This window comes from Aythya fuligula, chromosome 1 (assembly GCF_009819795.1).
Source record: "Aythya fuligula isolate bAytFul2 chromosome 1, bAytFul2.pri, whole genome shotgun sequence".
Lineage (NCBI taxonomy): Eukaryota > Metazoa > Chordata > Aves > Anseriformes > Anatidae > Aythya > Aythya fuligula.
Genome location: NC_045559.1, coordinates 49972045 through 50260402, shown reverse-complemented (window position 1 = coordinate 50260402; position 288358 = coordinate 49972045). Strand labels below are relative to the sequence as shown.

The window sequence follows — 288358 nt, the reverse complement described above, 5'->3', positions numbered from 1 at the left end:
TGTTAATGAGCAAGACAGATCTGGATGCTTTTAAAGCCTTCAGTAAAACAGAAAAACAGGAAAGAAGACCAGAGTTTCATTAAAAATAAGCCAGATATTTAGTTAAACAAGAGTTTTACTTTATCAGAATTCAGATAGGTGTAATACCTCAACCCTTTAATATTTCAATTCAGTTGTCAATAAAATGCTTTATAAAAAGATTAAATTTATTTTACTTGGACTGAAATTTATTATTGCCTGGAATGAAATAACAGCCATAGTTATTGGACCTTTGTATGTTTTACTGATACAGATAAGAGATAATAAGTGTCTGTTATTACTGCCTAGAAATGGCAATAACATTTATGGTGTGTTTTTTGGGACTATTTTGGATTTTAAAAGCTCAAATTGGTCACTATATAGGACCAAAAATGGTTATAACAATTCATTTAAGTAATATATTTAAAAGGACTAGTCAGTCTTAGTATATCTCCTTTAATGACTACTGAACTTTCTGCTTCATAATCAGCAATGTACATAGAAGGAAAGTTTTGGTGACGTTCTGTAGTAGACTAGAATAAATGTCATCACTTCTTATCAGATAAAATATTTAAAAATAATATCTGCATATCAGCACTGAATCATTACCTTTTGAAATGATTGCATTGGAGCATATGTTGCATCAAACTTACATTATTTGATTTGGTAGTTGGCAAAAATTAATTACTATAACCAGGAGGATAGGCTGGAAAATTAACTGCTCAGTAACTGCAAAGCATAACTAAAATACATCTAATTTCTAAGAGAGAGGTTGATGCTTACTGTAGGTTTTCAAAAGTTTAAGTTCATCAAGTATCAAAGGCTGATTTTTGGAAGAATATTGATTTAATTTTCACAATACTAATAATATTTTTAGCCACTTATTCAATATTGATATACTTATATATTAGCAGCTACATTATACTCAATGTTAATAGATTTCGGGAAAACATATTTTTTTATTAATTGATATATAACAGTGTTTTTCCACAGAGAGAAAAACTTGAAAAAAAAATGTTTTCTTTGCTGCTGGATATTTATAGTTATATTTTTGATTAATATGTGAGAGATTTTGCCTTCCTACTGAAATATTTAAATAATTTTAAAAAGCATGAGTCTCACAGAGATGTATAAAATTATGAATAATCACAGAGAGATGCTAAGGGTTAAGCCTAAATTAAATCAAAGAAGTGCATAAAGGGAAGAGCTTTTATAATACTGAATTTAAATGATACTAACGAACTCAAAGTGTTTGGTTTATTTCAGAGTTTATGATGCCAGTTTTCTGGTACAAGCTTTTTTGGTCTATGTATAAAATTAATTTTTAACTAGACTTTAGATAATTTTAAAAGGAAGGCAACAGAGGAAGTTAGTACTTGACATTTTTTTGTGTGTGGTTTTGGAAATCAGAAATACAGTATTTTTAAGTGTCATAGAAGTCATGTAGTCTCTAGCTTAACTCCTGTTCCAAAGAGTAGTCAAGGGTTAAGAAAATCTACCAGCAGACTGGAGCTAAGAATTACTTTAAGCTGTTTGAATGTCTTAACTTCAATTCTTAGCTTGTGCCCAAAAATGTGATTTTAAAGGCAAAGCTTTAAGCAAATGGTAAAACTCATTTACTATACAGATCTCTTAGGTGTAGCACATTTTATATTACTGAAACATATACTTTTCTCTCACATTTATTTTTATATTATTTTACATGTTTTATAAATAGGACATTGTGATTGTAACAGAGGGAAGTGATGAAATCTTCTGTTGTGATTAGATGTATTTTACATTATACTCATTAAATCCCTGAGCTTTTTCATATACAGTTCATGAACTGAAATTTAAAAACACAGATTACATAATAGGGTGGAAAGGTGTATAGGTGTTAATGGCTTATTTTATGTGTTACAGTTTGAAACATAGTGGAAACAGACTAGACTAGACTAGACTAGAATCCTTTCAGTTGGAAGGGACCGAGAAAAAATCACTGAGTTCAACTGTCAGTCAACTTTGGAGCTGACCCAAAGTTAAAACAAATCATTAAGAATGTTATCCAAATGCCCCTTAAACACAGGCAGGCACAGGGCATCAACTGCCTCTCTAGGAAATCTGTTACAGTGTCTCAGTAAATAATTTTTTCTAACATCTAATCAGAACCTCCCCTGATGCAGCTTTGAGCTACTGCCATGAGTTCTGTCACTAGATAAAAGGGAGAAAGAATGAGCACCTCTGTCTCCACTTCATCTTCCCTAGGAATCTGTAGAGACCAACAAGAATAACCCTAAACTTTTTCTCCATGCTATTACAGTTTAAATCCGATAGGTGCCTAAGCACCACAAAGTTAGTCTCTCACTCCCCTTGCTCAGAAAGAAAGCAGAAGACAATACAATGAAAAAGACTGAAGGCTGAGATAATGACAGGGAGCTCACTCATGAGAACATGAAGTCATCATGAAGTTCAACCAGGAGAAGTGCAGAGTCCTGAACCTGAGCAGGAAGATCTCCAGGCACCAGTATATGCTGGGGGCCACCTGGTTGATAAGCAATTCTGCAGAAAAAATTATCTAGGAGTCCTGGTAGACACCAAGTTGAACATGAGTCAGCAAAGTGCCCTTGCTGCTAAGAAGGCTAAGGCTAATGATAGCATTAGGCAAAGTATTGCCAGTAGGTCTATACTTCTCCTCTACTCAGCACTGGTGAAGCCACATCTACAATACTGTGTCCAGTTCTGGGCCCACTAGAAAAGGAAACACAGAGGAAACATAGTCATACTGGTAAGAGCCCAGAGGAGGGCTACCAGGATGATGAAGAGACGAACAACTCTCCTGTGAGGAGAGGCTGAGAGCACTGGGACTGTTCAGCCTGGAGAAGAAAGCTTGACGATCTTATCAATGTCTATAAACACCTGAAGTGAGGGAGAAAAGATAGTGGAAACAGGCTCTTTTCAGTGGTGACTAGTGCTGAGACAAGGGGCAATGGGCACAAGCTAGAACACAAAAGCACCTCCCAGTTTAGTATCATCTGCAAATTTACTAAGGGTGTCTTCAAATCCTTTATCTAGATCCTTAATAAAAATATGGAAAAGAATTGGCCTCAAGACAAAGAGAAATATGTGTATATTTCTTGGTCACACTTGGGCAGAGTGACCACGAAATGGTGGAGTTAACTATTCTTGGCGAGGCCAGAAAGGGGACCAGTAAAACCGCTGTATTGGACTTCCGGAGGGCTGACTTTGAGCTGCTCAGGACACTAGTTGATGGAGTCCCTTGGGAGGCGGTTCTGAAGGGCAGAGGGGTCCAGGAAGGCTGGGCGCTCTTCAAGAGGGAAATCTTAATGGTGCAGGAATGGTCTGTCCCCACGTGCCCAAAGACGAGCTGGCGGGGAAGAAGACCAGCCTGGCTCAACAGAGAATTGTGGCTTGATCTTAGGAGAAAAAAGAGGGTTTATAATCTTTGGAAAAGTGGGCAGGCCACTAGGGAGGACTATAAGGATGTTGCGAGGCTGTGCAGGGACAAAATTAGGAAGGCCAAAGCTCATCTGGAGCTCAATCTGGCTACTGCCGTTAAAGATAACAAAAAACGTTTCTATAAATACATCAACACAAAAAGGAGGACTAAGGAGAATCTCCATCCTTTACTGGATGCGGGGGGAAACTTAGTTACAAGAGATGAGGCAAAGGCGGAGGTGCTCAATGCCTTCTTTGCCTCAGTCTTTAGCAGCAATACCGGTTGGTCTCTGGATACTCAGTACCCTGAGCTGGTGGAAGGGGATGGGGAGCAGGATGTGGCCCTCACTATCCATGAAGAACTGGTTGGTGACCTGCTACGGCACTTGGATGTGCACAAGTCGATGGGGCCGGATGGGATCCACTCAAGGGTACTGAGAGAACTGGCAGAGGAGCTGGCCAAGCCACTGTCCATCATTTATCAGCAGTCCTGGCGATCGGGGGAGGTCCCAGTTGACTGGCGGCTAGCAAACGTGACGCCCATCTACAAGAAGGGCCGGAGGGCAGACCTGGGAAACTACAGGCCTGTCAGTTTGACCTCAGTGCCAGGGAAGCTCATGGAGCAGATCCTCCTGAGAGTCATCATGCAGCACTTGCAGGGCAAGCAGGCGATCAGGCCCAGTCAGCATGGGTTTATGAAAGGCAGGTCATGCCTGACGAACCTGATCTCCTTCTATGACAAAGTGACGCGCTGGGTGGATGAGGGAAAGGCTGTGGATGTGGTCTACCTTGACTTCAGCAAGGCTTTTGACACCATCTCCCACAGCATTCTCCTCAAGAAACTGGCTGCTCTTGGCTTGGACTGGCACACGCTTCGTTGGGTTAGAAACTGGCTGGATAGCCGGGCCCAAAGAGTCGTGGTGAATGGAGCCAAGTCCAGTTGGAGGCCAGTCACTAGTGGCATCCCCCAGGGCTCGGTGCTGGGGCCGGTCCTCTTTAATATCTTCACTGATGATCTGGACGAGGGCATTGAGTGCACCCTCAGTAAGTTTGCAGATGACACCAAGTTAGGTGCGTGTGTCGATCTGCTCGAGGGTAGGAAAGCTCTGCAGGAGGATCTGGATAGGCTGCACCGATGGGCTGAGGTCAACTGCATGAAGTGCAACAAGGCCAAGTGCCGGGTCCTGCACCTGGGGCGCAATAACCCCAAACAGAGCTACAGGCTGGGAGAGGAATGGTTGGAGAGCTGCCAGGCAGAGAAGGACCTGGGAGTGATGGTGGATAGTCAGCTGAATATGAGGCAGCAGTGTGCTCAGGTGGCCAAGAAGGCCAACGGCATCCTGGCTTGTATCAGAAACAGTGTGACCAGCAGGGCTAGGGAGGTGATCGTCCCCCTGTACTCAGCTCTGGTGAGGCCGCACCTTGAGTACTGTGTTCAGTTTTGGGCCCCTCACTACAAGAAGGACATGGAAGTGCTTGAGCGGGTGCAGAGAAGGGCGACAAAGCTGGTGAGGGGCCTGGAGAACAAGTCCTACGAGGAGCGGCTGAGGGAGCTGGGCTTGTTCAGCCTGGAGAAGAGGAGGCTCGGGGGCAACCTTATCGCTCTCTATAGGTACCTCAAGGGATGCTGTAGCGAGGTGGGGGTTGGTCTGTTCTCCCACGTGCCTGGTGACAGGACGAGGGGGAATGGGCTTAAGTTGAGCCAGGGGAGTTTTAGGTTAGATGTTAGGAAGAACTTCTTCACTGAAAGGGTTGTGAGGCATTGGAACAGGCTGCCCAGGGAAGTGGTGGAGTCACCATCCCTGGAAGTCTTCAAAAGACGTTTAGATGTAGAGCTTAGGGATATGGTTTAGTGGGGACTGCTAGCGTTAGGTCAGAGGTTGGACTCGATGATCTTGAGGTCTCTTCCAACCTAGAAATTCTGTGAAATTCTGTGATTCTATATTCAGTATAGGATTCAGTGAGGATGATCAAAAACAGGACATTATACAAGCAGGTACGTTACCGTGATGTTGACCAAGTTCGATAAATTTCACAAGAACTAGGCTGTTTTAAATGGTAAAAGATTAATGTCCTTTCTTATGTCCATGATTCCCCAAATGTTCTTCCTATTCTGAGCACTAAGTATTTTTAAGGTAAACTTCATTTTTTACCCCACTAACAGACTCTACACAGTCAGACAGTCTAAATTTTATTCCTTTTTGACTAGAACAGCCTTTACACTACAAGCCATTTACAGTGAAATGTAAGTTTCCTGGTGGCTCAACAAGAGGGAAAGTTGAAAAAAAAGTAAACAACTTCTTGTTCAGCATTTCAAACCTGCAGTCAGAGGCAGAACTTTTGAGAACATGCTATTGTAGAGAGACTCTTGTAGGAGTCAAGAAAACAGTTTTGTTACATATTTTCCTTTTCCTTTATTTGAGGCTTTTAGACTCAAATAAATAATGCAGATCACTGCTAACACCTTTGATATAGTTACAAACCCTCTACAAAGTAATTCTGGCCATCTAGTGGGATATCTCCTTTCAATTTTGCTTCTATTTCTTATTATGGAAAAAAAAAAAAAAAAAAAAAAAGGCATGGCCAGCAGTGCATATACTCAATCATTTCTAGCTGTGAAAACACAAGTTTCTGCTATTTACTACTGGTTCAGCATTTTTCAGTCTACATGACTCCCAACAATATCTTCCCATCAAACCATAAGTATAATTCAAAAGAATGCAGTTAGCAGAACAGTTGGTTTTTAGTCATCAACACTGATTTTTCACCAGTTGCCTTTGGATACACTAGCATAATACAGACAGGATGACAAAGCAATGTGGGAGCTGCTAGAGATAAACCAGTAATGTTTGGGATGCAAGCTATTCACTGGAAACTTCTGACTACAGAAAGAAGAACACGAATCAAAGGTTTCTTCATAACAAACTCTTCTTAATGCTTCCAAAATTAGCCACAGTCTAAACACATTTAATGACATTTTTATGCTGAAAGTAGAATTAGACAAAATCTTTTAACCCAATGAGGAAACTAAATTTGAAAAGGTTTAGTATTTAAAATGAATTGGCAATTTACATCTCAACACAATAATTCCCTCTATCTCCTGCTTTGACACATTGCTAAAATAAATTCTGCTATAAATAAAAGAGACAGCTAGGTTTTCAATGAAGATGCTTTTGTCTCTATATGTGTAAGATTTCTTACAAAAGCTTTGTATTCATATGTATTCATGACTTACATTTTCATTTATTTTCCCAGTGTGTATGCTGCCCATGAATTTTAACACATTAAATAATGTTTAAGTCATTGATTTCTCAGCCAGATGATATTATGCAACCTGTGGTGTTGGCAATCAAAATTACTAAGTGTGTTCAAATCTTCACTTTTGGCATATCACTTTCAAGAGGTGTCACCCAGACAAAAGAGCATGTGTACCATGCCTTACTAGTGGCACAAAGAAAAACATTATGAATGAAAAAAATATCACTTTAATTATTTCGTTCATTGCCCCATTACAGCAAACTAATTATTATTTAGCACCTGAGCATTTCAGAATAGGTCTGAACAACTTAATAGTAGGAAGAAAGCAATCATAACGGATGGCACCAATGTAGCTAGCCTATTGACAATTTATGTTTATTAGCATAGTTTCTCAAAGGCAAAAATCCTAGCTAAGAAGATCCAAGAAGCTTTATATTCAGCAGATACACAGCTGTAGTTAAAAGTAAAGTTCATGAGCTGGACTCATTTTTTAAAAAACATCTTTTGGAGGTATTTCTATGCAGAGGACTCTATGAAATGAAATACTAACAAAGAGGGGTTTTAGAATCATACAATCACAGAAACATTCAGGTGGGAAAAGACCTCCAAGCTCACGTACTCCAACCTTTAACCTAATACTAAAGCCCACCATTAAACCATGCTACTAAGTTCTACATCTGCACATTTCCTAAAGACCTCCAGGGGTGGTGACACTTCCCTGGGCAGCCTATTCCAACATCCCACAACCCTTCCAGTAAAGAAATTTCTCCTAATATCCAACCTAAACTTCCCCTGTCACAACTTGAGGCCATTTCCCCTTGTCTTATCTGTGCTTGGGTGCTTGGGAGAAGAGACCAATCAGCATTTTGCTATAGCTGCCTTTAAGGAAGTTGTAGAGAGCAATAAGGTCTCCCTGGCTAAATAACTAACAACAGCTAATGTCTAGGCTAAACAACCCCAGTTCCCTCAGCCACGCCTCGTAAGACTTGCTCTCTAGTCCCTTCGTCAGCTGTATTGCCTTTCTTTGGACATGCTCCAGCACATAGATGTCTATCTTGTACTAATGGGCCCAAAACCAAACACGGTATTTGAGGTGCAGCCTCACCAGAGATGAGTACAGACAAATGACCACCTCCCTGGTTCTGCTGGCCACACTGTGTTTGATACAAGCCAGGATGTTGTTGGCTTTCTTGTCCCTTTGAGCACACTGCTGGCTCATGTTCAGATGGCTATTGACAAATACCCACTAGGTCCTTTTCCCCCAGGCAGCTTTCCAGACACTCCTCCCCCAGCTTGTAACATTGCATGGGGTTGTTGTGCCCCAAGTGCAGCACCCAACACTTAGCCTTGTTGAAAGTCACGTGATTGGATTCAGGCCATCAATCCAGCCTATTCAGATCCCTCTACAGAGCCTTCCTACCCTTGAGCAGATCTATACTCCTGCTTAACTTGGTGTTGTCTGCAAATTTACTGAGGGTGCACTCGATCCCCTCATCCATATCACCAATAAAAATATTAAAGAGCACTGGCCTCAATACAGGTTTCACCTGCTTTTGACAAGACCTGGATATTATTAATTAATAAGGAATAAGAGTGCTTTTTCTGCAGTTTAAAATAGTCTCTTTCACCAATCTTCTATCACACAGCCTGTAGCGTTGCATGGGGTTGTCGTGCCTTAAGTTATGTCCCTGTACTTAGCCTTGTTGAACTTCATACAGTTGGACTTAGCCTGTCTTTCCAGCCTATCCAGATCCCTCTGCAAATCCTTCCTACCCTCAAGCAGATCAATACTCGCACATAACTTGGTATCATCTACATATTTACTGATGATGCACTCGATCCTCACATCCAGATCATTGATATTGAACCATACTGGCCCCAGTATTGAGCCCTGGGAGACACCACTACTGATCAGCTTCCAGATGTATTTAACTCCATTCACCACAACTCATTAGGCTCAGCCATCCAGCCAGTTTTTAATTCAACGAAGCATAAGCCCACCCAAGTCTTGAGCAGCCAACTTCATCAGGAGAATGCTATGGGAAATGGTGAAAAAGGCCTTACTGAAGTCTAGGTAGACCACATCCAGAGACTTTTCCTCATCCACTGAACATGTCACCTTGTTGTAGAAGATCAGGTTCATCAGGTAGGACCTGCCTTTCATAAACCCATGCTCACTGTGCCTGATCACCTGGTTGCTCTGTAGGTGCCATGTGATGGCACTCAAGATAATCTGCTGCTTGAGCTTTGCTGACACCAAGGTCAGACTGATAGGCCTGTAGTTTCCCAGACCCTCCTTCCAGTCCTTCTTGTAGTTGCGCGCCGTGTTTGCTAGGTATCGGTTGACTGGGACCTCCCCTGATAACCAGGACTGCTGGTATATGGTGGAAAGTGGCTTGGTGAACATTTCCTCAGCTCTCTTAGTACCCTCAGGTGGATCCCACCTGGCCCCATAAACTTGTGTACATCTAAGTGGAGTAACAGGTCACTAACCATTTCTTCCTGGATTATGAGGGCCTCATTCTGCTCCCTGTCCCTGTCTACCAGCTCAGGGGGATGAGTAACCAGAGAACAGCTAGTCTTGCTGCTAATGAGTGAGGCAAAGAAGGCATCAAGAACCTCAGATTTTCCTCATGTTATGTCACTGTGTTTCCCCCCACATCTGATAAAGGATGGAGATTCTCTTTAGTGCTTTTGTTGTTTATGTATTTATAGAATTATTTCTTATTGTCTTTAACAGCAATAGCCAGACTGAGCTCCAGCTGATTTTTGGCCCTTCTAATTTTCTCTGCATAGCCTCACAACATCTTTATAGTCCTCCTGAGTGGCCTGCCCCTTCTTCTAAGGGTAATAAACTGTCTTATTCTTCCTGAGCTCTAGTCACAGCTCTCTGTTCAGCCAAGCCAGTCTTCTCTGCCAGCTCATAATTTAACATGGGGGAATGACATGCTCCTGCACCTTTAGGATTTCCTTCTTGAAGAGTGTCCAGCATTCCTGGACTCCTTTGCTCTTCAGGACTGCCTCCCAGGGAACTCTGCCAAACAGTCTCCTCAGGTGGCCAAAATCTGCCCTCCAGAAATACAGGGTGGAAGTTAGCAGAACTGCACCCTGGTGATTTTTATTTTTCTTGCCCCTTTCTGTTTGTGTTTTTATTGAAAAAAGTGAGGCCCGCAAATGCTGACATTTCTAAGTCCATAAATGTTGACATTTTCTTGACATTTTTAGGAATATATAAAGGTTCCAGAAGTGCTAAATTGTACATTATCCAAACCATAATCAATGCAAGCAGATTTTTTATTTATTTTTTTTTTTCCTAAACTGAAAAGAGAAGTTGTCTAAATGGATGGGAATTGCATTCAGGATAAAGGCTTTTAAATGCTACTGCTAACCTACAAGCTAGATGTGTAAATTTCTATTATAATTAGTGCAAAATCACTCAGAATAGGTATGCACTTTTGTTTCCACTGAATAGCTGTCTATCTAGAAATGAATTCTACCCAAGGTAGAATCTTCTTTTTCATTAATATGATGCCCTTTAGAAAACAGGTGAAGGAGTTGATGAGTTAATTTCCTCCTTTAAAACATGACACTTGGTATACTCTTCTAAGATATTAGTTGAATTCACACACTGAGGGAAAAAATAATATATAAAAATTGCATAGCATCTATTTGACATTAACCAAGCCCCTGACTCACACTAAACATTTAAATAAAGACGAAGATTTTATTTAACTTAATTCTATGGCTGAAATGTGCAAAACAATAAAGAATCAGGCATGATTATATAAACAAACAAAATATTTGGTATATTCTTTAAGTACACAGGAGTTGCCACTTTATAAAATGAATATAACAAGCAAATCTCTTTCCTAACTCCCCCGCTCCTCTAAAACTCTGATTTGTACCATATTATTATTTGAAGACTGCATTAGAGTTGTACCTCTTAAAAAGAATGCTCTTTAAAACATATCCCACAAACAACACTGAAAGGTTTCACATTTTAAAAATATTATGAAACAACAAATAATGAAAATTTAAGGATTTTTTTAACCCATGCTTTGAAGTAGAATAAAAAATGTTAAACATGTTTTCTGTACCTATTTTTTCCGTCTTTTCCAATTAATTTCAGTTAATCCTGTTTCAATTCTCCAGATAATGAAGCAAAATGGACAATGTTAAAATCTCTTTCTTATCTTCCTCTTGAAAATAATCAAGCCACATATTCAGAAAATCTAGATGTAATTGTTGTAACTCAATGAATTAGTAGGAAAACATTTGCAAATCAATACTATATTCTGTCATCAAGAACATAACAAATATCTCTGTTTCACATCAGCAAATAGACTTTGAAAAAATGTCCACAAAACTGGAAAAAAAAAAAAAAAAAAAAAAAAAAAAAGTTAGTCCTTTTTAATATAAACAGGGAAACTAAAATTAATGGGAATATGTAAATTAAAAAAAAAAAAAAGATTACATAGAGAAACCTTAAAATATTTCTTTAAAACAAATATCAATTCACATGTAAAATGTAGGTAGTCCATTGATTATAATCTGTTTATTATACAAATAAGTTCACACAAGTAATTCTGTCTTTGACATAAAAAGGTTTCTTGTTATTTCTAAAATAGTTTTGCTAATACTTATGTATTATTGTTGAAAGTAGAATTAGCTGTTTGCATTTAAAAATAATATTTCATTATTTTTTAGTAGTTGTTTGTAACACCAACATATATTCACATATCAGAAAATTTTGTTAACTTGCTATAACACTATTTATTTTAAACAACTTCTCTAAGCACTATTTTAGTCTACCCTTTTTGACTAGAGTCATGCTGCTCCTAAACCTGAATTCCTTATATTTACATCTTGGAAAATGTTCAGCATTTGTTCTCACCCTATTTTAATAATATGATATTCCCTTTAAGCCAAAATTTAACAACCAATTTGTTACCTGAGTATTTTCTTTCAAACTGAAGAAACTGCAGAATTACCTCTTTGTTAATTATCATCATTTTGGTCCTTTAGAAAGCTCTAGAAATGTAGGTGTCATTTTGTATGCTTTGTTGTTTTAGAATTAAATATATTTTTGATTAAATTTAAATTTAATAAGTTGATTAAAATTAAAAAATAATTAAATTCAAGATATTTTAATAATTAAATCCTAAGAAACCTCCAAGGCATGATTAAAAAAAAAAAAAAAAAGAAAGAAAGAAACATATTACCACATCTTGCCTAGCAAATTCATTCACATCTATTCTAGTGAGCTTTTTCTTACTTTTTTTTTTCTTACTTTTACTATCTCAATACAAAACTGTGATACATTTCTATGTCACCTGAAGACCTTGGTTACTGTGATTTTTCCACTACATAACATGCAGGTTGTTCTTATTATCATATGTCTTCAAAAAGAAACTTAATCTGCCAAATCCATCTCTGAGCTTTGCAATGACATTATGACAGTGCACTGCTATTAGAACTTCTTTTCATAAAGCAACAGTCTCTGCTAACTGAATGGTAATTTGTACAGGAATAACCCTATGTGTCACAGACTACTTCTGAGTGAGCAGAAAATTTACAGTTACATTTAATAAAGAAAGATGGTACACTCTGATAACATTTTTTCATTTTTCACAGTTCCTCCTCCTCTACCCTTCCTCCACATATGTACATTTAAGATTTAATCAACTGTTCACAATTAACAGAGAGAAAAAAAAGTTCTAGAAATTTGGTTTCAGGGGGGTTGTAACAGCATGTGAGTATGACCAACCAAGACTTCACAGATTACTGTCTCAGAATTCCCTCCCAGACACTCCCCACTACCCTTCCAGCTTCCTGACAAAATAATATTAATAAAATAATCTGTACTTTCTGTACTTTCTGTTATTTATTGTGTGAGATTCAGCACATTTTTATACTGTTATGTTTCAAACTTTCTCAAGTGATTACATATGCATCTACAGAAAAGTTTGTAAAACTCTATCACAAAAATACAAAGATCAGTCTATTTAAAATAGATTTAGTGACACTGGAGCACAAAAAATAGAGGGTACTTACCTGAGTAACACAAGCATGTTTTTCTTTGGCAGAGGTGTCCCATTCACTACTTCCTTGGATGTTCCATCAGCTTTGTCAAAAACTACAAATATGTGAGGTAATCTCTAGTGATAACACAAGACAATTGAGAGCATGTAAGATAAACATCCCTGCAGACACCAAGGTCAGTGCAGAAGAGCAGGAGGTGCTCCAGGCATGCAGCAGAAGTTCCCATGTGGCCTGTGGAGAGGTCGCTGATGGAGCAGGCTGCCCATGGGAGCAGTGGAGCAGATCTTCACGCTGCAGCCCATGAAGGAGCTGGACACTAGGTGGATGTGGTGTGGAGGAGGCTGCGGCTCATGAAGAGCCCACAAAGGATCAGGAGGTCTGGGGGGAGCTGCTATCCATGGGGGACCAATGCTGGAGCAGTCCACTCCTGAAAGACTGCACCCATATGGATCCATATTAGAGCAGTTGTTGAAGAGCTGCCATCTATGGGAAGCCACACAGGATGAGTTCAGGGAGGATGGCATCTTGTGGGATGGACCACATGCTGGAGCAGGGGAAGAGAGTGACCATGAAGGAGAATCATTAAGTGTTATGGACTAACTGCAGCCCCCATTCTCCATTCCCCTGTGCAACTCAAAACGAAGAGGTAGAAGTCAGTAGATGAGAGGAAGGTGTTTACAGTTTGTTCTCATTTCAGTTCTCACTGACCTAGTAAGCAATAAATTATATTAACCTCCCTATGCTGGGTCTGTTTTGCCTGTGATGGTAATTGGTGAGTCATTTCCCTTAGCTCAACCCATATATTTTTTTCATCTTATTTTCACCCCCTGTCCTTTTGAGGAGAGTGAGTGAGAGAACAGTGAAGTGGTGCTTAGCACCACCTTAAACCACATAAAATGTATGTATATATGTATATAAAATGTACATAAAATAAATACATAAAATCAGAATGTCAGAGGCCTTTATACCCTCCTGATCCTTCAAGCATTTCTTCATTGTTACTCAGCTTATTCTTTATATCAGAAACAGGTTAACAGAACATTAACAAGACATATTATGAAACTAAGGTTAAACAGATAAAAGATTATTATTCCTGGTTTGAAATTGCTGAGCATTCAGTATGTGGGATAGGGGAAAATTAAAATAGATTATTTGTGTCTTTTTCTTTCCAAATCCTCTTGACATGAAAATAAACTGAACCATAGATGACAATTTTCATGGCCAGCACTTTTTCCATTCTATAATTCTCCCAGATAAACAACATCCTGGCAAAATTTGGGCAACCTTGTTTTTGTTTTAGAAATATTTAGGGGAAAATAGAACAGGTGTCATAACTTTGGCTGTCTAAGAATAAGGTGATTAAAACATTTTGCAATTTGAAAAGAAAGACATGGAGTTGATACTTTCCAAATATAGTATATGATGCAGATACTACAGTTTTACGAAAACCGCTGGTCATGAAAGTATTGTCTCTTGTTTCTAAATATGTCCACTTAGATTTTTTTTACATGAATATACATACATATACATGCACTTTTTAGACACTAAAAATACTACAGTCACTCCATTCAGATGGAAGAGCTTGGATTAGATCACAGGTTCAGATTATAATAAAGTTGATTTAGAAGTATATTTGTTCTTGGTTACTCCCATCCATTGCATAAATTATTCAGATAAAAGCAAATTATTGCTGATTCTTAACGTATTTCATAACTCTACTGAGTAAGAAAATGTGTTTAAGCACTTACTTAAATCAGGCAAATATTGTGACAGCCCATTTCTTTCAATAGACTGAATTCAGTCCCTACTAATATGGTCCTCTCATCCTTCCACAACCCCTTCTCTCACACCTACTATCTACAGTTCTGGACATTTGTCCTTACTAAAGAATAATTCAAATCAAAATGCAGAAAGGGCTAAAAATAGTTACTCTACACAGGTAGACATAGAGATTCACATGCTTCCAGCCAGGCAGATGGAAACCAAACATGGCTCAGATGCAGCGCCGCTGAGATAGCACTATTCTTGAGTTAATCATACCCTGCCTCTCAGCAGGACAATGACAGTCTGTCTTATAACTGGAGAATAAATGAAAAAGACTTGTTTTGTCTAACAAAACAAACAGTGAGTGAGTATGACTGTTATCTGTAAACACACTAGGAGGTAAACATCAGAAAGGCATAAGAGTTACTGAAATTGAAGGGCACTGTTGGTACATGAGCAAGTGAGTAGAAACGCACCATGAAAAAGTTTAAGCTCCAAATCAGACTACCTCTAAGCAGCAGAATATGTGGGTTCTGATCTGCTTCCCGGCAGCTCTGCCTGCTATTAGTTCTTTTCCAATTTTCTCATGGGAATTTATAAATTTATGAAACACCCCATGAATTAGTTGCCCAGCATAGCAGTGGTTAGACTGAATGACTCTTCCAATACTTTGCTCTCATATTCAACTGGCACATGTGTGAATAAATATTCCTGCATTATCCCATGTTTTTGCATGCTGTCTTGCAATTAGCATACCTCCCTATTTTCATATCATGGATCTAATTTGGAGCATAGACTCCAAGTGTGTGAAATAATTCCTAGTAATAGCTGTATTCTTCATCTTCTTCCTACAGAAATGGCTGTCCCAGATTTTCTAATCTCAACTCATTCAGATTACTTATGCAATTTGAAAAATACAGTAACTATTCTTAATTTAACTTAACTAAAATGTAACACTAATAAAGCTAACAGTGCACTGCAGAAGTATATCTTACTTTCAAATAGCCAGAATATTATTTAAGCCACACACTGATTAGCCAGGTTCAGTTGCACTCATATTTCATAGAATCATAGAAAGAGAAGGTTGGAAAGGACCTACAAGATCATCTAGTCCAGCTGTCCTCTTACCACCAATACTACCCAAAAGCTACTAAATCATATCTCATAGCACCTTGTCCAAGTGCTTCTTGGACACCATGAGGTTGGTGACTCCACCACCTCCATGGGCAGGCCATTCCAGTGCCTGACCATTCTTTGAGAGAAAAGTTTTTTTCCTGATATCCAATCTAAATCTCCCCAGGCACAACTTGTGGCCATTTCCTTGAGTCATATCATTAGTTACCTGAAAGAAGAGGCCCACCCTCCTCTTCATCAAAACCTCCCTCAGGAAGTTGTAGAGTGCAATGAGGTCTCTCCTGAGCCTCCTCTTCTCCAGAATAAACAATCCCAGCTCCCTCAGCTGCTCCTCATAAGACTTGTGCTCCCTCACCAGTTCTGTTGCCCATCTCTGGACATGGTCCAGGGCCTCAATGTCTTTCTTGTATTGAGGGGCCCAAAACTGAGCACAGTACTAGAGATGCAGCCTCACCAAAGCTGAGTAAAGGGGGACGACTACCTCTCTGCTCCAGCTGGCTACACTATTTCTAATACAGATCAGGATGCCATTGACTTTCTTGGCCACCTGGGCACACTACCAGCTCATGTTCAGCTGAGCATTGATCAGCATTCCCAGGTCCCTTTCCTCTTCACAGTCTTCTAGCCACTGTGCCCCAAGCCTGTAGCACTGCATGGGGTTATTGTGGCCAAAGTGCAAGACACGGCACTTGGCCTTGTTTAACCTCATCCCATTCTCCTCAACAGTCCCAGAGACTGTCAGTAGATAGGATGGACTCAAAAGGGAGGAGGGACAGAATCCATGCGCCCTGCTGCACGGGCTCCCACACCCACCACTGCAACTAACTGAGGGCAGTTCTCACGTGCTGCTTGCCCCTCCCTGCTTGTGGAGGGCACAGTCGCTGTTGCCCTGGCATCTCTCACTCCCTGTCAGCCTCTCTCACCACAGCCGGTGGGTGAGGCCTGGTCATGCTATTGTCCTGGGTCACTCCTGGTGAAACAAGAGCCTGAAATCCCCTTTACTCATGGTCAGGGGCTGCAGCTGTAGCTGAGCCAACTCCAAGGTGGCTGACCTCGAGTACTGACTACAACCTCGACTATTTAAAGAAAATGTGAGAAAAATATATCATCATTATACTCTAGACTACAAAAACAATGCACCATTTAATAAAAATTAACAACTCCAAAGAAACACTGACATTTTCTTTCAAATACTCCTGAAAACTTTGGCACCTACAGCTTTATTTGAGAGATTAGGAGGTCCTACTATAATTTGAAACATTAAGTAACTTTTTTAGTAAATGGAAATACTTGCTAAGGATAACTTTAGCCAAGAGAGATGCTTCCCACAAAGTGTTTTTACAGTCAGAAAAAGAAAAAAATGCTTTTTCACAGAATTCATATCAGGAGTCTAACTTAGGTTTCCTGAAATGCCCTTTGACTCAGAAACACTAGAAGATCATTTGGTCTGGATGCATTTAATGATTCCTGAATACACACACACACACGCACACACACACACATATATATATATCTCAAACCACTCCTACGATCCTAATCCAGCTCATCTCTTTTGGTCACGTTTTCCTTTCACCTGCTACTAGATTTGGCACTTGCCAATTTTCCATGTAACTAAAGTGCTGGTTTTTGTTTGTTTGTTTGTTTTTTGTTTGTTTTTTAAACTTTCTATAGTTCCTTTTAGTTAGACCAGTCCCAGGTCCACATTGCCAATGCACAGCCTGTTTCTCTTGTGCATCCCCTTGAGGTATGAAGCTTCCAGTGGGCAGAAAATCCTTTGCACAGGAAAAGAAATGTGACAAGAGGACAGTAGTGGCTCCAAAATCTCTATCTTATGTCTCAAACAGTACAATATCTCCTTGTCTCAGGGAATCATTCTGTAAATTTGAAAGAACTGTGTTGTATAAACATCGTTTATAATCCAGAAAAAATAAGGGATCATCTATTATTTTCTACAACTCAAAACAGGGAATACCGACACCAAACATTCCTTGTAGATATAAATGACTGTTATTCTCATTTACTCCTTTCGTGGGACTTCCCTTAATTTCTTCATCTTTCTATATATGGCTTACAATATGCTATTTCAGCACATACCAACCGGTTTGGAAAATAAATATGTTCCAGTTGGGACATCAGAAAACAAGTCACTTTTGTCTTTGGATGAACACTGAGTTATACAGAATGGAAGTTCTGTAAACAATTATTGAAATTTGGAGTTAAAAAATCCTACATTTAACCTAAACTTCAGTCAGATATCCAAATTGTTCTTTCCTTAGAAAACAAGGATTTCTTGATAGCATTCCATGAGTTCATTCATTTTTGGAGATAAAATTAAAATTTATTTCTTTGTCATTTCTACTGTTGTTTGCATTTAACTGTGTAATTACAGGTGTCTTTGTAAAATATTTCTGGATTGTTTCATAGCACATTCTACATCAATTCAAAGCTATACATTGGTACTCTTTGTAAACATCTTTAAGAATTTAATTTTAAAAGGAAAATATATTCACAATTCAAATATTATAGAATAACTATCAGAATTTTACTGATACACTGTCATGATAAATATGAATTAGATAGAATATCTTTTTTAAAAAACCTGCACTTAGAGGTCTGAAAAAAGGGAGGTTTTAATCATAATTTTGCCTCAAATTGGAATTTACTTTCCATAATTGTTTTGATTTTTCCCTTTAGTTCTCATGTGTGCTACTATTATCTACCTGGGGGATATTCAAGCTACATGAATTAATTTTCCATTGGTAACAGCCATGAACACAATATTTTGCAGCTCTGTAAGGAAGCAGAGTACATTTCATTGGAGCAAGAAAGTTGTTCTTAAAAGACACAATTCATATTTGTGGAACAACTCTATTTTTTTCTATATAAATTTTAAAATAATTCTTCTTTCAGCTCCTATTTTTCATTTTACTTTCACAGCAAATTCTGACATCTTTAAGGGGCATTCATACCAAAAGGTATGTTTTGTTTCTATTGTGCAAGGATGGAATACTCCCAATCTACCCAGAACACGTAGCTTCTCTGTAATATATTCAAATCTACCACCACATTCTTCCTAAATTTGTAAAACTGATACATTTTGTTACAGCTTCCACAGAAAATTCTAGATATAAAACCAATGTCTTATTTCCATCTTGTGTTTCTTCTTCAGAATATGGTGTACATCCTTAAAATTACCCTGAAGAATAAGTCAGCTAAAATAACCAAAATAATCATCCAGATTCATATACTTGGCCTGTAATATTTTATCTCAGTTACTTACAGTTCAGTAAATATTAATTTAAATTACTAAATTTAAATGTAATTTAAATACTAATTTAAATAATTTAAATACTAATTTAAATACTAATTTAAATTACAAATACTAGTACTTGTAAAATTAGAATTAAAAATGTAAAGTTATATTAATAAACAAAATTCACTATCTGGACCTTACAGATTTCTTTTTTGTTATTTTACACTGAACTTCAGTAGCAGAAAATCTTCTTTACATAAGAACTATGTAACAGAAGCAAAACTGCTTTGAGAAACTGCTGTCTGCATAATCTGTTTTTCCAAAATAATTTGTCATGTCTTTTTAAGTTTTTCTGTGGCAAAAGACAGATAAGACCTATTACTAGTTTATTTTGCTTTATGATGTGTTCCAAACATAACTTTCATTTATCCATGTGGGTAAATGTTGTAAGCAATAGTCATTCAGGAGCTATACAGGGTTCAAGAACAACAACAAATTATTTTTCAAGCTATGCATCAGTTTATTGCTTTAAAAGGATTTAAAGTATTGAATTTCAAGGTAATCTTGTTCCAACATATGCTAAGCTATCATATAAAGCTACGTAGCATGATATAATATGGTAAAATTAAACATAACCACTCTGAGATTAGATGAACCTTCAATTGCATTTAAAGTGTAAACAAGTAAAATATTGGTTACATTTAGACTGTTTGTCTCTGTCTTCTTCAGTGCAGTGTACCTGAAAACTGCCTTGCTTGGATTAATTTCAGGTAGGAGTATTTAAAAATGTAACCTAAACTAGATGACTGTGAAAATGACTGAAAACCAGTAAAAAGACCTGAAGTGCAAGTTGCGGCAATAGACTGTATCAATCACAAAGACATTGCCAATTATTCACTTTAACAGCTTATGTCCATTTGGCATTTTTTCCAAACAGATTTTAGTTAGATCATTACTACTTCACAGATTAGACATATTGAGACTGTAGGGGAGACTGAGTCCATCCGTTGTTCTTCCTTCTGCTCCCAAAAAGCTGTCAGAAAAAAAAAGCTGCCTTTACCCCTTCTCATTTAGAGCGATTGGGCCCCATTTTTCTTCTTGTTCTCATGGTTCTTGTGCCCAGAGCTCTTCCTAAAGTTTCAGTCTATTTCAACTATTGACTTTGGGGTTAAAGGGAAAAGATGAAACAAAGGTTAGCTTAGACCAGCATAGGAGAACCTTGACTAGAAAAGTGGTAGTTGGTTTTGGCCTGTGCTGGAGTACAGCTTCACAGAAATGAAAGTTGATAAATTATTAACATGAGGAGTTTGACAGGAATTAATATTATTTAAAGAACACTGACAGAGAATGGTGACCTTACTTTTCTGAAAGTCTTCAGGTCAGTGATGAAAGAAAGCTTAATTCAATTAATAATGAAATTCTAACTTAAAACACAACAATATAATAGCATATATTAAGTTTATCAGCAATTAACATCTTAACATATTTTCTAATACATCTGAGGAATTTTGAAGATATAAAAAATAAAATGTAAAAGACACATTTCAATGAATGATTCTTTCAGGTCTTTCCTGATAATACTGTTTCTGGTCCTCATAATGCTCTAATTCTGACAGGACAGACTAAGACAAAGAAGGTGACCAACTGCTTTGAGTTTAGCAACCCAGACTCTACATGAAAGCTACTTGATTTCTGCTTGATTGACATCTCACTCTGACTAAAGATAACGTAAGTTAATTGTATCCTCTTTTGCCTTTTTTTTTTTTGGTGAGACACATAACACCACAGGAAGCAATTCTGACTTTTGACAGTGGACAACAGCTCCTCATAATATTACTATTGCATCAGAACAGATACAAATTTATCTTTATCCAAGTATTGTGCATGCCATGCAGACCTGAAAATCACCAATTTTTACAATAATTACTGAATCATTTTTGGATGTAGGAAAGAGTATATTTCTGGCATTGTTGCATTCATTCTGTGTGCATAATCTCGTTTCTCATAATTAACATCTAAACTCATTCTGTTCTCTTCTCTGTGCTGAGATGTCTTCAAAGGAATTGTACTGCTAAACTGTGTCAGTCTAACCTAAATTTCATTGGCAGTTAAGAAATCTGATCTACTGTTGCATAGAGATGTATGAAACATGGTCTCCACAAGAGTGGTCAAACTGCTCATTAGTAATGTAAGAATGTAAGATGCCAGAAGTCATTAGTGGTAGAACCTAGTTGAACTGTCACAATTTGTATATGAACTGCCAAAACCAAAATATCATAAAGTCTGAAGGAACCAAAATATCTACTGAACTCAGCAGTTATTCTGTACGCTTTATAGGCTTTAGGTGAAATACAAAGCCCAATGTGCACTGAACACTGTGAATATAATCACATCCAAAATTTTCTAAATAGATTGTTGATGAATTTTTGTATTTGAAAAAAAAAAAAAAAAAAAAAAAAAAAAAGATGTGTTTTTCTCCTATTTGTAAACTCTATCTTGAGTTGTATGTGTTGAGACAAGAAGAGACATTTTTATAAATGATACACTTGATGATTTGAATCTGAATCAAATATGAAAGCATCTGAATATGGATTTCAGTTTATGTAGAGATATGTGATATCAAATAGGAATGAACTATTGAAAAGCTGAACTATTTGAAAGCTGGGATTTGCTTTCAAATTAGTAAACAATTGAAAAGCAACTACATTTGAAGTAACTAACTTCTAAAATTTTTATTAATCTGGTTCTTCAAAGTTTTAAAGATATTGGTTCTTTCGAATCAACCAGTGATTTATTTATTTTTTTTTAAATACATAAAAAAAAAAAAAGAGAAGAAGACAGAGAGCCTTATAGATGACTTGTTATTAAATATTGGGCCTTAAGGATTTGTTTGTATGTTTGTTTTTTAAGTAGACAGCATTTTCTGACAATAACATTAGAATTGAGTCAGGATTATAGACAGAGTTAATTTGTTGGCTTTTCTGACTGACAGCATAAGTCTAATTCCATTGCTGAAGGATTTTTTTAGGGCAGCTTAGCTACCATCGTATGACAGAAGGCTTATTAATAAAATGTGTTGTGTCACCAATGTCAGTTACTGCCTATTATAATCCCTGAGATGTGTGATCATTTTGACTGTCTTTAAATTAATAACATGTTTTTTGCTAGCTTGATGGACCCTCAATTAGCAGAAGAGATTCACTGAATTTCAATCGTCTTGAATGAAATTAGGATATATTAATTAAAAAGGAAACTCGGCATTATTAGTGTCAAACAATTTAAAAAATCTGGTATCTTCTGATTCCCAGAGTCATTTTAGGATTCATGTGTTCTTCATGACAACAAATGCATGTACAAGTGTAATTTCTCCCCCTATAAATGTTGTAGACATAGAGGAGTAGAGGAGTATGATCAAAAACCTCATATAGAAGTACACATGTTAACATGGGTACTGACTTCAAAAAAATCACCTTTTGACCTAAATGTATAAAGTGATATCTGAAGTGATATCTGATTTATGATGTCTTTTTTTTTTTTTTTTTTTTTTTTCATAGGGCAAATTAGAGGAGCTGAAATGTTCCTTAAGGAAGTTCAATGGCTGTAAACCATAAGTATGCACCAAAATTGAAAATATATGATACTTTAATATAATATAATATATAAATATAATATAAATATAATATAATGATACTTTAAATTTATGTTGCATGTCACATACACCAGATTATTTTCTTATGTTTTAGGGAATATACTACTTTTTCCTAGTAAATGAAGAGAGCATTTAATCATGTCATTAACACTTTTTTGAATACACTGATTTGAATACTTTTGTTCCCATGTATACATAACCAACAATATCAGCAGCCACATCATTTTTGTAAAAACACTCACAGTGCAGAGCAGATTTCTCCATTTCTTTGGGAAAACAGTTTTGTTGTTGCTGGTAGTTGTTTGTTTCTTTTTAATGTGAAATAACATGACCAACTTGATCTCTGTTTGGATTATGTTCTAGTATAAAAATATTCAACAGATGTGGATGCTATTGACAGGGGATGTCTCCTTGATGCAAGATGCTTATGCACACAGTCCTCCACAAAGAAGACTCCAAATGTCACACTCAAATAGAGTGCCCAAATAGGCAGCCTAGGCTAAATTGGGGCTTTAGCTGGCAGGAAGGAGATTGAGATGTTTCGATCTTGGTCTAGTGTTAGCTTCAGAGGAGTTCGGAATTTGGGGGTTTGTGCTTTCCTATAAAAGAGGGTGAGCAAATATTCCTAGACATTTTGTGGGGGTGTTTGTTCAAATAAAGTTATCTATCCATCAGCTTTTTGAAAGAAAAAAAAAAAAAAGTTTTATATTGAGTGGCAAAGATACTTAAAGTCACAAGCCCAAAAATATGAGGTATTCTAATTAAGGTCTTAATAGGAGATTATGTGCTTGCATTGCAGTGTGGTATAGCCGAACTCTGCAAATAGGCAAGAAATCATTTTTCCATATCAGGATATTATCATCCCAATAAATACTGCTTGCACTGTAAGATTTCAGAATGGCTTTTTCCATTTACAATTAAACTTCTATGATGAATTAGCTAAAGGATCTGCTACAGTCTGCATGTACTTGTTATTTTGACAGATCTTGCACTTATTTCTTATCCAAGCATAAAAACAATTGGATACCTGTTTGGCAGAGATATCAGTTACTGTGTGCAATAACTCCATAAACACTTTTTATACCATGGGGAAAAATTACCTTTTATTCATATGGCAATGCTTAGAAAAAACATTGTGAGCATAATGTATAGAAATATGCCACTTATCAAATAGAGTCTTTCAGCTTTAAGAACAAAGTAGGTAGAGATCACTCTATACTAATTTAAACATATATATATATGCACATATACAAATATATAGATTTATTCTGACACCTTTATTTAAGCAAAGGTGTAGGGTTTTTTTGGTTTTCTTTTTAAGGAAAATATCTAAAATAGAAATATTATTGTTTTCTGATGATGTGGTAGTGATATAACATAGTGTACTACTATGTACTGAACTACTATTTCATCTGCCGCAATGCGTCCTGGGCTGCTAACTGCAGTTTGTTCTAAACACGTACTTTTTCCAAACATGCAACTGCTACATCTTCAAACAAAATTTAAGATTTCTTGCCTTAACTCCAACAGTTAATTCATAGCCAGGTTCATTTATGTATTTATGACAAAATTATCTGAGTTTGCTACAGTATTAAATTTAACATTTTATAAGTCACTGTTCAGGAGATCATTTGAAAAGTTAATGAAGATGATTGCTGTATGTAAAAGGTACAGAATATTTCTCTTACTTTAGAAGAGATGCTTGTATTTGTTTTATAATAAGGCAAGTCAGCTATAAAACACATCTAACTCCTGTTTAAACTTTAATTTTCATTGAAAATTAGCCTTTGTTTTAATAGAAAAAAAAAAAAAGCTTTTTGAATTTATGATGGAAAGAAGAAAAAACAAGATTTATTTTTTTTTTAAAGAAAACAAAACCATAAGCTATATTTTATCCTGCATATTCATTCCATTCACATAGATTTAAATGCTTGTGTATGAAAACTATAACATGCAAGATTTTATATTTGAATACAGACTAAAGTGAAACCAACTGCCGCATTACCTGCAATTGCAGCATTACAATGACCATTGAACAATCAGTCGTGGTAAAGCATGAACAACAACAACAAAAAAATGGCAATCCATTTTCTTGAGGGTCCTCAGGCAGACCCCTAGGTCCAGTCTTGGCTTTGTGCTTAGCAAGGGGAAGGAATTTCTTGCTCAGTCAATGTGCCTGATGTAGTTTACAGAGTTTACAGTGCCCCAGAGGAGGCTTATGGGGAAATGTAGCAGTCATTAGAAAGAGTAATAGTGCTTACAACCCTTCCTGCTCTCTGATAGGGATCATGCCTTTACCACAGTGGTTCTCCTTCTCTTCCAAACAATACAGCTTTGTTTTGCCCTTCATTCAGTCATCCATCAAGCCACAAGACTCTGACATCAAACCTGCAATGATCTCCAGGGCCCCAGAGGACAGTATTTTCACAAAATTATGTTAACATATTGGAGGTCCTTATGTGCATCTAAAATCGAGATTCTTATAGCCTTTTTACAAAATCTTCTGATCTTCTTATTGCCATCTCTCTCCAGTTCGATTACATTTCAGAAAGAGAGCTCAAAGCAAAACTATATAATGTATCCTCAGATTCGTTGAAAATGTTTAAAAATTTTGTCATCTAGCACTTTGAAGCATATTTACATATATTTACTATAATAAAGCTCTTAAATAGATTGCAGAGACCACTCCTTTGTGGAGAGTTTACAGCTAACAATTTCTAGCACCAACTGCTAGGTTTCCACAAAGCCCAGGTGTTCCTTCACTATTCTGAGATATTCACAGTCCCTTGGTCTTACCTATAAACTTGCTACTGCTGCTATGCTATAATTTCCCACACATCTGCAAAGCACCAGCACTATATGCACAAGAGGAAAATATGCTTTGGAAAGGTTCCCAGTGGATGCATCACTCTGAGTTAGTGGAATTTCAACCTCACAAAAAGGGACATGAAGAAGTAATGTGGAATGGCTGTACCTTCATTGTATAACCTGAGGGTTAGTCTAACAATTTAATAGCAGGTTGCTGGAGCTATTTGCTTACTTGCAGAGGGATAGACAGATAATTGTCATTTTTTCTTCTTCATATTGCTCTACTCATTTCAACTGAGTTCTCAGATAATCACTGAAAATTTGCATCTAGGTGATCAAAACCTCTAGACTTGGCTCAGGTAAAACTCATGTCAACATCATTATGGCCATTTAATAGTCCTGAACTGAAATGCAACATAATATAAATATATCTGCCTAAAAATAAATGTTTTAGTTACATTTATTCCACATTTAACAATACAATTCTGTTCATAATAGGTTTCACTGGGACTACATATAAAGTGATGTACCATTGGCAGCAGATGCAGGTTCAGTGTGTTTAGTTTCTACATCATTCTTCATTAGCTTTCATTATATACTATCTTATTTAATGGCTGCAGATTGTTCTGTGTGATGTGTTTTGTTGTCTACCAAAGATAGCCTGCAATACATATTTCCTTAGATAATATATGAGAATGGTGTGGGTATTTTTCTTATTTTTAAGCTTTCAGAATAAATGTAATGGAAATAATGGAAATGTAATATGATAGTATTTCCAAAACCTTATATCAATTAATTTATTGAGTATGTTCTAAAGCAAATGACTTGCCTTAGTTTTAGAAAAATGCATATCTATAGGAAAAAAAATAAAAAATAAAAATCTGTGGATCCTCAAAATGGCATAAATGACTGAACCATTTAGAGTTGCAATTGCACTGAAAAACCTCTGAGATGCTTACAGACCCTGCAGCCCTTCAGAGCATAGACTGACAACTTGCATTTGAAATTTGTTTTGTTTCTTTTCTATTACTAATAGGTCTGTTCACTCGACAGTGTTTCTTGACCTTACTTCAGAGGAGAAGAACTTAAATTCTATTTTTACAGAAAATTTTCTAGTATTTGAGATCTTAGATGATCTGTTGTTGAAAAGTAAATTAATGTGATTATTTAGACAATGCTCTTTTTCAAACCCTCTTTAGAACTTCTTACTGGAAAGCAGGCTATGCATTGCTACTGTCTAGCCATTTTGAAGAAACTGAAGGGTAATAAAGAGAGCGAAATTACACTTTTTTACACTTTTTTTTTTATTATTATTCTCTTATGTCTGAAAGAATGTTTAAAAATTTGATGACATTTAATTTCATACTTACTGTTTTTATGGTCTGTTAATATCTGACACGTGAAAAAACAGAACCAATGGAATTAAAAGTTTATGTACTTCACAATCACTGCCACAGGTAACAAGTTAAAATCTGCTGATTTGAACCTCAGAAGAAAGCCCATTTTTAGTTGCCTGTTATTACCTTGTAATGTTTCTGTCACTGGGGAGAGAAAATGTTTAAGTCACCTTTTCTCACAGAACTCCTGTTATGAGCAAAAAGAATGTAATTATGAGTACATTTTTCCAAATGTATAAATTTTGATTGGAAAATTGTGCTTTGACAGAGGAAAAAAAGGGTGTTACCTAGAAAAGGAAGGTATAGCTTCCTATATCTATAGGAATATAGATTTCTATAGATTCTATATAGGAATCATAGAATCGTAGAATCATGGAATAATAGAATGGCTCAGGTTGGAAGGACCTTAAAGACCATCTAATTCCAAACCCGCTGACATGGGCAGGTACACCTCCCACTAGACCAGGCTGCCTGAAGCCCCATCTGACCTGTCCTTAAACACTACCAGAGATGGGGCATTCACAACTTCTCTAGGCAACCTGTGCCAGTGCCCCACCACTCTCTGAGTAAATAATTTCTTCCGAATATATGATCTAAGACCACCCTCTTTTAGTTTAAAACCATTACTTCTTGTCCTATCACTATAGGACAAACAAAGAGTCCCTAACAAAGAGTCCCTCCCTAGCTTTCATTTAGGTATTGAAAGGCCACTATAAGGTCTCCCCAGAGCCTTCTCTTCTCCAGGCTGAACAATCCCAGCTCTCTCAGCATGTCTTTATAGGAGAGCTGCTGCAGCCCCTTGATCATCTGTGGCCCTTTGCGTAGCCAGTCAAAGCTATAGGTTGACAGCTTGTCAAAAACCTTTTGTATGTTGCGAGACAGAATGAGAATATCAGAACTTGTTGACATTAACATCTCAGCTACTACAAGAATACAAAGATTTGTTCATTCTTATCTTATTTTCCTGTGTCCATTAAACTTTGCACTAGACTGCTGCCTTGAAAGAAGGCAGTAATAATTCTTCCCGGGCATTGCCATAGACACAACAGACAAGTACACCGGTAACAGTACTAAAGTTAATTTTGTTTTAGCTGAGTTAGGAATGCTGCCACACTAGAGTAGACCATTTATCCATTTAATCTGGCAACATGCTTGTAGCAATGGACAATATCTATTGTTTTAAAACAATAGTCTCATTCTGCAAACAGCCAAGTGTAAATTACTACATTCACATGAGAAATATTTCTTCCATTACCAGCTCCATGAATACCCTCTGCCTAGAAGAAAGATTTTAATATCTTTGGCACAAACTCTACAGTTCTTTATCAAGGAAAATGAACTTAAATTCAGTGCTTGCCCTGATAACTAACTAAAATAAATTTCATTGTTTGAAAGTATGAAGGTAATTGGTGTGTTAATAGCAGAAACATCCATAGTAACATGGTTTTGGTATCCTGTAACTAAGAAAGAGCAAGCTTGTGATATTATATCAGTTAGATTTGCAAAAAAAAAAAAATGTTGTAAGAAAGAATTCCCTAAGGTGAATAGAATTTATTTTTCTGAGTACAGAGCCTTCATATTTTATGTGTGAGATAAAGTACCTGATCTTTAAGTTACACATAAAAAAATATATCATGTAAATCATTAACAATCTTATCAGCTATTTTTCTGGCCAAAGTAAAACTGAAGATTTATCCTAAACTATGCATGCCTATTTAATGACCCTATTTAATGACCATTAAAATACCTTAGCTTTTTTTAAACTAACATTGATATCCCACCTTAGTTAATATACTTTATGTTATGTCAAAAATATTCTTCTAAAATATCTTGCAAGTTCTAATATTACTTTCTTTGTGAAATTGCATGCAAAATTTAAAATACCTGTAGCAATGGACATGATATAAAATTTTGGAAGAACATCTCAAATGCACTGTACTTCTGTAACAGTTTTTCTCACCTTTATAAAACTGCAAAGTTTCCTAAAGAATAGGTATAGACTTACCTGACAGGTTCATATTATCATAATGATCTTAAAGAAACACAATTAGCTTTTCTCTGCAGTTATCAACATATGACAAATTTCTCTTTGACTTTCTTCTATTCATTTCTGGTTCTCTTTCTACTTATTGAGCTACTGCCTCATGGTTGTTTGTTTTGGTTTGGTTTGGTTTGGTTTGGTTTTTTTTTACTGCATTTAGGAAATTAACCTTACTGTTTCTAATTATTTTCTAGTGAAGTACAGCACTTGAAGTAATGTACATAATCACAACACTCACTTATTTTAAAGGATTTTAGTGAAGATGAACTTTTGAACTCGGATGTTGATTATTTGCAAATTCTTTGCTGAAATAATTTGGCTCTACAAAAAGCTACTAGCAGTGTCCAAATAGTAAAGAATTACTGTAATAAGACCAGTTAGTTTTAAGATAAAAATTTACAGGAAAAACTAGGATATCAGTCCCATAGCTTAATAAGCAGCGTGCTGCCTGCTGTGTTCTTTCTTTTCTGTTCTACTAATACTTTTCAGTCCTTTTCCTAATACTTTTCTGATAGACAGCTTGATTCTCATTTCTATGCTTGCCCAGTCAGAATGACACTTTTTGGTAAACTGGTGATTTAAACTCCATTATTATTCCGCATTAAGCTGCTGCAAAATGCCAGTCAGACATTATGATTTTTTTCAGTCCAGCTGTGCTGAACTACAAGTAGATATGAAGTAATTGACCTTGTTGTTCACTGAATTGTGCAATGCTTTGCTACCTACTGTTTTGTGCCACTCACTTCACTTCATGCATCTTCACAAGTCATGACCTCTCTGGTGGATATTACTCTCCAACATAGACAAAAATCACCTTTACTAAAGTAAAACATTAACCGTGACTTACATGACATTTCATCTGCTGAGAGGCCAAGCAAACTTGCACTACTAAAATTAGAGATTCCAGATGAGATTCTTCCAACAGGGGCACAGAAAAAATAAAAAAAAAAAAAAAAAAAAATTGCTATTATGAAAGTAAACACTAGGAAAATCTCCAGTGAACAAGTTAATCTTTCCTATTATCTCAGACAGACACAGTGTTTTCTTTTGTAGTTGGGAAAAACTACACATATTCAATTTACCACTCATAAGAAAAAAATAAAAATAAGTAAAAGATAAATTTTAAATACAGAAAAGCATAGAAGCAGTCCAACTGGATAAATTCTAAAGCATTACAACTGAATTTAATAGAGCCTTTGAGAATTGCTAACCTAATTCAATAAAAAAAAAAAATATTAAAACAAAAAAAACCAAACACGTTAATAAAACCAACTTACATGTGTATTTTACTTTAATTCTAACAGATGGAGTAGCACTAAGAGGTAGAATGGAAATACATATCTATTCCTCTTTAATTTCCTTACTGCTGCAATATGACACAAGGTATTGGCAGATAACATTTCTGAAGATATTATTATATTTTTAAAACTTATTTGAGATGCACATTATACTGGGTTCAGGTGCCCTGGCACTGTCAAGGGGCTACAGGATGGCCTCTGTGAGGAAGGGCTGGGGCTTCCCCATGCTGGACACTGCTGGTTGCAGCTGGCTCTAACAGCCCCAGTGCAGGGCATGGCTGGGCTCAGCAGCCACCCTGAGGGTGGCTTGGGGGAAGCAGGTTTAGGAAAGGGCAAAATACCATACAGCAGCACAGAGTGGCAAAAAAAAATGTGAGAGAAACAGCCCAAGACTCCAAGATCAGTGAAAAAGTAGGGAGAGGATATGCTCGAGGCTCCAGAGAAGACATTCCCTGGCTAGCCATGGAAGAGGCCACGAAGAGGCAGGTACTGCCCTGTGACTCATCAAGGACCCCACACCATAATGAGTGGGTGTGTGCTCTAGAAACTGTGGCCTACGCAGTCCACAGTGGATTGGGTTTATCCTGATGGACAGCAGCCTTCGGGGAGCTCATAATGGAGCAGTTAATGAAGGACTGCATCATGTGGCAGACCCACAGGAGCAAGAGAAAAGCACAAGGAGGAAGTAGCAGCAAAGGCAGAGGAGGTGGAGGAGTCAGAAATGACAGGGTGAAGTTGAGCCTGTGAAAAGAAAGACTTCATTTTGTTTGTTTGTTTCTTTTTGTATTGTATTTTTTGCTCCTGATTTTTTTGCACAGAATGCAAGAGAAGAGAGAGAAAACAATTATATGACCTCCAGATGTCCCTTCCAACTGCAATCATTCTGTTATTCTGATCTCCCAGGAGACTGAACAAGAAAGGAAGAGTATTTACTCCACCACCAGTGAGTTACCAAAGCAGCAGTCATTAGGCATAAGGCTTTTGTACAGAAAGCACAGTCAGACATATTTCTTCCCAAAGCCTTATTCAGTGTAGCTGTTGCAACACTCAGGAAGGCTAAAGTTACAGTTGTGTGGTTTCCTTCAAACAGGACAATATTGCTGATCCCAAGTGAATAGCCAGTCAATTACAAACTAAAACTAGTCCATTTAAGCTATCGAAATAAATATAGTGAGGGAACCCACACAGAGTGGGTTGTGAAATCTGTAGTGGAAGTGAAATAACTTGAATGCTTGTGATTGCAGGATCAAGGTGTAAATGTGCTTTGGAAGCACAACAAAACTTGTAAAAGTCTCACAGTAAAGTGATGCAGTCAATAGTAAAGTGATTTTAGTCACTTAGATGCTGTTGACTCATCCTAGGTCTCAAGAGGAGAGTTTTCCTCTGCAAACTCTAATATCTAAAATGAAGTATCCTCTTAAAGGAGATTGAAAAGAAATTTATTTTCAGAATGAAAAATAATGATTATCTAGAGTATATTATTTTATAAACAAGAAGCATGCTACGGTTTTCAGAAAGGCAAAGTACATGTATTTTCAAAAATTCCCTCATATTTTGGGCTAATTAAAATTAATTTATGAATACTTAACATTTTGTGTTATTTTTTTAAAAAATATTATTCAAAATAATATTAATATTATTCTCGTTCATGACCATTATAAAGCAAACAAAAATGTTTTTAAGTGGATAGGATTTATTATTTCTCTTTTCATGTATGCTGTAGTTAATGCTATAATGTTGGAGATTCAAGATAGAGTCATTTCAGTCCCTCATGGTCCATAATGTGTGAAAAGACCTATATCCTAGATTGTATGCAAGGCATACACATCATTATTTATTTAAATAAACTCGAGGGAAAGTCAAACCATAAAGGTAGATTTTTCTTCTTTATTATTTAGAAATAAAAAAACACATTAAAATAATAAAATGTCCTTTTACATTTTAAAGTGACTTTTATAAAGGGTACATTGTGGGGAAGTGACTTTTGTAAGGCATGTTGTGAGGTTTCATATATGTTAGTTAAAGTAATTTCTTTCAGAAGCATGTTCATTTGGGTTAAAAATGTGTTTCCCATATTTCTTCTGAGCAAGACTAAGAATGAACTTCAGGAGGCCCACTATATTTCTGTTTATGAAAAATCACATCAAAGTCATCAAATACAGTCTCAGTAAGATGTGTACAATGCTATGTGGAAAGATTACACATAGTAAGTCAATAACCACTTTATGAATAGTGTGAAATACAGCCATAAAAATACTCTTAGTTAAATAAGGAAATAAGATATTAGCGATACTGAAGTAACATATTAAGTCCTTATTTGCCACATAAAAGTGAACATGATTCTCAATACAGATTGTTATTTTCATGTTATTTTCATTTTTAGAATACAACTACAATATGGGAGTGAATGTAGAAACAGAATAAGCAGTGGTCAAACTATTGTTTCTGTGGATTACATTCACTGTTTTTTTTTGTTGCTGTTGTTTTTGTTTTTTAATAAAATATATGTCATCTGGCATAGTCTAGTTGACTGTGCACCAAGCTTTTATTTAATTAATTAATTTTAATTTATCATGGAATGATAGAATGTGTTGGGCATCTAGTTCCAGTCCCCCTGCCATGGGGAGGAACGCCACCCACTAGATCACTATGCCCAAGGCTCATCCAATCTGACACTGAATGCTGCCAGGGATGGGGCATCCACAACTTCCCTGTGCCTTCCCCAGTGCCTCACCACCCTCTGATTAAAAAATTTCCTCCTAGCATCTAATCTAAATTTCCCTTCTTTCTGTTTAAAACCATTCCCCATCATCTTGTCAATATCTGACTGAGCAAAAGGTTGCTCTCCATCTTTTTTATAAGCCACCTTTAAGTATTCAAAGGTTGCAAGGAAGTCACCCTGGAGCCTTCTCTTCTTTAGACTGAAAGTCAAAAGATATCAGCCTTGCTTCATAGGAGAGGTGTTCCAGCCCTCTGATCAACTTTGCGGCCATCTTTTGGGCCCGTTCCAACTGGTCCACAAACTTCTTCCTGGATTCCCAAGATCTGGAAGTAGCACTCCAAATGGGGCCTCACAAGGACAGAGTAGAGGGGCACAGTCATCTCCCTCGGCCTGCTGGTCACTCCTCTGTTGATTCAGCCAAGGATGCAGTTGGCCTTCTGGACACAAAAGCACACTTCTGGCTCATGTTAAGCTTTTCATCCACCAGAACCTCAAAGTCCTTCTCAGCAGGGCTTCTGTCAATGACTTCTCCCAGTCTGTACTCATGTCTGGGATTACCCTGGCCCAGGTGCAGCACCTTGCACTTGACTTATTCAACATCAGTAGGTTCATGTGGACCCACTTCTCAAGCTTGTCCAGGTCCCTTTGGGTGGCATCCCTTCCTTATGTTGTATCAACTGCACCTCTCAGTTCATGTCGTCTAACTTGCTGAGGGTGCATTTGATCTCACTGTCTATGCCACTGATAAAGATATTAAACAGTGCTGTTCCTGAGATAGACTTCTTCTGAGGGACACCACACACTACGAGCCTCCACCTGGAAAAAGAGCCATTAACTATCACTCTCTGGGTGTGACCTCCCAGCCATTTCCTTATCCACCAAATGGTCCACGCTTCAAATCCATCTCTCTCCAATTTGGAGACTGGGATGTCATGTGGGACCGTGTCAAAGGCCTTACAAAACTCCAGGTAGATGACATCAGTCAGTCTTCCCTTGTCAACTGATGCAGTCACTCCAGCATAGAAGGCTACCAGATTGGTCAGGCATGATTTGCCCTTGGTGAAGTTGTGCTGTCTGTCTCAGATCACCTCCTTGTTTTGTGTGTGCCTTGACATTGCTTTCAGAAGGATCTTTTCCATGATCTTGCCAGCACAGAGGTGAGTCTCATTGCAGTTCCCTAGGTCCTTCTTTCTACCTTTTTTAAAAATGGGAACAATGCTTCCCTTTTTCCAGTCACCAGGGACTTCACCTGACAGAACTTTTCAGATATGGTGGAGAGTGGAGTGGCAACTACATCAGCCAGTTCCTTCAGGACCCTGGGATGCACATCATCAGGCTCCATAGATCTGTTCCTATTCAGTTTCATCAGGTGGACTCAAACCCACTCTTCACTTAGAGTGGGAGGGACTTTGCTCCCTCAGCTCTCTCCTAGAAGTTCAGGTAAATGAGAGACATGGGAAGCCTGACAAGCAGTGAAGACCGAGGGAAAGAAGCTGATGAGTATCTCAGCTTTCTCCATGTCTGCCATTGACAGTTCTCTCTCCTCATCCATCAGAGGGTGTGCACTCTCCTTGGCCTTTCTTTTCTGAGGAATGTATCTATATAATCTTCTATATTCTGTATCTATAGAATCCCTCCTGTAGAATCCAAAGGATTCTTTGCGTCCTTTTCCAAGCTCAGTTCTATCTGTGCCTTGGCTTTCCTGATCCCATCCTTACACATCCAGACAGCATCCCTGTACTATTCCTAGGCCACACATCCCTGCTTCCTCTGCCTGTGCATTTCCTTCTTGTGCCTCAGTTGGACCAACAGGTCCTTGCTCAGTCATCCCGGTTTTCTGTTCTCCCTGCCTGCTATCATACACAGGGAGATGGAGAGTTCTTTTGTTCTAAGAAAAACAACCTTAAAGAGCTGCCAAATCTGTTCAATTCCCTTGTCCTTGAGGACAGTATTCCAGGGAATCTCATCCACTCTGTCTTTACATAGGTTAAAGTTCACTTTTTGGAAATTCAGGGTCCTGACTTTGTTCTTCATCAGACCCATAGTCCTTGAGATCACAAACTCAACCAGGACATGGCCACTGCAGCCCAGACTCCCTCCAATCTTAACTCTTTAATGAGTTGTTACAGAAGAAGTTGTCCAATTGCTTTTTTTTATTTCCTCTTATCAGAGGAGGAGGAGGAGGAGGAGGAGGAGGAGGAGCAGCAGCAGCAGCAGCAGCAGCAGCAGCAGCAGCAGCAGCAGCAGCAGCAGCAGAAGAAGAAGAAGAAGAAGAAGAAGAAGAAGAAGAAGAAGAAGAAGAAGAAGAAGAAGAAGAAGAAGAAGAAGAAGAAGAAGAAGAAGAAGAAAAAGAAGAAGAAAAAGAAGGAGAAGAAGAAAAAGAAGAAGAAAAAGAAGAAGAAAAAGAAGAAGAAAAAGAAAAAGAAAAAGAAAAAGAAAAAGAAAAAGAAAAAGAAAAAGAAAAAGAAAAAGAAAAAGAAAAAGAAAAAGAAAAAGAAAAAGAAAAAGAAAAAGAAAAAGAAGAAGGAAGAAGAAGAAGAAGAAGAAGAAGAAGAAGAAGAAGAAAAAGAAAAAGAAAAAGAGAAAGAGAAAGAGAAAGAAAGAGAAAAAAGAAAAAGAAAAAGAAAAAGAAAAAGAAAAAGAAAAAGAAAAAGAAAAAGAAAAAGAAAAAGAAAAAGAAAAAGAAAAAGAAAAAGAAAAAGAAAAAGAAAAAGAAAAAGAAAAAGAAAAAGCTGTCAACATATCTGTTAAAGCACACCCCCACAACACCTTCTTGTAGTCCCTATGGAGGCTCGTTCATCTCATTCAATATTAGAAGTCACATTGTCTTACTTGATTTATTGCAATTTAAATAGAAGGTAAAAACATCAAGGTGGGTAAAAGAAAAACAACTGGGCATCTGGGATATGCGAAAAACAGTAATTCTCAAAGAAAAAAAAATCAAAAAGTAAAATAACATTTGTTGAGGGGAAAAATTCAGTACTATTTTGAGGTACGTTATACATGTTGAGTCTCTCCTTTGCAATAGACAAGTTACATTTGCTGTTTTTATAGCATGAGTCATTCTTTTTCCCTTGCCTCAATAACCTCAAAAAATAAACATTACATAAAAAATAATAAATAGGTCAGCCAACCATTGAATTGATATGAGAGAAGATCATATGTTAAAAGATTTCTAACTACTGATTACTTGTAAATTGTTATCAGCTCAGGATTAGATACTATGTCTCCATTGTTCTAATAGCACTGATTATCACTTCTCTGTAAATACAGTTTTTAATGCCTGACAACCTAAGGTTTATTCAAATAAACTTATACTGCTGCTGCACTTCTGTCATGTTACTCAAGTAAAACCTGCTACCAGACTAAGCTAATGTACATAAATTTCAGAGAAACGTATATCTGGCCATACAAGTAGGGGAAGGGATCAAGAAGGAGTCAGTCCAAGCAAACTGTATTCAAACATTCAAATCCATCTACATCAAACTCAATTAGAACTTTTCCAAATTTATCAATATTTTCCCTGTGTTGCGAGGGTCAAAACTGGATCCATTGTACTTAATGTGATGTAACAACTTGTATCACAAGCAATGGCCTCTCCCAGACTGAAAAAGAACGTTACACTTCTTTACAGAAGGGGAAGGGAAGGGGGAAGTGAAGGGTGAAAGAAATGGGGAAGTAAATGGGGAAAAAAAGAAAAAAGAAAAAAAAAAAAAAGAAAAAAAAAAAAGAGGAGGTTCAACTCTTTGGTATTATGGCCTGTTATAATAAATATAAGGGAGGATTTTTAAGCAAACACACATGCACACAAATCAAAAACAGGAGAGGTATGTAAAACATAAGAGGACTTGAATGGTATACCATCTAATCAGATTACAACTATTACAAGATTAGCTGAATTGTGCATATTTACTTTGAGAATAATAGCCAGGAGCATAGTTCTCCTAGAAGGAGATGAGGGGACCCTGTTCCAATATTGTTGATTATTCTGTCTCCAAAGACTGCCAAATCTTAATACTTAAAATGCAAAATTCAATTTACAGAATATTCAGCCTTACCTTGGACTGTGAATGAATAGGAGCAAGACAGATAATTAAACTGTTCCTATGAAAAATCTCTTTCAGGATAGAAATCTCTTTCTTATGAAAAGACACCATCCGTATCTTACACTGAGACAACTTTTCTGTGTGGAAAGCTTCCATAATTTATAGGGCTCTGTGATACTTCTGAAAATGAGAAATACATTGTTCAACTTATTTTTGAGGTTCTACTCTATAATCATGTAGTCAGCATGTAGTCAGAAGGCTTTGTAGGAATTAATAGTTTTATTAGTATAAGAAATCCTTTGCTGATTATTTTTATCATATATTTTGAATATGATAAGGCTTTTTTATTTTTAGGCAGTCAATTGAGAAATTTATTTTCTGGGCAAACACCAATTTTATGAGACACTTGTACTAATTCATATGGATTTGTTCCTCACACCAGCATAAACTTCATTCTCTCCTTGAGGGATTTGAGGGCTCTTAAACCCACGTTAGCAAGTGGACTTTCAGAGCAAACTATGGAGCTACAGATATTTGCTATTCTTGGAGACATACCTGTAGTTCTAAAACTGTTTGGGGTATAAAATAATTTACCTCAGAAGCAAATTAATTCAAAATTCTCTTAGAAAAATCTGCATTTTTAAAATAATATAAGCATGTTAGCATCTTGGCCAATCAGAGGTATTTAAGAGTTCAAAGATAAATTCTCAGGAGACAAAGATGTCACAACAAGCAGTCGCCTTCCTATTTCCTATTCCAGTGTTATCATAGCAAATCAATTACATCCAATGAATTAGTGCCACTACCTTATGAAATTCTGTGTCTGGAATATCTAGCAGTCATTAGATATGTTCAGTAAAAATTACACTTAACTGTGAATACACAGTATTTTAAATGAAATTGTGTTTATATATTAAGAGGCCCCATATTATTTATACTAAGAAATGTTTTCCTCAACTAAGAGAATTTTAAAAGATCATCATCCTGCAGATTGCCAAGAGTTAATAGAAAATTTTAGTTCATATAATAGAACAGAAAAGAACATAAACTAAGAAAATGTGTTCCCTATTTTTTTACTTGTTCAAGGGGCTGAAAATAATCTTAACTTTGTTTTGGAATGTTAGCATGTGCTGTGCATTTTAAGGATATGAAGGACTGTGGTCTCAAAAACAAAGTAGGAATCCTAGAAAAGGCAGATGATGAGGATTCTAACTACCAACTGCTTATGTTGTCATCTTTTTTTCTTAATTTAACAGAAGTAGGATTGTTACGTCAAACAATGTGTCATGTGCTTTACTTAATAAATGTTAATAAAATGTATAGAGACTCAGAAATTTTGTTTAAATGCAAAATATTATGATACATAACATTCTTCACTTTATGCAGAACATTATATTCAAAAACTCATTTCTTTATAGTAGTACACTGACATATCTAATTATAGACTAATAGTATTCTGTATGGAATCCGTAAGTGTTCCACAGAATAAAACAACACATTACTCTTTTTCCTTTGAAATATTTCACACATTATTGCAATAATTTTGACAGGGCACAGAGGGTTAGAAACATAACGTACTTGACCATCTCCCTTTTATCATTTACCACATGGCAGATTTATCTACTTTAAATAAACAAAACTGACATTCCTCTAGAATACAGGATGAAAATTAATGAGCTTGAAGTAAGCTGCTGCTAAGAATAATAATGTGGCTCCCAAATGATCCTAATCTTTAAAACCAAGGTATTAACTAAATAAAAAGTAGTGGCATCTTAGCAAAAGCTGCAGTTATTTAAAGTGACAGAAATAAAACCAACCAGTAATAATAGTCACAGGATGTTCATCATGGTTATATATGTGAAGTATATAGCTACACAAAAACATCAAGTGCTTCTTAATATTACCCGTACATTATTTTGTTTACAATGTTTAAACAACCAACAGAGCCTTATTCTTTACCATGTCAATGGAAAAGGTACCACAAAATTACTGTTCAGATTCCCAGATTATCTATTTCACTTGGATCCAAAAGCTTCAGAAGCATTTTAGTCTAGATTTCTGAATGATATTTCTCATGAAAGAAAAGCCTTTGGAATGATTGATAACATTTTTACAAGTTATCTTGGTGAAAATTTATATTTCAGCCTCAGCTGTTCTTTGTAAACTCTTCACACTACAAAAACCCTGGAGATAATCCTTTCTCTGGGAAGGATTCAGTAATATATGTTTTCAGCATGTTTTCTAATTTGTTTCCTAGGAATTACTTCCTTGTTGGAAACATGGTTTCCTTTCTTTGAGGCTTGTAGAGGTAGATGTCTACATTTCTACTTTCATGTTTTTTTATGCATATCCAGAGTGTTCAGTCTTTGAGCAGCAGTGTGAGCACCTCGTTCCAGTAAGAAATTGAAGCTGAAGGCTGGTTCACATCCCTTTCAGTTCCTTTGAATCAGGATCATGGATGTTCAGAAATGTGTGTGTGTATGCACAAGAGTGTACAGGAAACAGACAGCTTTTGACAAGACCTGGATATTGTTAATTAATTAATTATTGTTAATTAATAAGGAATAAGAGAGTTTAAAATAGTCTCTTTCACCGATCTTCAATCACACGACGAAAATCACACCTGTTTCCTAAAAGGAAAATGTATAAGGCAAAGAAAAAGTAACTGTTGAATTATTCCTGAAAAACAGTTAATTCAGGTGCTCAGAGAGAAACGGGAATGCAGAGCATTGAAACAGAAGTTGAAGGTCTACTTATATGTAAGAAATATTTCCTCTGTAAATCACTCTGCTACTCATAGATGCACTGAAACCTTTCTCATATTCATCTCTATACTTTCAGGACATGAAATATTGCCTGAGAATTTTTTTGAACAATCTTAAAGCAGAGGATGTTGTCTTCGCGGCACAAATGTGTCGTTCTTTGTTAGTAAATATTGTCTTGTGTTCTTAACCTCCTGTGTGATCCAATGTACTCAGCAGTATGACTTCAGTCAGCCTAGACACTGCCCCTATTGCATTTGCCTGCAGAATATGTAGGAGGGCAAGGTTTGTAAGCAGAAGGAGTATCTTTCATCAGTATAACTGATAAATATTTTTCTATGTAGAAGATGAGCTTCTGGTACTCAAGTCTCTCTCCAGTAATAACCCTCCAGTAATACCATAATAACATATTGACACTGTTAACAAAAGGTTGCAAGCTTTATTTTTAATTTACAAGGCCTTGGGATTGAGGTTTGACAGGCTTGCTCTGTCAAAACTTTTGTTCTGCTGCCTTATTTGGCAGCACCAGCCATTTTTTTCTAATTGGCCGAGTGACTGTTGTTAATATGTTTTACTTTTGGTTATGTTTATGTGATGGCACCACAAAGGTTTTATGACTTCAACATAATGATGCTGTGTAGACAAATATAGATCTAGTATCATAGCTGAGATCTTGATAAATTGAGACACAGAATGTGGTACAGAGTTTCCAGGAATGGGATGATAAGAAATTAACCTAACTAGAGCTGTTAGTCTAACCTCTGTAACTGGAAAAGTTACTGAGAAGATTATCAGGGGTGCTATTGAAAGACATTTAAAGAACAAAGCTTTTATCAGGCACAGTCAACATAGGTTTATCAAGGAAAAGTCCTGGCTTAGTAATCTGATATCCTTCTACAAAAAAGTTACCCACTTAGTGGATAAAGGGAAGCCAGTGGATATAATATTTTTGGATTTTAGTAAGGTCTTGGATACTATCCCTCACAGTACCCAACTGTCCAACTGTGAGATGAGCAGGTACATGCTACGCTGGGTGAACACCAGGGAACTATAGGTCTGTTAGTTTGACCTCAGTGCCAGGGAAGCTCATGGAGCAGATTATCTTGAGTGTCATCACGCGGCACTTGCAGGGCAACCGGGTGATCAGGCCCAGTCAGCATGGGTTTAAGAAGATATAAAGATGCAGTCAGACACTTTCACCCTCACTTGTCTGAATGCATACATCTCAGTGACAACGTAAAAATGACAAGCATTGTATCACTCTATATGTTAAAAATTAAATGTTTTAATCTTTTACAGAAACATTATGTTTTAAGAAGTGTATATTTCAATAAGTTGCCTTGTTCTATGGTGATTATTTTTTTATAACTCTTCAAATTCTGATTTTCCTGTGTCACTGGGAGAAGGTGTCAAAGCCTTCTAAATGTATTTTAAAAGGTATAAGTAGAATTAAATGTTGGAGGAATGATTAGAGCATACATGGACTAGAAGTATCAAACTCTCCCATTTGTCAGTCAAAATATTTTAGATGGAAAATATATATAAATATATATGTATATATATATATATAAAAAGTGCAGGCTAATGTCCTGCTGTTCTTCTACTATGGCTAATAAAACAGTAGACTGCAGGTTTTTTCTAAAAATAGAAAGACATAATTTACTTTAGACCCTAACTGCAGTAAGCCAATATAGTTCGTAATTGTAAATAAGTTAAAATTAATATGCTTTACACCACTGAGGAGTTACACCCAATTCTTTAACATTTTAGTTTCCTGTGAAAGCTACTATTTTATTCTAAGTACCAATACCACATTAGTTTCTTTACCAATGAAAGGGTAAAAGAAAAAAAAAAAAAGAGAGACCTACTCTATCTCTAGAACTATAAGAATTCTACCATTACAGTCAGATTACATTAGTTGTAAGAATAATAGATTTCTACCAGCAAGATTTGCTTCAATTCTTTAGCTGATTGTCAAGCTTCTGATTATCGTCTGAAGATTGTATAAAAAAAAAATGGAATTCCTGCCTCCAAGACTGTTGCTATGCTTAGACATTTTTTCCCCTTTAATCAAGACAATATTGACTTCATGTATTAATAATAAATTTTAGTTAAAATATAATTTGGATATGTCTCCTTGTATCATTTAAGTATTTTCCAGTTAAAGATCAATATTTAAATACATTCAAAATGTTTTGTTTCAGATTTATAGCAACCTCTATAGCAAACTAAACAATAGCAAAGCTGTACTGTTATGGTTTCATTTTCACATTTTTCTAGTGAATTTTCTCTCCAGGTGAGCTTTTATCTCATTTTATTTAAACAAGTTTCTTCTGAGGACTCAAGACAAGAAAGTGCACCCATTATTAGGTAAACAGTTGGTTTCAGTGAAGAGATAAATTAATATTTATTTCAAAATTAAAACTCAAACCATGAGAAATAAACTTTTTTTTTTCTTTTTTCTTTTTTTTTTTTTCTCCGAATCATGTCAAAGAGCTGAAAATATCAATCATGGGAAATTTCAACATTACAAATCATTACAAATTTTTCAATGTCTTCTGTGGAGCACATTATGGAAGTGTTTTGTAAATGGATGACATGAAAGAAAAACATCATTTCCAATGAAAATGAAAACTCTCATATTTATATTGTTACTGACATAATAAGATGGTGTAAAAATAAATGGAAAAAAATGTTCTTTTTGCTCTGTTTTTTTGTTTGTTGGTTTGTTTGTGGGTTTTGTTTGTTTGTTTGTTTGTTTGTTTTCATTTTTATCAGTGGCATCACCAACAATCAATTTTGTTTTCTGCCAAGAATCTGACTCTGGCAAAACATTTGATGAGAACTTCCCTGATCAGTTCTACTACAACACAAGCAGGTTCCTGAAAGTAAAGGAGAGAGATGGTTTGTATTTAAAACTTGCTACATTTTGGATTATAGGGCAGTCTAGCAAAATAAAGAAAGAGCTTGCAGTGTGAAAGGAGGCAGAAGCAGTAATGAGATTACATGCTGGCTGGCAAATAGGAGACCTAGATCTCCCAGTCCCCAACACAGTGCCCATTGTGGTTTCTTTATCCAGGTTTCTCAAGTCACGCCACATCACACTGGGTGTTACATTTGTTTTTAATTTGAAAGGGAAATGTTAGCTGCTCTAGCTTCAGTGGCCTTTACATTAAATTAAGCTGAATTAAGCTACCTACTTGCTCTCCACACTGAACTCTTACACCCACTAAAACCCCCAGCCATGAGGCACAGATTACCCATCCAGGCTACTATTAAAACTATTAATATTCATCTGTGTGGTGATGGACAAATATTATATTATCAAGAATTAACACCTTATTTCTAAGCTTAGTAACTTTTTAAGTATACATATATGTAGATGTCAGACAAGTTCAACAATTTACTTATAAAAAGAGACTAATAAAATAATACAGTTCAGTAGCATTTTTGTTTTATCAGTGAATAAAATGGTATCAACTACCCCCAAAAAATGTACAAAAGGGCAAATTAAAATGACTTAAGGGGTTACTTGAGTAAAAGTGTACTTTATTATTGATATTTTATAATGTGATACATAAATCATTGTATAAAACCAGTATTGCCAGTTAACTCAGGGGATGTTGGAAAGGTAAAACCCTACACAAGTAATGAATGAGGAAAAAAAAACAAAAAAAAAACTTTGTGTTGATAAGGTAAGACATTTTATTATGACATTTTTTTCATAGAATTGATTTATTAATACCTTCCAACAAAATTTTACTAAGGATCTTACTCATTAAAGGGGAAAAATGGAGTCATGGTGTCATCACCTGCTGTTACTACAGTTTTCATTAGAATAGATTTTTCTTAGTCCCATGTTTCCCTACAAGTGTGTCTGCAAGTGAAAAGTAACTTATTTCCTCTCTTTCTTCAGGAATTCTTTCCCTTTTGTTCCTCCACCCAACCACAAAAAGAAAATAAGGGTTGAAATAGATTAAGATTTCAGGTGAGTTTTGAAAAGGGGAAATTTTTTCCATGGTGGCATCATGACAAAATTGAGGGAAGTGATAAAACGCTGACACATTTAAAAATCTGAGTCCTACAATAAAAATGCTAAAAAAAAAAAAAAAAAAAAAAAGGAGGGGGGAGAGTCTGGAACTGTGGTTAATGTTTGCAAAGAAAAAGTATCTCAAATAGCATCTATGTTCTATATTAAATTATTTTTATCCTATTTAATTAAATGAAGAAACATTTTAAAATCATTCGATAACAGTGATTAACACCATCTAAGCTTAACAATTATTTTTAAGACTATGCATCCCAATATAATTGGTAATTATATTAAAAATTAAAAAAAAATAAAAAATAAAAAAGACATACAAAATAAAATTCACCCATGGAGCACTGAGAATGAGAAAAGGCATTATTTTAGTTTATAGTTATTTTACAAATATTCACATAAGAGGATATTATAAAGCATATTTAGACCTCACTTCTGCTCTTACACAAATGTGAGTCTAACCCTCCCATATTCAATATATGGTTAATGTTAATACTACCAAAACAGTATCAAAATACTATTCAGATTTTCATTCCTAAAGCATAGGAATGAAATAACTAACCAGGCAACTACTATTTTAATCAAATAGGAGACCTCAGTAATGTCTGACCACGACAATCTATATAGAGTTTTTTAAATACATGCATTGGAAAGATGCTTTAAATAAGTTTGCTGGGGAAAAAAAAAAAAATACAAAGCATCACAAAGCATTGGAGACATTACTTTTCAGACAATGCCACAGTTACCAAGAACTTCCATTCATATTGTAGGCAGAGGGTGACTTGATAAGTGCAACACAGTGAGTGCGTTATATGCCTGACAGGCTGACAAAGACATACAGCCCTCACTTTATTTACCGATTGCTGAGCAATATGATAGAGAATAGAGAAAGAAAGGTGTCATACTTGAATTATTGGCAGCTGAATAATCAGTATCTGGCATAATGTTCTGCATAAAACAACATAGCAAATAGAACTATCAAGCTTCTTTTCACGAGGCTGATGAGATTTGACAGTGCTGAAGTCCTTTATTTTACTGGAACTCTTCAGTACTCATCATGTCAAAGGAATGCACAATTTGGAAATAGGAGAGAGAAAGAAAGGGGTGGCTAAAAAAGAACCTTTAACATACTTCTGCAAGTCAATTATTATATGTTGTCTTACTTATTTTTAAAGCAAATAACCTCCCCATAGATTACCAAAAAAATAAATATATGTTGATACAACAAAATGCTTTCTGAGGCTTCGAATACAATCCTCTTCTCAAGAAGCCACAGTTAGGCCATTTATTTTATAGAAGAAGAAAAACAATCACAACAGCTTACCTCCAGTCCAACACAAGTAAATATATTAGATTAATATTACCATACTGTCTTAAATGAATGAATGAACAAATAAATAAAAAATGCATCTTAGTACCTCTAGTTTCAGCTGAAGTAATTTTAATGTATTCTGATTTCAGTGCATCTTGGACAGAAATCAAAGGCACAGTCTAAACAAAGTTTAATAATGATGAGATTTAAAAATAAATAAATACAAATTGAAATACATTAATTTCAAACAGTGGTGAAAAGACTGTAGTGGTGGTAACAGTGGAATGAAAAATGCCATGATCAATAATTTTATTCTAAGAGATGCACAGATCTGCATTGGATATCATTGTATTGCAGAGTTCACGCACATGTTTTTAAGATCAGAGAAACTTGCTGAGTCTATTCGAGATTTTCAGATTGATCTTTTATCTACAGTTTACGTTTGTTAACCTGCAATACAGATGTTGATCTCTAGCTGTTCTGGTTTCAGTTAGGACAATGTTAATTTTCTTCCTAGTAGCTGGTAGAATGCTATGTTTTGGCTTAGGATGAGAGGAGTGCTGATAACACCCCGATGTTTTAATTGTTCCAGAGCAGTGCTTACACCAAGCCAAGGATGTCTCAGCTTCTTGCTCTGTCCTGCCAACAGGCAGGCTGGGGGTGCAGCAAGAGGTGGGAGGGGACAGACCCAGGACAGGTGACCCAAACTAGCCAAAGTGGTATTCCATACCATCTGACGTCATGCTGAACAATATATAGGGGTGGCTAGCTGGGGGAGGGGGGCCAGACTGCTCAGGGTTAGACTGGGCATCGGTGAGCGGGTGGTGAGCAATTGTATTGTGCATCACTTGTTTGTACACATTATTAGTAGTAGTATCACAGAATCACAGAATCACAGAATTTTCTAGGTTGGAAGAGACCTCAAGGTCATCGAGTCCAACCTCTGACCTAACGCTAACAGTCCCCACTAAACCATTTCCCTAGTACTATTATCATCATTGTTATTCTTCTTCTTATTATTATTGTTATTATTATTTTCCTGTCTTATTAAACTGTCTTTATCTCAACTCACGGGATTCACTTTCCAGTTTCTCTCCCCCATCCCAGAGAGGGAGGGGGGAGGGTGAGCGAACGGCTGTGTGGTGTTTAGCTGCCAGCCGGGTTAAACCACGACACTAGCCTAGTTTTTGACCAAGCTCTCTACCTAGCCATTTGGCTCAGAATTTTAATACGTTTATTTTCAAGAACTTAATTTCAGTATCTTCTCTGTTTCCCACTTTTGGTCTGCCTTACCTTAAGCAGCAAATGATTCCTGTTATCAGCCAGCTAGGGCTATTGATCCTTGTCTCAACAGCCTGGTTTAGATCATTCTATATAATTTATTCACATAATATGGGAGCAAACAGAAGCACAGAACAGATATCAGTTTATTCATTTGTTTGTCCAGTTGCACTGGAATCCAAAGCAGAGAATAAAGAAACTGGAAGGTGTAATACAAAGCACACAGTCATCGTGATTTCTGTTATCTCTAAAAATATAGGTAGAATTAGGGAAAAAAATATTTCAATGTTGTACAGACCTATTGTGCTGTATGTGGAAGCACTGCCTTATTGTCCTGGTTTCAGTTAGCACAGAATTAATTTTCTTCCTAGTAGCTGGTGGAATGCTGTGTTTTGGCTTAGAATGAGAAGAGTGCTGATAACACCCCGATGCTTTAATTGTTGCAGAGCAGTGCTTATACTAAGCCAAGGACATCTCAGCCTTTGCTCTGTCCTGCCAACGGGCAGGCTGGGGGGTGCAGTAAGAGCTGGGAGGGGACAGACCCAGGACAGGTGACCCAAACTAGCCAAAGGGGTATTCCATACCATCTGACGTCATGCTAAACAATATATAGGGGTGGCTAGCCGGGGGGAGGGGGCCGGACTGCTCGGGGTTAGGCTGGGCATCGGTCAGCGGGTGGTGAGCAATTGCATTGTGCATCACTTGTTTGTACATACTATTATTACTTTCGTATTATCACCATTGTATCATCATTATTATTATTGTTATTATTATTTTTGTTATTTTTTTTTCCTGTCTTATTAAACTGTCTTTATCTCAACTCACGGGCTTCACTTTCCATTTCTCTCCCCCGTCCCAGAGAGGGAGGGGGGAGGGTGAGCGAACGGCTGCGTGGTGTTTAGCTGCCGGTCGGGTTAAACCACGACAGTCCTTTTGGCGCCCAACGTGGGGCCCGAAAGGTTGAGATAACGGCAGATCTGATCAGAGTGTGTTAAACTAAAATTGGTGTAAGGATTAGACCTGCTTAATAGTCACTTGTCATGATGCTGATTGCTTTAATCACAACTCTGCTGCGCCTGTTTTCCAAATTGAGTATTATAGTACATTATTTTCCGTATTTGCTCTCTGTAGTGTTGTTTCTCCTCTCCGGGCCCTGGTTTCAGACCATTATGGTACTAAGTGTTATAGCAATGGCTTATGAGACGATAAGATATCTGGTCATGACTCTAACTTGGTATTTATACTCAGTAACATCGTGGACTCTGTACTTTGGAAACAGCATCTTGGGAACTATTAGCAATTATACCTATTGTTTTTCTCAATTAGAGAGTCAATCTGTGGAGGGGAAAGGGGAGGATATTTTTCCTTACTTGCTTACTCTCCCTTTCTCCTTCACCACCCCTGTATCCTCCTGGGTCACTCTGCCTTCCTCCTTCACCACCCTCTTATCCCCTGAGCTTGTCACAATAGCTCTCCAAGATATTGAATATTTCTGGAATACTCAGAATACCATAGTCTTGTTGTTCTGCCTCATGAATGCACTTCAGATTCTGCTTAAAGTTAAACAACTACTTAGGAAGCTCATCCGGAGATCTGCCCGGAGGCAGTATAGTTGTGGGTGGCAGGGAGTATGGGTGGATATGGGCAGGCATCTAGAGCAGTTGGCACCCCCAGTGTGTTGGAAATTCACCCCTGAACAATGGCAAAATCCTCAAAAACTGGCAGAATGCTTGAAAAAAAGGTGTAATGATTCTGGCAGTTCCAAAGTAACACAAATCATTGTAACGTGCTGGGGCCTGGCTCATGCCTATCGAGCTGCCATTGATACTGCTGTCAACTTAGTGACAGACCCTGCGGCCACTCCAAACCCTGTGACAGATCCAGCGGCCACTGTGACCCCTACGGTGGATTCTGCAGCCGCTCCAGTCCCAGCTCCTGAAGCCGCTCCAGTCCCAGCTCCTGCAGCCGCTCCAGTCCCAGCTCCTGCAGCCGCTCCAGTCCCAGCTCCTGCAGCCGCTCCAGTTCCAGCTCCGGCCGCTACTCCAGTCCCAGTTCCTGCAACTGCTCCAGTCCCAGCTCCTGAAGCTGCTCCAGCTCCAGCTCCTGAAGCCGCTCCAGCTCCAGCTCCTGCAGCTGCTCCAGTCCCAGTTCCTGCAGTCGCTCCAGTTCCAGCTCCGGCCGCTACTCCAGTCCCAGTTCCTGCAACTGCTCCAGTCCCAGCTCCTGAAGCCGCTCCAGCTCCAGCTCCTGAAGCCGCTCCAGCTCCAGCTCCTACTGCTGCTCCAGTCCCAGCTCCTGCAACTGCTCCAGCTCCAGCTCCAGCTCCTGTAGCCGCTACAGCTCCGGTTCCTGCAACTGCTCCAGCTCCTGTAGCCGCTCCAGCTCCTGTGGCCGTGTCAGAGAAACGAGCTGTAGCAGTGCAAGTTGACCCTGCAGAGGGCATTCCAACCCCTGTGGCAGACCCTGTAACAAAGTCAGAGAAACGAGCAGTAGCAGTGCAAGCTGCCCCTGTAGAGAAGGTGAAAATATGGTATAGAAATTCAAGTCGTTTAGAACGCAGAGAGTCTTCTGCCAATCCAGGTAAGGCTTCTGCCAAAACTAAGTATAGAGATGACGAAGATGATGACGACGCTGGGCCGTCAAGGATTCAGGAGGAGGAAGATGAGGATGCCGAAAGAGCAACAGTAACTACCCGAAGCCTAAACGAGCGCGAGCTACGAGATGTGCGAAAAGATTTTGGTCGCTGTATAGGTGAGCAGCTTGTCACCTGGCTGCTCCGGTGCTGGGACTCTGGAGCCAATTGTGTGGAATTAGACGGCAGGGAAGCCAAGCGGCTGGGATCCCTTGCTCGAGACGCCGGCATTGACAAAGCAATTGCAGATGGAGCACGACCCACCAGCCTCTGGAGGCGTCTCCTCTCAGCTGTGAGGGAAAGGTATCCCTTCAAGGAAGATATTTTATGTCTACCAGGCAAGTGGACCACTATGGAGAAGGGAATCCAGTACCTGAGGGAATTAGCCGTACGGGAAGTGATTTATGAGGATCCAGACCTCAAACAAACATCCACAGATCCAGATGAAGTCAAGTGTACACGACCCATGTGGCGGAAGTTTGTACGGAGTGCACCATCATCATATGCCAGCTCATTGGCAATAATGGCCTGGAAAGAGGATGAGGAACCCACAGTGGGTGAAGCGGCTAAACAACTCCGGCAGTACGAAGAAAGTCTCTCCTCTTCCTTACAGGCCTGCGTCTCAGCTGTGGAGAAACTTTCTGAAAAGGTTCACCAACTTGAAGAGAATCTATTGTCCTCCCCACCTGAACCAACCAGTGCCCACCGACCAAAGGAGAACACTTGGGAGAAACTTTCTGAAAAGGTTCACCAACTTGAAGAGAGATTATTCTCCTTCGCACCTGTACAAAGCAGTGTCTCAGCTGTCAGGGGTAGGCGTTCACCCACACAAGGAAGACGATATGGTGGGTACTCACCCCGTGCCACCCTGTGGTTTTACTTACGAGACCATGGAGAGGACATGAGAAAGTGGGATGGAAAATCTACCGCGACCCTAGAGGCACGGGTACGTGAGTTGCAAAAGAAAACAATCAGGAAAAAGGGATTCTCCAAAAAGTTTGCTGCTCCAACTTCCAGCAGACAGTCCTTCAAACACAGAAACGAGGAAGATTCTGACCAGGATTAGGGGGGCCCTGCCTCCAGCCAGGGGGAGGAAAGGGACAATCGAGTTTATTGGACTGTGTGGATTCGATGGCCTGGCACATCACGCGCACAGAAGTATAAGGCTTTAGTAGACACCGGTGCACAATGTACTATAATGCCATCGAGCTATAAAGGACCAGAGCCCATCTATATTTGTGGAGTGACAGGGGGATCTCAGCAGTTGACTGTATTGGAGGCTGAAGTGAGTCTGACTGGGAATGAGTGGGAAAAGCACCGCATTGTGACTGGTCCGGATGCTCCATGTATCCTTGGCATAGACTATCTTAGAAGAGGATATTTCAAGGACCCAAAAGGGTTCTGGTGGGCTTTTGGTATAGCTGCCTTAGAGACAGAGGGCATTAAACAATTGTCTGCCTTGCCTGGTCTCTCAGAGGACCCCTCTGTTGTGGGGTTGCTGAGGGTCGAAGAACAGCAAGTGCCAATTGCTACCACAACTGTGCACCGGCGGCAATATCGCACCAACCGAGACTCCCTGATTCCCATCCATAAGCTAATTCGTCAATTGGAGAGCCAAGGAGTGATCAGCAAGACTCATTCACCTTTCAATAGTCCCATATGGCCAGTGCGAAAGTCTAATGGCGAGTGGAGACTAACAGTGGACTATCGCGGCCTGAACGAAGTCACGCCACCACTGAGTGCTGCAGTGCCGGACATGCTGGAACTTCAGTATGAACTTGAATCGAAGGCAGCCAAGTGGTACGCCACAATTGATATCGCTAATGCATTTTTCTCCATCCCTCTAGCAGCAGAGTGCAGGCCACAATTTGCCTTCACTTGGAGGGGAGTCCAATATACCTGGAATAGGCTGCCCCAGGGGTGGAAACACAGCCCTACCATTTGCCATGGGCTGATCCAGTCTGCACTAGAGCAGGGGGAAGCTCCTGAACACCTGCAGTACATCGATGACATTATTGTGTGGGGTGACACAGCAGAGGAAGTTTTCGAGAAAGGGAAGAAAATAGTCCAAATCCTTCTGAAAGCCGGTTTTGCCATAAAACAAAATAAAGTCAAAGGACCTGCACGGGAGATCCAGTTTTTAGGAATAAAATGGCAAGATGGACGTCGTCAAATCCCAATGGATGTGATCAACAAAATAACAGCTATGTCTCCACCAACTAACAAAAAAGAAACACAGACTTTCCTAGGTGTTGTGGGGTTTTGGAGAATGCACATCCCAAATTACAGTCTGATTGTAAACCCACTCTACCAAGTAACTCGTAAGAAGAATGAGTTTGAATGGGGCCCTGAACAACGACAAGCCTTTGAACAAATCAAGCAGGAAATAGTCCATGCAGTAGCCCTTGGGCCAGTTCGAACAGGACCAGATGTAAAGAATGTGCTCTACACTGCAGCCGGGGAGAACGGCCCCACCTGGAGCCTCTGGCAGAAAGAACCTGGGGAAACTTGAGGTCGGCCTCTGGGGTTTTGGAGTCGGGGATACAGAGGATCTGAGGCCCGCTATACTCCAACTGAAAAGGAGATATTGGCAGCATATGAAGGAGTTCGATCTGCTTCGGAGGTGGTCGGTACTGAAGCGCAGCTCCTCCTAGCACCCCGATTACCGGTACTAGGCTGGATGTTCAAGGGAAGGGTCCCCTCTACGCATCATGCAACTGATGCTACATGGAGCAAGTGGGTTGCACTGATTACTCAGCGGGCTCGAATAGGAAACCCCAGTCGCCCAGGAATATTGGAAGTGATCATGGACTGGCCAGAAGGCAAATACTTTGGGATATCATCAGAGGAGGAGGTGGGTCGTGCTGAAGAAGCCCCACTGTACAACCAGTTGCCAGAGAATGAAAAGAAATATGCCCTGTTCACTGATGGGTCCTGTCGTATTGTGGGGAAGCATCGGAGATGGAAGGCTGCTGTATGGAGTCCTACGCGACGAGTTGCAGAAGCTGCTGAGGGAGAAGGTGAATCGAGTCAGTTTGCAGAAGTGAAAGCCATTCAGCTGGCTTTAGACATTGCTGAACGAGAAAAATGGCCAGTTCTCTATCTCTACACCGATTCATGGATGGTAGCAAATGCCCTGTGGGGATGGTTACAGCAATGGAAGCAAAACAACTGGCAGCGTAGGGGCAAACCTATCTGGGCTGCTGCATTGTGGCAAGATATTGCTGCTCGGGTAGAGAACCTGGCTGTGAAAGTACGCCACGTAGATGCTCATGTGCCCAAGAATCGGGCTACTGAAGAACATCAAAACAACCAGCAGGTGGATCAGGCTGCTAAGATTGAAGTAGCTCAGGTGGACCTGGATTGGCAGCATAAAGGTGAATTATTTATAGCCCGATGGGCCCATGACACCTCAGGCCATCAAGGTAGAGATGCAACATACAGATGGGCTCGTGATCGAGGGGTGGACTTGACCATGGACGCTATAGCACAGGTTATTCATGACTGTGAAACATGTGCTGCAATCAAGCAAGCCAAATGGTCAAAGCCTCTTTGGTATGGAGGACGATGGCTGAAATATAAATATGGAGAGGCCTGGCCGATTGATTACATCACACTCCCTCAAACTCGCAATGGCAAGCGCCACGTACTTACAATGGTGGAAGCAACCACCGGATGGCTGGAAACATATCCTGTGCCTCATGCTACCACCCGGAACACCATCCTGGGCCTTGAAAAGCAAGTCCTATGGCGACATGGCACCCCAGAAAGAATAGAATCAGACAATGGGACTCACTTCCGAAACAACCTTATAGACACTTGGGCCAAAGAACATGGTATTGAATGGGTGTATCACATCCCCTATCATGCACCAGCCTCCGGGAAAGTTGAACGATACAATGGCCTGTTAAAGACTACCTTGAAAGCAATGGGCGCTGGGACGTTCAAAAACTGGGATACGCATTTGGCAAAGGCCACCTGGTTAGTCAATACTAGGGGATCTACCAACCGAGCTGGACCTGCCCAATCAAACCTGTTACGTACTGTAGATGGGGATAAAGTTCCTGTAGTGCATGTAAAAAATATGCTGGGTAAAACAGTCTGGGCTACTCCTGCCTCAGGAAAAGGCAAACCTATTCGTGGAATTGTTTTCGCTCAGGGACCTGGATATACTTGGTGGGTGATGCAAAAGAACGGAGAGGTCCGGTGTGTACCTCAAGGAGATTTAATACTGGGTGAGAATAGCCCATGAACTGAATTGCACCATGTTAAATAGTATATTATACTGTATGGTATCACTACCATGATTACTATAGGTGACTAATTAGAATGTATGGAAAAGAGTGTAACCTGAGCATGACATAAATGGTATGGAATAAGGGGTGGATAGATGTCCTGGTTTCAGTTAGCACAGAATTAATTTTCTTCCTAGTAGCTGGTGGAATGCTGTGTTTTGGCTTAGAATGAGAAGAGTGCTGATAACACCCCGATGCTTTAATTGTTGCAGAGCAGTGCTTATACTAAGCCAAGGACATCTCAGCCTTTGCTCTGTCCTGCCAACGGGCAGGCTGGGGGGTGCAGTAAGAGCTGGGAGGGGACAGACCCAGGACAGGTGACCCAAACTAGCCAAAGGGGTATTCCATACCATCTGATGTCATGCTAAACAATATATAGGGGTGGCTAGCCGGGGGGAGGGGGCCGGACTGCTCGGGGTTAGGCTGGGCATCGGTCAGCGGGTGGTGAGCAATTGCATTGTGCATCACTTGTTTGTACATACTATTATTACTTTCGTATTATCACCATTGTATCATCATTATTATTATTGTTATTATTATTTTTGTTATTTTTTTTTCCTGTCTTATTAAACTGTCTTTATCTCAACTCACGGGCTTCACTTTCCATTTCTCTCCCCCGTCCCAGAGAGGGAGGGGGGAGGGTGAGCGAACGGCTGCGTGGTGTTTAGCTGCCGGTCGGGTTAAACCACGACACTTATCAAACAGAACAAGGTTGATGGTTTCACTGACTTATAATGCTTTGCAAATCTGTGAGCAGATTGTGAATTTAGTGAGAGTTAGTTTTCAAGTGCAAAGAAATAATAAGTAAAATATGAAGGCTTCCAAGGTCGATTTTGAGAGTTTTCAATAGAAACTTCATCAGTGCTCATTCTTTGCAAACAATTTAGAGGAATGTCTAAACAGCTCTGTGCTTAATTATATTGTCAGGAAATTTCTGATAGACAACGAATGTAGTTCAATAAGTGATTCAGGAAAGAACACATATAAGCAAATCATTTGATTAATATGAAATACTGAAAATATCTTCAGTACAGAAGTATACTGCTGTCTAAAAATCATGATGAGAGAACACAGGAAAGAGCTCTTCATTCAGGTCTTGCACCGTCCCTTCCAAATGTATAACTACCTTCATATAAGTTTAAAAAAAAAAAAACGTAATTATCATCTCTTGTAGTTGGTATTGAAAGGGTCGTTAAAGCTTGGTTTTGTTTGTTTTGAATGGTCAAGAATGATTTTTTGAGTTCTTTTTTGAAACGTAAAGCCACTTGATTGTTCTTACGATTTTTTTTTCTGTGCTGCCAGTACTATGCATTTATATCACGATATTCCAAGGTAAATAATAAAAACTGAGTCATGACTGATGCAAATTCTTTAATATTGTAGAATATAAATTTCACATAACATTGTAGTTCAAAGGAAAATGCCTATTCCATAGTAATCTAGCAATTAACTAATACAAATTAATATTTTATTATTTTTTTTTACTTTTTTTGCAGATTTTTCTTATTACCCATAAACTACTTTGAGCTAACAAGAAAGCTAAGTGGATTTGTTCCCAAAACAGTTTCTTGAAAATGTCAAATAACGTTAATATTTTATTGGCTGTTTTCTGTTGCTTTGAATTTTAGATGTAGAAAACTCCACTCTCTCAGTTACCTCAGATTCAGATACTCTGAGATATATTCAGGCAAATACTTTGTTGAAGATAAAGATTCAAAACTATTTATTCAGCGTGCCCTAATGAATATGCTTCATAGTAATCTGTTTTTGTAGTGGTTCTAGCTGACATAAATAATCTATTCTCCTCTAGCTGAACAAATATTAATTCCTTATCCGGTTATACAGGGCATTTACTTCAGATTGTGAAGAACTTTGCTCCTACTCCTGCTATGAAGTGAGTGCACACGTGGGTTTGATCATTCAGCTTTGCAGCTCTTAGGAGAGTGACCCATAGAATAGGTTACAGTTTATTCTCATCTAACTCCAGAAGTATTACCTCAGTGACAATTCTTTAGTAAGCAGACATATGAAAGATACGACTCTTCCTCATTTTTTTTTCCTCTGGTCTGTTCCAAACAGTCTTTTCATGCCTTGAAAAGGTGATCCAAGTGGTGCTTTACTCAAATAACAAGGAAAGGCAAAAAATATTCCTTAATTTGTTTGGATTCTGGGTTTCATGTTAATATTCCAACAACTTGTGCTTGCTTTGTTATAAGTGCATGTAAATGCATGCATGAGGAAGCTTTCAAAGGTTTAGTGATTCATTTATTAAGAATCTTTTTCTTAAACAGTTACCAGAGGAACAATTTATGTTCACTAAATGATCTAGCTTATAAGAATGTATTCATTACAATTCACCTTAGGTGATCAGAAATATTAAAATGTTATGTCATGTTGTACACTACAGGTTGAATCCTTTGCAAATTCAGCCTTCTCCTTCAAGAGGTTTATATTCATCAGTGTAGGAATGCCAAACTGTCAGACTATAATATGTATTTGCTAATCCAACTTGATGATGACATTTAGGTTACTCAAGTTATTACCTACAAAAAAACAGAAGTAGTAAAAACATGTTTTGTTTTTTATTTATTTATTTACCTAGTGATTAATTTTCTTAGTACTTAATCTCTGAGGTTTAAGAGATCTGTGCTGGGATGGAGTTAACTTTCCCTGCAGCAGCCTATATAGAGTTGTGCTCTGCACTTGTAGCTAGAACAGCACTGGTATCACATCAGTGTTTGTCTACTGCTGAGCAGTGCTGGCACAGCATCACGACTCCCTCCACCCCACACCCCAGGAGCCAGCAGGCAGGGGTGGTTAAGAAGTGGAGAGGGGACATCATCAGGGCAGCTGGCCTAAGCCAACCAAAGGGATATTCTATGTCATGTGGTCCACACTCAGCAATAAAAGGTGGAAAAGGGGAAGGAGAGGGGAGGGCTCTCATTATGAAAATGTCTGTCCTCCCCAGCAACAGCTGTGTGTATCGATGCCCTGCTTCAGGGACGTCGGGTCAAGCATCGCTCAGGTAGAAGAGAATAACTTCTCTCCTCTCTCTCTGTGCTTCCACACAGCCTTTGCTTTCCTCCTCCCACCCCCCTTCCCCCCTGCCTTCCTTTTCCATTTTGTTAAATTATTTAATTTTCCCTTAACAATAATTTGACCTTAATAATTATTTTTCTTTAATTAAATTATCCTTATCTTAACCCATGTATTGCTTTTTTCTTTTATTCTTCCCATCGTTTTCTGAGGAGAGGGAGTGAGAGAGTGGTTGTGGTGGAGTTCAGCAGTCTAGCAAGGTAAAACCGCTACAGATCCTACTTGTTTTCATTCTCAGTGATTAAAAATACTTCTTTTAAGTATTTTTATACTTAAAAATATACTTAAAATTTAGCATATTTTATGTAATAAAATGCATTCAACTGCATATGCGCTGTAACTGTGCATGCATTTATGCACTGTATAATGTGAATTCTGAGGTCACCAAGACCTTTTAGGTCTCTTACATGAGCAGCTCTTGACCAGAATCTAAGCCTGTGAGTGTGCAACTATTGCAATGCCCACTCAAAAAATTATGGGGCAAACGTAAAAATTTTCAAATGCTTGGGAAAAATAAATAAATAAATAAATAAACATCAATAGGCACTGATGAAGAAATAAGCAAGCAGACGTTGATCACAAAAACAGTAAAAAATGTGAACAGCTAAATAATAATAATAATTAAAAAAAAAAAAAGATGAGAATAGATACGTAACTTCAGAATGGTACTATCTTATTTTATTTTAGAATTGTCTAAAATGTATAACCTTCATGCCTAAACCTAAATGAGACTCAAAACTAGGTTGAAAAAAAAAAAAAAAAAAAAAAACACACTTAAGAAGAGTTTAAGAAGACCAATGTGGTAGACTCACTACAAATATTCCTAATACAAACCCATTGGGGTTCCTCATAAGAAACAGATCCAGCCACTCCCTGTTAAATCAAAAGTGATGGTGAGGCTGGCAATGCTTTCTAGCATTCTAACAGTTCTAGAATGTTTCAAATATGGAGCCTTGGGTTCTCACCAATAATGAAGTTTAACCCAAATTTCTCATATCCTCTAAAATATCAATACAAGTTATAATACAACCCACCTCAATCTTGCTAAGATTATAACATAAAAATGACAAATTCTTGGAGTAAAAGATATATACATAACTATATAATGTCTAGAAATAGGCTTATATCAAATATGTATACTTTTTATTGTCAGAATGAAAGGTGGTTACTCATAATTCTAGGAGATGCGTGAAAATATAAAAAAACAAGTTCATTGTGTTATCTCATTGGTTCTTAGAGGAGAAAAGATTTGGGCACCTCAAGTAGACTAATGCAAAATAACTTAGTCATGAGAGCCATTCTTCCTGTAAACCTATGCAAGTGCATAAGGGACAAATTCTACATTATTTGTTTTTCTTTGCAATATCTAGTAACTTAAGGATCAGATTTTCTGAAGATGAGATCTCTCTCTCCCTTTTTGCATTTATCACTATTTAGCCTTTTAGACAGCTGCTTCATGTTTCCTTTTTTGCTTACATCGATTATCTGTAGACATAGTTGATCCTCACCTCCAGACACTCCAAAAATAGGTGGTCACATGCAAAAAGGAAATTCTGACCAGTTGATACACATCATCATGTTCAGCTGTGAGTGATATGACCCCAGTTATTCATGAGATAGGTCCCTGTCACAGACAGATACAAGGAAGGTTCAGGTTACTTTTAGAGAGCAAAGCTTGACCCTTGCTTACCTGCAACTGGCACTAAATCCTCCATCACTTCCTTTTTGAACCATTCACCTACAATGTTGCCATAAGGTAATAGGATAAAAACTACTTTCAGCCTGTACTTTTTTTTTTTTTTTTTTTAACCCTGCATTGCATTGAGACACCAGGCTGTCACAGGGTTTATGGGTGTCTGTGACAGCGTTCATCAAGACACAGATGGAAAACAGAATATATTAAAAACTCTTAAAAAATGAAACAAGTAAAGTCGAAGCACAAATATAAAATAGCATGTGAACACAAAAATAACATAGTAATAAAAGTGATATTCCTTAGTATAGTGAGGCATCAATTAAGAAGGTTAGAAAAGGATAGAGGATTTATGCCACCCCTGAAATAACAGAGCCTGGAATAAACAGATCTTTCTGAAAATGGATAAAGTTTAACTGGTATTGGAAGAAATGGGGAGAAAAAAATAATATTAATGGACTATCCATAAGATGCAAGAAATACAGACAGCACAGAAAAGAAGTCATGGCCCTATTAGCAACCCTTTTGAACATTCAGGTATAAGGTTTAATTAAGAATCAAGTTGCAGGATCATCTTTTTTTTTCACAGAAAAAAAATCATTGCAGTAGAGGAACCTGTAGGCTTCTTTACAATGTGACATGAGTTAGCCTATATAACGTCTTTAGTGACCACAGAAAAGGCCAACTGACAGCCTGAATCACCATACTACCTTGGTGTTGAGTATGTTTTCTGTAGCTGCTTTCCTTTTCCCTCTCTCTCACATCTTTATTTCCAGTGAAAGTAGGAGAGAAGACAGCCTCACATTTCAGCCCTGCTCCATGTATCCCATTCCTTCAGCTACTTTGGTCTGCACAACCTGAGACTGAATCAACGGTGCTGTACAAGTTGACTGCATCACGCAAGCCATCACTGCATCCATAAGCTCAAGAACAGTAACAGAAAGTACAGAGGACCTTCATGAGTCTTTATAATTTCATCATGTTATCTGCTTTTATTTATATATATATGTACATTATACTGAAAGAAAGAGAAAGAAATATTAAAATTGTACATATAGTAAAATACAGTATATGAAAATCACTCGATTTTTACCATTGTTGAAGAAATCACTGTTCTGAGAAACATCATTTTCTAAGTCCTTTTCTCCTCTTCTCCCTGACTCAAATGTCTCTATAGATATTTCCATCCACCATTTAAAGTTTATAAAGAAACAAACACAAATTAAGATAATATTGGGCATTTACTATGAAAAACAGTATTCTGAGGGTATCAGAAGATTCAGTTCAGTAGCAGAAAAACAGAACACACAGACCTTCAAAACTGAAGACTTTTTTGCAAATTCAACTGAAATAATCCTGTCTTTACCCAAAGCTTTTTGCAGAAAGACATTAGTTTTTTTAGCCGAGATGCATTAATATTTTAGTCAAGTCTTTCATGGCATTTAGTGTAGCATCTATAATGCAGCATTTGAAAAGTTGCCTGACTCTCTTAGGATCATAATTATTTCTGTAATTTTGAAACCTGGTAGGATATGGGTAACTGCAGTAATTATAGGCTAATTTTCTTAATTAATGCAGTCTGCAAAATACGCACACAAGTAGTAGCAAAAATGATTAGAACTGATTCCTACCAAAATTAATTCATAAAGAAAAGACACTCAAACAATAATATTAGGCTCTTCCTTGACCTCATTAATGAAATTTACAATAAAAGTAATGACATGATAGATACAATATCAGCTAGAGCAGAAGGGCCAAATTCAAAATTTGATATTGTAATATGCTTTTATGAGCATAAAACCAGAATAATTGAATAGGAGAAAGGAAACTCATTTTTCTGGAAAAATAATTTCCTAATTACTTTACACTACTACTAATCTCAACGATACATATCAGCACCATAGGATTCTGTGGCTCTTGGTTTATTTTTGGTAAATAAAGTAAACTGATCAGGAATTTTTGTTATCCTTTCCAGTTTTCAGTCATTATCACTATGAAGTTTTAGAAAAGACTGACATAAAAAAAAAAAAAAAAAAAAAAAAAAAAAAAAAAAAGGGAATTAAAAATGAAGAATAAGGTTTATAGTTTTTCATGATCCTCACAATACAGGTTAAGTTACATAAGCAGCTCAGAGCATGAGGCTTAAACCCAAACTCAACTGAAACCAACAGAAAAACAAAACAAAAACGGAAAAGAGAAAAAAAAAATGAAAAAAGAAAGAAAAACAGCAAACAAACAGACTTGCAATAATTCCAGAGGACTATGATCATAATCAAAACTAATTTGTCCAACATATTTAAGAATTACTATGACTGTGAATATCACCATTTACTGTGGACACAATATCAGATATAGCTGATATCAAGTGTTAGTAAAGAGAGACATACATTTACAAAAGATATGAAAGAGATTTGATATTAATGAGACAGGAAAATATCTAACAAAGAGAAACATTTTAGGTTGCTTGCTGATTTTTTTTTTTTAAGCCATAATTTGCTAAGAAACATAGGAAGCTGAGTGATTCTGTATTGAGATTCTATATTGTACTTGAAAGAAAACAAAAAAAAATCCTGGGAAAACAGTGTTCTTCAGACTGCCAGAGTTTTGCCAAGTGAGCAACAAAGCCACCAGGATAATGACTCATTTTCTGAATTTTTAAATATCTTTTTTTTTTTTTTTAATGTTAATAGGAAGCTTTCTGATATTATCAAGTACTTATCTCTCCTACTGTAGACTGTTATGGAATCAAGAGCAACAGATTACAAAAAACTATATCAATTATTAGATTGGTAAACAAAAAGATAGTAACTATTAATGCAATCCTAGAACAAGCCTAAAAACATGGATACACATCTAGAGATCTGGTATTAGCTAGGACAGATTGGTTCCACTCTGTTGCATTTTACATGGTTATGCTTTCATGAAGTGAATTTAAAGGGAGATCAAAATGGAGCACAGAATTGTCCAGAACCAGCAAAATACAAAGCTGTAATCCTTCCCCACCAAACACAATCTGTCAGTACTCTATCTGCAAAGTTTAGAGACATTTAGAGATGATGATTCATTTTTTAGTTATAACTCAGGGTCTTGGATAATGAGCTTCTGACATATGCACAGCTCTAGATGCGTACTTATCTAGATGCCTACTTATCTAATTTTTTCAATCTGTGGAGAAAGGCAGGACTTCTGACAAAGCTATCCTCTGAGCAGCGCAATAATGTCTTGGAAAGATACCAACTCGTTTCAGCTTGTAGCAACAATACATGTTAAAAATAATAATAAATTAATTAATTAAATAAAAGTCTGTGCACTTTCTTACTTGCCAGAATTTGGTCATTGAAGCTAAATGGATGTGAGACATGGCTCTTTGTGACCTAGCACCAGCCTCCAAGACCAAAGAGCCAACTTGGGAGTTGTTAGACACAACTGTATAATAACATGACACACATACATACTGAAATACAGCTTATTAAGTCTACTTATGCCCACACAGATCTGCTACTGAATCAGCATCAAACTAATTATGTCTGCCTATTGCAACCATTTACGCATAATGTCATGTATTTCAATGCTACCTGACAGTTTTTCCAGAGACACTACAGTCAGATATCAAAAACAATGAGCATCTTTCCTGGGAACATAAGTTTCAAAGAACTTTTAGATCCCATAAGAAGTCTATAAGAAAGGAGATCCTACTATAAACACTACAGGATCACAAAACAAGTCCTATTGTCTTATTGTCTTTTTTTTTTTTTTTTTTTTTTTTTTTTTTTTTTGGCTTATTTATGAATTGTTACTGTCTGAAACAATTAGGGGCCAGTAAGACACTTCTGGAAAGGCAGAATAATAGCAGTAACAAAGCAAATATTTAAAGATGCAAAATAAATAATTACCCACAAACACAACATGAACAACCTCATTCTTGAGAGTGTAACGCATGAATGCAGCACTAAAGACTTATCCTGTAAATGCCATCTGATACAGAGCCTTCGTCTCTCCTACACAAAATGATATCCCAGCAAATATCCCAGCAAATTTAAAACTTAAAAAAAAAAAAAAAAAAAAAAGATGCAATTACTATTTATGTTTTCATAAAAGCCAGAAGATCTAATTAAGATCAAGGCCATAAGGCTTTATTATGCAAATTAAACATACAGAGTTGAGGAAGTAAAAGAAAAATCAGAGCCTCTGTGTTATTTGTTTCCAGTTGTTCCATATAGGATGCCTACACTGAGTTGCTGGAAATAAATGCTGAGAAGCACTGTGCTGACTGTCTCCAATGAACTATGCAAACAGGTTAGCAAGCATATTTAAGCAATTGTTTAAAATGGTATTAATAAATAAAAAATCTTACGCAATAAGATACTGTCTTTGAAATTTCCCAGGCTTGTCAAATCACCCTGACAGCATGTCATGCCCTGTTACACTGGTATATTAGGTAAGGCTGAATGCCAAAATAAGAATGCATAACAAGACAATTGTCCTGGCCTAAGTTTCTTCGTAACTTTCAGTATTAATCCAATATTACCAAATGTTACACTAAATAGGAATGAAGATTGCACCATTAGTTATGTGCAACCACAGGGGACACTTATATTTCACACAGATTAGAATTTATTTTCAAGAGTGTTAGCTTTGAATCTAATGCAAAAACCTCAATATGCATTTCAGGTTTTTGAATGTACATGAATCATAGGCTGAGAAAACTAATTTCCATCAGTTTTTTTTTTTTTTTTTGTCAGCTAGACCTTCATAAAATAATTACCAAATAAAGCCCAGCCTGGTCATGGCACTGAAAACTCAAAATGTGTTTTAAAAAGGTTTGAATTTGAAAGGTTTCAGCAGGGTTGAGAAGATAAGTGAAGATCTACCAGAAAAGAATGGCTTAATTCTAGATAGATATTTTTATGATGCTTTAAAAGCATTTACTATGTTAATTCCTTCCCCAGCTTGTTCTCCTCAACTAGTCTGAAAAAATAAACAGCATTTTCTTCTCAAAATTTTGCCCTAACATTCTCAGTTACATTTGGCAAGGCTGGCCAGCTGCATCTTGTTTCTTATTTAACCTTCAGTGGTTAAGGAACAAATAAATTAAGTGGAAGATTATTACTATCAAATACATGCAGACTTTATCTGCATAGACTAGAACCAAATGCCAGTAGCAGATAAAATGAAAATCAAAGACATAACTACTTATCCCCATAATGATTTTAATTTCTGCCTTTTATATCTGTGCATCCCCCATCAATCAGGTTTTTTTTTTTTCCCCATAAATTAGGTACTTGCATAGGAATACCAGTAACCTGACTTTTTTGACTTCTGAAATGTAAAGTATATCACAAACAAGCACCACAAAAAAAAAAAAAAAAAAAAAAAAAAAAAAGAGTACAAATAGAGATAATGAACTCTGAAAGCTTCTTTTATTAATATTCAGATCACATTGTTCAAACAATCTGCAGGTCTTAATGGATGCACAAAGGTTCAAATGTCAATGGGTATAAAAAGAAATTGTATTTATATTTAAGTAAAATTAGCCTTTCAGCTAAGAACTGACTGAGATGATTTGAAGATGAATCACTAGCAACAGCAAGCTGCAACAAAATGAAAGAATGATCAAGTAATCATCTTTAAGGCCAAAGACAGAACAACAACTGCGTAACTTCATGTGTTTTAATATTTATAATAAAGAAAAAAAGAGCTATCTTCCTACACTTAATATGTATTACTTTTGTATATGAATTAACGCAAGTAGCATTCCCAAAATTTAGAAAAAATTACTATGATGAAGTTATTTAAAGTCGTTTGTACACTTCATTAGCCATGTTCTGTAGTTACAAAAAAAAATCACAATTTTTTTGGAAATCATTTTATTTCCAAATTGGGACATATATTGAGATATCATATAAACAGTGGTGTCCATGTGATTGTCATCTTAAATATTTGCAAAACAATTTGTATCTTAGTAAACACATACATCTGTTCTGGAGTTGGAAATGATTTTTGTAAAAAGAATCTAGTCCTCAGAAAGACTGAAAACCTACACATGAAACTTGATTTATTTTAGATAAAAATTTGTTGAGCATTTCTTTAGCAAAATAAAAACCTAAACACACACAAAGAAATGTTTGTTCTGGGTAGCGTACATGAATAAATAATAAGGTAGTAGCATGAAGCAGTAACAAGAGCTACTGAGTCAAATCAGCAAAACCAGAAAGCATTAATATGATTGCAACAGTGTTTCTCTCATGTGCAGCCAAACCATGACATTGACTGGAAATTATTTCCTTCAAATTTCAAAGATTTTTTTTCCTGCTATCTAAAAATAAACAGACATAAAAGGCTGGACTACAAATTCCTGCTTCAGAGATCATAACACCATTCTCACTCTTTTCCCCTCAGATTTCTACAGGGAGATTTCTATTTTTCCCCTCTATTTCTAAACATTTTTCAAATGTTTATTATCATTTGCTACAGTCAACAGGAAGAAGAAAAACAGGAATAAAAATAATTGATATCCACCTTATCTACCACCCAGAAATGTTCATTTTTAGTTTACAGGAATACTTACAGAATCAGTCTTCCAAGCCTATTTTTCTGCTCTATGAAGTAACACCCCCATAGATAATGATTCAATATAGCAATTAACTATTTCCTTCAGTTTAAGGTCTTTTTTAAAGCTTATTAATTTCAGAGAGATTTAAAATTCAGCACATTTTAAGTACACTGCTGATCTGGAGTTCCAGTTCAGGTATACAGCTTAACTGGACTATCAGGTATTGTGTGCATCCTATGACTGCCACTCAGTCTTTCCCGACAACTGCTGTCAGTTCAGTGTTCTGAAATATCAGGCATGACAACATTGTCCAGTATATACTTCCATTTCAATGTTAACAAGAGACAAAATTTCAAGACCACTTACCTGTCATAACAGAAATGTGTCTATTAAGGTATATAATGAACTTCCATTGTTGTAATGACTTTTAAATGTGGAACAAGAAATATGGCCTGAGGTAGTTTTCCTAGTATATTTTTGGAACAGTTACAGTTGTCTTCAATATTGGGAAACAGGAACAACCACATAATTGTCACTTTTTCAGAACTGTCCAACATGGGAAAACTACCAGTGTTCTTCCCAGCAGTGAAAAGTGACCTAGCATTTAAAATTATGATTAACTTTATACCTTTAATTAATACCATTAACAGATGTAGTTCTACTAACTAGGTTATATTTGTAGCATATTGCTCCTAGTGTGCTAACAAACATATTACTACCCTAAAAACATGGAGTCAGTGTTTGCATTTTTTAACTTGATGATATGAAACAAAGATCAACTCTTTCCATGTTATTATAGCAGGAACAAACACAAATATGAGGATAGTTCCACTTGAAAATCCAGAGACTAATTTTTCATTCATAAAATAAATATCTGGATTAGTTGTTTTATGGCAATTTGGGCTCATGCAAATTCTCTCCACTCAAATTCAAGTAGAGCTCAGACAGCAAACTAAACAGCAGCCACATAAGAGGTAGGTCTCTTTCTCTCCATATCACAGGTGTCATTCTGTCTGCAGCAGTTACAGATACATGCAGTATCAGAAAGGTACATTCACCACCACCACCAGAGATTGTACCAGAACCTGACGCTCGAAAAACAAATAGCTCTAATAGCTCCAAGATTAAATCCAGAATACCAAAGCTGTCAGCTCTTGCCTTTTGGCTCTGCACTTGGGGGAACCAAGTCCCCTCTCCATACTTAATACTCTAAGAGCTGAGCTGGAGTCTGTTTCATACCTTTACAGAAGTCTTTCTGCCCAGTCCCATACTATCAGTCGAAACAGTGGGATGCATACATATTGCTTAGCTTCTTGCTTCATGTAGTCTTGGAAAGGAAGAAATTGGTCCTTGAGTGCATTCAGCAGAGAAGGTGACTGAAACCATATTTCCCATATTTTCTGGAAAGCACTCTGAACAGGAGAACACTTTTTATGAAAACAGAATACAATCCATGTATACTTTTAACAATGTGGTAACAGAGAAGAGTTATAGTCATTTATTTGAAATACTGGCATTGACAACTACTGTCACTCTGGACTGTGAACAGTAAAGCACCCAACCCCCAAAAAACAGAATGACTGAAAACACATGCACCTACACACCCTATTAGCCACTTATATATATATATATATATATATTTCCCAGTGTTTTGATATTTGTACTTCTTTTTCTCCTGCTTTCTGTAGAAATGGTGCAGTGGTACATACCATTGAGAGTCATCAGCCAAAATTCTCACATGCTCATGTGGCTTCAAGATTATGTAATTTACCTCTTTCAACCACCAGCTGCCAGATGGTTCTCTGGCCTGTGTATTCAGATGGCCAAGTAATATGTATTTTTGCTTTAGGAAGAGCTGTCATAGCAGCAAATAAGCATATATCTGGTAAAGGATCCTACAGAATGAGGGGTTCTTAGAAGTATCCAAAATCTATCAGATATATCAGATTTGGACCAAAGGAACCAGAAAACACAGGATATTTTATGCCATCTTTTGCACTTTATTTCTAATTTTTCAAGTTTCTAAGTCAAAACAAATGAGATTTTACCCAACTACCATTTGTGGGAGCAAAACAGATATGCAGAGCAGCATTTATGATTTTTAGCCTAGATTATATTTAAGCAAAAAGAAGGATTACTAGGGAAGGATTAGTAGTAGTTCATAAGAAGGAAAAACACAGAAAACAAGACCAGCAAACTAACACACTAAATTTCACACTAAATTTCCTATTTGTCTATAGATGAACAATTCTCCTAGTTGCTACAAATTTCAGTGGCAATTAAGAAGACCTTCAGTTTCCGTGAAGAAGACAAAGAGTAGAAAATGCAATTAATAACCCAAATTACAAGTTAAAAAAGACAGAAATGAGAAAAGTACACAAATTAATAATCAAAAATCCTCTGAAAACGACAGCTACAAATCTAGTAAAGTACATCTACATTCAGATGATATTCAGCAAAGTTGATTGGGACAGTAGGATTTTAAAAACACTGTAAAAATTATCACACTCCACTTGTATAGAAATGGCACTGTTTCCTCTGACTTTCTTCCATTACCTTGCCTATAAAGACAACAGAGTAAGAATTATAAAAAAAAAAAAAAAAAAAGATCAAGTAGGAAAATACCACTAAAACCTAAGTTCTGTTATTTAATCCTTTATTTTGTGAAATTAAGACATAAAGAAGAAACAAAGAATGAAAGACTGGATTTTTTAATTCGAATTTGATGAAGACTAATTTCATTTAGCTATTAGGATTACTAAATTCATTTGTTTTCAAAAGTCTTCTTTGGGCACCTTTGCTTGCAAATTAAAACACTGGTTCTATATTTTTCCTGTGAATCAAAACCAAATTGCTGTTATAACTATTCGATGTTTGATAGAAAAGACACTGCTTTTTGTGTGTGCATGTGTGCTTTTATTCTTTATCATGCTATCTCTTATGAGATATCTCTACAAAGGTGAGGAGAAAAAAAAAAAAAAAAAAGAAAAAAAAAAACACTTAGAAGGATTTGTGGAGATTTAATTTTTTACCTACCAAAGTGGTCCAGAAATACACAAAATGAAGAAGATATTTTAAAGATTGCTCGCATTTATGGTCTATAGTTATGTGAGCTAATACCCAAAATGTTAAGACGTACTAAAAAAGATGCCCCTACAGAGCTCCAAAACACAGGTACATCACACCAGGTAATAAATCACCTTAGATCTACTTCATAAATCCTATAGTACAGAGACCTTCTAGAAATATCTGGGCTTTCCAGTATCCACTTAATCAAGTTAAACCTGTTCAGCAACAAGCTGGGAAAAAAAAAAAAAAAAAAAAAGTTATAAAATATGTTTTTTACTTAGTGTTTATTTAATTATATGTCTTTGAATTATGGCAAGGCACAGAAAGACATTTTGCCATTTCTCAAATATTTTCTTGTAAGGATTTCATGATGTTTAGCAACGGAGAAGAACATCCCCCAGATATGAAAGTATCCAAAATAAAGGAAACAGAATTATAGAGCACAGGCATTCATTTTTGCAAATTTTTGTAAGACATGGATGTAACAGTCTATTTTGGGTGGTGAAGCATATCCTGCTTCACAAATTCCTTCTGACAGAGGTGTCATAAGAGAGTAAATAGCCCCAAAATTATCCCCTTTCAATTTAATTTAGAATATTACTTATGCTCTGTTGAGTAAGAAACTCACCTGAGGCATTTTGCACTCTTACAAATCATTTAGGAAAGTTCATCAATGAATTCTGTTTTAACTTTCCTTCACTATGCAGTGGTAATACCTAGCTACACAGTTGCCATGATTTATAACATCAGAAGTTAACATAAAAGCTAGCGCTGAGGTAGTAGAACTGCCAAGGGTTTATTTCACCCTTTTAAAGTCTCTAAAATTACAGAAAATAAGATGAGGCAATAAAAATCTTGGGGGCTAGGGAGAGGGTGTCTTTTTTTTTCCTTCTTTTTTTTTCCTTTTCTTCTTTGGCTGCAGTCCTACACTATTGTCCATGACATGCATATAAACAGTAATAAAGTTAAGGCAAATTTATTTTTGGAGACCTGCAACCATCAATCAATGTCCTACTGATGCATAAAATCTGAGATTGCCACTTAGTTTCATAAAACTGGCACTACAGTATAAACTCTGTGTTATACATTACATCTTGATATTTGCTGAAGTTGAACACAAAAGTTATACTGTTCCACATTACTGCCAGTGTGGCAGACAGCTTGAAAGCAGGGATGTGGGGCAGATTTTCTCTTCTTCAGGAAATTATTTTTATATGTCAAGTGCATCCTGCTGTAAATTTGTTATTTGAGCATTTTTATAAGATTGAAAATTAAGTAGACATTTTTGCATTGGTTTCTCTGTATTTCTTAATACATGGGTTATTCTACTACTTAAATCACAGTACAAAATGCTTGTTTTCTGAGCCCTCTACTTTTCCCTTCAAATTACCATTTAAAATGGTAGACAATGTTTTTACTGACATTTCTGCTCAAAATCCACAGAGGTGTTTGTGGAATCTGGTGAAAATATGGATTTGAGTCTTTGCCTGTACTTTTACCACATAAAAATCAAAGCAAAAGGAGAATGAATGCAATACAATACATAGATACATATGCTTAATTCATCTCTATAGTAATGGGTCAGTCTAATCCTCTCACCCAGAGGTCTATCAGTTTGACATGATAGGTTTAGCTTGCATCAGATGCACAGTTTTAAGCACAGGAGAGAAATCTTTCTTTACTTCATTCAACAATGAAGCTACTTCTTACCCATGAATAACAGTGTTGAGTAATTGTTGTAATAATATAGTTTTCCAGAGAATGTGTTATTGCAAGCACCCCAAGAGATCTTTTCAAGGAGAAATCATAATTTATCTGTATCTTTAAGACTTTTATCATTCTTTCATCACATCCAGAACAATAAATCCCTATTTAGTCCTTCAGTGTTTTCTGGTTCAAGGTTTGAAGTGTTATCTGAGAAAAACAACACTGTGTTGAAAAATATGCTAATAACAACCTCGGTTTTATGAAGCATATCATCAGATCTAAAATCATTGAGAATTTGTTCAGATGATCTCTGGGATTTTTTGTCTTTATTATTTGAAATGGAATATTCATTCTGAAAATGTTTGGTGTTGTCATTATATTGATAGGTAGAAAAACAAAGATTTATGATTTCTTTTCCTTTTTTTTTCCTTATCAAGTTTATTTTGATTTTTATAATAATTGAAATAGTCTACCCAGATTAGCTTTCTCAGTTCTATGCCTGTGAAAAATTTTTCTCTAAAGGATACCAAGATCATGGTATTGGTCATTAGCAGCAAGTGGCAACCAACAGTAAGAAGTCCTCCATGTGAAAATTTTGCCCTATGTAGCTAAAAGTGCACTTTTTTTTTTATTATTATTATTATTATTATTTATGATTTCCATTGTATTCCAGAAAATAAGGGTGGGGGGGATTTAGTGTATTAATTCGTCTATAAAATAACAGAAGAACACAGTCATTTATGAAACCTTCTTCAAAATATTAACAATACTAAATAAAATTTTCATATTTTATTCCTAAGACATATTTGCATCTAGAATCAATGACAATATATAAAAATGTATTATGCTTTTAGTAGAATAGAACGTATACTTTAAATACATTGTGGATTTCTACTTCATAACTATTTTCAAAATCAATTTTAGAAAGAACCAAAGCAATTCTATAACCAACTGAAAAAGAAACTAAGCACCATTCCTTCCTGTACCACAAGTGTTATCCTTAGGCTACTTGGTAGTGGTTAAACACATTTCTTTCTAAATAATTGCAGTAGTGCAAGTGAATAGAAAACCCCAAACATTGTTCTTCAATGGCAAAAAACAGTATGTTCTCTATCATGCATTCTTCTTCTGTCTTGTAGAATAATCAAAATAATAATAATATAGTTTGAATCTGTGTTAATCTCTGTAAAAAGGAGATGACACAAAAACTGGGAAAGAACACGATAAAATATGATTTTTTTTAAAGTTATTGTTTATATAATATTTAGTATGGTACTAAACTTACTAACTGGACAAAAAAGAAAACATGCTATGAAACAGATCAAATTAAAAGACATAAATATCATAGAATCAGTTATATCTCATTCTATATGGTGGGAAAAAAAAAAAAAAAAAAAAAAAGTAGCTTTGATCTGTTTTCTATTTTTCTTAAACTAATTTACACTACCATTTTACCATCAAAAGTTCATGTTTTAATATTTTTATTTTGTACTGCTTTTTGTAGCAGGTGGGTTTATTTAGCGTAATTTTAGCTAAATCTGGGGTTGTCCCACTGAATGGTAAAGCCATCATCAACATCATAAACATCATAAAGAAACAGATAAGTTTGTCCTTATATTTAAAATATGGTATTGTTCAAATACATAAACCACAGTAATTCTTTGGGTTATGAGAAAGGATTTTGAAGCTTTAACCTTGAAGTTTGAGATCAAAATGAAATATATTAGAAGGTCCAAAGGTAGAAAAGAGATGTGAGATATGTAGAGATATGCCTTGCATTTCATGAAATTCAGTTTCTACATTTAGTAAAAATTACATAGATTTTCTCATAATATGCTATATATATATATCATAATGACAAACTGTATATTTTGTCTCATCTTAAGAATGAAGGTGTACGTATCTTGGATAAAATATAGCTAAGAAATACTTTGGTTTCCTTAAAAACATGAATGTTCTTTGAAAATTTCAGTTTAAACCTTAACTAAGCATTTGAATGCAATACTGACAATTTATCCAGAGAATAACCAGTACCCACTAAAGACATAATACTCCTCCTCTTGCAGACAGGTCTCCTGCAGACAGGAATTGTTAACCCACACCTGTGCTTGAATCAAAATTTCATGCCTGAGCAGTCAGCATCTGAAATATAACAGGGAAAGAGGAGAAAAAACCTCAGCTTGCCCTAACATTTAGAGTCAATTTGAACTTCACTTGACCTACCCCATCAACTCAGCAGGTATCAGGTGTTTGGCCAGCTGATTCCCTCACCACATATCCCATTTTACCTTTCAGTGCTCTTATGAGGTTAGTGCAATTCAGAGTTGCTGTTGTCCTTTATAGCTGTCAGGGCAGATGGAATTCAGGAAATGCAAAGTGCTTTAATATATACCTGTAATATATAAAAAATGCTTATATTATTGGAAGTGATTCCAACACGGTCAGTATTGGTTCATTAACTTTTTTTTATTCAACATTACCATAAGTTACAGAATAAAATTCTAAGAACTATTTGACCTAGACAAACCCTCTGATCTCAAACTTCCTATCTGCTGGAGTTGTTCTACATCCCACACCTTTCTTTCCTGAGAACAGGAATTCATCACTGTGCTGACAAGTGATTCTGGGAGTGGCAGACCCTAAATAGTGGTTTTCTATAGATTTATGTCTCACGGTGATTCCTCTAGTGTACAAAATGATCAAACTTTTTCATTACTGAAATGTTCACAGTACCTCATATCTGATACTCAGTAAGAAGTAAAACACTGAGATATCTCTTCTCTGTTTTAAGAGGGTTTGAAGAAACTCCCTCCCTTAGGAAAACTTGTGAGATTTCAGAAACAAGTGATTGTCATTTAATCTCAGTCCAAAAATAAAAATTAATTAAAAAAATAATAAAATAAAATGTCTTGCTGAAATTCACAGACATGGTGCATTAAGAACTAGAACTTTCACAAATTCAGCAAGAGGAAGGAAGGAAGGAAGGGAGGAAGGGAGGAAGGGGGAAAAAAAGAGAGAAAGAGAGAAGGGAAACAAATGCTCCGATATACAGAAATCACATAAGATTTTTTTAAAAGTGTGCAAAGAAGAGATCAGAAGATCAAAAAGAATAGCTCTTAGCAACAGTTAATCTTATTATGGGTATTTCAAATCACAATCTCCTTAGAAAATGATCTGCAATGACCCTGAGACTGTGGACTTTAAGGGAAGTGGGTAAGACTGACAGAATTACAATCCTGGACTTCAGAAAAGCAAGTTTTAGCCTCCTAAAGGACCTGCTTAGCAGCATCCCATGGGAAACTATCTCAGAAAGAAAAGTGGCATGGGAGAGCTGGCTGATTTTCAAGGACAGTCTTTTGTGACCACAGGAATGGCCCTTTTCAGTGTGCAGGAAGGCAAGGAAGCATGGCAAAAAGCCAGCATGGCTGAACATCGAGCTTCTGTATGAGCTTAGATGGAGAGTGGAGGTACACAGAAAATGGACGTAAGAGTACAAAGACATTGCCTGCACATGTAGGAATGGAGTCAGGGAAAACACAGCTCATCTGGAACTGAAAGTAACAAGACAACTAGAAAAGCAAAAACAAATGTGTATACATCAGCAGCAAAAGAAAAGATAGTAACAATGTGATAGAAAACAGTTCAATACAATTTAACCTATCTGAACATGCACAAGTCCCAGGTACCAAATGTGGTGTTTAAGGAGCTGGCCAATGTCAATGCAAGTCAACTCTCTACTGTCTTTGAAAAGTGACATCAAGGAAAGGTTCCTGATACTGGAAAGAGGTAAAGGCCACACCTATCTTCAAGGAAAACAGAAATGTCAATCCAGATTACTACAGGCTGGTCATCTTTACCTCAGTCTCTGGGAAGTCTATGGAAACAAATCCTCCTAAAAGATACTTTTTACACATGAAAGACAAGAAGGTAATTGAAAGCAGCTGGTATAGGTGTATCACGGGGACGTCATGCCTGATCAACTTGTTTTCTAAGACAAAGGGCATAGTGAATAAGGGAAGGGCAGTGAAAGTGTATACCTTGAATTTAGAAAGGCCTTTGAGAGTCTCCTATAGTCTCTTTATCACCAAACTAGTGAAATATGGGCTGAACAAGGAGACCATGAAGTATATAGAAAAATTCCAAAACTTTTTGGACTGCCAAATTTGAGAGTGCTGTAAACAGTGGTGCAAAGTCAGCACAAAGCCAATAACTACTGGGTCCCTCAGGAACCAGTACTGGGACCATTACTGTTTAAAGTGTTTATTAACAAGCTGGATGATAGGACAGTGATATCACTTTTAGGCAGTTTGCAGTTTAAAATGTGGTGTGTGGGGGGAGGGAGAATCAATACACTGTAGGGCAGAGTTGCTCTTCAGACTTCGACTGGCTGGAGAAATAGGCTGATCAGAACCTCAAACATTCAATTATATCAAGGGCAATATTCAGTAAATGGCAGGAGTTACCCTTTGCAACACTATTGGCTGGGGGCTGAGTGCGTGAGCAAAAGTTCTGCAGGAAAGGATCTGGAAGTCCTAGTAGAAGATAATTTGAACATGAGGCATCACTGTGACTTTGAAGCAAAGAAGGCCAAAAACCTGCATACTCTGGCTCTCCAGTACAAGTATGATGGTGCAATTCAGGAACAGATGCAGTGGAGGGTCACCATACTGGGATGGTCAAGGGCTGGAGAACGTGACAAGTGAATCAACACCCAAACTGGAGTTGATTTTTTAATGCAGTGTATTAAATTATATTTCTTACTGAGAAGCTTTAGAAGATGGAAAACAGGAAGATTTTCCAATCTGGAAGAGACAGTCCTCTCTCTTAAATAGTTTATAGATTGAACTCAACATGGCAAAAGGAGAATACTAAAAGATTGAAGTGAGATGGTATGGAATGATGAAGCCCATAATAAAGGTAGAAGATGCTTCCAGCTCATTTTATGTTTTGCTTGTTTGGAGTATTCCTAAGAAGGTTAGAAATATTACCATCATAAATTCTACTCTCACTTCCACCATTGAAACTCTATTATCTATTGTACATTTAAGTTAGTGAGAGCATTGTATCACCTTTATTCTCTTCTATAATTAATGTAATAAGTTTCCAAAAGTGGTATTTGCATAATTACGCATACAGAGCAACAAAGATAAATTAGCAAATGTCTAGCAGAAAAGTCTTCTCTATACACATCATTGCTCTAAACTGTTTGGCAGAACTAAATAGGAGTGTAGTAGTTCAGATGTTGTTTCAATGACAGGATCATCTAAATTCAGTGTAAATGTAATAGTTAGAGGAGTTATTTTGCATTTATGCTTGTATAGCTGGCAGCTGTACAAAATGACATTTAGAAAGGAATGACAGGCTTTACAGAAAAGTAAAGATGAGGAAAAAGAAGATTGTATGTACGTTCTAGGTGGTGCAGGGGTTCAAAATCCTCAAGTACTTTGGAAAAAAAAAAAAAAAAAAAAAACTATAGGACTTTTATAATTTTACTCTCCTTGAAGTTTACAAGTTTGCAAAATAGTCCAGTCAGACACCTGATGGGAGTTAAGTATGTAATCCTTTTTGGATGCTAATTCATTACAAAGTCATCTCAGAGGATTGGAGTGCTCAAGGTTACTTATTTTCAGCCACCAAAATTAAAAGCCATATCTGGGAGCAACAATTTCCTCACAGATACTGCACTCCACTGATGCAGAGTCTTCTAGAAACATATTCTGCAATTCTTTTGACATGAATTATTCCAGACCCTTCCAAATAAACTGTGAAATAACTTGTCAGTATTTCTGGACACTTCAGAAAGTGATGGAAGAAGATGAGAACTGAAGTAATTTAGATTGCTTTATCACTAGTAAGACTGAGTTACCCACGCATAAAACATTCATCCAAGTGTCAGTCATCCTACACATCCCTGCTGGAATTTCTGCATGTTAAAACTCAGATTATTTACTTGCCTTTTCATACCGTTAGTATATGCTCCAGTCTGTACTATGGCATTACAAGTGCAAATAATTTCATATGCAAATTAAATAATGACTAAATAACTCACCCTTTCAGCTCAGATCAATGACGCTGTTGCATAAATCATTAAATAGAAAACCTTATCATCCAGGTCAAATCAAATACATACTTGCAAGTCTGTGTAGATATACATATGCAAGTATATGGTGAATGAAATATTTTACAAAAATGGAACTATTCTTAGCCAAATATTTTTGCAAAAACTGCAAGCATAAGAATATGTATATGATTAAATGCAGACATACTTGTAAGGCATACTATTGCCCCAAGCCAGCTCCTAGCCAGAGACCTCAAATTGTATCAAACATAGTACTACATCCAAGCTAATAAGCCCACCAATTGCATGTAGTTAAGAGCAGGCTAGCTTGCAGCATGGCTGAACTTGTGTTATTTCCTGGAAATAATTTTGTAGCTATTCTTTAAGAGTGAAGAGGCTGTGCTCAAAACCAGTGTAAGGCACTGCAGTGCAATTGAACTGAATTTTCACAAAATACCAAAGAATACCAACAGGTTAATCTGGTGTGCCATGCTGCACTGAAATCAAGAATCTGGAACGATGTCAGAGATTCTCAGTTAAAAGGGTTACCATATGAAAACAAGAAAAGATGGAAAATAAAATATTTTCACAAGTGCAAGTATAGTGGAATATGTCAGTTATCTGTACTGAAAATAGTTTTGTTAGAAAAAAAATAAATTATCGAAAATGAGTAAAACTGAGATATTTCATTGCCTCAAAACATGTTTATACATAAAGACTTCATGAAGTTACAATATTCTACTGCTTCTCTTACATACACACACCTTACTAGAAGATAGTAGGGTGAATTTGACTTCCAGTTTTGATATTTAGAGGCAGGATTTGAAGAGCCTTTCCCTTTTTTATGTCAAAATGTTACCATAATAAGCAGCAAGTTGGTAAAATTATTTGCAAATAATGAAAAGATACACACTACTTTTGTATTCAAAACTTTTATATTCAAGGTTTTTCTGTCTCCAGTTCTTCTTCTCTTATCTTGTGAGCTGTTTAACTAAAGCTGCAATTGAAGCAATTGCAATTCAAGGTGAATACTGTTTCAGTTCACAGTACTTGGAAATCTGTTGGTTACCTTTGTTGTATTCATTTTGTATGTGACTGTCTGAACTCAGTAATGGTCACACACATGCCTCTTTATCAACACACATATATGAGAAGAAAAATATATGACTACATGCATCACAATTCTAATATACAAGATTGTTACCCAAGAACTGCAATTATTTATCAATATGCCAGTAATATTCTCATGGAAAGAAAGAAAGAAAGAAAGAAAGAAAGAAAGAAAGAAAGAAAGAAAGAAAGAAAGAAAGAAAGAAAGAAAGAAAGAAAGAAAGAAAGAAAGAGAGAGAGAGAGAAAGAGAGAAAGAAGGAAAAATAAAAAAAAGAAAAGAAAAGAAAAAAAAGCTTTCAAAACCACACTTAGTTATGCACATAATTGAATGAGTAAATTCTTCCATTTAATACATTTCTGTAACCTTAAATTTGTTTTTCTACTTTGAAAAGCTGGTGCATATCATTAAATCATTTTTATTCCTTGAAGATTGACACCATTTCATTTACTTTTTTAAAAGTCTTTTTTTTTTTTAAGTTTAGTATTCCACTCACTGAAGCTCTTTCAACTTCTAAATGTTAGGATGAATTGCTAGGAAAAAAGAAAAACACAAAACTCTGAAAATTAAGTTAATGTTTATAAATTAATTTACATAATTCATAGGGAAAAATTTTCTTTATTAGCATCTTCACAGAGAGAAGAAATGCCTCATTAATTTTAAACACATCAGTCTGAAAATGCTATCCATGTCAGATAGAATAATGACTGACATTACAAACAGCACAAAAAACTGCACAAAAAATACAATCATCCATTAGTCACTGTCACGTGAATTTATACTCATATGTGTAAGTATACATGGTTATTGGTAATGTGAAAGCTTTGAAAAGTAGAAATCTTATGATTAACCATCCTGTAGGGGAGGAGAGAGATAAAGGAGAATGGGGATTTGGAAAGTCATATAGAGACATATGAAATACTGACTTTTGCATATCTTTTAAATAATAGATGCTGTCATGCATTCACTGCTTTCCCTTGGTCCACACACCTAGGCATCTCTTTACAAAAAGCAATCAGGCTGGTCAGACTTGATTTTTCCTAGGTAAATCCGTCCTGGCCTATTCCATCTTATACCTTTTTCTTGTTTGTGGAAAATACTTAATGTGACTACAATGCTACATTACATTACTAGTTTAAGTCTGTTAAGTTTATCTAGCTGTCTTATATAATTTCTAAAATCTGGTCATTTTACAGGTGTGTTTTTCATGAAGTTCATAGAACCATAGAATGGCTTGGATTGGAAGGGAACTTAAAGATCGTCTAGTTCCAATCCCCCTGCCATGGGTAGGGATGCCACCCACTAGATCAGGTTGCTCAAAGACCCATCCAGCCTGGCCTTGAACACAGATGGGGCATAGGAGAGGTGCTCCAGCCCCATCTTTGTGGCCCTCCTCTGGAGCCACTCTTGATCAAGAAGGATCAACGTCCTTCTTGTACTGAGGGCTCCAGATCTGGACTCACCGGTCCAGGTGGGGCTTCACAAAGGCAAAGCAGAGGGAGCAATCACCTCCCTTAACCTTCTATCCACTCCTTTGTTGATATAGCCAAGGATGCAGTTGGCCTTCTGGACACAAAAGCACACTTCTGGCTCATGTTAAGCTTTTCATCCACCAGAACCTCAAAGTCCTTCTCAGCAGGGCTTCTGTCAATGACTTCTCCCAGTCTGTACTCATGTCTGGGATTACCCTGGCCCAGGTGCAGCACCTTGCACTTGACTTATTCAACATCAGTAGGTTCATGTGGACCCACTTCTCAAGCTTGTCCAGGTCCCTTTGGGTGGCATCCCTTCCTTATGTTGTATCAACTGCACCTCTCAGTTCATGTCGTCTAACTTGCTGAGGGTGCATTTGATCTCACTGTCTATGCCACTGATAAAGATATTAAACAGTGCTGTTCCTGAGATAGACTTCTTCTGAGGGACACCACACACTACGAGCCTCCACCTGGAAAAAGAGCCATTAACTATCACTCTCTGGGTGTGACCTCCCAGCCATTTCCTTATCCACCAAATGGTCCACGCTTCAAATCCATCTCTCTCCAATTTGGAGACTGGGATGTCATGTGGGACCGTGTCAAAGGCCTTACAAAACTCCAGGTAGATGACATCAGTCAGTCTTCCCTTGTCAACTGATGCAGTCACTCCAGCATAGAAGGCTACCAGATTGGTCAGGCATGATTTGCCCTTGGTGAAGTTGTGCTGTCTGTCTCAGATCACCTCCTTGTTTTGTGTGTGCCTTGACATTGCTTTCAGAAGGATCTTTTCCATGATCTTGCCAGCACAGAGGTGAGTCTCATTGCAGTTCCCTAGGTCCTTCTTTCTACCTTTTTTAAAAATGGGAACAATGCTTCCCTTTTTCCAGTCACCAGGGACTTCACCTGACAGAACTTTTCAGATATGGTGGAGAGTGGAGTGGCAACTACATCAGCCAGTTCCTTCAGGACCCTGGGATGCACATCATCAGGCTCCATAGATCTGTTCCTATTCAGTTTCATCAGGTGGACTCAAACCCACTCTTCACTTAGAGTGGGAGGGACTTTGCTCCCTCAGCTCTCTCCTAGAAGTTCAGGTAAATGAGAGACATGGGAAGCCTGACAAGCAGTGAAGACCGAGGGAAAGAAGCTGATGAGTATCTCAGCTTTCTCCATGTCTGCCATTGACAGTTCTCTCTCCTCATCCATCACAGGGTGTGCACTCTCCTTGGCCTTTCTTTTCTGAGGAATGTATCTATATAATCTTCTATATTCTGTATCTATAGAATCCCTCCTGTAGAATCCAAAGGATTCTTTGCGTCCTTTTCCAAGCTCAGTTCTATCTGTGCCTTGGCTTTCCTGATCCCATCCTTACACATCCAGACAGCATCCCTGTACTATTCCTAGGCCACACATCCCTGCTTCCTCTGCCTGTGCATTTCCTTCTTGTGCCTCAGTTGGACCAACAGGTCCTTGCTCAGTCATCCCGGTTTTCTGTTCTCCCTGCCTGCTATCATACACAGGGAGATGGAGAGTTCTTTTGTTCTAAGAAAAACAACCTTAAAGAGCTGCCAAATCTGTTCAATTCCCTTGTCCTTGAGGACAGTATTCCAGGGAATCTCATCCACTCTGTCTTTACATAGGTTAAAGTTCACTTTTTGGAAATTCAGGGTCCTGACTTTGTTCTTCATCAGACCCATAGTCCTTGAGATCACAAACTCAACCAGGACATGGCCACTGCAGCCCAGACTCCCTCCAATCTTAACTCTTTAATGAGTTGTTACAGAAGAAGTTGTCCAATTGCTTTTTTTTATTTCCTCTTATCAGAGGAGGAGGAGGAGGAGGAGGAGGAGGAGGAGCAGCAGCAGCAGCAGCAGCAGCAGCAGCAGCAGCAGCAGCAGCAGCAGCAGCAGCAGCAGAAGAAGAAGAAGAAGAAGAAGAAGAAGGAGAAAAAGAAGGAGAAGAAGAAGAAGAAGAAGAAGAAGAAAAAGAAGAAGAAGAAAAAGAAGAAAAAGAAGAAGAAAAAGAAGAAGAGGAAGAAAAAGAAGAAGAAAAAGAAAAAGAAGAAAAAGAAAAAGAAAAGAAAAAGAAAAAGAAAAAGAAAAAGAAAAAGAAAAAGAAAAAGAAAAAGAAAAAGAAAAAGAAAAAGAAAAAGAAAAAGAAAAAGAAAAAGAAAAAGAAAAAGAAAAAGAAAAAGAAAAAGAAAAAGAAAAAGAAAAAGCTGTCAACATATCTGTTAAAGCACACCCCCACAACACCTTCTTGTAGTCCCTATGGAGGCTCGCTCATCTCATTCAATATTAGAAGTCACATTGTCTTACTTGATTTATTGCAATTTAAATAGAAGGTAAAAACATCAAGGTGGGTAAAAGAAAAACAACTGGGCATCTGGGATATGCGAAAAACAGTAATTCTCAAAGAAAAAAAAAATCAAAAAGTAAAATAACATTTGTTGAGGGGAAAAATTCAGTACTATTTTGAGGTACGTTATACATGTTGAGTCTCTCCTTTGCAATAGACAAGTTACATTTGCTGTTTTTATAGCATGAGTCATTCTTTTTCTCTTGCCTCAATAACCTCAAAAAATAAACATTACATAAAAAATAATAAATAGGTCAGCCAACCATTGAATTGATATGAGAGAAGATCATATGTTAAAAGATTTCTAACTACTGATTACTTGTAAATTGTTATCAGCTCAGGATTAGATACTATGTCTCCATTGTTCTAATAGCACTGATTATCACTTCTCTGTAAATATAGTTTTTAATGCCTGACAACCTAAGGTTTATTCAAATAAACTTATACTGCTGCTGCACTTCTGTCATGTTACTCAAGTAAAACCTGCTACCAGACTAAGATAATGTACATAAATTTCAGAGAAAAGTATATCTGGCCATATAAAGAAGCCTCAAATTCAGAAACAAGCCTTCCTTTTCTGACTTAACTTCCCATGGAACTCACAATTTATAAAAATGTTTTCGGTGTCTTTTTTTTTTTAAAAAAAAAGAACACAATGCTGACATAAGTAGCATTCTTCCAGTCTCCAAGTTCCTGACAAGAAGCAATAGTTTTTTCACACTAGTTATGTATGGAATACATATCAGCAACCCTAAATGGATATAAAGCACTGCATTCCACAATTAGTATATACTTTGAACTTATTTCACAGGAATTTGAGTGACTGTGAAATGATGAATTAGTAGATTCCACAGATTCTATTAAAATATCTCTCTGCCCACTGGCAAAAGTAGAAGAATTTCTTGCCCAACTTTCTTCTCCCATATTTCATTTTTCACACACTTTAAAGTAAAAATAACGTATGGCACATTCTACGAATATCTTGACATTCAGTTTACGATATAAGTAAGTAAGGCAAGTAAGGAAATCTCCAAGATACTTTTTATCATAGCCATTTCTATCAGAAAACCACTATCCTCAAGTATTCCTAATTAGGGTGTTAAAATAAAAGATGGAAATTTATTTAAAGAAAAATTTGTGGAAATTTATTTATTTAAGTTTAATTACATTTATTTTATTTAAATAAAAATATTTTTTTATTTATTTTTATTTATTTACTATTGAAAGAAGTAAAGAATTTGCACTAACACTTCACTAACAGAAATATATGTTTGTGTGTAAATATATGTGTGTATAGATGTATGTTGACCTTACAAAAAATCTTTGAACTTTGCTCATGTTAATTTTAACACCATTTCATGGACAAAATGAGAGGCTGATCGGCTTGTAGTTCCCTATATCACGCTTTTCCTTTTTGCCTTTCTAAAGGGATTCCTTTAATCTCTACACCATTTTTAAACTAGTGGAGATCTCTGACTCGATAAGCTTCCACTGCTGGTGGTTCCTTTATTTGAACCCTGTGTTTAGGCACAAAGGTTTGGAGACCTTGCAGTGTAGAGGCAAAGAATAACCCTACCTTATCTGCATCCTCTACATCACTAAGTGACTAGCCCACTTAGTCACATGTTCATATTTTCATTTATTCTTCTATTGCTCACATAATATTAGATGTTTTTATTGCCTTTGACATGAGTAAAAGATTGAGTCACTCAAGGTCACTTCTTAATCTGAGGAACTCAGATGACATCTATTTACCACGAAGATATTTGAACTAAATTTTAAAAGTTCTGTGAATTATTTTGACAGATAGACAAACTGAATCCATAGCTAAAAGCTTAGGAATTCTTATCCGTTTATTTGTTTAACTGATATGGAAGACTTTCAAAAGTTTTGTATAAGTAGGCATAGGAAGAAGAAAAGAAAAAAAAAAAAAATAAAAAAAATAAAAAAAATAAAAAAAAAAGAAAAAAAAAAAAAAAAGGAAGTATAGACATTACCAATATTACCTAAATTTGTCATGTTGCAATTCATTTTTAATACACGAATTTTATTTCACATTTTAAAATGTGAATTTTTCCTCCATCTTTTACTGCAAATTTAAAAAATATACATTTTAAGTTTCATCATGTGTGACTGTGTGTGACTTAAAGTGTTTATAGACCTGAATCCAACTGAATCCAAGACCTGTTAAACCAACATAGGTTTCTGGACCTGAATCCCACTTCAGGCCCCTGAATCCACTTCAGAGAATGTCAAATGGTGATGAATTAGTGAAAAATGAATAATAAAATTATATAAAGTAGTTAAAAGGCCTTTAGCATATTGTGTCCATCTAAGACTTGGTTTAAAAATGAATACTTATCAAAGTAGAGGTCTCACCAGAAAGATCAATCTGTTTGTGTTATTAATATTCCAAGGATCATCATCAAGAAAATCATTGGAATCTTTTTTGCTACTAGTTGCTTGTAGCTATTCAATTTCTAGTTGTCCCAAACCTTTTGAATCATGCAGTAGTCAATCATATGAACATATCTTTTCCAGTCCTTCAATTAATAAGCCTGTATTTTATATTCACATTTTATCAATGGGCAAATAGATATAACTTTGTCTAGGATCATATCTTAATATCAAATCTAAAGTTCAATGTTCTCAACATCTGAACTTGCTTAAGCATCCCTTAATAGACCCAAGTTAATGGGACATAAATGAAGTGTTATTAATTGACCAGATTTTTAAAACTTAAGAATTGACACAAAACTGCTTTTAACTAGTTTACTAGTGCTGTCCATTCTCCAAGTACTATTTTAAGTGCCTTTTGTTATTTCCCATATCATAAAATGATGGTTTTACTTAATGAAAACATAGTCACAGAATTCAGCCTTCTGAAAATTGCAAATATATTGGTTTATTTTTAATCATCTTTGGCTTCCATTTAAACAGATCTTGCAGACATCTGGTCATTAAAAATAAATAAATAAATAAATAAAAATAAAAAAAATCAGTTATTTTGACTAGTCCTAGAAGATATTTAAGAGTATTCAATCAAAAAATGTAGTTAGTGGCTCAGTTCATCATTCACGACAGAGCACTTTGAATAGCTATTCAGATAAATGAATGGATGCATACTATCTTCCCTTTCTATGTTCATATAACAAGTTTTTGTAGTTTAACCCTAGTAAGCAGTGAAGCACCAGACAGCCACTCACTCACTGCCCACCCCAAGGGGGATGGGGGAGTGAATTGGAAAGGTAAACATGAGAAAACTGAGATAAAGACAGTTTAATTGGTAAAGAAAAAGCTGCACACAAAAGCAAAGCAAAAAATGGTATCCATTCATTATTTCCAATCAGAAGGCAAATGTTCAGCCATTTATAGGAAAGCAGGGCTCATCAAGTGTAACAGGTATTTGGGAAGATAAATGCCGTCACTCCAAATGTCGTGTCGTCCCCCCTTCTCTCTTTCCCCTCACCTTTTACTGCTGCACATGATGCCATAAGATATGGAATATCATAGAATCACAGAACCATAAAACGGTTTGGATTGGAAGGGACCTTAAAGATCATCTAATTCCAACCCCCCTGCTATGGTGGGGTGGTTTTACCCTGCTGGCAGCTGAACTCCACCACAGCCGCTCTCTCACTCTGCCTCCTCAGAGGAAGAGGGAAAGAAAATATGATGTAATGGGCTCAGAGGGTGACATAAGGACATGGAGAGGAGATCACTCACCAGTTATCATCATAGGCAAAACAGATTCAGCATAGGGAGGTTAATGTAATTTATTGCCTATCACAAGCAGACTACTGCAACGAGAAAATAAAAGCAAATGAAAAACACCTTCCCACCTTCCTCCACCATCTACCACCTTCTACATCCACTCCCCAAGAGATGCAGGGGAACAGGGAATGGGAGCTGCAATCAGTCCCTAACACTTCTTCTCCACTGCTCCCTCACAGTCACTCTCTGCCTCTGCTCCATGTAGGGTCCCTCCTACAGGATGCCGTCCTTTCTAAACTGATCCTACGTGGGCTTCCCACAGGCAGCAGCTCTTCAAGAACTACTCTAACATGGGTCCGTACCACAGGGTCCATCTCCCAGGAGCAAACTGCTCCAGCATGGGTCCCCCACGGATGGCAGCTCCCCCCAGACCCCTTGTTCCTGCATGGGATCCTCTCCATGGGCTGCAGCTCCAGCGCAGGGCCTGCTCCTGTGGGGGCTCTCCATGGGCTGCAGCCTCTTCCAGGCCACATCCACCTGCTCCACCAGGGGCCTCTCCACAAGCTGTGGATGTCCCATCCCTGGAAGTGTTTAAGGCTAGGCTAGATGGGGCTGTGAGCAACCTGGTCTGGTGGAAAGTGTCCCTGACCACATGTATTGGGTTTACCTGGCAAGGGTTTGGCAGCAAGGGGGCTGGAGGAGTGTCTTCTGTGAGCAGAGCAGAGGAGTTGCTCCATGTCAGATCACAGCCAGCTCCAGCCAGCTCCAACAGGGACCCACTGCTGTCCATAATAGAGCCAGTGAGTGACACTGGTTAGGCCTCTGGGAGACTGGATTTAAGAAAGGGAAAAAAATGCTGTGCAACAACTACTGGGAAAGAGGAGTGAGAAGCAGCCCTGTGGACACCAAGATCAGTGCAGAAGGAGGGCAGGAGGTGCTCATGGCACTGGAGAATTTTCCATTGAGAGAGAATTTTCACTTTCTAGAAGTGGATTAAAAAGTGGATTAACAGAGTCTGACTGGACATCCCTGCAAAAGATATGTCCTGCTCAGGGTGAATACTCTCCAAAGTGGAAAAAGAAGCAGAACGGTTAAGCATTTGGTGAGCACTTTGAGAAATAACTTTCAGACAACAGCACCCAACAACTTACCCAATAAATGAGGACAAACAAAACAATTGCTATGAATGTTATTACTATAAAAATATTCTTTCTAAAGAGACTCCCCTCTCCCACTCCATTCTCTTTAGGGCTTGGTTTCAAAAAGAGAGTGTAGCAAGATGATCCTTTCTGGAAGACAAAATTACTGTGATTCTTAAACTATTAACAAGTCTAAATATCAACTTAAAAAAAAAAAAAAAAAAAAAAAAAAAAAAAAGTAGAAAGGCATGACAAACTAATTGCTAAAAAAGGAAACATATGTCTTAAAAAAAATATATTAAGTTAACATGAGGCCTCTCCATGTAGTCATATTTGTCTGTAGCTTAAACACACTAATTTGTAGCTTCCTTAAAATGCAAGAATTAATTTGGTGAATGATGATGCTACTGTAAGTACTAGACCAGGAATAGATAATTACCCCATGGTACATGTGGTTGTTATGAGATAATTTTAACTCCTGTCTTGTGGAATACAACCTATGATATACTCTCTGGTGCTGCACATCTCAGCCAGGTCATTACTCATTAAAAATCCTAAATACCAACAGTCCTCCTTTAGGAGAAAACACAAGGAAATACTGAGACTGTTCTGTGCAAAGTAGGAATTGTCAGAATTTAAAAAGTGCCAGATTATCTATTACATATTTGCTACTGAAACTCCCTCTGGGTATCCCAGCAATCCTTAGATTTAAAAAAGATGAAGAATCAAAACACTTCAGTTAAGAAATTACCATCCTTTATTGGTTCCTTTACATTTCAGTGTCCTCACTTTTATAGTGAGGACGCTGTTTACAAAGCTGTCTTTCCAAAGATAGTTCTTTGCTTTTAAAGTCTATGACTTATATAGTACTCATTTGTAAAAATAAACAAACATAATTAAAATGTAAAAGTCAAATATAGATAAAAATATGCATAGAAAAATGAAAGTAATCTAAAAGAAAACAGAGGTGTCCTTAAATGAGTAAGTTGATACTTTATTCAACTACTTAAGGTCAGGTTCTTTACAAACAATAAATTTGAACTTTTTTGACTAGGCTATGTTTGGTCAGACATACATTTCATTGTTCCTTTTTCCTGAGCAATAAATATTTTTATTTGCACAAGTTTTTCAAGTATAGTGTTTTTTTAGTTTTGTTTTGATTTGTTGATTTTTTTTAAGATAGAACATTTTTATTTTTATTTTTTTTTTGTATGATAAAACTCTACTGCCAGTAAAATTTAAATTTATGCAAGATTTAAAAAAATGCACAAACAATGTTCAGGTAACTGGATTGATCTTTGTCTTTAATTGTTCCCATCCAGTTAATTATGACTCCAGCTGTCGAATCTGTTAATTTGTTAAGTTTGTGACAACACAGAAAGTTTGTCTCTTCTCAGATGATCAGAAGGGGAACATAAATCTAGCCTTTTCTAAATTGTTTTGCTGCACACAGAAATAATAGGTTGCCCTGCTGTGTTAGGGAAAATGAAAGCTGGGAATTTCTGTCCTAGATTTCTGCCCAGCTGAGGGGCGATCACATTCTAACCAGCCTTTTCTATCAGTTAAGTGGGGCAATCTCCAGGCAACATATAATGAACTTTTGACAGCACTGTCTGTCAAAAACTGATTCAATCTGAGTACAGGATAAGATGCTGATTTATGAACCCCATAAGAAAGGCACTCAGACTTTGTAAATTACCATTTAAAATTCTATTTATTAGAATTAACACTATTAAAAATAATAATAATTAAAAAAAAAAAAAAAGAGAGAGAGAGAGTAGATAATACAGATATTCCTAATGTCCTGCCAAATGCTGGTAACCCAGAGTTGTGCAGTGTCGAACGGGTCTCTGATCACAGTGCATCATGCCATGCAAGTCCCATCCATGGGACAGTTACCTTTTATAGTCATTCATGATCTTATAGGATTTATAAGCACTGTCACCATAAGGATTTATATAGCACTGTCAGATAAAGGCAAGGCTATGCTGATGGTATACTCACCTGGACTGAGTGGGAGCTGCCAGCAGGCTTTCCGTGACAAAGAGATGGCTGGGCTTGCCCGGTGCCCATGGGGTGAACACAGCACAGTGCAGGCCTGAAGACCATAGCGTAGGTGCAGCACAACGTGGCACAGCACAGGCTCGAAGTGTAGCTGCAGTGTGGGTCACACACTCTTTGAAGTACAGTGATCTTCCAATCAAGATCACTACAGCCCATACCTCTGAAATCCTTCACTGGAAAGGGACTGTGTCCAGCTTACAAATTTTAGAGCTGTTTAGGGAGTATTCTGACCAATATTATGGTCACCACTGATCCCATTTCCAAAGAACTTAGGACCTCATTTGCACCCCAGCACTGTTAAGCTATTTCTACTTGAGTCAGAGGGTTGCTCTTCAAACAGAGAGATATTTACAGGCTATCAACATGCAAATCTGCAATTATTGCCAGCATTATATGCATTGCAAACTGCATCTTGAAACTAGCTGTGAGTAGCTAAAGTCATTGTCTTAAAATTGATGTAAATCCTAGAAAAAAGAACTTGCTTCTGAAGGCATATAGTCAGCCTTTGGTCAAAGACAACAGTATGTGCCAAGTATTCAAGTCAGTACTGCCTGAATTCACCACACACAAACATGTGAAACTTGCAATATGGTTTTTGAAAGCTTTCAGAGAATTGAGCTCTGCAATTAACTGACACATATGGAAAAGATTGCTCTGTATTATGAAATACTGTGGAACAGCTTTTTTAAATGATCGTCTAACCATACATAATACACACACATACACAAACCATAAGTAGGTTGTTTTGTTCAGTACTTAGAACATGTCAGACATTCTAGCTAAAAAATAATAATAATTTGATGCATGGTCTGTGTTTGTAACTTCTGGAATATTGAATTATCCTGTGAAAGGTCAACATAATAATTAAAGCTGTAATTATATGTGGAATACTATAATCAGGCTTTTTCTAAGTTAAAAGGCCTACTGAAAAGCAAATTAAAGCCCTGGTACTGGATGAAGCAATATATTTTTAGGAAAGCATCTCTATAAAACAGTCACATCCCATATTTTTCTATAGATTCACATTTACTTTAGTGCTTCCTCAGTGCTTTATCATTTGGGAATTGGTATATAAATGGAAAGTGAGTTATATATATTTTATATCATACTCATTCATATTCATTTTTCATCTGAAGGAGATTGATCTATAGAGTATGATATAAAATATAAGGCAAGCAGAATGCTATAGAAGAGACAAAACACTGACAATGTTACTTCATATCCACTTTCAAGATTTTAGTCTCCTTGCTCCCTTAAGACAGACTGTGTTTTTAGCCTATCAGACAGTCAGAAAACTCACATAATTGTCAAAGTATTTAAATTATTTTTCCCATCCATTCTAAAGTCCAAAAGCAGAAAGTGTTAAATAATCCCATTGAAATCATAAATGCCAGAGATTTTCCAGTCTGTCCATAGCCAGGTCCCACATTCCTTCAATGCTGTCTCTTAAGATGATTCTGAGAGCCCGTTCATCCAGTCCAACTGGCTCCACAGCCAAGCTGATTTATGAGCCTCTCTCTCAGAGCTTTCAGGATGGTTTAGATCCAACATTACTTTTTCCCTGAAATGCTTAACTGCCTGTAAGCAGTTATAAGGGATTGGAGCATCACAAGGAAAAATGGAGTAAGCTAGAGTCTGGCTCCATCTTCGTTAGTTCTTCCCCTTTCAGAAATGGAAAAAGGGTGACTCAGCAGTATAAACCATTATATTTCTGTAGATATTGAGTTCTCTAGTTTAGATATGCCAACTGAAGGAATTATCACTCTCTGTAGATAGGTGTTTGAGATTACCCTTAGAGTTCACATTTGCCAAAGTCATTGTTTTGCTGAATATTCTTTGAAGCAGCTTTGACCCACCAGCTTCGGTGGGTTGACAGACAACATCCCACCCAGCTGCTCTCTCACCCACCCCTTGCTACTCAAGGAGGCAGGGTTGAAAACAGGAGAAAACAGGAATGAGAAAGCTCGTGGGTCAAGATAAAAACACTTGCCAATTACCATCATGGATAAAACAGTCATGACCTGAAGTGTTTGGACAATGCTGTCAGACATATGGTTTTATTTTGGGACGGTCCTGTGTGGAGTCAGGATTTGAACTCAATGATCCTTGTAGGTCCCTTCCAACTTAGGACATTCTATAACTGTATGATACTATGTAATAAAGCCCTAAATTTTTTCCAGATGTTTTCAAACAACTCAGAGACCAAGTCCTTTATTAACCTCCATTTACTGAATTTCAGAAAGTAGAGTCTGGTTTTGGATTACCTCTCCCTTTCTAAATGAATGTCTCTTTCCCAGATCATTTTGCCCTTACTCCACATCTTGTGTTTCCATAGCCTCTACAGAAGTGATAGTTTCTAGAAAGCTGTACTTAAACCAGAAATATATTTTTATAGGCTAAACTTCCCCAAAAGGAACAATCATTAAATGTTAATCCTAAATAACGAACAATCAAACAAAAACTTTATTGACTCTTAAACTGTCTGTAAAGAGTTCAATCAACTCCAGCTTCTGTGAGACTTAATTCCGAATTCCGTTCACCATTATAGGTTCTCAGGACTGGCAAAATTTCTCAGTCAACTGCAGGATGGATCTTTTCACTCCTTCACAATTACTAGATCTATCCAACTCAAGACATGGAAGGAACAAGTAGTTCTAGTAAGTAAAAGCAGGTTTTACAGATTATTCTCTTTTATAGCTATTGCAAATGAAGACCATGCAGGAAAGAAAATAGAGATTGAGAGAAATTGAGAAAAACCCATGTGCATACAGCTTCAGATACATTTATATGATTTTTTTTTTCTGCACATTATGAAAAATATAATTGCATTACAGCATTTCAGAATTTTTGCATGCTTACTCGGAGTAGTACTTAGGAATCGTATTACAGAATCACACAGAATCACAGAATTTCTAGGTTGGAAGAGACCTCAAGATCATCGAGTCCAACCTCTGACCTAACACTATTGAACTAGAAGGTATCAAAAAATGTAACTAAACCACAGATTCATGCTCAACATGAAGTACCAAATTCTATTCCCTCATAAAATACACTAAATCTGAAAGGGCTAGAAAAACAAAACAAAACAAAACAAAAAAAAAAATGTGAGCAACTTTCCAGTTCACAGAATATCATTCTAAATGAACATAAATGAACATTAAGCACTGGGGCAAATAAGTATCAAACAAATTAAACAAACTTGAAATTTCCTCCAGAAAATGAATACAAATTCTAGTAGTCTGAAGGGCACTGTCAAGAATTTTTAAAAGCTCATATAATGAAATGAGAAGTGGCAGCCCCTTAAATGGTTCTTTCATCGAGCTGTTTTGCAGTATAGTGCACCATGACAGACATAGTCTAAGGTCTTTGGTAAATTTCCTTTGCATACCTCTTCTTGTAGTGTCCTTAAAAATCCATCTGGACACATTTAGTGACATGACAGTGTTAGTGAGTTGCTAGTGACATGCTTATGACTGGCTTATAAACAATTACATTTTTTTTATTTGGTAAATGTCATGTTGCAACACATTTGCTTTCAGAATGAATCAAAACGGTAAAATAATACAGCATAGAAAAGCATAATAAGAGATGTTAAAAAAAAAATAAAAATAATCAAAATTATGATATGCAAGTGAATGTAATTCTAATACACTGTGTCTATAACAGGACTTGAGAACTTTGTTTACTCTTTGACCTTGTCTTTGCATGTGAGAGTTTCAGTATGAGAAAGCTCAGACAAGACATTAGAAGTCTCCTTTCTCAAATATGTTTGAAGAAAGTATTCTAGAAGTATTCTTTCATAAAGACAGAGGAATGGTTTGGATTGGAAAGCACCTTAAAGGTCAACTAATTCCAATTGCCCTACCATGGGCAGGAATACTTATCACTAAACCAGAACACCTACCACTAGGCTACTGGTAACTATTACTTTCCTATGAAAGTAATTATTACTTATTTACTATGAAGGTAATGATTGTTTTCCTATGAAGTATTAAAGACACTACAACAAATAAAGTTTTGTACCTAGAAAAAGGTAATACTTTGATCCAGCATTTTGTTAACTTTTTCATTATCATTAGACAGTCAAGAACAAACAAACAAACAAAAAAAAAAATAAAAAATGCACAGAATGAAGAAGAATTTGTTGATTGAAGGGGCTTTAATTTCTTATTAAAAAAAATATATATATATAATGAAATATGATGGCATATTGTTTAAGACCAGTTCTGAATGGATGAGGGGATCAAGTGCACCCTCAGTAAGTTCGCAGACACCAAGTTAGGTGCATGTGTTGATCTGCTCCTGGGTAGGAAGGCTCTGCAGGAGGATCTGGATAGGCTGGACTGATGGGCTGAGATCAACTGTATGAAGTTCAACAAGGCCAAGTGCTGGGTCCTGCACCTGGGGCGCAATAACCCCAAACAGAGCTACAGGCTGGGAGATGAGTGGTTGGAAAGCTGCCAGATGGAGAAGGACCTGGGAGTATTGGTGAATATGAGCCAGCTGAATATGAGCCAGCAGTGTGCTCAGGTGACCAAGAAGGCCAACAGCATCCTGACTTGCATAAGAAGCAGTGTGGCCAGCAGGGCTAGGGAAGTGATTGTCCCTCTGTACTCGGCTCTGGTGAAGCTGCACCTCGAGTACTGTGTTCAGTTTTGGGCCCCTCGCTACAAGAAGGACATCGAGGTGCTCGAAAGAGTCCAGAGAAGGGCGACAAAGCTGGTGAGGGGTCTGGAGAACAAGTCCTACGAGGCACAGCTGAGGGAGCTGGGTTTGTTCAGCCTGGAGAAAAGGAAGCTCAGGGGCAACCTTATCGCTCTTTATAAGTACATTAAAGGATGCTGTAGTGAGGTGGGGGTTGGTCTATTCTCCCACATGCCTGGTGACAGGACGAGGAGGAATGGGCTAAAGTTGCACCAGGGGTATTTTAGGTTGGATATTAAGAAGAACTTCTTTATTGAGAGGGTTGTGAGGCATTGGAATGGGCTGCCCAGGGAAGTGGTTGAGTCACCATCCCTGGAGGTCTTTAAAAGACGTTTAGATGTTGAATTTAGCAATATGGTTTAGTGGAGGACTTGTTAGTGTTAGATCAGAGGTAGGAGTCAATGATCTTGAGATCTCTTCCAACCTAGACAATTCTGTGATTCTGTGAAATAGAAATTTACAGGAAAAATAATTGAAATCCAGGAAATTTCCTGTAAACTTGACATTTACAATATTTCTGTTTTCCCTTCATTGAATGATTCCAACTGCTCATTTTCCTAAATCCTTTGGGAAATTGTAAACATATCAGGACAAGGACAGATTTCTTAGTTACTGAATCAATATGCCTGTCATACACTGAAAAGAAAAGAAAGCAACATACGTTTAGGTTTTAGCATTTACTATCCCTTATGAGCAATAATATATCCTTAGGTCAAGCAAACATTAAAGAGACTGGCCAGCTTTTAAAACTGAGATGTTTTTGTTCAGATATCAAAGTTAGGTTTCTTTTCCCTTCAGGTTCCATCTCCACAGAAACCAGAGTTACTGGTTTATCTTCACTTAATGCATGATCCAATAAAACAGCCCCCACATTGAATTCAAATCAGGCTGGCAGGAACACTCAGAAGTCAGACAAAGGTAATATGAGATACTAATGGAATGAACTCTAAATTGAAATAAGAATGGAGATAATCAAGAACTGGAATAGAAAGCAATGATTTCTTCAACACACACATACACACACAGAGAAGACATATTACACACTTACAAGAATGGTACTTATTTCACTAATGGATTGTTTCTGCACTGCTTATGTATTTATCTACTTTTCCCTGTTAGAGGAATTGACTCAGCAATTACTGAGATCTGAAGGTATTCACTGTATGAGCCAACAACAAGGCAGAGTAAGGAAAAGTGCCTGTTTACAAGGTCCCATGGTAGCGAGAGAAGTGGTTCTGGAAGGGCTGAAAGAGCACTGCTCCCCTAGGCTCTCCTCACTTTCAGGTTCTGAGTCAGCTGAAAGAGCCGCTCCTCCCTTCCTTTCCTCATCTTAAACATGCAAGATCCTATAGTACCTCAACGGGCTTTGATGGACTCTGACTTCTGCTTTCTGTTAACTCTTCTGAAAACTCTGTTTTCATCTGTTAACTGTACTGATCAAGAGTATCAGATCCATTACACAAGAAATTGCATTTATGATTTTCCCATTATGCTTCAAGGAAATCAAAGCAACAAGGAATACTGGCAAATATTGTAAAATAATAATAAAGCTAATACATCAGCATTAGGTGGACAATTATCTCACTTTGTGGTGGTTTTACCATTCTAGGTAGCTGAACTCCACCACAACCTCTCTCTCACTCCCCCTCCTTAGAAGACAAGGGGAAGAAGTAAAGGAAAGAACAACTCATGGGTTGAGATAAGGATAATTTAATTAAAGGGGAAAAAATAATTATGAAGGAAAGATTATTATGAATTAAACAATTTAACTAAAGAGAAAAAGAGAAAAAGGGAAAGGGGAAAAGGGAGGGGGAAAGGAAAAACAACAACAACAACAACAACAACAACAAGTAAAGGCTGTGTGGAAGTGCAGAGGAAAAAAAAAAATACTCTCTACTTCCCACAAATGAGAGATGCTTGAACACCTCCTTGAAGCAGGACCTCAATGCACATAGCCGGTGTTTGGGAGGACAGATGTTTTCACAATGAGAGACCACCCCTCCCCTCTTCTTCCTTTTTCCACCTTTTATTGCTGAATGTGACATCATGTGGTATGGAATATCCCTTTGGTTGGATTAGGTCAGCTGCCCTAGTGATGTTCCTTTCTCACTTTTTGCCCACCTCCCAGGAAAGTTAGAGAGTCCTGATGCTGTACCAGCACTGCTCAGCAGCAGACACAACACTGGTGTGATACCGCTGCTGATCTAGACAGAAGTGCAGAGCACAGCACTATATGGGCTACTGCAGGAAAATTTAACATCCCAACCAGACCCAGTACACATTTCCAAGATAAGATGCAGTTTCCTTTAAAGCCCTAGTACACAAGTCAGTGGTCACCCAAAGAACAAAGACCACAAAAATTGAAATGAAGTAAATAAATGGAATAAAGAAAGATTTTCACTTCTAAAATATTCAAATACAAAATATTGTCAAGGAAATGAGTTATGGAACTAAGACCTTAAACCTAACAGAAACTCTTCAGTAGAGGATACTTGTCTAGAAAGAGCTCTTGTAGAATGAAGATTTTAAGATTTTCTCTTTTGAAATTATCTGTATAATTTGAAGAAACTGAATGGCTTTTATATAAGTAAATACTTTGATCTTACTGCAAACATTATGATTTTGTTCTGCTTGCTACATGATGCCATTTCTGTCATACAAAATATCATGACATGCAATATCAACCTGTTTAGATATTGTTAGATTCAAGTTTGATACATCTATAGATATTCAACCTTCAATTTTAATACCCTCATAGAAATGGCCAATAATTCTTTTGGGTAAAATATAGAACACTTGACAAGAAATGTAAAATGCAATAGTAAGCAGCAGAGCAGTTGATCTGTTATTTGTTTTCATGCTTATTCCATTTTTATTTTCCCCTCTCTACTGGCCACAGACATATATTATTTATCTAGAAATTATCATTTCAGTACAGCCTTAAAGAACAGATTCCTTTATTATTCTTCCAGTACAAATGTTTAGAAAGGCATCTTCCATGCTTTTAGTGATTTGCAGTTTAAGCAAACACACAGTGGGAAAAAGATACAAGTAAAGATGCAGGAGTCAGTGCCTTTCTTCTTACAAAGCTAGGTGTGGGATAGGTGGATCATAAAGTACAAGCAATAGCCACATTTTTAAAGATTCTGGAATTACTTATTCTTGCCCTACAAAGCCTCTCACCAGTCAGTTTAAAGGGGGTAATTTTAGAAGTCACAGAAAGTAAACACACAATCTTTGCCCTTGAGATAAGAATAAAAAACTGTTCCAGAGACTTCACCACATTAGACTGTAGTTGCACTGCAGCTGGATTAAATATTTCAAGCCATGTCTGAATGCACTCAATCCATTTCCAAACAACATGAAAAATTGAAATGGTAACGCTTAGTTCATTAATTCTTTATAAATACATAACAGATGTGATTTTAGGATATGAATGAAAAAAAATCACAAAAATATGATCAATCTCATCATTCTTCTCATCAAAATCTTCTATAAGGCTCACAGCAAGATAATATGTCATAGAAAACAACCACAAACTACAGAGTTGCATATTATATGTAATATTCACTGTAATGGTATGGCAGATGATCATCTGTCTGTTCCAGTTATGCAATTGTCTGTTTTGTTTTTTGTTTTCTCCTCTAAGAACTGCTAATATCAGTTAGTTTGTATAAATGTTTGAAACTTAGCTAATAGTTTGTAATGCTCATTATTCTCATTATTATTTTGTGAACTACCTTGCTATTAAATGTTTAGCTTGGGTGACTTCCATGCAATTGGGAAGGAAATACAAAGTCAACAATAGATAATTTCTGCCTCTTTACCCCATATCACGGCTACATACACATGTGACAAGGCATAATTTGCGTTTCTCCCACTTATGTTTTCATTTCTTTCATACATTATAGGTTAGAGGATAGAAGCCATTACTTTTATATATTAAGTTATCCTGCATTTCTAAATCTTTTAAGAGAGAACTAATTTTCTGAAAGATAATTTCTAAGCTCTCTGTCACAGTCCTAACACAAAAGCAAGCTTTTTTTTTAATTCCCCCCCCCCAAAAAAAAAAAAAAAAAAAAAATTTAAAGAATGCATGGGCAGGTTTGGGGAAATTAAATTAGTTTTCACTCTTAGTCACAAATACATATTCATATTCATATTATGTGAGAACAACTTTCATACTAAACAAGTATTATTTTAGTTTATTTCTAATTAGTTCTTTTCAGTTTTCTGGTGGAAAATTGTGGAAAAAGAAACACCATCAAAATAAGAGCTAAAGGGATGTTTCTTGATGTAGGAAAAGAGCAAAGAGCATTCAGATTCCTTGAAACTGAGTTAATTATTTTTAATTTTCTTCTTTGTAATGTTTGTTATTGTTGTTGATGATGTTTTTAATAGAATGGAGAAAGAAGCTGAAAAGTAACGTAAAATGAATGGTTTCAAATGCAAGTGTGTTTCCTTCCTAATTTCAAATATTACATTAGTGAGGAGATGCAGCTCAGTTCTGGCTGCTCACTGCCACTCACTGTTTCCCCACTTCTCCCATTTTAAGACAGACACCACCCTAAGATTCCACTTAGGGTGCACAAAGGCAGTGGGATCATGCCATGCCTATCCCACTCTGCCTGTCCCATATAGTCCAGCCAGGTTATATCTGACAGAACTTCCCAACCCATGGCTGTTTTGTGTTACAGAGAATGAAGGAGAATAAAATATCAAAATACAATTGCGTCAGGTAATCACATCATTCTGAAGAGAAATTTATTAATCACAAGATAAAGTATTAAAAGATGTCTTAATCCAGGTGTCCTGTTGTCAGATTAGCACTTTAATTGATACACACTCTTTGTACAGAGCACCAAGTGAGAAATCACTTTTTCATCCCCATCACAAGTTGAAAATCTAAGACATGCAACCCAAAGTGCAACTATGATATTAACCATTTTCAAACACAAAGATGTTTACCGGTTTTCTTGGATTGTACTCTTGATTAACAGACTACAGGAATTAGCAATCCATTCTCTGTCTCTAGATGGTAGCACTCACAGCTGAAAACTTAGTGATGTTTGCCCTAGGTAAAATGCATCAGTTTCTCTCCCTCTCTCAAGTTTCTCATCCTCTGCAGAACTTTAGTATTCTGTTCTACATTATGGAAAGATCACAGCAAAATACTGATAAAATGAATTAGCAATACGCAAGATAAATAACAGAGTTCACTCCCAAATGGGTTTATCTGTTCAAATGTAAGTGTGCATTGTTTATCATGGCTTTAGAAATTTCATATAGAGCTCTTTTCTGATAGTGACACTAAAAACAATAAACCATCGAACATAAGGATTCAAACTGGCAGCAAGGACAGACAGATAAGTAAAACAAAAGCAACCCTGTAAATGCATTAATGAAGCTTCAGGTCATATCCCATTAGTAAGAGGCGTTTTAAAGGATAAACAAAAGGACAAATCCACATTATTTGTTTCTGGTCTTAAGCCTTTTTCTGTTATGCTCTAACATAGGCCAGCACTCAGCAAAATACAATATATAACATATATTTCTAATGAGTCCACATGTCTTTTTACTTAGGCTTCTAAGCATAAAATCAGTAGTGACTTGAACCATTCTAAACTGCTGCAATTGCAGCTGGTTGCATAGAAACCAAAGCTTTCTGAATCCCCAGTCTTCAGCTATCCTGTCCCAGCGACAAATATTACATATATGATCTTAAATTAATCTTCAATTTTCAGTCTTTTTGGAATGGTGGTAGTGGATTATTTGAAAATGCAGAAGGGAAAAAAGAACACACCATTTAATTGCATATATAAAGCATTTTAAAGCTATGCGACTTGCAAAATCCAACAACGTTATAGCATTATTGGGTCTTCAATATGGACTACAGAATACATAATGCTTGTTGGAAAGATTTCTGACTGCCTACACTTTTTTCAAAGTATTTGATTGTATCAGTCATTTAAAATTAAAATCCCTGTGGTTATGGAGGCACCTAGTGGCAAGCTGCATTTTTATATACAAAATAACTGATCAGTTATCAGAAATCCCTATTTTTTTTACATGCAGTGAACTCTATACTCTTACTTACATAACAAACACTCAGCTGTGTAAAATGAAGTCTGAAACAAAGCAACATCAAGAAACAACAATTGAGTATAATACACTGGCAATTCCACTGATACCCCCTCCCTCCAAGGTGACATTTGTTAATATGAGCTGGGAAGTAGACATTGAAAATAAAACTTTTTTAACCTGTATACCCTGTCACAGCCCAAAACTCTCTCAGTGGATTCTTTTAGACATTCCACGTGAAGTCTTAATGTTTAATATCAAATGTACTTACTTGAAGATATTTAATGCTATATTGGATTTTGACTTGGAGTGATACAATGTAGTGAAAATGCAATACAAGCACAACATAGCAATTGCAACATACAGCAGGATCACAATACAAAAAATTTTTTTTATTTCCAGTCTCTGTATGCTCATTGACATGGTGCTGGGCATACCCACTCACCAGTAGGGAATATATAACACACGCACTTTTTTTCCATGCCTCCATCAGAGAAGGAGCAAACAGGGACAGATTGCCAATTATGTCAAAGCTGTGCTCAGATACAGTGAAGAGAAGGCCATCTGGAAAACAGTTTTATCTCCTTCATCCCAAGCTGTGCAACATGAAACATGCAAGAGTTACAAAGGTCAGGAGAAGAAGTGTTTTTCATTTACAAAAGTCTCCTAAAACATATTATCTTGCAGCCAAAGAAAGAGATTTTCAGCAGCAATTGCTTGTCTTTGTTGTATCCCTGTGATGTAGGAATATTCTTCTGATGTAGGAATATTCTAGGAATACTATTATAGATAAGAGTCCTTATAGTATCCTAAACAGTACAAAGGAACTCTGTCAATGAGGCAGCATGGTTTATTTTTCTCTTACTGCAATTCACATAAATTATTTTCTTCTGGTCAATGACCACCAGATTTCCACAGAAACTATTCACATATTTATAACATGTTGATGACACCAAGCTGAGCTGTGTGGTCACCATGCTAGAGGGAAGGGATGCCATCCAGAGGGCCTTTGACAGACTGAAGAGGTGAGCCTGTGAAAACAACATGAAGTTCAGTGAGGCCAAGTGCAAGGTCCTGCACCTGGTCCAAGACAATCCCAAACTAATAGACACTGGGCAATGAGAGGATTGAGAGCAGCCATGCAGAGAAGGGCTTTGGGGTATTAGTTGATGAGAAGCTCTAAATGAGTCAGCCATATGCACTTGCAGCCCAGAAAGCCAAGTGTATCCTGGACTGCAGCAAAAGCAGCGTGGCCAGCAGGATGAGGGAGGAGATTCTCCCCCTCTGCTCTGTTCTCATGAGACCCCAGCCAGAGCCCTGTGTTCAGCTCTGAGGCACCCAGCACAGGAAGGACATGGATCAGTTGGAGTGAGTCCAGAGGAGGGCCACAAGGATGATCAAAAGACTGGAGCACCTCTGCTATGAAGACAGGCTTGAGTTGGGAGAAAAAAGAAGACTTCAGGGAAACCTCATTGTGGCCTTCCAGTACCTAAAGAGGACCTAAAGGAAAAATAAGGAGGGACTCTTTATCCGAGAATGTAGCAATAGGAAAAGGGGTAATGATTTTAAACTTAAAAGGTAGGTTTAGATTAGACATTAGAAATAAATTCTTTGTTATGAAGGTGGTGAGGCACTGGCACAGGTTACCCAGAGAAGTTGTGGCTGCCCCATCCCTGCAAGTGTTCAAAGCCAGGCTGGATGGGACTTTGAGCAACCTGGTCCATGGTGGGAGGTGTACCTGCCCATGGCAGGGAGTTTGGAAATAAATCGTCTTTAAGGTCCCTTCCTCCTTGAACCATTCCACAGTTCTGTGTTTAGAACTTATAAACTATTGTTGTGGTGTTTTAGGGTTTGTTTTTTTCTGTTCAAACTACCTGCAGATTTCCAATAAGCTTCCTAAGCCATCTTCTTTAAGGCTTTCTCACTGATCAGTTGCCCAGATCTTTCTGCCAGTTTTCCCCTTTCCTTATTTCTGCCCAAGACCCATACAAAGAAACACATCCAGGTCTTTTTTCAGGCAAGCAGTCTTGCTAGGCTTTCATTCTACAGAGCAAAATTCCAAGCTTTCTTGTAGAGGTATTGCATATGGATTATTTACTTGCTCCTCATAGAGTCCCTGGCTCAAAGTTCTGGCCTACAGATTATTTGGTGGTACATGCTGGGTTCCAAACACACTCACACTTCAATTATTAACATTTAACAACAGGTCTCCAGCTGCACATATACGTCATATTCTACCCATACCATTACAGCACTAATTCATCAATATCAGCTTGACTAATCTTTCTGTGTTGTTTTTTTTGTTTGTTTGTTTTGTTGTTTTTGTTTATTTGTTTGTTTTTGCTGTTGTTGCTGTTTTGTTTGTTTCCTGATTTTATTTGTTTGTTTTAATTTACTTAGATATATCCAGCAGCAAGCAGTATGTCCACTTCAGCTATACTGCATTGTGTAGATTCTGAATGTAGTCTTGAAAGCTGGTAATATGCACTTCATTTGCTCTCTAAAGAATCAGAGAAAAAAGAAATGTAGACTCTTTTCTACAGAAATACATCACAGTATTATCATATTTAAGACCATTAAAGGCAAGATAAACTCAAAGTTTAAATCCAGGTAGACCTCTATCATGTGATCCTGTACTAGCATGTCCAGGGTCCACCTCTAAAGCCAGAGGCTTCCCTAGTACACAGTAACCACCTCCCAGCAGCCACAGAGCTCTGATAACTCAACCTGCTTCTCACAAGCAGGAAGAAGCATCTAGCAGGGGCCCTATTCTCAACAGACTAATCCTACTATCCTCATTTACTTCATGTAACACAGCCACCAACATCATTTTCCACAACAACCAGCTGGATCTCATCATCAGTTATACAGAAAGTTCACTGAACTCATTACAGAGAGCAGATAGGGATCACTTGCTCATCTACATGACATGATACAGAAATTCTGTGCCACTATGGTGCTCCTGCATAAATTTCTCTCTACGTGAAACTGCACAATTTCATGTCTCCCTTAAGTCTGTGTAAGTCTTTTCATCAAAAAGCTAGCAGCATTTATCTATGCATAGGAATCATTTCTTTTGTTCAGATTGTTCTATCAAAACTATCTCTCATCTTTCTGATGAAGCATTAGGTAATGGCTATAAAACCATAAAGACTGAACTGCCCTTTGAGTCTCTCATGTGATCTTGCATCTTCATCTAGGAACTTTCTAGAAAAACTAACTACACTCAAGACTGCTTAAAATCATAGCCAGTCTTCTGCAGTCTACATTAGGATAGCATAATTGAGGAAATCTATTAACATAACAAATACAGGAAGAGGTTGGTCAATTACTCAACCTGATTTTCATTGCTTATACAGCTGTAAGACAATACTTTCCATGCGTGGATGAAAGAACTGAGATATACTCAGGCAGAGAGGGACATCCATAAACCTACAAAATACAAATATTTGTGTGAACATTTCAGTTCAGTTTCTACATATAAAGACATCCTGTTGCCTCTCCTGTGGCAATTAAACTCTTTTTATTGTACCAATATTGTAGTACTGAACAGATAATAATATCAATTTGTCAAAGTGGACATAGTGAGGCTTCATCCTTTTACAGGGGTCTTCCTAAGCCTATTCCCATCCCTTTCACATAGACCTGAGAGGCAGGCACAAAGTAAGCCTTAAGCTGTTTGCCTCTAGCAAACTTCCCAACCATTCTTCAAAAGTGTGAGACTGCTAAGAGATGTCCTTTATTTCCAGGAGCAAAATAATCCTTGACCTTTCCTCCAAAACAAGGATCTTTTTCTTCGGCCCTTCATGAGCAAAGCCGTTGTGCAGACTGCCATGTTAGCTATGTTCTTACCATCACTCAGCTACTGCTTTTTATCATTGCCAGAGCAAGCCTTGTATTTCCCCTTAGAGAGTTCATTAACTCAGAGGCAGAGGAACCTAATTCCATCTATCACTCATCTTACTTGAACTTCTGCCAAAAAATCATCAAGCTTTTGCCATTTAAATTAATTATCATTTAACCGTTAACCTAATTAACAGCAATAGAAGCAATCTATAGCCAGAAGAAGAAATGACATTTCAGATTTCATACTTTCCTTTTCATGCTGAGCTAAGCATTGCCCACAAAAAGCCTGTCCCACGCCAAAATGTGTTTCAGAATAACACAGTCCACTCAACAAGGGTTGTCTATATGATCTTAAACTAATTCTTGACAGTTTCCTCAGTGTTCAACAAGGGGCCAGTTTCCAGTCTCTCTTTTGCTTCCCTTTTCCCACCAACACAGACCTTTTCGATTCAGAAAATATGCAAAGTCCTTTTTCTTATAAACCTATCTGCCCGTTTTCTCCTTACTGCACCATTTCCTTCTGGTGTCTGGAAAAAGTCTGGATCTGAATACAGAGAACTAATGTGCAGAGATCAAAAAGTATTATTTCAGAGAAGAAGTAGGAAATATGAACAAAGATCCCATTGGTTTAAGTATGTTGTGGGAAGAGAAGAAGAAAACCAGTCAGTCAACAGTACAAACTAGGAGTGGAAAATTCCTAATTAAAGATGCTGTCTCAAGTGAATTTTCAGTAAAGGCAGACTAATGAAGGATTACTAAACTGACATTTTATTGAAAGCGGATTAGAAATATCAGGGTGGCTAAAGGGTATATTCATATCTAGAGAAGAAAAGTCTGCAGTCAGTCATGAAAAAGGTGTGTATGTGTTTGCCTGAAAAAGAATTTCCTTCAGATTTCTTTTGTTTCCAAATATATGTATATATTGTTATAATCTGTTTAAAGCTTAGACTCCCAGAATGATTGTTACTGTTTGTTTATTGTTGTTTGTTTGGTTTGGTTTGGTTTTAAATTAATGTCAGAATTTCTCTTGATTAAATCTGCCACTAAACTTGCTCGTGTTGAAGCTCACAGGTTGGGAACGAATCTGCTCAAAGAGAGTGAAGTTAACGTGTTAACCTCCAGGTCTGTAATTTGCTAACATTTAATTACATTCCTAACTATAGTAAAAGAAAATATTTAAAAAGTGTTAAACCTGTATATGTGCTTGCAGTGTTAGAACTTATGCTGCTATGTGAAAGCCATAAAGTGTAAATGGACTTACATTATTCATAGATGCTACAAGAGCACCACATAGCTTTAACTTAAGTGTCCTAGAAAGAAGGAAAGAAGGAAAGAAGGAAAGAAGGAAAGAAAGAAGGAAAGAAGGAAAGAAGGAAAGAAGGAAAGAAGGAAAGAAGGAAAGAAAAAGAAAGAAAGAAAGAAAGAAAGAAAGAAAGAAAGAAAGAAAGAAAGAAAGAAAGAAAGAAAGAAAGAAAGAAAGAAAGAAAGAAAGAAAGAAAGAAAGAAAGAAGGAAGGAAGGAAGGAATGTTTTATGAAAGCTACATATTTCACTAATTAAGATGGAAAAGTTTAGTTGTAAAAATTGCAAAATTTAGTTGAAAAAAAGATTGGTTGGAAAAATTTAGTTGGAAAGCCAACGCGAGAAAAAATAAGTGGTGATTTTTTAAGGTAAATATTACATTTTCAAGGAAAAGTAAACCAACCGGTTTTCAGTTTTTAAAAGTGAGTATTTATATCTATTTTTGTTTGTTAATTTTCAAGTCATTTTGAAATAAAGAAAACCTCAAAGTTACATGCTTTTTTTTTTTTTTTTAATATTGTTTTACCATGAAACAAAATTGTAACAAGTCTTAAAGTCTGTAACAGCCAAAGCCCTGGATCCTGCAAATATTTATGTATATGCTTACATTTGGCCATTCTTGTTGACTTTGATAAACCTTTTCAATATCCAAGATTTTCTGTCTGCACAAAGTACGTATTTCAGTGTGTGTATTTAAACTGCATCTTCTCACATTTTAAAATTTACTGCCCCTGTCCCATGTTGATCTTTCCAATTCTGAAACTGTTTATGTTTACTTTGTTCCTCCCCCATTTCCAAAAAGAAATTTAAATAAATCAGACAAGTTGCAGGCAAAGATAATTTCTCCAACACTGATGATAATATAGGACTGATGCTATCAGCGATACCAGCAGGAATGAAAAAATTTCTTGTAAATAAATGTAGCTGTCTGATCACTCTGTTTCTGGTCTAAAGCTACGGCCTCCTTAGTTATTTATAAAATAAATGCAAAACCAAAAAGAAAGTTACTTTGACAGTAATCTATAGAGTTAAGAAAATTAGTGCATGCCTTTAACATTTTTAATAAAATAAATATATTTTGTTTTCTTAAAATATTTTTCTTAAAATTTAAACTACAGAATATTTCATGTATCTCACATGAAAATTATAACAAAACAACTAGTATGCTGATTTCCAGAAAATAATAACAATAATATCCCAACTGCCCACTTAAACTCAACTTTGTCAAGATTTTTATTAACCAATAAAGAGCACACATACAATAGGATTCATAACCAATACAGAATTACAAACAGTTACAAAGTGTTTATAATTACAAAATATGATTACATATATAATATATAATTACATATAATATATATATAATTACATCTTTTTTTTTCATAGTTTAGTATTAGTTTTCCTGTATAGCCATTGCTGTTCTCAATTCCAGTTTTACAGTTTGTTCTGAGATTATATGAATGAGTGGTGTACATATATGTACAGTTAACAAAAGAACTTGCAAATCTGTGGAAATAAGCTTCAAACTGAAGCTAAAAACATGAGAGGAACTAAACTGGCATTTTAATATTTGATACAATTATATTTCTTTTTTATTCTTGGTCTGATATACAAATTCCTTACAGATACAGACCAAAGATTCTCAGTTTAAATATACAAGATCAAAATTATAAATGTTATAAAATTATAAAAGATAAAAATTATAAACAGTAAGAACATTAACTCTTCTTAAAGACTCTTCCTTACTAACATTTAAAGACTGTTCACTACTTCAGCATTGAGAAGCCTGTCCTTTGAAAAGTTTTTTAATTGGTCAATGCAAAAGTAGTTGGGAAAAAATAGCTATGAGAGTATTCTGTATACACCATAGTCTGTATTCTTTGCTACTCAAGTAGCAGTTAACTGGTTATCTTCTCAGTTTCCAAATGACTTCTGTGTAACAATAATAGCACTTCTCTAGAGATTTACAGAAACTGTTGGATTTGTCTTCTTAGGTGAAGACTGATTTATTTTTATTTTTATATTTTATTCTATTTCTTTTAACCTGAATGATTCGTGGTGCATGTCTTGTTTTGAGGCAGAAGAAATATCATAACTGTCTCACCTGTGCCAGTGAATGCTTTTTCAGAAAGGAATGTCTGAGCACTAACCATTTATTTTATTAAAGCTCTTCATGGATTATTTATGGGACAGGAAGTTGTCAGGTAGGATCATGAACCTTATTGCAAACATTGTCAATGGATCTCATGATAGCATTGTTAAAAAAAAAAAAAAAAAATAGGAACCTGTACAGCTGTAGAAAGTCAGTATAGCTCAGGTTACAAAATGTTAATAATTAGATGTTTATTTTAATCACTAGATCCACTTTGGACACTAGATACACTTTGGACACAAAAAAAAAGCTGTCTGGAAAACCCACGGATACTTCCGCAGCACTGTAGCTAGTATAGCTGGGATATGCTAAAGAGATTTAACCTCCAAGCTGGTATGATTACAGCAAACACCCACAGGGAAGAGGCAAGCGTCCTAGTTCTCCATTTGCTTGATGCAAAGTTGAAACAGGGTAAGCACTTTTCAAAATAGTCAAGGAATACGTGTTATTTTTTCAAAATGTGTTACAATGACTTGGGGATAATAATTAAAAAAAAAAAAAAAAAAAAAAAAAAAAAGATGTTCTGCTTATGCATTCAGGCTTAAAATTGTCTATTTTATCTGGAGTATTATATTCATACATAAATTGTAAGGGGGAAAAGAGGAAGAGGCAGAGAAGGTTTTTCTTTTTATTTATTTCAGTAGCATTTGACAATTTACTGAACTGTTGTTTTCTTGGGTTTGTTGTCTGTTTTTTTTTTTTTTTTTTTTTTTTTCTTATGCGCTAGACTTTGCAGACCATGTCAAGGCAACTTGCAGACAACTCATTTTTTATTTAAGAAATGTATGCTTAATGGTGTTAGTGTCTGAAGTGTAGTCTGAATCAAATTTTATATAGTGCCAGCTTTGGTTTCATTTCATTTGGAATCTGGCAGAAAAGAAGTCACAGAAGGGAAAACAACAAAACCCACATTCCTTGTTTATGTCCTTTCCCCGAGCCACAGTTGAGGCAGCTATGAATTAATTATGAGTCTATATGAAGCCAATACCTTGGTGACCGAAGTTTTTATATGTTTTGATGTTTTATTACAATAAATTCAGTGATCATATTTTCCTTGGGTTTGCTTACATTCGGTTGCAAAGATCTATGCACATGTGTTTTTGTTTTGTTTGTTTGTTTGTTTTGTTGTGTTTGTTTGTTTGTTTGTTTTTCTAAACAGGTAAGTTATCTGAATGTAGTTAATTTTAGTGCTAAACATGTTCTTTTGGTACATATTCAAGTAGTTGCTTGGGGAAGGGAAAAAAAATGAAGAAGATTTAATACCAAAGGGGAATACTGAATAGCTTATTTAGGTCTAAGAATTGCTATTCCCCTGCAGGTCCAAATGAGCTGTGGGAATTAATACTTTCTTTATCTCTGGAAATAAATACAGACCTGTGACATTAATTATGGATGTGTCGTTATGGAAAGTATGGATCAAAACAGTTTATTCACAAATAATTATACAGCAAATGTATTCAGTACTGTCCCAGAAACAGATGTAAATCACATTATAACATCACAAAAAGCAGTAAATAATTAGAAGGTTACTCCTAGATAGTAATATGAATCATTGAATAAATGATCATAGTGCTAAAACATTTATTAGTCAAATACCAGAGACCTTTATGCAAGAACTTACAGGTTCTTGTGCAAGAACCTACAGGTTGCATCCTTAGGATACAAGTCAATTTAAAATAATTGACACAGAAGGTTTTCAACAGTCCTGTAATTGTCTCACAATGCTCTTCAAATAATCTTCTAAAAGAGACCATTAAAAGATGTAAAAAAGAGAATATTATGTGGGAAATTAAATCATGTCTCTGCAACACCAGAAACTGTGCAAATGCTTGGATTGTCTATCGAGTCTAATATAATAAGTTCCCTATGCGTGGACATCAGTATTGCAATTCTCTGCACAAATGTTCAGTAGATACAGCACAGCTGCGAGGCCAAGGCTCAGATTTACTAAGAATATTGTTGCTAAGCTGAAAGTAACTTTGTAAGCTAAAGCCAGTCCAGATAATAAAAGTAAAAACAAAGTGTAGCTGTTGAGATAGTGAGTGCCTCAAGGATTCAGGAGAAAAAATGCTCACATCAAAAGGTATAAAGCTATAAAGCTCTTAAGCTGTGTATATTCTCTTTCCCTGTGCATGGTAAAAGACCTCAGACAAAAGTGACCTAGTGAGCTGGGTTATAGACAGCATCCTACTGCAAACAGCGTAGGACTTCAAGGCTTAACAAGTCTTTGGGTTTGATGTAAGTCAGCAGTGTAAAATTTGATAGCCTGTCATACTGAGGAGGTAGTACTATGTGATTTACACATCCCTTCTGAGCTTCATGAATGTAGGACTCACCCAAGAAAGGGATAGCTTTTATTTTAAAGACAGGCAGTGATATCATTAGAATGCCTCAATATGAACAGCAGCATCTTGACCAGGCTGGCAAGGATGAGGGCCCGGAATAGCTTTATGAACACCTGACATATCAGTACAAGACTGTGCTTGACAGAGGTCTGAAAGAACACTATACTGCTGAGTGCCTTAACTATCTGAAGCAAAGAAGATTTTTTAACCATCCTTAAAATGTACTTGGATATTAATTTCTAAAAGCAGAAGGGGTGTGCCAGATTCAGCCCACAAAAAGCAGCCTAGCCAAGGCTTATGTTGCGATATTTCATATTTTTGAAAAAAAAAAAAAATCATTTTCCTTGGTGAGGAATTTAATTTCATCAAGAAGGAACTTTGAAAGTACAAATTAACTATCTACATATTGCTTGAATTCAGCAAGTGACTTAGAAGTGAGCTAGACAAAATTTTATATGAAAGCTTTTTCAGAATTGTTGAAATGGGATAGTAATGAGTTCAGTGATTTAAGAATAAAAATATTAACATGAGTGTACAAAGATTCAAGGCAGGAAAAAAGAAAAAAAAAAAAAAACGGAGAATAAGATGATACTGGGAAACATTAGCTTGTAACCTATAGCTCCCTATTTGATGGGCAGCCGCTGAACTGGCAGACACTCCCCTAATTGGACCTTGTGAGTATATTCGTGCTTAGCATCCTAGCTCATGTATCATAGCTAGCTGTTGTGTGCAGTCACCAATAAACAATTGATGCACTCTACAAACTGCATATTTTATGTTTTCAAAGCCTCTCCATGACTGGCAAAAGATCCCAAAGGGGCTCCAAGTGGGTGAGAAGAAAGCTCTCAGCAGTGCTCTAGTGTCCTCTATCTTATTTTCTCTCCAGCTGGGTTAACCTTGAATTGTTATTTTAAAAAATAAAATAATAAGGCCATATTTTCTACTTCCTAGTATTTTAATTGCCAGAAAATAAGCTAAAAGGAAGGCAGAACTACTATGTCACTACTTTATATCTGAGACTGCCAGCATAGCTTCACCAAGGGTAAATAGTGCCTTACCAGTCTGGTGGCTGTCTATGATGCATCAGTTGACAAGGGAAGACCAGCTGATGTCATCTACCTGAACTTCTGCAAGACATTTGACATGGCCCCACATGACATCCTGGTCTCCAAATTGGAGAGATATGGATTTGAAAGGTGGACCATTCAGTGGATAAGGAGTTAGCTTGAAAGTTTCACCCAATGATGGTCGGTCAATGGCTCTATGTCCAAGTGGATGCCAGTGATGAGTGGTGTACCTCAGGGGTCTGTCCTGGGACCAGTACTGTTTAGGATCTTCACCAATGACATAGAAAATAGGATCAAGTAAACCCGCAGAAAATATGCAGATGACACCAAGCTGAGTGGTGAGGTTGATACAACAGAAGGAAGTGATGCCATCCAAAGGGACCTGGACAAGCTTGAGAAGTGAGCCCACATGAACTTAATGAGGTTCAGCAAGTCCAAGTGCAAGGTGCTGCACCTGGGCCAGAGCAACCCCAGACATGGATTACACCCAATACAGAATGGGTGAAGAACTCATTGAGAGCAGCCTTGCAGAGAAGGTCTTGGTGGATGAAAAGCTTGACGTGAGCCAGCATTGTGTGCTTGCAGCCCAGAAGGCCAACTACAGCCTAAGCTGCATCAACAGAGGAGCTATCTGCAGGCCAAGGGAGGTAATTGTCTCCCTCTACTCTCCCCTTCCGAGGCCCCACTTGGAGTACTGCATCCAGGTCTGGGGCCCCCAGGACAAAAAGGATGTGGATATTAAGTAGGTCCAGAGGAGGGCCACAAAGTTGATCAGAGGGCAGGAGCACCTCTCCTACAAAGATAGGCTGAGAGAGTTGGGGATGTTTAGCCTGCAGAAGATAAGGCTCTGGGGTGACCTCACTGAAACCTTTCAGTGTTTGAAGGGGGCTTATAGAAAAGATGGGGAGCAACTCTTTCCTCAATCAGATAATGACAGGATGAGGGGGGATGGTTTTAAACTAAAAGAGAGGAGATTTGGATTATATGTTAGGAGGAAATTCTTCCCTCAGAGGGTGGTGAAGCAGTGAAACCAGTTGCCCAGAGGTTGTGGATGCCCCATCACTGGAGGTGTTTAAGACCAGGTTAGATGAGGCCCTGAGCAACCTGATCTAGTAGTGGGTGGTGTTCCTGCCTATGGCAGGGGGGTTGGAACTAGATGATCTTTAAGGTCCCTTCCAACCCAATCTATTCTATGATTCTATGATACGATACTTTCTTCTTCAACAGTCACACTTTGAAAATTGAGTGGTCAGCTCTATTTTTCCTTTCCAAGATTACTGGTAAGAGTCAGGTGACTATTCTCAGGATAAGATTCTGCTTTTTGAATTTCAAGCAGACAGAACCACATATCTTGTAAAAGTCTGTGCAGTCCCAAAACTTCATGGAGAAAACAGATTAGATGTTGTATTTACTGATTCTGAGCAGAAACAGATCAAATGGTAGATTCCAGCTGATCTTGTGATTGTTTTGTGTTCATTTTCTCAAGTTCTAGTTCTCCCAATGCATAAAGGCTCTAATCAGCCTCCATAATCTTCTTTGGAGACCACCGAGTTTAGGATTTCTAGTGAAATTATGGACAAACACAAGCTGTTGCAGGACTGAAGCCTAACCTAATATATCTTCTGAGGTAGAATGACTGATTTATTTCAAGGACAAGCCATCAACCCTAGGACAAATATTCACAGCAAACATTAAAATCCATATAGATAAAAATGTGTTGAGAGTAATTAAGTTCTCTTGCTTCAAACTTCAAAACCATGAAGGCAAAGTTAAAATAAAATAAAATAAAAAATAAAAATACTCACCTCTTTATTCCATAGAAATCTTAAATATTTATTACAAATTGGTAGGACTGAATCACTTGGGAAATCAATAATTAATTAGCAGAAATGCTTCTGATCTCTTTCAAATATCAAAGGTTTTTAATAATTACTTTACAAATCCAGATCAGCACAAGTCATGAAGGCTTTAAACATTGTGGGAGGTGGAAACAAACTAAGAACTTGAGAATTATAGAATTTATAAAAAATGATTCAAATACATTTTGATCCTATAACATCCTTGTTATGAAGCACTTTATTTATAGTAATACTGTAAATATCATGTAGCATCAATCATCTGATGCTCACTGGAGATAACAGCAAAGTTTCTCACAGCTTTAATGATCCAGAATCAGATCTATAGAAAGTTTACGCTATTGATGGTCTCCAGTTCAGGTATCATTAACAGTGCTTCAAAGCAAGTGAGCTAGCAGCTGACATCAGGAAGTAAGCTTACTTCTGAATCTTATATAAAATATATTAAAGGCTTTTGAAGTACCATTTTTTGTAAGCAAATGAGGAAAAATCTAGAGAACCAAGGGCAAATGTTCAAAAAACAAAACAAAACAAAACAAACAAACAAAAAAGTATATATGTATTTTTCCCCACAGGGGCCTGAAAAAAAAAATGCAATAAATCTCTCAGCATGTATTCTTAAAGAAAAGCAAATTGTTTCAATTGAAATATCAATGCTAACCATTTATGATTATGAAAAAATGTATAAGGAAGGCATTTAAATTAGATGGCGTTACTTAAACCCTCGGTCTGACTACTGTCTGCAAGAGCATATAAGAATGTTTTTAACTTTATGCAAAAAGCAGTTTTTCTCTTAATTCATTAGGTTGCTATATAAATGTCATGAAATCCTATGTTACACTTTATGAGACATATTTACAGGAAAAATCACAACATAAAAAATATTTAAGTAGAAAATCTTATCCAAGCTTACATGTTTTTATTATACATAAGCAAGTATAAGTTCCACTATTCTCCTACTGGCAGAAGACAGGGAACAAACTGCAAATAACTAAACAGTTTATTGTCAAGCATGCTAATCCTGATACATACAATACAGCAATATAAAAAAAATAAATAAATAAATCCTGAGAACCAGTAAAGTGTATATCTATAATATACATTGATTTGCACCAAGGACAAACAGATGCTGAAAAACCAACAGATTGAAAGAATGAGCTACTGAGAGAGTGTGAAGGATTCCTTGAAGAAGATACTAATGACAATCTAGCATCCTCCTACGTCATTCTTCAAATATAGTATCAGTACAATAAGCATTGGGAAAAAAAATAAAGCATAAAAAATAAAATAAACACTGTTACTTGCCAATAACATGAACACAGCTCATTCCATTAAATATTAATGACTCTTGGCCCTCAAGCATAAATACGTCCATGACGTTTACCAGGTAAACAGAGACTTGAACTGAAAAAAACACTTGACACCATTTATATTCTTATCAATGAAAGAGTTTAAAACAGAGGTTTCCTATCTTTTATATGACAGAAGAGATTCCACTAAAAGTATTTTTGTTTCAGGGGCAACAGATGTTATTAACATCTAAAATAGTTGATTAAAAATTACATTTTAAGAACATATGTGTTTTAGTAAGGCTGGCAGGCTATGACTGTTTAAAAGGTGAGGAGAGAGCAGGGAGTTCTGAAGAACATTTGAGGAAGAAAAAAAAAACACTTTTGAGTACTTGCCTTCCAGAATAAATACCTTACCCACTTCACCATATCAATGCTGTGTAATATCATACATCCTGCATCATTCCAAGCATCCTTATAATTATTTTAAGAAGCATCTCTTCAGTTCATCTCAGATGCTAATCCCCCCTGAAACTAATAGTTTATTCACCAATTAATACATCCACACTGTATTATTCAGTATTCACCATCTTTTATTAAACCCCATTTAGTTATATGCTTCTATTCTTTCACATCAACAAGGTTGTTTGTATTTTTCATTTTTATTTTTAATTATGCTTCTACTGGAGAAGAAAAAAAAAGAATTTTGGAATTCAAGTACATTTTTTTTTGGTGCACTGATATAACTGGAATATATCCATATACCATTAACTACCACTTGTGCATATTACACATTCTGCTCACAAGTATTATGTGAGTTTGGGATTGCCATGTCCCAGATTCAGGACCTTGTACTTGGTCTTGCTGAACCTCGTGGGGTTTGCTCAGGCCCACCTGTCAAGCCTGTCAACATCCCCCAAGGTATCTCTATACCATGCTTCCATGGTATTAAAATCTGGTGCTCTGGCCTGTGTTCCATAACTTTCCTTGTGTTCTTGTGATACTAGCATTTTATTTTTTTCTGACATCCAACAGTATGAGCAGACTTCTGAAAAGGCAGATATTCCTCAGATAAATCACACATAGCTGTAAGTTCAGTGTTAAGTTTACCTTTGATATGTGCTTACTTAGCAAATCTGACACATTAGACCTACTCAGCACGCAATAACGACTCTCTTAGAAATTCTGAAGTTTAGCTATCTTAGCATGTGAACACCTCCCATCAGTGCCACAGCTGGAGTATCCAAGAGGAATGAAATAGCTGGGGAAAGAAAAAAAGGACTGGTAGCTAATGCCTAATCCTGTGTTAAGATACTGAAATGCAGAAGTCTGGGGATTTATTTTAGCCTCAACAATTGAGTATTTGCCACTTTTATCAAAAAATCTTTTTACTGTCAAAACATACCTCATTACAAAGGTATCCAATTATAAGTTATTTCTTTTCTTGCAAGAGAGGCAAAAGCATTTCTCTCTCCTCCATTCCATTATACATGATGAGTTTGAATTTGCACCTAATACTTGGCTTTTATCTATACTCTTTCATGCAAAAATCGCAAGGTGTTAAAAAATAGTTATGCATAAATTAGATTTTATGCCTTTGTCCACCCTTTTTAGTTAAGAAGTGAACACAATTAATTGCAGTGTGTGGCTGGGTGTTTCTTAGGAAGAAGAAAAAAAAAAAGAGAACTAGGCAAAAACAGCTGGGTAGCAAAATCAATCCTGGACATAGCTGTAAGCAGTCACGCAGGATGGCTCTAACTTTGATTCCTCAGGAGACCCACAGCCTAGGCCCATCCTAGACCATAACTGACACTAACGAAGGAGAAAAGAACAAAGAGACTCCCTGCATCAACACATTTAACAAGCAGCATTTGCCAGCAGACTTCCTAGTGGATCCCCCACATAGCTGCTATTTCTTGGTGAAGAAAGCTCACTCTGTCGTATTTACTTCATTTTTTACAGGAATATGTAGACAGTACCTACCTGGTATAATGGGACATACATCCTATGTTGTATCTGTCTGTATTGCACCAAAGCAGCTGTGCTGCATTGATTACTTCTTTACTAACTACTGCCTGTTTTCTTCACTCTGACAGATTTAGACTTCTCATTTCTTTCAATCTGTATTTTACAAAGGCTTAAACAGAAGTATCCTTTTACCAAAAAAAAAAAAAATAATAAATAAATTTAAAAATTAAACTTTCCCCATAATTCACCAATGGTAACATTTCTATCCCCACTGCATCTTTTTGTCCACAGTGGATATCATGCAATGAAAATTAAAGTCATAATCTTCTTAAGATATGAAGTTTAATAATGGCATTCAGCTCATGAGTGATTCATTCTGAGAGCAAGTATGGAAACAAAAGTAATATAATTAAGAGGATTGCTTATGAGACCTCAAGAGGTAGAACCTTGCAAGGCCTGAGAATTAAACCTCATAAAAGATGTAGAAGAGTCTCACAGGAAAAGATCAGACAAAGTCAGGGCAGACTGGCCACAGAAGAAATGTCTTGATTGCTATTGAACTGCTTTCCTTTGGCAAAATGAAAATGATTTGTTATTTATTAAGTATTGACACAACGATGACTGCAGCTATTTATGAAAGGTTGGGAAAAGTGCAATAGCACTTCTTCCTCTACTTGAGTACAGAGTACCAAGGGCAGAGGATAGTGAGAGAGAATAAGACTTTGATCACTACTTAGTAAATCAAGTGAAATGATTATAATAGCAGGATTTATTTTAATTCAAAGACACAGAAGTGTAAAGCTACCCTCTGTTCTATTTTGCAGCTACACTCTATGATTTGTTCTAGTTTATAATCTTCTTCCAGGAAGAAATCAGCTCCCAAAAGAAATGGCCACATAAGCCTCATATTTTGTATTTTTGCTCTGTCTTGTGCACAATAATGTTTCTAGCTGCCAAGAAACTTGAAGAACAAAAGTAGAACAAGAGTAAAACAAAATATCAAAGTTTCCATAAATCTTATGAAAAAAATGGCTGGCAATTACAAAAGGAAAACCACAATAAAACATCCTTTTACCTTATTCTCACCCCTCTTTCCACATTGCAGTAGGTACTAAGTTATTGTGAGGCATCAGAGAACCCATAGAGGTCCTCTATCTCAGGATACATTTCCAGAAAAATCTCATTAAAAACCTCGAGTTGTTCCACCTGTTCTTGTGCCAGCTTTTAAATTCCAAACATATAAAATTCACTTTTAGGCTAGAAACTGTCCTTGGTAAGCCTCTAGTCCAAACTCTGTAGCCATAAAATAACATTTGCATCAATTTCTCAACACTGTTTTTCCTTCTCCCCTCTTCTGGTTCTTCTACAGTTCTTTCACTGTTAGTACTCATCTTGTACATCTCAAAATGTTATCAATTTCTTGATCTTCTTTTACACGTTTTCCTCCTCCCACTTTCCAGCTTTTTATCCCTCCCTACTTGACCACACACTTCTAGCTTCATAACTCCCTTTAGCTGTTAGAGCTGGACATATCAAATATTCTTCTGATGAGAGGAACACAATCTAAATGGATTGACAATACATCATGGACATATTAAAGTGAGTCCAGGGGAGGGCTACGAAGATGATCAAGAGGGCTAGAGCACCTCCTATGAGAGAGCTGGGGATGTTCAGCCTGAAGAAGAAAAGGCTCCAGGGACACCTTATAGCAGCCTTCCAGTACCTAAACAGGGCCTACAGGAAAGCTGGGGAGGAACACTTTGTCACAGACTGTAGGGATAGAACAAGGAGTAATGGGCGTAAACTAAAATAGGGGAGAATTTAGATCAGATATTTGGAAAAAATTCTTTACTCAGAGAGTGGTGAGGCACTGGAACAGGTTGCCCAGAGAAGCTGTGGATGCCCCATCCCTGCAAGTATTCAAGGCCAGGTTGGATGGGGCTGTGAGCAACCAGGTCTAGTGGGAGGCATCCCTGCCATGGTGGAATTAGATGGTCTTTAAGGTCCCTTCCAACCCAAACCATTCTATGACTATGATAAATCCCTGTATGCAAACAGAAGACACAGGCGGACAGTAGTGGAATGGGGTGGATGATCACAACAGTCACCATTAGACCAAACACTTGAAATATACTATGCAAGGAGGATGCAGAGGAAAGGATGCTCCTATTCTTTACAGGCAGAAAGCTCAATACAAAAGGTAATTCACGGTTTGCAGTACAAAGAAAATGGAGGCACCTCCACCTTTTGTACACAGAAGTTCTGCTGCTTTTCCTAGCATTTCACGTCCAGACATCTTTCAATTCAGCTCCTTCTGAGGATTTTCCCCACTGCATTTTCACTGCACCTACAAGGAACACAAATGTATCTTCACGTCTGGGGGCTGTGTAAAGCAGAAGTTGCCAAGGGGTCCAAGTAGTATATCACCTGAGCTACCCAGTGGGTTTTTTTCCTCAGGACAAGATTTCTACAGCTATTTTGCCTCAAATCTCTCTCAAGTAACTTCTGTGATTCATTCTCTCCCACACCTAAAAATGTAGTTATCTTGGTTACACTTAAAATAAGTTGACTACCTTATTTTTTTGTTCCAGTCTCAAGCCTAAACCTTCATCACAGCTTGGTCCTCAAATTTTGTGGAAGATTACACGACACTGAGACCTTGCTTCTTCCCAGCCAGCCTAAACAACTCTGCACAGTACTTCCCAGATTGTGCCTACATGGGTGGCTGTAAACTGCTGCAGCTTTGTATCCTACCCAGAGCTTTCTCTGTGTGTAATTTACAGCTCACGGTCTGGAGAAAATTCTCCTCTTGACCAAAATAACTGTCCTCCCTGATGCCCCCATGAAAAGGATTAGCTCTTCTACGTTTGCTTGTAAATGAAAATCCTGGGGACACGTGAGAGAGGAGGGACCAGAGAAAAACACTGCCTTACCTACCCATAACAGAACTGTGGTTTTACAGGGAAGATACTATTTACTCAATCACTCTCATACTTCAGCAATTAAACATTATTCAGCTGGATGAAAGTAAAATAAAACAGAATAGAATAAGATAAAATAACATAAAATGATTTTTAGCAATGCATATGCACTACTTCCTCCCACACACACCACCACTACAAAGACAACAGAGAAGCTGAACAGGAGTCTGCAGCTTCTCATGCTTCATTAACAAGGTAATTTGCTAAACTCTGCAACTCTGATTGCAGGCCCTGTGTTCACGAAGGTGTTGTTAATAAATTAATCAAAAAGAATGAAGTCTGCACAGGAGTCACAGAGAACTTAATTTGACTCCTCCTCATTTTCAATATTGATCATTTCTTGGGAAAGAAAAATAAAATCAGAAATTCAATACTGTTTCTGGAGACCTGGTTGAGTTTAGTGTTAGCAGCTCATAGGCCTGTTATTTTATTTAGTAGATTTTATATTAGTTTTTTTTTTTTTTTTTCAGAGGTGACTCTCATGTTGATGTCCCTTTCCAGAACAGCATTCAGCAAGATATGCAATGCCTCTCCCAAAAAAAGAGCTTCCCCTGACACTTGCTTTTAATTATACCTTGGAGACACAACTGAGCAGGCTATGACAGGCAGGCTCTCTCCTGGATGGTACTTCTCCAGGAAGTGGCTGAAAGGTAAATTGGAAATATAACTTTTGTTGCTATCAAGCTATAAATATATGCAAAAGAATCAGTCCTACTTTAATGCTTTAGTAGCAAGCAATTTTTTTATGAGCATGTACTGGCAAGATGGATCAAGCAGGGAACTTGACAGAAGACAGCTGCTTAATCTGCCAGAAAAATGAATCTGGTTTAATCCAGGCTATTTGTTTTACAAGCAGCAAAAAGCAATGCTGCAAAACCTGAGAGGCTAAACTGATCTCTCAGCATTTGCCTTCTGTAAAAAATATTCATCTATGAAATCTGGATTGTCTATCCATTTAAATGTCTTTCAGCATTGACCACTGCAATATTAAACTCAGTTTAAACTTTTTTTTCTTGCTTCTATGACAAAAAGCTTTAAATATTATTATTCCATGTTACAATGAATTGTTTCTTTTTCCCTGCCCTGTAGGGTATATGGGCTTTGTATTTGCCTGCAGGAAACAGCTTGCATTGTTTTTTCAGTGTTGAACTTGCAGCACAGCTTGCAGAGAGCAAGAATAAAGGCTGATTAAAAGTAAATAACAAAAGAAAAATAACAAAACCCCACAAACATTCAGCATTTCCACAGTGGCTGTGTGCTTAGTTTTTCAGGAAGCCTTCAGGACCTTTAAAAATGGACCCTTAAGCAAATGCCACAGGCACGTTTATAGAACTGGAATCAGCAATTTAAATGAAGAAAGTTATGTTACCAAGTCTTATCCTAAGCCATAGTGCTGACCAGTTATGCGCCAGAAATAATTTCTTCATACCTCATACAGTCTGCACTAAAACCTCAGCTTCTGAGACACAGCTCTTTGAGAAACTAAGGGCACATCCCCTTCTGCTTACTTTTTGCTCGTCTGGTGATGGTGTAATTGCAAGAGCCAAGGAGGGTCACACTGATGAAGAAGAGGACAGGTCTCTGTGGGGAAGACATTACCTCCACACCTCTCCCCAGTGGCTGCTGATGCAGTGTGCTCACAGAGTCCCAGACCAAATTTCAAGCTGTGCTACTTCAGAGGAAACCTGATTGCAGTACCACTGCCTGCCTGCCTCACAGGGCTCAGAAAGAAAGAGATAATGATAGGCATTGGGAAGAATAATCTGACCTACTAATGCACCTTACAAGTCTCTAAATTACTTGCAACCACAGAAGGAAAAAAGGACTTGGATGCTTCTTTGAACAACTCAATAACAGTCTCTGCTCAATACATGATATTGATCAAAAGGGCAAACAGAATGTTAGGATGCAAACAGTGGTGTTGAAAATGATATTGAAAGAAGACACCGTCATATAAATCAATGAGAGAGCTTCCTCTGAACCACTGTTCTGTGCTGATCACTTCATCAAAAATGGATGTGCCATAGGGTTTACAAAGACAAAACAAAAATGAAGAAAGGCTTGGGAAAACATCGATTATGTGGAGAATGAAATCATTGGGACAGTTCAGCTTTGAGAGATACTGTTTAGGGTTTCATGAATAATTTGTTCAGTAAATTCAACTTAGGGGTAGCTGGGAATTTTGTAACCACACAGTTTTAGTAGAAAAAGTCAATTTGTCAAAACAGAAGTATTTTGCTGAAATGTATTGTTTCAGAAAAGGATTTCAAAGGAAATACAGACAAGGTTTCTGCCTGTCAAGCATTTTTCTCTGACAAGAAACATGCCTGACTTTCTTGAAGTAGGCTATAAATTATCCTAGCTCACAGATCTGTGTCATGGACCCCCTCAGATTTAGGGGGCAATCATTTAAGTTCAAAGCTCCAGGGCAAAGACACTCTGGGGATGACCAAGATTTTGAAACTCAAAGTTTCCAGAGCTCTAGGAGCTTTGGCTCCAATACCACTCTGCTATAAAGTCGGAAATGGATGAGCAGGAATAAAATTTACACTTTATTATGAGTGATGGTCATGGGGGCAGTGATGTGCAATCACTGTCTATGTGGGGCAGGTGAGAGAACACAGTAGTTCATGTGACCCACTGTCCTGATAGCAAAGATTTGTGACACAAAATTCCTTTGGGGATTCTTGGTAATGAATCTTTTCCCCAGAGCATTCTAATATGTACAGTTATAACTTTCTACCCCGTAATTTTAAGAACTCCCTATTTTTATGTTAAATCAAAGAAAACTGTGGAATTTTTCTATTCTGATAGCCATCTGTAGGAAGCTGCCCTCACAGAATTCAGAGAAACACAGGACACAGGAACAGTGGCCTTGTAAGTTTCCTAAGAACGAAGACAGCAAAGTGCTCTGATTTCACAAAAATGACAAGCAGACTTGGGGGAAGGAGGGAGGGAGAGGCTGACTTTTGTTAAGTGAAATATTGGAATATAACCTTTTTGAAATGTCAGAATTTTTAACAGAATAAAAATACCAATTGTCTGCCTTCAGTGTAGTTACTTGTTTATAGAAAAAGGGCACATCATTTAGTGAAATTGAAAGTCAAGAAGTTGAAATGATTTCAAAAAGAATACACTTAATACAAGAAAAAAAAATATGGAACTCATAGTTCCAATTATACTAGGCTGGAGGAAAATATATTTGGAAGGAAAATAAAAATCAATCACTTCAAGCCATGAGATCACCACTAAACAAAGAAACTTTCCAATGCAATTTACTCTTTTTCTTTGCTTTGGAAATGTCTGCAGTTCCCCTAAGGATACCCCCCTCAGTCACTCTTGGAAACTGGTTATTGGGGTATCTGGATTGGTAATCTTCCTGAAGAAAGCATGGTTTATGATTCCATGAAGCTTCAGTCATGTGGTGGCTTCAGTCATGTGGTGGTTTTAGCCTGCTGGGCAGCTGAACTCCATCACAGCCGCTCTCTCACTCCCTCTCCTGAGCAGAAGAGGAGAAAAAATACAATGGAATAGGCTCAGGTGTTATAAGGGCAGGGACAGGAGATCACTCACTAGTTATTGTCAAAGGCAAAACAGACTCAAAATAGGGAGATTAAAGTTATTTATTGCCTATCACGAACAGACTACTGCAATGAGAAAATAAAAGCAAATGAAAAACATCCCCTCCCCTCTACCCCCCTTCTACATCCACTCCCCAAGACATGCAGGGGAACAGGGAATGGGGGCTGCGATCAGTCCCTAACGCTTCGTCTTCACCGCTCCTTCACGGTCACTCTCTGCCCCTGCTCTACGTGGGATCCCTCCCACGGGCGGCCGTCCTTCCCATAATGATCCTGCAGGGGCTGCACACAGGCAGCAGCTCCTCAAGCACTGCTCCCACAAGGCTCTGTACCACAGGGTCCACCCATCAGGAGTAAACTGCTCCAGCACGGGTCCCCCATGGGCGGAAGCTCCTGCCAGGCCCCTGCTCCTGCGTGGGATCCTCTCCATGGGCTGCAGCTCCAGCCCGGGGCCTGCTCCTATGGGGGCTCTCCATGGGCCACAGCCTCCTCCAGGCCACATCCACCTGCTCCACTGGGGGCTTCTCCATGGGCTGCAGCATGGAGATCTGCTCCATGTGGGACCGATGGGCTGCAGGGGGACAGCCTGCTCCACCAGGGGCCTCTCCACAGGCCACAGGGCAACTTCTGCTGCATGCCTGGAACACCTCCTGCCCTCCTGCTGCACTGACCTTGGTGGCTGCAGGGCTGGTTCTTGCTCCTCTGTTTCTTCCCTAGCTGCTGTTCCCCAGTGGTTTTTTTGTTTGTTTGTTTGTTTGTTTGTTTGTTTTTGGGAGGGGGTGGGGTGTTTTGTTTTTTGTTTGTTTTTTCCTATCTTAAAGATGCTTTCACAGATGTGCAAACAACATCGCTTATTGGCTTGGTTCTGGCCAATGTCCAGGCCCTTAGCTAACACAGGGCAGCTTCTGGATTCTTCTTGCAGAAGCTACCACTTTGGCCACCCCAATACCAAATCCTTGCCACATAAACCCAATGCAAGTCAGCACAGATATCCCATGCATTCAGGGACTGTAGGCATTGCCACTTGTAGCATCTAAGGAAAGAAAGTACAGGTTATGAATTTATAATATAATATCAACATTTTAAGTGGTGACAAAAAATAATGTGGAAAAACAATAATTTTAGCAACAGCAAAATAGTTTACATTTAAATATATATATATGTATATGTACAAAAGACCAGAAACCTTCTATTCAGGACATAAGCTCTTTACTGCCTGGAGTTTACACTGGAATAAGGAGGATGGCTTTCTTTACAGCAGCTCTGATGAGAGTCATATATCAAATATTTGAGAGATGAATGATATGATCTGGTATGCTGAAACCTATTTCCATTATGCACCCTAATAAGAAGTGGTTGCTAGTCTATTAGATTAGATCTTATGCACTGCTGTTACTTGGCTTTTAAATAAACATTAGTGTGTACCATCCTAGGGATTTGAAAATAATGGCTTTTAAAACATCTTTTTCCAGCACACCAAATGTTGGATCATTCGTGCTGCAATAAGGGGATGAAATCCTGGTGTGAGTCCCTGAGGTGTGTCAGTTCAAAACAGTGCAGTGCACTCTAGGGCAAATAAAACAATGGGAAATGGGAGAGGTCAGCTACTGTGGCTATTTATTCTATAGCAACTTCAGTCCAAGCCATGCTGATAGTTTTTCTAATGCTTTAAATCAAACAGCAGGTATCTGTGGCCTCAAGGTAAGAAATGCTAAATATCTGCCAGTTTCCAGACTTGAAACATTGCAGCTGCCCTACCTGAAAGAAATATTACCGTCAGTTTACCAGGAACTTCAGTGCTACTGTCATGTGCCATTTTCACTAAGGAACATGTGATTGGCACTTCACAAAACATTTAACAACTTCATCTCCCAAAGATCCAATTTTAAGTAATTTGCAAAATATCATGGTTATCATATTTTCAATTCCTTATACTGGCCACAAAAGTGCAGCCACAAGCTCTTCCATTTAATTATTTTAACAATTTTAAGACTACTTTTGATATCTGGACATGACATAAGAAGTTGTATCGCTGTTTACTTCAGCAGGCCACCTGTCCAAGCTGTACTGGCAGTATTCCTGACTACATGTTCCCTGGCCAATGAAAAAGAATTATAGATATAAGCATAAACTGGAATAAATTGAATAATCCCCTGAAGTGGTTTAGCTCTGGCAGGCAGCTCAGCCCCACAGAGCCGCTCACTCAGTCTCCCCAGGTGGGATGGGGGAGAGAATCAGAAAGGTAAAAGTGCAACAACACTGGGATTGTGATAAGGACAGTTCAGTGGGTAAAGCAGAAGCCGTGCACAAGCAAAGCAAACTAAGGAATCCATCCACTGCTTCCCATCGGCAGGCAGGTGCTCAGCCACTTCCAGGAAAGCAGGACTCGTCATGCAGAGTGGTTCCCTGGGAAGGCAAACGCCATCACTCCCAGCGTCCCCCCTTTCTCCTTCTTTACCCAAGCTCTATTGCTGAGCATGATGCCACACGGTATGGGACATCCCTCTGGTCAGCCTGGGCCAGCTGTCCTGGCTTTGTCCCCTCCCAGTTCCTGGTGTGCCCCCAGCCCCTCACTGGCAGGGCAGCGCAAGGAGCAGAAATGGCCTTGGCTCTGTTAGAGCACAGCTCAGCAACAGCATCATACAAGTCACTATGAAGAAAATTAACTTCATACCAGCCAAAACCATGACATCCCCCCAGATAAACATTTCTGAATGTTAATGGTCTGCACTTAAGAGCACAAACTACTCAGGGCTCCTGTCTTGCCTTAACCAGTAGGTACTCCCTATGCCAAGAGAACAAAGGCTTTCATTGGCACTAGCCAACTTAAATTGCTTAGGATATAGCTTAGGGATATGGTTTAGCTTAGGGATATGGTTTAGTGGGGACTGTTAGTGTTAGGTCAGAGGTTGGACTCAATGATCTTGAGGTCTCTTCCAACCTAGAAATTCTGTGATTCTGTGATTCTGTGAAATTGCTAGTACAAGGCACTTTTTATCTAACTTACCAATGATTGTCATATTTCCATGACTTGTTGCTCCTATAATTCTGTATCATATTTGCCCAGTTTGCAAATTTCACTTTGAAAGTTAAAAGTCTTGCTGGATTTTATATCCTCATTCATCTCCCAGAGTAATAATAATTTGGCAGGCCAGAGTGAACACTGTAATGAAAACCTTGGAAGCCACTGAGTTTTCTGCTGTGCTTAGTCAAAACACACTTGAATTTTAAAATATGAATAATTGTGCAGAAGTCAATAGAATTACTATATGGGTTATGTTAGAGTATGCTTTGCTTTGTGCAAGTTCCTATAAAGAAGTATTATCTTCAAAATCTGCTCTTCAGGTTTCTCCTGCAGTTCAGGAGGAGTTGTGAAGATGAAAGAAGCACATTCGTTTCTTGCAGTGGAAATGCATTAATCTTCATGATGCATGAGCAATGGTAAGGATAACAACCTTTGGAGATACTGTTATTGTCATGTGTCATAAAATGTGTCATAAAAAAAAAAAAAAAGTGTATATGTGTTCTTAAAACAAGATGAGTCAAAATTCTTGGGAATTAACTTTCTAAATAACTAAAGTTCTCTGGTGCTCAGAAAATCTGACCACTGGAAGCTACAGGAGCAGAATAACTTTGTTAGTCTTACCTGCATGTATGCTACCTGCATGTGGACATTTTATTATTTTTGTTTGTTTGTTTGTTTATTTCACTTTATTTCTGCCCATATAAGTATGACAGTCGGGAAAAGAGGTACATCTAAAAAAAAGGATCCATGTTTCCAGGAACCTTAACATTTCAAAAGGCCCTGCAAATTTTAATATTTACTTCTGCCTAACTGCCCTTTTCTTAGAAAAACAGAGAGGGAAGAAGCAGCAGGACTTCTCTTGTATTTTAAGCACAACAGTTTTACTCTCACTAGCACAATACCACTGTAGTATGTTTCTGTCATTTTCACCTGTAAAGAAAAAGGGGATGTGAAAAGAAAAGGCATTTAACATATCTTTCTGAGGTTCTACTATCCCATATTCATTCAAGAGAGAAGGAATAATTTTTGTTACCAGTTTCCCCAAGTTAATCTAGACCTTTACCTAGATCCATTTTTTGGAGATGTTATAATTTAAATTTCATTTTCCATAGACCCCTTCACTTGAATGGAGGTGTGGTCCACATCAGAGTTGGCTCAAAGCTTTTCACTAGTCAGACAAAATTCTTCTCCCCAAAGATTTTCTCTTATGTTTAGCAAACAAAAACAAACAAACAAAACTACTTTGTGCTGAAGCAACTTCAGTGTTCAGGCTGAGATAAAGAAGTAACACTGAGTTTATTGGGGTTGCTCTGAGGCCATGCTTGGGAAGGAATGCTAAGAGATCATTGGGACTTCCAAGAGTGCTGGGAGAAAGTAGAGGCCTAGGAAGAATCAGCAGAGCCTTTTAGATGCTTAACTGCAGATTGTAGTTGTGCACCGTGGGGTGGATAGTCTTCCAGAAGTGTGCTGGGCAGTTTTGAGGCAGTTGTTAACAATGAAACTTTCTCCTTCTCCTACTTTTTGTACATCTCTGTATGTGTTTTTGTTTGTTTGTTTGTTTGTTTGTTTGTTTTCTCCTGTAGACAAAATCAAGGCAACCTTTGCTACCTAGTCAAACCCGTTTGAGTAAAACTTGTTAATTGGGATAGGTCTGAATAGTTAAAGGTTTCACTGATGGACACATGGGTATTCTCATTGTGCTCTCAGACAGCCCATAATAGGTGGTATGTATCTTTTAAAGACAGAATAAGGTTATATGAATCAATGGGAGAAGGGATCAAGGTGGGAATCATTTGTCCTACACAAATATCTAAAAGGTTTCCAGATTAGAAAAGTTAAAGTAGATTTTCAGTTAGGGAACAGCTTCTAGAAAAGACTTTTTCTCTAAGAAGGGTAATGAGAGCTGTCCAGTCTGGGAGGTAACAGAAATGCCTTTTGGAAAGTGTAGGATAGGGCAAAAGTACAGTAACATCATTGCTTCAAATTAAATAAATAAATAAAATAGCTATTTAGTGATTTTGAATATAGGTTGCTGCACCTCTTCCTGAGGTGGCTGTTAGGAAGCATAACAAGCCTTCTGGGACCTTCCTTTTCTGTTAATTTAAAGCTGTTGGAGAACATTGCAAATAGGCTTGAGCTCTGGAGAGCTGGAATCAAACTCACTGTAAAGAAAGTTCACTCGTGTGCCTTGTTGGAGCTTATTCCTGTGACTGTACTGACCCCTAGTGACTGCAGCTCTAGTTCTGTAATTTACAGTCTATTTATATATTTATTTATTTACATAAAGTATTGCTATACAAGGCACCGTTTATAAAAAAAAAAAAAAATCTCCATTAGGGTGAAATTGTTAATATCATCCTTTTTAAGCAATCTTTAAAATTTCCAGGAAAAAAAAATTGTTCTGTTTTTATTTTACAACCATCTTTTTTTTTTTTTTCCTAATTTGTATGTCAACTTGAGATATACTATGATATATTTATATATAAACAGCTTATTTAAAACATCAGTGCTGCTAAGATCCTGGGAGGTGGTGTTTTTAATTTAGCTGTAAAAGTTTGTTCAGGAATGCAGGCTTTCAAGCTGGAAGCTCTGCAACTTTTAATAAAATACAGATGGTACCACTGTTAATCTGTTTACTATCTAATATGGTTCACCTACACTAGGTATCTGATGTGCTTTTAGACATACCATCTGGAAAAACATTAGCGTATTTTTACATGCATAAGGTGAAAACAACAGATCATTCCTTTCCCCTGGGCTTTTCAACTCAGCAGTGGATTGTGTATATGCATAAATGATACACCAAGTTCAACTATGCTTCAGAAGCCCTTTGCCTCTGATCTTTGACACATTATCTAAGCACTGATTTTCAAGTACTGTTAGTTTAAACCAGTGTGGGGGTTTTGTCGTGCAGTGAGTATGTGAAGACACAGAAATCCACTACTTAAGCCTCACAGCGTGAAGTACTGAATGCCCTCAGTTTCCTTTGAGCAAAGGCATTTGTGTGGCACAGCACAGGCACAAAGGCCACACTCTTAAGGGTAACAGCACAGAGTAGCACAGACCTGTGCCCACTCAGGTTTGCTGCACTGCGAATCACTCAACCCTTGATGTGCAAGAGACTGCTTGTTATGGAATGTGAGGTAGTTATTGGAGAGATGAAGGTGCTTTATTGATTTCAGGTGCAGAGATTGCTGCAAAATTTGCAACTTTACAGTTGAAAGATGAGTTCATGAAGGTATACTTTTATGCTTGTCAGTTCACTGTAGTCAAAGCTCAGTAAAAATTATTTTTATCTAATTAATTACAGTCCTGTTACAAGCAAGGTAAATAATATAAATAAAATTCCATACATTATTTACTTTTACTAGGTGCATTTATTGTATGTTTATGAATATACAAACACCATTTTTTAAACACAGTATAGTAACAATACCATACAATAAAGCATAGTCTCTCCTTCAGGTGGCTCACATTAGACTCACATTAGACATTTGTTCACCTTTTGGTCACTCGTTTTTTATCTATCCAGTACAGGAAAACAGTGCTAAGACTTATTTCCTTTTTATATTAGCTCAGAACTATAATAAATACATAGATTAACAAAGCTCTTTGAGTTTAAATACAATTAAGGGAAAGAATCAAATGTAATATTTATATTTTCAGATGTCATAATGCCTTCTCAGATTTCACAATATATACTTAGAAAATACATACAGTAATGAACTTCAGCTTACTTCTAGTTCACTGTTAAGTTCATAAATTTGGAGGCTAGAAGTTCACTTTGTTACTGTTTCTAATCCAAACCATGTCACCCATTTATTTATTTTTGTTTGTTTGTTTTGTGTTTTTTTTTTTTTTTTTCTTCACACCATTCAGGGTTCAGAACATATTTGATCAAAGATGGATTCACCAGGAAAGTCTAAAACTGTAGCACCACCTACTCTGTCATTATCTGATGCTGGAACACTCAGCAACATTCAAATTTTATGCCCATCTGTTCTTTTTAGTAATTTTAAGTAAGTTTCTGGCAAACACACTGTTAGTAATTGTAATGAACTCTCAAACTTCCATTTCTTTGTACAGTACACTGATAAGTAAAACCAACAGGTTAACACCCAAGCAAGCAAAGAGTATCAGCTGTACTCTGAAACAAAATTACTAAGGCAGAGTGGGATCTTTGTACTGCTACTCTCAAACCAAATAAATTCCAAAATTTAAATACTGAAACCCTTTTTAATTAAATACTAAAAAACAGACCAAAATAATGTTTGGCCCTGCTCAATTTATGGCCCTGCCAAATTCAATCCTCTAAATTACAGAGATTGAACAATCAGTATATGTAAAATTTATGTTTATTTGAAAATGAGAATAAAAGTATTTTTCTAGATGTTAAAAAATAACTGGGTAGAACAACCCTCCAAATCAAGATTTTAAGCTGCCTCAGGCAGACAAGATACAAAATGTTGCTGCAAGGCATTGTGTGATACAAGTTGAGAATCCAATGTTTAATTAGAGGGAGGGAGACTTTTCAGTACACTTAATCATTGATTTTAAAAAGATGTTACCAATTATTTTGTTTTGCTTTGTTTTTTAACATTTTCTACCTCTCAGCTAAAACAGATAATCTATTATTTTCGCAGCTAAGAAAGTAATGCCCAACTGCCTACACCGTTATAATCAATTTCTAAAATTAAAAGTAATAATATTTAAAGCATTACTCGCCTATTTTTTTGCAAGATATTCTCAGTAAAGTAGGACTGAGAAATATATGATGATATTTCTCATAGAATGATAGAATAATTTCATCTAGAAGGCACCCTGGAAAGCATCTGATACAATTTTAAACAGTCACAAAGAAGCAAAGTGCTTTTATGTTCATAGCCATGGGTGCCACTGAGGTAATTACTGGATCACAGAGCTCTAAAAAAATGTTTGAAGGGCTCTCCTCCAAAACTGAGTATGTTCTAAGAATGACCAAAGGGTAAGTAAATGCAAAAAAAATGAAAAAGGTTTGAGACAAAGATATACATTCATATTTATATATATAAATTATATATAAATTACAACATGTAAGTATGTTGTAATTTAGTGTTAGGTACAATAGTTGCACACATTGGCTACTGACCAGTATTTCATGAAAGACAGAATCCTTTGCCTTGCCCCTCTTTTTCTTAACTCTCTGGAGGGAATCTTTGAAACATGTTTCTTTCAGTTACATGGTCCACAATTACATAATTTTCTGTTTTCCAGAAAGCTATTTTTAACTTTTGAGTGCATTTGTTTCATCTTCCAAAGTTCCTCCTTCAGGCTCCATTTCCTGCTTACACCTGCCTTCTGGTGTGTCAGTTTTTCTATTTTTACACGGTGCTGTTTACTGTTTGATATATTGATCCAATCCTAGAATAAAGGTGATCAAAACCCATTCTCTCCAATTACAGGAAAGAAACTAAATCAGTCTGTCTCATAGAAGAAAAAAATAAATAAATATGGAAATGCAGAAAAGACTTAAAAACAAATCTGTGCTCTCTAGAGAAATAGTAGTACATTTTCACTGTTCACTTTAAAACCATTTATATAGTTTATTTTTTCAGGAAACGATATTGTAGTCTTCTTGTCAGTCTTTCTCTCTGTCTTTATCCAATCTTTTATACTTTTGTTTAAAATGTGTGGAAAAACATATTTCTGTTAATTCTTGTTTTGTTGTGAAGTTCATTTAGTTCATAACAGTTCTGCTGCCCTACTAAAATGGCAAAATATTAAGATCAAACTCAGAATGAGCCCTCAAACATCTAGCAAACAATTACATCGTCTACAAATCTGTCTTTCACACCAGAACAGACATTTTCTAGAATGCATTAATATTGCTGTTTACATTCAAAGTCTTCTGAAACTGCCAAGTGTAACTAATAATATTAATTCATATTAGTAATTTTTCATTAAAATATCTGTCAAACAAAATGGGGGAATACTCTGTTTAAGGAGTCCTCCCCCCCCCTACAGACATCTTTTGCTATCAGTCTTGAAGTGTACAGCCATAGCCTGTAATAAATCATTTGAACCGTCAAATTTTAACAACAGATTAAACTTTGTGAATAGATTGAAGACCTGTATATGTGCACATATGGAACATACTTTTTAATTTGCATTTTTATCACTTTTGATAAAATGTTAAAGTGTACTTCCTGCAGATTATTTTTGAGATTTGCAATTTTATCATCTTTTGATGTCCAGTTGGGCAGTACTTGTTAATTTCCTTCTTTTAATTTAAATTTTTCTTGTAAGTTGAAGTATTGGTTTCATAGCTTTCTCCTTTCTACAAATCTTTCTCCTTTTATATTCATTTCCATTTCTTCTTGGCTCTGTGGTCAAAATAGATATACTGAATATTTTGTGCATAATCTGAGTAAAACTGTATGTTCTTTCAGAGATGTTTTAAGAATTAAACCTTCAACACTTACAGAAGCGATAGAAATAAAAATATTTCATATTAATATAATTAATTTATTTTCAAAATGTTTCATTAAAGTATTTTCACTCCAAAACTTTTCCAAGCAGTTGTTTGAGAACCATGTGGTACTTGCACAAAGTGATCAGACTTCTTAGTAAGCCTAGTGATGGATTGCAGTAGGTGGTTTTAGGTGCTTTGCATCTATCTGCTGCCTCAACAGAATTTTGCATCTCAGACTGGAATCAAAATGGCATAGTGCTCCCCTGTGTGAACTCATCTGAATACCGATAACTGGGCCACTTAGAGGGCTCTGAAACACAGGGCCACAAAGTTGCGTATTTGTGACCCATCCACTTTGCACTAATCTGAGAGAATTCTTTGGTTTCCACAAACCAAAGAAGCTGCTTAGAAAAATAAAAATAAAAATAAAAATAACAATAAAAAATAAAAAAAAAATAAAAACAAACAAAATGATCATCTTCTATAAAATAAAGTCATGGTAAAAGGATTCACCCAAGAAAGGGCACTGTTCAGCAGGATTTCAACTTATTTCTTCCTACTTTCAGGGATGCACTTTCACAGCAAGCTAGGTTAAGTTTGAAAGAACTGAGAGGATGCTCTGCTCTTCCACCTTTTGAACTATGCAACTGCAGAGTGAAATATCAGTGGAGGATAGATAAGGAGATAGGAGATAAGAAGGAAATGTCTTCCCTGAATGAAGCACAGACTGATGACTAATGGTTTGGCTACTCATCCATGGGAAAGGAGATAAAGGTTCTAATCTCTGCTTTCAAGACAGCTGCAAAATACATTAATGGTTCTTCGGGTGTATTCTGAGGCTTTTGGTAGCTTGAGTCCTTTTATGAATTTGGACCTAGACTGATCATAGTTCAGCTATTGCAGATACTTCATGAGCAAACAAACAGAGAGACAAATAGATTGCACGTATCTAGAGTCTCTTCTGCTTTGTCCAGTGCTACAAGACAAAACCAACTTCATTTATCTGTTCACTTTAAAAGCAGGTACATATTTTGTATTCATATCAGTGATATTATAGAAAATTAGAAATCATAGGTTAGCTATTTTGGCAAAATTGTATGTCTACAAACAAAACTCATTCAGACTACTCGGCATTGCTTAGAATCTTGCAATCTTTGGTTCAGCAAGTTTGAAGAGCAGTTATACGTTTTCTTGGCAAGGAGAGACATCACCTTTATTAAAACGACTCAATTATAAATATTTCTATAAAACAGGTACCTGAATGGTTGTTTTAAACTTAGAGAATGTCTTTGCATGTGGATTCCTTTTCCTCCAAGTTGGTGCATTACAAGATCCTGAAGTATATTTGTCTATAGAAGAAATATATAAATTGTTCCTAAATTTCAGCTGTAATTTCAGGAGAGACTATCTTAGTCTGATATGTGATTTAAAAGAAACATTTGCTGAAATATCAATTGATGGATCATGTCAATCACCCCTAAAATGCAAGGTATTATTAAATATAGACTTTATGCCTAGTACATTAAAAAACACTTATAATCTTTTAGAATTTCTATGAGGCTCACAAGGTCTTCCAAGGTTATTCTTCCAAGGACATCCTTGAGGTAATCAGAATGAATGTCCAGTGTTGAAAATCTTCCTAATGGGACCAATTGCTTTTAGTTTAAAACAAAACAGAACAAAATAATCCAACATACTCTTTTATCTCTGCTTGTGAAAGCATTAGATGCAAGGCAATACAACATTCTTGTGCAAGACGGTTGGTTTTGCATCAAGGTATGTTGCCTAATGAATAATCATTTTGTATAAAATTTGGCTGAAATGAGTATTATCAATATTCTTATTTTCTCTTAGCTCCAGATTAAATCCAGTAATTCCAGTGAATAATTACATAATAATTCTAAGCTTTTCAGTTTATATGTAACATCTAAGTATCACAGTTTTCAGTTTGGGTCTAAAATCTTTCATATGTGTCAAGTATAATTTTTGTTTTGGATCATTTCAGACCAAATGGCTCAGGTGCTCTTGAAAAGAAAAGTATCAAAAATGGTACATTTTGACATATGACAAAAATTCTGGTCATATTTTCTTTGAAATACTTTATCTTTTTTTTAGCCTGGAAATTTTATAAGAAGTATCCTTTGCATTAAGAACATTCTTTCTGTTATTTCTATATAACCTGTCAAGATTTAATCAAAACAAATATTAAAAGAAAATAAATAAATAAATAAATAAATATTCATCCTGCAGACTAAACACTGATGTCAGATTTCATTTCATTTAACTTTATTCATCTAAAACCAATACTTTGTCTAAAGGAGGTTCCTTTTATTGGAAATGAAGATAGGGAGGTACATGAAGACCTCATTCCAGTTTAAGACAGATGAATAAAACTGGCAAGATGAATCACTTTCCTATCTTATGATTATTTAAATTATTTACCACTTAATTTGCTGCTGAAGTGACAGATAAAAAAAAACAGTTATCCAAATAAACCATGGAGACTGGAAATAGAAAGACAAATAAAACGCAAACTAAGACACCATATTGTGTAAAGCTGTATTAGCAAGTTCAGAATAAAGTGAAAGATGCAAAATTATGGTTATATCTGAAACAGATTGCCAAAACGTAAGATATAAAACTCAGAATCCCACTGTAAGCTTCTTGTTAAATTATGACATATTGTATACTAGGAAGAAGATCGTAGAGTATGTCAAAGATGGCAAAACAATGAAGAAAAATATCATCCTGAAAGAATGGCAGAAATAATTAATTTGATCCTCTCTCCAGTATAAATAACGTGAGAACATAATATATTATGAAGAGTGTTTATCACCAAAGTTTGGAATATATTTAAATTGATAATAGAAGTTTGAGTAAAGCCCTTGTTTATGCAAGAAGAAAAATAATTGTAAATAATGAAAATAATCATAAATCATAGGCAAAACCAGAGTGGAATACTAGTTGTTGAAAAAAAAATACACAAAGAAAGATCATTCCTTCATCCGCTGATGGTAGCAAAAAGTTGAACAATAAGTATTTCTTGAAAGGAAACTGAAATTCTACTACAAAACTACTTCTACTACTTTTGCTTTCAATGCTTCCAGTAGTATGAGAAGTTAAAGGGGACTATTACAAGGTTTATTTATTTCAAAAGAATAAATCACATAAAAGGAGCTGTGAAAAGTGGGAATCAGTATATTTGAGCACATCAGCACATCAATGGATTCATCCCTCTTTGTTAGGCAGGGAAATTAATCCTTTCTGTGAAGGTGACTGAATTACTTTTCATTAATATTCTGATTAATTTTAAATGTTTATAAAGCATAAAAGTATTTACATTTCTGTTTATGGATACTACTGCAATCAAATTATGAAAATTATGCTGGATTAAATTTACTCTTGCCCATATTTAAGAATACCTAAACAGATATTTAGCAACATTTTAAGAATTCTGTGAAAGCAGGAACTCACCCATAGATCCATTAAACTTTGGTTCTTGGACATCTGTAACATTACGGTAGAACACATATGCTGATCTTCGGGGTTCTGAAGAATTGAAGTAAGTGTTTCTTCCAGCTTGTCTCACAGAAATAATAGAAGAAGCAGTTTCATCATCCTTTCTTTTATCACTTTGTTGGTAACTTGGTTTAACTTTTGGGTTTGAAGTGTGATTTTCTAAAAGTGGAAGAACAAATTTAAAAAGAAACGTTGTGGCATTATTCAAAATTTGACATATTAGAGAAGACTGGAACCTGGAAGACAAGATTAAAAAAAAAAAAGTTCCTTAAAAAAGTCCAACCAAAATACAAATTGTCCATATTTAACACTAGGAACAGAGCTAGGCACTATTAAATCATCTAATAGTTTAGTAAATAAAAATGAAAAAAACAACCATTTTCTAAAATACCTTTGCCTGTTACTGTATTAGATAAGTTTCTTGGTTCCTCAGAAATCCATTTTTTTTTCTTTACTCCCTTAAAATGATGCTTCTTTACCAATTCAGAGCGGCTTGTTGCTAAGGAGTTAAAATAGCACAGATTTACTTTTTCAAAAAGCACACAACATTTTATTATCAAGAAATGCTACAGTGTTCTGAAAAACTCATCTCCCACTTCATACACAGGTCTCCTTGGGTGAGGAATGTTCTTTCTCACCTTAATTATTTTTAAAGTATCATCCCACAAAAGGAAAGCAAAAACTGCTACATTTCCTCTAGCAGATTCCAGGGTCTCAAAATCTTGTCAGAAAACTCAAAATTTGGCTAAAAACACAGTACTTTGAACTAGTACAATTACTTTAATTGGTTCTGGCTCAGAACGTTTCCCATTAAGAATGAGAAAATCTTCATTAGTACTGTAAAAGAAATCTCATCTAAAAATCAGAAAATATGTAATAATTAAATACCTTTTACACTTGAATACTTTGATGCAATTGGTGCTTTTTCTAAAGGTAGTGCCTCGTTTCTTTTCCCTTCAACAAATATATTTCTCTGTGCCACAAAACAATCACCTCCTACAGAAAATGAGTATCAAAAAATCATCTACACCAAAGAAAAACAATTAAAAATCAAATGTGGACAACACACATTATTTGCTATTTTTAGAATTACATTTTCACTGAAATGAATTTAGAAATAAAAAACAAAATGTGAAGAAAAGAAAAAAAGAAAAAAAAAAAGAAACCAAACATGATTCATTAAGGCCCAGAAAAGACAAATAAAGAAGATAAACATCTAACATTTAAAAACTTTAAATCAACATGGGTATGAGCAGAGATTTAATTATAGGATTGCTTCTCAGTGGTAACTTTTTACTAATGACAGTGAAGAACACCTAAAAGAGAAACACATACTGTACATAAAAGTTGTAGTAAAAGAATTAATATTTAAGATACATTAGTACTGTTCCATACAGTTCTAGAGCTAGAATATGCATACCAGTTTGCTCAAAGCTAGACCAAGCATCCCTAGCATGGTACTGCATTATTTTGCATTGACAAACTAAGGGAAGAAAAAAAAAGAATAATACAGTAATTATTATTTTTAATACTAATAAGTATTGAAGAAGAAAATGAGTAAGTACTGTTAAGTAAACGCAAATTCAAGGATAATAGGGCATTCTTTAACCTTAATTACATGATTCTGTACTAAACTCAACATGGCAAGACACTACATCACAAGTTCAATTCTGTTCAGAGAAATCAGCTCCCATCAGAAAAGATGCAGGATTGAAGCTTTAGTATTTCACTGTACAATAACTGAAAAATACAAAGCCTATTCATCTTAACTAAGGATAGTTTCACATAACAGGTTTTTAAAGCATACTAACTTGTCATTCCTACACATTTTTTATAACTTCAGAGAGACATTTATTTTCCAAAATTAAGCAGGAAAAAGTCAGTTTGTTTTTTTTTTTTTTTTTTTTTTTTTTTACTAGGAACTTAAAGCAAGTGGAATCGTAAATGATACTTTTAATTGTTATAATTAATGGTGCGTTATGATAAGAAGTGCATATAACAGACAAAAAACTCTGTATTTGACTTAATCTTTTCTATTTAAATAGTGAAGTTTCATATACACATATTCATTTATGGTAAATGTATTTACCACACGATGTCCAGCAATGAGAAGACAATCTTAAAGTATATTACCTCCATTTTCAAAGGATCTATGATCTGTTCTGTTAATACCCTCTACTGACACTCTCCTTCCTGAAGTCTCCCCCTCTCTTTTTATATTATTAAGTTTTGTAGGATTTGTATTACCATCACCTGGAAAGGCAACAGAAAGGATATTTTAGCTGCTTTTGTGTAAGCACATTAAATCAAACTGTCATTTTTTTCCTCCCACCTTTGTGAGTTAGTAATTAGCTCAGAGCAATTTTCTTTAACCTCTTGTTTTATATTGTTATTTCTCTTTTATTAGTAATTTGGGTAGTGTGTAATGTAACTCAAACACTGATGTACAACTTTTAAGTTTTTTAGGGAAGTGACACAATACTCAGGTTACAGAAGACTACAACTGCAAGGTAAAGAACCAGCTACAAATTATCTAGTTCTTTAGCTTCTCACTTTTCATGAATGATACTTACGAATCCTATCCTATCCTGTGGATATGTGGTATTTTTAAGATACATGCCATCATAATATCTAAAACCTCAGAAACTCAGTTGAAGAAATGCTTTGGGAAAATGCATCTATCTGATTTTTTCTGAATGTATGTAATTATAAATATAAATATTAAAAGTTATAAGTAATCATATATTTGTCACTGAATTCTTTGTGTACAGTCTAAATATATTTAAATACTTGCCAGAAAAAGTTTATCAAAGCTATTCAAATAATGAACATTTTAAAGGTAGAAATAACAAGGAAATATTTTTGCCCAATTCTGTCAAACAATTTAGGTTGGCAAAAATCATCAGTCAAAACAGCATGACTTCAAATGCAGTATAACTCAAAATGGAGAATATTTTTCCACTCTATTTTTTCACTGGCACATCTTACAAATATTTATTTTACATAAAGCAGTATTATCAAGATTTAATCCCTAAAATTTATACTACCATAAAAATAAACATTTTTTAAATTAAAAGTAGCAGGTCATTTTTCTGCCCAGCAATTTTTAATAGCTGACCTACTAAATACTCTAGTGTCTTACTGATAACATAATTCTCTCTCCTAAAATGGAACATTCTATTACTTATTCAATAAAGCCAAAACTAATACATATTTTTTTCAGTCACACCACTTGCTCATGAATGAAAGAGAATAACAAAGGAAATAAAGATTTATTAATTCATATTTCTTTGACCATATTTATGTTAGAAAATGTGAAACATTCAAAACAAAATGTAGCTATTTTGTAACTATCTTTCATAAGAGTTTAAAGTTTTTTGTTATATTTTTCATTGAAATTGAGTTAGATGAAAATTTGGTGTATAGCCAAATTGTCATCTTGACATCCAATATAGCCAGCAGAAAGAGCAGAGCACCTCTGAAAAAGTGATTCATTTAATCTTTGGCAGACCTTATCAGGAATAAACAGCCCATTAAGAGTGCCTATCTTAGTCCATTTAGAACAGACAGCCTGTATGAGAAATATAAACTAAACTTGGGATGTTTAAAATTAGACCACATAAATCTTGATCTTAAAGAAAAATATGAAAGGCCTATGTTGTGTACCTCTGGAAATTATATGCAGGTTTAATGTTAGCCAGTTTCTATCTTTTCCACCTACAATCAATACTGGTAGTTGCCATGCAAGTGACTAAACATATACATGGGGAAAAAATAACGATGTATTTTTATGCTCTTTTTATGTGCTGTATTTTATTTTCACTAAATTAAGAAGGGGGGGAAGAGGTGCAAACTGCAAAATTTCCTCCCTGGAATAGTAATACAAAAAGCAGTACAGCAATACAAAAATACTTGCCTTTCTGCAAATCCTGCTTGATAGCTTCCAAAGGTAATAACTCATTTTCTAGAGACGAAGATACGATTTTTGTTGATTGGTGTTCATGAGGGTAATGAATCCTATAATACTCTCCTAAACACAATCCAAAATGGGAAAAAATACTTTTATTATATTGGCAGCATTGCTGTTTATGAAAGAGTCGCTAATTTCATATTTACCAGATTTATAGCACATTTCCTTTATTGCTCTTTCCTCTTCAAGGTCTGAAGCAGTCTTAGCCAACAAATTAAAATCATCTGTAGGAAATATTTTTTAAAAGATTACTAGATATCTATACAAAGACCTTCAATGTTTCTTAATGATCAAACACCATAATGAATTTCATTTTGGTCATGACTTTTTTTCTGACTGCAACCTCTGCTCTGGGTAATACAATGACTCTTGAATGTTAGGTATTTCCAAGTGCAATGGAATTGCAACAACACCTATTAAAAAGCTAATGTCTGTTGATTTAAAATGACTTAAAACCATTTTCAGTACTCACTCACAAAATGACCATTTATTTACATTCACAAGGAAATCTGATTAAACCTATCACCAAGAACTTCTTGTCACTAAGCCTCTGCTCAAAGTTACTATCCTGTAATGTCTGCTGGCAGAGCTAGTGAAGTGAGCATTCCTTATCTGTCTCAGTTAAGGTTAGTAAGGCTAGCAAAGACCCACTTTTGATACTGTCTTGTTTTGATACTGAATATTAATTTATTTTATTCAGACCGAAAGAGAGTTAGGAAGCACTAACAATAAGCAGCCCTTCCAACCTGAAAGGCAGTGGGAAAGTGAAAAGCAGCTTGGGGCTCCCTAACTACTAGCAAAGTGGTTTGCAGAATGCCCAGGAGAGTGTTTTCTCATTTTCACTCTCTGGGGACGCACAATTCATTCACTTCTTATGAATCTCTAATCTCTAAGTGAGATATATCCAAATGTTTAATTACAGTTTTTGTGTTGTTTGTTTTGTTTTAGTATATTTGTATATGTATTCAGTTTTGCATGGACTTCTTTTATTAGATTTAAGAATAACTTTTAGTAATAAAATGTGACTGCCTAAAGAGGGTTTAATAAATTAGTTGAACAGCTTATAAATTAGTTGAACAAATTATTTAAATTGAAAACAAACAATATTTTGCACAGAAACCTATGGCTTCACCTTCATTGATTAGCGTGTACAACCCCAACCTCTTTTCAAAAACCTGTTTCCATTAAAAGATGTGCTTCCTAAACTTGCAATTTTGATAGCATTTTACCCATAACATTAGACAGTGCCAAAGAACAGAAAGTATTTGCAGCTGTATAGAACAGAAACATTTTTGTTTGGCACAAAAAAAAAATGGTTCCTGCAGTGCTACTGTAAATCCCTTGTTAAACATTCCCCAGTAGTAACTGTTACAGAGACGGCTAAGGCAAAGGCACACGGTAAGTCCTCAGTCAACATAGTATTAGCTATTGAAAATCTTGATCAGAAGGGGAAGACATTAAAAATGTCTTTTTAAATGCAAGTGTCAATAGCTCGGATCATCCCTGAACTGAGAACTTTGAATAATATTTGATGGTCATCTGAATATTTTAAACTCTATTTGATGAAAAAGGGAATGTAAATTATATCAATATCGAAATATAAAGCCAGACATTTTACAGAAGTTAGAAAATGGTGGCTTATTCATGTATCTGGTGACTACCAACTGGGAATACTTCAGGAATTATACAGAAACAATTTCAAAATTTTGTCAATAACTTTTTCCTAAAAATGTAATGGTTATTAGAATAAATCATTTATGAACTATATTTTAAGAGCTGAAAAACATCCACTGTACTTCCTTGTAAAACAAACAAACAAAAAAAAAACAACAAAACTTGTTTACTGTTCTCTTTGTCTTCAACATCCTCTTCATCTTCCTCTTCGTCCTCTTGGTGGTTGATGTTAATAATTAGTGGAGGGTGAATTGGTCTTAAAATATTCTCCTGATTTCTGAATGATTCTTGACCACAGGCTGGATTCAGAATCCCTTCTTGGACCTCCTCCTGCAATGCAACATCTGCAAAAAATAACATTTTCTTTTTTTTTTTAAGAAGGAACTAGGTTTGGACCAACAGGTAAACTTTTGAAATCACTATATTTAAAGAATCAGCAAAAAGATCAATTGTGCAGAGGCTGGCAAAAGAGCCTCTTCCAACCACAGAAAGTACAAAAATTAATGTGCACTAGCTCCTTTGAATGGAAAGATAAAGCACAGCTGAATATAGTCTTTTGACAACTGAAACACTTTGATCATCCTACGCTGTTCAAAAAAGGTTGCATATCTCTTCCTACTAGTGGATAGATCAATCTGAGTAATTTTCTTTCTTTCCTTCAATCCCTTTGTTCATAACATAGGGAAACATGTGATTAGTAATACCTTGGCTGAAGTGAGTCTAGGATCCCACCTGTGGAATGAGTCTAGGATCCCACCTGTGGAATTGTATTAAATCTGCTGAAGGCAGGCCTGTATTGGTCTTCATGGCATCAATTTTGAAGAATGCAGCAGTGCTAATCACTAGATTACCCATTTTTATCTTGTAGACTTCTTTTTTTTCCATCAGAATTTTCTAAATCACAACTCTCTTGTACAAATGTATAAGATTATACAAATGTACATAACATTTGTATAAATGCTATGTACAAACACTATGTACAAATCACAGATTTTGTGAAAGTATATTAAGTTAATAAAAATAGTTTACAGTAAATTAAAAGAAAATCATAAAAACTATGATTTTTCTTATAAACCTATGTCCACCCACAAAGTTTTGCAGCGAAATTATTTCAGTACTAGAACAGCAGTTTCTGAGAACCAGGAAACGCAACTGATTGAAAATAAAAATGATGAAAAATAGAAATAACATGAAGCATGGGCATCTTTTTTTTATTCCAGTTGTTGTTAGCCTTGTGCATTTTGTGCTTGCAAAAGAGCAGCATATGTATATTTTAAATCAATTAAAAACACTATTGCAGATCAGATTTATTGCATGTATCACATGCAAGAGCAAGTAAGATACAACCCTTTAATTTGGTGGAGATTTTTTCAGTCCCAAAGTGTATTATTATCTTTGGATACTGTAAGCCAAAACAAACCTAGTTTAACAAGAACATTAAGTCTTGATATAAATAAATGCAATTTTAGCATTAGCAATGTTATTGTGGAACACACAGACTTTGAAGTTACATATATTCCTGTAAAAAGAAGGGTCCATCTTCTAGTTCTGATTTTTGGGCAACCCTTACAGAGGGTGCCCTTGTCAATAGTGCCTACTCAGCACGGTCTCTGGCTTACACCATATACAAAAGCATGCCTAAGTTTCTAAGTGCTAGTTGGCAGAGGCTGATGTTGTGGATGTACGAACTGTACAGTATGGATGCTCATAGAAACATCACTTGCCTTGGTCCTGTGTGATTAGTTAAGCTCTACATTACAAGATACAACAGCCTATCCTTTCCTGAAAGAATTTCAGAAACACAAGGTGCTTGTTTCTTAATAGAGGTCATTATAGACATTTCTTATGACGTCTGTCTACAGCTTTGAAGATAAGGCCAGTGAACAACTGTATTTCAGTTCACTCGTTCACTTGGCTATGACAAGTCTGCCAATTTCTCACTCCTGCTTCTGCCTGATTTTTGACATTTGTCTTGGTTCCCTGCTCTGGTCTCTTAACCTAGTCCAGCTGTCTACCAGGACTGCTGGTAGATAAGAGCTCCACTTAGAAAGAACTGAGGAGGGAAGGGGGGGAAGCAAAGGAAAACAACAACAAAAAAAGGCTGTAACGGTGTGGTTTTTTGTTTGTTTTGTTTTTAATAATCTGATTTTCAGAAGTTAAAAGAGAAAGTATACTGCCTTACAAAATATTACTGTACTTAAATAACATGCATCCAATGCCAAGCCTGAAAAATCTATTTGAAATACTGGATGGTAAATGCATTTACACACACAGCACTGGAATCTTATGTTGCCTACCAATGGGGTGTCTCATTCTTATAACATGTTGTACTTTGTCAACAGATAATGCTACTAATGGCCCTAAGCACATTATGCTAATAGTGATCCTAACCACCTCTCCCCTCCAACACAGACACTACTTGTCTTATTACCTTCCTACAGACCATTTTCATTACTCTATATTATCTAGTAAATACCTAAGTACAGAAGAATGTGAAAAAAAAAAAAAAAAAAAACAACAAATTTCTGAAGGTGTTAATTGTTGTGAATATTTTAATTGTGTCTCTGAGTACTGATCTGACCATGGGAGCAGTGGAGCAGGTGGATGTGGCCTGGAGGAGGCTGCGGCCCATGGAGAACCCCACAGGAGTAGGCCCCAGGCCAGAGCTGCAGCCCATGGAGAGGAGCCCACGCAGGAGCAGGGGCCTGGGGGGACTCATGCTGGAGCAGTTTACTACTGACGGGTGGACCCTGTGGTACGAAGCCATGTGGGAGCAGTGCTTGAGGAGCTGCTGCCTGTGTGCAGCCCCCGCAGGCTCAATTTGGGAAGGACGGCATCCTGTGGGAGGGACCCCACGGGCAGCAGGGGCAGAGAGTGACCGTGAAGAAGCATCAGAGATGAAGCATTAGGGACTGACCACAGCCCCTGTTCCCTGTTCCCCTGCAGGTCTTTTATTTCTTACTGTACTAGTCTGTTAATAGTTCACAATAAATTATATTAATCTCCCTATGCTGAGTCTGTTTTGCCTGTGACGGTAAATGGTGAGTTAATGTAAAATTTTTACTCAATGGATCTTAGCAACCTAAATTGCCATTTATTAATTCATCTTGCATGTTATTACAAAGATTTGTAACATGACACTTAAATAAATTAATAGATCAACCCATTCAAATACCAATACAATTCCTTTATTTGCCTTGAACTTGTCTTGGATCAGGTCATACCTGATTTATTTGCAGGAGTACATTTCTTGATCTTAATACATATTACATAAGCAGTGGAAGTTTAAGGATGCTTTTGTATATTTACTTTAACAAACAAATTGTTGAGAAAATATTTTTACTCACTGTTACTAGGTGGCAGAAAAAGTCCATTTATATTACGGGGTTTGCTGTGATGGAAGACACAACTGATCCTCACACAGCCTAATGGCTGTGTTTCCCAGAAACATGAGATGTTGCTGTACTTCTGCTGCAGGACAGAGTAGTTTTCAGATATTGTAAATATAACAATAAAAAGAGACTACATTGACTAATACCTGGTGTACTGCAGTGAATAGATAAATAACACTTTTGAAGACCATATTCTGGTATGTTAGAACATTTAAAATTGTCTACAGTTAAGTCAAGGAGTTTTAATGAGGTAGAACTGTTACCAGACAAGAATCAGAGTAAAGCTGTTTATGTGCACTGTACTGCAGACTTTTTATGAGATGCTGGGAAGAGAAAATCTATTATTTTTAATATACAACATTTTTATTTAATTTATACACATAAATTTTGAGTTTCCTTTTCTACTTAATGGGATAATCAGACCTATCTCAAATGAAATCTGCTGCACAAGTGCAATACTGTACTCTCTTAATATTAAAAGATACAGGCCCATGGGAAAATAAAACAAAACCCACAAAGATGCCTAACAAAAAATGAAAAAGTAAAAATTTGGGAACTTGTAATCCTTGTACAGACTTATCAGACTTGGATTACAAAACAAGAGAAAAAAAAAAAAAGTCTTTTTTTTTTCATTTCACATTCAAAACATCACTTTGGAAGGAGAAAGTCACTTTTGATTTCAGACTAAAAAAATGTGCTTGAAGGAACTTGCTCTTTTGTACCTTATTTCCATATGTCTAAATCTGCAAAACAGATGTGAACATTCCCCTTGCCTTCATAATGAGCACATAGTATCACAGCTGAGAGGTTTTTCACAGTGACAGAATCTGCACTTGAAATCCTAATGAGGAGAATGACTTTGAGGCTAAGACATATTAGATTCCCATGTATTAGTTCCTTCCTTAAATGTCAGTCTCCTCTTATATAAACTATTTTTAATTAATGAGGGAGGCAATATGGCAGCCAAGAATAAACATATTATGGTGACAAATGCTTACAAGTTTACAAAAATATTCAGGATATGATGTTCTGAGACTACTGTCATTTCACTGCTCATACCATCTCCCAGCTGTTTTTACATATGACAAACAAAAGCCTAATGAAAAAAAAAAAGTATCGACAGCTTTAAAAAAAAATTGTTGCTTTACTCCTACATACGATCACACTTCAGTTCTCCCTATATTAATATTCTTCCAGTTTAAAAGTCTGCATGATATTGCACGATTAGTACTCTTCCGATGCAAATCCCTTTCATTAGTCAAACAAAATTATTTTTCTCTATCTCTTCCTTACTAACAGTTTTTAGATTCTAGCACCACCTATGATTATACAATTCACTTATCCCTATAACCTGAGGTATCTTCCACAAGCATGTGATAAGGAAACTCCTAATTCCAAAAAGGCACACACTGATGACCATTACCCTGAATATGGGAAACTCAGGTTCATATCTGGGATATGGACTACAAGCCAGCTGGGATATGTAAATGCCAGTCTACCAGCTACTTTTTACTGAGTTTCTGTCTAATTTTTAAAGGAAAAAAAAAATTGCACTTGAAAATTGTTACCATTTGGAATAGAAACATTTATTTGAAGAACCCCATTTTGAATGGCTTCATTGCATGTAACAGGATGTAAAGAAATTCACATTGTCGCTACAAGCAGAAAATATACTTGGTCTGTTTACTCAGAATTAATATAATTTTGATTCAATAAAGAAAGATGACTGATCAGTGATTTTTATATGGAGTTCTAACTTATGTGGTCCCTAAGTATCTGAGCCCAATTCACATTGGGTACTTAGGACAATTAGCTCTTCTCATTCTGAAAATTAGACATTTGATTTAAATATGCTGCCATGATCAAGGCAAATCAACTTCTAAATTTAGATAATAAACCTCCCTCTAAATATGTACATATATCAAGAAATTCAGGGATGCTGACTACTCTAAAATCTACAGCATTTACCTGTGCGTAGGGAGAATAAAAATAGAAATAGCTGTCATTCCCAACTTCAGCCATTTTCACCTCTTACGCTTCTACTCCACTCTCTTTATGCAGGCAGAGCATACATGAAAACATAAAAGCTATCAACGCATAGGCAAATCTTAATTTTATCTTGAAAATTGTAGTTTTCTTTTAAAAAAGGGGGCTTCGGAACTTCAATTCTGCTTCTTTTTTGAAACAAAACTCCAGCTGACAGCGTAGCTAAAACTAAGCACACTTGAGCTACAGAGGTGGTACCTTCTCCAGGTTTGCTATCTGTTGAAGATGGTTGCTAGCCAGGACAGAATGTTACACATCCACGGTCACCCATTGTTCCTCCAGATCTTGTGACATCATCATGATGACATCATGTGACCTTTTGGGCTTGAACATCTTCCTTAGATCCATTGCTTCAGAATAAAGTATGGAAAATTGGACCATTTCCAAGAGTTTCTTGTATTTGTCCTTCAAAGTTTCTTCTTTCAAAGATTTCCACACAAAATGGAACAAACCCATTTTGCACAGTTTAAATGATACCCAACTTCTAACTACAGAAGCTGTGATCTTCAAAATAAAACTTTGATATAACGAATACAACATTTATCCTTTGAGTAATTTTTAATCCAAATTCTTGCACTCAATGGTTTTCTTACCGTATCCTTGTTTGGACTGAGACGGTGCTTCCTGTGAGTACACTGTTAGGTGTTAACTGCTTATCTTGTTGCCGCTAATTGCTTTTTCTTGCTCCCATGATGTCCACCACCAGATACACTTTTGTTACTAATTAACACCTCTCTCACTATTCACGTTCAGGTCCTGGGCTGCCTCTGAAAAAATAATAATAATACATTTAGCGATGAAAATAAAGTGTTAATCCTAGAAAATGGTAAGGAATGCATTTATTCCGACTACATGGGATCAAACTCACAACACTGAGTGGCATCTCTGATTTCAAGATGAACATTGTGGAGCACTGCTAGATCAAAAAGTGACACTTTAGAAGTAAAATATAAAAGGAAGAGCAAAAGGAAAAGGAAATCAACCTCAAAGGCAAACAATGCCAAAGCTTATAAAGCAGTAAGAATACAAATAAAGAAAAAGAAGGTAGATACACGATAGAATTCAAGCAAGAGCACTAGCAACACCAGAAGTATATGCAATTTGGCGTTCTTTAGGGAGAAGGAAACAAACAAACAAACAAAACAACAACAACAACAAAAAAACACACATCCGGGGGCGGTGAAGGCAGGCAGGAGGTGTCCGCACCTCGGGGGCCGCACCACGTCCCGAAGCCCGGCCGGGCGGCGGCAGCAACAGTTCCGCCAACGGCCGCCGCCGCGCGAGCCTCAGCGTCCCCGCAAACCGACGGGGAGAAGCGACGGCAGCCGGGACTACATTTCCCGTGGCTCACCGCAAGGAGGGAGGGGTGGAGCGGGAGGGCTGCGCGGGCGCACTTGGCGGCCGGTCCGGCGGCGGCTGTCGGCGCGGTGCGGTGCGGAGGGGCGATGCGGCGGCGGGGCGCGGTGCAGCGCAAGGTGCCATGCCTGTTCGTCACCGAGGTGAAGGAGGAGCCCTCGGCCAAGCGGCAGCGGCAGGTGCCCGGGGCGGCGCGGGGGGGCGCGCAGCAGCACCAGCACCAGCACCAGCACACCACCGCGGCGGGAGGCCTCTCGCCCTGCGGGACCCCCCCGAGGGCTGCCCGGCCCGCATGGGGCCCTTCAGCTCTGCTTCTCCTGACGGGGGTGTCCCGGGGCCCGCCCTGACTCTGCTTTTTCCAAGTGTAGGCAACATGGCAAGGAACCAGGCCGCTCCAGCGGGAGCGCTCGGGTGTGTGTAAAGCCGGCCTGCAGCCCCTGACTGGGGGAAAATACGCATTTTTCATCATTATTGTCACTGTTTTCTTTGATCGAAGGTGTATGAGGCTCTTAAGATGCATAATACTCATCAAGGTGAAAGCAATGGAGACTAATGTCTCCACTGAAATGTAAAAGGCAGCTGTGGGCAGATAAAAGTGGCTTTCACCTGTAGAGCTCCAACGTCAGGTTTCCAGTTTTAGTAAGAGCACCTCCTGCAGCTTGTCGACTGCATGGTGAACAGGAATCCATCTGTGTGACATCCTTTCAGTGATGGTTGGTTTATGGGTGGAAGGAACAAAATAACACCAGTGGATCCATAGCTGTTGTTAAACTGTCAGTACCAGCACCATATTGATAATTGGTCATGTCAGGCTCCTTCCCTAACTTGGTGTTCCTGCATATACAACAAGCAGATGTGATTAGATCTGGAACTGGTATGCTCTGTTTTCTTGTTCCAAGTGCAGGCAAGGATATTACATGGGCTTTGACCACTAGGAGAGAAAGGCAACGGTGGTGATAGGTAAACCGACAGGTATCTTCTCATTATCCTAAAAATGTTGTCTTCATAAATACTTTGTTATGGTTACAGATACAATCACTGAACTATAAAAGTCATGCAATGTAAAGGAACTATGTAGGAGCTTTTCATTTTATGTATTGTGTTTTTCAAGTCAAGGACTTATTTGTGTTTTGATAGCAGGAGTTAGTGACCAGTTTACAATTCAGAGCTGACAAGGGAGAGATGAGGGATGGTTGGTTATACAGGAAGATATTTTAATCCAAACATAAATGTTAACATGTTTTCATAGAAACCATTACAGAAATTCTACTAAGGAAAACCTTGGAAACTTGGACTAGTTGTGCTTGGATATTTGTTTAAGATCCCTGGATCACTTATTTCTTTTTTTTTTTTTTTTTTTTTTTGAGATGAAAATGTTTAGTTAACACTGAGTATTTTACAATAGAATGCTTTGCGACCTTGCATACCAGTGGTCTCTGTTGTATTGATTATGGTGCCATTGCTGTTCAGTTCCAAACCAAAAGGTAGGGGCAGGTAGTCATGATGAGCTTATATAACCATAGTAATACAGGAAGGTATATTTCAAAATTTTGTAATGTTGGACTGGAACCCATTTGTATTATGTGCACCGTTTAAAGTGGAATGCAGAACAGTCTATAAATCAAAAATGGAAAAGAAGGAAAGGCAGATAGGTTGCCTTTGTTCTTTTGCCTTATGGTATTCTGCAAACTTGTTTTGAAGAAACAATGGTATACTTTGATAGTATTAGAAAGCAGCAATAAAATGTATAATACTGGATTTGTAGAGCCCAGCCATGTGAAGCAAGAATCTATATGAAAACAAGGCCGTAACATAGCAGCGATTAGAATTTAAAGTACCTGTCTTCTTTTCAGCCATTTAAAGTTTTGGCAACTGAAACTCTAAATGAAAAGGCATTAGAGGCAGATATATACAATGCAATTCCTACTGAAAAGGTGGATGGGACCTGCTGTTATGTAACTACTTATAAAGGTAATAAGAAAGATCCATATGCATATTTTCATGTTGACTAGCAGTTTGTTTTACGTGACTACAAAGTAATGGTTACCATAAATATGGTAGAAGTCCATGAAGTTGTTAGAGATTTTACTTTCCAACGTACATGAAATATAGTTTAAGTTAATACTCCAATTTTAAAACTTCTTACTAGTAAATCTTCCTTGCACACTAGAATTTATATAGAGGATGTTTAATTTCCCTGAGAAGAATTAAAAGAAGTATGGAGGTTGGGGGGAAATGAGAAGATTATGGTTTATTGCATCACTAGGATTCTTATCTTTACCTGAAATTGTAAGAAAACTTTCTATTAAACTAGACAAGATTCTACAAGTAGATTTTTTATATTTATATACAGTAGTTAATTTATTAATTTAAATATTCTTTTGGATGTGAAATTTCTGTGGTGACAAGTGAGAATTCATATTTTACCTTTTATGCAGTTGATTTTAGTACTCTGTGGGGTATAGTTACTGAGGTAAACTGCTGGTTTTATACCTCTGGCATCTCTAGGGCGACCATATCTATGGGCAAGGCTGGACAGAAGACCCAACAAACAAGCTGAAAAAAGGTTTAAACAATTCTTATATTCATTGGAAGATTGCAAAGGTTAGTGACAATTTTTGCCTGCTTTGGTAATGTAAGTTATCCACTGGAATAACACCTCTGGTCTAACACAGAAAATGTCAGTGATCCTACTCTTTTTTTCATGTCACTCAACTTTATTTCTCTTGCTCTAGTTTAAATATAATGTTAGCTATTTCTTGGCTATTAGCTATTTCTTAATTGTAGTCAGTTTGAAATTTTAAACTACTTAAAGGCTGTAAACCGCCCTAACTCTAGACTGTATGAGTATGACAAGTGTTGGGGTTTGTGCAAAGTAATGCAGACTACTGTCTTTAAAACAAGGTTTTAAACTTGCATTGATAGAAGATCAAAATGTAGAATTGGCTAACAGTTTGTGCAAATCTAAATGCCACATTTATATGTCTAGAATTTATTTGGAACTTTGAAGAAGATTTCAAGCCTGTTCCAGATACCTGGATTCCAGCAAAGGAAGTAGAGTTCTCTAATGGCAATCCTTTGCCCGATGAAAATGGACATATGCCGGGTAAATATGGCAAAATGTGGGAAAAAATAATTTTTGAAGTGAATTAGAATTAGTTCCAGAGCTAAAAAACAGTAGTTAACATTCAGAAAACAATTGGACTGTTGTGCATTCATTATCCAGAAGGGCTTTGTTCTGATGTAATGAAAATAGTTTGTCTTAAGCTGAAACTCTGTACAGCAAAATTGACAAGTTTGTGTTCCTCTGACATTTCTTTGAGATGTGACAGCTTTTCTAGTAACTCTGTGTGTAGCTAAGGTAGATGATTTTATTTTTTTTTTTTCAATGCATCTACAGTTCTAATATGTATTCGATACATTTAGATACTTTGGTAAAACGCACTGTTTTCTCATAGGTTGGGTGCCTGTGGAGAAAAATAGTAAGCAGTATTGCTGGCACTCATCTGTTGTAAATTATGAGGCTGAAATAGCACTGGTATTGAAACACCATGCTGACCCTGGGCTTTTGGAAATCAGTCCAGTACCACTGGCAGAACTTCTAGAACAAACATTGGAGCTTATTGGGACAAATATTAATGCAAATCCATATGGTAAGTTTGTATGTTCCGTTCTTAAATAGTCTTTTACTGAGTGATATTTTAGGTGGAAAATAGTAATTTTCTTTGTAAAATGTTTTTTCCTGTAATGATAATAATAAAATGTGTTCTAAATTAGAAATATAACATCTTAGTTCAACAATGGCAAGTGCAGGGTCCTGCACCTAGGGAGGCATAACCCCAAGTCCAGTACAGGCTGAGGACTGACCTGCTGGAGAGCAGCTCTGCAGAGACCTGGGAGTCCTGGTGGACAGCAGGCTGACCATGAACCAGCATTGTGCCCTTGGCGCCAAGAAGGCCAATGGTATCCTGGGCTACATTCAGAAGAGTGTTGCCAGCAGGCCAAGGGAGGTGATACTCCTCCGCTACTCAGCCCTGGTGAGGCCTTACCTGGAGTATTGTGTCCAGTTCTGGGCTCCCCAGTACAAGAGGGGCATAGAACTACCGGAGCGAGTTCAGAGGATGATTAGAGGGCTGGAGCACCTGCTGTATGAGGACAGGCTGAAAGAGGGGAGAGCTCATCAATGTGTATAAATATCTGAGGGGAGGGTGTCGAGAGGATGGAGCTAGTCTCTTTTCAGTTTTGCCCAGTGACAGCACAAGAGGTAATGTGCGCAAACTGAAGCACAGGAAATTCCATGTGAATATGAGGGGGCACTTCTTTCCTGTGTGGGTGACAGAGCACTGGAACAGGCTACCCAGAGAGGTTGTGGAGTCTCCTTCTCTGGAGATTTTCAAAACCTGCCTGGGTGCCATCCTGTGCAATGTGCTCTAGGTGATCCTGCTTGGCAGGGGGTTTGGACTAGATGATCTTCAGAGGTCCCTTCCAACCCTGCCCATTCTGTGATCTTCTAGAAAGGAAAGAAAGAGCTAGCTCAATGAACATTCGCAGGTTGGCACCAAAAAATAATCACCTCAGAAAGCTGAGTTGTCCTGAATCTGCTTGTCTATCGAAGCTCTTTCTGCCTTCACATTCTTCAGGATTTAACATCAAAATGCTTTGCTATTGCCTTTCAAAAAAGAGCAGCAGTTTTGTTCAACAAAAGAAGCATGAATTAATAAGCATTAAAATAACTGTGATTTAAAACAAAACAAAAACTGGGTATACCTTGGCTTTGCATATACCTATGTAGAGGAAATCATTTACACCAAACCTAAAATTGAGGTTTCAGCTATATTGATGCTGAGCTGTGTCTGACACCTGACAGGGAAAAATGGCTATTCTGTTGAAGCAATCGAGAAGTAGGTTTTATCTGATGCTTATTGCAGTTTCTAGACCAGTTAGCTTTTTTTCCTTCCCCCTCAGGAATAAATACTCTGATTGGAAAAAATGTCTTAATTGTTAGTCTTTGAAATATTTTAAGATTGTTTGATGGTGCCTTTTCATGTCTTTTTTACTTTCTTTCTTGATACTATTAGTCCATTAAAATAAGACACTTTATTCAACCATAATTTTTAGTGCCTATAAAAAAAAAGTTGTAATTTTCTAAAATTGTGAAATATTACGAGTATCTCTTTAAGGAAGTGTAATTTCAGCTAAATTTTGGCTGTGACCTCTCCCCTTAAAGTTTATTAACAAAAACCACAATTATGTATAAGCTCAAGTGCATTTTAATTTCTTAGCTTGGCTGCTATAGTAATCTGCAAGGATGGATAGGAAAAGTAGTACATAGTCTAAGTGCTTTGTTAGAATTTAGATTTTTTTCTTTTTTTTTTTTTCTTTTTTACAGTTCCTTTAACAGCTTTTTTCTTAGTTATTCAATATAAATCTTCAGTCAGTGAAGAGGCAATGCATTTATTAACAGCCTGGCCTATCAATCAATCCCCGTGTGTAAGAAAATATGCCAGACTTTCAGAAAGATGCTTGTTTGTGATATGGATTGTGATTAAAAGCATGAAGAATTTCATCAGTGATTTTATGGTTACTGAGGAGGTGAGCATGAGGACCGAACAGAAGATAGTATAACCTGTATATCATGTTGATTTATTTTATATAAATAAAAGTTACACGAGGAAGAGATGGCTACATTTGATACTTACACTTAACTGGTCTTCTAAAGGCAGGACATTTTTGTAGTATCTAACAGAAATCTGCCTTTATAGGGTGCTTTTAAGATAGCTGTAATAACAAAAATGGGGAAAATGTTAAATTTAAACACATAACTAGAAGGATGATTTTTGTTCCTTTTAACAAAGGATTGGGAAGCAGAAAGCAACCTGTACATCTTCTTGTACCACATGGAGCATTTGAAATAAAGAATCCACCTACTTTGAATCAAAATGACATACTGTCTTGGTTTGAAGGCTGCAATGAGGGTAAAGTTGAAGGAATTGTGTGGCACTGCCGTGATGGGTGTTTAATCAAGGTAAATATATCGATAGACATGTGGAAATCGCTATAATACATGTAGTTTGTACTATCTGATATATTGTGATTTACTGTTTATTCTGCCTTGTCCAAATTCTCAATAGTAAACATTCTCCTAGCAAATTAGGTTACAGTAGAATTAGTCAAGCCACTGAAAAAGTAATCACTACAAATGACAGCTTATTAAACTTTTCCATTACCTACGTTATAGATAATAGTTATTGAGAACATAAAATAATGTTTTTCCTATCTCTATACAAATCACTCAGTATTTTAAAGTTTATTTTAAACATTCATTTCCTGTAATGTCATGTAGAATAGGGATTGTTAATAAGAATGTGTTCTCTGTTTAATTAGCAAGTTAACTTTTATTTCTGAAGCTGTGGTTCTGGTTTGCCTTTTGTGATTCACTTAGTCACGTTATTCAAGTAACAGGTAACTAATGAATGTTTATAAGAACAGATCTACTGCAGGGGATCCTAGAATTAAGACCTCGCTCTTTCTTTCAAAATAGGCGCTGCTGGGCTACCATATTCAAATCTCTAAATGGATCTGTTTCTTCTTCTTTTAGCTCCATCGCCATCATCTTGGTTTATGCTGGCCACTTGCAGAGACATACCTGAATTCTCAGCCTGTTGTCGTCTCTTTTAATAGAAATGATTATGACTGTGACTTTGGACCAAAGAGTTTGTTTCACCATTTTTCAAACCTAGATGGTCAAAGATTCGACAGACTCAAAGATATCAAGTTTGATGGTTGAAGTTTTTTTTTTATTTATTTTAATTGCTGTATGTCCTGCATTCTTCTTGTTTCTGCCTATCACAGAACTCCTTACAAAAAGGAATCTTGCTGATTAGGCAGTGGGCACAATACTCTGCAGTTTGAAGTTCTTCCTAAATGACTAGTTGTATGTAATAGGAAATGTGACATTCAGAACAGAGATCTAGCTTTCAGCATGTTTTTTTTATCACTTCTGAAAAAATCCTTAATTTGTGTACCCATTCTTGGAACTGTTATGATCAAATAGTATGTTGTCCAACACTGGCTGATCGGAGTAGTTTAGTTAACGAATGCCAACAACTGTAAAAGTTCCATAAATTGCCCTTTTCTAAATATAATTACTGTAACATGTAGAATTCAGATTGCTTTTTCTTATCAGCACAAGATAGATTTCTGGTGGGACTAGAATTAGGCCTGAAATGTAATAATTTTTTAAAGGTTCGAGTTCTTCGTGGGGAAGGCATTCACTGTATTATTTAGCTGATAAGCTGCAGCATTATGCTAGTACCTGAAAACCTAATTAAGCTATTTCATAATTTGGGACAAAGATCAAAGTAAGTAATAGGAATTATTCTATTTTCAGGATCCTTAGTAACTAGAAAAAGATGTGACTTGGTTTAGTAATAGGCAATCTGAGACTGCAACTAAATTTATCAAGGATATATTAAGTATTTGAAAAAAGATGACATAAATAAAAGTGAGAATGCGTGATGAGTGGGCTTTGTTTATTTGCACTATAACGTACACATCTATATAAAGTATATAAAATGTAACATTTCACATAGCTGCACATTTATTTATATAGAAGAATACTGTTTATTTACAATTGTTCATTCTTGAATTTTGTAAAATTGCAGTAAATATAAATGATCTTGTTATAAGAGAGACAACCATAGTCAAGATGTATTACAGCACAAGACAGCAAGAATAAATTATATAGTACTATTGATCAGGAATTCAGCATACACAGTATGCATTCAGAGTTTCTGAACTTCTAAGTGGAGTTGGAAGCTTGGACTTCTCCTGAAAAATACACATAACCACAATTACTGTTCTGAATTAATATTGCTATGTGTCTGAGGGAGGTAAAGCTGTTTTTCATTTTGACTGGTGTATACCACAATCCACTGCCTAATCCAATTCTGCATGCTGTGGTATGTGCCAAGCCATTGTAACTTTAATAATTTGTATCATTCCAGAAAGAAAATAGACAAATAAATCAGTATTATATAACTGCCCCAGAATTTATTTTCTATATCAATATTGAGGATACTAAACATTAGCCTAATCAATGGAAACATTGGCTGGACTATCCATGTGAATGCCAAACTCTTCAGAAAGCTGCTTTAATCTTTCTTCTAAAATAATATTTTTTTTTACTTCTTCATTATAGTTATATTTCAGATCCTCAATTTCTTCAAAAAAGGAAGGGTTGAAGTTTTCCAGTTCTCTTCTCAACTTTTTTGTTTCTTCCTATTAAAAAGAACAAAGGAGTACCATCAATATACAGAACTTAGGAAATACACGTCAGAAACAGCTTTTTTGCCTTTTTCTTCAGAGTTCTCGCTTCACTACAGAGACACAAAAATCTACTCAGAAACAGCAAATTAATGAACACAATCTGCTTTATAAATGTAATGCTTAGAAATTGAGGTGTTGTTTTAGTGTTAGTTTGGATATCAAATAGCTCTTTCTAGCCACCCATAACTTTTCAAAGGATGCTTTTGCCAAGGATAATCTTAGCAACTCACCTTTAATTGCTGTTTTTCTAATTCTGAGGCTTTTAACTGTGCCCGGAGGTCAGCTACATCCGTCATTCCCTTGTCGTTTTTATCCTTCTCAACAATTTCATTATGTCCTGCAAAAAATGTGGACTTGATAGGAAATTAAAGTAATGATAATCAATCACATGAACAATTTTGTTACAGTAGGTTTGCTTTTCTTGAAAGTTGAAACAGTAGAAGTGTGTAAACGCAACTGTGATCAACAACCACCGAAATACATAATATATATTATGGAATATGGGACTAAATGCAATACTGCCTTAGTCAGTGTAGTAGCACACTTCTGAGAAATACAATATTCAGTTTCTCTGAATTAAATGCAGGAATTTTTGGAAATTACACAGTTTAAGGATCTTAAAGTATATTCATGATTTTAAGAGTGCTTTTTTGTTTTTGTCCCTCCTCCACCCCCAGTGTTATGGCAGTGCACTGCTCTGCAGTGCTCTCCATGTCCTCCTTTGTTTTCCCTATGGGACTGATGCCTGCTAACTCAAATCATTCCACATATCTGGAAATGGCCACTTCTCTGGCAGCTTGGAGCCTTAGGCAAGAGAAGTAGGGAGGAGGGTTTCAATGAACGACAAACCTTACAAACAGTCTTCTGAGGTTTATGAAGTAAATGGTAGCGTGAAATACCCACTTTCTTGGGATAGGAAATCTTGCAAAGATTCCATCCTCTTGTTAGGCTGGATCTTTCATTATAGAAAATTTTTACTAATACTTCCTATAAAAAGGCCGTGTACTCAAAGATCAAAGACCTTAATCTGCTCCAGTTTATGGTACTTTAGCATTAATAGAATCCAGATAATTCTGTGGATTTATTACCATCTCGCTCAAATTAAGTAAAAATAGTTATAGGCCCAAAATACATGAAGATCTTTATTAGAGATACTAAAAGAGATTACCAGCTGCAGGACCTTCACTTGTATACGTATGTATGTGGTGTTTATAGTTTTCCACCTGGTGAGCTAGTTCTGCTTTTTCTTTCTCTAATTGATTATTAGTTGATCTGGAATATAAAATAATTTTAGAATTTTAAAAAATCATCATAACGTTTCAGAATATCTAGTAATATAAATAAAAATTCCTTCTGTTTCTTGATCATTCTTATTTCATCTATATTGGCTGAGGAATACAGTACCTTAAAAGCTGAAGCTCCCTGATGAGGCCTTGTTCTGTCCTTGCATCTTCAGAAAATTGTTTGAGAAGCTCAATCTTAAGACAAGTTAAAAAAAAAAAAAAAAAAAAGTCTTAGTCTTGAAAACAGTATCCACAGATACTGCAGTTCACATGGGATCACGGAATTACTTCTCTTTGGCATAGCTTAATAAAATAAATGAAAATACTACTAACAGTGAATTTTAAATATATATTATAGATTATTATATAAAATATTAAACAATGGTACAATGGTCTATTATATAAATATGTTATTATATACATGTCTATATAGACATATACATGTCTATTATAAATACTTTTTCCCCTTAGTACTACTTGAGTACAAAGGGGGAAAAAAATGTTTACTTACTATCATTTTCTGCAAAGCTTCTAGTTATTTACAGTACTCTTAAAGCTAGTACAGGTTAGTGCTGTATATTTCATGAAAAGTAAAGAAAGAAGTAAGTATTCACAAGCCAGATTTAAAAAAAAAAAAAAAAAAGTTATACACATGGATTAAGACATGAGGATAATTTATAGATGTGCTTAAGAAAGTGATACACATAAAGGTGCATAAAAATACTACCAACATGCTTATTTGAATGTATTGTCTGAGTTCCTTTTTAAGCGTGATACAAAAAGTGATTTTTAAATTAAAAAGCAAATATATGTGACGTTGACTAGAAATGACCCGCAGTCGTAAATTAGAAACAGGTTTCTAAACAGAGAAGGAGTTAGCCTGTGGAAGTGCCTTTCAGTAGAAGTTACAGGAGGAAAAAGTTAAAGTCTTTCAAATGTGAAACTGGATGTTGTTTTTTTTAAATACAATGACAATTTATGAACTCCCATAAGGCTACTGTTACCAACAGACTTCTACTGTCTAAAATTCTTTGACAGTCTCCATTTTGAAACGGAGTTAACCTTGACCACAGGCCATCATCTACATTTGAGACACAAAACAAACCTTGAAGTGTGATGCCCCAGAGTCATACTACATAATAAAATAGTCTTTTTTTTTTTTTTTTTTGCTGTTGGTATATGCTTTATGTTAATAATTCTGATTTTAAACTGAAAAGTGAAACCAAGCAAAGCTTTACAAAATAATTATTTTACAGAACTCCACTCTAAGTTCTGCTTATTGAACAAGCTCACCTGCTTCGATAATATATATGACTTTATATTGAAAATTCCTTGTATTCAATACTTTACTCTGAAAATGGCCAGTGCAAGATAGAAGCTAATCTAGGTGGATAGTGCTAGGACTAAATGTCTGACATACTTGAAGTTCAAAATCTTACAGATCTTTTCAAAGATTAGTTTAAAATTATTTTAGTTTAAAATTCAAGAATTCTTCCATGTGCGAAATATATTTGTAGAACTTACTAAGGTCTGTGTGTAAGATGCCATATTGGAAAGAGATATGAAAATCCCTTTTAGGGACTCAGTCCCCCCAAAATGACCTGGAAGAAAGAGGAATGTTCCGGTGGCAAATTCAATGTGCTGACCAAGCTAGAATGATTTTAAGACAACACGAACCCTCTATACTTACAGGCTTCAAATGATCAATGCAACTAAAATAAAACTACAGAGAAATATTATTTCCCCAGTAAGTGCAAGTCATAAATATATACTGGTAATATGTAGTAAACCTTATTAATCCTGAAGTATCTAAATGTACAATTACGGCATTTTAGACTGAAAAAAACCTCATGGGCTAGAGAATAAATAATATACTCTGCCACTATAGACATTAGAATGAAATTAATCTGTTCTCAGAGTCAACTGGCTAGAGTTTACTCACTTGTTCTTTCAGATCTTTTAAGTTTTTATCAGCATTATGTTCACGTTCTATTGCCTCCTGAAGCAGCTGTTTAAGGTTAGTAATGCTTTCATTTTTTTTAGCAATATCCATTTCCAATTCCTTCAACTTTGTTTCCTGCATCCTGGTAAAAAAAAAATAAATAAATATATACATACATACATATATATATATATTAAGAGAGAGATAAGAGCAAAAGCTATTGCATTTGCAGAAATAGAGATGAAAATATTCTCACATAGATGAAATGCTGTAAAATGCATTCTAAATGTTCGGAGCAGAGGCCTAGAAATAATTACTGGTCCTGTTTATAAGCAAGCTGAATGACCATAACAAGAAACGCTTTTTCATGATTTTTGAATAAAAAGGCTCTTCCACATGTTCCACTGTTGCTGACCTTACTTTATTTCTTTACCAATAACGGCCTGGAATCTTTCTATTGTACTGCACATACATCCCAGCCTACCTCCTACTAAAAACATGCATGTCTTTTACTGCACTCAGCTGATGCAGTGGTGTGCATGGGTCACGTCTCAATTCGGTGTCATATGTTTATAGTATTATAGTTTAAAAATTTATGGAAATTATGTACTGAGAAAAAGTTTAATACACATACAGGAAATGAGGACTCCAACAGAAAAAAAAAAAGTTCTACAGTAAATGATGTTTGCCCTGGAGTAACTGTAGTCTGAGAAAGATTCCATTTTCTTTGAGACATACAAGACTACAAAAATGGTTTTGTAGAATCACTGAAATGTCAGTTGGTAAGCACCTCTGGAGGTTACCTAATCCAACTCTGAAGAGGCTTTTCAGGTAGTAATAGTCCCCAGTACCTTGCTATCTGCCAAACAGTAGAATGCCAAGGATGAAACTGTTTTCCCTGGATGAAACTTTTGGATGATGCTCTGTCAAAGACTTTTTATTACCATGTAAGTGCTTTGGAAAACATGCGTGTGAGGTAGACTGCATGATGAAACGCACCAATGAGATTCTCTCGGTTAGCTTTTCTAGGTTGATGTTATTCATTTACTTTAAAATCATGTTAATCTCAAAGCATGTTAAAGCAAATAAAAATTTTTACTCACACCACTTGAAATAGTCAAGTAGAATTAATTAATACATACTCACACCTACCTATATTAACCAAAAAGAATTAGCACAAATGTTTTTCAAAGATATAAGCTAAAAGAAAAACTATATTCAAACTATATATTGGGTTGATAATTGTAAGAGTTGAAGTTGTGTTTTTGCAGTGGAAAATTCCACTAACCTTGCATATTCAAAAGTGGTTGTGCAGGCATAACACTGGGGGGTATGTTAAGCAGGTAAGGGGACAATGAAGGTCTCACTGTCCCAAAGTACGGAGGATGGCTAAGAAAAACAAGACAAGCAGTTGCAGAATCAGGGGAAAAAAAAAAAAAAATCATGGGCCCCTCCAGTCACAAGGAAAAAAAAGGGAGGGGGAGGAAGAGGAGAAATTAACAAGGTAAACTTGGTGAAATAAAAATGAACATATGGTATAGTAACAAGCGTCAAGTAGCTTGTGAACCTGTAGTACGGAGCCCATGAGGAAAAATCAAGCACTGGGTAACAGGGAATAGAAGGTTATGATACACGTCTGCTGTGTGCTCCTACTTGCAGGACGCCCGCCCTTGCAATCGTGAATAAAAATGTTAGTTCACTGAGATCCTTGCCTGAGCCTGTGTTTCTGGCTGCAGATTGTTTCTCACATAATGCTAATGCAAGCTGTTAAGGGACTACCATCTTTACTGCATGATCCTGTTCTTCTTCCTGTGGCTGGCAGCCAATTTCCCCCAGTAATATGGCTGTCACCTGAGCTTGTATGAAGACATTCTACATCACTGCAGAGTTAGGAGGAAAGGGGAAAAAAAGAACAGCTTTCTGAAGTCTCAGTGAAGTGAAATACCTCAGCCAACATATCAGAGAAGCCACCCAAACTCTGCCAACAGATTCTGTGGGAGTGCAAAACTAAGAAGCGGGTAAAATCACGGACAGCAGCAGAGAGACTAAAGCTCAACAGCTATCTGACCTCGCCTGCAATCAGACAAGTTTCTTTCTGTTTTGCAGCATATGAGCTTACTTTGTCCTGAGGTCATCCCTGGATAGTAGTATTTTTCTGCAAAAATTTGCTCTCTTCCATTCCTATGCAGGACAGAGGGTGTTTCTTAATAGCATAAGCAGTGTTTCAGTTTCTTGTCCTTTTAGACATGCCAGTACAAGAGATAACACCCAATTTAAAATTCTTGCCTCAAGGAGGGATAAAATTCTCCTTTATTCTCTGTTTTCACGTGAATGTATATTATATCAAACTTCATATTCTGTATCAATGTGCTCATTGTTAAACATGCCAGTGAGAGACCTGACTAGCCTCCTTGGCTGTAGCTCATTTTTGAAAACAGGTATAAACAGTAAAGCATTTTGGCAATGGTTTTGGGCTGACTGTTCCCCAAAACACTTTCTGTAAACAAAACACAAAACCGTACTGAACAGTTTGTTTCTATGAAATAAAAAAAATGCAATTAAAGTAGTTCAGGCTGTCGAGTTAAGATGTCCAGCCTTTAAAAGCAGGTTGTCATAGAAAAAGCATCTGAACTAAGTGCAGAAGTACTGACAAAATAATACAGCATGCCTAAGTTGAAATGTAGAAACTGGTATCATAAAACTATTTTCTTTAGTGTGTTCTACCCTCAGTGATGCAAGTGGTGCCTGAATTTTAGAACAACTGACTTTCAGGTAACTGACTGGTAAAGGTTTGTAAACATTTGCTATTATTACCAAAGCAAAAGTGACTTTTGATTCTGATTTCAAAGTCTGAATTCTAACTACAAATTTAGGAGTTGGCAATTCCCACAATTCTTTTTATATATACTGTAAAAGATGATCCAATGCTAGTCTCTGAATTTTTCTCCCTTCTACTACAATTAACAGGACCACCTGGCTGACTGCAACTTGCTTTCAGGGCCTCCAGAACACATATGAGGGATCTTTAGCACAGGTCCCAAGGAGCACGGAAATCCCAGTGGGCTTCCTAACAACCTCTGCATGTTTACGTGGTTAAATGTAGACAAATAAATGCAGCCATGCTGGAAAATGCAGTCTGTGGGACTCCATTTTTTTTTTCTTCCCCAGGTTGCTATCTTTGTGGTAAGGTACTGAAATATATGCTTTTTATATTCAGCAAAAATGCTGATATTACTCCACAAAGCACAAAGACACTACATTTGAGTAGCAAGGAACACAAAATACGTCCTCTACCAAAACTATCCAGGAGTCTACAGCTGATCGGAAGAAAGAAGAAGGCCAGTACTTAAGGATGGTAGCACTCTGCTGGATTCATATCAGAGATCCATATACTGAATCTACATACTAATATAGAACCAGAAAATAATATTAAAAGTATCTTCAAAAGAGGAAAGAAAAATTACGAAAATGAAAGCCTTTATTTTTTTTGCTAATACTTAAAGAGGAATGAAAAAGAACTTAATTCACAATTCCTACCTTGTTACAACAACTGATTTGCAGCTTTTCCTGTCAGCTTCATCAAGCTGAGGGCCTGTGTTCTCAGCCAAATTTAGCCTCTTAATGGCTTCCTCCAGCTGTACGGTTAACTTCTCATTTAATATCTCCAAGTTATTCTTTGCTATTCGTAGCTTCTCTCCACTGTCAGCTTCCTATTGTTCAATAAAAACAAAGTTTTATAAAATAAATAACCTCCTACGAAGCACTGGGTTATCTAAACAGATGGTGAGAGAGATTAAGCACTGATGGTGTATCCTAGATAGATGGTATCTCAGATCACCAGCACTAAAACTTACACATACTCTAATGTCCTGTTTCTTGGATGTCTCCTCTCCACATATAATTAAGAATTTGGTCATGGCAATACTAATACTAAGAAAAGCATCTATTTCATTTCAACCATTTTTTAAAAAGTAAGACAATTACCACATCCAGTAACTACTGGAAATAAAGGGATACGTTACAATGATCATACCTTCTTCAGCTCTTTTCGTAGCCTCTCATTTTCAGTAATGACTTTTTCCATTCCTTTTGTTTTAGATTCGTAATGCATGCTCAGCTGTTCCCCCAGATGAAGTTTCATTTTTTCCATTTCAGACTAAATAGTAAACAGTTTGTTAAAACACATATATATTACTTAGTAGAAAATTTCCAATTTCCATTTTTAAACCACATCAGAGTTACACCTATGTAGCACACTATATTTCATCATGTTTAAATATATTCTTAACATAAAAATCACCATTACATAAATCATGCAGTATATTATTCTAAAATGAAGTTTTGATTTTGTGTTCTACAAGTTTCATATTTGATATATTGGCAACACTTCTGTACTAATCCATGTCAATAATAGGCCTGCTGTTAACGTTTCCTACTATAGTATATAAGCTGCTATCTAAATATAGTTATTTAATATGAATCGGTACCTTTAACTTCTCATTTTCCTGTTCAAGACCAAGTAATTTCACATTAGAAACCACAGCTGGAGTTTTTTTCAGATCTTCATTTTCCCTTTGGACTCTCTCTACAACCTTTTTCATCAAACCAATTGTTTTTTCCAGTTCTGGAATTGTCTTTCCACTTCTACCAGCCTGTGCAGAGGGGAAAAACATAGTGAGGTAAATACTTCAAGTTAACATTCTGAGATGCTCCAAATCATGTTTTACAGCATGTTTTTCCACTGCTTTCTATTTGTTGAAAAGTTGTCATAGTTTGTGTCTTGAAACATAAAGATTCTTGCATACTTACTTCCCCGAAAAGTCTAGTGATATATTTACTCCCAAGGTAAACATATCAGCTCTCTCATTTCCTGTTACCTAAAAAAACTGCAGTTAAGTCCAAAAATTTGCTGTATTTTATGAAATAAAGTGAAACACTATGAAAATAAATCAAAGTACTCAAGTTTTTATCGTAGAGCAGTATCCTGATCCAACTGACCATGCTTGAATGCTAACACTGTCTAAAGAATAAAGAAAAAATAATGACTGTATGGGAGCTTGACAGAGTAAGGTGGCCCTTTTTTTTAGCAACCATATTTCTACTGGATTAGAGTGACAGAACTACAGCTTAAAGCACAAGTAAATAAATAATAATAATAGTAATTAATTAAAATTAATTAATTAACAATAAAATTCTCTATTTTTCTTCTTCCACTGCATTCATTTATAATGTAGATAAACTGTTAAAGGGTGTTCAAAAGCTTTTATTTTCTTATATTCTTTGTGGCAATGGACTCCCTCAGCAATGATTTAACAATGCCACTGTTTCCAGTTCTGGGGCCATGAAGTACCTCCTGTTCTTTCCACAGAGATAAAAACCACAGTATAGCAGAAAATAGGGATGAATTTAGTACTAGGAACTCTACATAAAGCTACATAGTGAGCACATTTTGAAAGTGAGAATTACATTACTTCTCTAGAAGCACTGAAGGAATTTGGAGGTTTTTCATAGTACCTTGCAGAACTAAAGAAAAATCTTTAGTTTGTGTCTGGAAAAGAAGGAAGATTTAAAGTTTGCTGCCTCCTCAGAACCTCTGAATGAAGCAATTTTATAAAATGCCTTATCCAAAAAATACCACTGCATAATAGTGAGCCAAATACACAAGCAGTCCCTGCAATGTACAAGAAAAAGAATGGGAAATACACTGTTTTTTACAGAAACAAAACTCATTCTCCTTGTATACTTCAAAAGCTACAAAGACTCTTCCTTAAGTCTGCTTACTTTAGGAAGCACAGGCCACACAAATAGTTTGACAGGTCAGTGACAGGAGAGGCACTCAGCATACCTGAAGCATTTTTCCATTAACTTTTAAAATATTTGCTCTATTAAAATATTTGAGTAAAATTGAAGTGTCATCTTGTATAGTAAAAGAAACAACTTCACTAACAATAACTTACACTTTCTAACAGCTGCATCAAATCAAACTCCTACCTTTTTAAATCATAAATCTGTATTACATATTTACATAAATACATTAATATAATTTTTATTACCACAGCTGTAAACTCCTATTTTTGGTAGAAATACATTTCTGAAGATAGCTTTAATGCAAATGACAAAACTAGGCCACAATAGTTCAAATATTGTAGCTCTGTTCCCTCTGACTGAATTTCATTAATTTATTATAACACTTTAACAATACAAGTAAGAACAATGCCTTTTTTCTTTCAGATGATTCCAGGTAATTTAGCTTTAATAAAATGTTTATATTTTTCATATTTTTGTTTAATATAATATTGATGAAAAATGCTGTTATGATACTTACCCCTCTAACATTGCCCAGTTTTCCTTCAAGATCTGCTTTCTCCTTTTTGAGAAGTTCACACATTTCTTTTAAGTCACCCACTTGGTCCTCAAAAAAACAAATTGATAAGCACCTTATTTATTTAGATTTCAAACTGAAATGAACAGTAACAAAGTTACTATTGGCTTACTTTGAAAAAAATAATAATAAATTAATTTCACATTGCAATGACATTTTTCAACGTTTCTACCAAGCTTTCTCATCTTGTGTAAAAACACTAATAGTATGTACAAAAAACAAAAAACAAAAAATCAGCTTATTTTTAAGAGACCCCCTAACCTGTGCCAGTTTAAAGTGGACAAAAGGTAGGGATGTTACCTTTAGTCTTGGCAAATCTCTATTGGCCTGCTCTAGCTGGAATCTTAGCTCAACATTTTCAGATGATAATCTTAAATTTTCCTTTAGAACATCTTCTCTTCGATATTGATCATTTGATCCTACTCCTGATGTCTTCAGAAAACAGAGAGAGAAGTAAATTATTATTAAATAATAAGACATTATATTTGTTGTACCTGTTTGTAGCTCATAAAGAGCAAGAGAAATTTACTACTTTTCACAGAAAAAAAGATCAAAACAAAATACTCAAAGAACAGGATACTATCTTTCTGGAATTTATTCACCACTGAAATTTTGTGAAACATAATTGATCATAATTGTATCACCAACTAACAAGATCTACTTGCTTAACCGCTATAGAAAGCATACTAATTAGTATAAACCCATAAAAAAAAAAGTGTCAAACTAGAACTAAGTCTCAATCTATTGCCTAGAAATAAAGCTCAAAGTCTACAGACAAAAAAAGCTACTGAGTATGGTAAGCTGTGACACTGTACCTAGGAACAGAATCTGATTTTCAGGGCGCATTCTGTTTATTAAATACTACATATGGCGTACAAATTTCACTGAAGTCAAACAGATCACAGAGTGAGTTAGTTCCTATGTTTTAGGTCTTTAACCATGGAGACTAGTCATTTCTATTACATAAAGGGTACTTTGTATGCCTTATTGCAGTTGTAGGTATATGGAAAATTATTATCCAACACAGGTAACATCTTTTGATAATAATCAGTTTTTGTTTATGTAATTAACCATATAAGCCATTACTCTACACTATGACAGAAATCAAGTACTTGCTTCAATATAGCACTTTTTCTAAGTATAACACATTATAAGTTTCAAAGAGCAAAGGTCATCAATTAGCTGCATGCATCATTGTGATTGTAAACTTTCTAAGCTTCTGTCAATTCTATAATTTTGATCTATTTGTGAGCTGACATACATGTAAATTGTGAAAGGCTAGGATTTGCTTTATGGACCACTTTAATATCCCTGCAGAGCTTTCAAGACCACTGCATTATGAAGATCAAACTATTCTAATTCTATGTCGTTTCTACAGAAGAAATGCTAGAGGACTACCATAGTATCAAACCTCAGGCATTTCACAGAGTTCTGGGGTTATTACAACTCCCTCTGTACCACTTCGGTAAGTTTCACATTTATTCTCTGGAGTGTGTTGATTCATTTCATTATTGACATTTATTTTTCCTACTTCATAGTTGTTAGCTTGATTAGAAGGCTCTCCTGAATCAGACTGATTGCAGCTCATTCTGTCAGTGCAAGGCTCTTCTACACTTTTTTCTTCATCAACATTTGATTGTTTGCATGTTTCTTGCTTCCTCTCCTGCTCTTCAAATTCCTCATTATTTTTTCCATTTTCAGGTTGGGTTATATTTTCTTCTTTATCACTGTGATTCTCTTCAGCTTTCAATTGTTCCCGACAAATATCTGTGTCCTTGCATTGTTCATTATCTTCAGGATGCTGTTCAGAAAACACTTCAGCACTTGCATCCTTTGTAGCCTCACAGCCTTCATTACGCACGATGCATGTTTGTATGCCTGCTTCCTCATCTATTTCATTGCCACCAGTAATTCTAAGATTAGTCTGATGTTTGATTTCATCCCTATTTGAAATAGGTTTCTTTTGAAGGTAATTCAGATACTCTTGTTTACTGATACTGACAGGAACAGAGTTGGTCAGTTCAGTTTGGTAACAACTCTGATTCAAGTTGAAGATAGAATGAAGCATGAAAGGAAAGCAAAAGACGGTAAAACAAAACAGGAAATAAAGAAACATAGGCTGAATTTTTAAATCTGTGTCTTGAAGGATTAAGATAACCTAGTAATTCAATATTCCTAATACAGTAAACTTTATAAAGCAAAACAAACAACAACCAACCAAACAAAAACATCTAATGTAACCAATGTAACTAAAATCCAGCTTAGAATTTTCTCAAACTGCGTATGCTAAATTTTCGATTAATATAGCATATAAAAGTAGTCTCTCAGTTGCAGACTTGTGTATATGACAATATATATCCTTTATTTCTTCACATTAGGAAGTTGAGTATTTCATCTTCTACCTGCAGAACACAGAATCTAGAAATTCTTTTTTTTTTTTTTTTTTTTTTTTTTTTTAACACCATAAATCCATAAATGGAGTATTTCATATCCTGGTCTAGAATGCTATAATCTGAAATAAAATCTGCCAAGTGATACAGAATAGTAAATAAGTACCAATTTTTTTTTGGTTAAATAGGTGTAATATTTCGAGGTAATATGATTGTATATTAACTTACCGAGGGCCTAGAATATGTCTCTCTTGAATACTGTCTCTGTAATGCATGAAGCTTTTCCTGGAGGTATTGATTTTTTAAATGTAACTCTTCTACAACAGAATCTCGCGGGATTGCTTGCTGTGTTCTACATATAAAAATGAATCAAGCCAGAATAAACACATGGCTATTTCTGTGCAGAAAACCATCCCTTTATGTAAAACAAACATGAACTTCTCGATTGCTGGACAGAATTTTCTAATATTAATGGACAGAATTTTCTGGTATTGATGGACTAGTTATACTAAATCAGCCACATACACAATTTCAACTAATCCCCATAAATCGAGAGTATCTATTTTGGGAAAAGCAATCTGCTCTCTTGAGATGTGTACAGCTTCTATTACCGTGGCACAACATCCACTGTTATAACAGATACAGTGATTATGAATACACTCCACAATTGCAATTTCTCAGCTCCAGTATCTTTCCCCAACTTGAAATTAGAACTACAATTTTACATAAAAAGAACTATGTTTTTCATATTTAACGTTTGGAATAACAAACCATTGCTGCATATTCTCTGAACATGCATAACTGATCCCTACCAGCTTTAAGTTTTCTCATCACAGACTCAAAGAAGGGCTTTTGCAACTTGGTCTGTTTTTTTCTAGTTGTATCAGTTGATCTCTTTCCTTAGATTTTTTTCTCATTTAGATTTCTTATTTTTTATAGATTCTTTTGAAATGCCTCTCACCTCATATGAGCAACTTCATTTTCTAAATCTAGATTCCGTTTTCTTAGTTCTTCCAGCTCTTTTTCAGTCTCTGAGGCTCTTACTCCAACAACACGGTCAACAGTGACACCAGTAGTTTTCAGTTTCTTCTGTAGAGTAATTTTCTCTTTTTCAGCCCTGCAACATCCAGTAAATGTGCATCTAAAACTTTATTTGCTGACTTGCTTTCTTTAGAAGAAAATATTTTCCATCTTAAAGAATCCACACCTGCCAATTATTTGCTCACTATACTACACCCCTTTTTCTTGTTTATTATGGTTACCATACAGATAGACACAGCTTTACAAACAAATAAATAAATAAATAAAAATAAAGAAATTACAAATATTAGAAAAAATAGCAAACGTGAAGTTAGCAGCATGCATATCATAAATCACTTGGTCTCACCTGTGTTTTATGTGAAATTCCTGAAAGATTTGGTAAGAATGCCAATTTGAAGCTGTTTCAAACCACAATCTAACAATGGCTATGACTACCATCATTTGGTCGTGATCACCAACCATCATTACTACATATTCTATTTGTAAAATCCTGCCATTACTGTATTGAAGTAAACTTAACTTTCATGGAGGCCATGCATATATGTGGTGGTTGGCTTTATTTGTTATTTTTTATTTTTGTCGTTGTTGTTGTTTTGAAGTTTTCTATCTCATAATGCTAGAACTGTTAGTACTGCAGTAACACAGCACATGACAGTAGCAGCGCATTCAGTCCTAGCAGTCTGATGAAATAACACAACGTAAGAAACAGCCTGTCTTCATGAAACTGTTATTTTTTTCATGGAAATAACAGAACAGTATATACGAGAAGCATAATAAAGATCTTAAATTAGTTTTATTCAGAGGCTGTTTCTTCTAAATATGGTTTTCAGCTTCTACAAGTATATACTAAAGGAGTAACTTGCTACTTGAAAATTAATTTATTCTTTTAATCTCAATAGCAAGGTCAAATCTAGGCATCAATCTTACAAACATAACAAGCTGTTATAATTGTGTGGCAAACACCTGTATTTCTCTTATGCCATCAGTTTGTAGCTGAATGCATTAAAAACAACTTACTTAGTATAAAGTTCCTTCAATGTACTGAACTGTTTTAACAAAGTATCCATTTCTTTTTCCTTTTCTTTTAGTTTGTTCCGCATCCCTTCCATTCTGATTTGCCATTTTTTGCTTTCTTCCCATCTAATTATTTCCTCCTTGGAAGTCTGCAAAGCATAAAAACAAATTATGTACTTTTTGATTTTTTTTTTTAAGTGAACGAACACATTAGAAAACCATACACGATATATTTTTCATTTCTAAATTTAAAACAATAAGCAGTAGTTCGGTAAAGAGCAGTCCAACTTGGATACTTTAAACTTGCTGCAGTGACTGGCATATAAAGCTGATGAAGTTTAATGTTATTACGAAATTCATCCTCACCTTTTAATATTCATTTTACAGAAAAGGAGCGATGCATTTTTGGAAATTAGGGTTGCTTATGAAATATATCCTTTTAGTTTGAACTACAGGCGAGTAAAAAAGACAGCTTTCCTATGCCAATTTACAGCACATCTGTTTTCTTACAGCTCAACAGGAGTCTATATGCCCTTGCTGCGAAGCTGTACCACTGTTCATTTGATTTTTTTCTAGAAGAAATAGAATTTCTGCTAACAATTACAATCATGTAGCTATAAAATGATGTATCAATTAAAACCTGTACCTACATGATCACAAATGACTACTAAAAAATCACCTGTAAGCAATTTTTTCATTTGTTTGCTGAACTTTTCCCTTCCTTCAGTTAGTCCCTGTACTATCTTTTCTGTCTTCACTCTAAACAGTTACTGCTACTAAAAAAATGGACAGAAAGTAAATTATTGCAAAAAGGAAAAAAAAAAAGTTTGTGAAAAATATCTTTAGACACTAAGCCACAGGTATATAAAAATTCTCAAACTATCTGGAAGTTCAGTCTTAAAATCATATTTAATATTATAAAGAGTCTGAATGTCATGCAAGCATGCTATAATGTTCTAGTATACCCTATGGTTACCATGACAAGCCAGTAATTTGTTACTGAAATACCAAAAGACCAAAAAAACATCCAACAAAAACAACAACAACAACAACAAAAAAAGAGGTAAAATGAACTCATCTCCAGCAGATTAGAACCACCTCTAAGTGGAAACTGCTATTGTGAAGAATAATCACTTATGCAGACATCATCCCTTCACAGCTCTTGCTCCCAGGTACTTCATATTTTCATCATTGCACTGATTTCACAAATGTGCATTTGACATCTCTTGCATAATTAATTTCACTGATACCTGTAAAATCTTAGTTTTCTATAACGGATCTTTAATTCTACAAAAAGGGCAGGAAAATATACCAGCACTTAGACTACTGTTTCAGCAGGAGCTGCAACAAAGACCACTGGAAACTTGAAAAAGTGTCTCAAAACTGCTTCTGACCTGATAAAGTTTGGCTGGTTATCTGTTGTTTTTAGAAGCAGTGGGGAGAACTGAACTGCCTGTACTTAAGCTGATGATGTCTTTCAAAGCCACAATCTCAGTATTCATCACATACCTTGTCTTCTTGTCTTCTTACACTTTTTCTTTCCGTTTCTTCATATTTCTTCTCAAGTTCATTTTCCAACTTTTTAACTTTTTTCTGAAGTACATCTGTCAGATTTTGCTCATCAGCTTTATTCTGAAAAATTATAAACTTTCACCAACTTAAAGTTTAATGACTACTACTTAAGTATTTTTCTCCTCTCAAAATTAAGGACTTTAATTCCAGTTGGTGGAATTAGCTTACAATATAAATGACCTTTTTAAAATTATCTTTACATTACAATATGTCAAGAATTTAACTTTGCATTCTAAACTAAATAATCAGCAAGTAGTTAAATTAAAAAATAAAGTTTAGACAATTATACTGTACACCCTTCACTTCTCTTCTGAATGGAGAAATAAGGGCAACCAGGAAGATCAAAAAATTCAAACCAACCATTTTTCAAAGAAGCTTTAAAGGTAGAAATTCTACTCTTCAGGCTTTCACGTTATTTCAAGGAAAAAAATATTTTTCAGCCTCTTCATTCTATTTGAGACATAATTCCAACAGCAAAAGGTAATAGCTCACATGTAACCCAGTTGATGAGCATGCCAAGATTTTTAGATCAAGTATCAGTTTTAATGCCTGTCAAAGGTACTTACTCTTTCCCCCCAAAACCAGCCTATCTAATGCAGAAACTTGACCAAGATCAAACATTTTTTAAAAATCACTTCTACCTGAATGCTACTGGTAAGTCTCCTAATCCGCTTTTTCAGTTCTTCATTCTCCTTTTCGATTTCATTTTTTTCTCTCATTACTTTAGTGAATGTTTTTTGTTTCTTCTGAAGTTCTTGGTTCAACTCTTCCTTTTCATCTAACAAAGCACTCTCCCTGTTTTTACTTATTTTAAGGTTATCTGTAAGTTTTGAAATTTGATTATTTAATTCCTCTATCTGTGCCTAGAGGGAAAAAACAGTAAAAATAAATAAATCAGGATTAACAGCAATATAACAATGCAATAGAAAGACATTACCTAGTACTCACCATGAGACCCTTTGTTTCCCTGTCAACAATCTCCTGGACATTCATATATGCCACTTTTTGTGATGCTGCAGAAATAATCTGCTGTTCAGCATTAGCGGTCATTTCTGCTCGGAGTTCCAAAAGTGCTTTACTCAGAGACTAAAAATAAACAATACAAGTTCTTATAAGCAAAGAAGCTGCAAATATGAACATTAAAAAACAACAAAATGCAATTGTATTTTACTATGTCAAATTATGAAACTATATTCTACCTCCCGCTGTACTTATACATAGAATACTTAAGTATTAAGCCACATTAAAAATTTATGTTCATTAGTGACATAAGTATGTAATTTTTGATGACTAACTTTTTGCTGCTTCTCTTTCATGCCTAACTGGCTCTTTAACTGTTCCACCAGGTTTTTCAGTGTTGCTGTGGGTGCTCTATTATTTGCTTCTTTTTGAACTTCTAGTTCAGCTTTTACGTTGGCTAATTCCTTCTCCATCTGAGCTACCAAGTTCTTCAATCCATTTGCTTCATCTTTCAATTGTTCCACATCAACTGTGTGCTTTTTCTGAAGCCTAATATAAAATAAGAATTAATATATTGATAGTGTACATTGCAATAATTAAGCCAGCAAACTCCAAATAAATAACAGAAGGCACAGTGTTGTATTTTTTACTGTAAAAGCAAATAATAAACAAAAAACTCCTTGCCTCTACAAGAATGCCTCCACTTAATATGAAAATTATACAAGAGTATCAATATAATGAGACAAGAACATTGTCATTCTAATTCCTATCCCTAACTGCAAAGAAAGAATCGTCCTTTTTTTCCCTTTTAAACAGGGGTTAAATTTTAATGAGTTTAAACCCATAAGGCAGCAAGCTCAAGTGGATGGGGGCAATCATGACAGCTTAAAGACAACTCATATACCAACTCACTGAATATTTTTTCACTGGGTAGCACACAATAACAGAATGATTTTTCAATATTTTTAGTATTAGCCATAATGCAGGGCCACAAAAACAAAATAGTTCATATAAATATTTACCAACCATGGTAACAATCTTGAGTTAGTTTTTTCAGCCAAACATGAAATTCAGCAAAGACATGCTCACTTCAACAGAACACATCAGTAACATCAATACATAGCTGACCAACAGTGACTTATGTTAACAGCCTAAAAACTTACTGGTCTCTGATAGTCTCAAACTCTTTGATTTTCATTAAAGTAATCTGTTTTTGCTTCTCTAACTCAGATGATGTTTTCTTCAATTTGCCAACAAGTGAAGCAAGAGAATTGTCCTGTTCTACTACAGTTTGCTCCATTTCAGCTAAACGGAGGAAATGGTTGCTGCTGGGAAGTGATGAAGGCTTTTCCATTAACTCCTGTAAAACAGAACAAATGTGCATGATAAACACTTTAAGCTTTAAATCAAAGGTAAGTGTTAGTGATACATTATAAACTCAATCCTAAACATAAACAAGCATTAATATTTATCATGTTTATCTCCTGAGATGCAATTCTTAGTCCACAGAAAAAACAGTAATGCTACTTGGAAATGAACGTCCTACATGGAAAAATTTACAGAATAAATGTAGGTGTCACCTTATCATAAAGTGTCAAGAGAAAACATGTATTAAAAATGGGTTTATTGCAACCAACGAGTTAATAAAAAGAATATAGAAAAAGTACACCCCCCTCTCTCCCCTAGAAGTCTATACATTAGAATATAAAGAATGATACTATATACTAAGGCAGTATAAAAAAACTTTGGTTTTTTATACTTGTCCTCTAATCCACCTATCTTAAATTCTTTCATCAATTCCTCAGTTCTCTCTATATCAACCATCCATTTTTTCTTCTTGTCATTATTTACTTGTGACTACAAAACTGTTCTTTTGAGTAACAATTTTCAAAATTTGGAAACAATTTCACTAATGCCATAAATATACACAACTCACCAAAGCAGTCTGTTTGAATTTATTAAGGGAATTGTCTGTACATAACTCTAACTTCTGGTGTAGAACTCTAAGGTCTTCTTCATGTTTCTTTGCTATTTCCTCTTGTTCCTGTTAGTTCAAAATAAATATGCAACTCTACTGATGCACATTAATCCAGCAATTCATGAAACTGCAGTACCCATCAATTGCTCAATTATTGATCAGCCTTACTCCCCAAATTTTCCTCTAACTCTTCTGTTTTTTAAAATTCTTTTCTTCTTCTTGTTAAACTCAATGATTATACTTTGTTTTTTTTCCCTTTCTCTTTTTAATACTTACTCTTGGAAAAAAAAAAAAAATCCACCATTGCAGTTTTAAGCTATATTGCAAGCAGTGTGGTGCAACAGGATAAAAGCTGAAAAGCAAAGTAGTTGCTCCTCACCAACTATGACTACACATAGTAAGAATATAAAAAAGATGCTCTAACACAAGGTTTATATTTTAAAAACTTATTTTAAATTACAGTATATTTAAGAAGTATATTTTCCATAAATGCATATCTTTCATATATTTTTCATATTCACTACAACATGCAATCCACCAATCCCGGTTGTAAATACTTGAAAATTCTATGAATGTATAATATATGGAGTCCACTTTTCACAGCAAACTTCTAATATTCTTCCTGTCACACCAGTTTAATTCCTAGACCAATAACACATACATAAACCTCTTGACTGAGCAAGTCTCCTTCTTTAAAGAAGTTAAAATATTCTACATGAACTTTCTACAGAAAACAAAAATAGTTCTATTCTCTCTGAGTTTTTTTTCTTTTCTTTTTTTTTTTTTTTTTAAGATTTCACTAGCAATGAGATTAACAAAGAATCATTAAAGTCTTAAAAATGAAATAAATTTATGCAAAACATAACTACCTCTCTTGCTTTAGCCAGCAAATGTTGGTATTTTTTTAGCACTTCCTCCTTCTGATTTAATCTTGCTTGCATATTTGCAATGGTTTGATGAGCAATTTTTATTGCATGATGGTACTCTGGATCATCTTCTTTTTTTCCTAATTCAGCTATTATTTTCTCTCTTTCTGATGTTGCAGGTAAACGAAGTCTTAGTTCATTTATAACTTTGTCTCTTGATAAGATATTTTGTTCAGCTTTCCACAAAGCAGTTTCCTTTTCTTTTAATTTCTAGAACAAAAGGCAGTTATTGCATTTACAGACTTCAAATGCTGAAAAAAGATCTTACTTTTTAAAAAAATGTAGCAGAAAGATTTGTCTAAATGGACATCATCAGAGGGCTTTTTGCATTCAGTTTTGGCTGTATGGAATTACTACTACATGAAAAAAGTCCCATGGTGTCTTTTGCTTACGCACTTATGCAACCCCAGTTTGTGCTATCAAAATTAAGAAGGTGGTGTTTTTAAGATTGCTTAAGAACCACGAAGTATTTAAAGTAAATTTAACTAGATACAGTCAACTGAATTTTGTACAGCAAGAGCATCCTACCTTACTAAAGGACCGATCTAAATGTTCCCCAGTAGGTTGTTCCAATGGAAAAAATAACACAGGACTAAAAATAAATCTGTTATCTACATTCTCTCTGAGTTAAAGTACTTATAAGGGAATTGACATATTTGATGGACATTTATAAAAGGATATTTGTTACATAAAAAAAAATAAATACAACCTTTCTCCTTTATATGATAATTTATTCATTTAATTACCTCCTCTAGCGATTTGCAGGTTGCCCTTGTTTCTACGATTATTCGAATATGCTCCCGAATCTTTCTCAAAGCCAGCTCAAGTTGTTGTGGAAGAGGCAAATTAGGGTCTGGAACTGATCCTGTGGCTTCTTCTAACTGTACAGAAAGATTCATATTCCTGTTATCTGACAGCTCTGAAACGTGCTTCTCAGTTTATTTTTAGTTAACTCAGTGTTTGTGTACCTTTAGAGCTGTACTAAGGATTTCATTTTGCTGATGATCATATACATCTAATTGGCGCTGCAATTCTACTTCCCTCTGGTCCCAAGCCATTTGCCTTTCTTCATGAAGCTATAAACAAATAAAATGTCATTATCAAACATTTGTTAAGTCAACGGGGATTTTATAACCAACTTGAAAAGAAAGAAGAGATATCAAAGTGAAAATACTTTGTGATATTAGAAAGAATTAATGAACCAAGAAACAAACATCTATGTTACAAATCTTATTACAGATTTTTTTTTTTTTAAATCACTTAATAAAATAAGGAATATGCTGTTTTTTCTAATAGCATGCAGAAATACATACCTTGTTCTGCTGCACAATTTCTTCTTCCAGATTACTGATTGTACATTCGTATTCTGAAATTATATTATGCAAATACTTTATCTCTTCCTTTTGCTTGAGTAACTCTCGATTGAGTTTAAGTTCCTGCAGATGGAGTTCCTCCATCTTCAAATGCCATTCTATTACCTAATAACAAATGATACATACATAGTATTATAATTTACCAAGCTCACAGGCTGCCTAGTTGCAGCTACACTCTGATTTTGATGCAGGAGAGCACCTATCCTACCAAGAGAAAGGAAGAGGTTCTTCCTTTTTAAGTTTCTTCACTTCCCTTGAGTGAGGAGGCATTACAAGTCTATTAAACTGCAAAAGGAATGACTGGAAAGTGTAGCAGACAGTTGGAGAGGCAAACTATTTTCCCTACACTATCAAAAGAACTCTCTCTCATCGCAAATAATTTTCACATGACCTGACCAAGTTATAGTCTATGCATCTGTCCAGACTGAACAATTAAAAAAAAATAAAAATGCAAGAAATCTGTATATATTTTATAAAACAGCAGAAGTTTTTTGAAACCATTACAAAACTGTAGAAAAGAAGAAAGTATTCAAAAACACACATGTACTAAGAATAACAGACATATTTATGTCGGACTGCACCCAAAATAACTTTGAAGACTGTCTTAAAACATGCCACTAAAGCAATTGCTTACATGCAGACATCCTTAATTGTGACAGAAAAAAAAAAAAAAAAACCCACTTTATATACTATGCAGGGATCTGGAAGAGAAGTTAGATAGCCTTATTCAAATTGCAAGACAACATTGCCTACAATAGCAAAATAAAATTAAGCAGAATTACATGGGTATAATAACGTTTCTGAACATGCTTCCCTGGAATTTATTTAAAAGACATGGATTTGTAAAGATTTAAATGCAAGCTCTTGGAACAGAACTTCAGAGTATTACTCTGTGTTTAATTTAATTTAGTGCATAATTTAACTCATAATTTAACTCATAATTTAATTCAATTTTATTTAATTCACAGTAAGCCCCTACTTCCTATGCCACTTACATAGGCACAGAAGAAAATTAGTAAATCTCACTGTACTGACTTTTACATGGCAAATAACTAAAGATGTTATTACTTTTTTAAAATAGGAAAGGCAAAAAATGATACCTGTCACCATGTATTCTGAAATCATTAATTTCTCCATTAAAACAGAGATTTAGAAAACACACTGAAATGAAATTTGGTTTAAACGCACATGAGATTAACAAAGCTATTGAAAGTTTTAAGACAGAGAACCTTTTGAGCTCCTCTTGTATCCTTCAATGCAATTAATAATTCTTCTAAACTTTTCATCTTTAACTCCACCTCCAGTGCTCTGTTTTCTGCATTTCGACGCTCCTGCTGGGCATGCTGAACTTCTTCCAGGATCTTTAGTTTGTCATTCTGTAGCTGAATCATTGTTTTAGAGAATTTTTCTTGTTGTATTAAAGGCAGAGCACCGCTAAACTGTCGCCGCAAAGACTGAACTGTCTGTCGTAGATGTTTGGCTCTATTTCTTCCTTCCAGTCGGGCAAAATACAGGGCTTGTTCTTTCTCATCAAGTTTCTGCTCTAAACGTAGATTATGGATCTCCATCTTCTGTAGTTTCAATTTTAGTGTCTCTATCTTGCCTACAGCAATGGATTCACTGCTTTGAAGGGCTATGATATGCTGATGCAGTTTTGCAATAACTGTTTTTTCATCTGACTGTGCCTAAGAATCAAAATATAGAGCAAAATTATTTTTCATTGTAAATATGTGAATGAAGTGTACTTATAAAAAAGCTATTATTTTTTCTGTATTTTAAATATTGCATGTATTTTTTCCTACAGATAAGAAAAAGAATTAGCCTTTAAACACAGGTTTTTATTTTTCCACTCTTGTTTCTACATCCACGTTATAAACAGAGATTTTCACATACTGATTGTAAAAATCATCTCTTTCCAAAATACCAGGAATCGGGAAAGAAAAGCATACCCAAACTTAGGAAATATAATGCCATAAAAGCTGGTAGAAGTGTTGTGTTTAGGGACTAAAACCATTCCAGAACATGGAAACAATCCGAAGAAATTGTTTTAGCTAACAACAAAATTATGTTTTGTTAATATAGCCTAATCTTCAAGATTCACAAGTCACTGACTGTCTTGTAAAGAACAAACAAACAAACAAAACACCATTATCAAACTTTCCTGGTTTTATATATAAAGACTCACCACAGGACCAAAGATCATTAATTATATATAAATATACCAATACACCTAGATAACATGGAGAAAAGCTCAGGATCTTTTTTTTTTTTTTTTTTTTTTTTTTTTTAGCTATGCAACTAAAAATGAAAGAAGAAAAAGCAACTATTAAAGTAATGTAGATTTCTTGAAAAGGCATGGACAATAGATTGGCTTCGTCCTTCTGAAAGTCTTTTGCAGTTTCCTAATTCATTGTACAATTACTTCATTTCTTCCCTGTTCCCTTCCCTGGGGAAAAATATATATTTAAAGAAAAAAAAAATCCAAACCGCATAATCAAGGTTGAATTTTACCATACCTGACAGTCTAAAACTTGCATTCTAAGAGATTCTACTTCCTTCTCTCTACATTGTTGGCGAGCCTCTAGAGCTTCAACTTGCATGTTTGCAACATCAGACAGTTCTCTTAACCTTGCAGGAGAAACAACAGCATTGTGTCACTTGAAACCACTGAACAACTTATGTTTTTCTACAAAGAACATGCTAAGAAAATATATGTTTCCTTGTATCAAAACATTTAAAGACTTTTTTCTTTTTAGCATAAAAACGCTACTCAGCATCCTTGTTATAAAAATTCTTCTGTATAGTATCTCACCTTTATTGTTGGTTATTTTCCTGTAAATTTGCTAGCAGCAATCTTCTCAAGGAAAACAAAGCCAATGTTTTTTACCTGAACTTCCCTCCTTCTCTATATCTCTCCCATTTCTGGGCATAAATCATACGTGTACTGAGGTTCATTTTCTATTCCATTCTCTCTTTCCCCAAGTCTAATCCCTCATTTTCAGCATCAAAATCACTGCAAATATCCCCACAGACTTTGCTGATTTAGGAATATAACAGCATTACATAATTTACTCAAAGACAAATATCCATGACAACAATCTCATCAAAAAGAAAAGTTTGTTTCTTTTTTAAAGATGTATGCATACAAAGTTAATCTCTTAAGTAAATGGAAAAAGAAAAAAAAAAAAACAAAAAAAACCCCTACCACTTACTTTGATACTTCAATCTTGAGCTCCATCTCACTCTTCTCTAAGTCCATGATTTGTCGTCTGTCTGCATCACTTACTGCCTTACTTACACTATTTGAGAGTTCATCTCTTAATTCCTGTTCTACTTTCTGTGCCTCAAGGTTGATTTTGGTGAGCTTAAAAAATAAAATTAAAAAAAATGGTATCATAAGAACACAACTGCTCCCAAATTTGCAAAGAAAAAGAAGTGCCCGAAGTATTTTTTTTAAAGTCATGACAAAACATTGTTCGTCTGGGTTTGAAAAGTAGTTTCCCTTCCTCTCACAGCATTATATACACATAGATACACAGATCAGCATGGAACAGGATTCTAAATTAAACCCTACTTCAATTGGTGAATTTGCTTAAAACCAGGAAAGGGGAAGGGAAAGGGGGAAGGGAAAGGGGGAAGGGAAAGGGGGAAGGGAAAGGGGGAAGGGAAAGGGGGAAGGGAAAGGGGGGAAGGGAAAGGGGGAAGGGAAAGGGGGAAGGGAAAGGGGGAAGGGAAAGGGGGAAGGGAAAGGGGGAAGGGAAAGGGGGAAGGGAAAGGGGGAAGGGAAAGGGGGAAGGGAAAGGGGGAAGGGAAAGGGGGAAGGGAAAGGGGGAAGGGAAAGGGGGAAGGGAAAGGGGGAAGGGAAAGGGGGAAGGGAAAGGGGGAAGGGAAAGGGGGAAGGGAAAGGGGGAAGGGAAAGGGGGAAGGGAAAGGGGGAAGGGAAAGGGGGAAGGGAAAGGGGGAAGGGAAAGGGGAAGGGAAAGGGGAAGGGAAAGGGGAAGGGAAAGGGGAAGGGAAAGGGGGAAGGGAAAGGGGGAAGGGAAAGGGGGAAGGGAAAGGGGGAAGGGAAAGGGGGAAGGGAAAGGGGGAAGGGAAAGGGGGAAGGGAAAGGGGGAAGGGAAAGGGGGAAGGGAAAGGGGGAAGGGAAAGGGGGAAGGGAAAGGGGGAAGGGAAAGGGGGAAGGGAAAGGGGGAAGGGAAAGGGGGAAGGGAAAGGGGGAAGGGAAAGGGGGAAGGGAAAGGGGAAAGGGAAAGGGGAAAGGGAAAGGGGAAAGGGGAAGGGGAAAGGGGAAGGGGAAAGGGGAAGGGGAAAGGGGAAGGGGAAAGGGGAAGGGGAAAGGGGAAGGGGAAAGGGGAAGGGGAAAGGGGAAGGGGAAAGGGGAAGGGGAAAGGGGAAGGGGAAAGGGGAAGGGGAAAGGGGAAGGGGAAAGGGGAAGGGGAAAGGGGAAGGGGAAAGGGGAAGGGGAAAGGGGAAGGGGAAAGGGGAAGGGGAAAGGGAAAGGGGAAAGGGAAAGGGGAAAGGGAAAGGGGAAAGGGAAAGGGGAAAGGGAAAGGGGAAAGGGAAAGGGGAAAGGGAAAGGGGAAAGGGAAAGGGGAAAGGGAAAGGGGAAAGGGAAAGGGGAAAGGGAAAAGGGGAAAGGGAAAGGGGAAAGGGAAAGGGGAAAGGGAAAGGGGAAAGGGAAAGGGGAAAGGGAAAGGGGAAAGGGAAAGGGGAAAGGGAAAGGGGAAAGGGAAAGGGGAAAGGGAAAGGGGAAAGGGAAAGGGGAAAGGGAAAGGGAGGAAAGGGGAAAGGGAAAGGGAAAGGGAAAGGGAAAGGAAGGGAAAGGGAAAGGGGAAAGGGAAAGGGGAAAGGGAAAGGGGAAAGGGAAAGGGGAAAGGGAAAGGGGAAAGGGAAAGGGGAAAGGGAAAGGGGAAAGGGAAAGGGGAAAGGGAAAGGGGAAAGGGAAAGGGGAAAGGGAAAGGGGAAAGGGAAAGGGGAAAGGGAAAGGGGAAAGGGAAAGGGGAAAGGGAAAGGGGAAAGGGAAGGGGAAAGGGAAAGGGGAAAGGGAAAGGGGAAAGGGAAAGGGGAAAGGGAAAGGGGAAAGGGAAAGGGGAAAGGGAAAGGGGAAAGGGAAAGGGGAAAGGAAAGGGGAAAGGGAAAGGGGAAAGGGAAAGGGGAAAGGGAAAGGGGAAAGGGAAAGGGAAAGGGGAAAGGGAAAGGGGAAAGGGAAAGGGGAAAGGGAAAGGGGAAAGGGAAAGGGGAAAGGGAAAGGGGAAAGGGAAAGGGGAAAGGGAAAGGGGAAAGGGAAAGGGGAAAGGGAAAGGGGAAAGGGAAAGGGGAAAGGGAAAGGGGAAAGGGAAAGGGGAAAGGGAAAGGGGGAAGGGAAAGGGGAAAGGGAAAGGGGAAAGGGAAAGGGGAAAGGGAAAGGGGAAAGGGAAAGGGGAAAGGGAAAGGGGAAAGGGAAAGGGGAAGGGAAAGGGGAAAGGGAAAGGGGAAAGGGAAAGGGGAAGGGAAAGGGGAAAGGGAAAGGGGAAAGGGAAAGGGGAAAGGGAAAGGGGAAAGGGAAAGGGGAAAGGGAAAGGGGAAAGGGAAAGGGGAAAGGGAAAGGGGAAAGGGAAAGGGGAAAGGGAAAGGGGAAAGGGAAAGGGGAAGGGGAAAGGGGAAGGGGAAAGGGGAACGGGAAAGGGGAAGGGGAAAGGGGAAGGGTAAGGGGAAGGGAAAGGGGAAGGGAAAGGGGGAAGGGAAAGGGGGAAGGGAAAGGGAAAGGGAAAGGGGAAAGGGAAAGGGGAAAGGGAAAGGGGAAAGGGAAAGGGGAAAGGGAAGGGGAAAGGGAAAGGGGAAAGGGAAAGGGGAAAGGGAAAGGGGAAAGGGAAAGGGGAAAGGGAAAGGGGAAAGGGAAAGGGGAAGGGAAAGGGGAAAGGGAAAGGGGAAAGGGAAAGGGGAAAGGGAAAGGGGAAAGGGAAAGGGGAAGGGAAAGGGGGAAGGGAAAGGGGAAAGGGAAAGGGGAAAGGGAAAGGGGAAAGGAAAGGGAAAGGGAAAGGGGAAAGGGAAAGGGGAAAGGGAAAGGGGAAAGGGAAAGGGGAAAGGGAAAGGGGAAAGGGAAAGGGGAAAGGGAAGGGGAAAGGGAAAGGGGAAAGGGAAAGGGGAAAGGGAAAGGGGAAAGGGAAAAGGGGAAAGGGAAAGGGGAAAGGGAAAGGGGAAAGGGAAAGGGGAAAGGGAAAGGGGAAAGGGAAAGGGGAAAGGGAAGGGAAGGGAAAGGGAAAGGGAAAGGGGAAAGGGAAAGGGAAAGGGGAAAGGGAAAGGGAAAGGGGAAAGGGAAAGGGGAAAGGGAAAGGGGAAAGGGAAAGGGAAAAGGGAAGATTTTACTCTTTAGGAAATTAATTTTAATGTAACCATTTAATATACTGTCCAGCATGTTGGGATTGGTAATACAAATACTGGCAATAACTGCCCAGACCCTAACACCATTGTTCTTTTGTTCTTTTTAAAAAGAACTTTCTCAATCAAGCAGCCTTTTTGAAGTTGATTATCAAACACTGACCAACCAGTGTTTCACTTCAAAGAGCATTAGGGAAAGACGAACTTCTGAAAAGCATTAGGTGACACAGAGAATCCTCAGAAATTAATTTACCAAATATAGTTGTGGCAGATTAATCTGATACCACTCGTAAATAAAATAACTGATTTACTAAACAAACAAAAGCATGTGGTATATCTTATTGTCTGGAGTTCATATATTTCAGGCTTTTTTTTTAAATCTGGAAAAATAAACTATTCAAATAGAGGTTATTGTGGGAACTGTAAAAAGGGTATGAAAACAGTCATGTTGAAATAGATTTATGAGCTCAAAAGGCGAGGATTTCCTTTCAACTCTTAAAGTGAAAGTGATCTCACAATTTTCATTAATTAAGTTTAACACAATCTTGTTACATAGGAAAAAAGAAAGGAATCATGCTCATTTAGGAATTCTTGGCAACAAGAATATACGAAATAGAAAATGGACGTTTTAGAGCTACAGAAATCAGGTTAAAAAGGAATATGCAGAGGAACCACTAAGAAAAAATTATGGTATTAGGAGTTCGTCAAATAAAAATGAAGGAAGACCAGCATACCTAAGTATATCACAAGACAGGTAACATATTCAAAACAGAAAAAGGGAAATGTTATCTTTGTGTGCAGTACTTGAGATATTTCTTAATGAAATAAGTCATTCCATCATAATGGGCTTTAACAATACTGCTGCTGAAAAGCTTTATGCTCTTTCAGATACTCCATTTTCCCGATTAATTCAAGTCGGACCAGTGTAACAAACACTACTAAAATGACAGAGAAATGGAGAGTCCACAGCAGATTAAAATAGACTACACTGTAGTCTGGTAAAGCATGAGAAAGGGGAATGAATACAGTCTATCAATAGCTATTAACAGAACTATTCTTCATTTTTTTTAGGTTATAGGCCAGTACTGGCACACAACTGATTAAAAACAAATTTAGACTGGAATTAGAATGAAGTCTCCTCCTACTATATAATTTATTCATTGAACAACTTTCAAATAGGAATATTGAGGGGAAAAAATAGCAAGATTAAGATGGATATAAGAGGAATTATAATCATGGAATCATACAGGTTGGAAAAGACCTCTAAGATCATCTTTTCTAACCTTTAACTTAGTACTGTACTAAGTTCTAGATCTACACATTTCTTGAACACTTCCAGGGATGGTGACTCGACTACTCCCCGGGCAGCCTGTTCCAATGCCACACAACACATTCAGTAAATAAATTTCTCCTAATATTCAAGCTAAACCTCCCCTGTCACAGCTTGAAGCCATTCCACTTGTTTTATCAGTTGGTGTGTGGGAGAAGGGACCAATCCCCACCTCGTTACAAATTCCTTTAATGTAATTGTGAAGTACAATAAGGTCTCCCTTGAGCCTCCTCTTCACCAAGCTAAACAATCCTAGCTCCCTCAGCTGCTCCTTGTAAGCCTTTTTTTCTCTAAACCCTTCACCAGCTTCCTTGTTCTTCTTCGGAAACACTCCAGCACCTTGATGTCCTTCTTGTAGTGAGGGGCCCAAAACTGAACACAGTACTCGAGGTATGGCTTCACCAGAGCCAAGTACAGGGGGGACAACCATTTCTCTAGTCTCATCTGGCCCCACAAACTTGCAGACATAAGGATCATAACCTGCAACAGCACGACTTTTATTCCTGTATTACAGAAAATGCTTGACACATGAAAGAAGAACACAGTCTGAAAAAGAATCATGCCACTGGCAAAAGGGCTGCAAAGTTCTAGCATGTCATTGATAATTATGGGAAAATTTGAAAAACAGGGATCATATAAATTAGACAAGAAATAGGTTGCAAACAGGCTCTTTTCTAGGGATCTGCTGAAGAACTAAGAAACTATCTGTAAAGTCGCTCATCATGCGTTTTACAGAGAATAACTACTGCTTGAAATAAACTTTTTTTTTTAAACATATGTCCAGTCCATGCAAAATTGCAGCTCTCAAAGCCAACTACATTAACTATATTTTGCATCATAAATTTGTCAGAGCCGTAATGATATATAACTCATTCTTCTTGAAAAATTCAAAAATATGCTTCTAAGACATGTCAAAGCAGATTTACCTCGGCAAACTTTGTTTCCAATTCAAAATTGCGTTCTTCTACTTGCTTTAGTGTATTCCTTAAATGTTCATACATTCGTTGTGAATGTTCTGCTCTCTGTCTTTCATTTAGTTCCTTCATTTCCAGCATTGCAATTTTCTTAGAAATGGACAAAATTTCACTGTTGGTTATTGCTTTTGAGGCCTTGTCCATGGCATTGTCATCCCCTATATTCAAAAATATTTTGAGGAGAAAAATACCAAACTCCGTTTTGGTAGAATAGGTAAGTAAAATGAAACAATACGAGAGAAAAAATAATAATAATAAAAAAAAAAAAAAACACACACAACAAATTATTTGAAAAAAACTAAGACTGTTAACAAAAGATACACAATAATTTTGAATTTTTCGTTTTTATTTTAAACAGACACATGAATTTTAAAATGTTATAGAATATTACTTTTACACAGGACATACCGTTTGTTTTTTAGTGTTGCAATACAACTTTCATACTTACCCAGTTTAGTCATTTGTTCCCAAGCCTGTTCTATAGTATGAAGTTTCTCTTTTGTGATTTCCAGTTCCTTACTCAATAAATTTATCTGTGCTTTCAAGGATTCATTTTCACGCTGTATGACAGAAAAGTTGAAAACTAATTCTAGCATGTTTAATGTTTAGTACCCATAAAGTCTTTTAAATAAACAGATTTTACCTATGCACAACCCATTAATTAAAATGCATTGGAACAGAGTAGCTTCAGCTGCCTCATAATCCATTCTGAATGATTTTATGATGCACTAAGTTCTTTTTGCTGTATCTTACTGTCAACTACTATTACCACGAATATTTACTGTCACAGTTGACTATGGTTCCTAAATTTCTTCATCTAATTTATACTCTAAGGTTGTCATACTAAGCCTATGATTACCAATGGGAAGGGAAGAAAGGTATTTCATTTTGCTCATAAGTATGTTTGAGACAGATCACATGCTTCTTGTAGGCATCTAATACGATGCCAAACATTAGTTTTGTAAATGTTCCCCCTCTCCTTCAGATAGAAACACAAATTTCCACGTTAACAAAAAAAAAAAAAAAGGAATTCTTAATATTAATTTTCAATTTTGAATTTTTTTTTGAACACATTTTTAGTTTGCTATTGATGAATTATTATTTAGCTCTGTGAAATTACTGAATTGGGGTTGCAAGTTTTCATACATACAAAAAAATCCTTAAAATAGAGAAGGAATCATTCCTTTTTTAGGTGAAATGCACCAATCTGATTCCAAAGAGACAAAATACAGCAAGTTTACCCATCACATGAATTTAGCCCTTGTCAACCACAGACAACCCAATAGACAAGAATGTTACAAGAACTCTAACTACTCAAGCCTGCTTGGACTTGACATGAACTTACTTCTGACATGAACGTAAGGTGGAAGGTAGCAACACATCTTTCAAATCAGCTTCACAGACCTCTATGAAAATCCATTCTACTTGAGAATAGAAATTCACAGATTTTCAGCTCCTAACTGAAAACATGATCCTAACATGATGTGTACTGCAAACACATCATGAACATTTGGTGATTTATTTGTTCATTTCACACTTAGTGCCTTTTGGAAGTGAACCTTTCATTACTGTAACTCAGGAATGAGTAAAAGTGCTTACTTTGGCAGGAAGCTTTGAAAGCATCTACACTCATTCTCCTTTCCTTATGACCTCCAACACCTAAGATTATAATAAGTAGTCCCTCTGCCAGCCTGGTTTTGGTAATCAAAGCACTAAAAATATTTTGTGAAGAAATATGCCCACAGCTTAACTTAATGCAAAAAAGCAAAAAAAACAAAAAACAAAAAACAAACAAACAAACAAAAAAAAAACACACACCAAAAAAAATTTTTATATATGCCCATTGGAACGAAATCTGGGACTTTTCATAAGTTTCTTAGTACACTGACAAAGTACCATGTAAGCAAATTAAAATTTGATAGCAACAGCAAGACTTGCTCCAACAGCTCATACCCGCTATGTAACTGTTATAAACTAGCAACTAGTTATAACTGTCCCAACTAGTGTTGGAACTTCTATTCCATCTTTCTATTAACTGAGAGGAAAAAACAATGCAGAATGAATGTATAATGAGGTCTGTTTTTTTCTTCCCTTAAGGTTTAAATGTAATACAGACATTACCTCCATATGCTCCATGTTTGTTGTCCGTTGGATGAGCAAGTTATCTTTTTGTAACATATCTCTGTATTTAGCAGTTAATGCATTATACTGCTTATTAGCCAGTTCTAACTCAGATAATGGCACACTACCATCCAATACTTTTTGTAGAGCTGCAATCTTAAAGCTAGCCATTTCCTATGAAAACAATCAATACAATGAGTTACCATAGTTTCCTAAATTTTTAAATAGGAAAATAAAATTTACTCCACAGAAAAAAGAATACCAGTTAATACAATGTTTTAACATATGATACTGGTTTACTTTACTAAATTAATATACAACTTTATGCATTGCTTGCAATAAACATTGACAAAATTTCACTGGTATTGAACTGTCTAGGCAATTTTATCATTAATAGCCTCAACAATGCCCTGTCACAAAGCACTGTCAAAACCATATTTTATAAAGATGAGTTAATCCTTATTATTATGATCCTAGCCCTTTGGCCCTATCAAATTGAAAGGCCAAAAAGCGAGATTGGTTTTCATAGGACAATTCCAATAAAAAGGACTTGTGTTAACAACCTCAGAAGCAGAAAACTGACGGATTTTGTACTATGATGTTCATTTAAATACAAAAAATGTTTTGACAACACAGCATTTAGCAAGCACCTGTGTAAGGCATTTAACAAACTAGAATTGGTCCATAAAAAAAATAATAGTATATTTATTGCCAAACTTTTAAAATAAAAAAGTAGACTATTACTACTATTAACTATACCTTGAATCGCTGCAAGTGTCCAATTTTCCCTATAACTGCAGTCTCCATATGTGTCATTTCACTCTTCAGTTTCTCATTTTCTTTTCTAAGATGCTGTTCCATTTCAAGTAAAGTGGTATACTGCCTTGTTAATGACCTTTCATTAACTCGTAAAACAGTTATTTTTCTATTATTTTCTGCAAGTAATTTTTTTGTTTCATCAGGATCCAGCTGAAGTGCACTGAGTAAATTCTGTAAAAACATTTTAAAAAGAACCTCGTACCGAAATATGGTAAAACTCAACTATATTGACAAGCTTGCCTTGTTGAAATACATTTTCTAAGCTCACTGTAAAAGCTCTATTAATCTGAAATAATTTATTTCTTCTATTAAAACACATACATGCTCAACACACACATTTTAATCTTAACATTTTAATATATAATTTAAAAATTTTTAATCTTCAAAGTTACTTGTTTCTGAGGAATAGAAGGTAAATACACTGGGCTAGTAGGAATTTTAGCTAATGCTGACAATTTTAACTTAGAAACAAAGTAATTCTCTACATAATCTTAATTTTTCCCCTTTTACTAGTCTAATATAGCATTTAGAATCAAAACAAATGTATTTGAATCATTTTCTAAACCAAACAGAATTACTGTAGTACCTAAAAAGAACTAATAATTTCTTACTTTGAGGCTCAAGCTAATATTTGTGAAGTAATCACATGACTACTATGATCCTATGGATACAAATGCAAAACCTGGGGGGCACTGGAAGAGGAAACCATAGTGACTCAGGTAACAGAAGGCACGTGAGCTTTAGCTTTGCCATCATCTCAGCAAGCAGGCAAGGAGCAAGAATTCAAGCCGTAAACTTCCAGTTTTCAACAAGCCTTATGTCCCACAGGACATCTTTATCTCTAAATTGGAGAGAGACAGTTTTGAAGGGTGGACAAGTGTACCCTGAGCAAGTTTGTAGACATCACCAAGCTGAGTGGTGCAGCTGACACAAAAGAAGTAAGGGACGCTATCTAAAGGGACCTGCACAAACTAGGTAAGTAAGCCCATGTAAACCTAATGAGGTTCAATAAGGACAAGTGCAGGGTGCTGAACCTGGGTCAAAGCAGTCCCAGACATGAGAACAGGCTGGGAGAAGAACACATTAAGAGCAGCCTTTTGGAGAAGGACTTTGGGGTTATGGTCAACAAAACCATGACAACAGCCAGAAGTGTGCATTTGCAGACCAGGCAGCCCAGTGTATTCCGGCCTGCATCAACAGAAGTGTGACCAGGAAGCCAAGGGAGGTGATTGTCCACCTCTACTCTGCCTTTGTGATGCCCCACTTGGAGTGCTGTATCCAGGTCTGGGGCCCATGTTAGAGCACAAGGAACGCCTTTTAGAGTAAGCCCAGAGGATGGCCATGAAGATGATCAGAGGGCTGGTGCACCTATCCTATAAAGAAAGCTGGGGATATTTAGTCTGGAGAAGAGAAGGCTCCAGGGAGACTTCACTGCAGCCTTGCAATACTTTAAAAAAGACTGAGAGTGACTCTTTGCTCAGGCAGATAGTAATAGGACAAGGGGGAACGGTTTTAAACTAAAAGAGGGGAGATTTAGATCAGGTATTAGGTGGAAGTTTTTTACTCATAGGGTGATGAAGCACTGAAAACAGGATGCCCAGAGAAGCTGTGGATGCCCCATCCTTGGAGGTGTTCAAGGCCAGGCAGGCTGGGGCAACCTGATCTAGTGGGCAGTATCTCTGCCCATGGTGTGGAGTTGGCACTGGATGATCTTTAAGGTCCCTTCCAGTGCAAGCTGTTCTGTCATTTTATGAAGAGTACGCATGTGGCTAGAAAAAAACACCAGAACCCTGGAAGCCTGAAGCCATTAAAAAATGCCGTGACAGCTGGCAGGGATTCCACTTTTTAAGCTTACAGTAACACTTTGTAGGTGTATCAATAACATGATTTACCTTTTGTATTGTTGATACTGATTCTGAATGTACAGTTCACTGACCGATTTCGTTTTAATTGAGCAGTTTTCCTCTGCAACATTTTCACCTTCTAACAAATTATAGAATTGTTTTAAAACATTTCTTCTTCTTCTTAATATGTTTTTCCACTTCTACTTTGGAAGCAACAAAGTTACTTACAGAATACTCCTTTATTTTTGTAGCATCCTGTTCTTTTTGCTCTTCTAGCTTTTTCTTTTCCTCTTTCATTTTTTCTGATTCTTTCTGCCAGCTTTCCTTTTCACTAAAACAGCAATTACACATTTTCATTTACAATCACGAAGTGCTTGGTGAATTTCAAAATGCAATTTGGAAAAGACATTATAAATTGTGGGTGGATAACTGAAAGCTGATCTCCTCTGTTCAGGTTGCTGCTAGATTAATGATTTTCCCTCAAAATAAAACTTAGGTTTCCCATATTCAAAATCAACATTAGAGGTCAGCTTTCTAAATATAATGGCAGGCAATGGCTATAATATTAACTCAAAGTTTCAATGGTCTTGCAAGTCTTTCTTTCCATTGCATTCATTTTATTTCAAGTGCATAAACAACCTGATTTCCCACTCTATTTTTTTCTATTTTACTGAAAAGAAAATCAAACAAACAAACAAACATAACAACACTAAGCCTTGTTGTGGCCCAAACTACTCTCCTCTACCCACTTTTATTTATTTATTTGGAAACAAAAAATTGTTAACTGTCTATACACATCTAATGAGGAAGTTCCTATAGACCATATAAGATAGTTTAGGTTAGTCTAAACAAATAATCAAGGGTGTTTCAGAATATCTTAGAGAATAGGACATCTTAAAGAGTTTCCCTTTCTCAGTCCCTGATCTCTAAGTAATATTTTCTCTTCAAAGGGTATCTCCTCTATAATGGAGGAAAATGGAGGAAAAGGAGGAAGGTGCTCTGAAGTGAGTCTTTATGGGACGTCACATCAAAGAATCTCCTCCCCTTACTTAAACCTGTAACCCCTTTGAAGATTTTCAAGAAATTACTGAAGCCTTGAGTTATCGTCTTATCCCTCTGACTGAGGTACCTAATCTTATTAACGAGGCAGCATACAATAGTCTTTAATATTTTCAAAAAGCTGTAACTTTCATGTGTCAAACAAAAATAATGTCTTTGACTGATGTCTGGAAAGTCTTAACTGATTCAAAGAACACACAGAAGTTCCTACAAGATGAAACACTCTTATTCAAAAAGCCATCCCGTGACTGCTATTTTCAGACCAAACATAGAAAGGATATAACTAATAGTCTGTTAAGAACCCAAATCAACAGATTGACTTCTATGCTTTTACCAAATAAAGATCCTTTGACCATAAGAAGAACTTTATAGAAATTGGATTCAATGACACATACAAAGAACTGAGAGTCTGAAAGAGAAACAAGCACGAGGGACTGAAGATATGAAATCTTGCAGTCCTCATTATAAAGTATGCACTATGAAAAAGATCTGGTAGAAAAAAGTAGTTTTTAAGCTTTCTGAGCCTTTACAGGACTAAAGAAGTGCATGAAGAGTATCCAAGAGTAGCAGTATTTATGACACTAACCAAAGAACACTTCAACATAGTAATGAATCTCGTACTCAAAATTATTAAACTTTTAGATACCTGAACTTTCAGAATTCAGAGAACAATACCTTTGATACTCTTTATAAAGCAAGCCTTGTTGATGACGAATTACTGCAAATTTTCGCTTATAGTCCTTCACTGAGTCTTCTAATTGTTTAAGTAACTGTTCTTTATTTTCCAGTTCCTAATTTTCCAAATAAAAATATTGAAGTCTTTAATATAGGTTTTAAGTGTGAAAGCATTAGTTTAAATTACAGTTTTCTCTTTTGTTTTTCATGATAGATACTTCTGTCAATTCATCTGTATCAATTTTGTGAACTGAATATATGAAATATCTTTTTCTGTAGAAGCAACAAATGAAAAAAAAAAGTCCAATAAACACTGGCATTCATATTACTAGGTGTGAAATAGTGCAAAAATGCTCTATGGATTACAGCCCCAAAAGTTTACAACACCAAGGCATGTTCTTAGCCCACGTATTTAGTCTACAAAGAATACTAATTGAACATCTATCTAGGAAGTCATGCTTTCTTTTCACATTCCTAAGTAGCTTTCTATATTATCATCATATGCAACTAAAAGTATTATCTAATAAACAAAAGTAATCAAAGACAGAAAAAATAATATACTAATAACACAATTTATTTCTCCTGCATTTCTTAAATAAATAGTTGTTCTTTACTATACATGTATGTTTGGTCTCTATGCTTCCCATGGAAAACACAAGCTTCAGTTTCAATGTACTTATTCACACTTATATGTATGCTGACATATTTTTGACATAACGGAATGAAAATTCATACAGTAAATAAAGACCTTTACTATACAGAGAAAAAGAGATCAAAGTAGGATTTGCACATTCAGGCCCAGGTGTGAAATTCAGACAGTAGTGACAGAATTTCTTGTAAAAAGTGTAAAACTGGAGAAATTTAAGGAAGATTTTTAGATCAAAATTCCCATTTTAAACAGACAAAACCAAATTGTTGTCAAATAAACATTTTTTAGTTTCCAGGCTTACAGCACTTCAAAACATTTACAGCTTTAAACAAACAAACAAACAAAACAACAAGAAAATAGCCCCAAAAATTTACAGATGTTAAAACTTCAAAATTATTTTGGAAAGTTCTTCCATGTCCATATATGGCATGACAGTAGATTTTGGAGAAAGCTGCTCTATGTTACAAATATTCTTGATAAAAAAGAATAAATGATTTACCTGTATAAGACGTACTAAGTATTCATTCAGAGAATTAATCATGTTAACACTTGAAGGAGCCATCCCTTCTGGAAGATTCACTGTTTTGAAGACAATATTAGCACCTTCTGATTGACGTAATATGTAAATTTCATTTTTCAGTTGTGTAATCTAATAAACAAAGTAACTCCTGTTATTTAATTAAAATGCATCTGATGGAAAATATATTAGTTTTCCTAAGTTAAATCAGTTGCTATTAACAATCTAATTCAGTTCCACTTATATTCTAAAGAATTCAAACACTCTTAGAAAATAACCTTTTAAAAAAAACTGATTATGTGAATAATTAAATGCACAGTAGCTTGAGCCAAATTGATCAAACCACTACAGCAATCAGGGCAGATTCACATTACTTGTTACTTTTATTCTGAACTGTTTATACAGTGCACTTATATAACTTCTAAAAAGATAAAGTTTGGATAGAACTATTGCAGTGGTTATTTGACGGTTTATTCTAAATAAATCTTTGCCCTTTAACTTCTTAAAAGCTTTCTAGTTCTCTAGTGTAACAGTACAAAAAACACTATTCCAGAATATTACTAGAGAATGTATTCTACAGAATTGCATTCAGCTCTAGGGTCTCTAAGACATGAAGAGCAGGTCCAGAGGAGGACCACGAGGATGATCAGAGGGATGAACACAGGCTGAGAGAGCTGGGTTTGTTCAGCCTGCAGAAGAGAATGCTCTGGAGATTCCTCATAGTAGGCTTCTAATATCTAAAGACAGCCTACAGAAAAGATGTGGGGTGTGGGGTGAGCTCTTTGCCAGGTAGTGTAGCGATATAACATGGGGAAACCATTTTAAACTAAAAAAGTAGTGTTATATTCCTCCTATCTAAGAAATAGGAGGGTGGTGAGGCACCAGCACAGGCTGCCCAGAGAAGCTGTGGATTCCCCATCCCTGAAGGTGTTCAAGGCCAGGCTGGACGGGACCCTGAGCAACCTGATCTACTGGATGACATCCTTGCCCACAGCAGGGGGTTGGAACTAGATGATCTTTAAGGTCCCTTTCTATGAGTCTACTAGAGTATTAGTTACTGGCAAATCTTTTATGTATTACCAAAGATATTCTAAAGGGAAAATTTAAATTTTGCTTGTTGTAAAATAAAATTCCACTCTTAATTCCTGCCTTGGAAGGAGCATTCAAAATAATCCAGTATAAAATTCTAAAAAAGATACAGGATTTTACAGAATCATTCATCACTTTTAGAACACTTAATCTGTTATTTATTTAAATTAAAAACAAATACAAGACTACTGGCTTTCTGAAGATAGAAACCTGTAACCTTTTTTTGGCACAACTCTCCCCAGAAGACAGCCATGCTTGGTGTACAACATCATATGATACTCACAGGATGAAGTAACATTAAGAAGAGTAAGATTTGAACTTAAAAAGAGCAAACTGGTAAATCAATATATATATGATATATATATTGATTTTATATATATTATATATATTGAATATATATGTATTTATTTACCAGTTTATAAATATATATATATATATATTTATAATCACACTGCTCACTTAAGCTAAATCCAGTATCTTATGCATTGTGTGTTTTTGTTCTAAATTATCATAGTGTGTGTTTTTGTTCTAAATTATCATAGCAGAAACTTTTAAGTACAAATTAACTTATGAAAGATAAATTGTATACCTTTTCATTTGCATTTGCCAGTTGATTAGAGAAACTTGTTGCCTCCTTCTGACTCTCTTTCAGTTCCTGTCTTAATTCTTCATTTCGTCCTGTAAGTTGGTCAACCTGAGCTTTCAAGTGCACACTAGCATCAAAGATTCCCTCTGTGTTTTTTGATTCAATTGCCTAACACAGTAAATATTAAATTAACAAAACAGAGAAAAAACAGAGAAAAGCTTTGTTTTTCCATAATAAACTGGAACCGGTTTTAAGCTACATAAATATAGCCAAAAAAGCAAGACATTTTAAGTTTTTTCAAATCTACTAATTTGTTTGCTGATGACACATAATTTATATCATATACCATAATATAAATAATTGCATTTGCCTGTGAAAATACTAATTTTTCAGGAAGATGTTTGAATAAGTAATTTTTCTTCAACATTTCCTTCAGGTCCTGTACAGATATGCAAAGAACACTGACAACAACAAGGCATGTAAATGAGCATTAATCTTAAACTTTACGTATAAGACAATAAACTTGACCAGGACAGTTTTATACCATCCAGCTGAAGGGATAGAAGATTTTTTTCATTTTTTTTTTCTGTTGGCAATTTCTTCTTGTATATTTTTCATTTGCCTTTTTACAGAGGAATCATGTTATGTACTCCCACTTGTAAGCAAGGAAGTATATACCAGTTACTATTTAATTATACTATAACCCAATAATATAAAATATATATATCTATATAACCTAAAAATCCTATAAGGTCAAATAAGCAAGCAAGCTTACATTAACTAAACGGTCCAAACTAGGGATTGTTAAGGCTGTTTCTCCTCCCTTCACACTTGGATCATTCTGCATTTCCTTGACAGCTTGCAATATTTCTTTCATTCCTTGTTCAAGTTGCTTATTCTCTTCTGATAATTCTTTTACTGTAATAAATATTGTTAATGTGTCTAAAAGCAGTAAAATATGAGTTAGTTTTTTTGTTAAATGAGTTAGACATTTCATCATAATACCTCTTGATTTGATATATAAGAAGAGTGTTCATATTATATACAGACATAACTATGAATTTTAAAGTAGATCTGCTAGGTACTTCCCAACAGTGTATTTTGCTGGAGAAATATCAGTAAAATAACAGATAAATCCTTTATGGGAACATTTGACTTTACTGAACCTTCCATTCTTCAATATTTCCTGCCACTGTTTTCACTTTTTTAGTAGCTTGTCTGATCAGCTTTCACAGATCCAGAAATATGGTGATCTTGGAAATGCTTCTGTGTAAAAATGGAGTTTTAAGGAAACTAGGAAAGATCCTAGTTTAATGATTTAGTATGAATAAACTATGTTTCTTGTACTACTACCATTAATTTAAGTTTAAAATTAGCAAAACTAAACATGTTTTTATACACACACACAAATATAAACACATATTTTTACAAAACATCATTAAAGAGAATTCAAGGAAATTCCAGTTTGCAAATGCTATTTATATTATTTTGTAATCATTGTGTTACCAATTTAAATCAATTCACAACCAAAAATTCCACAATTCATAAGGTTATCAGAACAATTGTATAAAAACATTCCATGTACAAGGCAAATTCAATCATTGTGAAAGATACCAAAATAAACTGCATTTAAAAGAAACTGTACAGATGGATAGCTGTGGTCATAGTCACAAAGAAAAAAAAGTACAAATAATCAAACAATCTGCAGGAACCTGATAGCATTCCCTGGCTTTAAAACATGTTCCAACTTACATTTAGATTGAAATGTGACTATTACAGTCCTGTTCTTTTCCAAATCTCTCTCTCTTTCACTTAGTTCTTTTGCAAGGTACTCATTCTAAAGAAAATAAAAGAAAAATAACAATTGTAATTTAGGAATATTAGAATTCTCATTAAGACTCTATGGTTAAGAAATGTTAAATGAAAATAAACACTTAAAAATATTACTAATTAATTATATTTGGTAGTGACATAGTCACTGATGCAGTATACAAACCGAAATAATGTGTTACTATGATGGGAACAATCAAGGTAATTTATAGCAACAAAATCATTATTTATAGCAACAAAATCATCAGGAAAAAAGTATTTAAAGCATAGATAAGCTTTATATAAATATCCTTTTTTTTTTTTTTTTTTTTTTTTTTAAACACCTTGTACTACCTGCACTGCCTGGCTTCTCCATTTTTCAAGCTGTAATTCTGGATAACTATTCAGCATATTCTTGATCAACAAATCTCTGTATATCTGCTCATTCTTAAAATAAAAAAGTTATTAGTATATGATTCTATCTCCATTTTTATATAAATGTTTATATTTCCAAGACCTATCTGCTAAATTATCAAAACACACTTATTCTTTTCTACTAAAAATGCAATTAACAGGCTTTATTCATGCTGTAGCTTGGTTAAGAGTATTTTAAGAGAAACCAAAGTAGAAAAGCATACTCCCATAGCATGGAAAAAATGATGTATAGTAGAAAAATGCATGACATACACAGATTTATTATTCAATCGGTTACTTACATGCTGACCATAGCTCAGCAGGGCTCAACGGAAATTCAATCAGTTCCAAAATATTTCAGTTCAAGGTAGGAAAAACCTATTTTCTGATCTCATCTATGGTAACCATGATGTTTCCTCATCAAAACCGAGACAAATAACAAACATGTTTTCTAGATCCATTCAAAATATAATTTTAGTCATCTAGTGTACTAGTCCCAGCTTTTTCTCAAATTGGGACTATGCCGTCATGAAAACTTCCTAGCCCATATATGAATCTCCTGACTGAAATGCAAGTGCAACAGAGACAGATTTACTAGAAGAATTACACAAGGTATACCCCATACAATACTGTCCAGGAAAACACAAACTCTTAGTCATCCAGCAGTTGGAACAACAGTCTACAAGTGTATAACACAGGTAGGACTGTGAGACTCTGCAGGAACTGACTTGATTCATGCCCCAGATATCTCTCAGGTACCAAAAACAAAGATCTGCGCTATATAAAAAGTAACACAGCACCTTATAGTAACTATTTTGGAAGCTACCAGAGTATTTTTTTTTTTTAAATATCATTTATCATATAAATAAAACACAGCAAGTATCCTGAAATCAATCTGTTCTTGTTACGATTCTAGCAAGTTTTCAAAAACCCCACTAAGAACCTAAAGTATTTTATCATTATGGATCTTTTTAATAAATTAAATTTTTCATTGAAAATATTTTCAGTTTTTCTGAGAACTGATGGATATTATCCATTTCTCTGCCAATTGACCAAGATAAAAGGATAGAAGAACAAACTCAGTAATTTTTTAGAAGTTTCCCAGAAGGAAAGGCCTTTCTTATTCCAGAAGTCTAACTTTACACCATCTGTTTTCTTTAGATGTAGTCTAGTCACATAACATCTGTATCTTTTAACAGAAATCTCTTCTTTTACGTCGAAGGACTGAATCAGTCCCTACTTTATTCAACTAGTACTTGCAAATTAGCACTGTGATATTTGTTTGTGTACTTAAAAACATTTTAAGATGATTATCCACAAATTGTGTCGCTCAATACACAGTTGCAACCATTGATTCATTTGCGAGGTAAAGATCTATGCATTAATAAGTGGTATGCAGGAAAATAATTATTTTGTTTTCACTAATGCACGTAAGATAATAGAATAAAAACTATTCCCTCTTCATACCTGTCTATAGGGATGTCCACGTGTGTTTTGCAATTTTTTTCCAGACAGGAAGAAAATGTATCACTATATTTTTTGACGTTAAGTCAACAAATCAGCTGCAAACTAATGACTTGGGCATTTGTTTGTTCTAATTTAAAAAATGTGCCAATTCTATTTGAATCACCGCATAGATTTAAATAAAGATGAAATTAAACTAACATATCTTCGGTATTTGAATTTATCTCCTAAATAACTGCAACAGATAAGCACGCACATATTATACAGGAGCCTCACCTGTGATCTAAGAAAGGCTACTTCCCTTTTCGACTGCTGTATGAGATACTCAACAGGATCTACTTGACCTGAGTATTCTGAATGTTCATTTTCAAATTCACTTTCCAAAGTTTTCACCTGCAGACATTCTTTTATACAGTTCCTTCCTTCTCCATCTTCTTGAAAGGTATTTAAATCAGAGAACTTCATTTGCAAATAATCTGGCTTATCCTTCAATGTCATTCTTTGTGTTTTGAGAGTTACTGGCTTTCCAAGAACAGATGCACAAGAAATCGGAGAGCTTTGGCCAAGAGATGGACATGCACAAAAATTTTCCTCACTTCTTTGATCTGAATTAGAAGTTACTGACACTTGATTTGGAAAAGAGGCTTTGTTTCTGTAACTTTGGTCATTTACTTCTGAAGTCTGCCACATTCTCTGATACATAGAAAATGAATCTGTGCAGTCTGATTTTGTGTCTTTTGACACCTCTGTAATGTCTGCATTATCTGTTATCCCTGATGCCACTGTAAATCGTAGTTCTGGTGATATGAAAAGTTCTTTTATTCTAAGAGTTTCTGAATTACAGTTGTCACTAACTGCTTGCAACTCTGTCACATGTTTTGAACCTAAATGAAGCAAAGAAGCATTTCTATTTTTTTCCAAGTGATTTAAATTCCCAAGTATGCCACAAGTTCTTCTACGTAGATTTCCCACAGCCTTACTCTTTTCAGCTCTATCTTTCTCTGACTTCAAAAGGCTAACTCGTGCTTCTCTATCTGCAAATGTGTTTCTCCTTTCCGTGTTACATGAGTTGCTAGCCTGTACTCACAAGAAATAAAAAATGTTCATTAGTATTCAAAAAAAAAATTCAAATGAAAAATTTGGGATTTTTTAACAGCAGTTAATAAAAGCTTATAAAAATAATTGAAAATATATTTACAAACCAATATTATATTTATTTGAAACAGAAATACAATAAATGCTTATGAACTTGGTTTATGAACCTACCTGTGCCTTTACTTCAGCAATATCATGGGTGTCCAAGAAATCAAGCTTCCTCTTATTCATCCACTTCTCTTCAGTAAAACTATCTGTTATCTGCATGTCAGCAGTGTCCAATGCTAATTGCAAGTAAATGTACAATAAATTATCATGATTTTTTTTGGGGGGGTCTTCAAACAAAGGAATATATTCAAGCTATTATATATGAGTGCTATTTTTCAACTACCTGCAAGGTAAGAAGCTGTAAACTTTTCCATTGGAGTAGATTATGTTTGCCTAGGTGGCACAGAATTTAAATTTTTAAGTTTTCTGAAACAAATCCATTACAAAGATTTACTGGAAATCATGGTGAGATCATTCCATATCTAAGAACTACAAGACAATGGCATGACTCTCAGTGATGCGTTACTAGCCATCACAAGTCAAAAAGCTACGGGGCTGTAAGACTACAGAAATACAAAACCTCTTCCTACAGATTCAGTGATAATTATTTTGTCTTATAATTTAAGCGAATTAATAGACAAAATACAGCTATATTAGTAACTACAGACAGAATTTTCTTGAAGAATATTTTATAAAAAAATACGTTACCATTTGTTGCAACTCTTCTTCCTTTCTCCTGAGCCAACTTACGAACCTGTTTTTTCAATTCAATTCTTTCTTCTTCTAGCCTTTCAATCTGCATATTATTTAACAGACAAGTATTTCACTCCATTCAAATGCAGTTTTATTATGTAGGTCTTACACAAAAATATGATTTATCACTTACCTCTTTCAAAAGAATATGGTTTTCAGCTCTATATTGCTGCTGTTTTAGTACTTTGCTGTTTCTGAATTCACTTAAATCAATCATTGCCTTTGGTTCAAGACCTGAAACACAGTATATGATGCATAATCACTCATTTGTGAGGAACATTAATGTTAATGGTCATTAGTAGGTAGCCCATTTAAGTAACAACACAATCAGTCAAGTAGAACAAAAAAACCTAATGTGCTGATGGTTAAATATACACATATTTCTACACATCGTGCTCTGCATAATAACAGCAGAAGAAAGCACCATTTTACATTAGTTACTAAAAAATAAACAAACCACAATAAAATACTGCCTAAAACTAACTGTATTTATGTTTAGATTTCTTTATGTAAAAATAAGCTTCTGAATTTTTCTCTCTGTTTTCAATCTAGCATTACAATTTCAATAAGTTATGTATGATTTCCAAATACTGTATTATGAAGCTAAGTAAGTAGTCTATAATCAAGGATGAATCAAAAACAACAACAAAAAAAGCAACATGGAACCTATTTCCCTGCTTTCTACACTCTTACAACCTGTAAGCTAAACTTTAGACATGTACATACACTCTTTTTATCCTAACTGAAACTACTTGCAAATATTAGCAGACTAATACATAAGTATTAGACTAATACATAAGTATTAGTCTGTATAAGTAATACATAGGTATTAGTCTGCTAATATAATACATAAGTATACCAAGTTGTTACTTGGTATAGTAAAAATGTCCATGACACAATGTTATTTCAATTCTTACACAATAAAAAATTGAAAATATAACAGATACACCATACCTAAGCGCTCTCTAAGCTCTTCATTTTCATCAAGAAAATCATTTATTTTCAGTTCAAGTTTATTGACTTCCTTAATTAACGTTTCAATCTCGTGATCTCTTATTTTGATTTGCTTTTTTAAATCCTTTATTTCAGCAACAGCCTCTTCCAAACCATATATTCCCTGTAAAAATCCAAATGGGAATTATAAACAGATCGCATGGAAAAATAAATTATGACTCTGTGTTTCATCCTTACAAAGTTGATGACACTATTTGGAAACAAAACAAGAAGAAAATATTATGATTGAAAACTTATACTAACAAGCATAGGAGACCGCTGATAAATTATGGAAAGACAATAGTAAAGTGAAAAAAATCCTGAAGATTATAGGGATTCAAAGGAGTTGACTCAATGTCCACTAAAGCAAAGCATATTCATTTTTCTGACCATGGCATTCAGTAATTCCTAACTGCAATGCCTATTTTTTACACAAACAACATTTTCTAGAAAAAATGCCATACTATCTGTGATTTTTCATGATTGCAATGCAGGACACCAAGGCTTTCAGTTTTGCTTAACTCCAAAATACCTTTGAAATCCACTTATCATAAATACAGATTTCACCAAAAGAGTGCTAATCTTTTTTATGTTATCTTTTTTATGCTCACTGTACACACAATTTCTGAGGTATCTGAATATTTTTAATACATACTATTTAAATTAACAAATCACTAAAACCTTACTTAATAAGAAAAAAAAAGTTTTCCAGTCTGTAAGCACTGTGCTTATTGCAAACAGAGCTGCTGAATAAAATCAGTTCCTACAAACCTATCTTCTGATTACACAGTAAGCTCCACATATTTCAATATTGAATCCTCTTATTACAGGATTCTTTGAAGAATCCTATCTTGTTAATTCAATTAATGTTCAACGTGTTTCAGAAGCCCCTACTCATACACTAAAATTGTTAACTTGCAAAAGTTAAGTATGGTTAACAAACATGCAATCAGTAACCTCTAAAGGCATAATGAAAGAAAAAGAAAATAGCATCAGAAGTCATTCATTTAAGTTCTAATTAGAACAATGTCAATAAAAATGCAAGCAGAAAATAATCTGCTAAAAATACGATGAAATAGCCTGTCCACTCTGACAAATTATTTACCAGTTCATAGTCTTTCATTCGTTTCAGAGCCTCAACAAGTTCTTTGTCCTTTTCTTTAGCATCTGCTTCAGCTAGTTCTGCAGACTTCTCAGCCTCCTTTGTTCTCTCTTCTAGCAAGTTTAACTTTTCCTGCATTTCTCCTAAACGATTCTGTTGAGCAAGTGTTGAGAGACCTGGAAAGATAAACCTTGATCAACAATTCAACCAAGAATTCTTGCTGTCTCAGCAAGAAACACTTCACATGATGTTATAAAGATCTTCATTATCTGCTCTCAATTAAGTAATTAAAAAAAGACTATATATTATTGCTTTTTTTTAAATCATTCAATCAAACAACCCTCAAGTATGCACAAAAGGGAATTTGTTTTGAATTATGTTAGCAATCATTTGCAACTCATTACAAAGCTGAGCTGAGACATATCTTATACTCTAACCTATAAAGTATGTAATATATAACATTATTACATATATATGTAACATTAATTAACTATACAGGTATAGCTTTATTAGGCACTATATTACCTCTAAAACCCACTGGAGTACTGTAAATAAATTTAAACCATTTTGCATACTTGATAAATGGAAAGGAACAAAAATTTTGGAGTAGTATTACTCAAATATGGCAAACATTTTTCTGTATTTCTAAAGAATAAAGAATATATGGCAATTTTTTTGCTTCTTATTTTCTTTTAAATATACTTTAAAATAAAACTTACCTTTATCTTTTTGGAGATCATTTTTTAATTCCTCAATAAGAAACGCATTTTGTTCCATTTCTTTGGTATACTGTTCGACTTGCTCAGTAAGAAGTCTTATCTGAGCATCTCGTTCTTGCACACCCTAAAAAAAAAAAAAAAAAAAAAAAAATAAGAAGAAATTCTTCACTGACCATCTCACTTTGGCACATTACACACACACACACACACAAAAAAAAAAAAGCTCCATAAATTTTTTTACTGACGGGGAAACTACCAATACAGAACACCACATTGCTTCAAAATCAAAATGGAGAAATGAAATGCAGCTAATAAAAAGACCCAATAAAATTATATAACAAGCAAACATAACATACTGTACTTACAACATAGAGTTCAGATATTATCTAGAAGTTGGATAGATAAAGGCAAAGCAGGAAAAATAAAAGAAAGAGTAAAAATAAAGCATTCACACAACACTATCACACTGACACTGAATAAATACATATATAAAAAGAAAAAATAGACTTGGAAAAAAGTTTCAGAAAATAATTACAAAAAAAATAAGCAAAATTGTAAAGACCTAACTATAACCCTTTCATATGTGAATATATATTGAACCATAACAAGTTTGATCCATTTTGTGTTACTACACAAAAAAAAAAAACTGTAACTTGATTTAATTTTTAAAAGCCTTATTTAAAAATACGCTTATTTCCATAAAACTGTTCAGAATAACATGCTCATGACTGTCATCCAAAAAAGCAACTTTTACAGCAATCTAGTCAGCTAAAAACAGACTGCATAACTGCTTATCAAAGATCTTTTCAGATGCTTTTGCCTTCTGATCATCAGAGGCTAATTGGAACTTAATTTTTTTGTTTGTTTTTAATACTTTTTTTTTTTCTGTAAGACTATACGTAATGATACATTTATTCAAAAAACACTTGAAGAAGGCTGGAAATCCTTCTAATATGTATACATTATGGAAAGCATATTGTTTGATATTGGGGCTCCTAAAGGGCTGTGAGATTTTTTGAATGTTTTATAGTTTTTCAATAAAGTGGGGAAATATAAGATCATGAAGAATCTAATTTGAGATTAATAAAAGAGGCACTTAATTCAGCTAGCTCTATAACATGCTGAACCACAAACTTGAACGGTATAGCACCAAGCAAGACAAGAGGACACAAAAGCTAAAACCTCTAAGTAAGACTTTTCCTTAACTTACCAATTTACTGTAATTTAACAGCATTATATTCTGGATGCTTAGGTGTTAAAACAGTCATTCTTGTAATAGTTAGAAAAGATAAATATGAAAGTAACAGAACCAACTACCAAAAGCTCCATTTATACAGAAAGGGAACATTCATTTGTGCAATATTAAGCTAACCTCATAGTGGAATAAATCAATCTGCCTTGTAATTCTCAAATGACACAGATTCTGGTCTTTGCAAACTAGGAAAGACTAAATTACTTGGTCACTAGCTTACCTAAAGAATGGTAATTTCTGTGTGTGTAATTTATCACATGGACTGTACCTGCTGAAGGGCCAGTATACTGTTTCTGTCTACATCAAGACGGGCCATTTTTATTTCCTCTTTCATGTTAAACAACATTTGCTGATATTCTATGAGTTCATCATCTTTTGAAGCTAAGATTTTCTGAAAAGGAAGATAAAATACCATCAGAATACTTGAAGCAATTCCTAAAAATTAGCGAAGAAGTATTAGAAGTACCTTCCATTCTTCAACTTTTGCATTTACAGCTGCCATGAGTGGATCATCTTCCTCATTCTTTGCTTTCAGCTGGTCTGAAAGCTCCTGGACCTAGAGATGCAATTTGGATCAATATGGTATCACAAAAGTGTTTTGCTTAAACAACATGCACATACACACACACACAAACAAATGCACACATACAACTTAGCAGAAAAGCATTATGGCAGCAAGGTATAGTTCTGGTTCCTAGAACACGTGAACTCTAACATTCTTTATGAAAGTATTTTGTGATCTGCAATGAAGTTTTAAAATTTGCATCAAGGTTAAAGATCACATTATTTTTAGTAAGTATTTCAGCAGTGTGCTTTAACTGGAGTTGTTGAACATTTTTGAATTTACAGAAAAATATGATGATACAATATAAAAGCAAAAAAATATATTCAATAATATAAGTTAGTTCTTACTTGAAATTTGTACTGTTCTTTCTCCTTTCTTAACTGATCCATAACAGTATCAGATTGTTGCACAATTAGTTTCATTTTATTATATTCATCCGTCATCTTCTCCATTTCTTGCACTGATTCCTCAAGATTCTTTCTCATTTCTTGGTTTTGAATGTCTAACTTCTCATTAGTTTCAGTCAAATTCTGCAGAATTAAAGCAACTGCTTTTAAAAAGTATGCATCTTAATACCTGAATAACCAGTAATTGAAAGCTACCTTAAATGTAATGCTAGAAAGTATAAATTAGCACAGAAGAGAGCATTTCACCTCTGGATCCTCAATTTCAACAAATCCTAATGACTAAGTGCTAAAAAATTACTCTAAAAGACCCGTGTCAGTAACTTCAATACCTCAGACATTCACAGATTGAGAGTTTATGAATCACAGAACCCAAATGCATTAGATATTCCCTTGCCCCGTGTCACTTAGTCTGTAAATTGGCATAGCTTTATGAAAAATACTATTGTCAGAAAGACATACTCAACAGCATCCATTTTACCTGAATTTCATCCAAATACTGGACAAGCTCATAGTTCTTTTTGGACAACTGAGATCTGTAATCAGAATAATCTCCTCTTTGTGACAGAACTGTTTCTTTTTGAGAATCTATTTGCCTCTGATAGTCAATTACATCCTGACGTAATTGTTCATTCTGCACAGAAAGCAATCAAAAAATAAATCTATTTTGAAGAGCTGAAGACAAAGTTGTTGCTTTTCTGATAAGCTAACACAAAGAGCTAAGACAAACACCATACAAATTCCTACTGTCTGCTTTTAAAAACTTAAGAAGCCTCACCTTTTTCTTTATTTGTTTTTTCTTCAGATTAAAAAGGAGAGAACAAGACCAAGAAAATAAAGCATGAAAAATATTAGATTATCTTTGTTTTAGAATTCTAAATAGGAATCAACATAAAGTCCAAACAAAGGAAAATTTTCCATATACCTGTGCATGTGTGTATATGCATACATACATGCATGTAGGTAAATGGGCACATCTGAGGAATTCTCAAGGTTCCACCAGAACATTAATTGTAATTGTTGCTGTCCATTTTATTCTGCCACAGACCAAGATTAGAGGTAATAAAGGTATAAAAACAACCAGAAAAAATGTTTTAAGAGATTGATTTAAGAAAAAAGTATTAAAGAATGTTAACTCTATCTTTAATTTGTTCTTATATTAGCTACTTTTTGTAAAAAAATTATCTTAGCAAAAGCAGCAAGCTTAAACCAAATCCTGTCCACTATTCATCAAATCTATTTGTCAATAGAATTTACGAAAAATACTAACTGCTCAAGAAGACAAAGTCCAAAGCCCAAGTATTTTAGGGCTGTGTAAATTCAAGCATAGACAGCTCCTAACCTCAATGAACTAAGTTTCCCTTGAACAGATCTATGATAAATTTGTGAAATCTGATTAAAATCTAATAATCTATTTGTACCAGTACCTAGGAGATAATCTAGAACAGAATTAAATACCATATCACTCCCCCAAAATATGTAGAAAACTAATAATATATATTGTTTATCAGTATTAATTCTTTACTAACCTCTCTCCTTAATTTGATGTTTTCATTTTCTGTATCTTCATTTCGAAGAGAAAGCTAGAATAAGATGATAAAATTCTTATTGTGTGTGTGTATTGTTAGCAATATACATGCATATGTATACTATATACGTAAACTATGAAAGCAACGAACCCAGAAACAAAACAGAAAATGAATGCACAGTGGTCCTATTTTTATTTTTATTTTTTTAGATTTCAGAGGCTCTTTTCAAAACATGAAATTTTCAAACACAGTTCCAGAACTGGTTTAGAGATTTCAAGCCATTCTTACCTGTTCATTCACTTTCTTCTCTTTTTCCAATTCCTTTTCTATTTCTGTTAACTGTCTCTCTTTTTGTTCTACTTGTTTCTCCAGTTGGCGGATCTCATCACGCAAAAAACGAGTATCACGACCACCAGCAGATCTTTGTGCCATCTTAAGAGCATTAAAACGATATAATAAATATAGTACTGTTCTTTAAAATAGCGGGAGGGGAGGGATACTAAGCCTAATGTTCAAGAAAAGCAACAGGAAGGTCTCACTAGCTTCTTTTTTGAAAAAAAGATAAAAAAGAATTAATTAAAAAAAAAATGATTTATTCAAATAAAGACAATTTTATTGTAGATACAAGTCTTTTTAAAAAGGAGGCTGGTAAATATTCATAAGCTAGTAAAAAGAATTAAATAAAACTTATGGCTATTATGTTTCCTTAGCTATTTAAAACAGTATTGTAAAAAATATAAAAAGCAGCATTCTATAAACAAAATTTTAAAACATACCTCTAATTCATTTTCCAGCTTCATCATTTTTGTTTTAAATAGATTTTCTGTTAAAATAGAGTAGACACAGAGAATTAACCAGCAAAGTACATAAAGCAACAATGTTAACTTCGCAGCCTTTAAATATTTGGCCCCTCTGAAGCAACTGACTTTTTATCAGTCAGTATTTTATTCACTCTGTTAAATTAAAAAGAAACAAATATATTATATTTAACAAATCATTTATGAATAGCTTAAGGTTTACTTACCACATTTGGCTTGTTCTTCCCCAGCTTTTTCAACTTCCTCCAGTGCCAGCTCCACCTCTTGAGCTTTCATCTGGCAAAAAAAGCATAGTAAGCAAAGAAAAAAGATTTACTAACATAAATTAAAAGAGTATTTCATGGACCATGCATTTAGAAGTATGAAAACATTTACAAAAGAACATTTTTCTCTTCAAACAAAGGAAACCGCTCATTTTCCCTACAATTAAGAACTTCAGACCGTTGAAATATTTTCTTTAGTAATTTATTCTAAGCAGCTGTCTGAACATTCAAAAGCATGTAGCTGAGAATAGTGATAAAAAATAAAAATAATAATTAAAAAAAAAAATAAAACCAATGTGCTAACCTGTGCAGCTTTTATTTCTTGATTTTGGTATGTTTATGAGTAAATACAAAATGCAATAGACTTACAGGACCAGTTTTAGGGTAGACAAGTTTCTTACATTTGCAGTGACAGTTTTAAAGTTACTCCAAAACATCACCCTACCATAAAAACTTTGATTAAAGTTAAAATCATAATAAATTACTTACTACATCTAACTTATTTGTGAAATATCTTTGCATTACCTGTAAAACTAAGATTCCCTAACTACATAACTACGTTCACCCATTCACTTCACTTCCCACTGATACATGCCATAACCCCAGCTGCTGCAAACAGTTACTCTGTTGCACGCACACATTTAGTACACAAATCCTTGTTAAGAGTAACCAGTACACTTAATTCAGGAAAAGAGAGGAAAAAAAAAAAAAAAAAGTAATCACGTTTTCATTGAAATAAAAAATAAGCAGATGTACCTACGGAACTGTAGTAAGTGAGGATTAATACAAACCTTCATTAGTGACTGAGTAATTTTAAAAAGATGTATCAACTGTTCAGGAGTTTCATTTTTCAAGTTTTTCCCATCAACCTAAAGAGACAACAGTGTTTTTATACAAATATCGATGAAATTCAGAAAATAAAGCATTTATGTATGTGTCAGACAAGAGAGTATAGAGGAGAATGCATAGCAAAACTAGTATGTTCTGTTTTCCCCTTGAATACCTTGGACACAGTCTCTAGCAATTTGTCTGCCAGTTCCTCTTGACTAGGCAAAGCATCTGGATCAACTCTCATAAGCTTCTTCCAATCTAAAATGGGTGCCATATTGATTTTATAGTATTTTCTTGGAAAAAAAATATAGAAATAACAATTATGAGACATTAGCACTGCCCATCAGTTGTTTATCATATGACTTAAAGGAGGCTAGTGAACAACACAAAATGATATTAATAACCATATGGATTTTTTAATAAATGTACTGATTAACATTCAGTTCACATTTTGCTCCGTTGTAAATAAGTAGACTATAGTCTACGTAGACTACAGTGAAACCATGTTTTAAGTTAAAATTAGATCATGCAAAATCAAAGAATTTGTGATTCAAACCCTGAACATCAAGATGCATGTGAAACCTCAATTTTCACTTCTAAATGTTATTCAGTTCTTCCCAATTTCTCTTGAATCTGCCCTTGCATGATAAAAATCTCCTTATATTGATAAAATTGTTATTTCCTATATATTTAACCAACACCTGCTTCAGTCTGATGCTACAAGCGTCCATTTCTTGATATTAATTTCTAAGATACTAAACTCTTGCATTAAGCATCCTTTCCTTTTGATTAGAATACTTGAATTGAGACAGGACTGCAAACTGACAAATATATAAATTGGAAGTAATGCACAGTTTTGTTTTACTCTACTGCTTACCAGCCAGATGCTATAGGTGACGGTGACTTGTCATGTACCTGGAAGTCAATGCAATGCCTGAAAAAGACAAAAGAGATTGGAAGACTTGGATTATTATGTTTTTCAGAGCTGTCTCTGACCTATATTGCCAAACCTTAAAAAGCAGATTCCGTCACATTTCAAAAATTTATTTACATGTTGCCCTTAAATTATAAATATAGTATAAATGGTTAGGAAAATTAAGAAAACAATAATAAAACCAACTAGGATGCTTAATTTATTAATATTCAATAAACTTGATGATGCAAAAAGGATATATATTTTACTGGAAAAAATCAAGCTGAATCAATAACCATAACAAAGGTTTATGCTAAGCGTATCTCAAGATCTGTTCCCTCATTCACTGTTCATCATTTAAACATTCAACAACTGAAACTTCCACCTTTAATGAAAGTCTGAACAGGTATTACTTTCACAGAACATATTCCTGAGCAACCTGAGAGAAGAGCTGTAAAACTCTGAAATCTACCTTTACCCCTAAGGGAAGAGAAAAATCACCCTTTCCTCATCTTCTTTGAATATGCGAATTACTTCAGAGCCCCCTGTATTTATCATTTCTTCAGTGTTCATTAAATGTTTTAGAAACCTCACATTCCATAAAAAACATGACTTGGTAAGGATGATATAGCTTTAAATTAAAAGAAGGTAAGTTTAGATCAGATATAAGGAGGAAATTCTTTATTCAGAATATGGTGAAGCACAGGCTGAGAAGCTGTGGATGCCCCATCCCTGGAAGTGTTCAAGGCCATGCTGGATGGGGCTTTGGGCAACCTGGTCTGGTGGGAGGTGTCCCTGCACATGACAGGGGGATTGGAACTGGGTGTTCTTTAAGGTTCCTTCCAACCCAAACTATTCTATTATTATATATACATAATTGCTTTTCTGTTTTGTTGTAGATGACAAAGGAAAATACAAGAAAATTACATGCAGGTGCATAACTGGTCTTGGTATTCTCAGTTTTTCAGTTCATCCAGTGCTACTTGGATTAACTAATATATTTTTAACACTAATATAGTTTTCAACATTTAATGAGACGTAGAAAATAAATATATGACTATCAAATCTATTCTGAGAGTAAAAGCACAACCTTACAACTGTTGATCTTTCCCTACCTTTCTCATTTAAAATTCCTTTTCCTTAACTTATAAAATGTCTTTAAGAAAGTATCAGTCTTGAAACGGTATCAAAAGGAAGAGAGATATAAACAAAATAATCAAAATTGTTGGGAAACCATCTACAGTAAGATATAGGGGGGGCACAAGTGTGAAGTGTGGAGTATGTTTTACAGTATATGCATATTGGAGGACAATAAAAGGGAAGTGAATTCTTCCTAAAATTCAGCTGATTCCTTCCGCTTGGTAGAATGTGTGTACAGACCTTTGACAGAAGGTCTGTGAGGTGAAACAAGGAGATCAGGGCTCTAAAAAATGTGAAACATATATGCTTTTAATGGTAGCCATCACAACATTTTCTTGACTTTCTTTAGGCACCAAACATACAAAAAATAGCCTGATGTTATAAAGTTCTGTAAGTACTGATAAAATAGGAGTGCTGGGCACATTCACATACTATCAGAACTTGATAGGATATTCAGGAGGGCCTACAAGAGACCGTGCAAAGCAGAGGCAGCCCAAGCACCACAGAGATTCCTCACCATCCCAGGGACACTGGGCATCAACACAAACACCTGCTCCTCTTCCATAATGGTGTGTAGAAGGCATATCACAGTCACAGATACTTGAGCGAGACTGAATATCAAGAAGCAGCAAAGACAGGTGGGACACGCACTAACTTTCTGTTAGTTTAGCGGAGCTCACCTAGATTAAGCTACCTAGGATTTCCAAACTAGGTCACCCAGACTAGCTCCAATACACTAGCTCTACAGAGCACCACATCCCCACCACAGAGCTCCTTGTGCAGGGCCCCCATTTCCTTCCAACTGCCACACTCCCTCCCGAGATGCCGCAGGGACAGACCGACCGCCGTCCCTGCAGGACGTCCCCGCCCTGCCCCCGTTTCAGACCCTGCGGAACTCACGGACTGCCCGACCCGCTCACGGCAACGGCCCCCAGACACCTCCGCAGGGAGAGGAGCAGGGCCCCCCCTGCTGGTCCCCCGGCCCCAGCCGCCTTCCGCCCGCCTCCCCCCGGCCGTCGGCAGCGCAGGCCCCGGCCGCAGCCCCTCGGGCCGCCCCTTGGCCTCACCGCTCCGCCAGGGCGGCGGCGGCGACAACGGAGGCCGCTGCCAGGCGATGCCCGCAGCCTCGCCCGGCGTCTCCGGTGCCTGGAACCGGGAGACGCGCAGGGGCGGGGAGAGAGAAGGAGACGCGGGCCTCGCGGCGGACTACGAGTCCCAGCATGTCGCGCGGCTCCCGGCACACCCCGGGGCCCCGAGGGGAGCTCTGTCCCGGCATCCTCTGCTTGGGCAGCGCCAGCTGGGGGCGGCGGCGGCGGCTCCGCGACGGTCTCAGTCAGGTAGGGCGGGCGGTGGCGGCGGCAGGCAGGGGCTGCTCTCTGCTCGCAGGGTCCCGGGGGAGGGCTCGGCGGTGCCGCCGCTGCCCGCGGTGGTGCTCCCCGCTGCTTGGGGTCGCGCTTCGGTGCGGCCTCGGTCCCCCGAGCTTCCCCGGCCCGCTCCGCGCCTTTCCGTGGATTTCCTAACGGGGGCTGCCCCGGAGGCAGCGTGCCCTCTCCCGGGCCGTGCCGGGGTGTGTGTGTGCGCCTGTCTGCGTGGCCTCGGCCTCCAGGTAGCCGCTGGTCGGGCCCCGGAGGGCTGCATCCATAAAACTGCCGGGGTCCCGTGAGCGCTGCCAGCCGGCGAGGGGGGCTGAGCGTTGGTAGTGGTCCGACGGCCCAAAAGGTTCGGGGTCCCCTGTTACAGCTAACTAGGCGTGAACGCATCCTAAATAAAAACGGAAAACTAGCAACTACTTGAAGTGTTTTTAGATGTTATGTGTTCATTCAACGGGTGTGTTAAAAGCTGAAGATAATTCTTTTTTTTTGTTGTTGTTTTTTAATCAAAAGACAAGGTGGTAATCTTTTGTTTTTTACCTTCTGGATTAATCATACTTCTCTTCATTGCGATTGCTTAATCAGCATTGCTATTTAATGAAGGCTGACAAGATGCAAGATGCTCGACACACCTAATTACGTAACTTGTTCTGGTCATGTCGTAAGCCTTAACTGTTGATTGAAGGTAAAGTCTTATATCTGACCCAGAGGTTGGTTAGTTACATCTCTCTATGTAAAAAGAGTAAACTTCGTGGTTAGGGGAGAGAAATCACAGAATCATCTAGGTTGGAAGAGACCTCCAAGATCATCGAGTCCAACCTCTGACCTACCACCAACAAGTGCTCCATTAAACCATATCACTAAGGTCTACATCTAAACAACTTTTAAAGACCTCCAGGGATGGTGACTCAACCACTTCCCTGGGCAGCCCATTCCAATACCTAACAACCCTTTCGGTAAAGAAAGGAAAAGGAAGAGGGACTGGATTGTATTTCTAAAATTCAAAATATTGCAAAAAATAAAATTGGTCATGATTGAGTGTAAAACAATGAATTCTTAACAGAAGTGACTTTATAGGTGAAGCAGGGGACCCACAGAGAATAATGCTGCCTTGCTGCAAAATGAGCTTTCGGAAAATGGATTTTGATTCCCCTGTGATTTAGGAAATAAAATCACCCATTTGTTACGTTCATGAAGTTCAACAAAGCCTAGTGCAAGGTCTTGCACCTAGGTCAGGGCAGTCCCAAGCACAAGCTGAGCAGAGAATGGATTGAGAGCAGCCCTGAGGAGAAGGACCTGGGGGTGTTGATGGATGAAAAGCTCAACATGAGCTGGCAGTGTGTGCTTGCAGCCCAGAAAGCCAACTGTATTCTGGGCTGCATCAAAAGCAGTGTGGCAAACAGGGTGAGGGAGGTGATTGTCCCCCTCCGCTCTGCTCTTGTCCCACCTGGAGCCCTGCGTTCAGCTCTGGGGCCCCCAGCACAAGGACATAGAGGAGGGCCACAAGGATGATCAGAGAGCTGGAGCATCTTCCTCTGAAGACCGGCTGAAGGAGCTGGCGTTGTTCAGCCTGAAAAAGAGAAGGCTCTGGGAAGACCTTGTAGCAGTAGCAGCCTGTTAGAGTAGTTCCAGAGGAGATCTAAGAGGCTGATAAGAGGGCTGGAGCACCTCTCCTACTAAGACAAGCTGAGAAAGTTGGGATTGTTCAGCCTGAAGAAGAGAAGGTTCCCTGGAGACCTCATTGAAGCCATCTGGTACCCAAAGGGGGCCTACAGTAAAGCTGGGGAAGAACTCTTTGTCAGGGAGTAGAGTGATGGGACAAGGGGTAATGGCCTTAAACTAAAAGAGTGTAGGTTTAGATTAGATATGTGGAAGAAATTTTTCACTCAGAGAATGGTGAGGCACTGGCACAGGCTGCCCAGAGAAGCTGTGGATGCCCCATCACTGGCCAGGCTGGATGGGGCTTTGGGCAACCTGGTGTGGTGGGAGGTGTCCCTGGAACTAGATGGTCTTTAAGGTCCCTTCCAAGCCAAACTGTTCTATGTTAAGATGCCTCTGAATAGAAACATCTTTTTTTATCTTCTTCTGTAGCTTAATAAGCTGTAGAGGCTAATATAACTGTTTAATGTGTTTTAGCTTTTTTTTTTTTTTTGTGGTCTTCTGTTACAGAATCAAGATAAAATACTGATTACATATACTGGCAGTGTAACTACATCTTGGTTATAATTCTGTAGTGCAGCAAATGAAGATCGATGCAGAACTAAAGTAGATATTGAGGGAGGCGTGAAAAATGAAAACGAAAAGAGTGAAATGGAAACGTAAATCCCACATAAAGTGGCAAAATGTTTAAAATGCAGAGTGGCTTAGAGCAAGTGAGTTAATATTTTTTTTTTATTTTTTTTTTCTGCCTTGACATCTCTGTCTATATAACACTTATGTAAGTTGATCGTTGTTTGGTGAGAATACATGCTTGTAGTTCTGGAGCCGGGAATCATTTTAGTTCCATAGCAGAGCTCCCTGGTGGAAGAGTGAGGCATCCATGTTAAGCCACAGTTTTGATAACACTATGCTATTTCAAAGAGCTAATTCAGAACTGAATTATGAGAGATCAAGTGGAATGTCATTTCAAAACAAGAAAACAAACAGAAGTCATCATATACAGACCAAGCATGCTAAATAAGGACATGAATAGCAGAGTCTTTTCAGCTTATGCCACCCATGTAGTTCAACTGCTCTTTGGAGTTAACGAACACACAGTTTCTACTGTTTGTGTTTTCTGGAACACTGAGTGTCAATCTGTTTGAGCATTATTTTAGGGACAGTTTCTACATCAGTGTCCTGTTAAGGAAACAAATCATGTTGTTCAGTGTAAATATACGATGTATTTTGTTTTTCTTTGAATATATGGCTTGTTAGGAAGAAAAAAAAATAAAGTGTTACTGAAGTGTTTGGTCCTCTTAATGATTTTAAGGTATATATTACCCTACATGTGTATTTGTGTATTTCAGGTATTTCTATTTCAACTGACTGTTGAAACAAGCTGAAGCTGCTAAACCGCCAGCTAAACCAGTATCTTCCTCTTAGCCATGTTTAAGCTTTGATCCTTGTCTGTACCAGGATACCCTAAAATGTCTGAGTGTTAGTTAAAATACTTGGTTGCTAGCAAACTCCTATCAGTCTTCCCCCTGGGAAATCTTTCCTCTGGCATTCAGCACAGGTTCTTACTTATGTCAGAGCTGCCATTTTTCATCTAGTCAATTCTTCAAAACTGTGCTTCTTCAGAAGATGAGTATCTATTCCCTTCCTAGGGAATGAAAATTGCTTCATGTTTGCAGAAGAAAGTTGCTGCATTGAAACTTCTCTTGTTATATTTGTTCTGTTCTGGGTCTCAGCAAGAAGAAAAGGAGTCCAGGCATGTTTTACATTCTTCCTCCTGTCTTCCCAAATACAGCTTGCCTTCTCTCATGTATGATGCAAGCCCAATCATTAAAATGTCAGCTGTGCATCTAAGTTGATTCATACTGGAGTTGTACCTTGGAGTGACATTTTAAAGAGATGATAATTTTAAAGGCTTTGTTGGAAAGAGACAACAGAAAGGAAATAGTGATATCTTTCCATTATTAAACATTGATAACAAGTTGGCAGGAGTATTAGGTTTAGCAAGAAAAAAAATAAAAATAAAATGGAGGTAAGTAGGCAAGACCAGTGGGGACAGTAGTGGAATCTTAGGTACTGAATTAAAACAGCATTTTAAAGTGACAAAGCTGCTGGCTTTGGCAGTCTGTTGTATATATCAATGCTGGTGTTCCTCATTTCAGTATTGGATTAACTTGTTGCTCCAGTGAAAAAAAAAATAATGTGTTTTTAACTGTTGTTTATTACACTTGATAATTTAAGTCAATTGTGTGTGCTTTAAATATGTTTTAAATAGTTTAGGGTGTCAGTTATTATCAAAGTCCGTTTATCCAAGGCAAATAAGATGCCCAGCTGTTTTTTGGCAGCTCTTCCATGTATGGGTATCTCTTTGCTGGTTTTAGAATTCCAAATGAGAGAGCGGAGAACCCACGCTTTATGATTAGGTATGTGCGTAAATGATCATTAGTTTGTTTGCAAAGCTTTTCAAGAAACTTCCTGATCCCTTTGTAAATTGCTTTGTTTCTGTTTTCAGCTGCCTAATTAATACACACAAAATAAAGTTCCTTGAGATTTACATAATAATTATGTTTCACATTAACAGACAATGCTTTATGCGTGCAAAATGAAAAAAAAAATAGTCTGTAACTGTGTGGAGTTACAGACTAATTCCTTATTGATACTTGCATCGACAATTCCACAGAATAGTTGCTGACGTCTTTGCGTGATTAAAATGTCAGGTGTATTTTTAATATTTAGTCTTTAATGAAGCATCAATGAAAATATTCTTAGAATAATAGACAGGAGTCTTTAGAATATATTAACAATTCTGTTTTATGGACAGTAAGTTGATTTTTTTTAGTTTTCTGAGAGCATGAACTAAATTTTAAAAAACTGTTAAAAGCTGCAAATATTAATATGTAAATTTTGCTGTTTTTTTCAGAAATAATAGGAGCTCTCATAGAAAAATTGGAAGAGATGAAAACTTTGCAGTTGGGGCAACTGTTTGAGATGAACTTTAATGAATATTTTTGTTCCACTCAGCTTCGCTGAGCAAATGCTGAGGAGGGGTAGGTGGACTGTACAGGTGTTTTCCCATACAGAAATGCTATGCTTTTCAATAATTCAATCACTGCCAGTATTATTTTTTTAAAAAAGAAATATACATGTATTACTTAAAGCGTTTTCTTTGAAGTAGACCTTATCAAAACAAATATTCATACCCTTCAGAGTTGTAAAAGAAGCAAGTGCCATTACCCAGAAGAAGAGAAATTTAAAATCTATTCAAGTTCCTAAAATTAGGTCATAAGGTTTATCTGAATATAAATTGTCTCCTTTAAATGTTGATGTAAGGTGGCAGATAACATGTTTATTAGCTGATAGCTAACGGTAGAGTGGTAGATAGCTGTTGTTTTTTTAAGGACTGCAACTGTACTCCCTAAATGCAACCTAATTTCGCCTAAATTCATATGGGCAAAAGGGGGCATCCATACTTCCAAATTTCCCAAGCAAGGATGCAGAGCATCTCTGGTTTTTGTGCGTATTTGCGTTCATTTATTTGTGCAGACTTCTGTATTTTGAGGTGTGCTGCTCTCATCAGTTTGTATTGTCCTGGATTTGGTTGTGATTGTGGAGAAACATTTTCTTGTTCTCCTACTTCTCCAAAAGTGTTTTGTTTTTTTCTTATATATTCCTACTGTCTGTAAATCTTGAAAAAGACTGCATGAACCAGTAAGGGATTCCCAGCGTGCTGGGGGAGGAAGGTTGCATGCCTTACAAGACAAACCTGCTGGAGAGCTCTGATTCTTTTCCATCCTTTTCACTTTGTATCTATGAACATGCATGGAAATGGTGCATTGTGGAATGCAGATTTCTATGTCAAACATCTTGAGGAAACTAGCCTAACAAGCAGGCGTTATACGTGGCTTCCTCATGCTGTTTTTCCACAATCAGCTCTCACAGTCATGTAGCATGTCTCTCAAGGCGTATCTTGCCACTTATTGTTTGTGGCAAACTGTAATATTTGTATATTGAACTGTATATTCTTCCTGACAGGTTCAAGTATTGTTGTAAATTAAAATGTTTGGCAGAAATCTTGGAAATGAAGTACTTGTCAGTCCTGATTTTATACAGTCAAATTAGGTCTCAGTGGTTGTTTTTAGATCATGAATTGACAGTCATACAGCCCAAGGGCTGATTAAAGTATCAGAGATACAGTTTTAGGAGTTATGAAAGTAAAAGGTTTTTTTTTGTTAGTTAGTTAGTTTTTTTAAATAAAGTAAAAAAATATTGAGGGACAATCAACCTGTTTACGTGAGTTGGACCAGTCAGTTATGTGGTTCTCCATCACAGCAAGCCTGTGTTTAAAAAAGAAATAAAAACAAAAGAAGTTGTTGAGCAGCATGTTTTACAGATACTTATCAATACATCCATCGCTTGGAATGGTGGAATACTGGCACTTGCAAGCCCATGCTTGTGTTGCTACCAAATTTCCATGTGCCTGTTGAGTGAGCAAGGGAGAAATCCACTCACCATGACTCGCATGCCAAAGCTTCAGCAGCCTCTTGGACATCTGTGATCTATGACTTCCTTTGTCTTGCATACTCCTTAGATGGCTTCTTGCTTTCCAATGTCAAAATGAGAACTAATTAGTTGATGTGAATGAAGAGTGTTGGCTGCCAGATGGCAATTGCTATTTTCCTCAGAGATTAATGGCAGACATACCGCTGCCTGACGTAGCGAGTACAGATTAGCTTTTATAAGCTTCCTTCATTGTTGACCGTTCTGAATATGGAGTTTGGTGGACTCAGTTGTAGCAGCAGATAAGAGGTTCTGGTTTTGATGATAAGTCTTCCTTTCCTTGTCATGCTATATGTCATAAAGGGCAGCAAAGACACCTTTCCCATATGTATGCTTTAATTCAGCAAGAATGTTAAACTACCCTGTAGTCAGACCAGATAGAAAAAGTGATTTTCCTGACTTTAGCATAGATTCCAGAAAAATAAGATCTCAGAAGGCCAGAGTGCAAGTGAGTAGTAGTCAATTATCCACGCTGCAGTTTTGTGCAGTCTACAGATTTTACATGGCCTTGCATTTCCCATTTTTCTCTTGCTTGCAGAAGCAGGTTGCTGGAAAATGGGGGCCCTTCTGGATTTTTTATGCCCTTCTGTTGCCAAGTGAGCTTTTGCACACTGCAGAAGTTTGAGGGCGCTCTGCTGGGATGCATTTGAGATTACCAAGCTTGCAGCAGTTCAAGTACTGTGTTGCATGGCTTATTGCTAAAACCAGAACAATGCGTTTTATTGCATGTGTTTGCTTCTTACAAATTTAGTAAGTTGTTAAGAATTGTTTGGGAATGTCTGTGGCTCAAATACTTGTCTGAAGAGGAAAACTTACAGACATGTATTTGCATTGGTGGCATTTGAAATGTACAGGTGTAGGGAAGGGCAAGGAGCAAATAAGAAAATTTTGATGATAAAGCTTTTTCAGAGATCTAAAACAGACTTTTCTGATGGTGAAATAACCACTTAAACCAGACTTTGGATGTGGCTAAAATCTTTATGTGCTTTACAGTTCCCTTTGATTAAAAAGAAAACAGTAGTACTTTACCTACTGGTGGCATGCAGGTAAATATAGCATTGTCAGGGAACAGTGTGGTTAGCAGTTGTGTAAAATTAGAATTCTGGATTGAAGAAATGCTAGAAGATGGGAATAAAAATAAAGGCTTGTAAGAGCATCAGAATTGCCTAGGATTAAAGGGTAAGTAAAGTAGCTGTGTTAACGTATATTCTGTGTAGGGCAAAGTACAAACCTACAAAAAGTAGTTGAGCTAGCAATTGAGATTGGATAAACTCATTCCTTTGGATAGAAGTCTCTGCTTAGAGATCTATCTTGTTTTCTTCCCAGCTGTTCAGCAGTAGCTGTTTCTGAAATAGGAATGTTTAAGAATTACCTCAGAATTAGACTCCGAAACTCAAAGCAGTATCTTCAAGGGTTTGCTGCTCCAAGTGAGCAGTAAACTTACAAAAGAAGTCTCAACTCACCAAAAACCTTTTTACCTAATGATGCGTTTTCTTAAAGAGGGAATTTAAATCTTCAGCTTGGTTCTGTATGGCAATGTTACCTCATCCCTTACTTTTTAGAACATGGTATTTCAGAAATGTAGGTTTCTATGTTGACAAATCATTACATGCTACTTGTAGGTCCTTTTCAAATACCACTGCTTTTCAGCAGAGCTAGTGAACTTAAAAAAGCAGGAAGTACACTGTTCAGAAGCTGATTCAAGCAAGGAAATTCAAACTGTTTCTCACAGGCTAATAGCAGATTCTTCTTGTCTGCATTCTTGGGGAAGGGGGATAAAAAAAAAAAAAAAAGTACATAAACCTCTGATGGGTTGAAATTCAAAAAGGGGATATCTTTCCATGTATTCCTGTAGTATGCTTTTTTTTGTTTGTTTTGTTTTGTTTGTTTTTAATAAGACTTCTCTGCCAATATGTGATCAGACTTAATCTTGGCTAAAGTACTCTGACCTAGGCTAGTATAAAGATGCATGCTTTGACATTTAACATAGCTTTTTATCTTCTTTATTACAAAGGTGGTGACGACTAAAAAAAAGGCTCTTTCTTGGTTGAAATAACAGCAATAGCCAGAGCTGCGAGTACTATAGAAAAGAAAACCTTTGCTATTATGTGAGTAACAGTGACTGGGTTGGTTCTGATTTCTTTTAAGTGATCCTTGTCTTGGTGTTAGTATAACTACACCTGCATCTCGTTGCATGTGTTCCTTGCAGTGCCACTGCTCGTTTACCTTTACCACTACTTCTGATAGGTGATTGTCATGCTCTCAGGCCACGCTGCAGACCACGACTGAGATTACCTGTCTGGATAAGATAGCTTTGCTCACCTATTTTTGCAGGATATCATAGTATAATTTGAACGCTGTTATTAAAAAGTATATAATGTTAAACAAAAACAAAAAAGGAGCATTTCAGGACTTAGGAGAAGCAAACACTTTAAAGTTGGTTAGTTATTTGAGAGCTATAATGTGTGAACCTTGCTAGATACAAGGCTGATGTTTTTACATATTATTGATCCACATTATCTTACTAATACTACCCATTCAGTGCCCATACAGGTGTTTCCCCCCTTCCTAGTTTTGGGGGAAATGCTATATTATTTGTTCAGTCATCTCTCCTTTTTCTCAAAACTAAGTCACTGTTCAACTGTCTGTAGTTTTTCAATATCTTTAGTCCAAAGAATTGGCACTAAGCCATGTTGTGTTAACCAGTGGTCAGAAAGAATGCCTTTGTACTGTAATTGACTTCTTGCTTATTCTTCCAGGGCAAAACTGTTTCCAAACAACCTGATACATAGTAACATGAACTTTTGACCTGGCCACCTATGTATTATTTATGAAATAGTCATAAAATTGCTATTTAATAATTTATAGAGATTTGGAAGTTCATACAAGATAGGGTAAAATAATATAAGGTTTATTTGTGCTGTTTTCTTGACATGCTATTTTTCTTGAGACAGGACTCTCATGAACATTTGTTGACATCAGTGCAATGGACAGAGCTGAGGAAAAAATGACCTTCTTGTGAACTTTTACAAAGAATGCAAAAGAGCAAAGTGTGAGCTTCAATGGTAAGTTTAACTTTTTAATATCAGTAATATCCTTTTTTACCTGTTCTTGCTCTACAAGTTTCCTGTTTGTTCTTCGGAATGTTTTGAAAATTGTTTTTGTTAATGAATTTTGAAAGGTTTTGTGAGAAACACCTTTCAACCTAAAATAATTAACACATTTTTGGTCCTTTTTAAAACCTCATTCTCTGAGTTGTCAGCATGTTAATTTACTCAGGATTCTAGAGCTCTTAATTTTCACAGTTCTCCAATTTGTAGCATTCACTTGAACTGCATGACTATCTGCTACAAATCACATCACAAGTCATCTTCAGTTTCACTTCTTTATTAGTAAAATGTGAAATGCAATAGACAGTATCCACTTTTTGAGGGCTTTTTATGGCGTGAAACTCTTTAATGAAAGTAATTCTTTTAACCACTTAATTGTCTAAAAAATGAATAAGATGTGAGGAAAGCTTTCTCTGTTACTGATACATAGTGCCATTATCTTATATCAGAAGTCTTAATTTGATTTTATTTATCAAGTTCAGTTTTTAATCAATAAAACCATTCAAGTTTCTTTCTATTTATTTCAGCTGTTGCCCATGAAAGCTCATAGGGAAGATGGCTGACGTAAGCCTGAAGGAAGTGGCACTAATAGTTGGTGTGGTGGCAGCCTGCTACTGGAACAGTCTCTTCTGCGGCTTTGTTTTTGATGATGTTTCAGCAATTTTGGACAACAAAGATTTACATCCTTCTACTCCATTAAAAAATCTGTTTCAGAATGACTTCTGGGGTACTCCAATGTCTGAGGTAAACTGTCTGTAGAACACTTGGAGGAATGGGGAAAAAATTACAGTCAGCTTTTTTTTTTTTTTTTTTTCCCATACTGTGGTTTTAATAGAATACTTTGTTTCTGATGAAATTTGGTAATGTTAGTATTTTATACTGCCAGATCAGGAACAGATGTATTATTTTGTTCAGTAAAAGAACTTGTAAGAAAATCATATATCACGCTCAAGACTCTGTGTGTTATCTAGTTCCAATACAGAAATTGGAAAAATCTACTATTTTCCCTTCTCCTCCTGAAAAACTAGACGTTGACATACAATAGTATTTATTTCTAATTTTAGTCCGGAAGGAAAGATAATTCACTTAAACAACAACTCTAAGAGTTGGAGGATAGGGATTGAAACCGTTGAATTTATTTCAATAAGTATCTTTTATGTGAATTCAGAGCTTTTGGTTTATGTTGAGTCACTACATTTTTATCTGAAAAGCTGCAGTTGATTAAATGTCATACAACAGCAATGTGGCTACAGAATTTATATAAAGTCACACATGGTGCCATCGATGAACAAATTAAAAAAATGTCATGAGTTTTTTGCTTATCAAAGCATACCACCTTGTAATCTTCATTTTTTTTCATGTCTGTAATACACAGAGTTAGTTCGTTGTGGGATACTAATTGTTAGCTCTACAAATAAATAGACTTGGATATGGTTATATGAAAATTATGTATAAGAAAAGCTTACAGATTCTTTCAGATGCCATCTAGTTCAGTACTCATCCAGAGTATATGAGTTCCTAAACTAATAAAATCATAGAACAGCTCGGGTTGGAAGGGACCTCAAAGATCATCTAGTTCCAACCCCCCTTCCATAAGCAGGGATGCCACCCACTAGAACAGGTTGCCCAAAGCCCCATCCAACCTGGCCTCAAAGACCTACAGGGATGGGGCATCCACAGCTTCTCTGGGCAACCTGTACCAGTGCCTCACCACCCTCTAAGGGAAGAATTTCCTCATAACATCTAATCTAAATCTCCCTCTTATAGTTTAAAACCATTTCCCCCTTGGCCTGCTGTTATCTGCCTGAGCAAAAAGTTGCTCTCCATTTTTCTTATAGATATTGAAAGGCTGCAATAAGGTCACCCCAGAGCCTTGTCTTCTCCAGGCTGAACAACCCCACCTCTCTCAGCCTTTCTTCATAGGAGAGGTGCTCCAGCTGTCTGATCGTCTTCATGGCCCTCCTCTGGATCTGCTCTAACAAGTTCTCATTTTTGTTGTGCTGGGGGCTCCAGACCTGGATGCAGCACTCCAAGTGGAGCCTCACAAGGGCAGAGCAGAGGGGGACAATCACCTCCCTTGACCTGCTGGCCACTCCTCTGTTGATGCAGCCAAGGCTGCACTTGGCCTTCTGGGCTGCAAGCACTCACTGCTGGCTCACGCCAACCTTTTTGTCCATCAGAATCCCCAAGTGTTAAGGTTTTAAAAAGGCTTATGAAGGGAGTAACTGGCAACATAGACACATTGACTGGTAGACATGTTGCAAATGTGTAGATAATAGTGCACAAAGTTTTTCTAAGAATATTAATCTAAAACATGAAATGTCAAATTGATCAAAACACTTGAATAATACATCAATACTACACGTAAGTTGGAAAAAGTCATAACTCACTTCTTTGTTTCAGCAACTTACTTGAAATTGAGTTTTCATTTAATTCACTAGGCTTTGTTAGTATTACTGATTTTCAGGTTTTTATTTTGAAGATATATGTCTGAGAACAGTGGAGGGAAATCTTGAAGGCACAGATCTTTAGAAAGATATTTTGGAGTAGAAGTACCTTTATAGTACAGTAGTGACTGATTTATCTGTTTCCTTTTAGGAGAGGAGTCATAAATCTTACCGGCCACTCACAGTTCTCACATTTCGTTTAAACTACCTGTTCAGCGAGTTAAATGCAGTTTCTTACCACTTCCTAAATCTCATCTTTCATGGGGTGGTTTGTGTAGTCTTCCTCAAGGTCTGTAAGCTTTTTCTGGACAACAGGAGTAGTGTTGTTGCATCCTTGCTCTTTGCAGTGCACCCAATACATACTGAAGCGGTAGGTAAAGTTGTTGTGCTAAACTTGTTCAAGTTTTGTTTGTTTGTTTGTTTTTTAACCCTAGATGTCATATTTTGTGTTTATCTTTCTGTATTGGAACTCCAAATGTGTGTGATTTTTTTTCTTGTGTGTACCGTTTACTTTGCCGTTTGCAAGGAGTGGTTAAGGTGTCTGACTTTAATGCTGAGTTGTTTGTTGTTCCGTACAGCTAATGAAAAGTAAGGAAATGTTCATTTAGTTGTTTGATAACTTTAATCTCTGTCACTGACATTTCACTTTTATGATGACTATCTTATCTTGCATGGATGCTCCATCTAGCATTGCATAAGTACTATGAACATCTCTTAATTTATTTTCATGAATTCAGTTTATTTCCTAAACACTTTCTTCTAGTTAATCACAGTCTGTTCTGTCCTCCTTTTTGTCATTTTATCTATCCCAGCAGGACTCTTTCTAGGATTGTTATTACTATACTACATTCAATCTAGCGACTTAGTGTCTTTGTTTGAACCTGTAATTGAAAGTATATGATATAAGAAAAAAGAAATACATATGTCTCTCAGCTTTCCATTGATTCTTAAGGGGTGTTTCTCAGCTATGAAACACTCCCAGAGTTCTAATCACTGTTTCATGTTCTCTTAAGACAGAAATTCCTCTCAGTAGCAATTTAGAAGCCTGAATTTATGTATTTTGAGCAAATCTTTATGGGTAGTAAGTTCATAAGGCTTATAATTGGCTGCTGTCTGAGCTACTAATTTCTTTTATGTAAGAAGGTAGTATAATGTTTAAAATTGCAAGAGATTTGCAATTTTGCCTAAAAAATTGCCTAAGAATTTTTGCTTGCTTTTGTGCTCAAAAACAGAAAAAAAAAATATTGGGGGAAGGATGAGTTTTATTTGTTAATTTCACTAATTTTTCTGTTTCTTTAAAAACATGTGCTTTAAGTTTCAAAGTTTGGCTTTGTCTGTTTGTAGCAAATGTGACAGCATCTTTGCAGGAATGCCTTACATTACTGGTTTGTGGCTTAGTGATAAATTTATAACTTCTTTCATTCTGTGATCTATGAATTTCAGTATTCTTTATCTTGCTTAAACTGTCAGTTTCCATATAACAGTAATGTGGCTGCTTCTAGTACTGTACAATAGTTATCAAGAATTTGTACAAATCCTGTGAAACATTGTTCAATGAAAGTTTATTATGTAAGGCATTGTATTAGAAAGTTATGAAGTACAGTTATGAAGCAAAAGCATTTGGTAGTGTATGCAATCCTTGATATCAGCCGCATGAGGGCACTTTAAGCCTACGCAATTACTAGAACTTGATTCTGTACTTAAAACTCTGAGGTTTAAATGCAGTTAGTTGTAACTGAATTCCCCTGCTGTTTTAGTTAGATATGTAAAAATATGTTTCTTCCTTCTCCCCATATATTTCAAACTAAGCCTTCTGATTTTGAGACATACTATCCTTTCAAGTGTTTGCATGGAGAATTCCATGTAACAAGCAACCAAGAAAGGTTTCTTATAGTTGAAAGTTGGCATGTTCATAAAGAAACAAGGTAATAAAAAGCTATATTTTAGAAGCTTGGACTTGGGTGCCAACAAACTTATTCAGAGTTTAATAAGAACTTCAGAACAGGTCTCATTCTTTGTTTTCATAGAATTTGATGATACCACTTGTTTCTTTTGATATTTGAAATGTATCTGAATTGAATATCTTCAGTTTAGTGTCCTACTTATTATTACTCCCCTGTAAAAGAGTTTGAGATAGTAGATACAATACATACAAATTTCAAACTTTTACCTGCCTGGTGATAAATGGATTTCTGCTGAAAAAACTAACAGAGCAGGATAAATAGAGGACAAATTTTCTGCTCGACTTCAGAGAGAAACTAGACTCCTGAGAAGGTAATATATCATTTTATGAGGGGAAAAAATTTGAAGAAACTGGTTGAATAACAGCATCATAGTCTCATTTGTCCTTGTCTCTGGAATTCCAGTTCAGTCATTCTAGTTCCACTCAGTCTATGCTAGTTTGCTACTGTTCTGTCCAGAGGCATGCTGACCACATAGACAGCTCATGGGATGTCAACTAACCTTGTAAATGCTGGAATTTTCTTTTTTTTTTAAGTCATCTTTGTATCCAGAAATTGCCTCTCTTTTGTGGGCTGAGGACTGTGGAAGCATACCAGCACATTTGCTTTACCTGCGATCTAAGTTCTCCTTAATATCTGCTTTAATGCAGGATAATTTTGTGATACAGATACATTTTGTGATACAGGAATATTTGAATCCACTGAGAAATCTTAAGATATTTTTGAAATAAATGCCTCTGTACTACCCAAAATGCAAACACAGTCACTGATGCCATATCAGTTGTGGAATATGATTTGTATCTGTGCCTCTTTCAGTGAGTCCTTTGTTAAACTTAAGTTAATCCCAACAGAGGCACCAGAGAATGATTTAAAAATCAGAATTAAATAGTTTTTTAACACTGTGACCTTGGATATTGAGTTACTTTCCCTTTATGCTGTGCTTGATCAATCATGCTTGTCTAAGAATGTACCTAGCACTAAAAATTTTAAGCACAGTCGGGATGGCTGAGAGTCAGACGTCAGCATCAGCACAATTACATGGTGAGCTGTAAGTTTTTCTTAGCCAAATATGGTTGTCTACCTTGGTTTAGTATGCCGCTTTCAACCAGTTTACTCAAAAAAAAAAAAAAAAAAAAAAAAAAAGAAAACTGGATGCAATTAGAGACGTTACAGAAGAGGGCAAATTAGGAGGAAAGACAGTCCTAAATGGTGCTATGGTCAGGTAGGAATAGTGACTACTGCAGTAGGTATTAACACGGTGACCTGTCTTTCATCCATGGCTGTTGGTTGCAGCATAGATTTAAAAGGAAGCAGGGGAGAATGAGGAAAACATGCAAGTTCTACAATGGAAACACAGAAATTAATCTGTGTTTCACTGGGGATTCTGAAAAAAACCTTCTGCATTTAGGTGTGAACAAAAATAACCACTATAGTTTCTGTATGCCACTGTCTTCAGGATCTGTATGTAAGACGGACCTTGTCGCATTCACTTACAGCTTTTATTGAAGAAAACTAGTTTCTTTGAAGTATTATTAAGAAAGTTATTTTTCTGCCCAATTCTTAAGTACTAATTTCAGCTGTTACTGGAGATAAGACAATACAGCTTTTCTGAGTTGTCTCATTAATGGTGGTGCTATGGATATCATAGTCTTGTTTTCAGCACTGATTGAACTGAAAGCAGTCTTACTCATTATACTTTTTTGCTAGTTTACAGACTGTTTATGCATATCCTGTTAGTATATTGGTCATGTGCTCGTTTTGTGTTAGAATAATCACTAAAGGAATAATATTGTGTGTTTTTTTCTTTTTCTTTCAGGTAACTGGAGTTGTGGGCAGAGCAGAGCTTCTATCATCCATCTTTTTTCTAGCTGCCTTTTTATCATATACTAAATCTAAAGGGCCAGATAATACCATAGGTAAATGACTGACAAATATACATAACTTAATTTCTGTATCAGGGATAATAGAGCTCTAAAATGGTAATGTGGATACACATTATTCAACAAGTGTGTACAAAAAAAAATTCATCCCCAAGATTGCCCCTATAGTTGCACTTCTCAATCATAAATTGCCTTTTATTTTCTTTAATGCTTAAGCAGGTTTTCAGTTCTGTTAAACCTAGAGTTTGCTAATGACAAGGGGATTCTTGCAGTAACTCTCATTGATGCAAGTAAGTGGAAACATGCTGAGATGCCTCAGTAAGCTGTAGAATTTCAGTACAGATGTAGGAAGTGGCCTGTTTTTCAAAGGCAGTTTGACTTTTGACTGCCTTTAAAAGATACATTTGAAAAGGTATTCTGGTGAGTTGGGAAAGATTGGGTTTTGCTTTCCTAAGAGGAGGAGGCAGTTTTAAAACTCCTAACTTGTGAATTAATGTCTGTAGAGTAAGACTGAGAATTTGTAATAACAAATGGCACATTAAGTAGGCTTATAGGGTGTGTCCAAATGGCACATTTCTAGATCGTGTTCAGACATAGAGTCAATTTTCACCTCTTAGGTAAAATTCCTTTATTAAGCTTTTGTGTTATAAGATGAAACATTTTCAATAGTGTCTTCTTGATTTGCAGTGTGGACTCCAATTGCAGTGACTGTGTTTCTAGTAGCTGTTGCAACATTGTGTAAAGAGCAAGGAATAACGGTGGTGGGGATATGCTGTGTGTATGAAGTATTTATTGCGCAAGGGGTAAGATGTCATTGAAATTTAAATTTGATTTCTTCTTGAATTTCTCTAAAGAGCTATCAAATACTTGAAAGCATGATATTTCAACACTGACTTCGTCAATTTAGGCTAATTCTATAGTTCTGTTAATGTTTTGAGGTGTTCTTTTGACTCAGTTGGTGTTTAAAATACATGGATCATGGGGAGGGAAGCAAATGTCTTCTAAGTTGTCTTTTACACACCGTGCAGAGATACTGCCAAATCTACTTGATGAAGAGTAGATTTCATTAAGAGTAGATCTCTTAATGAAAACCAAACGTTTTAGTTGGTTTAGGTTTGCAAAGACTAGCATGTAACAGTCTTGACTGAAGTCTGAGGTGCAGAAAGAGGGGGTGTTGGTTGTTTTTAAATCCTTCAGGAAAAATAGAGAACGTACGATCTACAATCACATTTCATTATTTGCTTATGAATAACCAGATGTTCTGGAGTAGCCATATTTAAGTAATACTTTGATGAAACTTGTTTCTCTAAGAATACTTTTAATTTCTAATCTGATAGGGTTCATCTCGAGCATTCAGAAGTTCCTATTAGCTTTTGTTTGACAATTTTCCTGCAGTGAAATATTTTTTAGCTTTTTAATAGTCAAACCATATGCAATTTAAAGGGGTATAGTTGCATGTACTAAGATCATCTTTCTAATTTACCACTCCTTAATTATTTGAGGGAATATTTTGTAAAAGCTACAACAGTAAAAGCTGAAGTATATGCCAAGGCAGACTTAAAGGCTAAAAAGTCAAAATCACATTTCTGTGCTTGAAGGAATATGTTTGTAATTATTGGCCTTATATGCCTAGTCAATAAATGTAATTTTCAAACTAGATTTCTAAGGAAGAACTTCAAACCACTACTTCTCTTCCAGTAACTTTTAATATGATCCTCAATTAAAGCCTTTAAAAGTTCATGTAAGTCAGTTGAGTTGAAAAGAAAAAATCCAGATTTGGACTTGAACTGAGTTTGACTGTTTTTCAAAAGCCTATCAATCCCTGTATTTTAGTCAGACGGTATATGTGAAGCAGTAAGTCATCTGTAACACAAGACATGAAGACATAAGAAAAGAAGTCAGCACACAGGAAATAAATTAGGGTACATAACGTGCAAGATCATAATGTTCATGCGGCAAGGACAGATGGGTTACTGCAGTAGAGACATAAAATAGAAACCCTGGGCTAATAAAGAAATAAATTGTATTTCTACTGTACCTTGATATTTTGTTCATGAGACAGGTTTTCAAAGCAACTGATAATTCTAAAAAAATAAAAAATAAATTATTTGAACTCTGTCTGAAGATGGTACACGTTTTTTCATCTGTCTGAAAATTTGGCACTATACTATGCGTTAGCAATAATACTTAGAATTATTTTTATTAGAATGGTGGACTTTAGGGACAGGCATATGAAACCTAATTAAGAAACTATTTGGAGCATGCATTTACAGAAAAACAAGATTAAAAAAAAATACCTTATATTTACCTCAGTTAATGAATACACTTGTTAAAAACACCTTTTTCTTTGCAGTATACCTTGCCAGTGCTGTTGGACACAGCTGTTCAGATTCTTCAAGGGAAGGGCAGTATTCCTTTTTCCATGCTCCAAACGCTGTTGAAGCTCATAGTACTAATGTTCAGTACACTGCTGCTTGTTGTTGTCAGAGTCCAGGTTATCCAGTCTCAACTTCCAGTGTTTACAAGGTAATAGGAAAACGTCTCTTATTTACAGATACTGATACATAAGATATGGCTTAACAATGTCTGAATAAAATGGCCAAAGATACATTACCTGAAGAGTCTAAGTTATTTCCCTATTGTAGAATTGCTGTACAATTCTACAATTTTTGTCAAATTGTTAACTGGTATATTTGAGTACGTGTTGACACAAATATCCAATGTACTAAGGTATCTGAGTATGCATTAATTTAAAAAAAAAAAAACACTTTTGGTTGTTAATTGACTCTAATAATCCAAAATTAAGTTTTACTACGGAAGTATTTTTTTATTGGCTGTATGTTTGAACCTTGGCTGAGTACTTCAGAACATTAACAAGTTTTTCCTTGTCTACATATGAATAATTTCTTTGGTTTTAGACATGCATTATGCAGAAAGCATGCTTAACTTCAGATACAGTGCCTGAGGATAAATGTACATGAGTACTGGTAGAACTGAAAAACTGCAATTTAATGTTCTAAAAAGTAAAGTAATATAAAAATACAACAATCAAATGTTTTTCCCTGAAAGATCAGGCAAATTTTTAAAAACATAACAAGGACCATTGAACCCAACACCAGGAAGAGTAGTGTAAATCACTGTTGAAACATGATGATTATATCTCAAACAAGTTCTTTAAAGAATCTTGGAGGAGATTCTGTCCTGGGCTAAAATGCATCATTATGTGTGGTTCCCAAATTGTGTGGTTCCTGACAAATGCAGGAAAATTAGGATATTGTACATGGCTGTAATTGGCAGTTCTAGCTATGAATCTAAAAACTACTTGCATCTGGTCATACTGTCAATGAAGACCATAACTTGTTTTCATTAAAAGCTCCTTTTTCTCCTTTATTTTGCTTTAGGTTTGATAACCCAGCTGCTGTAAGTCCATCTCCAGCAAGGCAGCTGACTTTCAACTACCTCCTCCCTGTAAATGCTTGGCTTCTTCTCAACCCCTCAGAGTTATGCTGTGACTGGACAATGGGAACTATTCCACTCGTGGAGTCTTTGTTAGATGTTAGAAATGTTGCCACCCTTATATTCTTTTGCTTTCTGGGATCTTTGGTTGTCTTCAGTCTCCGATATCCCGGGGATTCCTCCAAGACTGTACTGATGGTATGAATGATGCATGTTTCATATTCATTTTTGTTCCGCTCTCCCCAAGAATATAACTGTCTCAGGATGTTTGATCACATGCCTAGTCCGTGGTAACCCAGTCATGCATCTTCTCTTGGGCTAAAATGAATACGTAAGAAAAGAGAAAAATCATTGTAGCCATAAACCTGTTAAACTGCAGTTAAGTATGTTTACTCTGTCAGGGATGAGATGTAGATAAAGAGATGAGATGAGAATAAGTATGGCTATTGTTATTTATTTTCCAACTGCATTGTAGCCAATCTCAAGTTTTCAGAACCTGGACAGCAAACTGGGGTTTTCAGTAGAACTTAAGTTTGAGGATAAGAATGCATTTCCATCCTTCAAACTCTACTTAAACGTCAGTAATTATTTTACATGTTTAGCAAGGAAATTGATTTTTTTCTGATATAAAAGGACATATTTTGGCATTTAGGTATGTAAGTTTCCCCCCCTTTTTCCCCTTTTATAATGAAGGCACTTGTCTGTAGTCTCTTCTGTATGCTAAGGCAAAACTACGTTTTGTCAGCTATGAAATCACTTCCTGGTTTTTACTAGTATACAACTTTAAAATTGAAATGGATATTTTGGAGGAAATGGAAAGGAGCTAGTGTTTTTCATCCAAAAAGACCTTTTTGATTGTGGCTATTGAAAAAAAAATCACAAGGTGAATGATTAACTGATACTATGTTTCTCATTAAGTCAGTGGTGCAGTTATGCCTGCAACAAATCTACAAGTATAAATCTGAGCTTGCCTCAGAAATACCATGCGTTTTTTTTAAATATATAACTCTAGCCAACGGAAGTTTCAGATGGGTGGGAATATTTATGCACAATTTAAAGCTATGAATTTCTTTGCTAATCAGCAGACCAACTTGGATACATTTCAAAGAGACCTAATATTACAGTTCTGACTAATACATTTTATTTTTTTTGTCTTGTCATGGAGTAAGGCAGATTGTTTCACTAGAAAATTCATGAAAATAAATGATCTGTATTATATCTGGTGAAGCTTCTAGTCCTTAATTTGGAAACAGCATACGAACAAAAGAAACTTAGCTTATTTGTATAATAAATGTGGAAGATGACATACCCAGAAAAGCAGTTTAATGCTATTGGACAATATGTATTTCAAAACTAAACGTTGTGTTTAAAAAAAAATAGTTCTATAGTACTTAAATATAAATAAGTAGTTTAATCTTCCTTTTTATAGAAGCTGAAACATTTTTTATCCAGCGTACTGAAAGTAGTGGAAATGTGTATGGGGAGCAGTACACCCTTTTTCATGACTGCTCTTGAACTTTATTTCCCAACCCTTTCCTTTACTTCCTAACTCATAAAGTTCAGAAGAGAAAAGGGTTAATGTTTTCAACATTAGTTTTTGTTCAAGGGCATTTTTTTCTTATTATTCCAAGTGGTTTTTATAGCAAGGGTCTTTTGAGTTCATTCAGCTGAACCTGTGATCTATAGTGTAGCTTAAACACAGTGTAATCACTGTTGAACAAAAGTTATTTTTGTTTCATATATACCTTTATTGTGTATATAACCTTCTGTAGGATGTGGATTTTTTGCAGACGTATCTAAATGCCTGAAAGCTAATCTGTTAGATGAGAATGCAATATAAAATATTGAAAATGAATTGTTATAACTTGCAACAGCACTGTAGGCCAAAAGCCGTTTCTGCCTACCAGTAAACCGTTAATGTCTTGATGTAGACAGGATATTGTGTCATGGGAGAGAGAGGGAGAGAACAGTTTCTTCACTGGGGCTTCTTAGTTTCTCTTGTTAGAGAGATCATAGTATAATCTTTAAAATGAAGAAATTGAATCTTCGTTTAGTGAAACCCACTTACACAGTTTATGGCAATTTTCCAGATAACTATGTTGAAATACTGTTTTTTTTTTTTAACTTTTTTTTTTTTTTTTCCACACTTGGTTCTCAGTTCTTGCAATAAAAGCCTGAATTTGTGCTAGTCAAAATAAATTAGTTCTCTGCCAGGTACAAATTTTAGTTGTCTGCATGGATGCCACCTAGTATGCCTAGATGCCTAGTAAACCTAGATGCCACCTGTGTTTTCAGCACAGCATTATTGAGAGCATGACTGTTCACACTGATTTTGAACTCTTAATGAGCATCACTCTGAAGGAGTCTTAAAGGGCTTTGTAAAGCGCTTCTGCCTTTAGAAATCTCTAGCATGTTTTGGCTCTTACATTAGCCCCATGAAACCCTCAGGTCTCATGCTGAAGACTGAACTAAAGGAAAACTCTCAAGTTATTTTTGTTCATGATATCATGAACAGTACAACTTCAAACCTGCTGCAGAAATAAAGATTTTTATTTGTACTTTGCAAATCAAATGCGAAGGAGATGGATCCAAAATGCAAAAGAGAAGGGAGGCTGCAAGTTTGTCTTAACATGTCTTTCTGTATTTGCTGACGTGGATTTGAATGTGTGTGCTGGGGGACAAGACAGAAAAATAGATTCCTTCTCCCACTTCCACAAGTGACAGTGGACATTCCATGGTTCTCCACAAGACATCCCACAGGGTGAACTCATTAATGAGAGAGGGAAAAGTTGAAGGACCCATTTTCAGCCAGCATCTGTTTGATACAAATCATCTCCACAAAGTATAACTCAGGTAAGTGGATACATTGTGTTCTACTTTGTCATATTTTAGTTTTGCTATAGGTTCATAAATTGCCTTTTTGAAATAACAGAATTGGGAGAGGATAAAACAGATTAATTGCTTCTTCAAAGTAGCCAATTTATTTTACCAACTGACAATATTAAACTAACAGAAAATGGGATTGTGTATTATAAATCAGAATGCATGCTTTGGCAGGTTGATGTCGTTATGCTGCTTGAAATAATCAATTATTTTGACGTTAATGAAGGATGTGCCCTAGAAACAATGTATGAAGAATTAAATTCTCTTGTATTTTGTGTTTACTTTATCCCTTTGAGCAGTCAGAAAACTTGACTATCAGGCTAAGTGACCTTTTTAAATAATTTACGATATAAATATTGAAAATGTTTAGTACAATGAATAGTACAGATTTAGAATTACTTTGGCTTTTCCCTAAGTTTCCGAATCAGGCTGTGATCATGGCTTTTGTTTTCTAAATTAAATCTTTTGGGTCAGACAGTTCTTTGTTGGCTGGCAAAATTTTAATACAAACCTTTTATCTCTGTTGATACTTAAGTGTCCCAAACGAGTGCTTTACCATCCTTTCTCAGCCCTCGTTTATGATGAGACAGCACTCCATGCTACTCAGCCACTAAACTTGGTGTTTTTTTACTGTGCAAATGTCAGGAGCAGACAGGTATCCTTAAGCTTCTTAGAGAAAGTTTTTGCATTTTTGCATTTTTAAGTGACCAGTGTTAAAGTGATTTTTAAGTACCCAGACATCAGTACTTCTGAACTTTTCAGTATTTATTTCCGTACGTCCTGTACTTGCATCTCAGGTTTTCAAGTGTTTCCTTGTGAACTTTTTGAATGGTCATCTAGCAGTTCACTTACTTTTTATAGTTTACGGTCATATTTTAGAGTTCTGTCACATGCTTTTTCCTGCCTGCATACTGTGAATGTTTCTGTCTCTTTTATGTTTTTCAGTTGCCTTGACGGGGCTATTTTTCAACTGAGCTTTGCACCCGCTGAAAGTTCATGATAAAGAGAGCAAATGAACAGAAGAGAACAAATTTTTATCTGCACTGGCACTTTGAGTCTGTCACTTGAGAAATTGTATTTGAAGGACAATAGACAGGAGAGGCAAAAAGACCGAAAGAAGTTGAGCAAAATCTTGTGTAACATTTTGCCATCAAAAAAAGTGCAGAGAGCTAAATAAACCATGCCAAAAACCTTGGATTCATGGACAGTCCTTTTTATTAGGTGTCACTTAAGCATATGTACAAACCTTACACATTTGAAAGTTTACTTTAGTGTGAATAACTTTTAAGTAAAAGATCTGCAAAACAGCACTTTTTTTGGTAAAGCACACTTGGAACTTGCTTTGTAGATTCACTTTTGTAGTATTGCTTGTGTTTAGCTACTGGAAACAGTGAAATACAGAATGACAGTAACCCTCACTTCCCCCAAAAAAATATGAAGACATTTCCTGTAACTGGGTGAAAGAGTGTTACAGAAGACTGGCTTGGGGATAGCATGATGGATTCCTTCATTTCAGAGTGAATTACAAAAATCTATATTAAAGTTTCATGGTGGAATTTTTACTTCTCGATGAGATAGGTTGGGAGGTGCTCTGTAAGGAGCATATACTATAAAAATGTAAAGGATAAAGGTAGAGGAATGTGAAATGACATTAAATACAATTTTCTCCTCAAGTAATCAATATATTCTCTACGTATTATGCTTGTAATTTCTTTAAGACTCAATTATTTATTTTTCCTGTAGCTTAATGAATTGCTGTGGACCACTTGATCCATGTTAATGATCCATACGCCAAGTGCATACTCTTGGCTCCATGAAAAACGAGATAACCTTTAATCAGTGTGGCATTTTTATATGTGAAATCCTAGATTCTTTCATACTGGATGTGTTGACTGTTTTAACATATGAAAAACAGTTCTCCTTACCTAGACAGATGATGACAACCTGTTGTATATCAAATTTAAAAAAAAATCCTTTTTACTATATTCAAATAAATATTATATTTTTGTAGGGGGGTTGTTTTGTTTTTATTTTGTAACTTGGAGACCATATATTTAGAATTAATTATTTAATATTATTTAATTATTTAATAATAGAAATAGTTTATTTGTAATTATTGGTCACGTCCAATTCGTTTGTAGCAGATGACTTTCTGTCTTTTAATGTCTCCCCCAGGCATGCACCTTTTTGTTAAGATGTCTGTCAGAAACCTTAGAGCTCCAAATAAGGCAGTTGATAAGTTCATTGTCATTTTCGGTATTTTGGGGTGCCTGTAGTATAGTATCTAAACGTGGATGTTAATTCAGTGGTTGCTTCTGATTTTTATTACTCAGATTTGTAACGGAGATTAAAAATAGAATCAATTGTAAAATGAATTTGTTTACATCATATAATTGTTAATTATTATGAAAGACAGTCTCCAAGGTTTTAGGTCTGCCGTGTTTTTGTATGTGGAGCTCTTATTAAAACACTGGTTTGAATTTGACCTTTGATCCTAGCATTCTGTCATACAGCTGCTCTTTTCTGTAGTATGGAAAACCAGTTACACTAGGCTGCATAAGAAAGTGTCATTTGTAGGGTCTAACTTGCCATACTCATAGTGGTCTCAATGTAAAACAGATCTTAATACATAAAAAAAAAAAAAAAAGACATAGATCTACCATGTATGTCAGACTTTGTTTTTTGCTTTTGTAATTGCTTCATAATTTGTTGAGTACAGTCTGTCACTGCCTAATCTTGCTTACTAAATAATTTGCGTTTCTTTTCTAGGCACTCTGCTTAATAGTGCTACCCTTCATTCCTGCATCAAACCTCTTTTTTCCTGTTGGATTTGTAGTAGCAGAACGTGTGTTATATGTTCCTAGCATGGGATTCTGCATTTTAGTAGCACATGGATGGAAGAAATTATCAAATAAAAGGTACAGTAAGTTTATCTGTAACTCATTTCTCCTAATTTAATAGAAGACAAGGATATTTATAACTGCGGGCTTTCCCTAATAGAGCTTTAACCAGTGTGAACGTATGACGTTGCAGGTCCTGTTCTGCATCAAGTTCTTACTGAATGCGGAGTGGTGACCAAGAGTAACTGTTTGGCAGTTCCATGGTGTGAGCAAATGACAGCAAGGAACTTAGGAGACCAGTGGATATTTTTTAATTTATAAACAGACATGCACCATCAGCAGCATTGCTTTGAAAATGTAGTACAATGGCTGCTCTTCTTGTACAGGAATTTAGTGCTGGTTTAGGGGATAGACATTTACTAAGTAGATTATTAGGAAAAAACATTTTCATGTCAGCAAATACTTTGAATTAAATTTACCCATATGTATGTTGGGTGCAGTCAGAAGGTCAGCATTGTGAGTTAGTCTTCTGATTAAGTACTCTTAATTATTTAAAAATTAGTTGTGATTTAGCTTAATGCTACAAACAAGGTAGACTAGAAGTTACTTTTAGCTGTGCTGTGTGTGAAGTGAGTTCCATAGTATTGTAACAGATAACTTCAATCTTTTCAGTCTGTGCCACAGTCTTTTGAAGCGTCAGTGATGTGAGGTGAAAGGATAATATATTTAATTTATACAAGCTAGTATTTTAGGTTAAAATATTTTGCTGAAGATCACTGATTTCTTTGAAATTTTTGTGACATCATTCATCAAATTTTATCATGAGTTCGTGGCCCTTAAGATTTTTTAGTTGATAGCAGTTTGCCATCTTAGGTCAAACCATTTTACCAAATAGAATTTTTTTTTTGTAATTATTTTGGAGCAATCAGTTTAAAATTTGGTTGAGCTTGTATTTGGAGAGAGAACCAAATTGTAAGAAAACGGTAAACATTACAGAACCTTTGTTTCACAAATTACATATTTTTGCATTTTGACTTCTATTACAGCAACCGAATGAATAGGAGTACAGGAGGAGTTTTAAATCTGATGGAGAGGGGAGATACCTTAGTGCTTTGATCCTTTGCCTCTTAAGAAAAATACTCCTTAAGATACTAAATACTGAGATTCTTCCCCTACATCTCCAATTGTTGTTGTTAGTCTGAGGGTATTCGGAGATTCATTTAAATGCAAACACTGCAAAACATATTTTTCAATACCTTTGACACCAAACACTTCAGAATGCAACGTAGCTTTTGTTACACATCACTACAAAATGGACTGCCTAGTCTCTCTTATGTAAATAAACATGGTATTTTCTGTTTTAAATCATTTTTAAGTATTCGGCAAAAAAAAGAATCTTGTCTAGATATGATTTGAACTTCATTCAAAGGTGACTGACTAAGGTTTTTGTAATGCATGTATATCAGTCTGCAGCATGTGAAAATATCTTCATTACTGATAAAATTTTCAGAGTTTAAGTGCTAAGAATGTACATCAGAACTGTTCAGTATTTGTTTAAGTAAAGAATGATGTAGATAAGAATTTCTCCTTTGAGATTTCTGCTCTAAATGCATATTTTGCATGGACCTTAGGTTTTCTAGGGTCTTGTACGTTGTAAATGCTTCTCCCTGAGCTGGATGCTCTACCCTTTTTACCCTAGTGCCATCCTTCTGCTCATCTGGACAAACTGAAAGGCAGCTGATCCCAGTCTGTGTTGTCTGCTGTCATTAGAAGTGAGGCCTTGCAGAATAACTTGTGCTAACTGGTGCTGCCAAAGCTGACAGCACTGGAAAAGGAGAAATCGGTGATACCCTGTGGGAGTGAGGAGAAAGTATTATCACAAATCCCACTACGAAGTGGCAAAAATAGAAGTGTGACAGAAAGCAAGGATCTAGGAGAGGACAGATAGGGAGGAAAATTAGGCAGCAGTGTGGCTTACTACAAAAATATTGCAAGTCAGTGCTCTAAAAAGTCTCACTATGTGGAATAGGCTCCTTGCTTGCTGTAGTAAAATTGAAAGGGGGGGGGGCTTTTTCATGAGCCTGGTGGGGATATGGATTATTGCATGTCTCAGTTCTCACCAGCTGCTTTATGGTGTTGGAATTCCTCTCAGTTCTGCTGCTCTACTTTTTAATTTATTTTAAAGCAAAACACAAGAACCACCACCAACAAAAACAAGCACAGTCCTGCATGTGCAGCATTTTGTATATGAGGGGAAAAGTTTCTGTTTTTTCTGTTAAACCCCTCTGGAGTACACAGGGTGTGAACAGCTAAACCAAGAAATAGCTGGCAAAGGTGGATAGCTATGTCTGCTTCAGAATGATATTTTTAAAGCTTTTTAACAAAGTCATGTTCATAATTGCAGGAAGACTACTAGGTCTTTAGTGTGTTTTTTCACATATAGATCTGAATTCAGAGACCAAATGGTCAGTCTGTTAAAGTTTGTTTTATATCTGGTGTAGTTAAACCAAGCGATGTTCAAACTCCAGAAAATAAAATGCAAAAAATCTAGAAGGTTGTTGCTGACAAGCTGGCCATAGAGCATGATTTGTGCTCCTGATTTGTAGCTTTTAAAATAAAATATAAGCTAAATAAAATATCAAATATAAAATAAAATATATAAAATATAAGGCACTGAACCTTTCTCCTACTAAGGTACTACCATTGCATTGTGTTTACTTAGGAGCATTGGGTGATCTCCACAGCAGACCTCTCTGATAAGAGGTATGCTACAGTGTGGGAAAGGTTGGTTATGTGTTTAGTAAAGAACGTGTGCAGAATCACCTGATACTAAATAAAAGGATAGGATGACATGTTAGTTTTTCTTGTTTCATTTTTGTAAGCTATTACATGTTATACAGTGTTTTGAAGAACCTCACTGTTGGACGTAGTGATCATGTTCTTTGTCTAAGATTACAGATAAGGTCTGAAAACCAAAAGTACAGTTTTCCTACATTTTTGTTTCACATTATATTATGTGGATTGCATTTGTTTTTATTAAGCAGATTGCAGAGTGATAAAAAAAATAGCGGGTAAATAACTTGAAGTCAGACATTAGATTCCTTTTAAATTTTGTACTGCTACAATTAATGTTCAGGCAAATTAGAATATACCATTCACAAATATGTTTTGCAGTTTTTTTACCTCCTAGGATAGGAGATATTTTATTTAGTATAAATAAGAATTGTTTGCATGCTTTTAACAAATCTTTATTTTTTATTTATTTTTTTTTTAATTTAATAGTGTACTAAGAAAAATTTCTTGGGTTTGTTTGGCTGTGGTACTATTCACGCACGCCTTAAAAACACTGCACAGAAACTGGGACTGGGAATCAGAATACACATTGTTTATGTCAGCTTTAAAGGTACTGTATCTTATTTGAAAGGGATAATGGAAATTGTGTTGCTGTTCTAAAAAAAGTTGACTGCATTAGAGCATGATAAGAGTGAAGAGAAATTATGCTTGTTTTGCCACTTTTATTTCTATGTTGACAGTATCTAATTAGTAGCTTTTGGGAATGCTTTAAAAGCAGTGTGATGCACACATGGGAATTCATGCACAAGAAACAAGAATTTTTTCTTAATGTGTTAAAACAGTTGAATGTATTCTCTTAACTGGAGGTAAACACAATATGTTTGAATACAAAATCTACAAAAGGTTTGCATAAAATAGTTTCTTTAAATGTACATATGGCATGATATAATAGTTTGAACAACCATCTATCCATTTTCCAATAATTACATTTTAAAATCCCTAGAATTTTTAGGTACTAATGACTAAAATAAATGGATGTTGAGCAGGAAGTTCTATGTAATTATTCTGTATGTGCTGTTTTGTTGTTCTTTATACATAGCAGCTTGATCTTTCATATGTTTTGTGTTTTTCCAACTTCAAGATTTAGTTGCAAGAAAATCAAATGCAGCTGAATATGTTATATATTGATATATTTTTGTTGTTGTTTTTAGGTGAATAAGAACAACGCAAAACTATGGAACAATGTGGGGCATGCCTTAGAAAATGAAAAGAATTTTGAAAGAGCTTTGCAATTCTTCATACAAGCCACCCAAGTGCAACCAGGTAAAACCTTTGACTAGCTGCCACTGAATGGCTTCTCACTGCTCCTAATACGTCAGGATGCTTAGCTTACTTAACAAAAATTACCTGTTTTTTACCAACTGAACAGCAAACAAGGCCAGTTAAGTGATACATAGTTTTTCAGTGTGATATTGATGAATTAGTATTACAAGTTAATAAGCTCCTCGCCCAAAAAGTCCTCAGTGGAAATTTAGAAAATGTATAGAAATTCTATATATATCTATATGTATCTATAGAAAGATGAATATACTTTTCATTTAAAGCCATTATTTCAGTTCATTCAAAAATAACATCATCCAACCTCTAATTCCTTTTGAAGTATAATTATTATTATTATTTAATTTTCTTATTTAATACTACGGAAGAGTACGAAAAAGATATATAGGATATATCCAAGAGCACATTTATTCTCTTTTGCATACTGTTGCAAAAGAGTTTCTTGGTAGTACTGGACAACCTTTCCTTTTTCTTTTTAGAAACCTAGTAAACAACTTTCAATTCATGTGCCTCTACTATAGCAAGAGCTTAAAGACATATACATAGAAAATTTACCTATAATTTTTGACCTTATCCCAAGTAACTTTATAACACATCTTTTGGTTTACGATTAAATTATTAGCTTCATAATTCGGGTGAAAAATAATTTAAATTGTTTTGTGGGTTTTTTTTGCTAGTCTTTATGCAGTACCTGTATTTAATGCTGCTCTCAAACATAGATATTTTTTGTGATACTCAGTGCATGAAGTATTTGAAGTTTCACTCTTTTCTTTGTTAAGATGATATTGGTGCCCACATGAATGTAGGAAGAACTTACAAAAACTTAAACAAAACTAAAGAAGCCGAAGAATCATATATGATTGCTAAATCATTGATGCCACAGGTAATTAGAAACTACCACCATAGGAGGGAACATTTTCAGACCTTACATCCTTGATACAACTTTCTTATTTTTTTGTTGAAGCTGCATGTTGCTATATGCTCCCCCACCCCCAAACTATGTCTTAAAAGACAAGGTGATATACAATCATAGCACTTTAAAAAATGCTAACTTGGACCTTCTTTGTTAAAAAATATTTTAAGTTACTTTTTATATTGTTTTAGATTTTTTTATGGCTCATATTGAGGATACAAAATAAGCAAGTTGCAAATGTGCACTTACAGTTTCTAATCACAGTGGGTTTACTTTAATGTCCAGCTAATTGATAATGATTAGTTTCTGAGGCCACAGGAGGTCTGAAATGCAGTGTTGGAGGTCGGAGAAGGCAGTTGGCAGCCGCAACAAAAAAAAATCTTTGAAAATATTTCTAAAAAACTGTCCTCTGTTACCTTTACCATTTGTAAAATTATATTTATACATAGTAAGTATTACTTCAGCTGTTTAAAAGAAGAGGAATATTTTTGGGGCAAGGTAACAAATGTTAAGGGCAAAATGAGACTGACAAGAAAAATCAGTAGTCCCTTGAGTATAACATTAAAAAGCTTGCACCATGAAACAGCATGAAGATTCTAGTAGACAGTACGTTGGTTTTAATGCCATATATTTTCATCTTTCATGTAAATTTTTCATCTGCTGTGTAAGTGGATGGTAAAATTGTACTTACACTGAGCTGAAAGGTTTAAAAAAAAAAAAGGATTGTCTGATAGAATGTCATTTTAGGCTTTAAGAAATACTCTTTGTATGAATGTGGAAAGTTTTACAAGATCTGGATGGTTGTTAATGGCCATTTGCATGAGCCAAGTTAAGTACTAACAGAGCTTAATTGGTAACTTTTGTACCCCATTTAAGGTAATGTTCCACGTGTTCATAGAATAAAGAAGACAAAATATTATGTTATGTTTTTTTTCTTGGAGAAAGAGCTGCTGTTTATAATTGTTAAGTGACTGTAGACTGTCCAGTAGTACCCTAAAACAAATGCAGCAGGCTGAAGAGTAGTTCTGTACTGATTGTCTTTCATATTTTTACTCTTTTTTTTTTTTGGTACATACATTCTTTCTGGCAGATTATTCCAGGTAAAAAGTATGCAGCAAGAGTTGCTCCTAACCACCTGAATGTTTATATTAATCTTGCAAACTTAATTCGAGCAAATGAATCTCGCCTTGAAGAAGCAGATCAATTATATCGACAAGCAATTAGTATGAGGCCAGATTTCAAGCAGGCTTACATCAGCAGGTATTTTCTAATTTTAGAGATACATATTCTTGAATGTACATTTGGGTATTTGCAGTGCTGTGAACACTGTTTAGTTCATACAATTGCATTAGCTTCTGGAATTGATTTACTTTCAAATAAGATGAAAATTTGGGGCAATAATAAATTATTTATGACAAGTCTTGTTTTTATACATTCCTACTTCAAACAGTGTTTCCACATATGCTGTGTATTTGAACATTGTATAGGAAGACGCCTCCATTAGACATCTTTATGAATAACAAACTCAGATTTCTAATCTCCTTGTTTAGTTTTGAACTAAAAAACTACTGATTACTCCGAATCATGGAGTTTTTCTTTATACTTTTGTTGAAAATGGTTCAGAATAAGCAAGAAATGGGAAGCACATAAACGGGAGGCTAAATGACTGTGGGTTTTGAGGCTTCTGTCCACTGTTTTGTTAATTGTGATTCTTCCTGGGACTTAGGGATGTGCAGAGGTGTATAGACTCCAGCTTTTGCAGTGTCACACAGCCAATATCAGGAGTCCTTGATAACAGTCCTGTATGTGGGTTCTTTTGTTCTGCTTATACATCATCTGTATGTAAACTTCTCAGAGCTGAAAGCTTTGGGGAATGGTATACAATCAAAATCTTGTGCTTTCTTGTGTTTTTTAAAAAAAAAACAAACCTACCATTACTAGTATTTCACATCTACTTTCTATAGGAAGATTAATTTCTTTAAAAAAAAAAAAAAAAGGCAGAAAAAATGTTAATTATTTTTGTACTTACATGAATAAAAATTGCTGAAGATTAAATTTATTCTTTAACAGGGGAGAATTACTTTTAAAAATGAACAAGCCTCTGAAAGCTAAGGAAGCTTACCTTAGAGCTCTAGAACTAGACAGAACCAATGCAGACCTGTGGTACAACTTGGCAATTGTTTACATTGAACTGAAAGATCCAACAGAAGCCCTGAAGAATTTTAACCGAGCACTAGAACTCAACCCAACACATAAATTAGCATTGTTCAACTCAGCCCTGCTAATGCAGGAATCTGGTATGTTAGTTACTCCTTAAATAAATATTATGTATTTACAGGATGCATATCACCTCTTTTTTTAATGAACTGGTTTATTTTTGAAAAGTGAAAATTTGTAGCATCAAAGAAACTGTTTTTTGTAATAGTTGTCTTTGTCATTTATTGGTAGTGTTTGGAATTTATGCAAAGTATACATATACCATAGCTGATTAGCACCTTTAAAACTATTTTACAATAGAACATCTTATATATATAAAAAATAGTGTTACACAAAACTCTTCTTCAAAATTGTACCTATAAAATGAAATAGTGAAGTATGTATAATACTAATGTTTTGCATGTATATTGATTTCGTCCTTTCCTCATTGATTAAAAATCATCGACTTCTGTGGGTTTTAAGTCTAGTCTTGGGAAATGTAAATGTTTTCAGTTTCCTCTGAAATATTTCTGATTAGTATGATTCAAGCTGAATTTTCATGAGTTTGATTTTATATGTTTAGCTTCTGTCTGTATGGGTAAATATGGCTGTCACCATACAAAAGCTGTCGCAAAACGTAATTAGGAAGTGACAAGTAAGGTTTGTTTCCCTTTTTCTTAGGGGTAATTTACCATCCCAACAAGAGATAATAGAGTTGATTGGAGCTGATCCAAATGGATTGTTCTTGTTCTTCATCTCTTTCCAAATTAGGTAGTACAAGAAACACCTCGTTTCTTGTCTGAAGTAGCACAAGGGGCTTCAAATGAGCAGAAGTGTTAGTTGTCTAGTTTTGAGTAACCCATACTAGAAGAAGGTACAGGCAGGAAGGTGGAAGGAGGAGGTTAAAATCAGCTCCTTAATCCCCCATCCTTCAGTAAGTCTATGCCTGGAATTCTTTATTAAAATATATTCACTGAAATATTAACTAAAGTAGCACAGACTACAAGCTAGGATTCCTGCTATTATCAGACAAGATTATTTTTATACTTTTTAAACAATCTGATGCAAAACAAAATGAGTTGCAGATTTTGTTTTGACATGATAAGGTATTATAGCCTGGCTAAATCAGACATCACCCTATGTAATCTCTTATCAGTATTCTTTTCAATATGTCTTTAACAAAATGAAGTCTTCTGGTTGCTTCTATGAGAGGTGATTTGTCAGAACTGACAACTTCTCTGCATTCCAGTTGCTCACTCATACATGAAAATAACCCCTGTTAAACTTGTAGAGACACCTTTTGTATCTGTTGTACCGAATCTAAATATAATTTAACAGATAATAGGATAATGATGCTAACTTTGGCGACAAGTCAGCTGTAAGTAGTTTTGTCCTGTAAAGGATGTAAATGTCATTTACTTTTGCTGTTACGCTGCACAAATAAAAAGTAATATTTTAAACCCTTTTAACTTTCACAGAAGTTACATTTTAATTTGTGTAAGAATTAGCATTTTACTGGCCTGGCCTAAAAATACTTCAGTATAAATCTAAATGCATTTTTTCTCATTTAGGTGATGCTCGGCTTAGACCTGAAGCTAAACAAAGACTGTTAAATTATGTGAAAGAAGAACCACAGGACGCAAATGGCTACTTCAATTTGGGTATGCTGGCAATGGATGACAAAAAAGATGCGGAGGCAGAGGCATGGATGAAGAAAGCCATAAGGTTACAGCCAAACTTCCGAAGTGCTTTGTTCAATTTGGCATTGCTTTATTCTCAGACATCAAAAGAATTGATGGCTTTGCCTGTCCTGGAAGACCTACTGAAATACTATCCTGATCATACCAAAGGTCTCATTTTGAAAGGAGATATCCTTATGAACCAGAAGAAAGATATAGTTGGAGCAAAACAGTGCTTTGAAAAAATTTTGGAACTGGATCCCAACAATGTACAAGGAAAACATAATCTTTGTGTAGTTTACTTTGAAGAACGAGACTTAATAAAAGCAGAAAAATGTTTGGTTGAAACTCTAGCTCTGGCACCTCATGAGGAGTATATTCAACGTCATCTGAACATAGTTAGAAGTAAAATTGCATCACTTAGTGTTACAGAACAGTCATCGCTTCTGGCAGATGGGACTGCAACTACTGCTGCAGAAGAAAAAAAAAAATCATTTCAAAATTTGAAAGAAGTAAAAAATGAGCAGAAAACCTCCCAAACGACAGCTGATAACAAAAAAGGGCAATCAAAAAATAAGAAACGAACAGAGAAAAACCATATGGAAGAAGAGACTCCCAAAAAATCTACAAAAGAAATCAAAGATATTGAGAAAAAGAGAGTTGCTGCTTTGAAAAGACTAGAAGAGATTGAACGTATATTAAATGGTGAATAGTCTTTATCATGTCACAGAAGAGTACGGGAGGAGTACTATTTTTAGGTGTTTAATGTGGCCCAACTGGAAGATGGTTTCAGTGCTTTGGACATATAAAAAATGTTGACTTCATATCATTTGGCAAGCAGTGAAAGTCATTACAATGCTTTATGTGAGAACTACAAATTAAATATGATGTGGGGTATGGATGGGGATTAAAGGGTAACGGGTTGAGAATAATCTTAAATGCAGAATCTTAATTGAGAAAATAGTACTCAAAAATCATTGTAAGTCAGGGATATTCAGGAAGGTTACTTTCAAGGAATCCTTGAAAAAAATGAGTGGTGAACTGATAGGATAAGCCAGACACTGCTGCTTTTCCACATAAAAATCTGTTTGGGTTAATGTTTTCTACATTTCCATTTTACACATCAACAGTTTAAATCTTTCTAGACCTTTGTTTGCTCTACGTGGAAAAGCATTTTTCTTTGTGCTATTTGTTTAGAGAGCTTATCAAAGTCAGTAAAATGCCACTGGTTGTTGTATGTATGTGTTAGACCATAGGATGATGCAGCAGCACACTAAAATTTTCAATTGTGTTCTAAATAAGGAATGATACGATAACCTTTTAATTGTTCTTTACTTACAATGCTAATGGTTTGTACTGTTTTACCGAATAGAAATCTTATGGTGCTTGTAAGACCTTTAGTCTATGCTTTACTTTTAAAGAAAACGTGTTTTTTCTTCAGCTATCAAACATCTGGTTGTTTTTTAAAGTATATATATGGGGGAAAGAAACAAAAAACATGTTTTTTCACTCTTTCCCCAGTTCATTGAATGCTGACAAATGCACTTTTGGTACAGCAACCAATATGCTATGCAGTAGTCCTTGTCAACTTTGTATGGATGACTGTGGATTGACTCTTTTGTCTGGGAAATTCTTCTTTGTTTATAGTAAATCGGCTTCATTGTTGGAACACTATTTTAAGTCTCATGACTTTTCACAACATTGATTTAAGCAGTGATTGCTTAGAACAATGTGATAATAATTAAGCCACTGAATTTTAGAAACGTTTAACACAAGGAAATGTGGATAGTGTGCTTCCAAATACTAAGTTCTGTTGTTTTGATACTTTGTTATGGGTGTGTGGTTTTTATTAAATATTTATTTCGACTACTAAGATATTCCCATTTACACTTATCCACTAATGCATAATTTTTATTTCCTACATGAAATTATTTGTATTTTCAGTGTTGCTTTTACCCTTGTGCTATGCATATATTTTTGTTTAAATATATTACCTATTACTGAAGTATGATGACTCCCTTAATTATGAGAAAGAATAGAAGAGCTGGGTGGAGAAAGAAGTATAAGAGATGGGTTCCTTAATAACTTAATCATTAAATCTAACTCTTACTCTCCATGTTTTATCTTATTTCACGATGTAGAAGTATTCCTTAGCAACCCTGTTTAACCATAGTCTTTTCTGTAACTGCTCAGCTTTCTGCCTCTGGCAGTAATCCAGCTGTAAGATGTAATGTTTATCTTAGTGGGAGGGTTCTTAAATGTCTGAAGGCCTTGCAGGGACCTTTTCATTATTATGTATCATTTGTAATGTTACCACAACAATTGCTTGTATGTTAATAACTAGGAAAAGACTGTATGGGTTTTTAAAAACATGATCTAAACTTTGTGGACATAACCAGGTACCTGGTGTGCAGCCATTCCTTATACATAGGTTTTAAGTGTTCACTGTAACACCAGGAATCTATTGACCGCACCTTGAAAATTGCTGCTTTATCTTAATCTGTGCATAACTTGGATACTTGTAGCCAGAATAGTTATGTGGAGCTGTATAGAAACACTACATTGCATATTAAATTTTCCCTCCTGACCTTTGTTTTACAAATGAATTAGTCATTGTTCTGGGTGATACAAAGGAACATTCATTTGAAAGTGGAAGGAACTGCGTAGTAAGAAAAGGTACTTTCTGTCTGGCTATGCAGGCCAAAATTCTGTTTTTGTTTTGTTTTTACTATTGAGTCCAGGATCCAGTTGCCACGCTGTTATCATTCAGTCTGTAAATTTGAGAGCCAAAGAGGCATGCTCTCAGGTTCAGCAGTTGAGCTGCTGTCACTCTGCTCTAATATTGGCCATACCATACAGGTAGCTGCTCTTCAGAGGCTTGCAAGAGTTGTTAGATTTACTGACACTCAGAGGTGCCATCAGTTTTAAATAAAGTCATCAGACTGGAATAAACTAGAGTATGCCAGTGGTAGGTCTTCCAGTCTCTTATCAGGTAATATGTACCCTTTGTTTCTTCTAAAAACTGTAGTAAAAGCAAGTATTTTGACTACTGTCAATATGCCAAATTGTATTTATCCTATTTTAGGGTGTGTCAACCATTTTAAACTCACAGGAAGAATGTTACAGTAAGTTGAAGCTGTGTAACTGCTAAAAACAAACAGCAACAACAACAAAAAGTCAAATTTCATGTTCATTCAAATCTGGTTTCTTTTAATGCATTGAGTTTTATCATCTCTGGAGGGAAATAGTTATTATTAAAAACATTTCCCTACAAACAGGCATGTGCAAACTGTTGCAGATTGAAGTCACGAAGAATGAAGTGGGAGATAAATTCCTTTCAGTGTGTACTGCTGTTTGGCAGTACTGGGAGAGAAAAAGTCAAGATGGGAATAAAGATAGAAAGATTGGTGTAGATGGAGGGTTACATATAAGGAAAGCAAGAAAACGTGGTACGTGTGTGTTGCCATGGACTTTGAATGAAATGTGAAGATTTTGTTTTCTGCTCAGTTGCAGAGACTTACTGAATTGTACCTTATTTTGAAACAATGTAATTTCAATATATTTAAAAGGAAGATGATGCGCTGAAATCTTAGGTGAGTCTTGGCTTCAACCTATGAAAAAATGCCTATATAGCCTATAGCAACTTCTCATCCAGATCCTCATTCCCCACCAGCCTTCTGGTATGAAGCAGACAGACTCACGATCCTCCTGTTCTGAAGAGACTAGGTTCTCTTTGCCCATAGGATGCAAGAGATGCACATTTTTTGTGTTCCTGGAGCTACAGGACTGTTGTCACAATGTTGCTCCTAAATCAACATGAAACACTGACAAAAGTATGTTATTACTCTGCCTTTCTTCGTTTACGAAAAATAGCTACGCTGAATAGGGCCTGTGGGATACTGAGGCGGCTTCCCATTTAATGGGACTTCAGAACAAAGCATGGATCTGCTTTCTCAGTGGGTGTTGTCATTTGCAGAAGTTAAGTACTTCAAAAGCTGCTGAAACATTTTGGCACTGTACATATAGGCTGTCCAGCCCAGCATCCAAGCAAATTCCCCTTCTTCACATCACAAGACTAAGACTCACTGAGAGCAGCTTTTTATATGCAACAGTTCAGTCTTCTGCTGCTTCAGTGTCAGATGAGGCTTTTTCAATATCAAACAGTACCTTCTACATAAATGTAAAGCTGCCCACATGCCTGCTTCCAGGGTACAGAGCTAAAGGCTGAGCATGCAGGCTTGTGGCATTTGTTTCTTCCTGAAATTTCATTTGGAAAGGCCCAAAGGAGATCAAAACAATTCCGGGAAGTTAGCAGCCCGCCCCGGGCTCTTGCATAGTTTGCATCCCACAAAGGCACAAGGAAGGGTCCCATATTGGGCAAGTGTATGTGTCAGGGACCTTTTTGTGCAGATGTTCTGTGATCGTCCACCTCTGCCTAGCCAAATGCATAGAGCTGCTGCAGCAGAACCTGCTCCTCCTCGAAGGACCTGCTTCAGCCTATGCCATGTAACCAAAATTGTGCCTCTTTGACCTTCATACTTGGAATCCTGCTTTGGTTAGGAAAAAAAAGCCTGGAACTGGAAAGGCTGGAAGACACTTCTCCTTTCACCCATCCTTCACCTCACTTCCTCTACATACAAAGCTTTAGCACTCTTCATGTTTCATGCACTCTTCGTGTTTCAGCTGAGCAAGAAGAGCCTGTCCCCCCAAACCTCCAACTTAGCTTACAAAAAAGGTAAGTAAACCACTCCTATTGTGATCAAAATAGCATAGCTTGGTAGTTTACATGTATTCATATGCTACATTAAATTAAAAAAAAAAAAAAAAAAAAGATAAATACCAAATTATTTTTATAGTATTCAGCAAGTGGTAGTAGCAAAACCAGTAACCAGTATTATTTCAAAAACTTGCAAACTACTTTTTGTGGTCTGATAGTCCCCTTCTACAAACCAGTGGTTTGCACACAGGATGTATGTGTCTTTCACAAACACACAGGGGAAAAAAAAAAAAAGGAAAACCATACACCTGTATGATTTTTTATGTGGGTCAAAACAAAATAAGAGAAAAAAAAAAAAAAAAGAAAAGAGAAAAGAAAAGAGAAAAGAAAAAAAATGAAAACAAAACAACAACAACAAAAAGAACCTTCTACGTAATTATTCTGGGATGGGAAGACTGTAGTATACTCTAACTTTCTTGAGCTAGGAAAGAGTTATGGCTTTGATAAAATGTCCATACAGAGGCACTAACAAGTTTCACAGCGGGTTTGGAGGCTACATGCTTGTTTGGGTGAGCTGTCTTTTTCAGATGTGAGCAGAAAGAAAGAAATATAATGTGTGGGTCTTTGGGGCTTTGTGTGACACTACACCTTGATTTGGAAAAATCTACATATGCTAATGAGTGAAAGGGGCTGTGCTGGCAGGAACTGTAGTAACTGGTAGGTAGACAATACAGACAAATAGGTATATTTTTTATTCTTTTTTGGGGAGGTGGATAAAATAAGCTTTATATGAGGTCATTAATTCTGAGTCTTTTCTGAGCTGAAACTTTTACAAATGTGAAGCCTGAAGGATTCTGGATAGAATATAAGTAAGCATTAAAATAAAGCAACTTGTTCAGATTTCCTACACCTATTCAGCATATACTTTTGTTCCTTGCATGTAGTTACCAGCGTATTGTCTTAAATACACGTAGCAAGGTATTTTTAATTTATGTGTATTCATCCACACACAATGAGAGTAGGTGGAGGAGGAAAATACAACAATTACAGGATGTCTTACCAAATGTAGAAGTAATAATTTTTGATTTTTAAAATACCATCTTGAACATATTCTCACCTTTATTTAGTTTGCAATTGTTAACCCAGTCCTACATTTTTGTTGTACACGATCATCATTAAAGCAGGGTGATGTAGTACTAACTCGCCAGTACTAAAAACAAGTTCATGACACCTGATGCTTTCACAAGGGGATCAGTTTTTACCTTTCCTCAGCCTTCAGTTGAATAACAGAGCCTTGCTTGTTTGTTTGGGCACACTTAATGTTTCACTTACAGGCTACCAGAAATCATGCATCCCATTTGGCAAGGTATGGCAGTTTATATGTAGATGTATGGTGCCTATGGCAGGGGAATTGGAACTAGACGACCTTTGAGGTCCCTTCCTGTTGTATGATTCTGTGTTAAACATGTGCCTCCTCTCATGGTTCCGCTCGAGTGGGCAGCCGAGCTCCACCACAGCCGCTCTCTCACTCCCCCTCCTCAAAGAGGAATGGGGAGAAAATATGTGAAAAGGGCTCAAGGATTGAGATAAGGACGAGAAAATCACGCAATAATTATTGTAACGGGCAAAACAGACTCGGCATAAGGAGATAGTAAGATTTATTGCCTACAACTAACAAGCAAGAGAAGTGAGAAAACAAAGGAAAAAAAAAAAAAACACAAAAGCACCTTCCCCCCATCCACCCTCTTCCACCTCCTCCCCCCAAGCGGCGCGGGGGAACGGGGGAATGGGGGTTATGGTCAGTCTACAGCACTTCTTCTCTGCCGCTCCTTCTCGGTCACTCTCGTCCCCTGTGCTGTGGGGTCCCACCCACGGGATGCAGTCCTTGATGAACTGATCCAGCGTGGGCTTCCCACAGGCAGCAGCTCTTCCAGAACTGCTCCAGATATGGGTCCATATCACGGGGTCCATCCCTCAGGAGAAAACTGCTCCAACCTGGCTCCCCTGCGGGCAGCAGCTCCTGCCAGGTCACCAGCTCCTGCGTGGGCTCCTCTCCACGGGCTACAGGTCCGGCCCAGAATCTGCTCCGTCAGGGGTCTTCCACAGGCAGCAGCCTCCGTCGGTGCAGGGCCACCTGCTCCACCGTGGTCTCCTCCACGGGCTGCAGCGTGGAACCCTGCTCCACCGTGGTACTCCATGGGCTGCAGGGGGACATCCTGCTTCACCATGGTCCTCACCACAGGCCGCAGGGGACTTCTGCTCCGGCGCCTGGAACACCTCTCCCCCTCCCTCCACACTGACCTTGGCACCTGCAAGGCTGTTCTCTCACTCCCGGCTGCTGTCTGGCGCAGCGTTTTTTCCCTGTCTTAAATATGCTCTCACAGAGGCGCAAAACAACATCGCTTATTGGTTCAGATCTGGAAAACAATGGGGTCCTTCCCAAATATGGGGCAGCTTCTAGATCTTTCTCACAGAAACCACCCCTATGGCTCCCTGCTACCAAAACCTTGCCACATAAACCCACTACACCTCCTCCTTAGCAGATAAAGACAGCGTGATTTATGTTGTTCAGCACACCTGAAAGCTGTAGCAGGTGGAAGTGAGGAAGCCAATTTATAAGAAGTGTTAAGTGTAATTGATATCCAGTAAGTATTATAAAAGGCATGTTTTAACTGCTGTGCTCAGAAACTATGCAAAACTATAGACTTGGTTAAAAAAAAAAAAAAAAAAAAAAAAAAAGTTTATCAAGAAGATTTTTACCTTGAACAATTTTCAAGCAGTTGAATAGTTTCATGCCTGCAATGCTTTTTTTTTTCTTTAGTTCTGTACATAAGCACTTAACTATTTATTCTGCAAAACTACAAGCAAATAAAACAGGCAAAAGGAGATATTTGGAGCTTAATACTCAGGAAATTCATTCATCTGTTTCTACAGATATAGCAAGAGAATTAATTTGTGAAAATGTTCATGAAAACATTTAAAAAAAATGTTTTGGAGTACTTTCATTCTGATCCATATACATGAAACAGTTTTGTTAAAATATGACATTGTGCATTGTACAAAGATAAAAGAAACAAGGAAATTACAAAGATTTTAATTTCAATTGAGAAATTTAAATGATTCTTTAAGGTTTTCCAAGGATGTTTCAGTTATTTGCGTTAGTTTAAATTCATAAGATTTCATTGACTTCCTTTTGATCATCTTTCTTCTTCACCTTTGTTTTGTTCTTGCCCTGAAAGAAGAGGACCTTTTCCTCTTCTTTCCAGCAGCTTTTTGTTTCTTGAACCATGAGTACAAAAACTGTCAGATGATCATTCAGTTTACAAACACAAGACAAATTCTATATGCGTAAAGTATACTTAATACCTAGGGATTCTCTACCCTAACTACAAACCATCTCAACTTCAAAGTTTAAAAAACCCATCATATACTTGTTTTCATTATATGCTGTTGCTTCTTCAGTTCAAAATGAAATGCTATAAAGGGACCGAATGTTAGGTTGAAGTGAGGTAACAGACTATTTCTTGAATACTTTTAGGTTCTATTTTTGTTCTCTTATATTCTTTCATTTCTCTGGCACTGGTACTTTCTCACACTGCCAGTACTTCAGGACAGTAAAGACGAAAAAGAAAAAAAGAGAGGAGCTAACTGAAGGTTTTAAAGTCTTCATGTATTTATCACTGATAAACATCTTCAATGTTCTGCTTTTGTTGTTGTTGTTTTAAATATATATATTTATAAAATCACATATGTAAGTCTTTGCTAAAGAACTGGAATGTGGTCATTTCAACTTTTGCTAGGAGGAGTGCTCATTTCTCTTTATTATTGAAGGCTATTATCATTGCTTTTTGGAACAGCAATGTAGAAAAAATCTTCAGGCAGTGATGACCAAATTACTGTTTCAGGTTATTACCTATTATGGAGCAGTCACATAAATCATGAAAGGGTCAGCTATGTTATATCTTGTGGTTTGGTTTGTTTACTGCCCAAGGTCTGGCAGTATTTTGAGGAGGTAGCAGTTACCACTTTGCTTCCAGGGGCAGCAACTGTTTGTGCTATTGTTTGTCTGCAATCCTGTTACCACTTCAGAGGTGAAAGCTGTTACCTTTGTACTTGTTATCTTTGTACTTGGTCCATCTTGTTAAATGGAGAAGCAGAGGTAGAGTCAACAAGATTGCAAGAAGGTCATGATACAATAGCTGATGTATGGATAAGAATGAAATTAGGAAGCATCGTTTCCATATTTCCATCCTGTGTTTAGCTCTTTACAGTTAGTTTTCCTTGAAGTTGTAGTAACAACTTTGCTACAGTTCAGCCAAGTAAGAATATAAATCTTAAGTACCAGTCTAATCCATGTTCTCCATGTGACAGGATAAATTGCAATGCTCTTAGTAACGTTGCTAGCAGATACAGCCTCTGACCTGAGATCATCATCATAAAAGTATGTAATGATCTAAATTATAAAATAAATAAAACCATTGCTTCCATAATATGTTGGCAACTGTCAATAAAGCATCTAGGATCATACAAAGCTTCTTAATTCTTTTGAAATATGAAGATTTTTACAATATGGTTTAACATCCCTCCCTGCCTGTAGGTTTCTTGATCAGAATTTGTTTTCTTCAACTGCATAATGAGAAAAAAAAAATAAACGTCAAATCCCATACTCAAAGTTTTGGTTTTGTTTTTTAATGTAATTTAGGATTGTTATACTTATATACTGAAAAGCCTATGTGTATAATTGCATCAAACAGTGAAATTGCTCTGAAGGCCACTTTCAGAATATCATAGACAGGAAAGGTTTAAGAGCAAAAATAATCATCTAAAACTTTTTAACTCAAAGTTACAACTACTGTGTCAAGAGCTGTTTACTCCACAGATTTCTAGGAACTTGAATATGTATCACAGAAATATCACTTCTAACTTGCTTTTCACTTTTCTTCTTTCTCTAAGCATTCACTTTTGGAGTCTGAAAGTGGGTTACATATGCTACAGTCTAATTTGGGGTGGCTGCTCTTAGAAGGAATTCTGCCATGTACCCAGTGTGGCTGGGGGCTGTAACATATGATGTGAACAGAGGCTGAAGAAGCTGGGTTTGGTTTTCATAAAGACAAGACTACAGGGACGTTTTATTGCAATCTTCAACTCTCTGTAGGTAGTTGCGCTGAAGCTGCAGCCAGATTCTCCTCTGTGTTGCAGAGCAAATGTAATGGGCACAAGCTGCAACAAGGAAAATTCTAATTAAATGTACGAAGAAGAAGAAAAAAAAAAAAAAAAAAAGCTCTTCAAGAACAATCACTAAAGTGGAGTTCTGAGATCTCCATGTTTTGGAGATTTCAAAACTTGCCAGGAGTTAGATATGACCAGCCAGGTCATACTTTGAATTTATCCCTGCTTCGAGGAGGGGGTTGGGCCTCCAACTCTGGTTACTCTCATTCTGTTCTGTGGTTTTACTTGCACTATTTTGTGCACCAACATGCACCTTACAGTTATTTCATACATTGCCTTCTGTAAACTTCTTGGTTTATGGAAGTGTGCACTTTTCTTGCATGCTTCCATACCCCACTGTTCTCATCATTACTATTTGTGGATAGTCATGCCATTCAGAGGCACATCACCCCTTGCCAGGTCACAGGCTCTTCAGCTGTCATATCCTTGCACACCCAGGACTGTGCTGGCCACCTGTTTCAGCAGAGCTGAAGTAAATCATTTTTTGGAGCAAATCAGAGGTACTGATGAGAGCAAAGATCTTTGAAATGCCATTAAACACAAAGAAATAGGTTCAATTTCTGTTTTAGAAAGATCCTATTACCAAAACCTGGTAGGATATACCTAGAGCAAAAATGCATACCTGCCATATTCCTGAACTTCTTCCTAAACTTTTTGTCTAGACAGTTGGCAGTAGATACAGTCAGAAACTGCCCAGGAAGTTAAATGGACTTTTGTTCTGACTCATGCCATAAGAAACATTACTATTAACTTCAAAATCACTAGAGAAAAAAAAGAAGAAAAAAATTGACTGGAGCAACATATATTAAAAAAAAAAAATCCATCCTAATCTCAGTTGTGGATATAAATACAGATGAAGATCTTGTCTATAATGCTTTTGGACAGATAAATGTTATGGAACTTCACAGATACAGACTAGAGATCAAATACTAATAATGTGGTAAGGCCTGCATATCTGTATACATCTGGCTGGAAATTTGTTAGTTAAATAGGCTGTGAACCTGCAAAGGGTGAGATTAGTTAGTTTAAAAAAAAAAAAAAAAAGTAATTTAAAGGATCTTGCTGACAAAATAAATTTTGCAGGAGAAGAAGAAAAAAAAAAACTACAAACTGATTTATGTTCAATTAAATGGAAATATGGGAAATATGAAGTAGGCCGATTTCTGAAGTCTGGTTTGCAAAGGACAGATTTTTCTTGAAGGCAGAGTTGCACTAAGATAAAAGGATAAATTAAATATATGGAGTGTGTATTAAATATATTGTGTTTGTAAAACATAAAGTCCTGTGTAGATCAAGACACTATTTAATAGTTGATTTAACAGGTGAAGAAAATACTTGATACTGTCTTTCTGCAATTAATCTCTGGAGAAAATACTAGCTAAATTACAGTTAAGAAGTAATAGAGTTATTGGAGAGCCAATAAAAGCCATCCGAAGGGAAAACAGCCACAGGCAGCCCTGGAATATACAGCAGCACAGTAGTTAGCAGAAAAGTTAATAAGAACTTGCTACTCAACTTGTTCAATCTTGTCCAATTGTCAATTAATGGTCCTGGTAGAAATATAGTGAAAATGCTGATTGTACCAGTTGACAATATAAATTTGTACGTGCTGTCAGTACAGGATAGGATGCTGTATAAAATCACTTATTAGGTCTGGATTAGTAAAAATGGGATACAATTCAATAATAGATAATGACGCGCTCTGGTGCTGGTATCAAAATTCTGTTGAAAGCTGGAGGTTTGTTCTTAAAACAAACAAACAAAAAAACGACTCTGGAAATGTCCTACACAGCAGCATAAATGACTTCTGTAATTTAGCCAGAAAATAAGGTGAATGTGGTGAAGCTATCTCCAGTAGAAACAGAGTTGTTTCTACTACAAAGATACTGTTGATGTTCATCTGGAATATTAACTTACTTTTGATTACCTATGTCCAAGGTTGATAAATACAAACCAAGACAAATATGGAAAATCTCTGCTGGGTCAATAGGGAAAAAAGGAGTCTTATCTTCTAGATAAGAGGTAGAACACGTTGTCTGAAGCTAAACAAGTCAAAAGGGAATGTGGTTATCAACATACTAAGTAGGAGGTTAAAAACTGGAAGAAAAAAAAAAAGGAAAACTACCATTTAGGCTAAAAGCCAATGTTTGTACAAGAACAAAAAGGAGAAAACTATTAACAAACTCAGTCTGGAAATAAGGCAAAATGCGGACTCTCAGAACAATATATTTGTGACTGTCTTTCAGAAAACAAAAAAATCACAACAAACCCCCCAAACAAAGGCCATGAACAATTTTGAAAGTGAGTGCATTAGATGCTGCCTGTGATAATAAAGAATAAAATTTTCTGACCTAGAAGATTCACTCTAATTTCATACTTCCTTAAAGCACCCTGAGCTAAAATAATAATAATAATAATAATAATAATAATAATAATAATAATAATAATAATAATAATAATAACAACAACAACAACAACAATAATAAATGTTTAAATTGGAGATGCTCTTGTGAAAGTAATTATGCCTATTGCAAACTGACATTTTTGCTTGTGAAATTATTCTGCACAGAACAATGCAAACTAAGATATTAAAATTGCCTGGTTTTGAAGGTTATAATCTTACTGAAAATGCAAGAGTGAAAATAAGCTTTCTGAAGTTGTACATTTATTTTCTTACTGAATTATTTTGCCACTTTCTTTTCATTAAGAAATTCCCACTGCAGATTAAATAAAGGAATTAAAAAAGGAACTTTTAAAGAGCCAGCTCAGTGAAATTAGGACAGATGTACAAACTATTATAGTCATATATGCTGAGTTACTGCTTCAGTTCATGGGAGAGTACTTGAAGTAAATGAAAGTTTGAAGTAGAATTCAGTTTTTCTGAAGATGCAAGTAATGCCTTTTTATAAATATTGGAGATAGTAGTGAAAGCCTTGCAAAACTTTGGACTGAATCAGTATTGTAGGTAATATGAATTTAGAGAAGGATATTTAGATCTTTCCCTTTCTTTTCTAGTTTCCATGCCATCTAGCTTGTGGGCCAATAAGATGCGGTTTGCTACAATATCTATAATAAAATATATTTCTTTATGTTATAATAATACTTACAATAAGAAGATAGGTGTGAATCAAGAAGATATGGAAAATGAAACTTTATTCTGTCATTCAGGAAATATGAAAAATCTGGTTGTTGAAATAATTTGTTACATTTAAAGAAAGAATTTTTTTTTCATGTTCTTCTTTTAGAGACTACGAGGGAAAAAGAGTGAAAGTAATTCTAAGATTGCAGTTGAGCAATAACAATACCAAAGAATGTAGAGTATGTTTAAAAATAAGATGAGGTCCTGGAAAGAGTTTCCAGGATTGCTTTTTAAAACTATTGAACACATTTTTTGGAAATGTGGTCTGATCCTCATCCAAATGTTTTGTCTCTCTCCCATTTCTTTTATTGTTTCTGAGCACACAAAGATCTAAGGAACATACACAATTATTATTCATTTTAATATATTGATACAGAAAAGATTCAAATGTAAATGCAGTTATCATAAACTATCACTTTGTTTCCCATCAGCTAACAGGTTTATCTTAGTAGAAGTCATACATTTGACATGCTCATTGAGGATCTATCTAAAAATCTTCAGTAACCAAGACATAAACACGTTTGTATTTATACTAAAAAAAATTCTATATCATATCTATTACAATTCTGGCTATGAAAATTTTTATTTTAAAGTGTTTCCTGTTTACACTGCAGTAGAAGCACTTTGACACTTGGTACCAAGTACTTCATTCACAAGCATGTCTTGGGCAAGAAGATAGGTGCAGATAGCCCTGACTTCCTCTGCCAGTGCTTTGAGATGGCTGAACTAGCAAGCTTGGATCCCAAAACAGGAGAAATCACTGCAGGACTGTAGCTGATCTAAGACATAATTCTTTCTGAGCAGCAGAGGTTTAATCCAAACCTGTCAGGAGAGTGTGCAAATCTTCATCCCTCAGCATTTTCTCAGTGCTGAAAACATCTTTTTTCTAGAGCTCATTTCCCACTGGCTCCAGGTAGACCTCTAGGCTAGTGATCCAACTCACACTTCATTTTTCAAAAGAGAGGATAGGGGCAGTTTGCCTTCCTTCTCTATTCAGTGTTAGAAGCTTTTTCTAATTGCAGTGATATTATAGATGATATTACAGCTTTTCTCATTTTCTCCCTTCACCTCCACCCTTAAATAAATTTATTCTTTAACCTATCATATTTTCAGAAAGCCTTCAAAATTCTTACCTCCTATAAAACACATGGTTTACCACCCCCTTGGGAGGACTTAAGGCTCAGCCTGTGCCAGCGCGTGACACCACACATTGATCTCTTGCTCAGATTGCTGGATGCATCGCAGCCTGCTGAGCTCCTCTCCCAGCCTGGACACTTGCTCAGAGATATCATCTATCTGGTCACACTTGCACCCACAACAGCCAGCTCTGCCTTCAGGCTGATGAGGGACCTCCGGGTACTTGGAGTTCCCTGCAACTGAGGGTCTGTGTAGCTCTTTCAGCCTTTGGGAGGTCTGTCTGGGTAAAGGTGTCTGGCGGGGGGGTGGGGAGATGGGGAGTTGTGGCCACACTGTCTGGGTTTTGGTCTCAGCCCGGCAGGGGCTACAGAAAAGTTTCCTCACACTGGACTGAAGTGTCAAGCTGAAGATGTCCAGTTGGCAATTTCCAATCAAATAATAAAATACAGATTCATAACCTGCCTTGTTGTCACAATGAGAGCCACATAACCTGTCCTCATTTTTGTTACAATATTTCTCAACCTTCCATGTAACTTAAATTAGTTACTGCAAAAAAACTGCAAAAATTGTCATGACATTTAGCGGAGTAGATATTGTGCAAGAGATGACTGATTAAGTGGAATGTTGTACAGCTAATGTAAGTTTACACTTTTTTTCTGTATTCCCTATTGAAATAACATTTCCAAAACCACATTTCTTAAGCTGTAATCATAGCTATTCTCACAGATATCTAATTTTTGACTACATAAACAAATCGAAAACATTCCAAATGGAAAGTGTGTTTCTACTTACACTTTGATTGCTTTTTTCTTTCTCTTGAATAATTGCAGTTGGAAATAATATTATCCAAATAAAAACACTATTTTAATGACATGTATTTTCAAATACATTGCCAGGTGCCATATAAATATATGACAATGCATATTACATAGAAAGATAAGTGTAATCAGATGTAGGAAACAAACTGGGATCTGGAGCAAGAGAATTTGAAAATAGGGGATGTCTCGGTATTAGGTCTCCTCTTTCATAACTCTTACATTCATATAAAACTGTTCTGCTGTCAAATCACTATATTTGCTTGGACTTTTTGTTCTTTAATAATGAGCTAAACACATGAAAACACTTATTCTCAAGGAAGCTTATGTGGATTTATAACAATCTGACTATGCAAATACCTGTAAGTTAGAATCAGCAATGAATTCATTTACTTTGAAATAAAATCCAGAGATTAAATTTGGCATGAGATTTTAAAAATATTTGTATTTTTAATATATATGGAAGATACAGCATATTCTTTTAAGGATCATAAGGTGATAGAGATAATATAATTTTGACAAGCCTAATCACAGATTCTGTAGACCTACATTTCAGAAGGTGGGATCTTTGATGACAACAATGTGTTGAAGGGAGAATTTTTGTAAAACCTTTGATACTACTATATGTAAATTTCTTTACATGCAGAGATACATCTCAGAAACAAATTCTTCTAACTGACGGAGAATCTGAGGAATGCTTTCTAAAGAGATCTAATGATAACTTGTGAAAATGTGTTTATTAATAATTTTTTAGTTAGCATGTTAATAATTAATGCTGCTAATACTAAATAATTCAGAAGAGTATACAAAAAGTTAAACTCTTCAGACTGTCTTTTTAATCCCTATGTTTATTTGACCTTATTTGAGATTCAATTTTTATTCTGTATTTGTAGTGGTTAGCACTTCTGATAAGACCATTTTATACTAGGTCTGTAAAATTTCATGTCATTAAAAAAAATAAAAAAAAATTTAGATTATCAGAAGCAGCCACTGAAGATGCAGTCTTTGTTTTTACTCATTGCACTTTTACATGACCAAAATAAACATTCTCTAACTTGTAAGGTCAAATACATTAAAAAGTTAGTTTGAAATGCTTAATGAAAATTCTTGTGCAATCTTTACTGGTAGGCATTCTTATCCTTTACATGCTGCCTAGTGAACTGAACGAAGCCCAAATGATCTCTTTATGCCAAGCAAAACTGTATTCCACATACACATTTTGTGCATAACTTTCGTTGCAGACTATAATAGTTATACAATAAATGAAGTTATTATAATATGAAGTTATTATAATATGACTTTTGCCTTCGATGAATTTTAGGAGATGTAATTTTTCTTCTCACAATGGACTTAAGGAGGACTTCATGAAATGCCAAAGAAATTTGTGCTGTATACCGGTGTCAGTAACCATGGGTCAAATTATAGCTTGTGAAACTTCTAAACCTTCAGATATTTTGGCTACATCCGCATTTGTTGTTTTTTGTTTGGTTTCAGTTATTTCACCATACTCCATATTTGTTTTATGTTAAGTTTGGAGAAGGGTATATATATTGTCTGCTCATAAACAAGTGTTCAGTTATACTCACAGTTACTTAGTACCTGCCAGTACTGCTTTAAACAATCTGACAAAAAATGGTCATGTTATTTACCCTTTCTTTTTCAGGCAAGCAACTCAGTCCAGAAGTTTGCTATGGAATTATTGCTCTTCTTTTTTAATGACAAACAACAGGTTTGTGATTGTGTAAGTTACTCTTGCCTTCAGTTCAATTCCTACCTCCTAGAAGAATTTACCCAAAGATTTTATGCCAACAAAAAGTATATTCCCTTATTCGTGTAGATAGAGAACCCATCTTGCCTTATGACAGTTTCCTTCATCCACAAGGACAGAATTACTTGTCCTAAATATTAGGTGGTCTTTAAGTATCTCTGCCTATGGAAAAAGGAATTATGAATAACTGAATGTTGCTGACCTTGTTTTTTAATAGAAAGTTGGTAGGGAAGGTAGATCTGTTGTGTTTATCCTGTGAAACAGTATGCTGGTGAGAGGTATCTACGCAGTGAAATTTTCTAGTTTAACTTTATGAGACTGGTGTCATTTGAGAAGTAATTGAAGCCTGGAGTCCATCTGAATGAGGCAGAATTTCACAGGATGGTTTGGGTTGGAAGAGACCTTAAGGGTCATCTAATGTTCTGACCTCATTAGCCATGGGCAGGGACACCTTCCACTAAATCATATTGCTCAAACCCCATTCAACATGACCTTGAACACTTCAAAAGATAGTACATCTACATCTTTGTGCAGCCTGTTTCAGTGCCTCACCACCCTCATAGTAAATAATTTCTTTTTTGGTGGCTAAGTGTTATCGCCAGTAACTGTGTTTCAGATTTGGTGTCATCAATTGTCTAAACTTCTCTGCAAGAGAGGTCTTTTTCCTCAGCCTTCCATAGAAAGAAAGCAGCAGGCTATCCCTGTGTGCCATAAGATGAGCTGGTGGGGATGAAGACCAGAGTGGCTGAACAGGGAACTTTTGCTGAGTGTCGAGGAGAAAAACAGAGGCTACGTCTGGTGGAAGAAGGAACAGGCCATCTGGGGAGAGTACAAGGAAGTTGCTAGCATACACAGAGAAAAAATCAGGATGGCTAAAGCCCAGCATGAGCTCAACCTGACCGCTATAGTTAAGGATAACAAAAAATGTTTTTAAAAATATATTAACAGTAAGAGGAGGGCCAAAGAGAATCCCCATCCTTTACTAGATGCAGTAACATGACTACTGAGGATAAGGAAAAGGCTGAGATTCTTAATGCCTCCTTTACATCTGTCTACATCTGTCTTTACTAGTCAAACCACTTATCTTTGGGGTACTCGGCCTCACAACCTGGTGGGATGGGAGCAGAAGAAACCCCCACAGTTCATGTGGAAACAGTTAGAGACCTGCTGCTCCACCTGGACTGTCACAAGTCCATGGGGCCAGATGGGATCCACCCAAGGGTGCTGATGGAGTTGGTGGCTGTGATTGCTGGGCCACTTTCCATCATTTATCATCAGTCATGGTCATCCAGAGAGATCCTGGATGACTGAAGACTTGTTAATGTAACACCCATCTATAACAAACATGATAAGGAGGACCCGGGGAATTACAGGCCTGTCAGTATGACTTCAGTGCCAGGAAAGGTGACGGAACAGGTCATCTTGAATGCAATCATGCAGCATATGTGGGACAACCAGGGGATCAGGCACAGTCAGTATGGGTTCATGAACGGCCTGATCAACCTCATCTCCTTCTATTTCATCTATATTCATCTAATATGACAGGGGAGGTTCAGGTTGGAAGGTAAGAGAAATTTATTCTTAGAAAGAGTAGTCAGACACTGGAATGGGTTGCCCAGGGAGGTGGTAGAGTCACCGTCCCTGGGAGTGTTTAAGGAAAGGTTGGACATGGTGCTTAGGAACATGATTTAGTGGATGATATTGATGGTAGGGGTATGGTTGGACCAGATGATTTTGGAGGTCTTTTCTAACCTTAAGGATTTATGGTTCTATGACATATACCTACATACACTGCTACTATGATTGTAACCCGTCCAGTCATATGGTGAGATACTGAACAGGTGGACATGCTCAATTACATAAGTCTCTTCCTGCATCCACAGACATGCTCAAGTCTGAACTTGCACAAGCATTTTGCTGTCTTTATGGACTTGTCTGATTTGTAAGGATAGGTCTGCACTGTTTACTGAAGCATATTAAAATGGCATCGGAAACTTTTCAAATTTATTTCCTTTGCTAATTATGGTGCCTCTTTACTGTTGAGTTCAATTTTAGACCAATATTCTTCACTGACATTATCAGGGGTCAGTGTATTGTCTTTCTTGGTGGTAGTGATGTAGATGTATATCACAAAGAAAATAGGTTAAATATGTCCTCTAAAGGCAAATAGTAGAATATTCTGTTTGGAACCCAGGCCACTGATGTTCTTACTGGACAAATGCTGTCATACAACAGTTGGGAAATAAATCAGTGATTAAGCCTTCTCAATGGTAACAAATAGTTCCCTTGTACCAGACAAAGCTTTATATCGATTTTTTAAAAAAGTTCCCCTGCTTCAGAAAATATATATTTAGAGAGTTAATTATACCAAAGGACGTAGGAAAATTATTTATGATACTCCTTACAGTCATATTTGGAGGGATTTGAGAGTAAAATGGATAATAAATAATTTTAAGTTGGAAAAGCCAATTTATAGAGATTTACTGTGTTTTGTTCAAATGAACTTTTGATGGTTCAATTAATTTTTGGAGATGTCAACACAGGACTCTCACTGGGATAGGGAAAATCTGCCAGGAATTTTGGTGGATATGTAGTAGCAAGTATAGAAAAGTTGCATTGTTGGAAGAAGTGTGGTCACCAATCTTGTAATGATCTGGTAAATGACCTCATGAATAACCTTGTAAAAGACCTTGTAAATGTGAACTTTTTTAGGAGATTTGCTCATTCTCTTATCAGTGAAGGTGCCAAGAACATTCAAGGATAGTCAGGGTCAAAATCTTCCAATTTTCTGGAAAGTACTTTCAAAAAGTAAACAAATTCTGTCAAATCAGAATGCTGATTTTCAGTCAGATGTATTTTTATATCTTTGTTAGAAACAACGTGAATAACTTGTACCTTCACTAAAAGATAACCTATAATCATAAATCCAAATTCTAAAGGTACTTTTACTTAAGCATAATTTCTTCTGAGGTAAATACATTATATTCCACAGTATTTTCAAAACAGTGAGAAAGTAGTTGCACTCACTAGTATTTAATTATCCCTCTCCACTTTCTTTGAAAATTGCTGTTATTTCTATGTTTATTTACAAATATTTATATATGAGTCTTTGGATAATATAAGCCTGATACAATTAGCAGAAATTAGTGTTTTATATGTAAACATAGGAAGGTACTATAATTGATTAGTACTAACAACAACAACAACAACAAAATGAGTTTTTATATTAAAATATGTTTATGATTTGGTTCAAACAAAGTTTAAATTTTACAATTATTCATTTTTAAATAAAAGTGAAGTTCACTTTTATCTCTACATACTTTTAAATTACCACACTGAGAAAAGATCTGCAATAGGTTATGGAGAAAGAAACTTTGGTCTTCTCTTATTTGCAGGAGAATAGGTTAATTCTTATTCTGACAGTCATAAAGACTAATCTCCTGCTGGAATATTTCCATGAATTAAACATATATCAAATGTCATAGAAGTAATAACTAAGACTCTGTGTGGGTGTGTGTGTGTTTGTGTGTATGAGACAGAGTTCAAATTTATTTGGATTTTTTTGACTATTCTTAAGAAGTGTGTGTATCTTGCGTTTCTTCATGTGGCATCCTTTAAAGTTGTGGAAGTTAGGAGTGAATATTCCCTTCCTTACTACCAGTAGTCCCAACCCCCAAAGAAAACTGGTTTCAGGAATTTGTTTGGCAGACCATCTGGCAATGTTTTTTTGTTGTTGTGGTGGTGGTGGTTTTAGTTTTGTTTGTTTGTTTTGTGTGTGTGTGTTTTTGGCCTGGCCTACGCTTTTTCTTATATTCTGTTTTTTTTGTTGTTGTTGTTGGTTTTTTTTTGTTGTTGTTGTTGTTTTGTTTTGTTTTGTTTTGTTTTGTTTTGTTTTGTTTTTTGGTGAGAAGGGGTGAGGTGCTGTGAATTTGTAATATTCTGGGGGACATTATTACCTGGTACTTACCATCTAAATGTCTCCTTCTATGCCACAGTCTGATAACAGACCTTGAGAACAGGGTCTACCCATACGTGGTGCATATAGATGACATTTGTAAGAGAAAACCTAGATCGTAGTGTGCTTTTACAGGAATCACTCATTGCATGACAGGATTTGTTTTGATTCAGTTCCCAACAGCTGTGAATTTCCAAGTTTTACAGATGAGGCTCTTTTCTTTTTTGATAAATATTTATCTTCTGTGTCACTATAGCCACATATATATGCTCTCTTTAAGTGGAAATTCAGAAGTGATAGATTGTTAGTTTCATTCTTCAAAAGGGTTTGCTATATAAATTTGGAAAATATCCATTTATTTGGATGTTCTTATCCTATTTCAGCTTTCGGATAGCTGGATAGCTAAGTATAATTTCATAACTTTTTTTTTTTTTTTTTTTTTTAGTGAATCCAAATCTCACTTAAGCAAATACATCACTTTGTTTTCAGGTGTTGTTATTTCTATAGATACTGCATTTGGTGTCTTTCTTTGGTTCAGCCTCTGTCTTAAATGTTTCGGTTTGATTTTTTTTCTTCCAGCAGTGCTTTTCAAAATTTTCAAATTCTTTATAATGTAGGTTGTTGGACACTGAGAAAATTAAGTATATTAAACATCAAAAATCATCAACCTGTATTTCTGCTCTTTTCTCTGTTCTCTTATTTTTTTTTTTTGCATCAGCTCTAAAGCTTATTGATTATTGTTGACTGAAGCTAATAATTTCCAGTTCAAGTCGACAGTAAATTTAGCAGGCTTTTGAATTAAGGTGAATATACTGCATAGATCATTAACAAAGTACTTGTTTTAAGTATTCAGTGGAATCAGAGCTTGTTATTTGCATTTATTAGGAACCATTTCCTTGAATGTTCTGCAAACAAAACCTGTCCATTGACTGTGATATCAAACAAAAGATTTAACCCTGAAATTAATATCAGTAGTAGTAACTGTGCATTTAACCTGTTTAGTCTTTGTTGTACGTATGTATGTCAAATCTGTTTTTTAAAAAATGCCATCTTGATGATATCCACTGCCTACTTAGTTTTACTAGAAATCTAAATTACCTGATATTTCCTGGCATTGTTCTGTGGTGCTTTTAACTGTGACAAGTATTCTAAACAATGTAATATTTTTTTCTTAGGGAAATGAAATATTTCCTTTGTAAAATCTTAATTAGAAAAATATAATTTTCTGATATCAGAACAAAAACGTTGAAATGAGTTGATGGATTTGGAGTTCTTCATTCATCTGATGAAAAGCATACAAGCAAAAATCCTTAATCAAATACCAAATAATGTTAAATATTTCTCAGCCACTAGTCTGGGACACTAATTTTGATTCTTGTTCCAGGGATATTGTCTGTCTAGAAAATATGAAAAGGAGCAAAATTCTAATTTCCCTCATCTCATCTAGATAGAGAGCCTGGCTCTTCTGTTGACTTGCTTTCCTCTATTGTCATGGTGAACAGATGGACATCCTCACTCTAGCCAGTCTGTAATCTGTCATGGCCTTTTACCTTTCAATAACAAACAGAAATTTCAGCCCTTCTGGATTAAAAATATTAAGAGGATGGGAATATTAAAATAATATTTTAATATTAAAATTATTAAGGGACAGACAGGGATGGGCAAGGATGGGCAGGGCAGAGAAGGGAAAGGGCGGGGCAGGGCAGGGCAAGGAAGGGCAGGGCAGGGCAGGGCAGGGCAGGGCAGGGCAGGGCAGGGCAGGGCAGGGAAGGGAAGGGAAGGGAAGGGAAGGGAAGGGAAGGGAAGGGAAGGGAAGGGAAGGGAAGGGAAGGGAAGGGAAGGGAAGGGAAGGGAAGGGAAGGGAAGGGAAGGGAAGGGAAGGGAAGGGAAGGGAAGGGAAGGGAAGGGAAGGGAAGGGAAGGGAAGGGAAGGGAAGGGAAGGGAAGGGAAGGGAGCAAATGTTGGCCTTTATTGCTAACATTGTTGTATTTATCCTGTGAGAAAATATTAGGTGAATCACAGTGAATTGGTTAGTACATTCACTCACCACAAAGTAGACTGATGTTTACTACCAGAGCATGCGTCAGTACTTCATACTAAGTCATCATTACAGAAGGGAATAGAAATCACATTTGAGTCATGGCTTTCAATGAGGAATCCAGCATTGCACTGCATGAATACCAATTAGTATTAACAGAATAAATTGGCTTCTAAGAACTTCAAGGGAAAATGAGAAGGCAAATACTACTTGAATCTCTAAACTTTATGTTCTAAAGGACTCAGGACTTTATCTGATTCTTAGAAGGGTCATTGGGGAATGTGTATTTTAGTGAATGATTAATTAGGCCTGCAGTAAACACAAGAAAAGGAATCTGCAAATAGTTCCAATATCAGCTACTTGTAGGCCACAATTTAAAAAGGTATGTAGGAACTCTCATTAATTCGGTATGTAAACAGTCATACTAACTTCAGGAAGTTTACAATTGTAGTGGGAACATACTGAGCTCAGGACATCCAAAAATAAGATAAAACTTTGCAGGCAGGCTGAAAATTATAATTCCAAGTTTTTGTTTCTAAGATTCCAATTTGCTTTCCAAATTTTCATTGAAATTTTAAGCAAAACTCTCTGAAATTCCAAAACATTTATTAGAAATGTAGAGGGAAGTTTCAGATGATGCTCACTGAAGTTTGACATGTTTGATTCAATTAATTTTCTTTTGTGAAAAGCATTTTTTTTTTGTCTCTAAGTAATGTCTATTACTCTACAAACAACATCTTTAGTTTGCCACCAAAAAGAATGTCAATTCCAATAACATCATTCCATCAGCACTACCTACTGTTTTTTTTTCTCAACACAGCTGATCATGTCTATGAATTTAATTATTAAAATTGTTGAAGAACAGATGTCCGCATCTACTTTATGGATTTTGTTTTGGATTTTTTATTATTATGTTCTTTTGCATATCTAGTTATGTCTAGGTTTCAATGATTCCAGTGGAAGGAAGGAAGGAAGGAAGGAAGGAAGGAAGGAAGGAAGGAAGGAAGGAAGGAAGGAAGGAAGGAAGGAAGGAAGGAAGAATTTAGTTGGAACTCTTTTGATGTGACCTCAAATTAAGTTTTTCAGGAATATTTAAATAGCCATGTTTTCAATCAACATGTAGGTTACAGAAAGTCACAGAAAATATTCTCTAAGGACTGCCAAGACATTAGTTAATATAGATCTTTTCCTAAAGCAGCACAATAATATCTGAACTATTAACAGCAGTTTGTCCAATCTGTGCTTAAAATCTTTCAGTGAATGGGTTATACATCCTACTTCGGTTGCATATGGTAGTGCTTAATTGCCTTTACAGACTAGTCAGTCATAAGGAAAGTTTTCTATCTCTCTGGCGGCAGTTTACCTTATTGTTCCACCTTGGAGTAATTTGTCATGGACACAGAGACCTCCACTTCTGTGGTGTCTAAAAGGAAGGGGAAGATTCTTACAAATGGAAAGGAGTCAAAGGGCACCTATGGGAGGCTGGAAGTGAGGATGGGCCTGCATACACCATGCAGCTGAACACTGAGCCCAGCCTGGTTTTAAATGGCTTCTGGAGCTGTCAGTGCACATGGACCTCATCTCCTTCAGGAGTGCAACCATATGCCAGCATGGCAGTGCAAGTCCAGTGACTGGCACTTTGGCTGTGAACTGGTTCTTCAGACTAATAAAATCCTTTATTAAGAAAATCTGGGGACTTCAGTGCTTCTCATACATTGATTCTCTAAATTCTTATGGGAGACTGTATTGTGCTTGCATATGAACCTTCCAGACATGAACAGATTGATAACAGAACTGAAACTGTTCTCTGTAATATATTAACATGGTACATGGCAATTTCTTCTTATTTTTAAGGAATGAAAGATAATTTTTATTTCTTCAAGTTTTGAAATTGAACTAGGTTTCAAAAACATTTCTCAAAAAATATACTGTACTAAATACATCTACAGAAAATCCTATTTTAGGTGTCCTGGGATTTTATTAGTCCTTTTATTTTCTGTGTATTTCACCACCTTCTTACCTGCTGCTCTTTGTAAGTGTTGATGACTGGATGTGCTGGGGAAAGAACTAATCACGTTAAATAGAAGAGATTTCATCAAAATTTTATCTGAGTATCTTGTTCTAGAAAGAGGATCCTATGCTGTAAGATGTTTTTTTTAAAAGCTGAGAACATATGTTTTTTCTGAACAGTATCTTAATCTAGTTTAAATGCTAGAACTATTTATTGCAAAAGCTCCGTTCTCTTGGACATATAAAAAAATAAAATGTTTATCAGAAGAGCTACAATGACATAACTGTTTTTAGCTAGCAAAATGTAGAAAAGGAATCATAAATGGAAGTGTAGATGAAGAAAAAAGAAAGACTTTAATATTTTCACATTCAGATGCTGGAATACTGAATATTATGAGAACAGAATAAAAGGAGATGGGATGGAAGAATTATGAAGAAAATTTATTTCCATGATTTTGACTAATTACTACCAAATTAACTACTTACTACCTAAAGCTAAATGATCCTTTGGTTATTTCATTTAGGTGTTGCTACTAGAGGTTAAACAGAAGAACAGATGGATGAAGCCACCCAGACAATGCTGAGAGTCAAAGGCAGATTTGACAGGGCAAACCCTGTCTTTTTCTTTGCTAATGAATACTTTATTTTTTAAACCCCCCAAAATATATATATATATATTTTAATAACCATTACTTAAGCATTTCAATTTGAACTTCTTCTTAGAAACCCTGTTATAATTGGCCTTTGATTTTGAAATGTAATCAATTTAATTTAATTAAACTGATATTTAATTAAATATCAAATGGTTTAATATTTTTATTAAACTGTAGTTAGTTGTTATACTGGTTTATAAATTCGTTATTGGGTCTGACTGAAGATGAAACTAAAGCTCTGTTTCACTCAGAAAAAAAAAAACATAAAATTAACAGCACAGACATTTTTGATTATAATAATATTAGTAGGTAGTAGTAGTACTTATATTTCAACTATAACTGTATTTTTTTATTATTTTTTTTTTCAGGAAGTTGTCTTGAAGTTGCTAGCATGGTCCCATTACTGTCAATGGGAGAGAAAAAATATTTTTAGAGAATAAAGGATAGAGTCTTTGCAGAAATAGAAGATCATATAATGGTTAAAAGAACAAACATGGAGAACATAATGGGAGTACATGGAGAACTGAAATGAAAGTCTAGCTTTCATGTGGAAATTAATCCAAATCATTTGGACAGTATGACTTATATTTTGAAAATACATACAGACATGGCACAGCTATAACACTCATGCACAAAGCAGATTACATATGCAAGTGTATGTATGTGAATATATTTGTTAAGTGTAATAGCATGGCAACATGCAAATTATAAACACCTAAATGAAATACATTTCATTATTTTCAGATGTTAATTAAAATCTTGGCAAGATTTTCTTCTTTGATGTTACATACATAATTGTTTTTTAAAATGGATACTTTTGATAAACTTCCTAGAATTGTGTCTGGCATTTTCAAAGATGCTTTTAGTTTAGTCGGTACCTTGTTCTCTGTTCTAAAAGTTAACATTGCCTTTGTTGTTTAAACACAAAGCATGTTCTGAATACATTGAAAGTGACCATCTTTAGCTTGTATTTTATCCACCTATAAGCAATAATGATTCATATATCATTATTAGTTGCATAGGGATACTCTTAAAATTTAGGAAATAATCAGAAATGAAACTCCCTTGCAATGTTACATCAGTCCCTTTGTGTCCTTTTCAGTTTTAATTATATCTTTAAACCTTTAATCCAAAAATGTGCTTGCAATAATCTTTATAAATATTTACTCACACTTCTCATAATTATTCACTCAGGCATTAAAAGATGGAGCTAAACTGTGTAAGAAGGTGTAACGGAAGGTGTAATTGTCTGGGCTATAGCTTGTCTGGGATATTCAGGTTAATTCACCCACTTATTTTATACTTTAAGCAGGGGAAAATGTATTCCTCTAAAACAATATTCCATTTCTAAAGAGCTTGAGGCTAAACAAGGACTAATTCAAGAAAGAAATCCTTAGCATATATATAATACTCTTGAATAGAAACTTTTTTCCTAATGAAGCTTAATCCAGTTATATATAAAATATATGTATGTGTGTGTGTATTTATGTGTGCATTTATGTGAACTGCAAAAATAGCCATAGAAACTTCTTAGGAGCAAATGAAGAGAGAATTAGTTTATATGAATCATGGCACTCTATGGCCTAAATTAAACGTTGGCACTGATTTTGCTGTAAGTTGTATGAACTGGCCAACAGATCACAGATGGCTAATTGAAAGGAAAGCCTTATTTTTGACTGTCATATATCTTGAAACACTTACAGAGTTCACAAGCTTTCAGTTAACTCAGGCAGAAGAGACACCACTATACTAACATTTTGAAGGGGTACTACAGCCTGCATACAAGCAAAATGTGAAAAAGATGTTCTTAACAGAAGGATAGTAAAAGAATGTGATAGAATGGCAAACACAATGTGTTAGAATGGGACAGATTTGGCAAACATGATGGGTACTAACCAAGGCTTGCAGGAGACAAAATTATGACTTGCATATGACCAAGTACACACTTTTCCAAGGTAGAACCCTCTATTTGTGAATTAAGGGCATACAGTAGCTGAAGTGACATGTAGGCACGGAATTGTGCCCAAGTCTATAGACACAGTCTTTCTCTGAGAGTCCTCCTTTTCTTTGAATTTGTTACTCTTGACACCTGGCACTGTAGACAAGTTTATGGAAGGAGTACAAAAAGATTTGGAATTAATCTCTAAACAGAAGCAAAAAAAAAATTAAAAGTTGTCAAACCACAGAAATCATACTGAATGAATATAAGAGATAGCATCTTATCTATTGATAAATTCACAAATTAAAACAAAATAAGCTCAAAGATGAAGGATAGAGATCTTTTCTAAAGAAATCTGATCAAATGTAGAGATTTAGGTATTTTGAACATTAATGAAAATTGAAAGTATAGTTCATCCCAATATATTTATTATTGTACTGAGACACTTGCACTGAAGATGCTTGTTTCTATGTTAGCCAACCTTCACTAAGACAAAATGGAGAATAACAAGCCTGATTCACTTGCCTTGCTTTTATTTTTTGTTAAGATGTGTCTATATGAATCAGTCATATTACTCTTTTTTAGTATGTCAAAATACATCAAGATATATATAATCGGTTTGAACAGATAATTTGATGCATAGAAGAAAGTTTCATGTCTTTAATTAAGATTGGATGAAACTGATCATAAATCACTTGCTTCTGTTGTTTAATGTGGGCTAGAAAACCCTTCACTTTGAGAGATCTTTTTCTTCATCAGTTATGGATGTTTCCTTTTTTTGAATTCATTACACTAGGGTAAGATGCATACTTTACAGACAAAATCTTTAGAAGACGTATAAAAGGTGCAGTTAAGCAATGTAGAAAGTTAATTTTTGCAGTGGTATGTTTTAACCCCAGACAAACAAAAAATATAGACAATATCAGATGAAATAGGACAGTAGTCTACTGCTGAAATTAAGATACTCCAGAGAAAGACTGAAACAATCAGAACAGGTTGAGTAGGATAGCATGCTTACAGCCCCTAGCACCAAATAATCACTGAATCACAGAATAACAGAATGGTTGAAGAAATCACAGAATAACAGAATGGAAGGGACCCCTGGAGATCATCTAGTCCACCCACCCAGTTCAAAGCAGGAACAGCAAGAACAGGTTGTTCCTGGCTGTGTCCTACTGGTGTTTGAATATCTCCAAGGATGGAGACTCCACATCCTGGCTGGGCAACCTGTGCCAGTGTTTGACTGCCCTCACAGTGGAAAAATTTCTCCTTCTGTTGAAGTGGAAGTTTCTGTATTTCATTTTGTGTGCTTTGATTGAGGACAAGTGAGAAAAGTACAACTTCATCATCTCCTTCCCCCCACCAGCAGATATTTTTATGCATTGGTAAGATTCCTTGAACCTTCTCATCTCCAAGCTGAACAGGTCCAGATCTCTCAGATTGTCCTCTTATGTCATATGCTCCAGTCCCTTAACCATCTCCATGACCCTACACTGGACTCATTCCAGTAAGTCCATATCTGCCTTACACTTGGGAAGCCAGCATTGGAGCCAGAGTCCCACATGTGGCCTTCAGGGAATCACAGAATCACAGATGGTCAAAGTTGGAAGGAAACTCCAGAGGTCATCTGGTCCAACACCCTTCCCAAGCAGGGACACCTAGAACGGGTTGCCCAGGATCACATTGAGGCAGCTTTTGAAGATCTCCAAACTCCAGTTGTAAGAAGAGGAGGAGGATCACCCTCTTCAATCTGCTGGCAACATTATTCCTATTGCAGCCGAGGAAGCCTTTGACATTCTTTCCTACAAGGGCGCATTGCATCCTTAACTTCTTGTCCATCAGGACTCACACGACCTTCTTTGCAGAGCTGTTTTCCAGTTTTTTGCAGAGCTAGTTGGCCCTCAGCTTGTATCAGTGCCTATGATTATTCCTCCTAAGGTACAAGGTTTGGCATTTGTCTTTGTTGAACTCCATGAGGTTCCTATTGACCTATTTCTCCAGACTTTCCAGTCCCCTCTGGATGGCAGCATAACCCTCCGGTGTACTAGCCACTGCTCCCAGTTTTGTGCCATCTGCAAAACTGCTGAGGACACTCTCTGTCCCATTGTCCAGATCATTACTAAAGATGCTAAACAGAGTTTGTCACAGGGTTGGCCCTTGGGATACGCTATTAGTGACTTGCCTCAAATTGGTTTTCAGTCCAGCACACTGTAAATTAGCTTAGCCCATACTTCATCTGTTTGTCATTGAACAATATTATGGGAGGGTATGGAAAGCCTTACTGAAGTCAAGTTGAACAACATCCACTGCTCTTCTCTCATTCACCAAGTCTGTCATTTCATTGTGGACAACTATCAGGTAAATAAGGCATAGTTTCCCCTTCATAAATCTGTGCTAAATATGTCCCCATCATCTTCTTGTCCTTCTTGTGCCTAGAAATATTGTCCAGAAGAAATTTGCTTAATCGCACACTTAGGCAGGGATTGAGGCAAGGCTGACTAGCCTGAATCCTCCTTCTTTCCCTTCCTAAAGTGACATTTGATTTCTTCCAATCTTTCAGTTCCCAAACCCCTTTCCATGACATTCCGAAGGTAACCAAGAGTGGCATCACGATGAAATTTACCAGCTCCCTCATCGGGACTCATGTAAATCTATCAGGCCCCATGGACTTACCTATGTACAATTTAAGTGCTCCCTAAACTGTTCTTCCTCTACCTTCTTCAGTACAGCTTTGATCCTGATTTTCTCACTTGTCTCAAGGAGCTGGGTTTGCTAAAGGCTGGACTAACAAGTGCAAAACAAGGTGAAGAACATATTGCATACCTAAGCCTTTTCCAAGTCCTTTGTCACTGGGTCTCCCACCCCTTTTGGGAGCTGGCCTATGTTTTCCTTTTTCTGCTTATCTACCTATAGAACCCATTCCTGTTGCTGTTCATATCCCCGTCACATTCAACTCTTGGTGGACAATTGCCACTATCCCTGCATGGTGGGACTGTGTCTTTATATTCCTTCTATGAGGGAATCTTCACCCTATTTCCCCTTCTTGTATGTTTCCGTTTTATATTTAGGTTTTACCAGGAGCTTGTTGCTTTTCCATGCAGGTCTCCTGCCACTTGATTGATTTCCTGCTCATCAAGATACACCATTCTTGAGCTTGTAGGAGGTGCTCCTTGGAAATTACCTGGCTCTACTAAAACAGTCTTCTCTGCAAGACCATATCCCATAGGAATCTTCCAAGAAAATGCTTGGGCAGGTCATAATGATGTAAAATTCTCCACAGTGATTTTCTTGACAGCCTCCGGATATGAATTCCTATGTTATTTCAGAAGAAAATAATCCTTACCTGCACCCCAGGGAATAGCATACAGAAATGAGCATTGTTTGGTGGAGAGAGGTTGAAGTTTTGTATAAACTCTGCATACCATGCTACTATTTCTATCCCACCACACCCAGCACTATATTAATCCCTAAGAACAGCAATGTTGGGGAAACTTCATCCATAATAGTTACACCAAACTGTGATTAAATTAAGCAAATATGTATAAATGTATTTGCATTTACTGGACAAATTATTCATTTATATTAGATTATTTTCCTTCACTAGATAACATATATCATCATTTTTTTTCCAACACAGTATATTCAGTGTCCTGTTTGACAATGATCCATGGATGTGGGCTTGATTTAGGCAGTTTAATGTGTAATATGAATTTAGATATGTAACTGTTACTCCTTATTACCCATTGACATGGGCTAGTGGAAAAAAATAAAATAAAATACATAATGAAAAAGAATGGAGTCAGACACTGTCTATATTTATCACGATTGCTATGCAATAGCACAGATTAACATGATACCAACTGCTGACATGTTATTCAAGAAGAACTGGGAATTCAAAAACTATAAATGGACAGATAAGACTTTTAAAACCCCACATAAACGTTGCTTCATCTTCCAGAAGAATAACACAGATTATACATATGGTAGGAGTCAACGGTTGCCAGACATTGTGGAGGAGAATTGTTACACATCCATCTCATTTGGACACATAATGGAAAGAAATCATTAACACGTTTTATATGTTCATTTGTTAAGGATAATTAACATTTATTCTTTTTTTTTTTTTTTTTTTTTTTTTTTTTTTTTTTTTTTTCCCTGTGGAAGAAACAGATTTAAAATATGTGAGCACTAGGACATGACATTGTCAGAATAAATGACCCCACCAAGGGAGTTTTTCAAGCCCAAATGTATCAAGCCCAATAAGGTATCTCAGAGGCTAATTGAACAATTATAGAAGTACTTAAATCTCTGTATCAAGCCTGTCGAGCAAAGATATGTTATTGGAAATTATCTTCAAACGGCTTAGCTTTGGAGACGAGATGTCTGGGACAGGGTTGCAGACAGGTGTTTTCTTAAGAAGTTGCAATTGTCAGAGAGGGGGTAAATGAAGCAGAACTTTGCCAAATTCAGCTAAGCAAGGCAGCTCCTCCTTCCCATGCAATCAATATTTGAGTTTGATTGCAGGTGTTTTACAGTGTGCCAGCCCTCCCATTCACACAACAGTTGGTCCAAGTGCTGTGTGAGCTTCCCAGAAATGTGTTTTTGTGGATAAATATGTACTTACATATTGTCTTTGCTAAAAGTGAATTCCTGCTATAAAAAATTAATGGCATATGTTGTATTATTCATTAAGAAAATTTATTTTTGCCTGGCAATTGTTTCTTTTTAAGTAGGTGATCCATAATGTAAAGAAAACGTCATAAGAATATAATGGCTGCACAGTCTGATCAAACATTGTTTGGTTTCATAGTTGTATGTTGATTTTTGGTCATGTATTGCCTATTACTTGCATTTTGCATGATTACTTGAGGGAAGAGGCCAACATTTATACTGTGTTAGATCTTTATACAATATTATTTTCTCCTTTGGCTTAAATTATATATGTATATCATGCATTATCATGCACAAGCTGGAAACATTTTAAATTCTTGAACATCTCGAACACATCTCTAGAGTTTACACATTAGAAATGACATGCTCCCACATAAAAATGCTTACATAGTCACCTGAATTTGTCTGTTATTAATATGTAAGAAAAAAACACAAACAAACAAAATAAACATGATCAACCAACCAAGAACACTGTATAGGTGAAAGACTGAAAGACTGTAGTTATGTAATTTTGGAAAGGAGAACAAGGAAGAATGATTTTATAAATGTTTATTGCAACCTGTTTTAGTATGATGCTGTCCTTCTCTCTTCTCTTACACTGAACAAGGAAAATGTTTATTTCCTAGTGTATTCTCATCAGCAAATAATGGAAAAAAAGAAATGTTCATTAACAGAGTTTTATTTAACATATTCATGTTTATATGTTTATATATTTATAAATAAACATGTTTATTTATATATATATTATATATTATATTCATATATATACTTATACATATATAAAATATATATTTATCATATTCATGTATATGACACCCCAGGAAATATTTCTAACTGAATAGTATTTTTCTTTCAATGTATGTCCTCAGGGATCATCTGTCAGATTGACTACTCACTTTGGCCTACTTTTAATGCAGAACTATCTAATTTCATTTCCTGTAATAGTATTTTCTGTTCACATGAACTCTTCTCTTGCTGTTAGAGATCATATAGGTAATTTTTAGATTGGGAATCTGAAATGTGAAAACAATCAAAAGTCCAAAGTAGATACTTTGAAGCAATGGATGCTGAAATTTAGTAAGTAAAACTTGGAGAAATGTTTTTAAGTAGTTAATTGGAAAAAAATTATTCCAAAGATAGAGGACATATTACTTCAGGTAGTTGAAACAATATTTCATTGCTTCTACCTTAAATTTGTATTTTTGGTATTTCCTGTGAATTCATTTGAATTTCTTTGATGTATTTGCAAATCTTGTTTGATAAAACACTCATGTTAAGGTTTGTAAGTGTACATGTTACAATGACAACATTGTTTTCAGTCAACCTAGATGATCTGCACTGTACCTAGGTACCATCTTGTGAAGTTTTAGATCTCTCAGTAGCTTCAGAAAATCTTAGCAATAATGAACTTTTCCAAATTAATTCTAGCATATGAAATGGCTTTACTGCCCTTCTGCCTCCATTAGAGTTGTCTTAAAATAATTAAAATAATTATAAAAAAATAATTAAAATAATACATCTGAAAGCTACGATGAAAGTGTTTTGCTAAAAACAAAGTGTTTTTCATTTTATGCTTGTGTTTTTCATTTTATTTTATTTTATTTAACTTGAAAGTCTGCAGACTAGCTAGTCCTTCTGCTTGAAATTCTAGTAATTTTTCCTAAATTAAGGAAAATCCATTGCAGAAAGTTTTGATTATTTTAATTGTAAGATTCCCATGTAAGTGCAAAAGGAAAAATTCAATGCACTAGGGACTCTACATAGAAAAAAATAAAACATAAAATTTATGTAAGTGCATATGTCATGCATATTTGTAACTAGATAGTATTCCCACTCCCTCTCCCCCCCAGATATATATATTCAACGTCCATAATGTATGGGATTGTATAAATAAATATATATGCATATACATACATGCATATGCACATACATTATACATGCATTCAATAGATTCTTTTAAAATTGATGAATAGAAAACATGAGATGCAAGCTTGCTTTAATTAAACTTGCTGTTTTCTGCTTTTGGCTAAAAATGAAGATGTTATATTGAAAACAGCTAGGTGTGTGCAGAGCCATAGAAATTCAGTAAGTCGTAGTTCACTTGGGAGGTGTGGAAGGCAGGGAAAATGAAAACCATGGCATCCTTTCCTAGTTCCAACAGCAATGCTGGGTTAAGGAGCTCCTTCTGTCTCAGGGCATTTATTTCTTCTCCTGTGTCACAGTTCAGTTCCTATACCACCTACTTTTTACTTAACTGAGGCAAAGCCATTGTCCAAGAAATGAGGCAAATCATGAGTACCACTGTGCAACTTACACCTGACTGGTTTTCTGTAAGCGTCAGGGAGATGTGCTGTCTCCAGAAATTTCAGGATTTCGAATCACCATAAATGTCTGACCAACAAGCAAGAATAAAAACTAAGGAAAATACAGCTATTGACCATGTTTTGGACTCATGGAAAAGTCCATGTATATTCAAAGGAACATCAGTTACAGTCTGCACTTTAATATCTTGCATTTTAGCATATCTCCCCAAATATGAATAATTAGAGCACAGTGGCTTTTGAAGCCTGTGGTACTGTGACTGGCTCTGCTTGGCATCAGAACTTCACCTGTACTCTGCCTTTTTTTTTTTTTTCTTAATTATATTAAATTATTTATTTTCTGAAAATCTTTCATCCCCTGTCAATATTTGGTGCTTTTATCTTGAGAAAGTGGTAATCTAGGCATGTCCAACTATGCCCAACATACTGAATGCTTCTTTAGTCTAGAGAACACATATAATAGAAAGGAAGGAGAACATATTTAGAGTGTTTTCTCTTAGCTTAGCTAGTAGACTTGAATGCACAGTTGATAAAACAGGTTAACAAACTGTGTTTACTACAGTGTTTACACAACTAATGTGAGCTGTTGGTGTTTAACTACATGGGCATTTAAACTTTGCCTAAAAAAATGGACAACTCACAGACTACATTTACAACAACTGTTTTTGACTGAGAGCTGTTGTAGTTAATATGAAATGACTATAGCAATTCTATTCAGTTCTGGATTCTGAATCAAAGGTAATTCTTATTCTCCATGGTTACTTTACACTAGGAAAAAAATATTTCTCTGTTTGCATAGAAAAAAAAAAGTTGGAAAAAAGAAAGGAGATGGAAAGCATTCAAAAATAAGTGTTGTAATTTTCCTCCAGTCTGTTGCACCTTTACAGCCTAAGGGGGCAGGCTTGAGGAACTGAGCATCTCAACCCCTTTAGCATGCTTGCGATTTGCACTTCTCAGCTGTCATTCTTTGACTCATGTTAGACCCATACAGACAGTTGCTGTTCTTCTCAGCCACCTGAGAATAACACCTTGATGATAAACCTGCAATTTAAAAGAGATCTCTATATATTTTTTTTTCATCAGCGTATAAGTCTATGTGTTTGTACTGCATGTTGTCCTTTGGTTTAGTCCACAATTTGCTGGGAGTTGGTCAAATCCATTGATGTGAAACCTCAAAATATACTCACAAGTCCTAACTGCATAACGAGAAACAGTTTTTCTACCAATATTTCCTTCCTGTCTTTGACATAATTCTTTAAGTAGTAATATTCCTGAGATTTTTTTCCTAACATGACAGACATTCAAATTAAAAAGTAGAGCTTGTTCTGGTGGTGGATCAACATATGGACTATATGTCATTGCAACTCCCATTATCTTAAACATCTTCACTATGGAGAGCTGCTAAATTTTTCAGAGCTACTTTTTATTTCACTGTTCTCCTCAAACTAGCATCATATCCTTAAATGATGTTTCCTGGATCATTTGTTCTACTTTTAGAAAAATGCTGCCACAAAGAGAATGCTTTCTAAAAAGGTACTGATGGAAGTTTCCATTTTGTTTTTCCTCAAATATCTTTTCTGGCAAATATGGAAAAAAAAAAAAAAAAAAAAAAGAGTTCATATTCTATTTTTACGGATATTATTGTGTCTGTTCAATTTACAAAGCACAAAGGGCTGGCATCAAAGGCTACACCCAATACAGAAGAAAAACACTAATCAGAACAGGTTTTGTTTCATTCTCATATAGTTTTCTCTATTTACATATTGGTAAGAGGCCTCTACTTGAGTGTATCTTTCTGATTTGATCTTAAAATCCGTTTCTCTAAAAATAAAATAAGACTCTTATTTGGTTTACTTTTTAAATTTTTCTCTTATTTACTCTTCTCTAAAATGCTATCAATAGTGTAATAGAGTGATAAAACTGTGTTGTTTTAAATGTATATGCTTACATGACAAGCTTCTTGTGAAATATCCAGTCAATATATCTTACCTTGTTAGACTTCTACACAGCTGATTTCTGCAACTATTACACAGTTCCTTCTTATAGCCAATGGAGTGAAGCAAACTTTTGTGCAATTATAATTGTTCTGTCTCTGTTAGGATGGAATAAATTGACAGAAGAATAAGATCAATTTTACTTCAATATGTATTTTCTCTGATACAGTCTTGCTTCTTACTGCTTTACCTCCTTGATTATTACATTTTCCAGAAAACTTTGATTTTGTTAAAAATGTTACAATGTTTTTCAATCATAGCTCAGGTGCCAATTAAATCTGACACAAAGTAGGTGATTATCATCACCTCTATTGTCCACCAAGAGCCAGTACAGAGGTGCATGTCTTTATGCTAATCATATATTTATGTGAAGAGTATTCCTTGTTTTCGATGTTGAAATAAATAATATGTTTCAATGGATGGGGACATTTTATACTGAATTATAGATGGCTGTAAACTAGAGAGAGAAGTTTTACTTCTGACTCTAGGAACTGTCAATAGGCAAGTACAGTGAAGACACTGGAGTATTCACACAGGTGATATTGTTCCTCGTTTAGTGGAAAGACAGGCACCAGCTGACCTCCAGGAAAAAAAAAATGTTTAAGAGTTTAAGTTGATTAGCTTTTGAGAGAATGAATTGAATGCAAATGGGATCACTAGGGGGAAATAAGATTATTCTGAGAAAGCTATCATGGTTTACTAGAGAAAAAAAAAACGTTGCTGGATAGTGTCTGAGAGATGATTCAGTTAAATACATAGCCAGCTGTGTTTAAAAGAAGGAAAATAAACTACAAAATGATGTTTTTATGTGAGCAGGTTGAATATGATGTTACTTCTCGTATTCATATGTGTCTTATATAAACATCTGTAACTGCCATTATTCTTTGTTTATTACCAAAACAAAACAAATTCCCAAAGTTATCTTCTAATGCAAAGGGATAAATAACTAATCTCTCTTTTGAGGCAAAAGCGTGTCTGAGTAGCTAAGAGACTATAGGGCTTGTTCTCACAGTTAAAGACATGTTAATGTTACTGCTTCCTTAACAACGCCAGGTTAAGCTTTAAATACTGTTTTAGATAAGTCATACCATACAACTGTGACAGAACCAGAAAGGAAGAAGTCAGGCCCCCTGGGGACTCCAAAACAATAAACAAAAGTGAGGAACTGGCTCATAAAGTTTAATTATTTTTAAGTGTGTATGTAATTAGTTAGAATAATTGAATTCTAACTAATTGGAGAATTGAATAATCAATTCAATTACAGAATTTTGTTGTTTCATTTCATCAAAGCCCTAAAGTTAGCCAGAATGGTGAAATCCTCATTGGGCAGGTACAACAGCCGTGATCCCACTAAATGTCACAGATGCTGTGCTGGCAATTTGATCAATAAGGCAATTTGATCAATAAGGAGGAACGCACTTGAGGTGTGAGGGTGGGTGGAGCTTTACAGCAGACCATGGAGAGATGTGCTTGAAGCTAAACATTAGTAGCTTTGGAGCCACTAATAGGTGTTAGGGGAGAGGAACTGAGAGACAGAACTCGCAGTTCATCTTCTTGACACTTTGATGCTGTTATCTGAGAAACAAAATTTGCCTTCTGATGATGTGATACATTGCATTCAGGTTCAAGACATAGACATATCAAGCTACATTCCAGTGAGCATAAAAAAGGACTGATTCCAACAGTACACATGGCAACTAATCATTATAGTTTTATGATCTGTTTGATATTAGGCCAAGTCAGGCTTTCAATGAATTTTTGTATTTTTCTCTGTTGTCTATCTAATGAATCAGGCAGGAGATATGAATTTTAAATATAATAATCACAAGCCTACAATATTTGTTAAATGATACAAAATATATGCATGGCAGATGTAAATGTTCAGAATTGCATACAATGACTTGAATGCGTACATTTGTACAAAACTTTAAGAAAGGAAAATTTCAGTGAGGGAATACAATGATAAAATACTGGAAAATAACAAAGGTTTCTAAGAATGCTATTGTTGATGCTTCTGGTAGCCATGCTGCAGAAAATTGATCAAAAGGATAAAGGACAAAGTCTCTGCACTACATAAATTATGCAAAAAATGTGAATGAATAATTTGCTTCATTTGAGACAAATTAAAATCAAGATCCTCATGAAAATATGATCCAATATTACAAGTGATATTACCATAATATTACCAATAATTCATATTTTGAATGTGGATGTTAACAGTCATTTTGTTCTGTCCTTTTACAACTCAGCATAAGCCAATCCAGCTGTGGCCAAACAACCCTCTCTCTGCCCCTGGCTGCATGTTCCCTGTTCTCTCCTTGTGTTGGCTAAGGCTGCTGTAGAGCCACTTGGCTTTCCTCTTTCTTGGTGACTGGCAGTGGGGTTTGCTGGTGTGAAGGTTTTTTAAACTCTGAGTGAACAGAAATGGTATAGCTATTAATAATCCTTGAACCTGGAAAGAAACTGTATGCACAGTGTTATAATCCAAAACTTATTATTGCACTATAAACTAAAGCTAACCTAAGCCAAACCTAGGTAATTGCTATCATAGCAAAAAAAAAAAAAGCTAAAATGAGCTTAGGACATAGGCAAACCCATATAAATCTGGATCTCCTACAATGTCAGGTTAGCACAAAGCCTGTGACCTTCTACTTGTAATAGAAAAATACCATGCTTATTGGACTAAAACAGCTCTACCTCTTTCATTGTTCCTCCCACCAAGTCTGTCCAGCTCAGGAAGCTCCTGTCCAGTCTGAGCTCTGCATGGCATGCAATGCATTTCTGCAGCTCTTTAGCTCCAAGAAAACATTGTTCATGACCTCAGAGAGACTGGAAGATTGGCTACTACTCTGGGGTATACTGCCTGAAGTGCCAATAGGTCCTGGAGCTCAGAGAGTACCTAAAGGAGTTGTGTCAGAACTCAGATGAGCTCGTGAACAAATGTCATGCATACAATTTACTGTCTGTCTGAATTCTGCTGAACTTTATTTCTGCTGGTGCAATTCTACCAGTCAGGGACTTTTGCAATTGGAGATGGCCAAGTCCTGCCAGAGCAATGGATGTTATGGATCCTAATAAGCAGATGTTGGAACACTATATAAAGTTTTTGGTTTATGGGGAAAAGTAGAGCTATGAAATCTACTGTGAATGCAGGAAACAGTTACATTCTAATTCATGATTTTTCTTTGCCAACCTGTTTTGTTTGTTTGTTTGTTTGTTTGCTTTTTGAAAAAGCTGAAGTATCTCAGGCCTCTTGACCCAGTGGCTTTTTTTTTTTTTTTCCCTGATAAGGTCATATCCAGCAATGCCTTATGTTCATAGCAGTAACCTTCCTTTGATTCTGTGTTTCCTTTTTTGAAAGAACATGTGGTAGGAATTTCTTCTTAAGTTAAGAATAGTCATCTACATTATATTCAAAGACCACAACAAAATACTTGAATGCTTCTATTTTTCCTGTTGTATTTACACAACATAGGAAGAATTACCTTTTTTAATGTGCTTTAAATCTGAGGTTTGGGGCTCACATTTGTAGTTAGGTCTCTTAGGGACTGTAACCCATATAAAAACACATTGATTTCAAGAGATTTACATCTGGCACCTGCAAGTCATAGAGTAAGCCTGTTGTTAATGATTATCTAATGTTATAACTGTTTTCATTTTGGTTTAGGAAGATTAAGAACAGAAGGAAGATATTCTACTGGGTTTTGAGGACACAAAATTCACATAAAGATTAGAACTTGTAACAGCCTCTGCATGTCATTGTGAGCAATTAATTAAATATTCATTTTATGAAGGAAATAAATGACTAATAGAGGAAGCATCACTCTGAGTGAAGTGAAAATTGTTTGTTTACCATGCAGTAATCTGACATACCTTGTTCAAGTGGTAGGTGAAAGGTATTTTGCCAGTAGTTACTCATATGACTGCTTCTCCCTTTGCTGAAAAAAAGAAACAAAAAGTGCAAGTTATAATGAATCTTCTATGTTTCCCTTCATGGTGAATCTTAAAAAAAAATAAAAATAATTAAAAAAAAATAGTATGATGCATAACTTGTAGACAACTATGACATTTAAAGTAGTGATTTAAATTTGAGAAAGATGGGAAAAAAATTGGCTTTGTTGTCTGTAATGTCATCAGTATCGAGCTCTGCTGGATTTCTGAGAGAAATCAGATGGTGAGACAGTAAAAAACATACTATTGTTTGTACTAGGGTGTTATCCTGGGGACATCCAAGAACAGAGCTCCACTCTGCTAAGCGGTATAAAATGGAATAACTGACATCATCTGCCCCAACAGGGACACCAGCAGTTCCTCAACAATGGGAATTCAGTGGGGACAGCTAAAGCTGTGCAGGGCAAGGGCACTAGATCAGACCTTAGAGCTTGCTCCAGGCTGGAGAATATGTCCTCCTGATAAAGGGAGGCACTAGGCAAAACTACTAGCTCAAGATCAAGAGCTGCATCTATGGACAACATGGATACCTAGGGGAAAAATCTGAATCTTGATCTATAGCTGTAAATGTTACATCACATTTTTGAAGCAAGATTCAGGGTCAAAACTGATACCAAGTTGTATGGCTGTGACAGCAGAACATGAAGTAGAGATTCTTGGTTTATGAAATAATATTATGATTAAATATTTAAAAGATGATGGAGGAAAAAAAATACTTAAAATCCCACTAAAATTATTTTTAATATGGGAATAAGAGAACAAAGTCCGTCCATAACAATATACTTCCCTGAGCTAAGGAGAGAATGCCATTTCCTCAGGAGTGTTTTGAAGAAGCCCAATTTTTATGAATCACAATAACATTGCCTTGCCAAGTTCTGTCCTTGTGCACTTCAGTTATAAGACACAGTTAACAGCCCTTTCAGCTATCTGAAAGTTAGGAACATCTGCTGTAGCACTGTGCCAGTGTTGCCAGGGATTGGCTCTCAAACCGAATTTGTATTTGTCACTACCTTACCAAACCCATTTCACTCAGCAGCATTATGTGGAAAAAGGGAATTGCATTAGGTCTTTCTGTAATAGATAAATCTTCTATTTTTTTTATTTTTTATTTTTTGGGGTGGGGGGAGAGAGAGGAGAAAAAAAATCCCCTAAGTTAATATTATTATAAAAACAGTTATATGCTTTTTTACAAACAGTTCCAATAGTACGTTGTAGTAGGTTGTAAATAGTAAAAAGGTGTGCTGCCTGTTACTTATTCTGTGGTAGAAATGTTTCCTGGTTTCCCGGTTTCATGGTACAAATATTTACAAACTGAAAAATGACTAATTACAAATTTCCCCCTCCACACACAGCCTATTTTCCCAAATACATTCAAGTTAGGCCAATATATTTTTAATTAATATTTGTAAAATTAAAGAAATTTAAAGGAGCCAAAAAGTGCCCTCAGAACATTTGGCTAAAAATGATAGGGCTGGCATGCTCTTACTAATACTTTCTCAGTAGTTCTTGAGCTTAGTGTCTAATTGCAACCAAATTTACCAAAGGACAGAGGTATCAAAAGAATCCTATAAGCTTTGTAAAAAAAAAAAAAAAAAAAAAAGTTAGGGAGATGAAAGATTTCTTTTTCCTTCCTTTTTAGTAATTTTTTTTAAGGAAACCCAAGGAAGATTTTACTGAGCTTTGCACAGCAGACAGTAGAGATAATTGTAATACACTAGCATTCATAGAGCAACCAGCCTAACTGCATGTGTTTCACCAGTGATAGTATGTGGTAATTCAAAACATAAGGAAACACAGAGAAGGATTTGGGAGTCCTGCAGAAGGGCTCATGTGCAGAGCTGGTTACATATTGTGGTGGTGAGAACAATGATGCATACATATTAAATCAGATAGGAATAAGGCTTTCTAGGCCATTAATTTACCCACTGGAGCAGAGGTCAGTTTATGAATTCTTGTTTCCAACTTCAGTGCCTTATTTCTACAATAATGAGAGAATTTACTACTACTACTATTGCTGCCATGACTACTAAATAAATAGAAATTAAAGGCTCCCAACAAGAAATAAGTGGACCTTACTCTTTTAATTACTTGTATTCTCTATGTTGTCAGTTATTTAAATCTATACTGGAATTAACTATTAATTATTGTCTATAACTGTCAAATACTTATATTTAAAGCAGAAGCCTACATTTCAAAGATATCTTCTTCATGTTTTATATTTAAGACAGTAACTTTTAACAAAGATAACAAGAGAAAAAATTCTACCTCCCCCCCCCCCCCCTCAAGTCCAGGGTAAACATTGACCCATAACTTATTTATTTTAAATGGCTTTGTGTTTTTTTTTTGGCTGAATAACACTAAACTCAAAATGTATGATCTCAGTTGTTTGTATCCAAAAGGCTTTATGCAGAAGTTGATTTCCTTTATTTATTTATTTTTATGAGCAAACAGCTTAGAGTAAATTTCCTCTAAGCCTTCTCTTCTAGAATTTCTCATTGCATAGCATATCTGTCTTTCATACTACTTCTATTTGTTCTTCTAACTTGGAATTCTTTTGAGTAAATAGTTCGTATAGAGATGTGTCACTTAGAGGTTTGGATGCATTATTTTCTGTAAATGTTCTGCATATTGTTCCTACATGTCTTTTTCTTGTGCAGTAGAAAAACATTCAGCTTGCGTTTCAGAAATATTTGCTGTAAATTAGATTCAGAGCTTTCTCAGATGATTGTGTTACCGTTTTTTTTGTTTGTTTGTTTTGTTTTGTTTTGTTTTTTCACCTGTTTGCTTGTTTTTAAGTACACAGCCTGGCAAAGGCCAGAGAGTTAGAAGCGAAAAAGTAAACACTTTTTTTTTTTTCTTCAGATAAGTAAGATACAAATACTCTTGAATATCCTGGAAAAGAAACTGAGGGGTCAGAAGTCAGTACTTCAATATTATATTTTTAGGATAAGATAGGAGGAATACTATTCTTTAATATTAAGACCTTCATTCTTAACAATGTTTTCAAAGATCTGTTATTTGAAGGGTGTGTTCTGAAAAATCTCTGCTGGTTTCAGCCACAATAGGATTGCACAGAGAAAAAACAAAACAAAACAAAACAACAATAACAAAAAAAACACTTTATCCCAGACTCTCCTCTCCTCCCTTCCCCTCTTTACGTTTTCAGTCACTAGTTTATATCCTTTATTTTTTATGATATGGTAGGTTTTGCATTATTAGTTAGAGTCTGTATTTCTTAACCATAACTTTTTACAAACAGGCTTATACATATCACAGGCAGTTCTTGCTCATAGAGAATCTTCTATTTCTTCAAACTCAAAGTTAACATTTAGATTTAATTGCTATTATATAATGATCTATTGTATCCACCTAGATGATAATGAAGAAGTGATGGCTTTCATAAATGTTGTATTTGAGACAGAACAATTTAATTACGTGGAGTCTCCTTTCATGATATTTGCATAAAATGATGGCATTAAGCTCCCAGTGGTGCTCTTCCCATCATACACGAGATCAAAGAGCTATTATGCTCTGAGCCTGTCTGCAGCTGTTAAATGCTTTCCTTTCAAGGGCTGTTTTTATTCTCTCCATTTTTCAAGAGTATGTGCCATAAGTATCAGAGTTTCCACTGCACTTGAGCTGCAATTTTGCCAAAACAATGTTATGGTCAGGCAACTGCTATGTTGTTTAATTTCTTAGGATTCAGCAGCTGAGATATAAAACACACAGCATACCATGGTCATGAAAAACATCCTATTTTGTTCGCAGGCACTCTTCAGGGAGCTGCTGACTG

The 288358-nt window shown here is 36.1% G+C and overlaps 4 protein-coding genes across 9 annotated transcripts; 2 read left to right on the top strand and 2 right to left on the bottom strand.

Moving 5' to 3' along the window:
* Positions 1 to 127267: 127267 nt before the first annotated feature.
* On the bottom strand, positions 127268 to 139394 carry C1H12orf50 (chromosome 1 C12orf50 homolog). 2 transcript variants are annotated; one of them, XM_032208005.1, is made up of 9 exons: positions 139205 to 139394; positions 137507 to 137584; positions 137307 to 137420; positions 135524 to 135643; positions 134279 to 134386; positions 133782 to 133889; positions 133346 to 133549; positions 131129 to 131220; positions 127268 to 129782 (listed from the first exon to the last, which is right to left on the bottom strand). In XM_032208005.1, exons 1-9 carry the CDS (start codon positions 139392 to 139394, stop codon positions 129720 to 129722), a joined length of 1077 nt encoding a protein of 358 aa, XP_032063896.1. In that variant the 3' UTR covers positions 127268 to 129719. The 2 variants fall into 2 exon arrangements, with proteins under 2 accessions (XP_032063896.1, XP_032063897.1); XM_032208006.1 differs by having other exon boundaries at positions 127268 to 129163.
* A 6496-nt stretch (positions 139395 to 145890) lies between these two features.
* C1H12orf29 (chromosome 1 C12orf29 homolog) lies at positions 145891 to 153346 on the top strand. 2 transcript variants are annotated; one of them, XM_032180705.1, is made up of 7 exons: positions 145891 to 146007; positions 147682 to 147799; positions 148337 to 148432; positions 148818 to 148934; positions 149287 to 149481; positions 151684 to 151853; positions 152427 to 153346. In XM_032180705.1, the coding sequence occupies exons 1-7, from the start codon at positions 145918 to 145920 to the stop codon at positions 152613 to 152615; spliced, it is 975 nt and encodes a 324-aa protein (XP_032036596.1). In that variant the 5' UTR covers positions 145891 to 145917; the 3' UTR covers positions 152616 to 153346. The 2 variants fall into 2 exon arrangements, with proteins under 2 accessions (XP_032036596.1, XP_032036602.1); XM_032180711.1 differs by lacking the exon at positions 147682 to 147799.
* Positions 153347 to 153428: 82 nt separating this feature from the next.
* CEP290 (centrosomal protein 290) lies at positions 153429 to 210089 on the bottom strand. 2 transcript variants are annotated; one of them, XM_032180687.1, is made up of 54 exons: positions 210050 to 210089; positions 207974 to 208030; positions 207269 to 207389; positions 207057 to 207134; positions 206209 to 206278; positions 205961 to 206007; positions 205473 to 205616; positions 205185 to 205238; positions 204137 to 204289; positions 203599 to 203781; positions 203153 to 203242; positions 202955 to 203077; positions 201435 to 201558; positions 200719 to 200891; positions 199575 to 199737; positions 198754 to 198854; positions 198576 to 198663; positions 197991 to 198103; positions 194790 to 194874; positions 193813 to 193955; positions 193041 to 193205; positions 191345 to 191494; positions 190197 to 190312; positions 188691 to 188793; positions 186559 to 186789; positions 185800 to 185973; positions 184127 to 184238; positions 183631 to 183836; positions 178230 to 178381; positions 177534 to 177645; positions 176247 to 176702; positions 174958 to 175122; positions 174613 to 174720; positions 174391 to 174525; positions 173588 to 173854; positions 172677 to 172784; positions 171904 to 172100; positions 171076 to 171289; positions 170729 to 170866; positions 170422 to 170643; positions 169718 to 169840; positions 168212 to 168357; positions 167115 to 167270; positions 166382 to 166505; positions 164064 to 164195; positions 163707 to 163793; positions 161869 to 162033; positions 161415 to 161537; positions 160919 to 161091; positions 157382 to 157523; positions 155561 to 155634; positions 155325 to 155428; positions 154387 to 154493; positions 153429 to 154108 (listed from the first exon to the last, which is right to left on the bottom strand). In XM_032180687.1, the coding sequence occupies exons 3-54, from the start codon at positions 207368 to 207370 to the stop codon at positions 153920 to 153922; spliced, it is 7410 nt and encodes a 2469-aa protein (XP_032036578.1). In that variant the 5' UTR covers positions 207371 to 207389; positions 207974 to 208030; positions 210050 to 210089; the 3' UTR covers positions 153429 to 153919. The 2 variants fall into 2 exon arrangements, with proteins under 2 accessions (XP_032036578.1, XP_032036585.1); XM_032180694.1 differs by lacking the exon at positions 153429 to 154108 and having other exon boundaries at positions 154428 to 154509.
* Positions 210090 to 210425: 336 nt separating this feature from the next.
* Positions 210426 to 245677, top strand: TMTC3 (transmembrane O-mannosyltransferase targeting cadherins 3). Of its 3 annotated transcripts, XM_032185093.1 has the most exons (18): positions 210427 to 210486; positions 212689 to 212891; positions 215096 to 215222; positions 218747 to 218840; positions 219687 to 219797; positions 220370 to 220586; positions 222441 to 222659; positions 226067 to 226166; positions 226818 to 226933; positions 228484 to 228656; positions 229532 to 229784; positions 235239 to 235387; positions 238592 to 238712; positions 239314 to 239425; positions 240220 to 240323; positions 241444 to 241613; positions 242424 to 242650; positions 244121 to 245677. In XM_032185093.1, the coding sequence occupies exons 6-18, from the start codon at positions 220398 to 220400 to the stop codon at positions 244939 to 244941; spliced, it is 2754 nt and encodes a 917-aa protein (XP_032040984.1). In that variant the 5' UTR covers positions 210427 to 210486; positions 212689 to 212891; positions 215096 to 215222; positions 218747 to 218840; positions 219687 to 219797; positions 220370 to 220397; the 3' UTR covers positions 244942 to 245677. The 3 variants fall into 3 exon arrangements, with proteins under 3 accessions (XP_032041001.1, XP_032040984.1, XP_032040993.1); XM_032185102.1 differs by lacking the exon at positions 212689 to 212891 and having other exon boundaries at positions 210429 to 210486; XM_032185110.1 differs by lacking the exons at positions 212689 to 212891; positions 215096 to 215222 and having other exon boundaries at positions 210426 to 210486.
* Positions 245678 to 288358: the final 42681 nt, after the last annotated feature.

What these genes read in the sequence shown, in the direction of transcription:
- TMTC3 (XM_032185110.1), top strand. Translation starts at nt 220,398, where the DNA reads ATGGCTGACGTAAGCCTGAAGGAAGTGGCACTAATAGTTGGTGTGGTG. An exon ending in AGGGCCAGATAATACCATAG is followed by an intron (nt 226,167 to 226,817) that starts GTAAATGACTGA and finishes CTTGATTTGCAG; the next exon opens with TGTGGACTCCAATTGCAGTG. An exon ending in AAGTATTTATTGCGCAAGGG is followed by an intron (nt 226,934 to 228,483) that starts GTAAGATGTCAT and finishes TTTTCTTTGCAG; the next exon opens with TATACCTTGCCAGTGCTGTT.
- C1H12orf50 (XM_032208005.1), bottom strand. Translation starts at nt 139,394, where the DNA reads ATGTTATTTTTTGCAGATGTTGCATTGCAGGAGGAGGTCCAAGAAGGG. An exon ending in GGAAATGTGCTATAAATCTG is followed by an intron (nt 137,421 to 137,506) that starts GTAAATATGAAA and finishes GATTGTGTTTAG; the next exon opens with GAGAGTATTATAGGATTCAT. An exon ending in AAAGTTTAATGGATCTATGG is followed by an intron (nt 131,221 to 133,345) that starts GTGAGTTCCTGC and finishes TTTCTTCTATAG; the next exon opens with ACAAATATACTTCAGGATCT.
- CEP290 (XM_032180687.1), bottom strand. Translation starts at nt 207,370, where the DNA reads ATGGCACCCATTTTAGATTGGAAGAAGCTTATGAGAGTTGATCCAGAT. An exon ending in AAATTGTGCAGCAGAACAAG is followed by an intron (nt 174,721 to 174,957) that starts GTATGTATTTCT and finishes ATTTGTTTATAG; the next exon opens with CTTCATGAAGAAAGGCAAAT. An exon ending in AGACATATTCTAGGCCCTCG is followed by an intron (nt 164,196 to 166,381) that starts GTAAGTTAATAT and finishes TGTTTTCTGAAG; the next exon opens with ACATCAGGAGTAGGATCAAA.
- C1H12orf29 (XM_032180705.1), top strand. Translation starts at nt 145,918, where the DNA reads ATGCGGCGGCGGGGCGCGGTGCAGCGCAAGGTGCCATGCCTGTTCGTC. An exon ending in TGAAAATGGACATATGCCGG is followed by an intron (nt 148,935 to 149,286) that starts GTAAATATGGCA and finishes GTTTTCTCATAG; the next exon opens with GTTGGGTGCCTGTGGAGAAA. An exon ending in TATTAATGCAAATCCATATG is followed by an intron (nt 149,482 to 151,683) that starts GTAAGTTTGTAT and finishes CTTTTAACAAAG; the next exon opens with GATTGGGAAGCAGAAAGCAA.